This window comes from Mustela nivalis (genome assembly GCF_964662115.1).
Source record: "Mustela nivalis genome assembly, chromosome: 18".
Taxonomy (NCBI): Eukaryota; Metazoa; Chordata; class Mammalia; order Carnivora; family Mustelidae; genus Mustela; species Mustela nivalis.
The window spans coordinates 11,346,990-11,631,739 of record NC_139037.1 but is presented as its reverse complement, the minus strand read 5'-3'; the positions used below and the strand labels follow the sequence as shown (position 1 = coordinate 11,631,739).

The 284,750-nt window shown below is 48.3% G+C and overlaps 9 protein-coding genes and 2 long non-coding RNA genes across 27 annotated transcripts in view; 4 read left to right on the top strand and 7 right to left on the bottom strand.

The window, feature by feature from the left end:
- ZFP1 (ZFP1 zinc finger protein) overlaps positions 1-13,709 on the top strand; it is a 40,685-nt gene extending 26,976 nt beyond the window's left edge. For 2 of the 5 annotated variants that reach the window (XM_082712283.1, XM_082712282.1), the window contains 2 exons: positions 9,260-9,386; positions 10,793-13,709. In XM_082712283.1, the coding sequence (XP_082568409.1) occupies positions 9,260-9,386; positions 10,793-11,868 (1,203 nt within the window). In that variant the 3' untranslated portion in view covers positions 11,869-13,709. Of the gene's footprint in view, positions 1-7,136; positions 8,604-8,761; positions 9,387-10,792 lie in introns of those variants that run through there. The other 3 variants (XM_082712280.1, XM_082712281.1, XM_082712279.1) reach the window with 2 other exon arrangements.
- LOC309853806 lies at positions 3,306-59,721 on the bottom strand. Of its 6 annotated transcripts, none has more exons than XR_014305955.1 (7): positions 46,641-47,037; positions 31,897-32,047; positions 31,056-31,399; positions 15,079-15,342; positions 14,131-14,195; positions 9,378-9,595; positions 3,306-7,123 (listed from the first exon to the last, which is right to left on the bottom strand). It is a non-coding gene; the product is annotated as an uncharacterized lncRNA (long non-coding RNA). The 6 variants fall into 6 exon arrangements; XR_014305956.1 differs by having other exon boundaries at positions 3,981-7,123; positions 12,328-14,195; XR_014305954.1 differs by lacking the exons at positions 3,306-7,123; positions 9,378-9,595 and adding an exon at positions 33,920-34,214 and having other exon boundaries at positions 11,038-14,195; positions 46,641-47,039.
- Positions 37,004-40,677, bottom strand: LOC309853916 (chymotrypsinogen B-like). The gene is made up of 4 exons (XM_082712526.1): positions 40,156-40,677; positions 38,817-38,921; positions 37,991-38,148; positions 37,004-37,503 (listed from the first exon to the last, which is right to left on the bottom strand). Exons 1-4 carry the CDS (start codon positions 40,241-40,243, stop codon positions 37,342-37,344), a joined length of 513 nt encoding a protein of 170 aa, XP_082568652.1. The 5' UTR covers positions 40,244-40,677; the 3' UTR covers positions 37,004-37,341.
- Positions 48,733-51,951, top strand: LOC309853797 (chymotrypsinogen 2). Its single transcript, XM_082712298.1, has 7 exons — positions 48,733-48,848; positions 49,751-49,854; positions 49,972-50,051; positions 50,377-50,455; positions 50,770-50,950; positions 51,035-51,168; positions 51,721-51,951. Exons 1-7 carry the CDS (start codon positions 48,797-48,799, stop codon positions 51,880-51,882), a joined length of 792 nt encoding a protein of 263 aa, XP_082568424.1. The 5' UTR covers positions 48,733-48,796; the 3' UTR covers positions 51,883-51,951.
- Positions 59,722-61,639: 1,918 nt separating the features above from the next.
- Positions 61,640-64,856, top strand: LOC309853793 (chymotrypsinogen 2-like). Its single transcript, XM_082712291.1, has 7 exons — positions 61,640-61,753; positions 62,665-62,768; positions 62,886-62,965; positions 63,283-63,361; positions 63,676-63,856; positions 63,941-64,074; positions 64,626-64,856. Exons 1-7 carry the CDS (start codon positions 61,702-61,704, stop codon positions 64,785-64,787), a joined length of 792 nt encoding a protein of 263 aa, XP_082568417.1. The 5' UTR covers positions 61,640-61,701; the 3' UTR covers positions 64,788-64,856.
- A 353-nt stretch (positions 64,857-65,209) lies between these two features.
- On the top strand, positions 65,210-69,067 carry LOC309853794 (chymotrypsinogen B-like). Its single transcript, XM_082712292.1, has 7 exons — positions 65,210-65,365; positions 66,146-66,249; positions 66,339-66,418; positions 66,820-66,898; positions 67,325-67,505; positions 68,240-68,373; positions 68,847-69,067. The coding sequence occupies exons 1-7, from the start codon at positions 65,227-65,229 to the stop codon at positions 69,006-69,008; spliced, it is 879 nt and encodes a 292-aa protein (XP_082568418.1). The 5' UTR covers positions 65,210-65,226; the 3' UTR covers positions 69,009-69,067.
- Positions 67,592-105,008, bottom strand: BCAR1 (BCAR1 scaffold protein, Cas family member). The gene is given in 8 exon segments (XM_082712213.1): positions 67,592-70,769; positions 73,947-74,036; positions 74,839-75,936; positions 76,689-76,805; positions 76,982-77,143; positions 82,823-83,434; positions 104,726-104,788; positions 104,790-105,008. Coding segments are annotated over 8 exon segments (2,859 nt in total). The 5' UTR covers positions 104,994-105,008; the 3' UTR covers positions 67,592-70,256.
- Positions 105,009-109,851: 4,843 nt separating this feature from the next.
- Positions 109,852-120,648, bottom strand: LOC309853808. The gene is made up of 3 exons (XR_014305960.1): positions 119,380-120,648; positions 118,943-119,180; positions 109,852-109,923 (listed from the first exon to the last, which is right to left on the bottom strand). It is a non-coding gene; the product is annotated as an uncharacterized lncRNA (long non-coding RNA).
- A 3,658-nt stretch (positions 120,649-124,306) lies between these two features.
- Positions 124,307-251,886, bottom strand: CFDP1 (craniofacial development protein 1). The gene is made up of 7 exons (XM_082712288.1): positions 251,654-251,886; positions 241,197-241,314; positions 239,491-239,710; positions 239,043-239,170; positions 227,563-227,682; positions 133,644-133,802; positions 124,307-124,616 (listed from the first exon to the last, which is right to left on the bottom strand). The coding sequence occupies exons 1-7, from the start codon at positions 251,715-251,717 to the stop codon at positions 124,526-124,528; spliced, it is 900 nt and encodes a 299-aa protein (XP_082568414.1). The 5' UTR covers positions 251,718-251,886; the 3' UTR covers positions 124,307-124,525.
- A 5,474-nt stretch (positions 251,887-257,360) lies between these two features.
- Positions 257,361-278,067, bottom strand: TMEM170A (transmembrane protein 170A). 4 transcript variants are annotated; one of them, XM_082712307.1, is made up of 3 exons: positions 277,764-278,067; positions 264,714-264,884; positions 257,361-261,194 (listed from the first exon to the last, which is right to left on the bottom strand). In XM_082712307.1, the coding sequence occupies exons 1-3, from the start codon at positions 277,894-277,896 to the stop codon at positions 261,064-261,066; spliced, it is 435 nt and encodes a 144-aa protein (XP_082568433.1). In that variant the 5' UTR covers positions 277,897-278,067; the 3' UTR covers positions 257,361-261,063. The 4 variants fall into 4 exon arrangements, with proteins under 4 accessions (XP_082568433.1, XP_082568434.1, XP_082568435.1 ...); XM_082712308.1 differs by having other exon boundaries at positions 264,783-264,884; positions 277,764-278,034; XM_082712309.1 differs by lacking the exon at positions 277,764-278,067 and adding an exon at positions 277,200-277,751.
- Positions 278,068-280,378: 2,311 nt separating this feature from the next.
- The window catches only part of CHST6 (carbohydrate sulfotransferase 6), a 15,153-nt gene continuing 10,781 nt past the window's right edge, over positions 280,379-284,750 (bottom strand). For 4 of the 5 annotated variants that reach the window (XM_082712286.1, XM_082712284.1, XM_082712285.1 and 1 more), the window contains one exon: positions 280,379-284,750. This exon is cut by the window's right edge and continues 1,593 nt beyond it. The gene's annotated coding sequence lies outside the window, so the exon portion shown is untranslated. The other variant, XR_014305937.1, reaches the window with a different exon arrangement.

The window sequence follows — 284,750 nt, the reverse complement described above, 5'->3', positions numbered from 1 at the left end:
AAAGTGGCTGCACCAGCTTGCATTCCTTTGAACAGTATAAGAGGGTTCCCCTTTCTCCACATCCTTTCCAACACTTGTTGTTTACTGTCTTGTTAATTTTGGCCATTCTAACTGGTGTAAGATGGTATCTCAATGTGGTTTTGATTTGAAACTTCCTGATGGCTAATAATGATGAACATTTTTTCATGTGTCTGTTAGCCATTTGTATGTCTTCTTTGGAGAAGTGTCTGTTCATGTCTTCTGCCTTTTTTTTTTTTTTTTAGGATTTTATTTATTTATTTGACAGAGATCACAAGTAGGTAAAGAGGCAGGCAGAGAGAGAGGACGAAGCAGTCAGTCTCCCTGCTAAGCAGAGAGCCCGATGTGGGGCTTGATCCCAGGACCTTGGGATCATGACCTGAGCCGAAGGCAGAGGCTTTAACCCACTGAGCCACCCAGGTGCACCTCTTCTGCCCATTTTTTGACTTGATTATCTGTTTTGTGTGTGTTGAGTTTGAAGAGTTCTTTATACATCTTGGATATCAGCTCTTTGTAGTGTCATTTACAAATCTCTTCTCCCATTCCACGGGTTGCCTCTTTGTTTTGTTGACTGTTTCCTTTGCTGTGCAGAAGTTTTTGATCTTGATGAGGTCCCAAAAGTTCCATTTTCGTTTTTGTTTCCTTTGCCTTTGGAGACCTATCTTGAAAGAAGTTGTTGTGGCCAGTGTCGAAGAGGTTACTGCCTATGTTCTTCTCTAGGATTTTGATAGATTCCTGCCTCACATTTAGGTCTTTTATCCATTTTGAGTTTATCTTTGTGTGTGGTGTAAGATAATGGTCGAGTTTCATTCTTCTACACATTGCTGTCTAGTTTTTCCAGTACCATTTATTGAAGAGGCTGTCTTTTTTCCACTGTATAATTTTTCCTGCTTTGTCGAAGATTATTTGATCATAGAGTTGCAGGTCCATATCTGGGCTCTACTCTGTTCCCCTGGTCTATGTGTCTGTTTTTGTGCCAGTGCCATGCTGTCTTGGTGATCACAGCTTTGTAGTAAAGCTTGAAATCAGGCAACGTGATGCCTCAGTTTTGTTTTTCTTTTTCAACATTTCCTTAGCAATTTGGTGTCTCTTCTGGTTCCATACAAATTTAGGATTGTTCCAGTTCTTTGAAAAATGCCGGTGGAATTTGGATCAGGATGGCACTGAAAGTATAGATTGCTTTAGGCAGTACAGACATTTTAACAATGTTTATTCTTCCGATCCATGTGCGTAGAATGGTCTTCCATCTTTTTGTGTCTTCTTCAATTTCTTTTTTTTTTTTAATAAACACAATATACTTATCAGTACTACTGTTTTTGTTTTTGTTTTTAAGATTTTATTTATTTGACAGAGAGAGATCACAAGTAGGCAGAGAGGCAGGCAGAGAGAGGGGGGAAACAGGCTTCCTGCTGAGCAGAGAGCCTGACACAGGGCTCAATCCCAGGACCCTGAGATCATGACCTGACCTGAAGGCAGAGGCTCAACTCACTAAGCCCCCAGGGACGCCCCATCTTCTTCAGTTTCTTTCATGAGTGTTCTGTAGTTCCTTGAGTACATCCTTTACCTCTTTGGTTGGGTTATTCCCAGGTATCTTATGGTTCTCAGTGCTGTAGTAAATGGAATCGATTCTCTAATTTCCCTTTCTATATTTTCATTGTTAGTGAATAAGAAAGTAACTGACTTCTGTACACTGATTTTGTATCCTGCCACATTACTGAATTGCTGTATGAGTTCTCGTAGTTTGGGGGTAGAGTCTTTTGGGTTTTCCCAAAAGATATATATAACACTTATATATGTTATATATATAACATTTATAACATGATATAAAGTATCATGTCATCTGTGAAGAGAGTCTGATTTCTTCATTGCCAATATGAATATCTTTTATTTCTCTTTGTTGTCTGATTGCTGTTGCTGGGACTTCTAGTACTATGTTGAACAAGGGTGGTGAGAGTGGGTATCCTTGTTGTGTTCCTGATCTCAAAGGGAAGGTTGTCAGCTTTTCCCCATTGAGGATGATATTCGCTGTGGGTTTTTCATAGATAGAATTTATGAAGTTGAGGAATGTTCCCTCTGTCCCTATACTTTGAATCATTTTAATCAGGAACGGATGCTGTGTCTTGTCAAATGCTTTTTCTGTATCAACTGAAAGTATCATGTGGTTCTTCTCTCTTACTGATTTGTTCCGTCACATTGATTGATTTGTGAATGTTGAACCACCCTTGCATCCCATGGATAAATCCCACCTGGCCATGGTGGATAATCTTTTTAATGCACTGTTGGATCCTATTAGCTAGGATCTTGTTGAGAGTCTTGGCATCCATATTCATCAGGAATATTGGTCTGAAATTCTCTCTTTTGGTGGGGTCTTTGCCTGGTTTAGGGATCAGGGTAATGCTGGCTTCATAGAAAAAGTCTGGAAGTTTTCCTTCCATTTCTATTTTTTGAAACAGCTTCAGGAAAATAGGTATTATTTCTTCTTTGAATGTTTAGGGAGAGATCATGACTAACACCAAGGAAATAGAAACAATCATTAGAAATTATCATCAACAATTATATGCCAATAAGTTAAGCAACCTAGATGAAATGGATGCATTCCTAGAAACCTATAAACTTCCAAAACTGAATCAGGGGGAAATTGACAACTTGAATAGACTATTATCTAGTAACGAGATTGAAGCAGTGATCAAAAGCCTCCCTAAAAACAAGAGCCCAGGACCTGATGGATTCCCTGGAACATTCTTTGAGTACTTTTTTTTTTGGACAGAGATCACAAGTAGGCAAAGAGGCAGGCAGAGAGAGAGGAAGGGAAGCAGGCTCCCTGCTGAGCAGAGAGCCTGATGCGGGGCTCTATCCCAGGACCCTGGGATCATGACCTGAGCCGAAGGCAGAGGCTTTAACCCACTGAGCCGCTCAGGTGCCCCTTGATGCTTATATTTAACAAAGTTTAAGAAGTTAGTTACAATTTATATTTTCTCCCCACACACAATACTTTCTGCTACAACTCCCAGATTGCTGGAATCCAAAAATTAGTTTCAGCTAATTACTTAAAACCTCCTTCCCACATCCTTTATACACTTATTTTAACAACATATTTTGCTCTCTTATTTGCTTCTTGATGCTTTTTGCATTCAACTGACTCTTAATAGTTTTCACTGTCCTCTTTATGGTTCATATCATTTTATAGTAGTAAAAATACCGAACATTTACCTGACATTTATTATTTAGGAGCCATCATTTTTTTTTTAGATATTTTTAAATTTATATATTTGACAGAGAGAGGGAACACAAGCAGGGGGAGTGGTCTCCCCACTAAGCAGGGAGCCTGACGTGGGGCTCAATCCCAAGACCCTGGGATCATGACCTGAGCTGAAGGCAGACGTTTAATGGCTGAGCCACCCAGGTGCCCCCAATAACCATCATTTTTTTTTTAAGATTTTATTTATTTATTTGACAGAGACATAGTGAGAGAGAGAACACAAGCAGAGGGAGTGAGAGAGGGAGTGGGAGTAGGCCTCCCACCAAGCAGGGAGCCCGATGCGGGGCTCGATCCCAGGACCCTGGGATCATGACCCGAGCCGAAGGCAGAGGCTTGATGACTAAGCCACCCAGGCGCCCAGTAACCATCATTTTAGATCAGGTTGTTAAAACTAATGCCATGAGCCAAATGCCCTTCAGCCTTCTTTTTGTATGACCCACAAGTAAAAGTGGTTTTACATTCCTTTAATGGCTAGGGAAAAAAACCAAAAGAATAGTATCTTATGGTATGAAAATTGTATGAAATTCCCATTTCCGTGTCCATAAATCAAGTTTTATTGGAACACAGCCATGCCCATTTGTTTACATACTTCCTGTGCCTGTTGTCGTGGTACAGTGGCAGACTTGATTGGTTATAGTTAAGACTACATGTGGCCTGCAAAATTGAAAACATTTACTATTTTCCTTTATAGAAAATTTGCCAACTCAATGTCTAGTATCTCCAGTACCTTGGTGATATTCTGTTTTCTGGCTTACATTGTTTCTGTTGAAAAGTCAGCTCTTGGTTTTATTGTGCCTTTGTAGACAGTACATCTTTTTTCTCTGGGATTGTTAGCAGTTTTATGATGTGAATAAATGTGATTTTCTTTTTATTTGTTCTTCTTGGGGTTAATGGTGTTCAGTGTTCTGATGTGTGAGCTGTTTTGGAAAAATCCAAGTAAGCCACTGTGTCTTCAAGTATTGTTTCTGTTGCGTTTTGCCTCTTATATGGGACTCCCAACTGCAAGTATATTAGGCCTTTTTAGTTTGTCCCATGGATCTTTTAGTCTTTTCGATAGGTTGCCCATCCTTTATTCTTCCTCCATTTTGGTCTAGATTCCTTACTGACCCATCCAATTTTCTCATCATTTTCTAGAAGTGTCTAACCTGCTGTTAAATCCAGTTACATACTTTTAAAGCATCTTTTCTAACACTCTTTTTTTTTCTTGTGCAATTTTACTCTGTGCTGTTCCTTTCTTTTGTGAGAGGTTACGTAGCCCATGACTTATGCCTGGGTGATAAGTCATATTGTATGTCTCTACTTACATTATGCTGAAAATGTGATGATTTCACTGACACTTACTCCATGAATGTAGTGATCATATCCTGGATGCCGAAAAGCTGACTAACCACTAGTAAAACTGATACCTAGATCAAATATACGGCCAAGTACAAATAAAGCCAGAATTGATCTAGGAATCATGTAGATTACAAACTGAATAAAACACTTTTAATGAAGAGACAAGCATACTGGAGCATGACATCTCAGGAAAATGAGCCAGATATTAGGGTTCCCCGTGTAGTACCAAAATCTTTACATAATCTGAGTATGAACAACTGAGATGCTCTGTTATTTTGGCTTGCTACTTAGGATGTTGCTGTAGGAATTATGTGGCATGTCTCCTTAGGAAGAAGAAGATAATGAAAACCAAAGTTGAATACTCTATTCAACTCAGCATTATTTTGTTTGTTTGTGCCTGACATATACTTATGTACTTTGTGCTAACAGGAATATAAAGATGAGCAAGGTACAATTTCTGGTCTAAAAAATTTTAGCATCTAGGAGGGATAATGGAAGGAATAAAACACATTTAACAAAAAGAAAGCAAGGTAAAATTGCCACAAGAGATAGAAACAAAATACCCAGGATTTAAAACCAATCAGGGACTCATAGTATGGAAGGATCACATCGAAGTGATGTAGGATGTGATCCTACCGGAAGGATCTTTGCATAGAGAGGAGAGCCATGGGAAAGAGGGATGGAACAAAAATTTGAATGATGTTGAATACTGAACTAGTCATTGTTTATTAGTTTTCAGTGGGTAAGGAATGATTGTGTCTACCCAAGGTAATCGTGTACTAGAACTATTCTTTAGGAAAATGATGTTAGCTGTAGAATGTGGGGTAGATGAGAATAAGGGGAGGCAGAAAATAAGAGGCTTTTGTAATAATTGGGGTGGCAGTGGAAACAGTAGGCAAAGAAAGAACTTGACGGGTTCTCTAGCTTGCCTATCCGGATGAAGACTGATCTTGTGTTTTGTGTCCCTAGTACTTAATTTAGTCCCTTGGAAATTTCCTAGTGATTCTGTTATGTGAACTGTAATTTCAGAAGTGATATGATAAAGGAATAAGTTTTTACTACTGAGAAAATGTTGGCACTATGATTGTTGACCCTCCACGGCCTTGATCTCAGGCACTGACCCACCGCCTGCATTCTCTGCTCCTGCCAAGTGGCTAAAGAATCATAGACGGTGTCATGAAATAATGCTGATGAGGCTACCTGCAAAGGTATGCAGCATAACTAAGTCATTTGTAGTACTCAGACCTTCATGTCGTTTTTTTCTTACAACTTTTCCCAAGGCTAGGAATTATCAATGAGAGACGGTGAGAAGTCAGTAGGGCAAGGCTTTTAAAGATGGGGACAAGTGTAATCTAGATTTTGGAGGTATGATCTAAGAGGGGCACTGACAGGAAGAATCACAGAGGCCGAAGGAATCAAAGGTCATAACTGAAGATGAAAGATTCAGAATAGAATGTGCATAGGTTAAAGAAGATTCTTGTACTCAAAAGTAAATTGGGAGGTGACAGTTTAGATGTACAGACAGTCCCCAGCATGAGATTGTTCATGATTTCTTTTACCTTACAATGTTGTGAAAGCAGTATGCATTCGGTAGAAACTGTACTTGGAATTTTGAACTTTTCTTGGCTTAAGGGTACATGGTAGCATATACTTGTGATGCTGGGCAGCGGCCGCAGACCACAGCTCCCTGTCAGCTACACAGTCAAGAAGGTAAACAACCAATATACTTAAAACCATTCTGCACCCCAAACAATCATTCTGTTTTATCATTTTCAGTACAGAATTCAGTAAATTACATGAAATATTCAATGCTTTATTATAAAATAGGCTTTGAATTAGATGATTTTGTGTACATGTCTGCTAACATCAGTGTTCTGATGTTTACAGTAGGCTAAGCTCCACTGTTCAGTGGGTTAGGTGGACTAGATGCATTTTCAGGTTACAGTGTTTTCACATTGTGGTGGGTTTATCAGGATGTAACCCCACATTGTAAGTCCAGGAAGATCTAACAGTTTGAAGAGTTGAAGAAGGGGTAGGAAAAAATGGTCGGCTCTGGATGTCAAGTATGCTCGGCGCACCTCTACTCATGGCCATCGGCTTTCTCCCCAGAACACCAGATTCATTCCAGATGGAAACTATACTGTCTTGGCAAGTCTTTGAAGTCAGTCATGTTTGATGTACCTTTTAATGCTGTGGTATCAGAATTGTGTTTTATCAACAGTTTTTTGAGTTGTTTATATACGTATGGAAAATGGCACTGAGAGAAAAAAGTATTTTCACATTGGATGTTGGAGTCATTTCTAAGTCATAGTTCCTTCGGGGCACCTGAGTGGCTCAGATGGTTAGGCATCTGCCCTTGGGTCATGATGCCCGGGTCCTGGGATTGAGTTCTGTATCAGGTTCCTTGCTCCGTGGGGGCTGCTGCTTCCTCTGCCTCTGCCTCTCTGCCTGCTTGTGCTCTTTTCATCTCGTGCCATGTATGCACTCTCTCGCGCTCTGAAATAAAATCTTGAAAAGAAAAAACCTTGTTTACAAAATAAATTCCTGTAACTTGAGTCAATGTAATGTGCCAGAGGCTTATCCCCCTTGCTGGTCTGGCGGCCATCCGAAAGTTATTGTACCGGTCACCTGGCCACGTGGATGTAGGTTAATAAAATCTCTATAGCCACCATTCAGGCCAAGAAATAGAAGTTACCCAGATTCTTGAAGCTCTTATGGAATCTTCCCTGTGTAGCTGGAATTAGTTCATTTTCGCTGCTTTATAGGACTCAGTTCTAATAGACACAGAAAATCAGTCTACTGTTGATGAACGTTTGTCTTTGGGCTCTTAATGTAAAATGGGACTGTGAACATTTTTTAAAAAATTTGTATTTGAGGTATAATGACATAGGACTGTTGCATGGGTACAGTGTAATGATTTGATACTGGCATATATTGCTAAATGATCACCTCAGTGAGTCTGGTAAACATCCATCACCAATACATGTTGTAATTACTTTCTTGTGACGAGAACTCAACAGTTTTCAAATACGCAGTATAGTATTGCTAACTCAAGTCACTGTGCTGCACATGCCATCCACACGTCTTGTCTAATAATTGGAAGTTTGTACCTTTTGACCCCTCACTTTGCCCAGTTCCCACCCTCCACTCTGGCAGCCAGTCTGTTCTCTGTATCAGTGAGCTTGGTTGTTTCGGGAGGTTTTAGATTCTACATACAGGTGAGGTGATACAGTATTTGTCTTTTTGTGACTTATTTTGCTTCACATGATATTCTCAGAATCCATCCATGTTGTCACAAGGGACCAGATTTTCTCTTATGTCTGAGTAATAATAGTTCATTGTATGTATGTGCCACATTTTCTTTTCCATTCGTCAAGCCTTGGACATGGAGGTTGTTTTTATATCTTGGCTGTTGTAAATAAGGTGGCAGTGAACGTGGGAGTGCATGTATCTTTTTTTTTCCTTTTCTCTTAAGATTTATTTTTGGGGGAGAGAGTACATGCACGAGTGGTGGGGGGCTGGGCAGAGGGAGACGCAGACTTCCTGCTGAGCAGGGGGCCCAGTGCTGGGCTCTGTCCTAGTCTCCTGAGATCATGGCATGAGCCAGAGGCAGACACCCAGGCGCCCTGCACGTAGCTTTTCAAGCGAGTGTTTTTGTTTTCTCTGGATAAACACTCACAGGTGGAAGTGCTGGATCAGGAGGTGGTTCTGCTTCTGGAGGCAGCTTCCCACTGGCTTTCTTAGTGGCCGCACCAGTTTGCATTACCACAAACAGTGCACTGGGATTCCCTTTTCTCCACATCCTCAAGGAGTTCTTTGTATATTGGGATATTAACCCCTTATCAGATGATTTGCAAGTATTTGATCCCATTTGTAGGTTATGCCTAACATTTTACTTTCTTTTTTTTTAAGATTTTATTTTATTTTATTTTTTAAAATTTTATTTATTTATTTGACAGACAGAGATCACAAGTAGGCAGAAAGGCAGGTAGAAAGGGAGAGAGGAGGAAGCAGGCTCTCCGCGGAGCGGACAGCCTGATGCGGGAGGACCCTGGGATCATGACCTGAGCCGAAGGCAGAGGCTTTAACCCACTGAGCCACCCAGGCGCCCCTGAGTGATCACAGACAGAGATCACAAGGAGGCAGAGAGGCAGGCTCCCTGCCAAGCAGAGAGCCCGATGCGGGGCTCGATCCCAGGACCCTGGGATCATGACCTGAGCCGAAGACAGAGGCTTTAACCCACTGAGCCACCCAGGCGCCCTAATTAATTCTTTAATACTGTCTGGTTTGATACCACAGAAGTACCTATATGAGCATCAACTCTGCTCTGCTCTAGTAACACTAAATACTGCATATTTACGCATTTATCTCCGTATACACATTTTCAGAGAACAGTGTTTTATTAATCTTAGATGCCTGTCAGATGTGATAGTGCTGGAGGTATAAGGGAATCTAAATAAATGCTCTATTATAAAATTTTTTTTTGGAAATATGACAAAACCGTGAAGATCTATAGTTGGTGTTCTACATACATTTTCATGGTGAATGACTGTTTTATAACAAGGTGAGAGTAAGTTTTCACATATCCTTTCTACATTACCAAATGTTGGTCATTTCAGAATGAATAGCAATATGCCATTTCAGGAATCTGTTTCATTCACGGATGTGACTGTGGACTTCACTCAGGAGGAATGGGAGCAGCTGGACCCCTCCCAGAGGATCCTGTACATGGATGTGATGCTGGAGAATTACAGCAACTTACTGTCAGTGGGTAAGGGCCTCTTTCTGGTGCAGTTCAGTGTCCATTACCAAAAACTCTTGAGTATCTGAATTTCTGAGTGGTTTTGGCCTTGGGCTCCAGTTGTTTAGCCATGAGAGAGCAGACTCTTAAGCTGTGCCTTCTTTATTTTGGAGATTTCTGAAGTCCGGGCTATGTTCCATTAGCAGTTATCTGATATCAAATCAGATGTGATTTTCAGGCTACAGGAAGAGAAGAATAGATAGCATATGAACAATTGCCAGTTCACAAATTTCTAAGGAAGATGGCAAAAGAGGGAAGGAGAATCAGAAGCCAGTGGAAGCAATATCCTAGGAATTATGAATGGGTTGAAATACTTTAAAACATTTTTTAAGAATCAGTTTTTCAGGTTCCCAAACCTTTAGAGATGGCCAAGACCAGATGACCTATATTTTTCAGATCTCAGAATCATACCTCCAACTACCAGTCTGTCCCTGCAAAACTTTTGCATTTTTCCCTCACTCTTGGCATTGGCCTAACCTGTCCTAAACCTTTGTGATTAGTATTCTCAGTTTGCCAGAATGGTGACTTTGATATTTTAGGTCTTGGAATTGGTATAATAAACGTAAGGAATTTAAAAAAAAAAATTTTTTTTAGCATAAGGGTGATATCTTTGTCCTAGACACAAATGGCAGCAGGATCACAAGAGTCAGGAATGATCACAAGAGTCAGGAATAATCAGGAACACACAGATGAAAATAAAGGTTATTTCAGGTGTAGGTCAAGGGAATAAATCTGATCCTTAAGATTTCTTTCAAATTAAAGCAGAGACAAGATGGGTTTAGAGAAGAAATTAAACATAGTAGGATAAAAATGATTGTCTCAAGGATATGGGACTCTTGGATAATTTTATTTCCTACAAAATAGGAGTTCTGGATCTTGTCATCCACTTGCAAAAGTAAAGAGATGTGAATCTTTGCAGCACTGTCCGCTCTGCAGACCTGCGAGAAGTGTTGGCTCTAGGAAGTTAAGTGGCAGAGATGAGCAGCCCACAATCATTCAGAGCCTAAGCGGAGCTAAACTCAGATCAGTTTGGCCTTTTTTCCTTAACATCTTCATCTGTGCTAACTGTTCGGTGTCCTTAAGGACAATTCTTGATCTCCTTTGTCCGCCCCCACCCCCCAGACTTGCCAGCCTTCCCACATCGTTTGTGCCCTAGTCGGTGCTCTTTGTTTTTTACTGTCAAGGCTACTTACATCCATTGCCAGTTTCTACTTTTTTTTTTTTTTTTTTTTTTGCCAAGGGCTTTTGTATTTCAAAGCTTAAGAACTAGGTAGAATTTGCATTGGAGATTCTAATACTGGAAGACTGGATCCCACACTCAAGAGGCAGCCTCACACTTCCGTTCTCTAACGTTGTCCTCACGTGCTCTTTCCTAGAGGTGTGGAAGGCCGACGACCAGATGGAGCGGGACCGCAGCGGCCCCGATGAGCAGGCGAGGCCGTTTATCATTTTTAAGAACCAAACCCCAATGGAGGAAAGAGGTAATCTCTTCGGAAAAACATTTAATCTGAGCACAGATTTTGTTTCTTTAAGGCAAGTACCCTATAAATACGACTTATATGAAAAAACTTTGAAAACCAATTCAGACTTAATTAATAATAATCGAAGCTACATAAGAAAGAGACCTGATGAGTGCAATGGATTTGGGAAAGCACTCCTCTGTCTGAAGCAAGAGAAAACCCATAATGGATTAGAGTACTCCGAATATAACAAAAGTGGAAAAGTCTTTAAAGAAGGCATTTTTAAACATCAGAAAATAAGAAATTTGGTACAACCTTTTATTTGTAATTACTGTGACAAGGCTTTCTCCTTTAAGTCACTCCTTATTAGTCACAAGAGAATACACACTGGAGAAAAACCTTATGAATGTAACGTATGTAAGAAAACCTTCTCCCATAAGGCAAACCTCATTAAACATCAAAGGATTCACACAGGGGAGAAACCCTTTGAATGTATTGAATGTGGAAAAGCCTTCACCCACCAGTCAAACCTCATCGTCCACCAGAGAGCACATATGGAGAAGAAGCCCTACGAATGCAGCGATTGTGGCAAGACATTTGCCCAGAAATTTGAACTTACTACACACCAGAGAATTCACACGGGAGAACGACCCTATGAGTGTAATGAATGTGCAAAAACCTTCTTCAAGAAATCCAACCTCATTATACATCAGAAAATTCACACCGGGGAGAAGCGCTATGAGTGCAGTGAGTGTGGGAAGTCCTTTATCCAGAACTCTCAACTCATCATCCACATGAGAACTCATACGGGGGAGAAACCCTATGAATGTACCGAATGTGGCAAAACCTTCAGCCAGAGGTCAACCCTTCGATTACATTTGCGGATCCATACAGGAGAGAAACCGTACGAGTGTTCGGAATGTGGGAAGGCCTTCAGCAGGAAATCCCGCCTCAGCGTCCATCAAAGAGTTCACCTGGCGGAAAAGGCCTGACACTGCGGCCCCCGGGCCCGTGGCAAGCCCTCCCACCACAGCCCTTCCCGCGCGGGAGAAACCGCACGAAGGTACTGAAGGAACATGGAAATTCACAGTGAGCTACGGTCCGGCACGTCGAAAAATGTGTAAAAACAGGGTCCCCTCCGTACAGTGTTACACCAGAAGTTAGCTGTGATGCCCAGCTAAAGAATATCTAGCAGCTTACAGCAAGTGTAAACAGACATGCTCACTTGTATTACAGTGAGTTTTGTTAAGTCTTGAATTACTCAAGAATGAAATATTCTGGGCAGCAGCGTAAAGGATCAGTACCTTAGGAATTTAGTGGTTATGTGTGATCCTATCTTGGGTCTACACCTGTAAATCTGACACAGTCACTGGGAGTTTGAGATTCTTGTCCTCTGACAGTAGGGGCACAAGTAAGATTTTCCATGCTAAACATCGTGTGTTTTTCAGTACCTTTCCAAGCCCGTACGCATTCCACGTGAAACAGGTGACCGTCTGTGGCGTATGGCCGCTGTTCTCTCCTCCTCGCTGCCCCAGAGCGTCGGTCTGCTATCCTTGTCCTGCTGCCTCTTCCATAAACCGAAGACAACGTTGAAGTTTTAACTTGCTTCTGGGGTTGCTGGAAAGCATTCTTCCCGTCAGTAGGTCAGTGAGCGACCATCAAGAGCGGATTGGGAGAGTGCAGGAGCTCGGCGGGCCGGCACCCCGTGCCCCAGCCCATGTGGCGCCATCGCTGGTGTGCAGCTGCCGTGCAGGTGTTTACTCCAGATGCATGTCGTTCAACGTCGTGTATAACCCAGAAACTACGTGTACTTTTCTTTGTGCATTTCCCTACTTCTCCTAATATTTTACAAATTGTCTTACAAAAAAGTAGGATGTGTATGTGGTTCGCAGATGTTACATTTTAGAGACTTAGAGAAAAAAATGTAAGAAACTGTCAGTAAGTGTCTTACTGCTTTTTAAAATGTCCATGTGCACAACACACTTTAGAAATGCATTCTTGCCACATTCTGTTTAAAGGAGGCATTTCTGCTCCCTGAGTTTCATGGTCACCTACCGAAAGTATCTCCCTTCGGAAGTTGAGTAGAAGTTAAGCCTTGCCTTTAAAGGTTCACAAACACCTTAGAAGTTAGACTTTTCGGTGATCTCTCCATATGTTTAACAATTAACCTAAAAAGCTTTTCGCATAATTCAGAGGCACACCATCTTAGTATTGATTTCAAATTCCCAAGTTTCTCTCCTGATCTGTCATAAATCACACACCAGATTTGTCACTGGCAACTATAACTGGCCTTGTGTCTTCCTTGTTCCTGAATGTCACTGATGTGTGCGAATCTGTAGGAGTGTGAGAGACTTTCTGAACAGATTTACCAGAACAGCTATAGTCCAGGAAATCTCTTGTCTTTCTAAATTGTCATCTCGTCTACTACCAACAAGGAAGCAGGGGAGAAGATTCATTTCATACGCCACTGCTAGAGATATGTCAAGTGTGACTCTTAACATTAAGAATACACCTACACTTCAGTCCCGGAGTCTCACTCCTGGGACTCTATCCCTAAGACAACAAAGTGCCAGTTCTTAAGATTATATGTTTATCAATGTATATTGTATTTTTTGATAAGGACAAAAAAAGGAAACAATGTGAGTGACCATCAGAAAGAGAATGATTGAATAAGCTGCAGTAAAAATGTACCATGGCTGGATGGTATCCATGGAAAAGAATGTGTAGAAGCAAATGCCTCCAGATCAGATGAAGAGAAGGGGGGGGGGAGAGGAAAAGGGGAGAGAGCATTTGTGTGTGTACACCACATTTTTAAAATAAAGATCTAAGTATATGTGTGTCTGTGTGTATTTGTATGATTTTATGATCCTGGATAATAAGTTCTAAATATCATGGAGTCTAGTGGAAAATGTTTCATGCATTCCTTGGTCCCTGAATTAACTCATTTATACTAAAACACCGTAACTCACTTGTAACACAGTTAAATCATTATTCATAATTAACATTAGTTAACACAACATGAGGCAGGTTCTCGTACTTTATAAACAGCTCTAGCTTTCATAGCTGTAGGGTATGCTTGAGCCTATGTTCACCATGATAACACATAATTTGACATTCATTGTTCACACAAGGAAATATTTAATACAAAAAAAAAAAAAAAACCGAAAAGGAAAAACCCATGAAAAATTTTCAGGGAAGCCAAGGTCATTATCACAAATCAGCAAGTTGCAAATGCTTTGAGAAAACATACCTACCTTTACAAATGCAAAGGTAACCGCTGGGGTGACTGTCCTCTCGTGGGCTCTTTGCTCCCAAGGTCCTAGAAATCCAGATTAGAGAAAAAAATTCCCTTGTAATCCTCAGAAATCAAAGTGGTTTTAGATGAAACTTCTCCTGAAACAGGTTCTTACAGCCTGGGCATAGAGCCGCATTTCAGTCTTGCAGGATGCTGGGGACAGTAGGCCAAGAGGCAGTGCACTTTGCACAGCAAAACCCAGCCCACAGGGGTCTCCAGATTCTGACCTCTGCCTATCTGACTCCCAACACCCATGCCCACTGCACTTGACCCCATTACCTGTCTTTATTCCATTTGATTTTTTTTTAAGTTTTTTTTGTTGTTGTTGTTTTGTTTTTTTAATTTGACAGCACAGCAGGGGGAGCAGCAAGCAGAGGGAAAGGGAGAAGCAGACTCACCAAGCAGGGAACCCAATGTGAGACTTGATCCCAGGGCCCTGGAATCATGACCTGAGCCAAAGGAAGACTCTTCTATTTCCACAGATAACCTTTTCATAACTAAAATGCTTAGATACTTACACTTCTCCCCATTGTTTAATGCTTTATAAATTTAAAGTTGGGGATCATGTTGCATAAAGCTGGCATGGATAAATTTGATTGGCATCTCTCTACTCTGAAGTCGAGGGATGGTGGGGGGTTGTAGGTCGGAGGAAACTGCAGGGTGAGAGGCTGAGGCACAGCTTGCAAAACCATGGCCATGTGAGATGCCGTGGGTCCTCAGGGTTGGGGCAGGTGACTTTGTGGAACGCAGCTAGAGGTTTCATTCCAGGCCCCCCCGCCCCCCACTCTGTCTTCGTTCTCTGTGGCTGCACGATGACACAGAGCCCCTCTCCCAACCAGTCAGCTGGTCTGGACGTCAGGAACCTGGGCCTCGTTTGGCTAGAATGTTTCTTGACTGAGATCCTTACCTGGATTGTCCCATCAAATCCAGCCGGCCTGAGGAGAATGGACTCTTGGCACCTGCTCTCCACTTCCCTCTTCCGCCTTGGCTAGGTCCGTACTCCGGGGATTCTGAAGGCAAAAACTCCCGCAGCTCATCCTGCCGAGCCCGTCAGGAGAACGGTCTGGGACCCTGCTCCGGTGCTCCAGATCTCAGCACAGCGCTGGTGACCTTCATCCTCCGTCTGACTCTTCTGTCCCGAGAGGCTGCTCTTCCAGCTCAGACGTACACGCTGGATTGTATGTGATAGGTTTGAATTAAGGACAATCTACCTTTCTCCGTTTTATAAGGACTGTCCGAATGTTAACCAAAATACAACCAACCGAAACACACCTCTCGGGGCTAGTGGGACTCGTGAAAGAATCCAGAGATGGGGACTGAGGACTTCAGTTACCGGAAAGGGAAGGGAGCATAACCCCCCGTGAGAAGCCCGGACCACAGGTGGGGACACTGACGGTGGACGCGGGGACATGCACTCCAAAAGACATTTTGAGCACCAACGAGGCAGCAGGCATCTGTGGCCCGCCAGGGACACAGTGGGAACAAGAGCCTGCTGGCCGAGCCGAGCTGCAGGAGGGTGGAGACACAGGTATGGGCTGGGCCTGCCCTGGTGAGAAAAACCAGAAGCCACAGGCAACCTCAAGTAAGGAAGAGCATCATCTGCTTTTTAAAGAGTGAGCTTGATCCTAACTGGGAGGGGCATTGGGGTAGGGGCCCAGAAACAGAAACCCGCCACTTAACAGGAAAACCCTAGGAGACGAAGTTCTGCCAGGTCATGGCCCCCTTCAATGGCTTTCAACAAAATTTCAAATAGCAACCAAATGCTTTCTCTATTACGGACTGGTGGCCATCAGTGAGAAGTCCTCTTACAAACTCAAGTTCACTTAAATTCTTGCCTTTCTTGCTGTGTCTCTGTCCAATAAATGAGTAAAATCTCAAAAAAAAAAAAAAAATCTAGGAAAGCAACACAAGCAGGGGGAGAGGGAGAGGGAGAGGCAGGCTTCCGGCGGAGCAGAGAGCCCAGTGCAGGCGATTCCAGGATCCCAGGACTCGGGTCATGACCCCAGCCAAAGGCAGATGCTCAAGGACTGAGCCACCCGGGGAACCGCCCCTGCCCAGATCTCTTCCTAATGTCTGCTGGTGTTTGAACCATTCCTCTTCCTCCAGCCCACCCAGACTCCTGAGAATTACCCGTTCTTACCTCAAAACCCCAGAATTCCACACCCCAAAAAACATTTAGAGTAACCGTCCAGGTGATCAGAGACAGGCCAGACCTGAGCGCTTCCTCCACCGGGTCGAGGCTGAACGTGGGACGGGGATTCTCGGAGGCTGGTGTCCGTGCAGGCGCGGAGCCGCTGCGGGGCGTGCGGGAGGGCAGTGCGGGAGGGCAGTGCGCCAAGTGCGGAGAGGCCAGGACTGCGCAGGGGCTGCCGCCTTTCAAAGTGACGTGGCAGAGACCAAGACGGGGAAGAACGCTTGTGCTGGGCAGTATGTGATTCAGGGTAGCAGGAGGCCTGTGGGACTGTGGCCTCATCACTTTGCTCGGGACAACAGACACCGCAATGTTGAAAAACAGCGCCAGACTCCGTTAGCGGCAAGTGTCGGGCTGCGGGTGGGGCGGGGACTGGCTCCGGCCCGAGGGCGGGAACAGGACGAAGGGCGGGCGTCTGGTCGTTGATGGAACAGGCCATCCAGAGGGTGGGTGGGTGACGGCAGGTGGACAAACATGACTGGATGGGTCAAGCTGCTGAGGATGCTTAACGGCCGCCTGTGACCTGAGGAGGTGAGACACTTCAGACGCCAACAACAAATACTAGCACCAGCGGCCGCCGGACAGCAGCAGCCGGGCTGGGAACTCGGCGCCGCTCGCCGGCCGTGCTCTGGGCAGCACGCTGCCGTTCGCTCTCTGCACGTTAGCTCACTGAAGAGTCACCTGCTCCCGCCCCCGTGTCATTCTGAGTCCCCGGGGCCCCACGGGATATCGTGGGTTCGTTCAGTCCCTGGTGGGATGTCACTTTAAAAAGGGACAAATATAGGGCGCCTGGGTGGCTCAGTGGGTTAAGCCCCTGCCTTCGGCTCAGGTCATGATCTCAGGGTCCTGGGATCGAGTCCCACATCGGGCTCTCTGCTCAGCAGGGAGCCTGCTTCTCCCTCTGCCTCTAGCCTGCCTCTCTGTCTGCCTGTGCTCGCTCTCTGTATCTCTCTCTCTCTAACAAATAAATAAAAATCTTAAAAAAAAAAAAAGTCTGGTCTTTAAAAAAAAGGGACAAATATAAATGTCCCCGATAAGGGAGCAGAAGGCTGAGGACAGGCCGAAGCAGACACCCCACAACCCCCACCTCCAGGGGACATCTGTGACATTCCTCAGGCACTCCTGGATGCCCTAAAGGAAAAACAAAACAAATAGTTAATCTATAGAGACTACAATCCCGCAAGACAGGAGTCTCAGTTTAACAAAAGCCTTAGCAATTAGGGTGCCTGGGTGGCTCAGTGGGCCTCTGCCTTGAGCTTGGGTCAAGATCCCAGGGTCCTGGGATTGAGCACTGCATCGGGCTCTCTGCTTAGCAGGGAGCCTGCTTCCTCCTCTCTCTGCCTGCCTCTCTGCCTACTTGTGATCTCTGTCAAATAAATAAATAAAATCTTAAAAAAAAAAAAAAGCTTTAACAATTTACAAGAACAAAGCATTTCTATCAATAACTGAGCTTCCAGAAGGAAATGTAAACACAATTAAATGTTCTCAGAACCTGCAGCCCACTGACAGCCACTCGAAGCGGGCGGAGTGTTGTGTTCCTCCAGGAAGCTCCTGTCTCACTGTTAATGCCTTACTGGAAGAAAAACCACCTTAACCTGACAATTGCAAGGCCTAGGGTATCCCAAGAGTCTTCTCTAACATACAAAAATCCTTTAGAAACCCTCCCTTTTCCTTACCTCCCCCCGACTCCCAAATACATCAGCCGCACCTCCCAAACCAGCTGCTCACAGAGAGGTTTCAAGAATTCCTTCTTGGCCTTCGGCTCCAGACCTCACCTACATTCCAAAACCCCATCAACCCGAAACGCACGCAACCAGCATTTCCTAAACACCCTGAGGGGTGCATCAGTCCCCTGGCAAAGGGAACTCTTCTGTGGAAGGTTCCTGGGTGTTGCCCAGTGCCTTGGCGAACCCACTGCCCCGCTTCCGGCATGAATGTGCCAGAAGTCCAGGGGCTGTAACCAGAGGCAGACCCCAATCCCAGGGGGTTCCTAGAAAGGGAACAGGCTGCCTTGGAAGAAGGTACACAGGAATATCACCCACACATTTTTCCTGCAACAACACAAGATGAGGGTAACAGGAGAAAATCACCAAGTAGAAACTGGGATCAGAAACTATCTTAACTGAAACTCAAACCTTTAAGATTTTATGCAGAAGGACAGAGAGAAGGCAACTGACGGGCTGTCCCAGGTTTGGGGACTGAATTCTGCATTATGACTCACGGCTGCTCTAACGCTTTTACCGGCCAGTGTCTCCAGAGACCCTACAATGCTGATATCCATAACCTGCTCAGAGATCCGTCCAGGCCACAGGCTTGCTTCCCCTGAGACGCCACAGACCCGGCGCCCCTCGGCTCTCGCCTGACTGGGGCAGAACCAAGTAATGTACCTCACAAGGCACCCCCGCTGCCAAAGGGAAAGCCAGCGGCGTTAGAGACCTGCGGTGATGGGGAAGGCGGGGAAGGGCAGGCAAAGGCCGCAGAGCCACCCACGCGTGCCAGGGCCCTGCCTCTCCTCGCTCGGACGCGTACTGCCGCGTGCTGTGCCCGCCCCTCGGTCCCCGCGATGACAGCTAAGGCTCACAGCGAATGGAAAACATGGACGAGCTGTGCAAAGGCAGCAGCCTTTGCTGCTCCATTGGTAGAAGGGCCCCACGCCGGGTCCCACTGCGTGTGTGGGAGAGGGGTTCCCCCACGCCCACAAGCGATTCTCGGACACCCACGGGGTGCCCTAAGACATAAGACTCAGCTCAGTTCTGACGCTACCCACTTAGAGATCACATCAGATTCCACAGGTTAAATGTCAGTCCTAAACTCCTTGTGCTTTTGGGTCCATGATCAAAGGAGCGAGACAGATACAGAGCAAAAGTCAAGCAAAGCTTTATTTCGCGCCAAGCATCGAGAATCAAACCAACCAGTGGGGCCGTCCCTTATGGAGAGAGCGACCCTCCCAAGCCTCACAGACTATCTTTTATAGAGCAAAGGCCACGTGGTTGAGCCTGGCCACACACGGGTGGCCAATGAGAGTGCAACACACAGGGAAAGCTGCGCAGTCATGCTCGGTCCCACACGGGCGGCCAACTGAACTACAATTCACCCCACAGTAGCTATTTGAACTGGCCTATCGCCTTGGTCAGAACTGGCGCCCAAAAGGCGGGGCCCCCACTCCTTGGTAGATAGGGAGACAGTATGCACGCTGCACTGACTGGAGCTCTCCACCTGGCCTGACTCGTCCTTGTACTCTGGGCTCTGTTTCCCCTACTTGCTTTTAAGTAAGTTCCCCTGGGGGCGGCAGGGTCAGTTTAAGTTTTACTGCATAACCAACAAAATCACTGTTTAACCAAGATGGAATTGCTCTGGCTAAATAGGCCCTTACAGTGCGTGTTTATGAAGGCTTCCTTACACGGCAGGACTGATCCAATCACTGACGGTCAGTGACTGAACTCAGTGTCCAGGTTCTCTCCTCTCCCTAAAGGACAAGGGGTGGGACTCAAAGTCCCAACCCTTTAGTCCCTGGGTTGGCTCCACTGGCAACCAGCCCCCCACCCCCCTTAGGAGAGTTCCAAAAGTCAGCTCATTAACGTAACAAAAGACATCTTTACCCCTCTTATCACTTAGGAAGTTCCAAGGATTTCAGTAGCTCTATGCCAGAAATGGGGACAAGAGCCAAATACACGTTTATCATAAATCACCACATCACAGCCCATCCCCTTCTCAGAGGTGGATCCCTTAGAGCAAAACAGTCTTAGAAGTCAGAAGTTACTGGCATCTTCCTAGCATCCCGTCCAGTCCTGGTAAGCTCCCGGGCCACGCCATCCTGTGACAGCATCTCGGCTGGCGAGGTCACTCACACCCGCAGGTTACCGTGCAGGGCCCTCGGCTTCCCAAAGCAGGAGTGGTCGCAAGGCTACACCACCCTTTCATGCCTCTGGGGTGGTCCGGAAAGAGACCTACGTCCTCTTGCTGGGAGCCTCTTTCAAGATGTGACTGTAGTATTTTATTTCCCTCGTCACATAACCCACGTATTCAATCCTCGGCCCACAGCTACTATTTTTTCCTTCTCTCCATTTATCTCCCATTTTTACCCCTTTGGAAGGGACATTCCGTACGGCCACTGGGCCAGCCTGAACTGCAAGCAGCTTCCGGACAGGGTACTATCCATTCACCTGGGCGCCCCCCGTCGTAAACCAAGCAGCGCTTTGTTGGTGAGAGGTGAGCCGTTCCTAGAGCCCGGTGCACGGGACACGCGGTTCTGATGGCTCCTTGCATGGCCCCAAAGGCTGTCCGAGAGAAAAAGAGGCTCCTGCTTGTGGATCCAGTGTGCTCCCGTATGATGTCCACGTTCTTACGGAATCTTCTGGGCCGAGTGTGATTCTCTGCCATCACCCAAGACATTAGGAGAATCTCACCTTTCACAGTTATTTTATGTCCTGGAAACCTCCCAATCAGTCCGCAGCAGCAGGCTAATAACTGTCGCTCTCTGGTATACCCCATCAGCAACATCCGCACCCGCTGGTCTGGTCCAAAAACCCCCGGTCACTGCGGGGAGGCTGTCCCAGAAAAGCACCTATGCGAGCGGTGTCTTTCCACAAAGACGACTTTATTCAATCCAAACGCAAGGTTAACACAACTGTCCAGCAGTTTCAGGATTCCCAACTCAACGACATTTCACACGCATTTAACTTGGCTCCCTTTGTGCCCCACAAGGCAAAGTCCAGAAACACAAACTCACAACACAAAGATACAACCAGGGTAAGAAGCTGGGACCAGCTGAGAGGAGGCCTCCGCGGGTCTGAACTTACTGCTTACTCTGCTCAACGCCGGGCAGCGAGGCTGCGTACAGGATCAGTCGGGCAGACATCTGGTGGCATCTTGCCTTCCTAACGTGGCCAGACGCAAAACGGTCACCGTGTGGAGAGTCTGACAGCTTGTTGCCGAAGTCCTTGCTTTCTAGCGGGGTGTGATCAGCCTTGGGCCCCTGCAGGTCTCCTGGGGCTAGTGATCGGCCTCTCAGTTCTTCCGGGTTCACACGGCCTCACGGACTATCAGTCCGTAGTCCTGCTGGTCCGTGCTGGCTTCGGGGAAACCTGGCCATGGCTCCAACGCCCTTTGCCCGCTTGACATGAGTGACTCCATCTTGCTCTCTACAGAGGCTCTCATGGGCTTTTGCTTTAAGCCCCCATCTGGAGTACAGGTGGCAGACACCTCCACATCCCCTGTGAGTGGGGATGACATGGTCCAAAGGCACCGGGAGGGCTTCGCCTTTTGTAGTTCAGACACGGCCTGCCTTCGCGCAGGTCCCCACTCAAACACAACCTTTTTGTGGGTTTATAGACGGGAGTGAGCAAATCCCCAGGGAGGGTGCATTCTCCAAAATCTGAATCAGCTAATCCAACACCAGCTTCTTGTTGGTCCCAGGCACGGGCAGTGGCACTGTTAGTTGCCGGCTTCATATCCCGAGTGGCTCCTGCCTGCGTTTTCCCTGAGAATTTCACAGCTTGAGAAGACCTTGGCCCCTTCCTGGATTTATGACCCAGGACGAGTGGGTCACGTGCACCATTGTCACATTCAAATGAGTCCCAGCCTGACCTGCGTTTTCCAGTCTTTCCCGTCATCGATGTAGCAGGTTAGTACACTGCACACCTGCATCAGTTCGCATCCCTGTGACCGCATCACTGAGCACCGGCGACATCACATAACCAGGGGCAGCTCAGTGAACATAAATCGAGATCCTTCCCACATGCAGGCAGACAGCAGTGGGCTCCTTTCCAAGAGCAAGAGAGGAAAGCTTTTGCAAGACCAGTCACCGAGGACTAGCCTCCTTTAGTCTGTTACGTTTTCTTTTGACCTTTCTTTTTTTGTTTGTTTTGTTTCAAGGTTTTAAGTCCTCTCTACAGCCAACGTGGGGCTTGAACTCCCAACCCTGAGATCAAGAGTCACCGGCTCCACTCCGTGGACTGAGCCAGCCAGGCGTGCCAAGCTTGTTGTGTCGACATCACATAACCAGGGGCAGCTCAGTGAACATAAATCGAGATCCTTCCCACATGCAGGCAGACAGCAGTGGGCTCCTTTCCAAGAGCAAGAGAGGAAAGCTTTTGCAAGACCAGTCACCGAGGACTAGCCTCCTTTAGCCTGTTACGTTTTCTTTTGACCTTTCTTTTTTTGTTTGTTTTGTTTCAAGGTTTTAAGTCCTCTCTACAGCCAACGTGGGGCTTGAACTCCCAACCCTGAGATCAAGAGTCACCGGCTCCACTCCGTGGACTGAGCCAGCCAGGCGTGCCAAGCTTGTTGTGTTCTCTGCATGGCCGGAGCCGCGGAGGCTGTGGGACTCTGGGTTCCATCCTCGGAGTCTTAACGTTGGTGGCCACGAGCCCTCACTGCTCCCACAAGGCACACGGGGCTACGGTGCAGAGAGCGTGTGGCCACAGGACTCCGGTTTCTAGCACATCATTACCCAGAGTCACCTCCTGTTCACCGAGGGTTCAATCAACTGCTTATGTGGGATGGGGCTGGCCTCCACAGCGCCCCGATCTAAGCTCGGCCCCTAGGAAGACTTCGCCTAGAGGTTTTGCCAGCACAGCGCATGGGCTCCTGCGTCAAGGAGTCCCCGAAAAGGCTCCTCTCCCTATCCACCCTGCCCCCGGCACATCTGAGAAGCTTCTAGAACTGCTCTTCAGTTTTCTAACAGTGAAGTTACACGAGTTAAAGGCGCCCGCTCCTCTCAGCTAGAATCTGGGTAATGGGCCCATTCAGTGGCTGAAGATCCCAGTTACCCCAGAGCAAATCCCACAGGGCTTGCCTACTTCATCCGGGGTGCCCCCCCGGTGTTTGTAAGGGGAGCGAGCGGCCCCCCTTCTCAGGACAGACACACCTCACAGGGCCTTTTGTCCAGGCCGCCCAGCCGGGTGTTCCCTCGGCTGTTCCCTCGTGTGTCGGGCCGGGGGCAGCCGTGTCCTTTCGGTCCACGTGGGACACCACCTCCCCAGGAGGGCCTCCGACCCCTGTTGGAGGAGATCGTCGAGAAGACAGGCCCACGGCTGAGCCACCAACTAGACCCAGTCTGCCAGAGGCTCCCGCCCCTCCCCCGACCTGGGAATGCGTGTTCCCCACTGTCCCTGTCCCAGGAGCCCCTGCGAGGATGAAGCCTTGCGAGATTAATGTGTTCAAGGCCACCTGGACGGTACACGTGACTGAACCCCACTGACGCCTCTCTGTGAACATGAGGTTCTGGACGGCGGGTGTGGAGAGCTGCTCCTGGGGCAGCGGCCCACGAGAGCCTTCATGGAAGCCCCTCCTCACGAAACCTGCGGGGGTCCACCTCTTCCTCCCCACACCCCCCGCCACGGAAGCTGGTTTCAGATCTCCCCCGGAGAGCTCCCGGGGTTGTAACCCACCCGTTCCGAAGTGACAGGGCTCAGCCCCACAGATGACACGGGTACCCCTCCCCCACTCCGGACACGGTCACCAGGTCGGGTTGCCCGCCACCGGGCCTCCGACGGACTCGCCATACACCGGAGCCCTCCCTTGTGCCCAGTTCATTCGCCGGAGCAGCTCAGAATTCAAGAAACCCGTTTCCTCACTAGGTTACTTTCTTACTGTAAAAAGATATAAGTCGGAACAGCCAGACGGAAGGCAGGGGGCAGGGTCGTGGCAGACGGGCCCCAGCATCCGTGCTCGCCGGGGGCCGCACGCTCCTGAATCTTCGCCTGTTCTCCAACCCCGAGACCCCCAACTTAGTTCTTCCGGGCTTCTGTGGAGACTCCATTACATGGGCACGACCGATTAAATCATCGCCCACCGGTGACTGAACCCCATCTCTAGCCCCTCTCCTGTCCCCAAGGGTCAGGGCGTGCGACTCAAAGCGCCAACCCTTTCATCCCATGATTGGCTCCACTGGAAACCTGCCGCCCCATCCTTAAAGAGCTTCCAAAAGTCCCCCGTTAACCTAACCAAAGACGCCTCTAGGGCTCTCACCACTTAGGACACGGCCCTGGTTGTAGGAGGTCTGCACAGCGACAGGGACAAAGACCAGGGATGTATTTATTATACGTCACAGTACCACAACTGGGTTTACCCTTCACGGGACCATAGTGACCCAGATGACCCCTTCTTCATTTCCAACCCTGAAGAGGCTCACTCACCTCGCCCAGAGTGGAGAGGAATTCTTCTGGCAAGGTCCTCCCCCTAATCACAGGGCACAGTTATTAAGTTGACTGGGATCGCTAAAACCAAGGCCCTGCAGGGCTCGGACGCGGTTCCTAGACACGGAGGAGAAGCCCCCCACCCCGGACACGCAGATCCTCCCGACCCACGTCCCTCTGCTCCTCCCACCCCGGAAGGGTCACCCCGCCAAAAATTTCCTTCAACAGAAAAGGCTGCCTGCTTCTCTCCAGTAAACCTGTGGTCCAATTTCGCCCACTAAGGTAAGCCGAACGGTAAACCTTTCTTGGGAGTCACGAAAACTCAAGGTTCCTGGCCACTTGCTCTGGACAGCCGCTCTCCGGACGCCAGGCCCTGAAACTGGCATGCCCCCAGCTCCAGCCCCTCTGCTGCCCACCGTCCTGCCACACACTGCCCCCGTGACCCCGAGCCCGTCCCGGCTCTGCCCCCTTCACTAACCTCCGGGATTGGCAGTCACCTAAGCACCTACCCTAAGACACGGGCAGCCCCCAGTGGGCCTGTCCCACTTCCCGGAGAGAATCGTTCCTATTCCACCCGGTGACCCACCGAGAAAATAAAAATACGCAGTCCGGGGGCGCCTGGGTGGCTCAGTGGGTTAAGCCTCTGCCTTCGGCTCAGATCATGATCTCAGGGTCCTGGGATTGAGCCCCGCATCAGACTCTCTGCTCAGCAGGGAGCCTGCTTCCTCCTCTCTTTCTGCCTGCCTCTCTGCCTACTTGTGATCTCTCTGTGTGTCAAATAAATAAAAATCTTAAAAAAAAAAATATGCAGGGGTGCCTGGGTGGCTCAGTGGGTTAAGCCGCTGCCTTCGGCTCAGGTCATGATCTCAGGGTTCTGGGATCGAGCCCCGCATCGGGCTCTCTGCTCAGCAGGGAGCCTGCTTCCCCGGCCCTTCTCTCTGCCTGCCTCTTTGTCTGCTTGTGATCTCTGTCTGTCTGTCAAATAAATAAATAACATCTTTAAAAAATATATATATATGCAGTCCGTTTGGGCTCAATGAGGCCCCAGCGTCCAAGTCAGTATCATCTGAGGAAATCCCTCTAAATTCTCTGAGGGGAACTCCTTGTACCCACAAGGCATCACCAGTGAAACTCACAGGTATACGGACCCCTGAGATGTAACCACTCAGACACGGACCTCAGGTTCCCCGGGGGTGGTCCTGGCTAGGTCTTCCCAGGCGTGGGCGCGTCCACACCACCCCCACGCAGGGAACAAGCCCAAGCTCTTGGCCTTGCTGGTGGGACTCGCCATGTGGAGGCCGGCGACTCTTCCTCGCCCGGTGAGGACAGAAAGCCCTGCGGAGTACGGAATTACACCGGCTGCGGTGACAGGAGCCCACCCTCTCCCGCTGAAATGGCCCCACGTGGCCAGCACACAAGCCGGTCACCAATGACGGCGCCTCACCCCGGACTGGGTTCCCCCGAGGCTCTGACGGCTGTTCTCAATGAACTGACTGAGCACACAGGGCAGACGCAAGGAGCGTCCCTTGCAGTCACTGACGTGGCGAGAATGTTCTACATGTTCTCCCACAGAGGAACTCCAGGCCCAATCTGGTTTCACTTTGGAAGGGCCCCCCCCTTTTTTAAGATTTATTTATTTATTTGGCAGACAGAGATCACAAGTAGGCGGAGAGGCAGGCGGCGGGGGGCGGGGGTGGGGGTGGGGGGACAGGCTCCCCGCTGAGCAGAGAGCCTGATGCAGGGCTCGATCCCAGGGCCCTGGGATCATGTCCTGAGCCGAAGGCAGAGGCTTTAATCCACTGAGCCACCCAGTTGCCCCGGAAGGGGCCGCTTTTAGGCAGTTCCTGAGGGGATGTGCTTTTTCATTTTTTAGACAGAGAGCAAGTGGGGGATGGAGAGAAGGAGGGAGAGAGACTCTTAAATAGGCTCCACACCTAGTGTGGAGTCCAACAAGGGGCTCGATCTCACGACCCTGAGGTCCTGCCCCGAGCTGAAATCAAGAGTCCGACGCCAGACTCCCTGAGCCACCCAGGCGCCCCCACGAGCCCTACAATGACACGTAACCTCCACCAGGATTCAAACACCTCACAGTAAAAAGTATTGCTTGGGGCACTCCAGGGGGGACTTCATGCCGAGGGGTCCCTCTGGGGAGGCGGTCCTGGCAGCATCGCACCCCCGCACAGGCCACCTACCCCACATGCGCTCCACGGCCCAGCCCATCTGTGCCGTCTCTGGGCATCACCTGATTCTCTAAGGACTGAGAAGCCCCCAAGCGTCACACAGGCCTCACTGGCCCTTAAACCACCCACTCAAACAGGCAGAACACCTGCTCGGCCTTCTCGCGCTCCAGAGGACACGCTCTCCAACCCTCCAGACGCAGCCACGCGCACATCCGCCCCTCACACTTGCAGGCCAGCACCCCTCACCGTTAGCCCCACACAAGTCCTCGGAGTCTGCAGCAAACACCCGTCTACCTGGCTTCCTACGGGGTTGATGCCTAAATGCCCTCCCCCAGCGCCAGCACAATCTATGGCCCTTGAGCACCAGGTTCTAGAATCCTACTGGGCTCTTTGAGAATCCAAGGCCCTACCCAGCCCCACCCACTCCGAACAAGTCCCCGCCCTGGCTGAGGTTAGAGACACGCGCCTGCAGAAGCTCGGCCCGGCTCGAATGCCTGAAGGGTGGAAGGGGGACTTCAGGAGGGGCTGACCCTGGCGTCAAAGGCCTTTCCCTTGCCTGAGAGCTGAGAAGTGAGAGTGACACCCCGCTTCCTCTTTCTCCTGCTGTTTCCTCAGGGCGCCCCTTGGGACCAACTGTCTGCCGTGGACGGGTGTCTTCTTCACTGACGGTGACAGCACCGTCACACGCAAGCAGCTGGCTGGGGACCACGGCGCTCCGGCCCAGCCAACAGGTAGAACCTGTAGCTGCTGGCCCTGCCCTTGAGGAGATGGCGAGACGGGCCTTCTGCGGTCCACACTCCACAGACCGACCTTGTGGTCCAGTCTGACCAAGAGCCAAGGGACGAGTCCTCACAGAGGACCAGCCCACCTGGGCCGCCCGCACAGGGAAGCAGTCAGCGCCGGCCCCAGTTCCCACCACCATTCGTCCCACACACTAACCGCTCCACTGAGGCCATTCGCAGCAAAACCTCGGACCCCTCCCTCCGGCCAGCGCCCACCCTTCCCAGTGCGCGCGAAGGGACCCACACAAGCTCAGGTCGCAAGGGGATTCGTGCCTGAACAGCCCTGGGCTCGGGACTCCCCACCCCTCCACTGCCGCAGCCAAGCTGGGGACAGACAAGTACGTTCTCTGCTCCCTGATCAGACCATGGACACTATCCTGCTGGGGACACGGTCCTGGGGAGACCTCCCCGCCCCCACCCGCCTGCCAACAGACCGCCCTCCCTGGCCCCTGCCGCCCTCTGCTGGGCCTTCCAGAGGGGCCAGCGATGCCCCTGATGCTTCCCCAGGGCTCCCCTCGGGGACACCCCCCACCCACAGCTCCTCCTCAAAGCAGGCCAGCTCCTTCCTTGTTAGCCCTGTCCCCTGGGACCACCTGACAGGACCGACTCTGACCAGGGTGCCCCCTCCAGCTCTCTGGAGACTCAGCATGGATGCTCTACCACAGTGCTCCCTGGGACTCACTACCGCCCCCAGGCGGCTAGCGTCTTCAAGACACCCTCCTGCTCCCTTCCTGCCCGCTGGGCCTTCACACCCCATGCACCCACACACCAAGTGTTACAGAACACCCCCCCCCAGTTCCACTTCGTGTCATTTCTGGCAGTCGTCACACCTGCACCTTCCAGGACACTGTCCTCATTACTTTGTCCTGATCCCACGCCTCACTTCTGTAGGATTTTCCCAGCAGCTCACCCTCCAGTTCACACTGGTGAGCTCAGCAAGGCACACAGCCCAGCGTGAGGCCCGCGTCCCTGAATCCCCGTGCCCAGGTCGGGAGCCCATCAGGTTAGTGGGAGAGGACTTCCCGGGGAGTCCTGGCCACAGTGGGGACGCTCCAAAAGCAGCCACATACCCACCAGTCGCTCTCCGCAAGGGCTGCCTCATGAAGCTAAAATCCCGGCTAGTTTTCAGGCAACAGAAACCCTCTCTGGGGACCCACCAGTGGGCTCAACAAACGAGGTTTTGGAGGTGGGGGTGCTTGACCTCGGGCTGCGCACAGCCTGGGGGTTAGGGTTACTGGTAGACCCAGGGCTTCAGCATCGCACAGACGCGATGCTGGAACACGACAGCTCCCACCTGCCACTGCACCACAGGATGGAAACACCAGGAACGCTGGAGAGCCCAGCTGGCGGGGCTCAGGCCAAGCACGCCACGCATCTGGGCAGCAAAGGGACTGAATCTCTTTTTAGGCGGTGTCCCCCTGCAAGCAATTCTAAAGGACACTCCCCCCCTCCCCACTTCTGCACACGTGGCTACAAGCTGATGCCATACGACTGTGTCAGAGGCCTTGTCGATGGCCCAAGATGTTAAGATATTCCACGACAGTGCCTCAGTCTCTGAAGGGATTGCCAGGGCCTCGGAGATCCCCAAGCCACTTTCACGGCTGAACTCGAAGTTTGGGGCCGGGCTACGCACTGGATTTCAGACGAGCGCCCGTGCAATTAGTGCAGGATCTGCTTCTATCATCTTCACTCGACGGTAATGAAGTAATGGTTGCTTAAACGTGCTCTACCTGACTTCTAAGCCAGCCTCTACCGGTGCTGCTAACACGGTCCGCGCCAGGAGCTCCCCGGGCATCACAGCAGGGGCTGATCTAGGGCTCGGTTGGAAGAAAGCATCTGACCAGAGCTGGTGATTCCCCAGGGCCTCCCTTCCAGAATCGCTGCCTCAAATAAACCCTACGCCAGCTGCTTGCCTCTGCACGGCCATACCCCTGCTTTCCTGTGTTTTGGAGATCTCACCCTTCGACTTCGTTTTTCCCTTCTTGGGCTTTCACTCCCGCGCGTGTCTGGTTGAAATTCACCTATAAAGGGAGTCCGGGAAATGCCGGGCGCGGGCATTCCTGAGTCTCCACGGGATGTGGCTGCGGCTGGGGTGAGCTCCCTGCTCTGCAGAGCCCCACGCACAGAGGAACGACCCCTGCCCCACAGAACCCACGATCCAGATGCAGGAGAGGCCGGCGCAGGACAGGGTCTCCAACAGCAGGGCAGCCCAGGTGCGCCGGAGGTGTGGGGTGGGGGAGCACGGAGCAGGGCGCGCGCCTGAGGCCGGTGAGGAGGCCGGCTGCAATCTCGGGCCCACAACGCCAGACTGGGAGGCAGCTCGGCCTGCGGGTCATCGCCCTTGATTTCTTTTGCCTGCACAGACTGAGCAGGGCCCCTGGTAGTGCTCCCTCTGTTGTGCTCTGGAGGACAGGGCCTCCACATCTGCGCAGGGCAGGGCCCCGGAGGCCCCTCATCAGGGGGAGTGAATCCACACGCCCGCTACCTCCGGGGTCCCAGCACAAGGTCACCGGCAGCTCTGGTCAGTAGCAGCGCCTCCCTCCACCTGCCCTGGCCAGTGGCCTGGCCCAGGAGCCCTGCTTTCGGCTCTCTCCCCGGCACATTCTCCCCAGCTCTGCCAGGTGGGCACGTCTCCTGAGCCTTCCCGTGGAATAGACAGCCCCTGGGCCTTCTGCCTGACGTGGTGCCTTCCCTCTGCAGCACCACCTCCTGCACCTTCTATCCCTCCACCCCACCCCGACCCCGCAGACCCACTTGGCATTTCTGCCTCATCGACTGTGGCCCAGGGCTGGTTTCGGTGCTCCTGGGAGCCATCTTGGCAGCCCAGGGGCACCATCCCCCGGGGGCCTGGCCAGGGGCCCAAAACCTGTACCCTAGAAGAGTGCTCCCGGATCAATAAAATCTCCCTCCTCCAGGGGGAAGTCCTGCCCCCTTGACCCTGAATACTTGTGGGCTGAGCCCTACCGCACCCTTGGGGAACAGCTTCCTTCAGCTCTTACCAGGCCTGGTACAGCCTCAGGGTGGGGGTGAGGGGTCGATGCCGGGGTGTCTGCTGGCCTGCAGGGCCCTGACCTAACGGCAGGCCTGTGCCGGCCTTGGTCAGCCTTGGAACCTGGCGACGCTGTGACTCAGTCCTGGACCCAGGCCTCAGCTTTCCTCACCAGGCAGACTCCAGAGGGGAGCGCCTCCTCCCGGGCTCTCAACAAGGCACACCGGCTTTCTCAGCGAGCTTTTAACTGCCCGAGAATCATTCTCAGCTTTTCCTTTTCTTTCCCCAAAACTTAACTGGGCTTAGCAACAGCCACACCATTTCACGGTCCTTGTATTTTCTCCCTCACTCAAGGTTTTTCAAACTTTTGACACACAGAAAGCCCTGGTGAGTTCTCTCTGGCCAAAATAGCACCCCAGGTCATCAGCGGTAAACATTTTAACAACTTCATGGTTACCTTGTTCCAGAGGCACAGAGGCCAGGAGTCTCCCTGCCAACCAGTGGCCCCTGGTCCAGCTCAGAACCCCACCCTGCAGCTGCTTTCTGGAGGCCACTCCTAGATGTAGCTCCCCATAAAGAAAGCTTATCAGAAGGCGCTCCCTACCTGGTTCAGGAGCCGCAGCTGCTGGGCAGAGGGAAAAGCTTCGAGAAGAGATGGGGCCTTTATAAACCCACAGCCAATCAGGGCTTTGGGCTGCCTGGAAAGGAGGCAGGGCCTGGCTCTCAATGATTCTCTTCAGCTGAGGAAATGCGCAGAGAGGACAGACAGCAGAGAGCTGCCTGGGGTGTCCACCATCCCTGTGTAAGCCGTCCCAGGATCCAGCAGGCTGTGGGTACCGATGCAGGCTGATACGTGGCCAGCAAGTAGTGTGACATTGTCCAGAGGTAGATGACGAACATTCTCGTCTGATCAATTCCAATGTTTCAGTTGGGTAGAAGCAAGTTCACCTGTGCCCGGACACAGAGAAGGTGGGGAGCAGGCATTGAGTCAAACACGCCTAACTCAGAACAAGAATGTGGGGCAGCAGATCCTGTCTTCCAGAGGCTCTGTCTGCAGACAGGCACAGACTCCTGGTTCAATTGTGCACAGTTTGATTAACTGTACTTAACTGATCGCAAAAATGTATACTTGGAATACGGATATGTAAACCAACATTTTCAACTGTAATTTTTATGAAACTTAAATGTGGATCAAGTATTCCTTTCGAGATCTGAGCATCTTGCTTGAAATGTGTTGTAAGTGCGATACACACTGGATTTCAAAGACCAAGTATGAGAAAAAGAATGTAAAATAAACTGTTAATTCTAAAACGTTGATTACATGTTGAAATAGTAGGTGCCTATACTGGGTTAAATAAAATATAGTAATAAAATTAAATCACCTATTTCTTTTTACTTTTTTTGGAAGGCTAGCGGGTAATGCAAAAATCACGGATTTGGCTTACCTTCGGGTTTGCACACACCTAGTTGGAAGGAAGTCAAGACGCAAGGCACTGCAATGTGGTTCTCGCACTGGCCACTAGGTGGCAACCTTAACCCAGGACTGCGATTTTCAGATTCCAGGAGGCAGCTTCAATGATCAATCTCGAGGGAAATCTAGAGGAAAATATGGAGACAGGGAGAAAAGTGGGAGAAAGACCCGGGAGAGGAGAGGACACTCCGAACTGCGGGTTGTGTGTGGCCATGACTGTGACCAACAGCAGGAGGCTGCAGGCTCAGCTCTGGGAGAATAAAATAGAAGTGCATTGTCTAGGGTGCACTGTCCGCAGGCAGGTGGCTCAGTTGGTTAAGCCTCTGCCTTTGGCTCAAGTCATGATCTCAGGGTCCTGGGATCGAGCCCCACATTGGGCTCTCTGCTCTGCAGGGAACCTGCTTTTCCCTATCTCTCTGCCTGCCTCTCTGCCTGCTTGTGATCTCTCTGTGTCCAATAAATAAGTAAAATCTTTAAAAAAAAAAAAAAAGTGCATTATCTACCTGCCCCAGGCCCGCCTATGCCGGCTAGTGCAGCTGTCCTTGGATAAATGGGTCATGCAGAAACTGTGCAGGTGAGGAGCCGAGGTGGTCAGAGAGACCACCTCCCTGCCCCCACCCATCCCTCCCAACTGCCTCTGGGTGCTGCTTTTCCTTGGAGACAGAGACAGAGCACGAGTGCAGCCCAGAGCAGTCTCCTGGTGGAAAAGGCAGTGATGAGCTGTGGCTGTGTACTTCTGGGTCCTGATCTCAAGGGACTGACACCCACCAGCAGCTTTGGCCTCTCTCCCTGTGTGTTGGGCGACCCAGTACTCCATGCCCCATATGCCAAAACAATGAGAATTCTGAGGACATCCGCTCATTCAAATGGGAAATTACAGATTCCACTGGAAACAGATATGAGGGGGGAAAAAACGGACCAAGACTTAAAATAGGCATAAACACCATACAAAATAAGATAAGATAATTTGCCAGCAATATCGAATTAGAACAAGAAACTAGGAGACACCTGGGTACCTCAGTCAGTTGGACATGACCTTCAGCTCAGGTCATGATTCCAGGGTCCTGGGATCGAGTCCCTCATCAGGCTCCTTGTTCAGTGAGGAGCCTGCTTTTCTTTCTTTTTTTTAATATTTTTATTTATTTATTTGATAGAGATTACAAGTAGGCAGAAGGGCAGGCAGAGAGAGAGGAGGAAGCAGGCTCCCTGCTGAGCAGAGAGCCCAATGTGGGGCTCCGATCCCAGGACCCTGAGACATGACCCTGAAGGCAGAGGCTTTAACCCACTGAGCCACCCAGACGCCCCTGGGAGCCTGCTTTTCAATGCTCCCCCTGCTCATGCTCTCTCTCTCTCTGCCAATTAGATGAATAAAATCTTTAAAAAAAATTTTTTTTAAAGAAAGTGTTAAAAAAGAAAAGAACAAGAAACTAGAAAAAGAGCCAAGTAGAAATGATAGACATGAAAACCACAGTGATTAAAGGAAAGAACATAATAGAATCAGTGGGTTAAAAAAAAAAAAAAAAAAAAAAGAACATAATAGAAGACTTAACAGTAGAAGTAAGACAGTTGAGAAACTGTGGGGTGCCTGGGTAGCTCAGTTGCTTACGCATCTGACTCTTGATTTTGGCTCAGGTCATGATCTCATAGTCGTGGGAGGATCTCGGCCTTGGGCTCCTGCTGGGCATGGAGCCTGCTCAAGATTCTCTCTCTCCCTCCACTCTCTGCCCCTCCCCATCTGCCCTTCCCCCTGCACACTTTAAATAAATAAAATCTTAATTAAAAAAAAAAAAAGAAATTGATGGGTTAGAAGGTGGGTTAAGAAACTCTCTTGGAAGAATCAAGAAATGAAAGGAATTAGGGAGGATTAAAAAGGGAAATGCCAGTGCCTAGAAAACAGGGGTGCGAGAAAACGAGATGAAGAAGAAAACAGAAACGGATACAACTCTCTGGGTGAAGGACCTGTAGATTCCTCTGATTGAAGGAAAGATGTAAAAAACCTTAGAATGGAAAACTCAAGGGTGCAACTGTATGATTCCATTTGTATGAAGTTCCAAAGGGGCAGAGCTAGGCCATGGCACTGAGGTCGGCAGAGTGGCTCTGCTGAGGCTACAGGAGCACCAAGATGGAAGGGGCGACCCGGTCTCAGGGCTATTCCCCGGTCAGTTTGCTGTGTGACTGTGATCTCATAACAATTCATCTAACTGGGGCACCCAGCTGGCTCAGTCGGAGGAGCGCATGACTCTTGATCTTGGGGTCGTGTGTTTGAGCCCCATGTGGAGGCGTAGATTGTACCTGAAATTTAAAAAAAAAAAAAAAAAAGTTCATCGAACTACCCACAGTTTGTGCTTTTTCTTGTATTATGTCATTCTTTGATAAAAAGGTCACTGGAGGGGTGCCTGGGTGGCTCAGTGGGTTAAAGCCTCTGCCTTCCACTCGGGTCATGATCCCAGGGTCCTGGGATCGAGCCCCGCATCGGGCTCTCTGCTCAGCAGGGAGCCTGCTTCCTCCTCTCTCTCTGCCTGCCTCTCTGCCTACTTGTGATCTCCCTCTGTCAAATAAATAAATAAAATATTAAAAAAAAAAGTCACTGGACCAGGAGAGAACACACTGCCATATAACTCCTAAGTTGAAGAAATTATAATGGAGAGAGAAAAACTTAGGACGACATAGATAAAAATTTATGGGCCGCAATGAAAGCAGTGATTTGAGGGAAATTTAAAGTCTGAAATATTTATATTAGGAAAGGGGAAAGGCAGAAAATGAATGAGCCACAGGGTCAAACTAAGAGGTTAGAAAATAACAAATAATAAACACAAAATAACTAGGAGACTAGTGTTACCCGATACCAAAGCCAGATGAAACGTTACAAAAAAAAGAAAATTGTAGACCAGCATGACTCGTGAGTATAGAAGCAAAAGTCCTCCATAAAGCATAAGCAAACCAAATCCACCGGGGTACTAAAAAGATTACCCACCGTGGCCAAATGGGATTTATCCCAAGCTCGCGAGGGTGATTGAACATAAGAAATGGACCAATGGAACACACTGTGTTAACAGAAAGAAGAAAAACCCAAATGATGATCTCAAATGACGCAGAAAAAAACCTTTGACCAAATTCAACAGGCTTTCACGATAAAAAGCACACAGACAACTAAAAAATACAGAAGAACCTGCTCGACGCTAAAGGGCATTTATGAAAAAGACACACAGGAAACGTTGCATCCAATGGTGAAGGACTGAAAGCTTTCCCGCTCAGATGGGAACAAAAACAAGGTGTCTTCTGCTCTCACCACTGCGAGCAAATACTGTATTGGAAATTATGGTCAGAACAAATTAGACAAGAGGGAAAAAAAATTAATAAAAGTCATTGAAATGGGAAAGGAAAAAGTACAGCTACCTCTATCTGTGCATGACATGATCCTACACACAGAAAAGCCCAAAGAATCGACAAGCGAGCGATTCAAGTTAATAACTTCAGGAAAGTGCCATGATGCAGGAGAAACACAAGAACATCAGTTGAGGTTCTGCACCCCCGTGCCTATAACAAACATTCTGAAAAGGAATTTAAGAAAGCTGCTCCGGGGGCACCTGAGTGGCTCAGTTGGTTAAAAAATCCAACTCTCGGTTTCGGCTTAAGTCATGACCTCAGGGTCGTGAGATGGAGCCCCGTGTGGGGCACCGCGCTCAGTGTGACGTCACCTTGAGTCTCTCCCTCCCCCTCTTTCTGTCCCTTCCCACGCTCTTTCTCTCTCTCGCAAATAAATGATTTTTAAACAGAAAGCTACCCATTAACCGTAGCATCGAGTTAATGAAATAGTACAGGGAGGTTTTAGACAAAAAGAGCTGACTCAAGCCGGGAGCATCTCGTCACCCCAGACCGCGAGGAACCCCTGAAACCCTGTTTCAGATGTCAGCGCGTCTCCGAGCCAAGGGGAGAAGCTCCCACCGGTCGAGGCAGCACGGTCTGAGCTTCAATAAGGACAATTACAACGGAGCGAAACCCTCGTGTACATTCAAATGTTTATTTATCTTTTTATTTTTTAGAGGGGCTGGGGAGGGGCCGAGGGCGAGGGAGGGAGAGAGAGAATCTTAAGCAGCTCCAGGTCAGCATGGAGCCCGACGCGGGGCTTGATCTCACGACCCTGGGATCATGATGTGAGCTGAAATCAAGAGTCGGACACTTAACTGCCTGAGCCCCCCAGGGGCCCCCACCATTGTATACCCTGAAATCTGCAGGAATGTCGTAATTCTAGAACACAAAAACATCATGGGCTGGGTCACTTTTGGAGGATGACTGAGGGCAAACATCCTGAAAATCAGTGAGAGAAAAGGCGTTTAAAAACTCTGTAAAGGAGGCACCCGGGTGTCTCAGTCTGTGGGGCAGCTGACTCTCGATTCCAGCTGAGGTTGTGACCTCAGCATCATGAGATAGAGCCCTACCTCGGGCTCTGCCCTCAGTGCAGAGTCTCCTTGAAGTCTCTCTCTCCTTCCCCCCTGCCCCTCCCCAGTGAGCACATGCTCTCTCTCTCTCAAATACATAAGTGTTACCCAAAAAACCTGGAAAGGAGAAGTTGGTAAACATTCCCCCCCACATGCTCGAGGAACAGCGCTGCTGGGCAACTGACTGATAGGTGGGGGCGTCCCTCTGGAACTATTCCAGACCACAGACGAGAAATTCATGTTAAAATGAAGCTGCCCCCATGGCACAAGCCCCAGATGAACCAGCGAACCCAGGCGGCGAGCATCGGAGCAGCTCACCTAACGAGAAGAGACGCAGCCAGTCCTGACTGCTCTGATGAAGGAAGCCGGCGCGCCCCCCCCCTCCAGCGGGGCCAACGGCATTGAACCGAAGTCTGACCCGGCCTCTAGATTTAACTGCTGAATCCCAGAAACAGAGGACAAGGAGGGAGCTGAAAGGAGAGCGGTGCCAAGCTCCGGTGCTGGACTGGAGATCTCCCCAGCGACGGAGGCTTAACGCGAGTCAAGCCTGTGCGGGCGCGGGATCCCAGGCAGGGAAGGGCCAAGGGCACTGGGTACGGTGGGAGCTAAAGGCAGGCGAAGGGGCCCGCCCGGAGCACGTGGTCGCAGGAGAAGGCTTCATGGGCCGGCGATCTCCGTCCCAGGGCCCACCTTTCAGGGCTGTGGATTGCATAGCCTAGCCAAGGACCACTGCCTTCCAGAAAGCTCTTTGGGTAAAGCTGGGTCCAACAGGTAGCAACTCAGTTGGAGCCCATGGAGTCCTGAGCAGGGAGGAGAATCAGAGCGTCCCTGAGAAGCCGGGAATGTGAACAGAAAAGGTGGTACGGCCACCTGGGCAGGTGACAGAGACTCAGCCCCACGCCTCCTAGACCGTACAGAGACACATATGAACTCGGTGCTTCCCTCGTATGCTTTTATGAGCTCATCATTGAATCACGGGCTCAGCTGGCAGCAAGTATTTCCTGAACCCAAGGGATGAGCTCGGTGACGCGGGCGTACACTGCAGGAACAGAGGTGGAACAGACGCTGCTGCTCCAGGACACGACGCCCACCAGGGTCCAGACTCCAGCCTTCTGGCAGACAAGGGGGACCCCAGAGTCGCCCTGCAGGAGGACAAAAACTAGTTTCCAAGCCCGAAGTGGGATGCCAAGGCCCCAGTGTGCCCTGACCTGCTCCAGCCCAGGTCCCGTGCAGAGAAATGACATGCCTGGGCACGATGACCAAGCAGGAGACCCTTCAATGTGGGCCCCACAGCAGCCTCGGCTCTGTTACCATCTCCCGGAGGGCCTGGGGCAGGTGGTCAACCCTCTGACCCGGCCAGTGCCTGTGCAACAGGCCACAAACATCCAGCTCCCAGGGGCTGGCGTGAGGGGGCCGTGGCCGCCGAGGCCCCCGGGAGCCCCGCGGCACGCCCAGGCCAGAGAGAGCCCTCGGGCAGAGGCCCCTGCTTCTGCGGGTCCGGGCTGGGGTCTGGGCAGCTGGCCGGAGCGAGGGGGCCAAGACACGCGCAGAGAGGACCTGCCCTCTGGGCTGAGCAGGGGTGGCATGAGGTCCGACGGGGAGCACCAGGGTGGCAGAGCCGGACCATACCGAGCAGGAGGACACGCCGCTGGCACCCGCGCAAACCATCACATTCGTGATCCTGCTGCCCCAGAACTTCATGCAGTCGGCGTTGGACAGGAGGGGCAGGGCCGCCTGCTGCAGCTTGTCGGGTGTCTTGTAGGCTGGAGGGACACAGCAGGCCCGGAGGGGTCAGGGCCTCTCCTTCCGCCCCGACCCCCTGGACAGGGCCACACACAGCCACTGGCCTCAAGTCAGGAGGGAAGTCGGGCCTGGAGGTGGGGCATGGCAGTGAGGGGGCCACGCTTGCCGGTGCTTCCGTGCTTCTCCGCAAGGTGGTCTTCCAGGACAGAGTGCTTAAGCTCATCTTTTTATTTTTAGGTATTTATTTATTTGACAGAGAAAGCAGAAGCAGGGGGAATGGCAGGCAGAGGGAGAGGAAGAAGCAGGCTTCCTGCTGAGCAGGGGGCCAGATTCAGGTCTCCATCCCAGGACCCTGGAATCATGACCTGAGCCGAAGGCAGACTCTTAATGGAATGAGCCAGGAATTATTCATGCATCAATTAATTATTATCATTAATTCTTAAAGAAAACAGGACTTCGGTTCTGCCCCATCGAAGGACACACGGGGAACACAGAAAACGTGGGGTTGAATTGTCCCAGGCGCTGAGAAAAGACAGGTGTCCTCCATACGTCCGTGAGGACCGGGGAATTCTCGGCACCTGTGCAAGCAACGTCGGGCTCCTGCAGCCCCGGAGGACAGGCAGCCCTCCCCCGGGTAACACAGGCCTGCGCCTGCCCTGTCGCCCCTCAGTCACTCAACACAGCAGATTCTTGCCAAAACACGTCAGCATACCAATCGCTTTCTCTGTAACAGCAAAGACGTTAGAACAAAATTGGGATGAATTTACACAGCTGACCACTTTACAGTGAATGGGTATCCGCACCAGTGGGGATAAATCTATAACATAACACAGGCAGGGAAAAGCACTTTGTCTTTTGTTTTTTGTTTGTTTATTTATTTATTTGACAGAGATCACAAGTAGGCAGAGAGGCAGGCAGAGAGAGAGAGAGAGAGAGGAGGAGGAGGAAGTAGGCTCCCTGCTGAGCAGGGAGCTAGATTCGGGGCTCGATCCCAGGACCCTGCGATCACGACCTCAGCTGAAGGCAGAGGCTTTAACCCACTGAGCCACCCAGGTGCCCCTGTCTTTTGTTTTTAAAGTACGCTCGCTCTCCGCGCAGCATGGGGCTTGAACTCTCCACCCTGAGATCTAGGGCGACATGCACCAAGCCGGGTGCCCCGGGCACGCTTTAAAATTGACGTAGTGGGCGCCTGGGTGGCTCAGTGGGTTAAGCTGCTGCCTTGGCTCAGGTCATGATCTCAGGGTCCTGGGATCGAGTCCCGCATCGGGCTCTCTGCTCAGCAGGGAGCCTGCTTCCTCCTCTTTCTCTCTGCCTGCCTCTCTGCCTACTTGTAATCTCTCTGTCAAATAAATAAAATCTTTTAAAAAAATAAAATAAAATAAAATTGATGTAGTGTGGGGCGCCTAGGTGGCTCAGGCTGCCTTCGGCTCAGGTCATGATCCCAGTATCCTGGGATTGAGCCCCACGTCGGGCTCCCTGCTCAGCGGGAAGCCTGTTTCTCCCTCTCCCACACTTCCTGCTGTATTCCTTCTCTCTGTTGCCCCTAATTCATGTTTTAAGAAGAAAGTAATACTTGCAAAACCCTGATAATAGATTTGTGGTTGTCATATTATTTCCTGTAATTTTTACCATTCCCTCTTCGTTTTTAGTGGAAAATAAAGGACTTCACATATGCCTGGCACAACAGATGAAAATCCGAGGAGAGGCACAGAGAGTCTCCTGTGACCGCACCCGGCTCTGCTCACAGCACCCCTGCCTGAGCCCTGCCTGGGGCTGTAGGACTCAGCAGAGGCCCAGACTGGGCTCTGGCACCCTCCTGGCTCAGAGAGCCGCAGAAGGACCCCGGTGTTCCCAGCAGCCTCTGGGGAGAGGCCCCCAGGTTCAGGGAAGGGGGCTCCAAACACCCTTGTGGCCAGGTCCTAGGGCTCGCCCTGGACAGGGCACTTCGAGCTCCTTCTGTGGCGCTGGCAGCAGAGCCACTGAGGGCTTGGGCCCTCCTCCTCAACCTGCTCCAGGGCTGGTAGGTCCACTCCTGGGGTCCCGACACTCACAACCAAAGGCAGCCCCCACGAGGGCAAAGCAGGAGAGAAGCCAGAGAAAGGCCATGTTGCCATCGTCAGAATCATACGGGACAACCATGCTGGGAGCCCTGCTTTTAAGTCCCCTGGGCAACCCCAAGCCCTGCCCAGCCAGAGGAGCCCAAGATCCATCCTCCCTGTTATCAAAGGACCTTGAGCGATAAGTGGGGTCAAGCCCCTGGCACAGCTGAGCTGGACTCAGCGTGGGATGTCCCAGCCGCTGGGAAAAGGGCTGCTGGTCTGATGCATTTTCACCCCTAAGACTGGGCAACACCTGGCATCCCGAAGACTGAGTGGGCGGTGCCGGCACCCCAGCCAGGAGCTCGGGTCCCACAGAGCCCAGCTCTGTGCAGCCTTTAGCCAGTGTCAGATGCGGGGACCAGCCATGGCCAGGGCAACGGGGAGCAACCCCAGCTCCTAACCATAGGCAATCCCACCACAGGGCTTGAAGAACCCTGGCTGTGGTCACCAGGAGGCCTCCAGTATACTGAACATAGACAGCAGGTGCTCAGCAAAGAGTATTTTCAGTGAAGGGCACCTGGGTGGCTCAGAGGTTAAGCCTCTGCCTTCAGCTCAGGTCATGATCCCAGGGTCCTGGGGTTGAGCCCCACATCAGGCTCTCTCCTCAGCGGGGAGCCTGCTTCCCCCTCTCTCTCTGCCTGCCTATCCGCCTACTCGTGATATCTGTCTGTCAAATAAATAAATAAAATAAAATCTTAGGGGGGGGAATAGTATTTTCAGGGCAATATTATCTAGAAGTGTTGTACAGGTGGTCCAGGTCATCGAGGGGGTCCCCTTCAAACCAGCCCAGCCAGGTAGCTCCTGAGCGTAGCTGAGGGGGTGGGGTGAGGACATTGCCTTCACGGAGGCCACAAGCAGGTTCTAGGTGAGCAAACACATTGACAGGCCATCGTGCCCCTACCCCAGGGCTCAACTCGGTCTCTTTCTTCGGTAACTCACAGCGTAAGGAACTAGTCACTGTAGACAGCTCCATGTCCCGTAAAATCGGGCACTGGTTCCACGCCATTAAATGATCCACAGGGAAACAACAGAAACGAAGTTGATGATCCCAGAACACTGAGAAAAGGAAGGGGCGGGTAATAGGATGGTGATACGCTTGCCACAAGTAGGGACCCGGTGACCTCTCGGCAGATCCTGTGTAGACGCTGGGCTGGGGGCTCCCGTGCACATAGCACATGGTGCCCCTGTCCTCATGAGGCCCGGAGCCTAGTGACAGAGTCACACACCGAAACGACAGAAATATGACGTGGTGACTCCCATTGTCCAGGGAGGGCAAGGAGAGCGCTGTGGTTCTGGAAGGTGGTCTGGGCTTCAGCCCTGAGCCGGTTTGTCAGGAAAGCTAGGGGTGGCCAGAGGGGTCTCCTCCCGAGGCTTCTGGGCACTGTGCTCCCCAGGCCTGCATCACCCCGGGAGAGGCCTGCCAGAGCGAGCGACACAGGTCACTGCTCCTGATCCAGCGGCCTGGAGGCTTTGTCTTGGTCTGTGCGTGCTTGGCATGGAGTTTGTTCCAAATGCTTTCCGAGGGGGAAGCAGGGGCTCTGACCTGTGGGGACAGTGGCCACGGGCGGGGCGGGCTTCCAGATGGACCCCGTCTCTAGGGCAGAGCCGAGGGAGCCACATTTGAGGAAGCAACATTTCCAGGAACATAGAGAGCCACCAGGCCTGAAGCTTTTCGACACCCCCCGCTGTGTGCCCCTCCCCCGCCCTGGGGGGTTCCCAGCCGAGTGTCCACCTTGGCTGGGAGGGTGAGGAGTCCAAAGTTAGGGTCCACGTCAGGGTCATTTACATTTGCTGCGGTTTTTTTCTTTTTTTCCTTCGCTCATTCCAAGCAGGTGGCCCAGCCAACTGTATTTTCCTTGCCTCAGGGACTTTTCCAGAGCAGAAAGAGCTGGAAGTCTCTGGCTCTTTGGGTCTGTTGCACAAGTAAACTCCTGGCCCAGTGGAGTGTAAGAGGAATCTTCTGGAAAGGCAGGGAAAGCTCCCCCAGTTGCAGAGGCGAGCGTAGGGGAGGCTCGGAGCCCCGAGGTCACGGCTACTCCCATCTGCTGCCATGTGTCCTACTTTGACAGTCAACAAGGCCAGGAGCTGAGCCCTCCCGGTGGCAGCAGCAGCAGCGAGGCCTCCTGGGTGCCTGCCTGAGCCCTTCCCCCTTCTCCTCCACACAGCGGGCTGCCACAGAGGGTCAGCTGGCCCCAGCTCTCAGCCGGGAGGGGAGGCTCTGACTAGTGTCCCTGGGTCCCGCTGCCCCGAGAGGGCTGTGGCGAAGCCAGCGCCACCCTGCTGCGCCCGGGGGGTCTCATGTGCGTGTGCCACTTGGCCCAGGGGCCGCCATCCTGAGACGCTGACTAGGGACTGCGACACCCCCTCCCCCAACCTCCCAGGGGAACCTACCCCCACAAGCTCTGTGAGAAGCTCCCGGGACTAGAGCCCTGGGCACCTCACCACCTTGTGTGTTTTTCCTAAACCCTGCCCACACCTTTGTAAAGTTCCCTTCATTTAAATTCAACTCGATACCCCAATGTTGAGAGGAACCTGGGTGGCGCAGTGGGTTAAAAGCCTCTGCCCTCGGTTATGCTCAGGTTATGATCCCAGGGTGCTGGGTGCCAATCCCAGCCCAATTCGGGCTCTCTGCTCAGCAAGGAGCCTGCTTCCCCCTCTCTCTCCGTCTGCCTCTCTGCCTACTTGTGATCCCTTATGTCAGATAAATAAATAAAATCTAAAAAATAACAAATTAAAAAATAACCCAATTTTGAGGGTGCCACCCGTTTTCCGGCAAGACCGTGACTGATGTAGTGCTTGTGTCTCCTGGCCCACTGAACATGGGGTTCTGGGAAGGCGTTGCTCACAGACTGGAGAAGTCCATGGGTAACCTCTTTGTCAGAGGAGACCCCGCTGGCCCACGGGGTGAGGCTGTGGCATCACCAATTAGCATCGGCAGAGGCCGAAGGGCAGGCGGAAACAGGCCCTCCGAGGCAGGTGGCTGTGGCACCGAGTCCCTCCAGGGTCAGCAGTGATCACAAACCCCGGGGAGTTGGACCAGCAGGACACAAGAAGCTGATGAAAACCACAAGTCATCAGGGAGATGTGCATCAAAACCACAGTGAGATACAGCTCATATCCATACAGGATGGCAAACAGTAGCCAAAAACAAACAAACAAAACAAGCAAACAAACAAACAAAAACCCAGGAAATAAGAATGAGAAAGGATGTGGAGAAATGGGATCCCTCGCACACTGTCGGTTCCTCAAAAAAGAACGGATTTACCCCATGATCTCGCAATTCCACCTTGGCACATGCACCCAGAAGAATTCAAAGCAGATATTTGTACACCCATGTTTGTACCAACATTTTCTATGGTATCTAAGACATGGGAGTAACACACGCCTAACCACAGATGAACACAAAACAGAGGGTGCTCTATGTATAGAAGGGAATATCATTCAGCCTTAAAAAGGAAGGAAATCCTAGGGCACCTGGGTGGCTCAGTGGGTTAAGCCTTTGCCTTCAGCTCAGGTCAAGGTCTCAGGGTCCGGGGATCAAGCCCTGCATTGGGCTCTCTGCTTAGCAGGGAACCTGCTTCCCCCTCTTGCTCTGCCTGCCTCTATGCCTACTGTGATCTCTCTCTCTGTGTCAAATAAATAAATAAAATCTTTAAAAAAGAAAAAAGGAAGGAAATCCCAACACAGGCTACAGCATGGACAAAACTGTAGGGTGTCAGGCTCAGTGAAAGAAGCTAGTCACGAAAAGGCAAACTCGGTATGATCCCATTTATAAGTCATCGGACAGAAAGCAGAATGATGGCTGCCTGGGGCTGGCAAGGGAAACAACAAAAGGTTAGAGTTTAACAGATGCAGAGCTCCACTGTAGCAAGATGAAGAGAGTTCTGGACGTGGTGGGGGGCGTACACCAGTGGGAAAGCACTTAATACCACTGATGAAGTTCAGACATAGTTCAGACCTCAAATTACCACAATTTGAAAATTAAGAAAAAACACAGAAAGTGAGATGCTGCATCACACCTACCATGATGGCGATGATTTTCTAGAAGGGAAAACAAGAGGTTTTGCCAAGGATGTGGAGAAACTGGAATCCACGTACACTGCTGGAGGGGATGGAAAAATCGGGTAGTCTCTGTGGAAAAAGGTATGATGGCTCCTCAAAGAGCTAAACATTGAATTATCATATGACCCAGCAATTTCCCTCCTAGGTATACATATTCCCTTCAAAAACGAGAACAGGGATTCAAACGGATACTTGTATGCCAATATGCACAACAGCCAAAAGCTGGAAACAACCCAAATGTCCATCAGGGGACAAATGGATAAATGAACTGGGCACAGCCACACAATGGAATATTACTCAGTCATGAAAAAGAGCAGAGTACAGCTATATCCTACAACACGGGTCAACCTTGAAAACATCACACTCAAAGACACAAGGCGGTCCCAGTGGCCCACGTACCTCACGATTCCAGTTCCGTGAGACATCCATAATGGACAAATCCATAGAGACGTACATTAAATTGAGGTTACCAGGGCTGGGGGAGAGGAAAATTGGCGTTTTTCCTTCAAGGGACGCACTTGAAGTGATGAGAACGTTTTGGGAACAGGGAGCATGGTTGTGCAAATTGGGAATGTAATTACTGCCACTGAATTGTACACTTAAAAAGGGTGAAAATGGATGGACATGGGGAGGGTATGTACTATGGCGAGTGCTGGGAATTGTGTAAGACGGATGAATCACAGACCTGTACCTCTGGGGCAAATAATACATTATAAGTTAATTAAAAAAAAATTTTTAAATGGTGAAAATGGGACATTTCATGTTATATATATTTTACCACAATTTTTAAAAACTGATGCAATAAACCCAAAACCATTGCTTCATCTGCTTGAAATGGATGAATTGTATGGCCCGTGATTTACACCATACCAACACGGACAAGCATGGAGCCTGACTTTGGGCTTGGAGGCTTACAGAGCCTGACAGACACTCAGCCCCAGGTAAGGAGCTGGTGGGAAAGGAGTGGGGTACTTTAGGCAGAGAGAGCAAGGCTGGAGAACTCTGAACCCCCAAATCTCCATGAAGCCCCCCATGCCAATACAGGTGCTCCCCGCCCCTGTCCGAGGGAGCCAGTCTCCATCTGTACGAATGCTCTGTGCCCACCTGGGGCGGCCGCCTTCTGAGAGAGCCAGTTCTCCGCAGAACCTACCCCACCCATCCGCATCCCTACCTGTGCCCATGGCACGAGTTGGTCCTTTCCATTTCCCTGTACCCACACCTTTCACCCTTCAACTTAAGTGGAAGGTGAGACACTGAAGATACAAACAGGTGAGAACCAGACCACAGAGAACAGAGCTCTGCCCCCTCCACGCCCCCAACCTTCCACCCCCCAAGTCTGCAGGAACCACCACACCCTTTCTCCAGGACAAAGCTTTCCCCTGCCCTTGCCTGCCTTGGAGTTTGTGCCTGAGGCCAGTGATGGGGACGGACCACCTCGCTAGCAAGACGCCCCCCTTCCCCTTGGGGCGGTCTTCACCATCTTTCAAAAAGGCCAAGCTCCCATGAGAGGCCTCCCCCAGGCCTCCCCAGCCCGCCCACCAACCCCGTGGGGTGCATTGGACGTCGCCTGCATTGCCAGCCAAGAACACAAGTGAATCACAAAACCATTTGGCTGAGTGAAAGAATCCACCTACAAAGACAACATATAGTCCCATTCCGTGTATATCAATTTCTAGAACAGGCAAAATCAATCTGCGGTGAAAGAAATCGAACGGTGGTTAATGGTTACGTCAGAGAAGGGATTGCTGGAAAGAGGCATGAGGGAACTTTCTGGTATGATGGCATTACCTTATATCCTGGTTGTGGTGTTTGTTACACTATGGGGTGTGTGTGTGTGGGTGTGTGTGCAGCTATTTGTCCCTCTGTTCACTTAAGACCTGTGCATCTCATCACATGTAAATTATACCTCAATATACGTTATTTTTAATACAAAGAAGAGTCTGGGATTTGACCTCCTGAGAGGCGGGGCTTCAGGAAGAGGGACCCCTTCACCTAAGGAAACTGACATCTGAGTTTCGGCCTGGAGCCATACCCCAGTCTCAGCCCTGTCAGCGGTGGAAGGACGCACTCCCTCGCGCCACGCGGCCCCTGGACACCCCCCACCAGAAGCCAGATTCTAGGAGGCGGCCCGGCAGGGACTGGCTCAGCGCCGGCTGTCCCCAGCAAAGCACAGGCGTCCCTGGAAAGAGCCTTCCCACGCTGTTTGTTCCCAGGGCGCACTCGGAGCGGGTCATGCTGAGCCACCCGCCCCCTTTTCCAGGAATTTCTTCAGCACCGCGCGCCAAACACACCAGCTGCTGCGCCCCTGCAGCGAGGTGACCCGCGCGGAGTCCAGCCTTTCCGAGATGGCACGCCACCCGCAACCAGGGCCATACCTTCTCCCTTGCGGTGTGCAGGAGTAGGACGGGTGCGCTCCAGGAGCCCAGGACGCAGGGTTCCAAACCGAGGGAGGGAAGTTAGAAATAGCGAAAAGTGAAAGCAGGGAAATACTCGATACTGTCAGCTTTGTTGGCAGAACAGCCGGGTCGGGACACCCGGAGGCTCACCTTAGGACCCTGACGCCTTCGCTGCCTGTCCCAGCCCTGAACGCGCGAGGGCGGAGGAGCCCCGCGTCGAAAAAGGAGGGGAACGGCGCGAGCCAAGGGGTCCTTCCTCAGGCTCCGGGGTCGCGACGCCGCTGGCCTGAGGGCCTCGGGCCCCGCCCCCCGCGGGAGTGCGTGCACGTGCGGCCCGCCCCAACCCCCCCCCCCCCCCCCGCCGCCGGCAGCTGCGCGCGTTCCCAGATCTCCGCCGCCCGCGCGCGAGGTGTGCTGGGTGGGCGGGGTCTCGGCGCTGCAAGGCCGCGGCCCCACCCCCATCCGCGGCGCCTCTCCCACCTAGGGTCCTGCAAGGCCTCCAACCCGGCCTCCTCCCTTTCCGATAGGTGGAATGACGCACCCAGCAGTAGCAGCATCGCAGTGAGCCGCTCCCAACTGCGTCTTCAATACAGCCCGACTCGGTCCCCCACCCCGCGCCCTGGGCCTCCTGCCTTGGCCTCCAGAGCGTGGCAAGTCGCTCTTGTCATTGCCTGGGCTTGCGCACAGTCCCCCAGGCGCACTCCACCTGCTCCTATAACTTACAGAATGTCCCATCTGGGTGAGGCCCAAGTATTATTAACCATGATAACTCCTTAGCTGGTAGGAATGTACATTTTACTTTTTTCCCCCTCTTTTCAGTAAATTTTCCCACTCCTTTCCCCATGCATGCTTCCTAAAAGCAGGAAAAATGTGTGTTTCTTTTCTTTTGTCCCAGCCCGCTCTGGGCCTGGTAAACCAGGCTGGAAAGGAGGAACGGGCTTGCATGGATAGCAGGGTCTCACAGAGGGGGCCACCCTCCGCCTCCTGCTTTGTGCCCGGCTTTCCTACCTGTTAGTGTGGCCACCCCTTGCTGTCATTAGACAGTCTTCTAGAATGCAGCAAGGGCACCGATCAGAATTCCAAGAAGGAGCACAGAGGACTAACCAACATGGACCGTGCGTTAGGCAGGGTCCTAGCGCGGTCCTTTCATAATGGGGACAAGCATCCCCATTTTACTACTTAGAAACAAAACCAGAGAGGTCACATAACCTGCCCAAGACTGCACAGCTGTTCTCTGCGGAGCAACCATCAGTGCGACGGAAATGAAAAGCAGCCATGAGTTATCATTTTCCTTGTGTTTTGCGGGACTCACGCTGTACCTCACGCTCGCACCCTCACCCTCAAATTTCTCCTTCCCTGGATTCTTAAGTGCTGAGCAAGGGCCCCACTGTTCACCGTGTCACCCAAACCAGAAGCAGTCCTCCTTGCCTGCCCGCCCCCACTCCATTTCCTCCTGCCTGACCCAGCCTCCACCAGGTCCCACTGAGAGCATAACCCCAGGAGGCGCCATGCTCCATCCCAGGGTCCCTGGCATCTGGGTGAAGAGACCCGGCCTGCTGTGAACAGGCAGTGGGTGGCCTGCCCCGCCGAGCCAGGCTGCACATAGCCCAAGTGACCACCGGAGACACTGAACAGACCCTCACAGAGCCTTCTTGACCATCCCCAAGGCCGAAGGAACATTCTCAGCCCTGGCCGGCTGCCCCTTGGTCCCCACTCCTCCTCCCTCCTTGACCACACTGCCCAGGGCTTTAGGAAAACGAACACACCAGCTCAGTTACTTGTCCAGGTTCTCCAGCCCATGAGAGAGTAGGCTGGGGCTCTAGCCCTGCCCACGCCTGGCTGCTGTCCCGACGTCCCTTCGTGGAAGAGGAAGCCCAAGTTCTCTGAGCTCTTTTCCGTGGCTACCTTGTTTGGAACCACCCTTGCTCTTGACCCAGACCCAAGCAGGACCATGGGCCACAGCTGCTGCCATCACACACCCCGATGCCAGCCCTGCTCTGGCACATCCTACCTCCGCGGGCACATGCCCAGGAAAGGGACTGGCACCTCAAGGTTTGCAGATAACAGCTTGGTGCACAGGGATATAACAGGGAGCTCCGCAGGCAGGCACCCTACAGCTCTCTGACCACAGCACCATGGCCTTCCTCTGGCTTCTCTCCTGCTGCGCCCTCCTGAGCACAGCCTTCGGTGAGTTCAAGGCCAGCAGAGGCCGGGAGGGAGGTCTCTGCTCCCCTACAACCCTGGGGCCAGATGGGGCAACAGGGACCCTGCTCCCTGTTCAGCTGGACGTGGTGCTAAGAGCGTGAGCACGTCTCTCTCCCCCTCTGGGCCTCACCAGCCCCATCGCCAAAAGGGGACCAGGAGGAAACCAGTCGAAACAGGATGGCCCCCAGGAGGATAGGGAGGCCAAGTCCAGAGGGAGTGAAAATTCTTCTGAACAGCTAGTGGCTCCCAGTCAGGCTCAGAGGCCGAGCTGGCGGGCAGGTGCGGCTTGGCCTCCACCAGCCCTTCGGGACCCTCGAAACAGCACTTTCAAGCTTGTGTTCGTGGAGCCCTTAATCTGTGCCAGGAACAGAGCAAGTTCCTGCTTTGCCTGCTGAGTCTTCTTGCAGCTTTCCTTCTTTATTTTTTAAGAATTTATTTATTTATTTGAGAGAGAATTTGAGTGAGTGGAGGGGCAGAAGGAGAGAGGGAGAGATTGAGGCAGACTACTCTGAGCATAGAGACGGACAGGGGGCCCGACCTCAGGACCCCGAGATCAAGACCTGAGCTGAAATCCAGAGTCGGATGTCCAACCCAGGCACCCCGTCTTCCTGCATCAGTCTCCCAGCTCTGTGAGGGTAGCAGCTATATGACCCCCTCTCTGCAGATGGAAAGATGCTCAGAACAGTAGGGCTAGGCAGTGGTGGGGCTGGGCCCACACCCCCAGACCCTGCCTCCAGCCCGTGCTTGGGCCCAGCCACCACCTTGCAGCCAACCTGCTGGGCTTGTCTGGGCTGAAGCACACGTCCGACTGAGCTGTCCCTGGGGGTTCCTGGGAGAGTGGGGAGCCCGGGCCCCCATCCCTTACCCCACGCTCCCACCCCCAGGCTGCGGGGTTCCTGCCATCCACCCCGTGCTGAGTGGCTTGTCCCGGATCGTCAATGGAGAGGACGCTGTCCCGGGCTCCTGGCCCTGGCAGGTGTCCCTGCAGGTAAGGGAGGAGTTCTACCCCTGAGTGGGGGACACGCTGGGGTATGGGCCCACCTGGGGTCAGCCCGGGGGGCTGCTGGTGTCCAGCCAACACACACTCCTCCCCGTCTTCCTCCAGGACAGCACTGGCTTCCACTTCTGCGGGGGCTCCCTCATCAGCGAGGACTGGGTGGTCACTGCCGCCCACTGCGGGGTCAGGTGAGGACCCAGGGTCCCCAGGAAACACCTTGGTCGGGGGGAGACTCTCTGGACCTTTAACTCCTTGGGCCTCGGTTTCCTTGTTTGGGAACATGTAGAAAACCCGACTCGTGCCGGTCTCCCAAGGGTCCCCGGGAAGGAAGCACCCAGTAGGCTGTAGGGGCAGGTGTTCCAGGGGCAGTTGCTAATATTTTGAGGTCTTATCTCTGGTCAACAACACAGAGCACATGCACACAGGTAGACACGCTAACACACGCAGCCTGCACCTGCTGTGTGCGCCCCCTGCCTCACAGCAGGACCCCCTTCTCTCTCGGGCCCTCTCCAGAACCTCCCACCTGGTCGTGGCTGGGGAGTTTGACCAGGGCTCTGATGCTGAGGACATCCAAGTGCTGAAGATTGCCAAGGTATGGTGGCCTGGAGTCCAGGTGTGACCCTGGGGGAGAGCAGGGGGCAGACCTGGGGAGTGTGGTGCCCAGGCTAATGCCTGAACACCCCCAGCTGCTCCCAACCTCCGCGGGATCCCGTTGTGACAGGGCAAAGCAGAAAGCAGGGTGTCCTGGGCCTGAGCCAGGCTCCTGGGGCCACAGGAGGGGTTGCCATATTGAAGACAGAAGCACGGGGGTGATGTGGGGTGGCCCAGCGCCCTGGTTCAGCCCTGTGCCACCCTCTTCCCGGACCCCAACCACCCAACCACAGCCCCCCGCCCCTGCCCCCGCAGGTCTTCAAGAACCCCAAGTTCAACATATTCACCATCAACAACGACATCACCCTGCTGAAGCTGGCCACGCCTGCCCGCTTCTCCCAGACCGTGTCCCCCGTGTGCCTGCCCAATGAGAACGACGACTTCCCTGCGGGGACCCTGTGCGCCACCACTGGCTGGGGCCTGACCAAACACACCAGTGAGCGCCCTCCAGCCGGGTGGGTGAGAGACGGGGGTTGGGGGGCCAGGGTGCGGTCACTGACCGCCACCCCTATCTTTCCAGATGCCAACACCCCTGACAGGCTTCAGCAGGCGACCCTGCCCCTCCTGTCCAACACCGAGTGCAAGAAGTTCTGGGGCAACAAGATCACCAACCTCATGGTCTGCGCCGGGGCCAGTGGCGTGTCCTCCTGCATGGTACGGTCTCTGGACTCTCCCCGGCCCCTTCCCTCCCAGTCCGGTGTGGGTTCCAGCAAAAGCCGAGGTCAGGGGCTTGGCCAGAGAGAGGAGGTAGAAGCCACACGCAGGCCTCTTTAGACGGCCCGACACTCTCTCCCTGGAATTCCTGCTTGAGCTGTTGTAAAAACGCAGTTCTCCTGGAAGAACGCCCCCGCCCCCGGGAGCAGTGCCGGGTACAGCCTGGGGAGTGGCCCATGGCGCCCAGAGGTCTCCAGACGGGGTTGGGCTCCATGGCCCGCCCTCACCACCCGTGCTTCCTCCCTGTCAACCAAACCACTTTATTAGGCATCTATCACAGGGTCCCAGGCGATGGCCCTGACGTTCAGGGGCACAAACCACGCAAGGAGCTGCTGTAGCTTCTTTCGTAATCGTTCATGATCCCTCCAGTAGGCATGTGCCATGTGTCCGCGGGCTGCCAGGCCCTCGTCAGGGCTCTGGGACAACGTCCAGGGTCCCCTTGGCCTGGCCGCCGGGGCTGCGGATCCAAGCCCTTCTTCTCTCTCCCTGTAGGGCGACTCTGGGGGTCCCCTGGTCTGCCAGAAGGATGGAGCCTGGACCCTGGTGGGCATCGTGTCCTGGGGCAGCGGCACCTGTTCCACCTCCAGTCCTGGCGTGTACGCCCGTGTCACCGAGCTCATGCCCTGGGTACGGCAGATTCTGGAAGCCAACTGAGTCTCTGGCCTCACCCTGCCATCCCTGCGGACCTGCTTCCACAAAGCCTCAATAAATCAATAAAAGACACATTGATGATGTGCTCTTCTGTAGTGGGGCCCCTGAGACCTCATTCTTTTTTTTTTTTTACATATTATTTTATTTTATTTTTTAAAGATTTTTATTTATTTATTTGACAGAGATCACAAGTAGGCAGAGAGGCAGGCACAGAGAGGAGGAAGCAGACTCTCTACGGAGCAGAGAGCCAGATGCGGGGCTCGATGCGAGGAACTTGCGCCAAAGGCAGAGGCTTTAACCCACTGAGCCACCCGGGCACCCCTGAGACCTCATTATGCTCATGAACTTGGGTCTTCACTGGGACGAATGGCAGGAGGTACCTGGAGGGCCTGCCTTTGGTCTTGATCCCAAGCCTGGCTCCACGCTTCCACCCCGGGAAGCAGCAGGGGCCTGGCCCTCCAAGCCACGCTCAGGGCACTCAGGGCCCCGCCCCGGGGAGTGGGCAGCTGCGGGATGGGCCAGCTGCCGGCTGCACACACCTGTGGTTTCAAGGACCCTTCCCAGGAGCAGCTGCCCAGGCCTGCCCAGGAACCAGGTGCTTCTCAGCCCAGGGCCTCCTGATAAGGAAGGGGATGGCGAGGCAGGCTGCGATTGGTGGGCCGGGGAATATAATGAGGGTCCTTCAGGCTGACCCTATTCAACCTCCTGAGTCACACTCCATGACCTTTCTCTGGGCTGCCATGGCTTTCTCCTCTTTGGCGCTCCAGTAAGAGCAAAGTTCGGGGGGCGAGGCAACCCCACACCAGGCCTCTCCCACCCCCAACACCCACACCCCCAGAAGCTGGGACCTGGAGGGCCAAGTCCTAGCACCTCTCCTCACCTGCCCCGCCTGACCCCCCGCCGGCCCCGCGGGCTCCCCTCTCAGCCTTGCTGGGTGCCTCTCCTGGGCTCCCCACTCCTGCTCTGCCTAGAGGTCCCTCGAGCCCCTCAGACTCCACGGGTCATGCTGGACCTGCCTCATCTTGGCCTCCTCCGTTGGCTCAGAAAGGGGGGGTCGTCCGGGCTCCCCCAGCATCCACATCCGTCCCCGAGCCACTGGCGTTGGGCCTCCGGAAGGTCTCCCACGCCGGTCCCTTTGCCCTGTCCCTTCCATCCTCCTGACTCTGGCAGCCTCCGGGGTTTGTGCTGTTCCGGTGGGAGTAACACTCCGCTGCTACCGCAGACTTGGGGGCCGCAGGAGCACCGGGACTCAAGCAGGATGTCCCAGCCCGGTTTGTAGCAGATGGAGGCCCTGACCCCTCCGAGCCTGCTGTGTCCCTCCAGCCTAGGGGTGCCTGGGTGGCTCACTCGGTTGGGCGACTACCTCTGGCTGGGGTCAGATGGAAACCAGTCTCCTCTGGGGCTCCCAGCTCAGCAGAGGGTCTGCTTGTCCCTCTCCCTCTGCCTGCTGCTCCCCTTGCTTTGCTCTCTCTCTCTCAAATAAATAAGATCTTAGAATGTTGGAGGAGGTGGACGTCTGGGTGGTTCATTCAGTTAGGAGTCTGCCTTTGGCTCAGGTCATGATCCCAGCGTCCTGGGATCGAGCCCCACATCGGGGTCTCTGCTAATTGCAGAGCCTGCTTCCCCCCCTAGCTCTACCTGCCTGTCTGCCTACTTGGGATATCTGTCTGTCAAATAAATAAATAAAATAAAATCTTGGGGAAAAAAAAGTATTTTCAGGTCAATATTATCTAGAAGTGTTGTACAGGTGGTCCAGGTCATCGAGGGGGTCCCCTTCAAACCAGCCCAGCCAGGAAGCTCCTGAGCGTAGCTGAGGGGGTGTGTGGGGTGAGGACATTGCCTTCACGGAGGCCACAAGCAGGTTCTAGGTGAGCAAACACATTGACAGGCCATCGTGCCCCTAGCCCAGGGCTCAACTCGGTCTCTTTCTTCGGTAACTCACAGCGTAAGGAACTAGTCACTGTAGACAGCTCCATGTCCCATAAAATCGGGCACTGGTTCCACGCCATTAAATGATCCACAGGGAAACAACAGAAACGATGTTGATGATCCCAGAACACTGAGAAAAGGAAGGGGCGGGTAATAAGATGGTGATACGCTTGCCACAAGTAGGGACCCGGTGACCTCTCGGCAGATCCTGTGTAGACGCTGGGCTGGGGGCTCCTGTGCACATAGCACATGGCGCCCCTGTCCTCATAAGCCCCGAAGCCTAGTGACAGAGTCACACACCAAAATGACAGAAATATGACGTGGTGACTCCCATTGTCCAGGGAGGGCAAGGAGAACGCTGTGGTTCTGGAAGGTGGTCTGGGCTTCAGCCCTGAGCCGGTTTGTCAGGAAAGCTAGGGGTGGCCAGAGGGGTCTCCTCCCGAGGCTTCTGGGCACTGTGCTCCCCAGGCCTCCATCACCCCGGGAGAGGCCTGCCAGAGCGAGCGACACAGGTCACTGCTCCTGATCCAGCGGCCTGGAGGCTTTGTCTTGGTCTGTGCGTGCTGGGCATGGAGTTTGTTCCAAACGCTTCCTGGGGCAGAAGCAGGGGCTCTGACCTGTGGGGACAGTGGCCACGGGCGGGGCGGGCTTCCAGAGGGACCCCGTCTCTAGGGCAGAGCCAAGGGAGCCACATTTAAGGGAGCCACATTTCCAGGAACATAGAGAGCCACCAGGCCTGAAGCTTTTCGACACCCCCCGCTGTGTGCCCCTCCCCCGCCCTGGTGGGGGGGGTTCCCAGCCGAGTGTCCACCTTGGCTGGGAGGGTGAGGAGTCCAAAGTTAGGGTCCACGTCAGGGTCATTTACATTTGCTGCGGTTTTTTTCTTTTTTTCCTTCGCTCATTCCAAGCAGGTGGCCCAGCCAACTGTATTTTCCTTGCCTCAGGGACTTTTCCAGAGCAGAAAGAGCTGGAAGTCTCTGGCTCTTTGGGTCTGTTGCACAAGTAAACTCCTGGCCCAGTGGAGTGTAAGAGGAATCTTCTAGAAAGGCAGGACAGCTCCCCCAGTTGCAGAGGCGAGCGTAGGGGAGGCTCGGAGCCCCGAGGTCACGGCTACTCCCATATGCTGCCATGTGTCCTACTTTGACAGTCAACCACGCCGTGAGCTGAGCCCTCCCGGTGGCAGCAGCAGCAGCAAGGCCTCCTGGGTGCCTGCCTGAGCCCTTCCCCCTTCTCCTCCACACAGCGGGCTGCCACAGAGGGTCAGCTGGCCCCAGCTCTCAGCTGGGAGGGGAGGCTCTGACTAGTGTCCCTGGGTCCCGCTGCCCCCGAGAGGGCTGTGGCAAAGCCAGCGCCACCTTGCTGCGCCCGGGCCACTCGAGTGCATGTGCCACTTGGCCCGCGGGCTGCCATCCTGAGATCCTGACTAGGGACTGCGACACCCCCTCCCCCAATCTCCCAGGGGAACCTACCCCCCCAAGCTCCATGATAAGCTCCCTGACTAGAGCCCTGGGCACCTCATCAGCCTTGTGTGTTTTTCCTAAACGCTGCCCACACCTTTGTAAAGTTCCCTTCATTTAAATTCAACTCAATACCCCAATGTTTAGGGGCACCTGGGTGGCTCAGTGGGTTAAAAGCCTCTGCCCTCGGCTCAGGATATAATCCCAGGGTCCGGGGATCGAGCACCAAGTAGGGCTCTCTGTTCAGCAAGGAGCATGCTTCCCCCTCTCTCTCCGTCTGCCTCTCTGCCTACTTGTGATCTCTGTCAGATAAATAAATAAAATCTAAAAAATAACAAAAAATAACCCAATTTTGAGGGTGCCACCTCTTTTCCGGCAAAACCGTGACTGATGTAGTGCTTGTGTCCCCTGGCCCACTGAACATGGGGTTTTGGGAAGGTGCTGCTCACAGACTGGAGAAGTCCATGGGTAACCTCTTTGTCAGAGAAGAGGAGACCCCGCTGGCCCACGGGGTAAGGCTGTGGCATCGCCAATTAGCATCGGCAGAGGCCGAAGGGCAGGCGGAAACAGGCCCTCCGAGGCAGGTGGCTGTGGCACCGAGTCCCTCCAGGGTCAGCAGTGATCACAAACCCCGGGGAGTTGGACCAATGGTGCAGGAGGACACAAGAAGCAGATGAAAACCACAAGTCATCAGGGAGATGTGCATCAAAACCACAGTGAGATACAGCTCATATCCATACAGTATGGCAAAGAGAAGCCCAAACCAAACAAACAAAACAAGCAAACAAACAAACAAAAACCCAGGAAATAAGAATGAGAAAGGATGTGGAGAAATGGGATCCGTCGCACACTGTCGGTTCCTCAAAAAAGTACCGATTTACCCCATGATCTCGCAATTCCACCTTGGCGCATACACCCAGAAGAATTCAAAGCAGATATTTGTACACCCATGTTTGTACCAACATTATCTATGGTATCTAAGACATGGGAGTAACACACGCCTAACCACAGATGAACACAGAAACAGAAGGTGCTCTATGTATAGAAGAGAATATCATTCGGCCTTAAAAAGGAAGGAAATCCTAGGGCACCTGGGTGGCTCAGTGGGTTAAGCCTTTGCCTTCAGCTCAGGTCAAGGTCTCAGGGTCCTGGGATCAAGCCCTGCATCGGGCTCTCTGCTCAGCGGGGAACCTGCTTCCCCCTCTCGCTCTGCCTGCCTCTATGCCTACTGTGATCTCTCTCTCTGTGTCAAATAAATAAATAAAATCTTTAAAAAAGAAAAAAGGAAGGAAATCCCAACACAGGCTACAGCATGGACAAAACTGTAGGGTGTCAGGCTCAGTGAAAGAAGCTAGTCACGAAAAGGCAAACTCGGTATGATCCCATTTATATAAGTCATTGGACAGAAAGCAGCGGCTGCCTGGGGCTGGTGGAGGAGACAATGGAAGGTTAGAGTTTAACAGATGCAGAGCTCCACTGTAGCAAGATGAAGAGAGTTCTGGACGTGGTGGGGGGCGTACACCAGTGGGAAAGCACTTAATACCACTAATGGAGTTCAGACATAGTTCAGACCTCAAATTACCACAATTTGAAAATTAAGAAAAAACACAGAAAGTGAGATGCTGCATCACACCTACCACAATGGCGATGATTTTTTAGAAGGGAAAACAAGAGGTTTTGCCAAGGATGTGGAGAAACTGGAATCCATGCACACTGCTGGAGGGGATGGAAAAATCGGGTAGTCTCTGTGGAAAACGGTATGATGGCTCCTCAAAGAGCTAAACATAGAATTATCATATGACCCAGCAATTTCCCTCCTAGGTATACATATTCCCTTCAAAAGCGAGAACAGGGATTCAAACAGATACTTGTATGCCAATATTCACAACAGCCAAAAGCTGGAAACAACCCAAATGCCCATCAGGGGACAAATGGATAAATGAACTGGGCACAGCCACACAATGGAATATTACTCAGTCATGAAAAAGAACAGAGTACAGCTATATCCTACAACACGGGTCAACCTTGAAAACATCACACTCAAAGACAGAACCCGGTCCCAGTGGCCCACGTACTTCACGTTTCCAGTTCCGTGAGACATCCAAAATGGACAAATCCATAGAGACGTACATTAAATTGAGGTTACCAGGGCTGGGGGAGAGGAAAATTGGTGTTATCCTGCAGGGGACACACTTGAAGTGATGAGAATGTTTTGGGAATAGGGAGCATGGTTGTGCAAATTGGGAATGTAATTACTGCCACTGAATTGTACACTTAAAAAGGGTGAAAATGGATGGACATGGGGAGGGTATGTACTATGGCGAGTGCTGGGAATTGTGTAAGACGGATGAATCACAGACCTGTACCTCTGGGGCAAATAATACATTATAAGTTAATTTAAAAAAATTTTTTAATGGTGAAAATGGGACATTTCATGTTATATATATTTTACCACAATTTTTAAAAACTGATGCAATAAACCCAAAATCATTGCTTCATCTGCTTGAAATGGGTGAATTGTATGGCCCGTGATTTACACAATACCAACATGGACAAGCATGGAGCCTGACTTTGGGCTTGGAGGCTTACAGAGCCTGACAGTCACTCAGCCCCACCAGGTAAGGAGCTGGTGGGAAAGGAGTGGGGTACTTTAGGCAGACAGAGCAAGGCTGGAGAACTCTGAACCCCCAAATCTCCATGAAGCCCCCCATGCCAATACAGGTGCTCCCCGCCCCTGTCCGAGGGAGCCAGCCTCCATCTGCACGAATGCTCTATGCCCACCTGGGGCGGCTGCCTTCTGAGAGAGCCAGTTCTCTGCAGAACCTACTCCACCCATGCGCATCCCTACCCCTGCCCATGGCACTAGTTGGTCCTTTCCATTTCCCTGTACCCACACCTTTCATCCTTCAACTTAAGTGGAAGGTGAAACACTGAAGATGCAAACAGATGAGAACCAGACCACAGAAAACAGAGCTCTGCTTCCTCCACGCCCCCAACCTTCCACCCCCCAAGTCTGCAGGAACCACCACACCCTTTTTCCAGGACAAAGCTTTCCCCTGCCCTTACCTGCCTTGGAGTTTGTGCCTGAGGCCAGTGATGGGGACGGACCACCTCGCTAGCAAGACGCCCCCCTTCCCCTTGGGGCGGTCTTCACCATCTTTCAAAAAGGCCAAGCTCCCATGAGAGGCCTCCCCCAGGCCTCCCCACCCCCCCACCAACCCCGTGGGGTGCATTGGATGTCGCCCGCATTTCCAGCCAAGAACACAAGTGAATCACAAAACCATTTGGCTGAGTGAAAGAATCCACATACAAAGACAACATATAGTCCCATTCCGTGTATATCAATTTCTAGAACAGGCAAAAGTAACCTGCGGTGAAAGAATTCGAAAAGTGGTTAATGGTTACCTCAGAGAAGGGATTGCTGGAAAGAGGCAGAAGGGAACTTTCTGGTATGATGACATTATCTTATATCCTGGTTGTGGTGTTTGTTACACTATGGGGGGGGGGGTGTGGGTGTGTGTGCATCTGTTTGTCCCTCTGTTCATTTAAGACCTGTGCATCTCATCACATGTAAATTATACCTCAATATACGTTATTGTTATTTATTTATTTATTTAAGATTTTGTTTATTTATTTGACAGAGAGAAATCACAAGTAGACGGAGAGGCAGGCAGAGAGAGAGAGAGAGGGAAGCAGGCTCCCTGCTGAGCAGAGAGCCCGATGCGGGACTCGATCCCAAGACCCTGAGATCATGACCTGAGCCGAAGGCAGCGGCTTAACGCACTGAGCCACCCAGGCGCCCTATACGTTATTTTTAATACAAAGAAGAGTCTGGGATTTGACCTCCTGAGAGGCAGGGCTTCAGGAAGAGGGACCCCTTCACCTAAGGAAACTGACATTTGAGTTTGGGCCTCGAGCCATACCCCAGTCACAGCCCTGTCAGCGGTGGAAGGACGCACTCCCTCGCGCCACGCGGCCCCTGGACACCCCCCACCAGAAGCCAGATTCTAGGAGGCGGCCCGGCAGGGATTGGCTCAGCGCCGGCTGTCCCCAGCAAAGCACAGGCGTCCCTGGAAAGAGCCTTCCCACGCTGATTGTTCCCAGGGCGCACTCGGAGCGGGTCATGCTGGGCCACCCGCCCCCTTTTCCAGGAATTTCTTCAGCACCGCCCGCCCAACACACCAGCTGCTGCGCCCCTGCAGCGAGGTGACCCGCGCGGAGTCCAGCCTTTCCGAGATGGCACGCCACCCGCAACCAGGGCCATACCTTCTCCCTTGCGGTGTGCAGGAGTAGGACGGGTGCGCTCCAGGAGCCCAGGACGCAGGGTTCCAAACCGAGGGAGGGAAGTTAGAAATAGCGAAAAGTGAAAGCAGGGAAATACTCGATACTGTCAGCTTTGTTGGCAGAACAGCCGGGTCGGGACACCCGCAGGCTCACCTTGGGACCCTGACGACTTGGCTGCTTGTCCCAGCCCTAAACGCGCGAGGGCGGAGGAGCCCCGCGTCGAAAAAGGAGGGGAACGGCGCGAGCCAAGGGATCCTTCCTTGGGCTCCGGGGTCGCGACGCCGCGGGCCTGAGGGCCTCGGGCCCCGCCCCCCGCGGGAGTGCGTGCACGTGCGCCCCCCCCCCCCGCCGCCGCCGCCGGCAGCTGCGCGCGTTCCCAGATCTCCGCCGCCCGCGCGCGAGGTGCGCGGGGTGGGCGGGGTCTCGGCGCTCCAAGGCCGCGGCCACACCCCCATCCGCTGCGCCTCTCGCACCTAGGGTCCTGCAAGGCCTCCGCCCCCCGCCTCCTTGCTTTCTGACAGGTGGAACCACGCACCCGGCGGCTGCAGCATCGCGGTCAGCCGCTCCCGACTGAGTCTTTAATATGGCCCGACTGGGTCCTGCACCCCGCGCCCCCCCGGGCCTCCTGCCTTCCAGACTCATGAGGGCCCTACGCCTCCAGAGCGTGGCAAGTCGCTCTTGTCCTTGCCTGGGCTTGCGCACAGTCCCCGAGGCGCACTCCACCTGCTCCTATAACTTACAGAATGTCCCCTCTGGGTGAGGCCCTCCTGCCTTGGTATTAACCATGATAACTCCTCAGCTGTAGGAATGTACATTTTACTTTCTTCCCCCTCTTTTCAGTAAATTCTCTCTCTTTTCCCCATGCATGCTTCCTAAAAGCAGGAAAAATCTGTGTTTCTTTTCTTTTGTCCCAGCCCGCTCTGGGCCTGGTAAACCAGGCTGGAAAGGAGCAACGGGCTTGCATGGATAGCAGGGTCTCACAGAGGGGGCCACCCTCCACCCCCTGCTTTGTACCCGGCTTTCCCACCTGTTAGTGTGGCCACCCCTCGCTGTCATTAGACAGTCTTCTAGAATGCAGCAAGGGCACCGATCAGAATTCCAAGGAGCACAGAGGACCAACCAACATGGACCATGCGTTAGGCCGGGTCCTAGCGCGGTCCTTTCATAATGCGGACAAGCATCCCCATTTTACTACTTAGAAAGAAAACCAGAGAGGTCACATAACCTGCCCAAGACTGCACAGCTGTTCTGTGCGGAGCCACCATCGTTGCGACAGAAATGAATAACAGCCATGAGTTATCATTTTCCTTGTGTGTTTTGCGGGATTCAGGCTGTACCTCACACTCGCACCCTCACCCTCAAATTTCTCCTTCCCTGGATTCTTAAGTGCTGAGCAAGGGCCCCACTGTCCACCGTGTCACCCGAACCAGAAGCAGTCCTCCTTGCCTGCCTGCCCCACTCCATTTCCTCCTGCCTGACCCAGCCTCCACCAGCTATCACTGAGAGCATAACCCCAGGAGGCGCCATGCTCGATCCCAGGGTCCCTGGCATCTGGGTGAAGAGACCCGGCTTGCTGTGAACAGGCAGTGGGTGGCCTGCCCCGCCGAGCCACGCTGCACATAGCCCAAGTGACCACCGCAGACACTGAACAGACCCTCACAGAGCCTTCTTGACCATCCCCAAGGCCGAAGGAACATTCTCAGCCCTGGCCGGCTGCCCCTTGGTCCCCACTCCTCCTCCCTCCTTGACCACACTGCCCAGGGCTTTAGGAAAATGAACACACCAGCTCAGTTACTTGTCCAAGGTTTTCCAGCCCATGAGAGAGTAGGCTGGGGCTCCAGCCCTGCCCAGGCCTGGCTGCTGTCCCGACGTCCCTTCCTGGAAGAGGAAGCCCAAGTTCTCTGAGCTCTTCTCCGTGGCTACCTTGTTTGGAACCACCATTGCCCTTGACCCAGACCCAAGCAGGACCATGGGCCACAGCTGCTGCCATCACACACCCTGATGCCAGACCTGCTCTGGCACATTCTACCTCCGTGGGCACATGCCCAGGAAATTGACTGCCACCTCAAGGTTTGCAGATAACAGCTTGGTGCACAGGGATATAACGGGAGCTCCGCAGGCAGGCACCCTACAGCTCTCTGACCACAGCACCATGGCCTTCCTCTGGCTTCTCTCCTGCTGCGCCCTCCTGAGCACAGCCTTCGGTGAGTTCGAGGCCAGCAGAGGCCGGGAGGGAGGTCTCTGCTCCCCTACAACCCTGGGGCCAGATGGGGCAACAGGGACCCTGCTCCCTGTTCAGCTGGACGCGGTGCTGTGAGCGTGAGCACGTCTCTCTCCCCCTCTGGGCCTCACCAGCCCCATCGCCACAAGGGGACCAGGAGGGGACCAGTTGGCCTGGATGGCCAGGATGGCCCCCAGGAGGATAGGGAGGCCAAGTCCAGAGGGAGTGAAAATTCTTCTGAACAGCTAGTGGCTCCCAGCCAGGCTCAGAGGCCGAGCTGGCGGGCAGGTGCGGCTTGGCCTCCACCAGCCCTTCGGGACCCTCGAACCCAGCACTTTCAAGCTTGTGTTCGTGGAGCCCTTAATCTGTGCCAGGAACAGAGCAAGTTCCTGCTTTGCCTGCTGAGTCTTCTTGCAGCTTTCTTTCTTTATTTTTTAAGAATTTATTTATTTATTTGAGAAAGAATTTGAGTGAGTGGAGGGGCAGAAGGAGAGAGAGAGAGATCGAGACAGACTACTCTGAGCATAGAGCCAGACAGGGGGCCCGACCTCAGGACCCCGAGATCAAGACCTGAGCTGAAATCCAGAGTCGAATGTCCAACCCAGGCACCCCGTCTTCCTGCATCCGTCTCCCAGCTCTGTGAGGGTAGCAGCTATATGACCCCCTCTCTGCAGATGGAAAGATGCTCAGAACAGTAGGGCTAGGCAGTGGTGGGGCTGGGCCCACACCCCCAGACCCTGCCTCCAGCCCGTGCTTGGGCCCAGCCACCACCTTGCAGCCAACCTGCTGGGCTTGTCTGGGCTGAAGCACACGTCCGACTGAGCTGTCCCTGGGGGTTCCTGGGAGAGTGGGGAGCCCGGGCCCCCATCCCTTACTCCACGCTCCCACCCCCAGGCTGCGGGGTTCCTGCCATCCACCCCGTGCTGAGTGGCTTGTCCCGGATCGTCAATGGAGAGGACGCTGTCCCGGGCTCCTGGCCCTGGCAGGTGTCCCTGCAGGTAAGGGAGGAGTTCTACCCCTGAGTGGGGGACACGCTGGGGTATGGGCCCACCTGGGGTCAGCCTGGGGGGCTGCTGGTGTCCAGCCAACACACACTCCTCCCCGTCTTCCTCCAGGACAGCACTGGCTTCCACTTCTGCGGGGGCTCCCTCATCAGCGAGGACTGGGTGGTCACTGCCGCCCACTGCGGGGTCAGGTGAGGACCCAGGGTCCCCAGGAAACCCCTTGGTCTGGGGGAGACTCTCTGGACCCTTAACTCCTTGGGCCTCGGTTTCCTTGTTTGGGAACATGTAGAAAACCCGACTCGTGCCAAGGGTCCCCGGGAAGGAAACACCCAGCGGGCTGTAGGGGCAGGTATTCCAGGGGCAGTTGCTAATATTTTGAGGTCCTGTCTCTGGTCAACAACTCAGAGCACATGCACACAGGTACACACGCTAACACACGCAGCCTGCACCTGCTGTGTGCGCCCCCTGCCTCACAGCAGGACCCCCTTCTCTCTCGGGCCCTCTCCAGAACCTCCCACCTGGTCGTGGCTGGGGAGTTTGACCAGGGCTCTGATGCTGAGGACATCCAAGTGCTGAAGATTGCCAAGGTATGGTGGCCTGGAGTCCAGGTGTGACCCTTGGGTAGAGCAGGGGGCAGACCTGGCGAGTGTGGTGCCCAGGCTAATGCCTGAACACCCCCAGCTGTTCCCAACCTCCGCGGGATCCCGTTGTGACAGGGCAAAGCAGAAAGCAGGGTGTCCTGGGCCTGAGCCAGGCTCCTGGGGCCGCAGGAGGGGTTGCCATATTGAAGACAGAAGCACGGGGGTGATGTGGGGTGGCCCAGCGCCCTGGTTCAGCCCTGTGCCAGCCTCTTCCCGGACCCCAACCACCCAACCACAGCCCCCCGCCCCTGCCCCCGCAGGTCTTCAAGAACCCCAAGTTCAACATATTCACCGTCAACAATGACATCACCCTGCTGAAGCTGGCCACGCCTGCCCGCTTCTCCCAGACCGTGTCCCCCGTGTGCCTGCCCAATGAGAACGACGACTTCCCTGCGGGGACCCTGTGCGCCACCACTGGCTGGGGCCTGACCAAACACACCAGTGAGCGCCCTCCAGCCGGGTGGGTGAGAGACGGGGGTTGGGGGGCCAGGGTGCGGTCACTGACCGCCACCCCTATCTTTCCAGATGCCAACACCCCTGACAGGCTTCAGCAGGCGACCCTGCCCCTCCTGTCCAACACCGAGTGCAAGAAGTTCTGGGGCAACAAGATCACCAACCTCATGGTCTGCGCCGGGGCCAGTGGCGTGTCCTCCTGCATGGTACGGTCTCTGGACTCTCTCCGCACCCCTTCCCTCCCAGCCCGGCGTGGGTTCCAGCAAAAGCCCAGGTCAGGGGCTTGGCCAGAGAGAGGAGGTAGAAGCCACACGCAGGCCTCTTTAGACGGCCCGAACCCTCTCCCTGGAATTCCTGCTTGAGCTGTTGTAAAAACGCAGTTCTCCTGGAAGAACGCCCCCGCCCCCGGGAGCAGTGCCGGGTACAGCCTGGGGAGTGGCCCATGGCGCCCAGAGGTCTCCAGACGGGGTTGGGCTCCATGGCCCGCCCTCACCACCCGTGCTTCCTCCCTGTCAACCAAACCACTTTATTAGGCGTCTATCACAGGGTCCCAGGCGATGGCCCAGACGTTCAGGGGCACAAACCACGCAAGGAGCTGCTATAGCTTCTTTGTAATCGTTCATAATCCCTCCAGTAGGCATGTGCCATGTGTCCGCGGGCTGCCAGGCCCTCGTCAGGGCTCTGGAACAACATCCAGGGTCCCCTTGGCCTGGCCGCCGGGGCTGCGGATCCAAGCCCTTCTTCTCTCTCCCTGCAGGGCGACTCTGGGGGTCCCCTGGTCTGCCAGAAGGATGGAGCCTGGACCCTGGTGGGCATCGTGTCCTGGGGCAGCGGCACCTGTTCCACCTCCAGTCCTGCCGTGTACGCCCGCGTTACCGAGCTCATGCCCTGGGTACGGCAGATTCTGGAAGCCAACTGAGTCTCCGGCCTCACCCTGCCATCCCTGCCGACCTGCTCCCATGAAGCTTCAATAAATCAATAAAAGACACATTGATGATGTGCTCTTCTGTGGTGGGGCCCCTGAGACCTCATTCTGCTCGTGAACATGCGTCTTCACTGGGACGAATGGCGGGAGGTACCTGGAGGGCCTGCCTTTGGTCTTGTTCTCAAGAGATGACACGGGACCACGGCCCCCATGCCTGGCTCCATGCTTCCACCCCGGGAAGCAGCAGGGGCCTGGCCCTCCAAGCCAGGCTCAGGGTGCTCAGGGCCCCGCCCCGGGGAGTGGGCAGCTGCGGGATGGGCCAGCTGCCGGCTGCACACACCTGTGGTTCCAAGGACCCTTCCCAGGAGCAGCTGCCCAGGCCTGCCCAGGAACCAGGTGCTTCTCAGCCCAGGGCCTCCTGATAAGGAAGGGGATGGCGCGGCAGGCTGCGATTGGTGAGCCGGGGAATATATTGAGGGTCCTTCAGGCTGACCCTATTCAACCTCCTGAGTCACACACCATGACCTTTCTCTGGGCTGTCCTTGGCTTTCTCCTCTTTGGCGGCAGCTCCGGTAAGCGCAAAGTTCGGGGGGGAGGCAGCCCCACACCAGGCCTCTCCCACCCCCAACACCCACACCCCCAGAAGCTGGGACCTGGAGAGCCAAGTCCTAGCACCTCTCCTCACCTGCCCCGCCTGACCCCCCCGCCGGCCCCGCGGGCTCCCCTCTCAGCCTTGCTGGGTGCCTCTCCTGGGCTCCCCACTCCTGCTCTGCCTAGAGGTCCCTCGAGCCCCTCAGACTCCATGGGTCATGCTGGACCTGCCTCATCTTGGCCTCCTCCGTTGGCTCAGAAAGGGGGGGTCGTCCGGACTCCCCCAGCATCCACATCCGTCCCCGAGCCACTGGCGTTGGACCTCCGGAAGGTCTCCCACGCCGGTCCCTTTGGCCCTGCTCCTTCCGTCCTCCTGACTCTGGCAGCCTCCGGGGTTTGTGCTGTTCCGGTGGGAGTAACACTCCGCTGCTACCGCAGACTTGAGGGCAGTGACAGCACCGGGACTCAAGCAGGCTGTCTCAGCCCTACAACCCAGGACCCTGGGTTTGAAGGATGGAGGCTCCTCTTGGGGCACACAGTGGGTTGGGGAGCTGGCTATGTAGGCGTCTCCAGATCCAGGCTTCTAGCTCTGGTCCCTAACTCTGGATGTCCCCAGCCTCCAGGACCCTCCACAAGGGCCCCAGGGCAGCCGCCGGCCAGGTCAGGATGGGCTGGGTGCTGGGTGGCTACAGAGGCTGGAAGTCTAGTTCTCCCTCCTCGGCCCCCATCCATTGACCAGCTACCCTGGCCCTCGCCCCCAGGCTGCGGGGTCCCTGCCATCCACCCTGAGCTGAGTGGCCTGTCCCGGATTGTCAATGGGGAAGATGCTGTGCCCAGCTCCTGGCCCTGGCAGGTGTCCCTGCAGGTGAGGGGGAAGCTGAGGAGGGGGCGGGATGGACTGGGCATGGTCAGGCAGGAGCAGCGAGGCTGACTGTCCGGCTCTCCTCTCCCCAGACCAACTCGGGCTTACACTTCTGCGGGGGCTCGCTTATCAGCCAGGACTGGGTGCTCACCGCTGCCCACTGCAGAGTCAGGTGAGGCCAGGGCTCGGGCAGCAGAGGCCCCCTGGGTGTCAGGGAACAGCCCTCACTCCCTCCCCAGGCCCCATCCCAGGCACCGTGCTGAAGGGTCTGAGGCCAAGGGCAGGTGGGGAAGACGCTGTTCCTACCTCCTAGCCACAGGCAGAGCCATCACCTGCAGGAGAAAATCCCGACCCTTGTGCCCCCTGCCACCCTGGACCCCCACTTCATCCAGGAGAGCCACTCTAGTCCAGGGCCTTCAGTGCACAGCTGGGGAGCCAGGCCCCCATGTCCTCGTGGGAAGGAGAGGTTCAGCCGGGGCTTCCTGCAATTGGCAAAAGGCACACCGTGTCCCCCGTGTGCCTGCCCGGCGCCCGGGCACCCCGAGACCCCTCTGCCACCTCCTCTCCCCCCAGGAAGAGCCACCGTGTGGTGGCTGGCGTGTCTGATCACGGCTCTGATGGCGAGGCTGTCCAGGTGTTGAGGATCGCAAAGGTACCTCGAGGGCGGGTGGCCGAGGAGGCCGCCCCTGGGGGCCTGGGATGAGGGAGGGGCAAGGTGGGCAGGGTGTGCGGGAACACATGACCTTGGCCGACCCATCGGGCCTCACCCTTGCACTTCTCAGTCCAGAGCCTTCTTTCCCAAGGAGAAAGCTCCTTTACAAATACAGAATGCTGCTTCTGATGGGAAGATGAAATTTTGCTCATTGTAGAAAAGCACAAAAATACAAAAACTAAATATCACCGATGTGTCAAATGCCAGTTTCCAGAGATTTTGCCTGTGCAGCTCCATCTGTGCTCCTTTCTCAACGACTGCCCGCCTGGCACGGAGCCCTCTGCGTCTCGAGACCTCCGTCCCTACCTCCCCACGTCAACCCCCAAGTCCTCTGAGCTCTGCCCAGCCCCCACCATGTCTCCCCAGGTTTTTGAACACCCACTGTGGGACAGGATTATGGACACCAACGACATCGCCCTGCTGAAGCTGGCCACGCCTGCCCTGCTCTCCAGCACTGTGTCCCCTGTGTGCCTGCCCAGCGCCAATGCCAGCTCCCCCCCGGGCTCCGTCTGCGCCACCACGGGCTGGGGCAAGACCCAGTACAACTGTGAGTGGCCTTGCAGGGCCTTTTCGGAAGGGAGGGAGCCTCATTCTGATTTTGGTCTAAATTCCACGCATGTAAATCGCAAACCATAAATCTTTCTTTCCTTTATTTAAAACCCTCATAATGAAAAATCTACCAAACATGATTAGAGATGACCTTAGGGGTGCCTGGGTGGCTCAGTCGGTTGGGTGACTGCCTCTGGCTGCGGTCAGATGGAAACCAGTCTCCTGTGGGGCTCCCTGCTCAGCAGAGGGTCTGCTTGTCCCTCTCCCTCTGCCTGCTGCTCCCCCTGCTTCGCTCTCTCTCTCTCAAATAAACAGATGAAATCTTAAAAAGTTGGAGGGGGCGGACACCTGGGTGGCTCATTCCATTAAGAGTCTGCCTTCGGCTCAGGTCATGATTCCAGAGTCCTGGGATGGAGACCTGAATCTGGCCCCCTGCTCAGCAGGAAGCCTGCTTCTTCCTCTCCCTCTGCCTGCCATTCCCCCTGCTTCTGCTTTCTCTGTCAAATAAATAAATACCTAAAAATAAAAAGATGAGCTTAAGCACTCTGTCCTGGAAGACCACCTTGCGGAGAAGCACGGAAGCACCGGCAAGCGTGGCCCCTCACTGCCATGCCCCACCTCCACGCCCGACTTCCCTCCTGACTTGAGGCCAGTGGCTGTGTGTGGCACTGTCCAGGGGGTCGGGGCGGAAGGAGAGGCCCTGACCCCTCCGGGCCTGCTGTGTCCCTCCAGCCTACAAGACCCCCGACAAGCTGCAGCAGGCGGCCCTGCCCCTCCTGTCCAACGCCGACTGCATGAAGTTCTGGGGCAGCAGGATCACGAATGTGATGGTTTGCGCGGGTGCCAGCGGCGTGTCCTCCTGCTCGGTATGGCCCGGCTCTGCCACCCTGGTGCTCCCCGTCGGACCTCATGCCACCCCTGCTCAGCCCAGAGGGCAGGTCCTCTCTGCGCGTGTCTTGGCTCCTTTGCTCAGGCCAGCTGCCCAGACCCCAGCCCAGACCTGGACCTGCAGAAACAGGGGCCTCTGCCCAAGGGCTCTCTCTGGCCTGGGCGTGCTGCAGGCCTTAGCCCCCTCACGCCAGCCCCCGGGAGCCGGGAGTTTGTAGCCCATTGCACAGGCACTGGCCGGGTCAGAGGGTTGTCCACCTGCCCCAGGCCCTCTGGAGTTGGTGACGGAGCTGGGGCTGCCATGGGACCCACATTGAAGGGTCTCCTGCTCAGTCACTGTGCCCAGGCGTGTCATTTTTCTGCACTGAACCTGGGCTGGGGCAGATCAGGGCACACTGGGGCCTTGGCACCCCACTTCGGGCTTGGAAACCAGTCCTTTATCCTCCTGCAGGGCGACTCTGGGGGCCCCCTGGTCTGCCAGAACGACGGAGTTTGGACCCTGGTGGGCGTCGTGTCCTGGGGCAGTAGCTGGTGCAACCCATTCTCACCAGGGGTGTACACCCGCGTCACCAAGTTCATTCCCTGGGTTCGTGAGGTTCTGCAGGCCAACTGAACCCCTGCCTCACCCCCCAACTCCTGCAAAACCCAAATAAAACCCTGAGAGCAACCACATGCCTTTTGCCGTCTGTGTCCTCGCCAGGGTGCTGAGGGGCGGGAGGATGGCGGCCTTCACTGGGGTCCCCGCTGGGGAGGGTTGACAGATCCTGCCCTTCTTCTTAGGGGTAGGAGACCAGGGCCCAAGGTGACGGGCAGAACAGTCAGGGTAGGAGCAGCAGTTCCTGAAACCCAGGGCAAGGGCCCTGTGGATCCCCAAGTCCCAACGTAGAGGCCAAGTCTATGCGTAATTCAAGGAAGACGCTCCGGAGTAAGTCCCTGGGTGAAATTATGAGCTTCTAAGAGCAAAGCTCTGGGTGAGGTCTGTGAAAACAAGTTTCTGTGGTGTCCTCCACGGGTTCTCTGCCTTGGAGCGTAGGCCCCAGTGGAGCCCAGTGTGCTCCGGGAGCTGCTTCAGTCCGTGCTGGCTTCCCGCCGACCTGGCCACGGGCGCACCCCTCCTCGGCCATCGCGCCCTGCTGTTTGAGGATGACTCAGCTTCTCTCCAGCAGCCTTGGCTCTCAAGGTCTCGGGGTCATGGCAGACCTACCCCCACCTTGGAGGAGATCCCTGGCCTCATGTCCTTAGCCTGGCTCCTGAAGGGACCCACTTGGTCTTCACCCTCCCAAGAAGCTTCCCACAACTTCACCCCAAATCCCCTCCGTCTGTGGCTCCTACCCTGTGGCATCCGAGAGCAAGGACACCCCTGCTTGCATCCATGAGGCCTGTTGGCTCTCACACCTCACACCAGAGGCTTCCCATTTTTAAAATTTTATTTAAATGTAGACTATTAGTCAAATGACTGGAAAATCAATAATGAAAAATAGTGTTTTAGAGTTTTTCTCCTGGTACAGTGGCGCTTGTGGTGTGGGGGAGCGAGGGACAGGGCCCCCAGCGGGGCTAGGATCAGCTCAAGGGGTCCTCTGAGGCCATGGGGATCGAGGGGTCTTTGGGCCCCGGCGCCGTGTATGCAGGAAGACCCCAGCCTACTCCTCAGCCTTGTCTCCCGGGGGCCCAGCTCTGCTTGGGCTCTGCTGAGGAAATGCTGTCCCATATCCTGCCCCGTCATAAATATGTACAAATCCCTGGACAGTCTGGGGCACCAGGCCTGGGCAGAGCTGGGGTGCCTGTCCCCACGCCTACAGCACGGCAACTCTCTCGGGGCAGGTGTCCTCCTCCCGACCCCCATCCCTCCAGTCACCGGCTCTCAGGCTGCTGCCAGCTGGCCCAGGACTCGGCGGAACTGCTGGGTGCTGTGGCCCAACTCCTTGACCCTGTCCACCATGTCCTGGGCGGCGGCGGGGGATGGGTACTGCAGGGCAGCGGCCTTGGTCGTGGCCACGATGCCACGCAGAAGGTCACACAGTAGGTTGCTGTAGTGGGTCACCTGGCTGCGCACGTCGGCCGCCTTGGCCTGCCGCGACAGCGTGTCCCCGATGAACACCAGCTTGTGGGCGCTGAGGATGACAAACTTGCTGTGTGCCACGAAGATCTTGGGGGGCTGGTTGGTGGCCACGGCAGTGAAGAAGGCGTCCACCGCATTGGTGAGGGTGGTCAGGTTGGCCTCGCACTGCTCCAGGTAGAAGAGCAGCAGCTGCCGGTCCGAGGACCCCAGGCTGCCTGTCCGCCCTGGAGCCAGTGGCTGCGCTGGGGTCCAGTTGGCCAGGTCGTGCTCGATGGGCCGGGACACCTCCTGCTCCAGCCGCTCGAACTGCTTCAGCTGCAGCAGAGGGAGAGCAGAGTGAGACCGCGGCTGCACCACGCCGAGAAAGAGAATGGGACGGCTCCCAGCGGGAGCGGGGACAGGCGCGGTCTCTAGGCCACAGGCAAAGCATGCGTCCGCAGCGGCCTCCCGACACTCGCCAGTAACTTCTGCTAATCTCAAAAGGTAGGATTCCATTGATGTAACATTTTGGAAACCATGAAATGATCGACACAGAACAAATGAGCAGCTGCCGTGGTTGGGGACGTCAGTCTCTGCTTACGTAATCGGGAAGCAATCACTGCGGGAAAGTGCGTGAGGGGGACACGGACCTGCTTTATATATACTCTCTGCAGCTTCCTAGGAACCTATCCATACTTCACAATGAATTTTAAAAGCCCCACATTTTGTCTTTAACATATACGTTGTAAAAAGATTCAAATCAGGACACCTGGGTGGCTTAGTCAGTTAAACATCTGACTCTTGATTTGGGCTCAGGTCATGATCTTGGGGTCACGGGATCGAGCCCTGTGTAGAATGTGCTCAGCAGGGAGTCTGCCTGATTCTCTCCCTCTACCCCTGCCCCCAATCACGCTTTAAATAAATTAATCAATTCTTAAAAAAGAAAAACTTCAAATACACCAACAAGCAGAAAACAAGACAGCTGTCCGCTGGTATCTCGGGTCCCCGGAAGTCACCCCTGGTAGAATACAATCCAGGTCTGTTATCTTTTAGAACCAAACACAAGTATTTGCAGACGAAAGGCTGTAACGTCTCCAACATGGTTTGCGGGGTAAGGCTGCCAGATACCCAGCTTAGCAGCCGTCCCGAGAGGGGCTGGGAGTGGGTGAACGCACCCAGGGGACTGCCTTCTTCAGTTTTATAAGGGAATTCAATTTCCCATTATAAAAACTTTAAACAGAAGAGATGTAGCGGGGTGTGCCTGGCTGGCTTAGCTAGGAGAGCGTGCAACTCTCGATTGCAGAGTTGGGAGTCTGAGTCCCACAGTAGCGATTACTTAAAATAAAATCTTAAAAAAAAGAAAAAAGAAAGGTCATGGTATTTGTAAAACTTGTTACTTGTACCAAATGCTGTTTTCTTACAATACATAATTTTTTGAGTATTTCTAGGCTACATGGTCCATCTGCATGTTTTTTCAGACTGTCTTAGTCTCTAAAATCCTTCTCCGATGTACTTATTAAAACAAAAATCCAGCCCCAAGTGGATCCATGCAGTTCACACCCACGGAGTTTGAGGGCCGACTGTTTTACGGCCGCCCTTCCAGCCCGAGCCAGAGGGCAGGGGCCCGCCGTCAGCTGGCCTGTGTCAGCGCAGGGGGAGAGCGGCTCTCCACGACGGCAGCCCCCGCCATGCAAGCTGCCCGTGTGGACTGAGCTGACTGACCGGGGGCCTGCGGGGCTGTGATCAGCTGTGCACAGGCTCAGGCACAGATAAGTTCGGTTTCATCCAAGATTTCAAGCCTTCATTTAATTAGCAAAACCAGCATGGACTTGCCCCTTCCTCATCCCTGAAACAATCGGCGGCAACCTGGGGAGACTCACCATTTGGCCCCCTCAGCCAGGGAGAGGATGCACACTCACTTTCAGTTCGAACTCTTTTCCATTCTTTGACAATTCTTTTTTTAAGATTTTATTCATTTATTTGACAAAGAGAGAGAGAGATCACAAGTAGGCACAAAGGCAGGCAGAGAGAGGAGGAAGCAGGCTCCCTGCTGAGCAGAGAGCCCGATGCGGGACTCGATCTCAGGACCCTGAGATCATGACCTAAGCTGAAGGCAGAGGCTTTAACCCACTGAGCCACCCAGGCGCCCTACGTGTCTACAATTGATGAGCCTGTACCGTAGTGGTGCTTTAGGTCCCTGGCCGAAGGGCACTCGACCTTTCTAGAGCTTTTCATGTATATTCCTATCTCTTCTTCCAGCTTTTAGTAATTTACCTTTGGGATCAAGCAGGTCGGTGAAGTGCTGTTCATGAAAGCAATTCTGGGAATACCCGAAATGTCCCACCAACAGGGGACCAGATAAATAAATGCTGGCACAGTCCAGAGAAGTCACAGAGTTTGATAAAGCGCATGTCCATTTCTTAAACTAGTGGAGATTCCATACATCAGACAGATGATGGATGGACGGATGGATGGATGGATGGAGATACCTCTAATTATGAACTTTTATCCCTTTACAGAGTATGTTCCATGGGCCAGGCTTCTGCTCTTCCCTCCCTTAATTCTCACAATGACCCTGAGATGGACCCACTATGGTCTGTACCTTATAGCTGGGCCAATGGTGGCTCTGCAGGGGCCAGGGTGGAGCTGGGAAGCTCTCCTGGCTCTGCCATCCTCCCCATGCCCGGGGCGGGGGTGGGGTGCGGGGTGCCGAAAACCTGATAGGTGATTTTTCTGTGTTACATCATGCTCGTCTGTATTTTTTTTTCCATCTTCATAATCAGAATAAAGGTACCTTATTTATTAATTTATTTTTATAATCCCTTTCCTACCCTTAGGAAATGATCTGAAGTATGAAGAAATTCTATATCTGCACACAAGTACAGCAGTACCATTATAATCAGGGAAACTGGGTATGATGTAAGCATTTAATACTCAGACATGTCCCATGACCTTTAAAAACAACTGAGGAAGAATGTTTAATGCCATGGGACAATTTTGAAATAAAAGCAGATGTTCTGGGGCGCCTGGGTCGCTCAGTGGGTTAAAGCCTCTGCCTTTGCCTCAGGTTGTCATCCCGGGGTCCTGGGATCGAGCCCCACCTAGGGCTCTCTGCTCAGCAGGGAGCCTGCTTCACCCCCCCACTCTCTGCCTGCCTCTCTGCCTACTTGTGATGTCTGTCAAATAAATAAATAAAATCTTAAAAAAAAAAACAAAAAAAAAACAGATGTTCCTGCTCACAAACTCAAGAACATGAAAACATAGAGGCTACTCTGGACGCAGGAGCAGAGCTACAAACGAGCCCCAGGGTACCCCCACTGCTTCAGGGGCCTTGTTTCCTGCCTTTTTACACTTTTCTCTGTGTTCCCATGTCTACCACGATCACTCTGATAGTAACACACAGAAATCCAACAGATGCACGGAGACAGTCCTGTGGCAGGGAGGGCGGTGGGAGGCTCGGCTCCAGAGGGGCTGCTGGGCTCCCCCGCCCCAGCCCAGAGAAGGCATGCTTACCTGCTGCAGCTCCAGCTGGCCCTTCCCCTGCCGCATGATGTTGCCCTTTTCCAGCAGCTCTTTCTGGGTTTTCTCAAACTCTTCCTTCCCCTGGAGGCAAGGCACAAGGACTGGACTGAGTCAGGAGCCCCATGGGCCTGGGGGAGCGCAAGGCCCTGTCGGCAGCCACCAGGTGGCACTGCATGCCAGACCCAGGCTCGCAGCAGGAACAGCCTCCCAGGAGGGTGCGCTCCAGGCCCCTTCCACCAACTGCGGGCCCCCCCAGGTGGCCAGGCCATCCTCCCTGCCCCGGCTCCCATACCAGGAATCACATTCAAACCCTTCCCCTTGGCATACAGGGCCTGTTCATCCATTCCTGACCACTGGGCCTTGGCACCTGCTGACTCAACCTGAAATGCTCCCTACTGGGGTACTCGGCTGGCATCCGGGTCTCTGTGCTCAGAGGCCCACCTTCCCATCTCCTGGTTTTCTTTCTTTCCCAATGCCTGTAACAATCTTTGTTTTTGTTTATACTTCAAAATCCCTCTCCCCACACACAAGAGAGCTGCTTCTGTCCTGCTCACTGGAGCAGCTCAGCCCCTGCCAGTGCTCAAGGGTCGTTCTTGGCTGGCACTGCAGGGCCTCTGATGACATGGCCACGTCAGCCCAAAGGCCTGAGGCGGGTAGAGGACTGGGTCTGGGCGGGGGTTGCACCTGGCCTGGAAGGTCAGAGAGTGGGCACAGGGGCTCACTGAGGCCTACTGGGGCCCAAATTCTTCTTTTGGCCACAGGAAGACTCCGTGTGGAGGGGATCAAGGTGCCCAGGACAGGGTTAGAAAACTTAGAGACCTGAGGAGGCCAGCAGGCTTCCCCAGGAGGCTCCCCTGGGAGCCGGCACAGGGCTGGCACTTACCTGCAGGTGGACGTAGTCGTAATCCTCCATCCAGCCCCCCTCACTGTTCTCATACTGCCCATCCGGGGAGTCCTGCGAGGTGAACTTAGGGGGTGAGGGCAGGGGCCGGGACTGGATGCTGCTGGCCTTGTCGATGGGGTTGGGGTGCAGGGGGCTGCCCCCCTCTGGCCCCCCAACGGGGGCCTTGGTCCGTCTGAAGAGCAGTGAGGCATTGCCGTGCAAGAAAGAGGCCAGCTGCTTGGCATCCTCGGGCACAGCCCGCGAGCAGGCCACCAGGCGGTCCACATCTTCCGGAGTGGTCCCCGCGCCTCCACGGCCCCCCTCGAGAGCCTGCCCGTGGGCCACCAGCGTCTGGTACACGTCCTCCATCTTCTGCAGCTGCCGGCTAAGCTTAGCGTGCAGCGTGCGGTCCGACGTGTGCGCGGCATTGCCTATGGCGCCGCGGGCGAACTCCAGCAGCTCGTGGACGGCGCCCTGCACGGCGGCCACGGCGGCCCGCAGGTCCTGCCCCGTCAGCTCCTGGGGCTCGGGGGCGCAGCGCCAGCCCCCGCCGGTGCCTGCGCTGCCCGCCAGGTCCAGCAGCTGGGCGACGGTGGTGCTCACGGCCTGCTGCAGTCGCGCCAGGGCCTCCACCGCCACCTCCAGTTCCAGCGGCTCACGGCCCGGCCCAGCAGCCTCCAGGGAGGAGGCTGACTGGCTGCTGCGTGTGCTGCCGGTGCTGGAGGCTGACAGCCGCTTGGCCTCGCTCGGGGGCTCTCGCTCTGCGGGCGGCGGCACCGCATACACACTGTCGTCGGCCACGCTGCCGTCGGCCGCCTCGGCGGGGAGGAGCCGTTCACGGGGCACGTCGTAGAGGGGGCCGGGGCCGGGCCGCCGCAAGCCGGGGGGCACGTCGTAGAGGTCAGGAGCGGGCGGGGGCACATCGTACACGTCCTCGGCTGCCAGCGAGTCCGGGGGCGGCGCGGCCAGGACCAGAGGGTGGCGGGTCGGGTCGAAGGGCTTGGCCTTGGCAAAAGCGGGGGGCACGTCGTAGGTCTCCTCACGGAGCAGCGGGCCATCGGGCACGTCCTTGCTCACGGATGGAGGGACATCGTACACCTGGTGGGCAGAGGATCGGTCAAGACTGCCTATCCACCTGCCCAGATGGAGCCCCCGGGGCAGGACTGGGCCACTCATACAGATGCAGCACCCGGTGTCCTGGTTCCTACCTACACAGGTTAAGGTTAAGAACCCAACTCTGGAGCCAGCCCTGAGCTCAGAATCCCAGCTCCACCGCTTACTGGCTGTGTGACTTAAGGCAGGCGACTCAACCTCTCTGTGCCTGTCTGCTGAGCTGTTAGAGGGGAGAACCCACTTACAGGTTTGTGACCAGGATTACAGGTGTTTGTTCACTGTGCAGCTACAAACACGTGCTGAGAGGGCAGCTGTGACACCACCTCGCCCCCATCACCCCCGTGTGGTCTCTGCTGTGCACCAGGAACCTGGCTGATCTGTGTGTTGTATTTACGGTGACAACACCCTGCTTCACCCAGGACAGTGACGGTTTGTTCCTGATACTCCCTCATAATTCCTGGTCCCCGCTCACTCTCAGAAGGGTCCTGCTTTGAAGAATGAACTCTGTGGTCTCCTTGCTAATATCCTGTGTGATCCCCTCAAGAACCCATGAAAGGCCCATGAGGGGGGTCTTTGTAGAGATGAGGAAGTGGAGGCTGGAGCGCTCAGTCTGCACTTCTGTCACAGACTGAGGGGCAGAGCCGGGGCCTGCAGACGTGGGTCCCCACCCCCGGCCCACACTCTGTCACACCCAGCCCTGTATACACACCAGGCCCAGCTCCCCCCCGACTGCTTACTGCGTGGTGGGTGGACAGCGGCAGGCCTTTCTCCACACTGGGGGGCACATCGTATACATCCAGTGATGGGTCCCGGCCATTAGGACCCTTGACAGCCATGGGTGGTGTGTCGTAGACCTGAGGCAGAAAAGATGTGGTGACACAGGTGCCACTGCCAGGGCCACCGGAGGGTACAGGAAGAGCAGAACCACCACAGCACCAACCCTAGGACAACCCTGGCCGGGACAGGGGTAGCCCAGCTCCCTAAGCTGGGCTGGGCCAAGGTGCCCCCAACTCCTAGACCCAGTACCTACCTCTTGGCCATACTGGCTGGGCAGCAGCCCCCGAGCAGGGGGCACGTCGTAGATGTCCTGGGGCCCTGGGGCCAGCAGGTGGCGGGGGATGTCGTACTCGTCCTGCTCTGGCTGGGAGGCCTCAAACACATAGCCCTGGCCCACACGGGTGGGCACCACCACCTGTGGGCAAGAGCCATCTGTCACCAACCTGTCACCACCAGCCTAGAAACCATCTTCCAGGACCCACCGTCAGGTCCCCAGAGAGAGTCTACGCAACAGGGGCGGTCTCCGAGGGTGGCCTTGGAGGCCAGTGAGAGACAAGGGCGTTCTCATCCTCTGTGTTCTTTACCCTTTCCTCGATGTGATACAGCATCTGGAGAGCACACGAACCCCCAGGGTTTGTCCAGAGTCGTCTGGTTCTAGCCAGGAAATGACAGTAGTCTACAGCTGGATGACCTGGGAAGTCCCAGAGGAGGGTCTGCCCTGGACTGAGATGGCCCTGCCTGATGTCACCTCCTAGCTGCCCCTTCCCAACTTGGGGGGACAAACAGAGACGATGGTGCCAGGCTGTGCCAGCTAGAGGTAGCCTGCAGGAGGTCCCAATGGCTGGGGCGTGGTGCCTCCAGAAGCTGGTGCCCCTGCCCTCAGCCACTGAGCACATCCTGGGAAGACTCCTGAAGGGAGGCCCACCAAGGACTCCCACTCAGGGCCGTTCTTGGGCCCTGCTGGAAAGCTGGGCGTGGGCGTGAGGGAGGGGTCAAGACTAGAGCCAAGAACCCTGCACTCCCCAGCATACCACACCCAGAGGGCCACCCAGACCATCTCTAACCCAACAAGGGTAAGACCTAAGTCAGGGGACGCTGGCTCTGAGAAGGGGCCGACACATTCCCCTCTCTGGTGCCCTTCCCTGGCCTGGCATCCAAGACAGCAAGCTGCCGGAAGTGACCCACGACAGTCTCTTCTTTCCAGGCACGCATCCTGGCCCTGCAGGGGCCGGGCCGAAGTGGGGTCTGGGAGCCACCGCCCAGTGGGAGGGGCTGGCAGGATCTAACCCAGCGCAGGGCAGGGCACGCCTCCCCCACAAGGCTCCCTGCCCAAGCGCTCTGGGACAGAAAGGCCTTTTGTTCCCTAGTCAAAGGGGATGTCTGGAACAGAGTTGACTCAGGACCTCCCCACACATCCCTGGGGGCAGCAGGGCTGGCCCTCGGGCTCGGTGCTCCCACAACCCGGCATCCCGGGCCTGCAGCGGGCCCCACGGCACTGACAGCGGGCCCCGCACACCCGTGTCCTGTGGATCTGCAGGCACTGGTTACTCCGAGAGCAGCAGAGCACCCCAGGCCTGGGGTATGGGCACTTTTCTGCACAGCCCCGGGCTTGGCACGGCCTCCGCTGATGAGGCCTGTGCCCTCCTCTCAGGCAGCCCGGCAGACAGTCAGCTGCTGGGGGGAGTGCCGGGGGGGGGGCATTCCCCGCCCACCACACCCCACCCCCAGCGTGTCTGGGAGTGGAGCTGGCGGCCCTCCCCAGACTCATCTCCCTCCTGGAGCCCCAGACTGGAGTCTCCTCCAGAGCTATTTTTAGCCACTAGAACCTGCCAACAACAGGACAGGCGGGGCAGGCGGGGGCTAGTGGGACGTGGCCGGTTGGCAGAGCTTTGGGGTGAGACCTGAGGCGTCTCCAGGCCCCGCAGACAGCAGATGCCCCACGAAGAGCCCCCACAGTGCGTCTCGAAGACAGAGCCAGTGGGGAGCACCGGCGGAGGGGCTCTGGGGCCGGACCCTGGGCCTGGGCCGTCGGCAGCCTGCCATCCACTGCTGCGCCGAGCCGTGACAGGAAGCAGCTGGATGGGCCAGCAAGTGCTCTCCATCAGAAGGAAGCGGGAAGGCAGCCCCCGGTGAGGAAAAGCTTGTCAGAGAAACCTACTCTCCGGAGAGCTGCTGAGCCCGCTAATCACAGGCTGCCCCACTCTGCACCTGAGGCCCCATGAGCAGGCCCCCGAGATCCCCGGGGGCTGGGTGACACAGCCAGAGCCTGGGAGGACACACAGAACTCCTGACCGAAGGCCCTCAAGCTCCCACACAGACACATCTCAACAGAGAGAGAACACACACACACACGAGACCCAAGCTGGGCTGGCTGTATGCAGAGAGCAGGGGTGAGCCCAGAGACCCCACTGGGAAAGGCCACACACTCTGCCACCTTCTACCTGGGCCGGCCGGCCCCCTCCAGGCTGCTCAGCTACTGGTCTCCCCCTTTCTGCAGAGTGGACGTGACCCCATGTGACCCAGAATGGCTCCGGCTCTGGCCCACTCCCCTCTAGAAGCCTCGGCATGTTCCTCTGGAGCACTGCTGGAGTGCTATGGGACCGAGTAGGTGACAATCTAACCTCTCACCCAGACTGAGGGACGTGCTGGACACGGGTCGCTTCCAAGCTCCTGGACTCCCAGGAGGTACAGGACTGAGCTCAGCTGTGTCTGTCCAGGCGCCTGACCCAGCACCACAGCTGTCCCCTCGGCACAGCTGCGGCCCCTAACCCAGAGGCACTCCCCCACAAGCGACCTCACAAAACACGTCCCTCTCTGGGGGCCCCATCTGCTTCTGCCGTCAGCGTCCCTCTGGCTACGCCCCAGCCTGGAAGGTGCTAATGCAGTGGTGTGGGGGTGCCCTCTCCCCAGCCACACATGCCACTGGGCCCCAGGCTCCTGGCATCTGACCCTTCCCCTCCTGGCCAGCAGCATCACTCGCCCCGGGCTTCCTGGGGGGCAGGACCTCCCACCCCACCCACTGTCCTGGCAGGGTCCCTCCTCACCCAACCTCACCTCTACCCCCCGAACTAAGAGCCTGTGTTTCCCAGACTTCTGAGGAGCAGCACAAGGTTTACGAACGCACAACCCGGAAATGTGGACGAAGAGGCCTGTACCGAGACACTTACTGCCTCGCTGTAATCCAGACCCGTGCGATCAGAAACCTCCTGGAGCTGGCCCTAAGGGGAGGGGCAACACAACAAATCTGAGGTGCCCATTACAATCACCTTAAGGACCCAAGAAAATGCTTCTGCCACCTGTGGGACTTACAGTCTCAAAAATGCAAAAGTCTGCATACAAATCTGTTTAAGACATAAAAAATATGCAAAGATAAAATGTGCCCAAATTTCCACTGATCACCTCTTGACTGGGCAATCTCCTCTCCAGGCTTTTTCTTTTCTTTATAAGACTTAATTTACTGATTTGAGAGAGCTAGAAACAGAGTACGAGCAGGACGCAAGGGGAGAGGGAGAAGCAGACTCTGCACTGAGCAGGGAGCCCAACACAGGGCTCGATCCCAGGACCCTGGGATCAGGACCTGAGCCAAGGGCAGACACTTAATCAACTGAGCTACCAGGTGCCCGTCTCCAGACTTTTTCTAGAGTATATGTTTTCTAAGACAAATGAGCACTGCTTTCATGATCAGAACATAAAAGCAGAAGCTCTCAAGGCTGCCTAGACCAGGAAAAACAAGGCTTCGCAGGGGAGGACAACCCGCCAGGCCAGGGCCCTCAGGACACAGTCCCGAGCAGCACCACCGCTGGGCCCAGCCAGCTGAGCCCAGATGTCACCTGAGAGCCAGAGCCTCACCTGGGAGGGTCACAGAACCCACAGCCAAATTGTGGGCTCAGGTCCACAGCCCAGCACATGCTCCCACTGCTGTTTCCTGGCCCACGGGCTTCCAGTGCTTGGAAGGACTAGGGCGCCAGGACCAGCCTGTCGGTTTAGGGAGGAAAGTGGGAAAGGGATAGGGCATGCCCCCCGGGGTGTGAGTGAAGCGTGGAGTGTGTGTGTGTGTGACTGAGTGTGAGTGTGCAGGGGATGGACTCTGGCCTGTCCTGAGGCTCTCCAGCTGGGCACTGCTCTCTGGGTCTCCCCATGGGGTAGGTGTTTCCCAGGCAGGGCTCTGCTTCTCTCCCTAAAGCCACCTTGGGAATGGCCTATCTGGGCTCTTCCAGTCCAGCGTGGGGTGCTTCTGCCACTGGCCAGGCTCTTGCCAGGCAGCTGAAGGAGCAAGCAGGGCAGGAGGTGTGAGCTAGTGACCCTGGTGACCAGGGTCCAGGCGCCTCCTCTTAGCCAGTCAGCCTGATCCCTGGCCGAGTCTCCCGGTCGCCATGCTGTGCCCCAAGGGCAGGCGCCCCCATTAGCCCTGGACACACCCTGAGAATAGAGGCTCAGGGCCATGGGGGGAGCAACCACTCAGCCACTGTCTCTTTGGGCATGGTGGCTCGAGAGGAGACATGGCACAAACACGAGGCCCGGTCTGGGTGGCAGGGAGTGGATGCTCCGAGTTCAGCAGCTTCTCCCACGGGCCAGCTACTGCCCCAGAACCTGGCCTCTCCCGCCAGGGCTTCTGGGGCATGCTGGCTGCTGGGGTCTCCCCTCTGCAGAGGGCTGAGCTGGGCAGCGGGGCTGGGCGGGCTGAGGGCCCTCCCTGCTGGCACAGGCTGGGTTTCTCAAGGTCCTCCTGGCTGAGCTGGAATGAAGAACAGCCATGGAGGGGACAGGGAGAGCGGGTGTGGCAACCCGGTCCTCCAAAGTATATGGGACGCCTCCTCTGCTTCTGGGCTCCCAGAAATTCCACTCCCCAAATCTTCAAGGGACGTGGGCACGGAAAGACACAGGCCAAAGGCAAAAAGAGGCTGCTCCTGTCTTGGCCGAGAGTGGGCTAGGGGCTCCCTCTTCGGTCAGTCTCTTTCTCACACGCGGATGGACTTGGGGGTACAATGCACAGGCAGGCCGGTGTGGAGCCAAGGGTGCTGCCCCCAGGGCCCTGTCCCCCGGCCCAGCATCCCCTGGCAACAGCCCACACGGTGTCCTCTGAGAGGCCCTCCTCCGGCAATCCCACCGGCAGTGTCCTCCCCACGGCCTGGGCGCCTGTGGAGCCAGGAACGGCCGGAAGATGCGTTCCACGCCCACCCAAGGAGCGGACACGCACACCCAGAGGACTCACGGGAGCCCCTGGGCACAAGGCGGCCGGCCTCTCCGCTCCGTGTGCCTCCCTCCCCTGCTGGCTGGGACGCCGACACGCTGGCTGGAGCTCACGAGGCAGCCATCCGGGCCCGGGAGATGCAAGCCCCGGGCCGAGGACGGCGGCGTTAACAAGACGGACTGGGGTGGGGGGTGCCGAGACCCGTGGAGGTGCTTCCTCAGCCAAATGGTGACACGTGAGAAAGCTAAGTCTCTGACTCCATCTACTCCTAGGGATTTTCGGCCGTGCCTGCCCAACCGCCACACTGAGCTCCTTCCTTCCAGTGCTGCCCCCAGGGACCCCTTGCTCTCCTGGTGCCCCCCACCCCACTGGGCCCTGCACCCTGCCCTCTGTGAGCCGAATAACATCACTAGAACATGGAGTAGGCAACCGCCCGCCGTCAGGCAGGGGTCTGGTTGTTCTGGAGCATCAAGCCCCCCGCTGGGCTGGCCGACGCGCACGTACACACACACACACGTACACACACACACACACACACACACACACACACCCACCCACACACCCACCGCTGCTTAGGGTTCATGTGCCCAGTCCTGCCGGCCCACCCCTTCCGGACTTCCAGGCCTTTGACAGACACTGCATCTTTTGCTGGGGACACCCTCCCACTGGGGTCTGTCTGCTGAAGGTCACCTCACAGTCCAAGGCCAGCTGGGATCTCTTCTCTGGGAGCTGCCTGTCCATCTTCAGTAGCCAGATAACACAGTCCCCAAACACTCACCTCCTGTCCCCGCCCAGACCAAACATGCAGCTGTTGCTGGAGCCCTCGAGACCCCAAGGGTCTGGCCTGGGCCCAGAAACCAAAGCCTGGGGGTGGACTGCCCGCTCAGGCCAATACAGCCTTACCTTTGCTGGTGGCTTCGACCCCTCCCAGTTGCGCGTGTCCATGGATGGGGGAACCTGGTAGATGTCATGCCCTATCCCAGCAGCAGGTGGCACCTGGTAAATGTCCTGGGCGGGGCTGCCAGGCCCTGGGGGCACCTGGTAAAGGTCGGGGGCTGGGCTGGGAAAAGGGTGATGGGGCATTTGCTTTGAGAACGTCGATGTCTGCTTCGCTGGGGGGGACTGGAACTGTGGGCTGGGCCCAGGCGCTTGGTAGAGGCCTTGCTGAGTCTTGCTGGGGGTGGGCACCAGGTAGACGCTATCGGGCTGGGGCTGGTATGCGGCAGGAAGCATGGGCGTGTACTGGGCAGCCGGGGTGTGGAGGCCAGGCTGGGGGTGGGCCGCAGGGGCAGGTGGGCCAGGTCCGGGTCCCGCCGGCTTCTTGTCATGCATGCCCACCAGGATCTTCAGGCGGTTTCCAGGCACAATGCCTTGGCGCCCATGCAGTGAGCAGAGCCACCAGCCATCCAGGCCCTGTGTGTCCCGCTCCAGCACGGTCATGATGTCGCCCTTGCGGAAGGAGAGCTCATCTGGGGACTCGGCCACGTTGTCATAGAGGGCTTTGGCCAGCACGTTCTGGGGAGAGAGGACACAGGGGTGCATGAGGATGGATGCCAGGGGCTCGGCGGACCGCCCAGCTGCCACCCGAGGCAGCTCATCTTGGCACTGAGAAAGGATGGTCTGAGGAGATTCTGGGGCCTCTGCCCCTCCTGCTTCCAGCAGAGACGCCCAGCTGATCCCAGCGTCTCTCAAATAAGCCTGGACACTACCTCAGACTCCTCCAGAATGCAGCTGCGTTCTACACTCCAGGGATGGCACTCCACACACTCCTGGAAACCACTCCAAAGTGGTTTAGCGGCGCTACAACCTGCACCAACGCTGAGGAGGACAGCGAGAGTGAGAACGCTGACCAGCAGGTGCTGGGAAGAAAACAGGACGCACACCCTCCCTGCTCCAACCCCCGGGGCCTGCGGGCCCGCCAGCCAAGAGGAAAACACTGGAGTGTGGGGAGGGGACCTGCCAGGACAAAGTCGTCATCATCTGCAGACCACATGACCAGCTCCGTAATAATGCCAACAAACCAGGACCAGCAACTGATGAGAGAGAAATACAGAAAAGCCTGCACCACCACCACCACCAGCTACTCGTTACTTAGGAATTAATCAAGCAAAGACAGCAGGAGACCTCAGGGCAAAAAGTGTGGACGTTCTGCCAAGAGGCTCAAGGAAAAACCTGAATAAAAGAGAAAACACACCAAGTTCACGGTGGGATGACTAAGCACTATGAAAGGCCAATTTGCCTCAGCTTACTTAATAAGTTACAATTGTAACAAAAATGTCAGTTTTCTTTTCTTTTCTTTTTTTTTTTAAAGGAATTTAACCAAAGAAAAAGAATCCTTCTAGAATTAACGGAGAAAGAGAGGTCCTTGAATAAGCAGGTCAGTTCTGAAAATGAAATGCAACGGAGCACACTCTTTTTGGAGTATGAGGACGTGCCAGGACTTTGGTTCAGCGAGCTCGCTGGGGACCAGTGCCCCAGGACAGGGCTGGCTGACAGCCCGGCGGCAGAAGCCCCGCATGCAACCCTTCATGGCAGCACCCCAGGGCAGAGGGCAGGCCAGGGCTGTTTCACAGGTGGTATTAGGAAACTCATTCATCGGAGGAAGAAAAATCAATTCGCACACTCGCCTCAAGTTATAAACAAAGAACAATTCAAGACCCACGAGTCAAAGACACAACTCTAACAAAAAAAAAAACTGCAGAGAATATCTTTATGACCTTGACGTGGGAAAAAATTATGACATACAACTCTAAAAACAAAGACCGCAAAAGCACAAAACATAAGGTTAACAATGAGGTCAAACAGATCCAACCTCACCAAAGCGGAATGGTTTCCACCAGGGGGAGGCGGGTAACCCAAAGCTGATGGGGTAACAGGTCACCAAACGATGAGAGAGGGATGAATCTAGAATCTGCAGCATTCTACATATCAGCATCTACATATCAGCAAGGCAAAGACAAGAGAGGCACCAATGGAAAACCAACAAGGTACAAACAGCGCGTTGTCTGGAGGGAAACGGCTGGCTAAGAGCACCACGGAGGCTGCGCAGGGTCCCAGCCGGCATGTGAGGACACATCTGCCACTCTGCTCTGGGCTCCAGCAGGTGTCCAGGTATCCGGGGAGGGAGGCCAGCCACACCCCCCTGAGTTAGAGTAGCAAGCCCACAACCCTTTATGTAAACATTATAAACGTCCATGAAACACTCTACGTATTTTGCAGGGCTGCAGACACATGACACCGGCATGTATGCTTCTGGAAAAGGGACAGGCAACAGGAATCAATGAGGAAGATACGGCAAAACAAGAAAGGGGTCTCATACAGACAGCGGATGACCGAAGAAAAGCAGTACCCTCCCCTGGCCCTACTTTTTACCCTGTCATTCTCCTGCTAATTCTCCCAGCCACCCAAGAAGCAGGCGCTGCTGAGGGGCTCTCTTAGTCAGCAAACCCTCCTGGAGAGGGACAGGAGCTGCACATGGCCCGGGCACAGAGAGGTCGCATTGCTAAGCAGCCTGTGTGGGACCTGGGGAGGGCCTTGGGGGTGATGGGGTAGAGGCAGGAGGACCCCAGCACCTGCAGACACCAAGCTGGCAGGCCCAGAACCCCGCTGGCTCCTGTGTTCTCCGTCCTCAGTCTCTGCCCTGCCGCTCCCCTCCGGCAGGTGCCAGGATCAGGGTGGACCCAGAGATTTCAGAAGGTCCCAGAAGGGGGTAGGAATGAAGGGGGCACCTGGCTGACAGGAGGCCAAGGGCTGCTTGGGCCTCCCAGGGAGGGGACAAATCGGGATCAGCTGGGAATCCATTTCTCCAGAGCCACTCAGAGTCTCCAGACCCAGAAAGAGCCAGATGCTGGGGGCCAGGCTGGGGGTAGAAGTCAGCCCAGGTGGGCAGATCACAGAGAGCACAGAAGCGGGTTCACTCCGGCACCGTGGCTAGCACCGGGGCAAAGGTGCTCGAAACTGCTGGGTGTTGCAACACTGCCCACATCACGATTGTGATGGTCACAGACGCACGGAAGCATTAACTACACGGTCACAAAATGTCACCTGAACTTAAAAAAAATGGAGAAAGGGTAAGAATAACAGTGTGAATGTTTGGGACAATGGGGGATGCTTTCTCTTCCTGTTTTTCAGAATTTCTCAGTTTGTATTTAATGAGCATTTCTTGGCTTGGGCTTTGAAAAAACACACATCCTGAGAAAGAACAGCGGACTACCTCCCCGGCTCCAAGGCAGGATGGGACAGAGGCGGCCGAAGCGGGTCCAGAGGCCACAGCCCCAGGAGGAGCAGGCAGGGGCAAGGGCCATCCTGCAGCACTTGGGGCCCATGGGCCCCATCCCCAGGCTGCCTGCAAGAAAAGCAAGTTTCCCAAATATGGTCTGCAGCCTGCCTTGGGGAATCACATCCCGTCAGGGGGCGGGACACCGGGCCCACCCTCCTCCCCCTGTGACCCCAGAAAACAGAGCCACCCCACTGGGTCCCCCCCAGCCCCTGCCCTGGTGACCACAGGAAGTGCCAGCAGAGTGAGTCACAGGAAAATTCCCCTCTAGCCCAGTCAGAGGGGGCGGGGTGCAGACGGAAGGGACTGCCCCTCAGAGGCCCCTCACCTCTCAGGAGGGCAGCTCAGGGAAGGCTGGCAGCGGGGTCTCGGCCAGACCCCCCCAGGCAGTGCCGGCTGCTCAGGAAAGCTGGGAGGCTCTGCCGAGGGCAAGGTCTGGTGGGGAAGAGGGAAGAGGGGGAGGGTCTGCCCAGGCCCAGGAGAGCTACTGGGGCCTCCTGCACCCAGGGTGGCCAGCCCCCACCCCCTTGGCGTGAGCTCACTGAGCAGTCAAGGCCAACAACGACTGCAACTGTATAGTCTGGGGCGGCTGGAGCCAGGCCGGGAAGCACCTCCAGGGCTGGGCACGTGGCACAGAGTGCCTGGCACCAGGGGCGCCTCCGTCTGCATCAGCGGGGGCCCCCACCAGGAGCCCCAGAGGCAGTCTCTCTGCAGCCCCCTTGCTCCAGCTGGCCGAGCACCCCAGCTTTGGGCCTCTAAGCCTCCCCAGCTGTTCCAAGACGTGTTCCTCCTTGCTCCTCCTTCCTTCGGAGTCGCTCAGCAGCGGCGCAAACCAGTCCTGGGTCTGGCCTTCCCTCCGCTGCTGGGTGACTCTGAGCAAGTCCGTGAGCCTCTGCGAATACCCAGATCCCCGTGCTAAAAGGACAGTCCTGGTTTCATAGGATTGTTCCTTTGTTCCACAAAAAATCTGACCGGCTCCTGCTTTCTGCCCGGTGCTGGGCCAGACTCCGCAAGACAGTGCAGGCCTAGCTTACGCAGGCCCCTGTCTGCATGGGGCTTACATTTCAGTGAAGCAAAGAGCAAATGATTTATTAGGGTGTGTGTGTGGGGGAACTGGGGCACCTAAAATGATGTGGGAGACAGGGCCACTGGACATAGGGCAGTCAGAGAGGACCTCCCCAAGGTGACATTTCAGAAGACTCATGAAGAATGAAAACCAGGCCCCGGGACACCAGCTAGGGAAGAGTGCACAGGCAGAGGATGGACAAGAGCCAAGCCCCCTCCCCCAAGTTAAAAAAATTTAAAAAGCAAAATAAAGAAAGAAAGAGCCAAGGCCCTGAGGGAGGAAGAGGTTGGAGGGAGACAGGGTTGTGGCCCTGGAGTGGCAGGTAGGCCGGTACTGGTAAAGACTCTGGGACAGTGCCTGAGAGCTCAGGAAATGTCATCAAACGGTGGCCGCCCACGGCAGGTAAGGCCAGCCAGGGCAAAGCCTTCAGACAGCACCTGAGCATCTCTACTCCGGACACACCCCCCAGGACCCAGCATGCAAGAAGGGCCAGCCCCCCAGAGGCTGGGCCAATCAGGTGCTTCTCCCCACCTGTTAGGGGGCTCAGCCGTGACCTCTAGAGGTGCCATCACAGTCTGGGCGGACACCACCAGCCATCTGTGCACAGGGACCACCGAGAGCACTGCCTGACTCACCCCAAGGTTCTGGCCAACCTCATCCCTGCCTCAGGAAACCTTCCACAGTGCCCCACTCCTCCAGGGACGTTACCAGGCCTCTTCTTGGGCACTCACCCCCAACTCCAAGTGATGACCAGAACTCTTGTTACTGCCTACATCTTGCCTCTGACCCCGGTGCCCAGGATGGGGGGTGGGGCTGTGTCCTTCAGCACGGACCCCGCAGGCACACGAGCATGGGGCCTGGTCCTCAATGGGCAGGCTTAGCCAGATGTACCGCTTGCAGAAGCTCGAATCCTAGCCTCTCTGGGAGCCGCCAGGAGGACCCTCTGGGGCTCACTCACCCCAGAAGGACGGGGAGGTGATGCCAGCCTGATGCCAACACTCCCCAGGCAGAGGCCGCCAGGCCTGCTCAGAACAACACCCTGGTTGTTGCACACGGGAGCCCACAGGGCCGCCCCACAGACCCTGCCTGGCTCTTAGAATAGCGCGCATTGTGTCCTTGGGGCCTGTGGGCACCAGACCCACCGGGTGGGGCAGGCTCTCAGACAAGGCGTCACTGGGCTTCAGCCGCAGGTGGGCGCATGTCTGGCGGACTGCAGCAGCCATCCACCGGCTTTGTGGCACTCTTCCTTGGCTTCGCCAGCTGCCTTGGGGAGCGCTGGATGCGTTCTCGGTATCCCCCCAAACCCTGACTCCAGGTGTGACCTGGTGGTTGGGACTGGCGAGAAGAAACATGACCGAGAGGTTCACAACAGTAACGGTAACGACGAGCTGTCGGGGTAAGCTCTTCGCGTACTCGAATCATCCCTTTTAGCCTCATGGGACATTGAAACTTCCACCTTACAGACAGGGAAACCGAGCAGAACTGTGACCTGACTTGCTAGGGACACAGGCAGATCTGTGCCCTGTGAGAAAGCAGAGCTAGATGGCTCCCGCAGTGACGCTTAGCTTCCTAGAAGCCAGGAGGGAGATCTGACAGGACCCTTTCTTTCCCCTGGCCCTCAGTCCCAATGCAACACACACACACACACACCTCTCCCAGTCCCAAGCACAGAGCTTCCCACACAGTAGTCACTCGGAAAACACTAGTTTCCTTCATACCCAGAACCATCTCACACTCAGGCCAAGATTATTTCTGGGGTATTCTGTTTGCTTGTCCCAAGGAGCCCCCATGGCTAATGGATACAGGCCCAATGCCCGTGTGTCTGAATGGCAGTCCGCATCCACAACCCCTGCTCACTGGTGCCCTTGGAATCCCCCTGGAAAGACAGGAGCCCGGGGCCCACTCGCCAGGGTCCTGACCATCCCTCCTACTCTGGGGACAGTCTCCTCCCTTCCCAGAGGTCCTTGGTGAAACTCCGTCCCAGCCAGCCTGACCATCACTCCTCTAATACACCCAGGAACAACTGATTAGCCTGAGTCTGGGCTCAAGTCCTCAGTGTTGACTACCAAGGAGCAAAACCATGGGCACCTCTATTCCAGAGCCGTCCCAAGGGGAGCGCAGCTCCTGCCCTACCCACCTCAGGACAAGGCTGGGAACCGTATGTGGGTCCTCGGCCCTCTGTCTGGTGCTCAGCACCTAGAGGGCAGCTCTGCTGAAGGAAGGACTAAGAGCCGTCATGTGCTGGCCACCGCCAGCGGCTCCCTTCCGCAAACACGAGCTCTGGCTGCAGCAGCTGCTGGACATGCTTCCCTGTCCCCGGCCGGCTCAGCACTGGAGACAGCACTGGAGACAGCACCCACCCCTGCCAGGGCATCCCAGACACTGTCCCCGGGAGGCTGGCAGAGAAGGAAAAGTGGCATGGGCAGGGCCCTCCTGCCAGGGCACAGAGCACCTGCAGCGGTCACACACCGCAGATGGTGACCGCAAGCAAACCGGAGAAAGGGCACCCAGAGGGTGGGAGGCAAAGTCCTGGAGCCTGCAGCCCACTCCCACTGCCAGCAGCTTGGGAAGGGTCCCCGACCCCTCTAGAATCCTCCCCACTGCCACCCAACCCAGGCAAGTGACCCAGGCTGGCAGAACCCTGACCTCCACACTTGACTACCCATTCATTACTCTCCTTCTCTGTTTCTGGAACCTTGCTGGAAGGACTCGGATTCTGGAACAGCCGGTTCACTACTACTGACATTTGGTCTCTCAGAGAGACCGGCATGAGGCAGACCTTCACTTCAGGGACAACACCAGACTCAGATATGCCATCATGGAGGGGCAGAGGCAGAAGGAACAGCCCCAGCAGGGACAGGAGGGACCTCACTCCTTCTAAGACCCCAGTTTCTCTACCTCGACATCTAAAGCCCCCTGCAGCTCTGCCACGCTCCAGTCCTGAGTGGTAACTTTCAGCAACCCTTCAAGCAGCACCAACCAACTCAGCAGGAATGGAGGGGGACACAACGGTACAAAAGTGGGGTTCTCACTCAAATTAAAGTATCAAATCCCTGATTTCTAGGATGCACAGTAGAGATGAGGGTCTGATATGGGGCCCTGTCACCCCCCTGCCCCAGGCTCGAACCTCACTCCTCACTTACAAGTGGAAGAAATCAGGGCAGCAAGACAGGAGAGCCAAGGCCTCTCTCCAGTGCCAGAAGGCCCAGCCCTATCCCCCTCCTTGAAGGGTAACCACCCTTTAGCCCCTTATTTGGGGGCCCTGAGGGCCCAGAGAAAGAGAAGCTTGCCCAGTGTCTTTGCCGGAGAATGATCCCTATCACCCCAGCCCTACACCTTGCTCTCCAAGTGTCCCTCACCCCTCTGGGAAGCCTCCTGGGGAGCACACCTGGCCTCTGCTTCTGGCCGCCCCAACTGGTTGTGAGCTCCTGGGAGCTGGAGGAGGGAGTTTTCCAGGCCCATGAGAAAAAGGTGATGGGAACTCCCAGAACAATGGATGCCAGGAGGGGACCACAAAAGCACAGTCCTGGACCCCACCAAGTTGGCAGCCAGCAGAGCATGGCAGCACCCCAGGGCCCAGAGCACTCCCAATCCAGGGGTGGGGGCGGGAGAGCACACATGAGGCCGGGCGTGGGGCTGTACTGGAAGACTAAGCTCTGAATCCAAGCCCATGAGAACAAGTACCTCTCCCTCTCTGTGCCTCAGTCTCCCCATGTGGATGACAACAGAGAGAGTAGCTGTCTCGGGGCCCTTCCCACTCAGGAGGCCCTAGTGCTGCTGCCCTTACTTCTCGCCCCTGTCCAGGCCCAAGGAGATGGTCCTGGCAGCCCACAGCCCTCACACCCTGGTTCAGTACAAACTGTAACGGCCAGAGGCTCCAGCTCTCCTCCTGGAACCAAGGCTGACTGTCCCGGCAGAACCTGGCCCTGCCCTGTCTCCACCCAGTTCCCACGGGGGCTCCTTTGTGGCCCCGGGCAAGCGGGTAGTGGGTGCTGCTGCCAGGAGGGCATATCAGCAGCTCCTCCCAGCACCCAGCACACACCTGCTTTTCTAGGCCCTGCCACCCTGGGACCCCACATCATCAGCTCTTGAGCTAGGAAAGGAAATGGGACACAGGAGGATGTGTCTCCCCGCCCCAAGGATGAGAAACATGTCCCAGCCTGGCTGAAATCTGGAGTCATGCAAACGGGGAGAGTGCCTCCCAGCCTAGACCTTCGGGGCAGGGTAGAGAAAAAGAAGCCCCATGTCCCCAAGATTGACAAGTGAGCCACTACCCCCACCCAGTCTGGGACCCAAGACCCCAAGATCTCCCCCAGGCAATAACCCGCCCAGGGACCCCAAGCACCCCAGCCCTCAGCAAGTCTTAGCTTCTCCAACTCCTTCAACAGTGCTCTGAGCTGCGCCTCCAACAGCAGTGAGGGGCTGGGCACTCTGGGGGGACCCCGAGTGCGGCCCTGCTCCTCCCCCAGCTCCACACTCTGAGACCTCGAACGCTGGGACCAGGGTCACAGTGTGGCCCTGGATGCCGCCGCCAGGAGGCTTCTACCTCAGTATTTGCAACCAGGGTAGGTAAAGGCGGAAAAGCGCCTACCCCCAGGCCGGGGATCCAAGCGCACACAGGCCGGGGGGTGAATCATTAACAGACCCAGGATTCGCTCTCCCGCAGCACCAACATCTCGGTCACCGCGCACTTGTTCGCTCGATCCCTAGCCTGGGGGCGGGGAGGGGGAGCTCCCCACGCCAAAACACACAGATGGACCAAGGAGGGACTACCAAACCCCCGCGTCCTGGAAATCCACGCCTCCTGGAAGTTCATGGTCCAGGGAATCTCTGACTTGTCCCTGTTGCTGAGGAAACTGAGGCTCGGAGACGGGTCTCGCAGGCCCAAGGTCACCCAGCAGGCGGCGGCCGGCAGGGGGAGAGCGGGACTCCGGCCAACAACTTTCCCGGATCCAGGAACTTTCCTGCCGGCCAGCGGCCCGAGTCCCGCCCTTCCAACCGCCCCGTGAGCACGCAGGCTCTGGGATCCTCCGCAGTCGTCGCCTCCGCGCGCTCCTGCCACGGCGGAAGATGGGCTCCAGGACCTCGGACCCCTGCCCGGTCGCGGCCCTGCGGAGACTCCAGCGGCCAGCGGTTCCCAGGACCCGCAGGTCCGGCAGGAAATGCCACTCATTTAACTCTCACTAGGGACCGCCCCGCGCGCGGGCTGGGCGGCCGCCTGGAAGCCGGTACGCGGACGCCGGCCGGCGCCCGCAGGAGCCCGGCCCCGGCCCCGCGCTCCCGGACCCCGGCCGCGGCCGCCGCACTCACCAGGTAGTTCATCGTGTCCGGCCGAACTGGGGCCCCGCCTCCCCGCAGGGGCGCACACCAAGCTGCCCGTGCCGCGCTCTCTCTGGGCCCCGAGAAGGCCGCAGCCGCCCGGGTCCCGGCCTGGGTCCGACCGCTTCAGCCACCACGCTGGCTGCCGCCACCACCGCCCAGAGAAGGTCCCAGCTCGCTCCGCCCGCCGCCGCCGCCGCCGCCGCCGCCGCCGCCGCCGCCGCGGCCCGACCGGCCCAGCCCGGCTCCCAGCATGCCCGGCCGCGCGCGCCCATTGGCCGCTCCCCATGCAAATGAGCCGCCGGCCGGCCCTGGGGGCGCGAGCGCGCGCGGCCCAGTGGGACCGCCCCAACCCCCCTCACCGGGCACCGGGCTCCAGGCGCCCGCCTGCTACCAGCTTTCGAGGCTGGCACGGGGGATGTCACCTTTTCTCCAAATGCACGTCCCCCGCCCTCCATCAAGGGCGAGAACGCGTCCTTCCTCACGGGCTAAGCAAACGCATCCTCTTCTGGGAAGACCGCTGGGATTACTCCCCCCACCCCCAACATGCGCCCCTGCAGCCCCCATGCAGCCCTCAAGATGCTGGCCTCAAGTCGACTTCTGCCTTCACCTCCCACCAAACCGTGGGCATTACGCACGTGTCCATAGGACCGACCGATCAGATATGAATCTATTAACGAGAAGGGGCATACCGCAGCTGGCAGAAAACGAATAATGACCCCCCTCACCAACTCTGGTCAGGCCCACCGTGAAAGCCCTAGGAAATGAAGACTCAAGGCAGGGAGGCTGGGAACTCCAACAGGTCCCATAATGAGGCACAGAGCCACAGTTCCACCAGACATGCCTGAGGGTCCGGGTCTACCCAGGGTTGAGGAGCTCACCACCTCCCCCCTTCTCCAGTGAAACGAACCAAGTGACCCTGAATTGTCCCCCATAGTCTCAGTTCTGCCCTAGGAGTTCTGCTCCCACCCCAATCCCTCAGTCCGTGCTGTCCAGGCCTAACGGCATGCCCAACAACATGGGGGTGGGAGGCAGCCAGGAATGAGAGGGAAGGAAGAGGCACCCCAGGGAAACTGAGAGGAGAGCACCTTGGTTTTAGCACCTAGGCTGCAGAATAGTGACCGTCACCCCACACAACACAATCAGGGTATGCCAGAGTCTCTGAGCACCTCCAGGGTTGCACAATGGCCTGCAGCAAGGTCTAGGGTAGAACCAGTGCAGTGCCTTATCTCCAGGATCCTCAGCTGTCCCCCTAGACCATTGGCTGAGCTTACAGACACCATTAGGCAGCTCACAATGCCAGAGAAGCAGGGGGTCAAACCTGGCTTTGCCCTGCTGGGAACCCTCTGGCATGGCCTAGAAAATACATGCAAGCCCAAGATGGACCCACAGCTGCCCCTACACCTGAAGCACCTATCTGACACCCAGGGCTCAACTGACCCAGCCCCTGGCCAGGTGTGCCGCCTCAGCCCTCTCCCATCTGTAAAAGGAAGGCATTGGGCTAAAGGCCCCTGGACAGCTTGTTCAAAATCACATTCCTTAGGGCACCTGGCTGGCTCAGTTGGTAGAGAGCATGTAACTTTTTTTTTTTTTTTAAGATTTTATTTATTTATTTGACAGAGATCACAAGTAGGTGGAGAGGCAGGCAGAGAGAGAGGGGGAAGCAGGCTCCCTGCTGAGCAGAAAGCCCGATGTGGGGCTTGAGGTTCTCCTGGGTCTCCCCTCTTGTGGACAGAGGAGGTGAGACCAGTCCTCATGGCCTGGCAGAGAACCCAGCCTGCAGGGCTCCAGGCGGGTCTCTGCAGGAGTGGGCGGGGACACAAAGGGCCTGGCCCTCAGCGGGCTGGCCCTACTCCATCCTAGCTGGCCTTGGGAGAGAGAGGAGATGGCAGGCTGGGACCAAGGGAACTGGAGACCCTCCCGACTCTGGCTCTGGATTAAAGCAGCGCTGGAGGCGGGGTCGCTGGTGTGGGCCGGCAGGCGGGGGAGGGGAACCCTGCTCAGGCAGAGGCATTTCAAAAATTTGCTCCTTTTCCACTTAAACTCCCTCCCACTCCCCAAGCCTGTGCCTCCCAGAATGGCATTTCCGCTTTGTAATCAAGGCCCTGGAATCTGTGCCCCACTGTGATGGAAGGGAGGTAACTGGAAGGGGAGAGGGATGCCCACTCCCAGGTCTGCAGGTAGATGGGAGGGGGAGGGGCATCAACTGAGCAGACTCTGGTTGGGGTGTTTGGGGAACCCTCAGTGCCAAGAAGCTCTGACAGGGATTACAACCCTCAGGACAGCCTCCATGCTGGCTCCAGACAAGGGCTCAATGACCATGTGCTCATTTCATGCCCACAGCAATTCTGCAAAACAGGCTTCATGATTAGCCCCATTTCCCTGATGAAGAGGTTGAGACCAAGTTTACCGCCTCTAGCCTCATACTATCGGCTCCCAGCCACAAAGGGATCAGAGCTGGTGACCAGAGAAGGGATGATGAGGCTGCTAGACAGGTGGAGCTCTGGGACAGGGCAGGAAGGGAACGAAAGAGGCACTAGGGCTCAGAAAGCCAAAGAAGCTGTCACACTAAGAGACCCCAAAGGACAAGCAGCACTCCCCCAAACATGGCTGAGTTCACAACCGGAGCCCCGTGCCCTCACTCCGACACGAAGGGCAGGGCACTGTGGGGGCGATGAGGTGGGGAAGGGACTGCTGGCTGGAGGCAGCCCGGCATCTCCTGCCTGCTGGCGGACTCCCAGCCCACAGGCTGGAGGGCCGATGTCACCAACCCCTCCCCCGGGGGCCCAGAGCAGTGGGAAACATAGTGGGACCAGCACATGGGGGCAATGGCTCCCATGTGTCCATTAAAGTGCCCACAGGGGTGGGCGCTGCTGATGATCCCAGACCCTAAATGGAGAGGAGAGCTTGGAACCCTGCTCCCGCTCTCTGGGCTTTTGGGGTCCTCTTCTTTGGTCAGACCCGCCGCACGAAGAACTCTTCTTGCTTTAGGGCCAACAATGTCTGCTGCAATGTTCGTAAGCGCAAACAAAAGGGGGGGGGGGCTAACCTAAAGGTCCAACTGCTGGGGACTGCTTAGACGACCACCGCCTCTCCATGGAATACCGTGCGGCTAAGACGGTGGCCACATTCAAAGACCGAAATCACGCGAGAAGATGCCCGTGACGATGGGAAGTGGAAAGAGCAGGCTGAGATGGCTTGCGCCGTGTGACTGCAAGCGGCCCCTTTCCCAGCAGCGCACAGGGTGGCTGGACGCGTCAGCTGATGGCCAGCTCCGGGAGCGGCAGCAGGAAAGGATTTCCTGAGGCCGGAGGTGAGTCCTGCCAGCCCTGGGGACAGGAAGAAATGATGTATCTGGAGGCCACAGGGCGCTGACGCCGTCCCCCTGCGCTGGGCGCTCGCACCGGCAAGCTCACAACCAGCCTGTGCGCGGAAGCCAGCTGCCCTCGGCCCCGGAAAGCCGCGCGTCCAGCTGCGTCCAGAACCCCTGCTGCACACAGGCTGGACCCCCGCACATGGGCCGGCGGAACTGCCACTCCCCAGAGCCCCAGACAGGGGACGTGCTGGGCCCAGGTCCCAGCACCAGAACTGAGCTATGACTACAGCCCGCCCACCCAGCGACTCAGGTGTGTCCCCGTGGAAAAGCACCCCAGGGGACCCCAAACAGGGCAGAGCACGTACTCCTAGGGTGAGGTGGCAGATGTCTGACATGAAAAGCTTTCCCATTCTCCTGTTCTCTGAGGACAGAGTGACCAGTGGCCAGTGGGGCAGTTCATTCGTGGTGATGAGTGGGACTGGGGGAAGGTGGGCGGGGACACCAGCCTGGAGCCGAATGGCAGCCTGCCATCCTCTTCCACGTCCCTGCAGGCTAACACCCGGACACCTGGGTTCCAGGGTGAGGGCAGGGTGCCACTGCCAGGTGCAGGGACACAGCCAGTGTGAGCCGGGGGCTGACTAGCCTCCCAGCTCGGAGCTCCAGGCCTGGCTCCCAGCCATTGCAATGCCCCCGCTTCTCACAGCTGCCTCCCCTCCTGCTCTGGCTCCTTCAAGGAGGGAACTCGAAGGAACGCAATACTCCTCTAATTCTTTTACCAATGCTTTTCTAATTTGAAAATTAAAGAGCAGCAGAGGCACCTGCAGGGCGGTACCTGCTTGGGAGAGGGGCTCTGTTCACAGCAGGCCCCAGGCTGGAGCTGCTGAAAGTGGCTGGGCCCCGGAGCACTTCCCAGAGGCTTCCTGCCACACCCAGGGCACGGACTCCCTAAGTCCCCTTTCTCCTCTGCACCCCTTCTCTCTCATCTTCCTCTGAGACCACCTCTCCCGACGGGATCCCCCTGGGTGCAGGCAAGCAGGTGGAGGCTTGGACCAAGAACCAGGCCCCCCAGGTGAGTAAGGAGATTAGGGCCTGGGTGCACCTGCCCTCTCTGCTGGGGCCAGAACACTACTCCCTGCACCCGCACTGCCCCCCCACAAACACTACCTGGGAGAGGAATGCGGAAGAGTCTGCAGGAGAAATGGGGGCAGCGGAGAGAGGAGCAAGGTCCTGGCTGGAAGTGGGGGACGAAGACAAGTCCCTGTCCCCAGCGAAAAAGCCTAGCTGCTGGTGGCTGCCCAGGCTTGGCTGACAGCCTGAGCCCGCGGGGACAAGGGTGCGGTCAAGAAGCCACCCCAGCTAGCCATCTGCTCTCGCCTCTCCCCATAGCAACCAGCTCCAGCACATCAGGGCAGTTGGAGGGGGATGACTTCTAATGCCATCTGCCAACCCCCCCAGGCCTACTTCCGCAGGAACACAGGTGCCCACACCCACAGGGACCCAGGAGGGGCAGAACAATGTGGCCCAGCCACTTGGCTGGTGGGCAGGGGAAGGCGCGAGGGGGCAGTGGAGTGACAGAAGGGGACTCTGGGGGCAGCTCCGGCAGGCAGGCACCGGGAAGGTGCTGCTGCTGCTCCCTCCCTGGACAGTACTGTTGGGGCATTCCCACCCACCCTGCTCCACTCCAGTCCACAGAGAAAGGCTCCATGGACCCCAGGACATGCACCCACAAGGGCAGGGGCCAAGACTGTAAATGGCTCCAGCTGGCGTGGGATTCGCAGCCATCCCTGCACCTTTCCGAGCTTTGGCTGGTGCCTGTGTTCAGAGTAACGACACCAGCCCATCACCAGGCTATGAGACTGCTGTGGATCAAGGCACCCTGGTGTCAGCAGCCCAGACAGGCACCTGCCCGTCACACAGCAGCCCCTCTGTGGCTGGCACAGGGCGGTGGGCGGGGGCTCCCTGGGCCACTCCGCTAAGCCCTCCCAACTCTCCCAGCCTCCGCTCAGGTGCCCTGAGCTTCCCTAAGTCCCTGAACCACAAGTGGAATAAAATTTCCTAGGACACCCTTGGACAAAACCTTCCTGTGATGCCCCACTGCCCCCACCTGGACCAGCCAAGGCTGGGGGCATTGGCCGTCTGGGGAGGGGCCGGTTACGGGGTCTCTCACTGCCCACATGAGAGTGTGCCGGGGATGCCTTCAGCACCCGTCACTATCAGCATAGAGCTGCAGTGAAATCGGGTCCCTGGCCTGGGGGAGGCAGGGGTCGGGGGAGACACACACACACACACACACACACACACACACACACACACGGGAATGCCTATGGGGACAGAGCCCTGGAGGGGACTGCAGCGGACCCCAGGGGCTAGGTTATACAAGGTGCTGGGGAAGGGTCCTCTTGGAGAAGGTGGCATTTAACAGATGTGCGAATCTTCTACCAGGCTCATTATGCAGAAAAAATAACAGTAAAGATTAGTAAAAATAGCACAGGCTCATCAACGCCCTCTGTGTGAAGTGCTCTGGACGCAGGGAGCAGTTCTCAAGCAGCCCCTCCCCCATTCCTTGAGTAGGGGGGTGTCCGCCACCCTGGGGCTCCCCAGAGTTGAAGCAGAGCAGCCCTGAGTGTCTGCCCAGTGCGGTGTCTCGGAACGAAGAGCAGCGAGCCCAGGAATCTGTCTGGACCTGAGAGGGTGGAGGGACAGGGGCAGCTCAGGTAAGGCTCCATCCTTCCCCCTCCTGCTCTCCTAGAGGCGTCTCCCGGCCCGGACCACGGGAATGGACTGGATGAACACAGGGGGCTCCAAAACCTAAGACACTTCACCTCCGGGACAACCTAGGAAAAGGGAACACAAACCCCAGATACCTGGACAGGGCTGAACAGAAAGGTGTGGGGTCACACCACTTCCTGAACCAGATGGAACTTTGGGGGAGCCAGGATCTGGAAGTGCAGACAACTCTCTAGGCACACGTGCTTGGATATCCGGTTTTATAAAATACTGAAATGGAGTATTACGCCAACGGCCATGCCAGTGTCCCAGTACCTAAAAATACCCAGCATACAAAAACCAGAGGCAGATATCCATCAGCAAGAGGAGGGCTAAGTACATAATTTCATATTCATAAATGGAACACTACTCAACACAGCAGAGAGGAAAGAGCTCCCGGTACACACTGCACGGATCAAAACAAGCAGACCTCAAAGAGCACATCGCTATATGCTTCAGCTTACAGAAAATTCGAGAACAGGGGTGCCTGGGTGGCTCCACTGGTAGAGCGTCTGACTCTAGGTTTCCAGCTCAGGTCATGATTTCAGGCTCTGTGTTCAGCAGAGGGTCTGCTTGGGATTCTCTACCATGCATGTGCTAGTATGTTCTAAGATAAATAAATAAATCTTAAAAAAAAAAAAAAAGAAAGAAAAAAGAAAGCTCAAGAACAAGCTAAACTAAGCCACAGTATACAAAATCAGAACACAGGTCACCTTACAGAGGGCTGGGGACAAGTGACTATAAAAGGGACACTTTCAAACTTTCTGAGATGATGGAGATGTTCATTACCCTGATTTGACTGACGGTTACATGGGATCTGCATTAGTCAAAACTCATCTAACATCTGTCCATTTCAATAAACATAAAATATTCTTTAATAAAAAGAGTCTCACGGGTAACAATTAAACAAAACACAGAGGAAAAAATACATGGAATCAGGAATACCAAAAATAGGTATTGCAATTCTAAACCCACCGTGTTACCCTTTTTGCCCTGTTAGGGAACTTAAAGTTATGTATGTCTATCTTCCCCATACATTACATAGTTCTGGATCTTTTGACCATCCCAGACTATTTGTGTCTTTCACTATAATCTACTTCAAATCCTTCTTGGAACTTGGGGAGTTTTAAATAATAAATTTAGATTACTGAAAAGCCCCTTCAGGCTCTAATCTCCTTTAGAGAAGGGATTAATTTTAGAGCTGCAACTTGTGACCATCTATCCGACCAGAGCAGGCATCCAACACCACCTCTACCACAGTCCCCAACCTGTCTCAGCCATTTTTCTTTCTCTTGAAGGGGCGGAGAAAATGGCCCAGCAAATAGTGACGGAGAGTAAACCAAAGAAAACAATGGGGTTGGACCAGGATGCAATCAGAGCAGGCAGCTGTGACAAAGCCCGAGTCAAAGGCTGGGGAGGTGACAGTGACCCAGTGGTGAAGGTGACACAGTGGCATGCTGGGGGGTGGGGGGAGGGGCAGGAGCCCAGGCACCCCTGATCAGGGAGCACAGCCTCATGCCTCAATGTGGGAAGTGGGGGCTCGGTGAGTGTTGCTCTTATGGCCCACTTGGCTCACTCCCAGGCTTAAGCCCCCTGAATGTGCCTCCTTCCTGAGCAAGTCCCTTCCTGAGCAGGCGGCCCCAGATCACACCTGAGGACAGACTGCAGAGCCCCAAGCTTCTACTGCCTGCTGGTCTGTACCCACTCCTGGTGGCATCCAGCACAGGGCGTGCCCACCTGGCCTGGGGCCTGGTGGGCCAGCTGGTGGCCGTAACAGGGGTCACTGTGTGTCAGTGGGATGAGGACAAGAGGCAGGGGTCCTGTAGGTAAGGGAAGCAGGTGAGGGTCTAGGGTCACCCCATGCCAAGGCCTTGGCAGGAAACACACCAAGCAGCCAGCAGTGCAGAACAAAGATCATAACCTCAACCAAAGGAATTGCTATGACTTATTAGCCTCTTACTAAAAGCTTTCTGCAACCCTTGCCAAGTTCTCACCAAACTCCATGAGTTAGTGTGGTTAAGCTCCCCATAATACAGACATGGAGACAGGCTCAGAGGGCTTCAGTAAGAGCTCAAGGTGTAGACAAGCCAGCACGATTCATTCTGGAGCCCTTGCCCTCCACCCACCCTAAGTACCCCCCGTCCTGAAGCAGCTTCTCTGGGAACCCTCATTCGGTCCCCAGCCAGGCCTCCAGGACAGCAGCAGAGGCGCCCGGCTCTCTGTACAGGGCCGGGCTGAATGCCCGCGGGGCTCCCCGTACCCCACTGCCTGCTCTGCAGGTAGTCAGGGCCCGCTAGGGCAACGGGGCAGACATAGGCGAGCCAAGCAGGCTCGAGTCCGACCTTGAGGAAGCCTGCAGCCTGGGGAGGGAGCCTGACAGCAACCAGATAACTCCAACAATAAACACGAAATCACAGGTGTGAGTCCCAGAGGGCTTTGCAGAATGGTGCCCTCTGCCTGAGCACTTCAGGGTGAGCAGGAGAGCAGGAGTGACCTGGTGAGCAAGGCAGTGGCCGGAGATCACTTCCTACAGAGGGAGGGCCAGGCAGAACCATGACCAGGTAGGAGGAGGGGCAAGCCAGGTGCTTTGGAGACTGACCAGAGGACTTTGGTCTAAGACCTGGCCTCCTCCTCTGTCCTCTTCTAAGCCCCGTCCATCAGGCCTCAGCTGTCCACAGCCTGGAGCCGTGAACCCAGCGCAGAGCCTCCCAGCTTCCTGGCCAGCTCTCCCATCACGGCGCCGGCAGGCATGGAACCAGCGACCCCTAGTTCCTGGGATCGATGGTGGATCAACCAGGTGCCACACCTGGTCCATTGATCTCCACCAACTGCAGCAGGGACCTCACGGGGCTGATCCACCCTGCCACAGAACTCGCACTGCTTGGGGCCAGCTGCCTGGCCTCTCCGAGTCTCAGCTGCCTTATCTCCCCAGGGTACCGAAGGGGTTACACAAACTCATACTTGAAAAGCCACAAGCAGAGGGTCAGGCTCTTAGCAGTCTTGGCCTCTGCGGACAGCTCACCAGGCCGCAGCCCCCACAATTAGAGAGGCCATGCAGGGCGATGCTCACTTTCCGACTCTGCGTCCTGGCAGACCCGGCTCCCACCCCGACGTCGTCTCTCAGTGGCCACAAAACCCTGGCGAGACACAGGTCCTCCTTGACCCTGTGAGGCCTAGAGCCCAGCTCCTGGCACGCACATCAACGCCTTCACTCCTTGAAAGGACCCGTTGGCAACCAGTAAAGGAGCAGAAGGAAAGATAGTATTAATTTTAAAAAAAGAAAATAAAAAGTAATAAGATTAAGTTAAATGAATAAATAAAATATAAAGGAGCAGAGAGGTTAGCATGGTCGTGTCCATTTCACAGACAGGAAAGGAGCAGCAGGAACAGACATCAGGGGACTTATCCACAAGCTGGAAGCTGGGCTCTTGCCTCACAGTGCCAGGGCAGGCAGCACCTTGTCGCTCCTACACATAAATCATGCCAATGCCCACCAGGGTTCTCGGAGGGTGGCACAGCGGTTTGCCTTTCAAATGCTTCCTGCCTGATCAGAGGGAAGAGACAGGCCTGGGGTGCCAGATGGCCAAGCCCAAGAAGAAGGCCAATGTCAGGGAGCAGCGAGGAAGTAAGTCTCCAGGTGCTATGTGGGCACTTCCCTCAGCTCAGGGAAGAGGAAGGAGCAACTGAGCAGGGATGCAGGGTGCCCCCATGTGCCCTCCCACCTCTGGGCTCCAGAACCCATGTGGGTCAAATATCAGAGTGAGACCAGCTAATCCCTGCCCAAGTCCCTGCTCTAAGAGGAAGTCACTCCTGTCTCAACCTGGCCCATCCCAACCTTTTCTCTCCCTGCCACCACCTCCCATTCCATTCTGAAGCATCTCATAATTTATATGGGCCAAAGTGCCTACGTCAGCCCCATCCAGGAAAAGACTGCCCAAATGAATGGGTGTGCTTAAAACCCAAACACATCCGTGAGGACCACACGGGCAGTCACCATTCTGGCTTAAGGAGGCGGCTTCGCCTGGAAGCCTCCAAGGGGCCGCACCACTCACAAGCACATGAAAGCAATTTTCAGAACATTTCACGGCAGGTCCAAAAATGAATCTCTCCTCCCGCCCCACCAGCTTATACCCTGCCCAAGGTCCCAGGAGAGGGCCAGGGTACTCTGACAGCCCAGCCACTAGGGGCAGATGGTGAGACCCCCATCCACCCCCTGCAGAACCACCAGGGGCTGCGGCACTAGGCGGGAATGAGCCGAGTGACTTGGAGCTGCCAGTGGTGGGGATGGACTGGGCAGACCACGGCTTCAGGTCTATACAGCAGGCGTCCACAGCAGAGGGCCTAAGTCAGACCCCACCCCCTGCCACACCTCTCCCTCTACAGAGAGGGCCACTGAGGTACAGAGCCCAGGACGGCTGCCCAGAGTCCTGTAAAGCAAGGGGTCTGGCTGCCATCCTGGACTCTGCGTCCAGATTATGACTGTGGACGCAGACCTCCCAAATGAGACCATTCCAGCTTGGGATGTGGCCTGAGTCACATCCCCTGTTCACTATTGCCCTAGAGCCCCAGGCCCTCAAGCAGGCTCACATGGTCCAGTTCCCCTCCAGCCAGTGCCCACATGGTCACAGCCGGGCCAGAAAAGATCCAGAGCTTTGCAGGACAGCGGAGCAGGAAGGAAAGGGGCCTGACAGGCATTTTCTGTCTTCTTTCTTTCTTTTTAAAGATGAGGCAGTTATACTCTGAACCAGAGCAGGTGTTGGGGGATTCGGGGGCGGGGCAGGGGGTGGCGTTCACCTCAGCACAGTCTGGGAGACTTACTTTTTTCATCTGTAACTCTGCATTAGCGCTCTGGGGGCGGCAGGAGCTGGGGGTCTCTGGTTCCATAATACCAGTGCTTTCCACTTACACAGCTCCTCCGCTCTCTACGTCCTGCAGGATGGTTGGCTAAGAGGCCACTACCCTGCCAGGAAGCCGCTCCTGTCTGCCTCACTCTAAAAGTGGGGTCCAGAGTGAGGAGCAGTCTCAAAAAGGAGGTCAGGTGGGCAGGCGCAACGGACCACTGCGCCTTCCTGTCAGAGGGAAGAGACCTGAAGTCAGCAGAAACAATGGCTGAAAGCCACCGCTCTCCAGCCTGCAGGTGGCGCCCCTTCCGGGGAGGATCCAGGACTTGGGCCCCTACCTCAGTCTGTCCATCTGTAAAGCGGGCGGGGGTCTGCACCTGAGGCCTGCTGACTGGGGGTGGCCACGACCACTTGACACCCTCAAGAGGCGGCACCAAAGCCTCCAGATGCAGGCCTATGCCCGGAGCCATGATGGCCTGGGAACTGGCCAAGCCCGCCTGGCTGGGCCAGAAAGAGGGGGTGACAGGCGAGAGGAGAAGCCCCCTGGGCTAGGAGGAAGATCTGGTCCCAGCACCCAGAGAAAAATTTCTTGGGAAAGTGAGTGCATCAGCCTTTCTGGGGGCAGGCACAGATCCGCACTCCGACCACAGTCCTGGGGGGCGGGCTGTCCCGGGAAAGAGAAAGAGCCGGCCCCAGGCCTGACCATCTCGGGGAACGTCCCTGGAGCACACCGGGGCAGCTATCCCGGGTGGTTTCCTGTGGGCAGCAGACCTCCCCCCTTCACCCGACCCAGTCGTCCTGGAGGGGAGTTCCCGGCGAGAGACACAGACCTCTCCCCACTAGGCCTGGTCATCCTGGTGGGGGAAGGGGTTCTGCGGGACAGCACGAACTCCGGCCTGGCCCAGCCGTCCCAGCGGTTTCACGGGGCCAACAAAAGACCCCGCGAAGCCGGCCGTCCTGGGGGGCTCCCGGAGGGAACAGCACGGAGCCCAGACGGAGCCGGCTCCTGGGAGATGGAAAGAAAGGCAGAGGCAGAGAGACCGGCTTGGGGGAGACGCCCCCACGCTAACTCCCATGCCCCGCCCGGGAAGGCCCCAGGTGGGGTGACCCCCGCCCTAATGCCCGGAGCCCCCGCGGCATTAGGCCTGCAGCGGGCGGCGCGAGATCTCAGGCCAGGCCGGGAGCAGCAGACCCGGGGTCCCGGCCGGCGGTCGGTACTCACCGGCACGGACATCTTGGCCGCCGCTCCCGGGGCCCGGGCCGGCAGCGGCGCCGGCAGGCTGGGGGCTCCGGTCCGCCGCGCCGCTCAGAGCCCCCCGCGCGGGGTCCCGCTGCTCTCGGGGTTCCCCGCGGGCTCCTGCGCGCTCCCGGCGGCCGGACTGTCCGGCGGCTTCGGCCCGCCCCGCGCATGCGCCGCCTCGCACCGCCCCTCCCCCTCCCGTCTCCTCCCCAGGGGCCGCGTTAAAGGCGAGGACCCCGGACCGCGGCATTTTTCTGTCGGCCCAACGCGGCGAGGAGGCTCGGTCTCCGCCCCTCACCCAACCTTCAAGGGCCACCTCGAGTCGCGCCGTCTCCTGCTCTCCCACCCGGTTCTGGAGACCAGAGCCCCCACCCCCCACGTTGGCCAACCCAGGATGCTGGGCGCCTGCCCTGCGGTCTGGCGGGGCTCCCAGTCCCTGTGCCTGAAGGCGATTGCAGGTCAGCCTCGCAGGGCTCCTAGAAACCGTCCCCGCTGCTCCCGCTGAAAGCCCAGAGACCCGGGCACCCCCACGCCGCGCTGCCCAGACCTCCTCCGCCCGCTGTGTCCTCCCCCTCTGCCCCTCCCTCGGTGGTGGGGAGCTCCTGACTGCCTGGGAACAGCCTAGCGCATTGTCGGGTCATCTGACAAATAGAGCTGACGGATAGAGCTGGACTGGCTTTTAGGGAGGATCCTGCCTCCCCATAACCCCCACTCAAGGGCCACCCACCGTCAGGCCACCCAGGGCCAAGGGCTAGCCCTCAGACGCTGGAAGACGGGCCTTAGCGGCCCCAGCCTTTCCTCTCCAAGGTTAAGCATCCCCAATTTCTTCAGCTGTTCCACATCTGCCATGGTGTGCACTGATAGTGGCCGTACCTGTGCGCCCTGATTTCCCACGCCCTGCCAGGTGGGCCTTGCTGTTCTCATGTTACATCTAATAAAGGGAGGCTCTGAAATCCCTCAGCTACCAGAAGGCAGAACCAGGAGTCTGACCACTTGGGTCCACTACTTAAGGTATACAGCCCATCCCTGTTCCCTGGTGACCCTTCCTGGGCAAAGCTGCACCCAGAGAAAGAGCTGTTACCGCCCAGAAAGGATGAGTGAGCGTGTACACCAAGGAGGAAAGGTAGAGCGGGCTCCATGAGGCGGGCTGGCCACAGATGTACTTCATGGTAGGACCTGGGGGACAGTGCTCAAGCTCTCAAAGAGGTCTGTGGGAGCAAGTGCCCAGGGCTACAGGCTCTTCTGTCCACCAGGTGTGCAGTGCCAAGAGTCATTGAACAGAGGGACAAAGTCCGGGGGAGAAGAGCTTCCTCAGATCGGGCCCCAGGTCCCCAGGCCTCAAAACCCCCCAATGGCAGATCATCTGTTGGGGTTTAGGAGGCTTTCCAGCCTTCTTCCCCCAAGAGGTGGGGCTGCCTTCATCTTTCTCTAGGATGCTCCTAGGAAAGTCCTAACAGCAGGCCCCAGCAATGAGAGGGGTACTAGATGTGCAAGAACGGAGGGAAATCGAAGCCTGCTATGAAGCCCAAGTCCTGATTCTAGGACTAATGAGCTGGGGTCCCTTCCTGCTCCACCTAAGCAGGGTTGTCCGCCCCTTGAAGCAGGCGTTGTCAAGTATGTGCCTCAGTTTCCCCAGCCCTGGTACTTGGTAAGACATTGCTGGAGGGAGCAGGCAGGGCCACTGCAAACAGAGGGGATTCTGGGCCGACAGCTGCCACCTCCTCAAAGGGCGCTCTGTGTGTGTGTCTGGCAGGCAGCCCTGCCCGTGCCCACCCGACCGCATCCAGCTGGCACTGGGGCTCCTGAGCTGGGAGCAGCAGCTCAGCCTGGCGCCTGGGCTCCCAGCCACATGCGCCCGCTGTCTCAGAGGCCCCCACTGCCACCCTGGCCCCTCCCTCCCTGAGCCCAGGCTGCTCCTTCCTTCTCTCCAGCTTTGGCTGGCTTCTTTTCACCCACTGTTTCTGTGTTCTTTCCCATCAGCCCCTTCTCTAGGAGCCCAGGCCAGAACGGGGCACACAGTGGGGAAAGACCCTCTCCACACCCCTGAGTATAGGGAAATGGAAATCCGGGGGAGGGGTGGAGCAGGGGTCATGACCTCCAAACTGTCTAGCCCCTGCCTCAATCTGGTCCCCGCCAATGGCTTACAGCTGCTTGTTCGGGGACGGTGTCACTAACTCATCCCTTAGCACGGGAAGAGGGATCTCTGGCCAGAGCCGCACTTATTCCAAGGCAGGGATCCAGCACTCTGGGAAGGGGGTTGACCCCTCCCACCCCGACTGCATTCGCCCATTCCCCAGCAGGCAAATGATCCCAGCATGACTCAGTCCCACGGAAGGCAGGCTCTGGAGGCCTCACAACTAGCAATTCACATCAGAAGGAACAGCTGGAGTGCCTGACCAGTTGCCAGCACCCCAAGAGGATCCTTGAGGGCCAACCAGGGCCCCAGGGAGACAACGGTTACTGTTGTTCCTGGCGCTGGGAGGGAAGGGAATTTGGACCCGGCCACAGAGTAAATCTGGACAGCGGAAAGCTTCATACTCAGGTGACTGGACACCAAGGCCCCGCGGGACACCAAGGCCCCGCGTCTAGAAGGCCGAGGCCTGGGAGGTGGCTCCTTCTCCCCACCCCCACGCAGGTAACCAGGGACTTCTCTAACAGAGGGACTCCAGGCCCAGGAGAGCACAGTGAGCCTTTTGGGGCACTTGTGGTCCCCCTGTGATAGTCCTACATTAGCACTGTGCTTTTTGTCACCATTTATGAACTGACATCAATACACCCTCATTAGCTAATATTTAATGTAATAGTTTACACTCTGTTCAGACTGCCTTAGTTCCCTCCACCCCGTCCTTGTCCTTTTCCTGTTCCCAGATCCCATCAAGAATCCCACATTACATTCAGCTGTCATGTCGCCTTAGGCTCCAATGGGCTGTGGCCATTTCTCAGACTTTCCTTGCTTTGGATGACCCTGCCAGTCTTGATGAGTACTGGTCAGGGATTTTGTGGAATGTCCCTCGACTAGGATTTTCCTGGTGTTTTTCTTATGGTTAGACTGGGGTTACGGATTTTTGGGAAGACCTCTGAAGTAAAAAATCATTCTCGCCACGTCATATCAAGGATGGATACTGTCAACGGGACAACTTCCTATAGTTAGTCGGCCTTGATCATGCGGCTGACACAACATCTGTCCGGTTTTCTAGTCTGTTCTCTTTGGAAGGAATGAGGATTTATGCTCCATCTCCTGAGCACAGAGTATCTACATAAAAACGTTGGGAAGTCTTCCGTGGGAAATGTCTCTTTTCTTCTTCTTCTTTTTTTAAGATTTTATTTATTTATTTGACAGACGGAGACCACAAGTAGGCAGAGAGGCAGGCAGAGAGAGAGGAGGAAGCAGGCTTCCCACCGAGCAGAGAGCCAGATGCGGGGCTTGATTCCAGAACCCTGGGATCATGACCTGAGCTAAAGGCAGAGGCTTTAACCCACTGAGCCACCCAGGCGCCCCAGAAATGTCTCTCTTCTTCATTTATTTATTTGCTTATATCAGTATGAACTCATGGATATTCATTTTATACCTTGGGTTATAATCCAATACTACCTTATTTTCTTTGCATGTATTGATCTTGCTTGGGCAATATGGAGTTCTTTCAGTTGGTGCATCAGATTTTCTCAGGAGAATCTAGAAACCCATTTTGTTTTTTTAAAATCGTTGGATTTTGAAACGTTGACTGAGTGAGCCAAACAGAATGCTTTCATAGGCCAACCCCAGGCAGCTGGTGGCTCTGTTAGAGTACCTGCCTGGTTTGAGTCCGGCTCTCCTGCTTGCTCCTGAATCATTTTGGGCAGGTGCATGAGTTCATCTGTCTGGGGCTCTGTTTTCCTCATCTGTGAAATGGGAGGATGATACTTCCTGGGTGGTTGAGAGGATTCAGTTGAATGACTCAGGGAAAGTTTGGGGCTCTGGAGCTGGCACAGAGCCCTTGCTTTATAAACGGCAGGGACCATCATTGCCACATGCACGAGCCAGGCAGCTTCCTATGGAGAGCAAGATCTGGGCTTGTTTGAAGAAGACCTAGAAGAAGCCTTTAGGGTTGGGGGTGGCCAAGGGGACCCCGTGAGCTCTGGAGTGGATGAGAACAGGGACTACCACCCAAGCCTGGTTTTCAACTTAAAAGTTGATTTCTACTACTCTGTATTAACACCACATTGATTGGGGGGGGTGTACCCAGACTAGATGTCCTTACTTACTCTAGAGTGTGAATGATTACCTCTCCCAGGGATGGCAAGTCAGCCTGGCACAGAAAGTGATGCTCAGCTTAGTGAAGTGTGTGGAGAGCCCACCGGTCCACCAGGTGAGACCTTGGCGGTCTGTCTTGTCATCACTTCAGATTTATCCTGTGACCTTAAACAAGTCCAGTTTCCAGTATCCTTGAGGGTAATTCCACAGTCTCCTAGAGGGTGGGCCCTAGGGGCTAGGGAAGGGCACTCCCTTGTGTCTCCCCCATCATAGAACCTTCGGTATGCTCTGCCTGAGAAGCTTCTAGTTAGGAGAGGGCATTAATGTTTAGGTCACCAGATGGCTGCGTACACAGGGAGACCATTGTGCCCCTGACAAGCTGTCTTTAGGACCTGATGGCAGGAGGGAGATAGACGTATTAGTTTCTTATCGACGCTGTAACAAGTTCCTACACACTCAGTGGCTTAACAGTATGAACTTAGTATCCTATAGTTCTGGAGGTTGAAAGTCCAAAATGGGCTGGCGGGGCTACCTTTCTTCTAGAGGCTCTAGGAGAGGACAGCTTCTCTTGACTTTTTCAGCTTCTAGAGACTGCCTGCATCCCTTGGCTTGGGGCGCCTCATCACTCCAACCTCTGCATCTCTCCTCCCACCTTCTCGGCCTTTGGCCCTCCTGACTTCTTCTTATAAGAACCTTGTGACTTCTGTGGGGCCCATTCAAGTAATCCAGGACAACCTCTCCATCTCCAGATCCTTAATTGAATCAGAGCTCCAAAGCACCCTTTGCCTTGTAATGTAACCTAACATAGTCTCCAGGGTTTCAGATGTGTACGGGAGGACCCCTGACCCCCCAAAATGCTCCCCATCTGAGCCCCATAGCTTGAATCCTGGTGATGGCTGAGTGTGGCCAGAGCAGGAACCTTCTTATTCAGCTCAAGTGGCATCTCTTGCTGGAGGTAGGAAAAGCGATAAATGACCTATGACTTCCGCATACCATCTGGCAAGACAAGGCAAAGAAGCCCAACAGGCAGGGACCCTTTGACCCTGAAATTCCAGAAATTTATCTTTAAAAATGCACTCATGAGTAGCCAAAGATATACATGACAAGGCTGTCACTGGCAGCTCTCCTTATTAGCAGGAAAACATGGGAACAACTTACATAGTCAATACTGGGCTCTACTTAAATAACTTGTGTAATATTTACATGATAGAATTCCATCCTGGCCATCACCACCAATGACAGAGAGTGACATGGAAATATGTTTACTATAGATTCTTAAGTGAAGAAAAATAGAATTCCAAATAAGTTTGGTCAGATCCTATTTTCATAAAAATTCACATATTAATATTTATGTCATATATTTGCATTGGGGAAAATGGTGGAAGGATAGATAACATAGTTATCAGCCGTGGTTATCTTGGGGTAGGGTCAGATTTTGGTCACTATGTGTAATATTTAGAGAGGGCCTATTGGGAGCTCAGACTATGCTGGTTAATAAGTAGGGTTTTGTCTGTCTTCGTGGATTAGAATTTCACAGGAGACTGTTTTCAGAGAAGGGAATGGCGTTTTGTTGTAACTAAAATTATTTTCTCTGTTTTCCAATTTTTTTTTAAGATTTTATTTATTTATTTGACAGACGGATATCACAAGTAGGCAGAGAAGCAGGCAGAGAGAGAGGAGGAAGCAGGCTCCCTGCTGAGCAGAGAGTCCAATGAGGGGCTGGATCCCAGGACCCTGGGATCATGACCCGAGCCGAAGGCAGAGGCTTTAACCCACTGAGCCACCCAGGCGCCCCATGTTTTTCAATGTTTTTCAAATGAACATCATAACTTGTGTGTGTTTTTTTAATAGTATATACTTTTTAAAATCATGGTAAAACACACATAACGTGAAACTTAACATTTCAGCTGTTTTTTGTTGTTGTTTTGTTTTGCTTTTAGATTTTATTTATTTGACAGACAGAGATCACAAGTAGGCAGAGAGGCAGGCAGAGAGGGAGAATGAAGGAGGCTCCCCGCTGAGCAGAGAGCCCAACGTGGGGCTCGATCCCACGACCACGGGATCATGACCTGAGCCAAAGGCAGAGGCTTTAACCCATTGAGCCACCAGGCACCCCTCAGCTGTTTTTTTTTTTTTTTTAAGTTTATTTATTTAAGTAAACTCTACAACCAACGTCATGCTCGAACTCATGGCCCTGAGATCAAGAGTCACACGCTCTTCTCACTGAGCCAGCTGGGTGCGCCCCATTTTAACTATTTTTAAGTGTACGATTCATGTCTAGAACTTTCTCATCATCCCACACAGAAAATGTCTCATCAAACCAAAACTCCCCTTCTCCCCCTTCCCAGCCCATGGCAGCCACCATTCCACCTTCTGTCTCTAAGAAATTGCCTGTTCTTGGGTGATTTTTTTATTTTTAAAGACATGTTTGTGAGGGGGAAACGCAACTGCCAAGTCCTAGGAAAGGCAAGCCACCGTGGACGGGTTCCCATAGACACTTTGGGGCCTGACACCCAGGAGATCCAAGCGAACAGCCAACAGAGCGGAGGTCCTGCGGTCAGTCCCCTGTGGATCGCACTGCCCAATCGCTTCCCCCTCCCCAGCCCCCAGCAGGCAGGAGGCCAAGGGAAAGGGACTGGCCAGGGCTCCGAGAACCAGACAGCTGAGCTGGGTGGAACCACAGGCTCCCACCTCGGCTAGCTCCGAGGGCCCTGGCCGTTGGCCTCCTGGTTTTCTAGGATGTTTGTAAACACCAGAGACCAGAGCCCCTTCCAGGAACAGGCCTGCGTTCTCAGTGACTGTGACAAGTGGAATTTCACTGTCCGCTGGAAACAATCCCCAGGGCATTGTGTTTCTGAATCCAGGGATGAAGCCACCCGCCTGAATAGAATGCATTCTCTAAATCAGTAAGGAGCCCCGAAGAGCTGTCGCCACATTGAGGTCACGAGCGTGAGTCCCCAGAGCAGCCGTTCGGTTCTCAGAGAGGCAGCCATGCCGGCCCTCACACCCCCATCAGCTGTTCTGCTGCCTGGAGACCAAGGGTCTGCCACAGGGGTTGCTGGGAAAGTCTCCCTGCGCCCTGGGACTGAGACGGACCCTTGTGGAAACAGGACGGAACTCACGGTAGGGAGTGAGATCTGCACTTTGGCAAGAAGCTGGCCTCCCTGTCACCTTTGGCCTCTGGGGGCAGGACAGGACCCGGGTTCTGGCCCTGCCTTATGAACTTCAGCATGGTACTTACGCTCTAAGCATGTTTTCATCCCCTCTGTCCAATGGGGCTTAATAAAGCAGCAAAGCGGCCCCCAGCTCCAGGGAGCCCCCTCCCTATTTCATTCTATGTGAAAACTCCCCCCCCCACCCCGCCGCCAAGAACTGCACAGTTCGTGGCCCTGGCTCACACGTCCTGGAAGGACTGGGTCTACGGCAGACAAGGGCTGCAGTGGTACCCAATGGGGAGATACCCATTAGCTGCTGCGTGGGATTTGGAATCAGTGACTTGCCTCTCCACCCACCAGCTGGCCTTTCCTGGCCAGGAGCTTTCTACTTCTGCTCCCCCGAGGCGGGAGGGGCCCCGCCGATCCTGATGGGGCTAAAAGGGGAGGCTAATAAAGTGGTGGAGGCTGGCCCAAGTCCTGGCCTCGAGGGTAACCTCTGGCAAGTTCTTTGCACAAGGCCTTGGGCTCAGTGTATGATGGGAACAATGTCTGGTGGAATGTTCTAGAAAGAAAAGGCTGCATATCACTAGGATGACAGACCTTCCCAGTGGAACGGAGTGATGCTTACTGCAGGGCATCCCAACAATGCCAGGCTAAGACCTGGAGACCCAGATAGAGGAGTGGAATTGGGCTCTGCCCTCCTGGCCTGCCAGAGATGGTAGGGGCTTCCTGGAGGAGGCAGCCCTCAAACAGGACCATGAAGGATGAGCAAGAGTTCGGGGGGCCTGTGTGGACAGCAAAACCGGTGTGGAGAGGGGCTCCCCTCCAGGGTCCAAAAGCCCGAGACCCACCTGTTCCTGGGGAGAGACAACCAAGGTTTCCAAAAGCAGACCCTTAGTGGGGAGGCCTGCATTCAAAGCACCACGGAGCTAGGTCCTAACCCAGATTTACTAAGAAAGCCCATGTAAGGAGGACCAGAGTCTTCCTTTCATCAGGGTAAGAGAGGGAAAACCTCCCTTGGTGAGCCCAGGCAGGATCCCCTCTTACTCTCTGGCCTCTGGGCACATGGATTTATGCTGCTGAATAACCCAGGCCGCAGGGAGACGAGGGAACAAGAGCACAGCAACCCCTGGGCCAGCCGGCAGCCGGAGGGCACCTCATGGCCATGACTCAGCTTGGAGAGAAGCCAGGGCAGCTGCCCGAGAGCTCTGTGCGTTGTGGGGTATTGTTTTTGCTGCCAGCATCTCAGGCTCTTGAAAAGGATCTGCCTTTGGGTTGATTTAATTTAACTTAATAAATATATTTTAGAGACAGCGAGAGAGAGTGGGGGGGGGTGGGGGCAGAGAGAGAGAGGGAGAGAGAGAATCTCAAGAAGATTCCCCGTGGCGCAGGGAGCCTGACGTGGGGCTCGATCCTGTGACCCTGAGATCACGATCTGAACCAAAACCGAGAGCCAGATGTCCAATTGAATGAGACATCCAGGTGCTTCGTGGGTTGGTTTTAAATGGTTTCCTTCCAGATAATCCATGTAGCCAATCTCCAAGGAAGGAGCCTTCAGCAGCCCTGAGGCCCGGGGGTAGCCTAAGCCCAGCTCCTCCCAGGGAGCCTGGAGCCTTGCCGTAGTTGACAATGAACCAGTTTGCCATCAGCATGCACAGAAGCCCAGGCGTGCTCTGGGTATCCTGCTGCCCCAGCCTCGCGGGCTGCCTCTTGTCCCACTGAGTGGGACAACTGCCATAGCCCCAGTCTGTACTGCTTTATACTTGCCAGGAAGCACCCCCATCTCACAGAGCAAAAGTGAGGCTGCACGAGGCAGCCAAAGCTAAATAAGAAACAATGGTGCCAGGACTGATGGCTGGGGTGTGGTCCCAACTCAAGGTCAACGTCAAGGTGGTAGACCTGGAGAGCACAATAAAGAGGCTGAGATGAGAAAGGGGCCTGGCAAGCCATTGGAAGGAGGGGGAGGGCCACCTGGCTGGTTCCATCAGTAGAGCGCCAGACTCTCGATCTCAGGTTTGTGGGTTCGAGCCCCACATTGGGTATGGACATTACTTAAAAATAAAATCTTAAAAAATCAAAGAGGAGAAGGCTTAGTTTGGGAAGATAAAGACAGAGAGGGATTGAGAATGGAGATTGAGCAGTTGGGAATAATACTTTAAGGCAAATTCAGACTTGCTCACTAGACCTCAGAACCACCGGGCAAGTGTGAAAGAAGGGTAGTGAAGCCCCCCTCTTTTTTTTTTTTTTTTTTAAAGCAAGGTCTACACCCAACATAGGGCTTGAACTCATGACCCTGAGATCAAGAGGCACACATTCTATGGACTGCACCAGCCAGGCACCCCTTGAAGGCCTATCTCTTAACTGCATAAAACTCATCTGCTCCGGAGCACCTGGGTGGCTCAGTCATTTAAGCCTCTGCCTTCAGCTCAGGTCATGATCTCAGGATCCTGGGATCGAGCCCAGGTCAGGTTCCCTGCTCAGTGCGGAGTCTGCTTTTCCCTCTTCCTACTTGTGTTCTCTCTCTCATGTTCTAATATGTAAAATTAAAGAAAAAAAAAAAAACTCATCTGCCCTGAGAGGTAAAGCTAACTGGATTCAAAAAACGTTGAGAGCAACTCACAACGCACCACAAAACTAGGTTTGTGATGAATCAGGTCCTGGGGCATATTCCTGCTGCATTTGTCGGGTTCTTCAGAGAAGCAGAAGCAACAGGAGACAGGGAGGCTGCCAAGTCCCATGGCTGGCCATTCGTGGGCTAGAGACCCCAGGGAGCCAGCGTTGGGGGAGCTGATGGTTTATGTCCAGTCCACGCTGGAGGCTCCTGGAACCAGGAGCACTGGTGGATGGGAGAAGGATGTCTGAGCTCAGGGAGAGAGCAAATTTGCCTTTCTCCACCTTTTGTTCTATCCAGACCCTCAATGGATTTGATGATGTCCACCCACACTGGTGACAAGGGTCTTTACTCAGTCTACCTATTCAAATGCTAATCTCCTTACAGACATGTTCTACCACTTATCTTGGCATCCCTTAGCCCAGTCAAGTTGGTACATAAAATTAACCATCATGCCTGCCTTGTTCAAGTGCCCCTTCCAGAGATGGGGTTGGTACAAAAGAACATTGGGCACTTAGGCGTGATCTAGTTCAGTCTCCTCCATGGACGGCCATTCTCCTCCTAGTTCTGGCCACATCTTACCCAGAGCACTGAGCTCCATGCTCAGAGACAGGCAAACAGAACTACTTGGCTGAATCTTGTCTTCTCAGTTGGCTGAGCGTCGGAATCTCGAGTTTGGCTCAGGTCATGATCTGGGGGTCCTGAGATCGAGCCCCTTACTGGGCCCCATGCTTAGTGCATAGTCTGCTTGTTCCTCTCCCTCTGCTCCTCCCCCAACTCGCACTGTCTCTCTCTCTCCCAAATAAATAAATAAAATCTTAAAAAAAAAAAAAAAGGTTTGACTCAATGGGGAAATGCTCATGGCATTTACTATAGGGTACACAACGGCGCCAGTGCAGTCCAATATAGTTTTATGATGATGGAAGCATTGGGTGCCCGCACTATCAATTGTAGCCACTAGTCACATGATTGATTACTGAGCACTTGACATCTTTGGTCTGTGTGAGAAACTGAATTTTGAGTTCTTTTCTTTTTCCTTTTGGATTTTGAAGGCTAATGAATTTAAAATTTAAATTAAGGGGCACCTGGCTGGCTCAGTCGGTAGACCATGTGACTCCTGATCTCGGGGTTGTGAGTTCAAGCCCTACTTTGGGCATGGAGTCTACTAAAAAATAATTTTTTTTTTTTTCTGAAATATGCACACGTGGTCAGTAGCTTCTGTGTTGAGCTGCCTGGGGATGAGTACAATTCCAACTGCCTTAAGAAAAGTTCTGTAAAAATATGGGGAAAAGCCTGAAAGTATCCCGAAACGTAGCAGTTTTCTTTGTTGATAAGATGATGAGAGATTTTAAATCCTGTTTGATTTTTCTGCTTCCAAATTTTCCAACAGTGAGTGGTTTCTTTCTGTGATCAGAGGAAGGGAGAAGAGGGAGAGAAGCCTGGAGCAGGCCAAGCTCACGCTGGCAGGAAGGCTGCAGTGCGGGCTGGGCTGGCGGGAGCCGGCCCATCCGCCTCGCACGGGGCTTGTTTTGACAGGAGTGTTGTGCCTCCGGTGGCTTGGGGCTTCTCCAAGCTGCAGGTCAACCTAGCTGACACACTGTAAAGCCCGTTTAGCGGGTGTGAGCACGTGTGTGTGTATGTGTATGGGGGCCCCCAATCTGTTGCCAGCTTGCAGCGCGGTGTTCCCTCTTCAGCTGTTTGCTGGGATTTGGGTGGATTTTGTCGTCTGATTTGCTTGCTTGCTTTCCCTGGAGCCTTCCTTCAGCTGCTTTTCCCAGTGACTGCTAACTTTAAGGGGCTTCCTGCTAAGCTCTGTATGGGGGCCTCCGAAGACTCCTCGAAGTCGGAGAAAGTTCCTGCGGGTGCCGGGCGTACTCATTACGGTTTGCTGATGCATCAGGAATTTAGGAGGCTGAATTATTTGAAGTGGAAGACTAAAGGAAGATGGAATTTTCCTAAACACATAGCTGGAGGCTTTTTTATTTTTAATAAGCAGGGAGGCGATGCACAGGGGTTCTCCAACTTGAGCGGGTCAGCGTCACCCAGCTGTCTGTGGGAGATGAGATTCCTAGTGTTTGCTGCCCATTCTTGGATTGTTTAATCCTTCCCCTTTGCTTTACAGATACAGAAATGTGAGGAAGGGGAGGCAAGAGGCCAAGCCATGTGCGGAAGCAGGTCACTCCGCGATGAGGGTGTCTCCCTAGACCGCGCCTGGGGTAGATGACTGGGAACGGGTAGAATCCCCTCCGGGTCTCAGGACTCCAACCTCAAATTCAAAGGTCCCATAATGGAGCTCAACAGCAGAGCGTAACGGAATCGTGGGGTCTGGCTTGAGACAGCAGTAAAGACAGGGCAATCTTGATGAGGCAACTGAGACCCAGAGGGTCGCCCCTGCCCCAGATGGCCGTTCTCTGGGCCCCAGAGCTTGCAGACTTAAAATGTCTTCTGACTGTCAGTCCTGGGGCCTCCAACACAGATGGGCTTGGGTTATACTGCGAAGATGTTGAGTGGGAGAGGGAGGGCTGACGAGAGCAGAGCAGCTGGGCAGCGACCCTCCACACTCTGAAGACTGGCCACCGCTCCCTCTGAGGGGGGGCACCTACTGCAGCCCCATGTCACAGCTGTGGCCCAAAGGCTGGGAACAGCTCAGAACACTGGGCCAAATTTGAAGACAGGCAGCTCCATAACTTCTACTAGAAAACCCACATACTGTGATTCATTTTGGTGCCTTCAAATTTGAAGCTCGTTTCTCTGCGTCAGGGACCGTTTATCTGCATCTAACATGTCGAGGCTCGCCGCATCTTTCCAACATATGGCCTGTGTGTGTCCTGTCTCTCCGCGTCTGTCAAGGCCATGTGGGCAAGGGGAAGGCTGACTCGGCAGTGCTGGAACCATGGGCTATGCTGGGAGGGGGCACTTGGCCTCGCATGGGCTCATCAGCTTCCCAGCCTCCCATCCTGGTTTTCAGAGAAAGAGAAGTTGGGGGGCACCTGGTAGTTTACCTGAGGGAGTCCCTCATCTCCTAGGGAAACGTTCCAGGGGCCGTTTGGAAGATCATTCTGGAATGCCTGCTAGCCCAGGATGGGACACAGTGAAAACCCCCTGACACCTAGCAAGCTCATCGCCACGGCAACCCCGCATCCCTGTGCTGCCCACCCCTCGGACACCTCTCTGTGGGATGGATAGGGGAAGTCTAAACGGGAGGTTGTCTTTCTTTTTTAAAAAATTATCTTGAAATACTTCAGAAAATAAAGGCATAATGAATAACGTAAGAAAAAATCCATGTCCTCACCTCCCAATTTAAGATATAAAACCACATCTGTTAACAAAGCTCCTTTACTTTCTCTGATCATAGAACCTTCCCTATCCCGTGAGAGGTAACGGCTATACTGAGTTTAGTGTCGATCACCCATTCATTATATATAATTACACTTATATACATGTTATATATATGTAATTATATACACTTCTTATATTCTGAACCAAGGTATATTATCTTTTGCAAGTTAAAACATTTTTTTTTTTGAGGTGGGAGTCACGTAACATAAAATCAACCATCTCAAAGTGTAAAATTCAGTGGTATTTAGTGCACTGGCAGTGTGGGGCAACCATCACCTCCATGTTCGTGTTTTTGAACTTGAATAACGGGCATCACGTTAGGACTGATGCCGCCGGCTTTTCGCCGCGGTGCTGCTTCCGAGGCTCATCTGTGCTGACGTGCGGCCCTCCTCACTCGACCCACCGCTGTCCTGTGTCGCCGCGCCGTGTGACTGCTTCCCGACCGATCCCTTCTCCTGATGGCTACTGGGTAGACTCCAGGTTGTAATGATCACCACGGGGCCTGCCTCCTTGTGCTGCTTCTCCAGGATGTCAACCCAGGAGTAAAGCGGCGCTGTCAGGGGCTGACAGCAGTCCCAGATTAGACATCGCCGAAGTGCTCCTCAAAGTGCTAATTTATGTTCACAGAAGCCTGGCTGTCTTGGGGAGCTGGGGGCCGGGTGCACAATGTAATTAGAGTAACCTAACACTTGGAGAGTGTGCTGCGTTTAATAAGACGCCGTGAGGGAGGCTCTCAGCAGCCTCCTGAACAAGGTGTCTGAGACTCAGAGGGACTCGGCCCCAGATCCCAGCACAGGGTTAGGACTGAAGGTCAGAGGCAGGACAACCTGGGACGGTGCTGTCTCCCCCCCGCCCCCTTGTACCTTACTTCAGCATGGGTCACAGTGGACCCCGTCAGCTTTCTGAGGTGACAACACAACGAACGCCGGCTGGCAGTCCATGGAGAGGAGACCCTCAAAGGATCTCGGTAGTGTGGGCCATTCCAGGCTGCAGGGAAGCAGGCCAGACTCTCCTGGACTCGCACATTCCATTTTCCTTGTGGTGGTCGACGTGCTTGTGCCCGAAGGTCGCAGCTGATAGTATTTTGGGATCTAAGTTGCCCTAGGAGGGCACAAAAAAAAAGACAAGACTTTACAGAGAAGTCGGGGGGAGGAAGCGTGAGCACACCCAGGGAAGGAGGTACAGTGGGAGAGGCAGTTAGGATTCCTGGACCGTCCAAGGAACTGTCAACTGGGCACGGGCCCGTCCTGCCCGCACCCCCTGAAACCAGGCGGCCTCCCAGGAGGGCAACCCTGTGTACCTCGCTTAGCACAGAAACCTGGTTCTGGAGCAGAGCTTAAGCCTGAAGTGACACTTGAGCAGAGGCCTGTCTGGACAAGGCCTCGGGGTGTCTCCGTTGCAGAGAGTGGCTGGGCCGCTGCCCCAGGGCGGGGGCAGAGTTGGAAGCTGAAGGGGTATGCCCACACCTCTGGGGTCCTTCTGCCACGAACTTTCGGCACTGGGAGCGCCAGCGGCCACTCCCCCAGTGCAAGCACCTCCCCGTCTTTGGTTCTTCCGGCCCCTGCACTCAGGTCTGTGGGTCTGGAGCCAGAAGGCGGTGAAAGACAGTTTCGCTTGGCCTGCCCGGCCCCCATCTGACCCTCCAGTCACGAGATGTAGGTGTGATCACCGGTGGTTTCGCAGTCTGACCTCAGGCAAGTTTCCTCTTGTGAAAAATGAGGAGGATCTGACAGATGGCCTGCACGGAAGCAGCTGGTGGTGGGACCTCTCTACCACTTGTCCGCCAGGGCTCCCAGCCCAGGTCCCCCGCATCCGCTCCCACGGCGCTCAGCTCACGCACGATTCAGCTCGCCACGCCGTCTCTTCTTCCCTAGAGACCTTAGGGCGCACTCCTAATTGGAGCACCATGTTTCTTAGGAAATAGGTGAGCAGAAAAGCATAAGGAAGCTTATTCTTTGACCTTATGCTGTTCTGGGGCAGTTTTTTCACCATTGGGAAGGCATCAGATGCCCTAGAAATGTGACACACCCATCTGGGGCAAGGAGAAGACAAAGACTGAAGGCAGAGCAGGGCCAGGAAACAACCTTCAGGGATTCTCCACAGGCCACGGCACAGCCAGGAGGTGTCCTTGGGCCGTCCCCCTGCCGTTCACACCAGGCCATGGTCCCAAGGCCCACGGTGCCCTGCCCAACTGCCTCTTAGCACTGACTCGGTCTTTCCACTTCCCTACCCCAGGGCAAAGGGAAATTGTTTCCTTCGGAGTAAGGCAGAAGACTTTTCACTAAATATGGATGTGAAGAGCTAGATACAACATTAGCCACTTGTTCTTAAAAGCTGTGGGCTAGGTAGTGCCTGGGTGGCTCGGTCGTTAAGCATCTGCCTTTGGCTCAGGTCATATCCCAGGGTGCTGGGATCGAGCCCCCTGTCGGGCTCCCTGCTCAGCCGGCAGGCTGCTTCTCCCTCTCCTTCTGCCTAGCCCCACCCCCACCCCGTCCCCTGCTCGTGCTCTCTCTCAAGTAAATAAATAAAATCTTTTAAAAATTAAAAAAAAAACCCAACAACAAAAAATAAAAAATACTGTGGGCTAGATGATGTTTGCCACGGTTCAATCAGGACAGATGGAAAAGAGGATTCTGGATTGAACATGGTTAACTCCTCTGTCAGCCCCACTACCCCGCTGGTCTCAGGGGGCCCACCAGAAAAGGTCAGGCATTCACGGAGGCAGCTCTCAGGCCTTGGCTAGCAAGGTAGGTAGAGGCAGGGACAGGTAGCCACGCTGGCCATGAAGGCAGGTGCCACAAGGGCATGGACGGGGCTTAGGCAGGAGCAGAGCCGACGAAGAGGAAGGCCCAAGGGTGGTCACAGGAGACCTGAGGCCACTCCACTCTGCAGCCAGAGCGCCCGGCATGCTGTGCGAGGTCAGGCAGGACTGGGAAGACTCCCGTCTCCTGGGGGCTGGTTTCCACTTAGGAGAAACAGCCATTCATGCCCCCGCCCCAGCACCAGTCTCGCCGGCCGGGTTCTGTCGCTGGGGACTGAGCCCCAACAGCAAGCAAACATAGGGGGCAGAGGGGTCCAGGAGATGGGACAACATGTAATCTGTAAAGACCAGGCTCCGAGTTGTTAAAAGAAGCCCAGAATCTGGGCAGGCGGGGAGTGTTCCCGCCACTACATTCCTGGACACGGTCAGACCCGCAGGGTGGGAGCGGGGCTCTGGAAGGCCGCCCATCCTGCCCTGGAACAGCTGGGCACTTCTTAGTCCTTTCCTATACACAGCTCCGTTCTCTCTCTGGCACAATTGAAAAACAGAACCAAAAACAGTTCATTATTAAAAACTCAAATCCAAAGAGAAGTACAGAGAATAGTGTAGGACGGGCTGTCTTCCTCACTCAGATTCAACCACCACCAACACATGGCCCATCACTTCTCATCTCTGAGCCCACCCACTCCTTGGTGACAATTTTAAGGACTAAATGGAGAAATGCCTGTTGGTTTATTATGAAGAATTGAGTGTTCTGGGTACCACTGTTTGGCTGACTTATCACCGATCACCTAATTCCACCCCCATCTTCCACAACAGGCTCCAGCCTCTGCTCCTGCTGGGGGGGGGGCAGTCAGATGATCCAGCGTCGGCCGGTGAGACACACACCACAGCCGGCTTCGAAGCTGCTTTTAAAAGTCTCATTGCAGGCTGACACACGTGGGCACACACAGACACACCTGCGCCTGTATCAGCCACAGGAAGCGATTTCATCAATACGATGAACTTAGCTCAACACAAGTGACTTTTTTTTTTTTTAAAGATTTTATTTTTAAGCCATCTCTACACCCAGCCTGGGGCTCGAACTTAAAACCCCGAGATCAAGAGTCACACCCTCTACCAACTGAGCCACCCAGACGCCCCAATGCAGGTGGCTTTTCAGGAGACTCTATGGAGATGAAGAGAGAAGGAGCTTGAGTCAAGGCAAATGCAACTGTTTTAACTGTGAATGTCTGGGAACACGGAAGCAAGGTGCACAAAGCTCGCAGAAAGGGCATCTGTGACAAGAATGGGGTAAGAAAGGCGCCTGGGTGGCTCAGTGGGTTGAGCCTCTGCCTTAGGCTGAGGTCATGATCTCAAGGTCCTAGGATAGAGCTCTGCATCGGGCTCTCTGCTCGGCAAGGAGCCTGCTTCCCTCCACCCCCGCCTGCCTCTCCGTGTACTTGTGATCTCTCTCTCTCTCTCTCTCCATCAAATAAAAAAATAAATTCTTAAAAAAGAAAAAGAAGAATGGAGTAAATAGCTGCATATTCCTTGACAAGCGGCTGGATTCTGTCAAAAGGGGTGAGGCTGGAGGGGCTTTCTGCTTCACTGGCCACTTGGAGTTTATTTTCCACTTAGTGCAAGACACATGGTTCCAGGGTGTCAGGAAGGCCTGCATGTGGCTTTGGAGAGTAAAGAGTGGGCTTCTCTCAACTTGCTTACGGTGCTTGCTGTTTTGTTATACAAGAACCCCACTGCTTCTGCTTGCGGCAGCCTGCCCAGTCTACAGGGAGGGGTCAGTGGGGCCCTGATGAGCCCAGAGCCTCCCGCAGTCTGATGGCCGGTGGTGGCCACGCAGGACTGGGGAGCGGGGGGGCTTTCTAAAAGACGCGGATGTGTAAAAAGTCACCGAGCGGAGATTAGATGTGTGCAGCAAACCTGCTGGGAAAAGACCCACTAAGTCGAGCCGGCAGAAAGGAACAAACATTGTGCGGCTGTCAACTTCACCTAATGCAGGGCCCAGCAGGGACGCCTGTGTGAGGGCCGGCTCGCAAACAGAAACTGAGGAGCAAACACTTTACTGTGCTCCCTGACTCGTCCGCCTTCTCGCTCCGCACCTTGGAGCACAGCAAGAATAGCAAACCCTCCGCGCCAAGAACCCAGGGTGCTCTTGCAGCTGCTCTCCTCATCTCGGTGGCTTCAAAGGCGTGAAGATTTGCTAAGGAACTAAAACCCTAACTTGCGATGGGCTCAGCGCCGTTTATTTGTGGAGATTCCAGATCATTTCTCAACCCCGACAAGGCACGAGCTCTCGCACTGCTGCTGCGGCCTGGCAGCTGAGACGAAGAACTGCGGGAGGGAGCGCGGGCTGGAGGCCTCAGGACCGGAAGGTGAGGGGCAGTGAGCAGAGGACGATGCCTGGAGGAGGCCACGCGGCCAGACTGGCGTCTCGGTCTGGGCTGTGGCTTCTGCGGGTCTGGATGTCCCTGCCCTGACCAGAGTGCTGCCTTGTCTTCCCTTGCAGGACTTCCGTTACTCCTGTATCTGGCACAGGACTGTAACTGAGGCCTCACAGCCACCTGTTCTGATGCTGGCCTGAAGGGCTCTCTGGCCACTTCAAAAATCCTTCATTGGAGTGGATGTGAACTGACAATGTGTTCCACTGCAGCCAGTAAACTACCTTGCTGAATAGTAAGGTCCATGGCCCCCTAATTAAGTAGTGTTGAGGATGAGGGCTTGGTTGCCATGAGCTTCTGACCATGTATCCGAGGACTGGATGGTATCTCATTAGCTCATCTCAACCTTACTATGAGGTAGTGGTGTTCCTCGTACCATGTGCAGACTAAAAAACACAGGCTCAGAAAGCCCAGCTGGGTCAAGGTCACAAGGCTGGTACGTGTGCAGGCAGGGACTCGCTCCCAGTCTTCGGAACACTACCTTCCCCTAAACCTGTCCATGTTACTCAGGACACCCTGATAAACATACCCCAAAAGCAAACTGTGGGGGTTACTACTTTATTACTATTAAGTTTGGAATTTAAATTTTCCTAAGGAGTATACAAAAGTCTTCTGCAGTCTTCTTTGACAAAAGAATTATTGAGGTGGGGGCACATCTTAAACTGACTTGAAACTTTGGGAAGAGGAAACAAATGTCTCTAATTCAGCAATAATACATGCTTATTTTCAGCCTAACCTTACACTAGTAAATGGGAATCCCGTTCAGAGAGAGGAAGAGGGCAGAAGAGAAGCAGCCGCGGATCAAGAACAAACTGCCAGGGACTTGGTATTCCTCCCACCCTCGGGAGCCTCCCTCCCTTGGTCTCTGGGGCAAGGCTGACTCCAGAACAGGCCCCAGAAATCCACCTAGGGTGACCGGCTCTCCTCCTGGGGGCCAGAGCAGGCAGGCTGGGCCGTGTAGGCCTGGCTGGTGGCCTTCGCAGGAGAACGAAGGGAAGGCCGGTGCTGTCCTCATCTTCACCAGCCTATCGCAGGACCAAATTTATTTTTATTTTTTTCAAGGACAAACTTTTAAAAGTAAAATGGATGAAACCACGTGAGGTCAAGATACAAAGACAGAAATTCAACGTAGAAAAAAGACCTTGCTGGGAAACAGTTGGATGAGAAACACCGAAAACATTTCACAGACGCACCAGAAGCTCACATTGTAAACAGGATTAAGCTGCTATTGGTTTCCCGCATTAACATCAGGGTTTCATTTTGCTCAGCCGGAGATCTCGCTCGATTTCAAACTGCCTGTGGTCCACTCGGTCTAGAAAAGCCTTCCGTTCAATGTACCTAAAGAAAATATAAGAAGTTTGTGAGCAGACTTCTGTAGGAGAAAACCGTCTCCCCTTCACTGTCCGGCCCCCAGGTATCCCCTTGACCGGCGGGCTCCCCAAGTTAGAGCAAATGCAAACAGATGACCACAGCTGGTGCCCGGAGTGACCACCGACAACTCGCCCAGGAACATCCAAACCACTCGCATTTGGTCTAAACAACGATGCTTCTGGCTCCGAGGTCACTGCAAGTAAAATGGGAAAGAGAAAGCAACCACCTGTCTGGGGGTTCGGCGGCAGGAACACGCGGTGGTTTTGTAACAAGGTTTTAGGTACAGAAGAACTGTGTTAAGCGTGGACTCCGTGGGGGCCTCTGTTACCCATCAGCTGGGCCACGCTGGTCAAGGGCTCAACATCTCTCAGCCTCATTTTTCTCAAGAGCAGAAGAGCGAGGCTGTGTTTCTTGGTCCCGGTGGTGGGCTGAGATGGTCGGGGAGAGGAAAGTACACATCCTGCCTATCTACGGTAGGCAGGAGCCAAACCGAGAAACGGAGCATCTGACAATGGAAGAAACAGGGCTTTGTAGGAACGGCTTTCTGGGGCTGTCTTGACGCTCTGGTGGGCACATAAAGCGCTCACTTTAAAGGGATTCCACTGCCTTCAGTGCTCTCCTTCCTTCCCCAGCTCCTCTCCAGTGTCCTCTGCCCACTTGGGTCCAGAAGAGGCCGCCGCTAAGTTTCTCTAGGGGAATGAGAGCCAGAGCGGCCACCCAGAGTCCACCTACAGGGGCCCCTTAAAAGGCCTGTGCTCGGCATCCGGGGCCAGGTTCAGCAGACACGGCTTCCCCAGGTCCTCCCCGGCGGGATGGGAAGGAAGGAGGCGCAGGGCAGAAGCGGGCAGAGGAGCAGCGGCTGGCAGCTTAATGAGACACAGCTGCATTTTAATGTACCTTCTTGCCACAAAGTGGGCCGTGCTCTGCCCGGCGCGGGGGTTGGGGGGTCTCTTCTGCTAATTAATCTATTGAGAGAGCAAAACTGCCATTGAAAATAGCAGACATAATTGAATCTCTGCACTCATTTTTCTTTTGTTACACTGTGTAAAATGTGCATCTGTCATTACAAGGTCATTATGTTTACGGCGAGAATGTTAGCAGGCTCAGGAGCCTGTATTCCTTGGCTGGGTTCGGGGCCTGCTTGCCCTCCTGGGTTGCCCTGCGAGCTGTGGCCCATCCCCACAACTTCCCGCAGAGGAGGAGGTGGCTCTGAGTTCAAACCCTGACTGCCACTGGCCAGCTGTGGGACTCTGCAAAAACCACATAACTCTGCCAATTCTGTTTCCTAATCTGCCAAGAGAAGAAAAGAAAACGAATCACCATCCACACACCGGAGGGCTGCTGTGTGCACTGAATGACACTGTCCACTGTCGGGAGCAGATGCTCCAGAAAACGGCAGCTAATGCTGTCACTGTCGTATTGGGAAGCCAGCTTCTGCCAGGGTCCTGAGGACAACAGATCCCCGAGGGGAGCAGCCAGGTCTCTTGATGGGTATTATCAGCGAGCAGGTCAGGGATCAGGAATAAGCTGGTGTGTCCACACCGCCAATCAGAGGCCAGAATGGCTGGAAACAAACAGTAGGACCTGCTCCTGGCTTTGATGTAAGCCCTCAGATGTATGTCATTGATTTAGCCATCAGATTTAGCCACTGAAACACAGGACGCCTGGCTAAATGGAAATTTCAAGTTCCCTGGCAGACAGGAAAGCCACAGACACCATGGACCCCCTTTTGATAAAGAGAGAAGGCAAGGCGGGCTGCGGCGGGGAAGCAGACAGCTGACAACTCGCTTGCCTTCCACGCATCACCAAGGGGGCCGTGATTCTCCAGAGGGGGCTGTTAACCAAAATGGACCGAAGGGCTTGGCCACACTATAACCACCGTCCTCCCCCACCGTGGTTCCCCAGCCCTGGGTGAAGGTCGAGATGGGAATCAGTACTTTGATAGCCCTAACTGCCCCTTGAAGTTCAGCAGGAAAGAAAGGGGTGCACCCTGGCTAGAGAGGAATTTAGGACATGTTTTAAGAGAATCACTACCCAGCGCTATCTGTCAGAGTGCGTGGAGGGAAGAAAGAGGAAGTATGCGGCTTTGAGCATTTATGGTCCTTCTTCTTGATTGTCCTCGAAGGAGGAAGTGAGACTTCAATGAGGATCTCACCGAGCATGAATGACGGCCTGGCCGGTTCCTGGAGCGGTGCCAGGTCCAGCCGACTTGGAGATTCTCAAGACTGAAGCCAGGCTGGGGGCTACGCAAGCAGGTGCAGGCAGAGCTCAGGTTAAGGGGAGGATTCAGGCAGCCAGGAGGGGCACGTGTGCAGAACACAAGTGAATTCTCGAGGGCGACCCAGACAAAGGCCATCAAGGCGGGCCTGGCGACTTCATCTCCCCATTCAGAGCCATGTGCAGCTGCTAACAGCAATCGGCCAAGAGCTGCCCAGGAACCAAACTTCTATCGGACATGGACCACCCTCTTCCCTGTCTCCCCCTACCACCGGCCGAGACAGGAAAGGTGCTGAGGATGAGAGCGGCTCTGATATTTACTACTTGTTTGCATTGGGCAAAATACATAATTTCCGTGCCTTATTTTTCTTCTCTGTCAAACAGGAATAAAAATGATAGTACCCTGAGGACAGTGCAGTGAGCCTGTGGGAAGGGCTCTGTAAACAATAAAGAACAGCTGAGACTGAGGGTTCTCGCTTCCCATTTCTGACCTGACAGCATCACTACCAAGCCTCACACCGCGGGACAGCTGCAACAGGGGCCAGGAGACAAAGGGTTTGTGGGACAGGCCGCCTCCTCCAAGGTGGCCCAGGTAGATGGCCTACTTAAATCGTGCTTCAGGAGATTTTCAGGCACCCTAAGTGGGTTACAGCGCCAGAACACAAGCATCAGCTGATGAGAGCAGGGGTACCTTTCTGGCCTGGGCCTGGCACTCCTGGGGACCCAGCCTGATTGGGCCCAGTACACTGGGGAGCTGGGGGCTGTGGGTGGGGGACATCATCCCTTCCTGCCACTACTGCTCTATGTGGCCCATTTACGAGGAAGTGGCTCTTTACTTTCATTAATCAAACATGCTAATAGCACCAAAACCTAAGGGACTTTCTAACTTTTCCTTTCAGAACCAGGTTAGATACAACAGGTTCTGGCATCTTTTGATCTTCCGACCCAAATTACTTTTCTGATACCAACTGTTTGAGATCCAGGCCAACAAGGAGGGATAGTATGTGACCTGGAAACCTCTTGAGGCCCAAAGTAGAAGAATGGTGACTTTAACGAAGTTTCTCCCCTGCTTTCCTCCCATCTCACCAGACGCTGGTGCTGAGAGCATGACTCCTGGGGTCATGGAAGGAGACTGGAGAAAAAACGGTTTTCTCTGGGCTCTCCTTCATGCCTCTCCACATCACAAACACACCTGGTTTCCAAACATCTTGCTCCCTGACCTTCATCTGACCTTCCCTGACCTTCAATTTGCTTGCCAGTGGCAGCCAAGCCCAGGCCTGCATTCCGCTTAGGCACTGTGCCACGCAGGCCTGCTGGCCTCTGGCTCGGCTGGCCGTGCCCGCTGCGGGGAAGCTGTGTGGTCAGGGATGGGGCTGGAGGCAGCAAGTGCTAAACGCTGCTCCAGAAATGCTGGGCTGGCCGGAGGGGCTGGGGCTCAGGGCAAGAGCAGCGGCTCTTTGCTGGGTAGATGACTGACCGTCTTGGGTACCGGTATTTTAAACAACTCTCCTGCCTGGAAAGGATGTCTGGGCAGAGACACTCTGATGGAGCGATTGTACCCCCTTCTCTGGAGGGGCTGATTCTTATCTCACTGGGTTCCATAACAAAGTCATGACCGTCTGGGGGCCACTGAGTCAGCATCTAGACAGTGAGATGGCTCAGTACCTGCTCTGTGCGGGGTCCTCCTCTGGGTGCTGGTGGAGGCTCACTGCATACGAAATAGGAGATGACGACATACTCCAACACAGTGATATGACTGACGGCTCCTGCGGGGGGGTGGTATTCCAGAGAGTGGTAATCAAGTCAAACCCTGAGTGACAAGAGTGTGCCATCATGGAGAAGGAGCTGGAGGAGCCCTAGAGGGGCTGAGCCATCATAAGCAGGGCAGAACGGGGCATGAGGTGGGTGGGGAAAGCTCTGGAAGGGCCTAGGATGCTAGGGGAAGTAGCTGAACACTGACTGCTAGGGCTGCTGGGGGCCTCCAGCAGGGAACAGAGGAAAAGTAGTTTGCATTAAAAAAATCCTACTAGCTACTGTGGGGGAGCAGGGAGGGAAGGGGATGGACAGACAGAAAGAGGGAGCACGACAGATGTCTATGGCCTGTACTAGAGTCATGGCAGTGGGGCTGGTTGGAGAACATGGACTAAAGTATTTTACGATACAACTGTCTACTGGCTTTGCAGCATGTGAACTGAAAGAGGAAAGCAAGCATGACTCTTAGGTTTTTAACAGTTGGGGGATGGTAATGGTGTCATTTTCTGAGAAGTCTGAGGAAAGAGAGTTCATGGAAAGAAGGGCAAGTATTTGGTTTTGCAGGCTAAGTTTGCTGTGTGTCTCGGACATCGAATGGAGATGTCAACCCAACAGTTGGTATGGGAGTCTGGAGCTCAGTGGAACGACTGCGCAGGGCAGAGCTTTTCTGGGACTCATCAGCAGAATGCAGCACCTAAGCCACGGAACTAGTGAGCTCTGCAGGGCGGGGGTGGTCTGCAGGGAATGCAAGGACAGACGGCTGCCCAGAGCTCAGCCCTGGGACTTCCCAAGTTTAAAAGCCCAGGGAAGGAAGAGGGACTAGCCAGGGAGGCTGGAAGGACATGCCCCCAAGCCATATTTGTCACCTCTGTGGAAAGCATTCCTGAAGGGTTGACAGGAAGGCATCATGAGGGAATTTAAAGGAATAAGGCACCCAGCTTCCCATCTGCAGTGACGCCCCGACAGTGTGGTCAGGAACGGCAGATGGGAGAAAGAAGAGTGAGCAGAGGACTCCTGATATTTATACACACACCAGACAACTCCTGTTCTCATTTAATTCTCATCATAAACTTGAGAGGTGTAGCCTACTGAAGAGTTTCTGCTTTACAGACAAAGACATGGGCTACAGCACACGGCAGATTGGTAGCAGAGCCAGGATTTAAATTCAACTGCAGTTTTCTTTTTTTTAGATTAATCTGAGAGAGACAGAGAGAGAGATGGAGCACATGAGCGAGTTGGGGTGGGGAGGGGCAGAAGGAGAGAAAGTCTCTAGCAGACTCCCCACGGAGTGAAGAGCCCAATACAGGGCTTGATCTCACACCGAGATCGTGACCTGAGCTGAAATCAAGAGTCGGACACCTGACCAACTGCACCACCCAGGCGCCCCAGTGTCAATTCAGTTTTGCCATAAAATGTACCACACAGGGGCGCCTGGGTGGCTCAGTGGGTTAAGGCCTCTGCCTTCAGCCCAGGTCATGATCCCAGGGTCCTGGGATCGAGCCCCGCATCGGGCTCTCTGCTCAGTGCAGAGCCTGCTTCTCTCTCTCTCTCTGCCTGCCTCTCTGCCTACTTGTGTTCTCTGTCAAATAAATAAATAAAATCTTAAAAAAAAAAAAAGTAACACAGAGATTAAAGTGAATAAAATGGGGAAGGCAAACGCCCCGTCATAAAGCAAGTGCTCACGTGGCCATCGGCAGATGAAGAAACGGAATGCAGGAAGCCCGGAGGAGGCCCCTGCCTAGCTCTCCCGCCGATGCCAGCCCGGCCAGGTGTGAACTTGCTTGCATTTGAAGGCTCTGTGCTCTCAAAGTCATGGCCTAGCTGTGCCTGATTCTGAACTTGACATAAATAGACTTATACTGTGAATTCTTCTGTGACTTGCTTCTTTCACAAAGTGAGTCAACAGATGCACTACTTTTGCCTGTTTTAGACCTTTCTATAAATGAGATCATGCTGTGTGAACTCGGCGTTACCCTGTTATTGAAATTTATTTGTCGTTCCAATTGCTAAAGAGTATCCCCATCTATAAACTGTTAAAAACCTGAGGCCCAAAATGGTGTCACGTAGGTTAAAATCCCAAGTCAGTCGACCCAGACTTAATACCTAACTTCACTGCAATTTCAACCCTCCAGGAATGTAACCTTTCACCGGTCAGTCAGGAATTTTCTGGTCAGCACCGATAAGGTTATATGTCACATGGGCTTTCCTCCTCCAAAGAAAGGTGAGGTAATCTGCCTACTAAAACCCTTTTGTCCCCAGATGGAGGTGACCACACCTGAAATAATCTTTCTTTCTATTTATGACTTCCTTGTCCTGCCTTCAACAGCCTTTCCCTTTCTGCAGCCCTCTGGCACTCCCCTCTACCTGGTGGATGCTTGTGTGTATATTTCAAGATGGCAAAACTGCCTTTAAAATACCTGGACGATGATAACCCAACACTGACCAACACACTTCAAATTCTGTCCGGTCCTTACAAAGGGAAAGATGTGTTAGTACTGACTGAATTGGAGTTAGTACCAAAACATAAAAAGCATGATACAAGCTTTTACTCTCAATCCAAACTTATTTTACTCAGGACTTGTAACAGGAATATTTTTACCACCCTTTATGACTTGAATTCTTGTATAAGAGATCAATTTAATTTGGGTACTTGTGAAAAGGTCTTATAGACAGCAGAATTCAATCAACACTCATAGGGAGTTCTGCTGAGATGGTACCAAGTATGACTTCCCCACTACTTGGTTTCTTGGCTTCAGCAAAGAGGACTTTTACTCTAGGGGATGCCCTTGGGACTCTCTACATACTCTCTCAGAGTATCCCCTCTCCGGTAGTGCCTTTGCTGTGGCTGGCATCTGTGTAAGAGAATTCGGGGGCCTGACTTGCCTCTGCCCAGACAGACCTTACAGGTTTGGTTCTTGTCCTTCCTTTCCTTCAACACTGTGGCACTCACTGGGCACACTTCTCCGGAGAAATCTTCTTGCCTTCTTGACATTCCGGGTTTGGAACTTGGCTCTCTAGTTATGTATGTGTTGGAAAGGCTCAGCCGGCAGCTCTTGCTCTCATCGCTAGAATTTCGAAGCTACAGTCTAGTGATTCTCAGTCCTGGCTGTGCATCAGAAGCACCCGAGGAGTGAGTTAAAGATACAAGTCTCTGTGACTCTCAATTCAGCAGCTCTAGGTAGGAGTGGCCTTGTCATCCCAACTCTGAAATCAGACCCCCAGGACGGTTCTCCTGCTAAGCCGAGGTAAGAGCCCGAGCTACACCCTGTTCCCTGGAGGGTTGGGCCCCTTTAATCTTCTTGCAAAAGCCAGGAAAGGCAAGTGAGTGGAGGTGTGGGGGCGGGCACTAGAGGGAAGGTGAAAAGAGCCCAAGGCAGAGCAAAGAAGTCATCAGATCTACACTGGAAAAACACAATCAGATGGGTCGAATCGTCTGGTGCAGGTAAGAATCTCAGAAAAGGTGGGGAAAGCAGGGCACTTAAAAGCTGTTAGTAGTTCCTGAACCCAGTTACGTGATTTTCCATTGCCTGAAAAGTCCTCATCATTGGGCAGATGTCCTTTTAATCTTGTTTTCTCTTCCAGTCTACATATTAATAGCTCTGCTTATCTTCAACAGCACCACTCCCTACTTTTATAAGACCTCTATCAACCTGAGCAGAAAGAACATTGTCCGACCCATATAATCAATACTCAGAGGACCAATAAAGCGTCATACACACTAAGGTCCCTGCTGCCTAAGATCATCGGGCAAACGTGAAGAGGAACGAGCTGTGAGCAACCAGAGCAGAGTCAAAGATAAAGAGGTCTGGGGTAGACCTCAGAGCCCTTCTCTAGTAACAGCAGCTCCTGTCTGTGTTTTGTCCTAGGCCTTCGTCAGAGGACTCTGGCACTTCTGCCTCTGCCCTGTGGCATTCCATCTTTGACACACTGATTCAGAAGTCTGATGGTGAACCAAGTCCATAAAGTCATTTAACAGAAAAAATTTTTAAACATACTGATCAGCTTCTAAGTTCATTTAAATAACCTCGAAGCCAAAGTTAGAAACATGAGCCAGAAAATAAACCCTCACCTGTCTGCATTATAACTTAGCTGACATAGAACCAAATGACTACCACTTAATGTAGGCAAAGCATGTTATGTGCTCCATGTGCATTACAAGTATGCGTCATACACGTGCTACACACGTTATCAGGAGAGCCTCACACTCACCCCCAGTGCAGTATCATTACCCCAATTCGCAGGCAAAGGAGCTGAGCTTCAGAAATGCTCTGTGTGCTGCAGGGAGAGCCCGTCCCGGCGAGGGGCTGGGGCAGGGAGGACCCAGACTGACAGCCACATGACACTTTCCACTGTTAGCAGAAGGGAGTGATGACCTCGAGCCACAGACCCTGTTCTGCAGTAACTTTGCTTCTTAGCTCCTCCTGAGGTTCCTAAGTGCTCACTAAACACTGCCTCTCTCGATATTCTGGACTACAGAGAGTATCGACAGCCTTTTCGTATTCCGAAGTGAAGAGGAGGGGTGCAAGCGACAGCCAGGGGCCGTGGGAGGGCTGGCAGGTCATGCAGGTTGGAGCCCCAGCCTGGGCCACAATGACACGGACAGGAACAACCTGCAGTAAGACGACAACATCCAGGCACTCTGTTGGCTCTGCTCTGGAAGCCCGGGGCCGGTCTGGCTTCTCAGAAGACCGAATCACTCTGATCAGGCCAAGGCTGATACGGCGAGCCAGATGTGAACATGTGACAAACGAGGTGACTGACAGTGCATGGGAGCTGCCCATCATTCGGCAAGCTCGGCTCGGCAAATATGATTGGCCCGAGAGCGAGGCTGTTCCCATACCGCAGCCGCAGGGCTCTTTCCTCACCCAGAGCACGGCCCCACGTTAAAACAGAGCTTTGCCGACAAACTGACAAAATTCGCTTCGTCACGAGGAGTGCATGCTTATTTAAACTGGGTGGTCTGTCTACAATCGACTACTTCAGATTTTTTGAGTGTTTAGAGCAGTAGAATCTACTAGTTCTTACCCCTCCTTCCCTCGATTGTGGATGGCTAGCTCCTCGCCAATGCCCTCTTCCTCCTTGAAGCTCTCCCAGTCCAGTTTGGACTTCTCTAGGGTGCTCATCTTCTGCTTCTTGGCTCCGATTTTCCCCAAAAGGCTGCTCATGCCACTTGATCTTTTTAACCTGGAGAAAGTGAAGAAAATGAAATGCGTACCACGTTAGAACTATCAAACTCTTAATTCACGTCTTTTACTGGTTGGCACGGGGTCCCCTAGATTCGGGCTATTTATCTTAATGGAAACCATTTCTGTATGTAGGGCACTTCCTGTCTGCTGTGGAGAACACTCTAGGTAGACCGGAATTCGGATGCACTTTTCCCGGCCACCAACTCTGACCGCTCCAAGGACCCAGGGAAAGGAAACCCTGCAGCCCTCTGTATGCTCTGCAGGACAGGCCTGTGCTCGCAGGCAGGGAGAAGCACAGCATGAGTCAGACACGACTGTGGAATCACATGCCTACGTTCATATTCCAGCTCTAACTGTGTGACTTCAGGCTACTGAACCGCATCTGCTCTGGCTTCCTATCACCTACCAAGTGAACAGTGACTCAGAGGGCTGCAGTGTATTTTCTTTCTTATTTTTAAGATTTTATTTATTTATTTGACAGAGATCACAAGCAGGCAGAGAGGCAGGCAGAGAGAGAGAGGGGGAAGCAGGCTCTCCGCTGAGCAGAGAGCCCGATGTGGGGTTCAATCCCAGGACCCTGAGATCACGACCTGAGCCGAAGGCAGAAGCTTAACCCACTGAGCCACCCAGGCGCGCCTGCAGTGTATTTTCTATGTCAAGTGCTTTACGACAGCACCTGGCACGGAGTAAAGGTGTAATAAATGCCAGCCACCCTGAGTCAGTCATCATCCGTGCCCTCAAACCCCAGGGAATGCTTGTAAGAGAAAGAGAAACAGATCCCAACACTGATGGGCAAAAAGTCACAGTATCTCAAAAGGACTGTTAAGGTCAGTTTCCTTTCCACTCCTGTGAGTCAGAACCCTGGGTTTTCCCAGGAGGTGGAGAACATTCCTCACCCTGAAACGAGGGAATATACAGCCTGTTTTCCCCTTGTTAGTGACACGATCATTGACTATGGGAGAAACTCCACATGCCCAAGTTCAAATCTTGGCAGGTCACATGTTTCCAGTCATTGTTAAATGCAGGAAGAAAATAAGGAAAACAGAATGTACCTAGTTAGTAAGAAGGTGGTATTAGGGGAAAGAACTATGGAAGGGACATGGTCCTTGGTTTCTTTAGGAAACTAAAATTTGTCGTATGCCACTATGCAGGAAAGTTTGGAAGTGACTTCCTGTTTTCCTGGGAAGTAAGAGAATCAAACATGTACAACTGTGAGCTAGCATCACAAGGCCTTCTGATAACATCAATAGTAATACATTTCACTAGCCTACGATGCTAATTCTCCAGGTGCTTTATTCACGATTTTCTCATCGTCCTCTCACAGTGGCCTATGAAGGAGGACCGCTGAGCTCTGGACAGCGGGAAGAGCCTTTGAGGGGATCTAGTGTCCCACTACCCCTTCTGGACCCCACCTCCCGGCAGCACAGGGCCAGTGAAGGACGCCCCGTTCCTGCCCCTGAGTGAGCCAACAGGCCAGTGTCCACACTGAACACACGACTCTCCGGACTGAACCATGACCCTCCACACCCTCGTCCTAATCATGCTGGTCAGGAGGATGTCTGCTCCTGTTGTGGGCATTTCCCACCACACGTTGACAGCTTCACGCCGACTCAGAACAGGCTGGGCGGGCATCATCATTCTCATTTTGAGCTGGACAAATAAACAGAGTTCGGAGAGGTTAAGTGACACAACAAAGGTCAAGCCAATAGAAAACGCGGAACCAGGACAAAGCAAGGTCTTTCTGACTCCCAGCCCGGTGCCCTGTGCCGTCTCACGACGAAGCTAGAACTCCTCGGAGATATTTGCTCACAGCTATTTTACCTTCCGGTTTGCTTAACAATCTTCCACACGGCTCTCTATGAGCTTTCAGTTCACATCTTCTAAAAATTCGTTTCTAGATAACTCACTCCCCACACCAATCTCTTATCTAAGCATGCGCGCACACGCACACACGTACATGCACACGCACATGCACACAGGCTGTATTTACCAGGAGCAGAGCACGAGAGCTGACAGAGAAACTCATGATGTGTCCCCTGCTCTCCCTGCTACAGCCTCTCGCCCGGAGAACTGCAGTCTCCCCACTGGTCTTCCTGACTTCTCTTCTGTCCCACACTCACTCACCTGCTCACCCTCACATCCCTTCCACATACTGTCATTAGGGTGATTTTTCTAGAACAGAAACCTTATCATGTCTTTCTGCTTCAACGTGTCTTCCCTGACTCCTTATTTGCTCTTACAATGAAGACTACTCCCCTTCCCTTGTGAAGTTCTTCCTGATCTTCCCTCGCCACATCTACTCTCGCCATCTAAGCGTCAACCGTACAGTCCTGAACCTACAGTTCATCTCCCATTCATCTCGTCTTATCTCAGCCTAGAGGCCACGTCCTCCAGGAAGCCTCCTGGGACCCTGCCCCAATCTCTGGATGAGATGCCCCGCGGTGGTGTTGCTAGTGCACTCAGTCCTTCTCCCATTATGGCACCAATCCCTCCCTTAGCAGAAGCTCAAGGACTCAGATTCCAGCTGCCGCCATACTGGCCAATTCTGTGCAAGTTCAGAGTCAGTGCCAACAAGATGCACCAAAAGCACACACCTTGAGGCTTTCCTCTGCTGCCTTCAGGGACTCCTCTGACCCTGCCTAAAGTCAGAAGCACTGCCTGGGCAGGTGATGGGAATTCATGGCACTGGAGGACCCTCATGGAGAACAGGGGCTGTGGCTACAGAGCCCAGCCTCCTGTCCTCACTCAGGCAATTCTAAGGGGACCTCTGAATGCTTCTCAGAAGTTCTGGTTGCAAGGAACCCTTGCAGTCCTGGAAACACACTCTCATATTGGCTTTCCCTCCTTCCCAAACTCACTCCCTCTACACCTCCTCATGCCTACTTCCCAAGGACAGTTCCCAGTGAAAGACCTACACTAACAGGCTTACCTAAGATTCTGCTCTGAAGGGAATCGAACAAGATGCTTTAGGAGCAACACTGTTTTCCTGTGCGTGCCCTCTCTCTCTGAGGGCACATAAGCTCTGGGTCCCCAAATCTCTCTACAGCACATGGACTGAGTTGCACAACAGCAGGAACTCAATAATGTCACTCAGATCACGTAAACAAGCAGAGGCAGAGAATCAGATTTCTGTAGTTTAAATGAAAGGTGTTCAGAACACTTTTAAATTGGGGGATCCTAAGGGGTATAACTTCTATTTCCATTCATTCACCAATCAGCTCATAACAATCTAGAATTTCTGCTTTTACCTGGGCAAGCCTTAGGCTCTGTACACCATTGCCGACTCTCAGCCTATAGCTCTGATGGTATTCTCAAATTTCACCACCTTTCTGACAAAGCACTTCAAGAAGCCTAAGAAAATGATCTTTTGCTGCAAAGCAGTGAAGACAGCTCCAGAAAAGTAAAAAGCCATACACCCCCATGACCTTGTTCACCGCTAAACATCAGCAAATTGTCACCAGTGCTCAGACGCTTTAAGGGAAAGCTTCCAGGTCTGCCTTCACTGGCTCATGAACGTGGTTTGTGATTTCCTAATCTGACAGTCTCAAAAGCAAAATTACCTGTCTTGTTTGTATTTGAGGCTAAATCAAAGTGAATGACACATTCACAGCAGTAGCCAAAACATGTACAGGCTCATCATGACTGAGAGCCCATTTTTCCTGGAACCTGGCACGTGGGGTCCCTGCAGGCTTTCACTCAGCACCCCCTTCACATGGGGCTCCCATGGCACAATCCTGGCATCACTCCATCACAGCTTTCTGGACAGCACATTTACCATGACCTTGGCCCTATCTCTGCCGTGAAGGTTCATCTATCGGGCATACAGGAAAGCTGGGGCAGGCAAGAAAGCCTCAGCTTCTGGGCAAGGGCTGCCGGCTCTCTTGGCTGGGAAACAGCACGGGCGAGAGCACTGCAGCGCTGCCCAGAGCTGCCAGAGAGGAGGGAGGCCATCAGCACCAGCCTCCCCCAGGCCTCTGGCAGCTGTGGAGACAGGGAGGTCAGAATTCCAGGGGAGACCGTTCTGCAGTCAGCAGGAACTGGTGCATTTTGAGGCACCACCACAGCAGAAGCCCAGTTTTCTCTATTTTCTGGATCCTAAGCTACGAGGGCAAAGTACGACCGGAGTGTAGGCTTTGATAGACCATTCCCAGCCCCCAGTCAAGGATTTTCTGGTCTTGGGTCTAAAGTGTGGTGTGCTGTGCCACAGAAGCTCACAGTATCTCATTCAGGAGACTCTTCATCCACCTGTTACAAGGCAAAGTACAAAGAAACGTACCATCCACTTGCCCACTGGCAGATTCCATCCATAATGTTATACTCAGACATGGCCAGCACTTTGCTGCCTAGTTTCCAATGTAATAGTGACATTTCAACCACCTCTTCCTGAAGGTCACAGTCCTCTACTGACCCAAGACTATGCCTGTCCAAGCGGCATGGGCTCTGCCCGCCTCTGCTCTAAGCAGCAGGCTTTCATGCCACAAGAGCATGGCTGAGGGCAGTCGGCACGCTGGTGAAAAGAGGCTCCTACTAACACTTCTTCTTCTTCTTCTTTTTTAAGATTTATTTATTTGAAAGAGAGAGAGAGAAGGAGCAGGTGGAAGGACAGAAGGTGAAGCAGGCTCTCTGCTGAACAAGGAGCCTGATGCGGGACTGGATCCCAGGATCATGGCCTGAGCCTGGGATCATGGCCTGAGCCGAAGGCAGACACTTAACCGACTGAGCTACCCGGGCGCGCCAAGCCCTTCTTTCTAATGCATTGTGTCTAGTCATCCCTTAATAAGCAATTATCTTCAGTTCCCTTTCCACAGCACCCAGCCCAACGTTCTATGCTGACGCTAGACATGAATGAAGACCTCACACATGAAGATTCAGGACTCGAAAAAGTAAAGGGACAGAAAAAGGCAAAATAAAGTCATCTTTTTCCTTTCTGAATTCAAAGTTTACGGTGATAGTTTGCTAAAACTTCTCCTACTCCTCTTTAGCACCAGAAATGTAAGTTTAACAAAACTCACTGCAACCAAGTGATAAACTCTATCCTGTGGAGTCTGCCAGAAAGATATTATAGTAACTTGTCTTTGTTCCAGCCCCATAAGCGTGGACTTAGATTCACTCAACCGATTTGTTGTGTAGCCACCATCAAGACGCTCTGGACCCTGCTGTTCATTTACAAGAGGGGCTGGGGGCACCTGGGTGGCTCAGTCCTTGATCGTCTGCCTTAAGCTCAGGTCATGATCCTGGGATCAAGCCCCGCATTGGGCTCCCTGCTCAGTGGGAAGCCTGCTTCTCCCTCTCCCATTCCCCCTGTTTGTGTTCCCTCTCTCACTGTGTCTCTCTCTGTCAAATAAATAATAAAAATAAAATCTTAAAAAAAAAAAAAAAAAAGGTGCTGGAAAGGAGCCGGGAAAAGTACGTAAGTGGAAAAAGAGGAGGATGACAGGACACTGCAATTGTCTACCAAGGAAAAGGGGCGCATCTTTCCCCAAGGTCTTTAAAAAATTGGCCTCAGGCACCGAGCCGGCCACAGAACAGAATTTTAGGTTTAAGAGTGAATTTAGAGTCTGTCATTCATTGTACTCCTCCAACAGATTACTGAGAAATGACTGTATCCCAGACATTGTGCTTGGAACTGGGGACACACACATATATAAGGCATGATCTCCGGCTTGGAGGCGACGATGTAGTAGAGGAGACTGTCATATGGACAAATTATAACCGCAGACTGTGAGGGCACAAAAGAGGGACCACCTGAGAGGCTGTTTAATTCAACCTGCATATATCAGAGATGAGTCAACTAAGATCCAAGAAGGTTAAGAAACCTGCCCGAGTTCCCACGGGGAGATGTGGGACTAGTACTCCGTGCTTTTGACCTCCAGCCTGTCCTTTCCACTTGGCTGATGCTGGAGCTGGGGACAACCAGCCTCTGGGGGCCGTTCCGCACTAGAACGTCTATGATTGCTAATTTGGCGGGGGCGGCATTCTCACTTCCCGTTGTCCTGCTCCCTGTACACAGCGCCCGTGTCTTACTCATTGCCGCCTGACTCACAGTGTGGCACGAAGCCTTGCTATACTACATGTTCAGTGAACTGAATCGCTGTGATTTGACAATGGGCTTATCCAAATGAGTTTGGGTTTTTTTTTTCGTAACAAAGAGTCAATGCTGCACTTAAACAGACAAGCCAGAAAAGGTAGTGCAGAAGTGGACCAGCAAGGATAGGGTCAACACACGTACAAGGAAGCGCTACTGACCTTTACTCAGAACTTCAGCACACAGAGCCTGGCTCCACTATGCCTTCCGTCTCGTAACTTGCATAACCACTAAAATGCAAATTATTTGGAACAAAGATTCTTTGGCACAGATACTCAGTTTCCTAGTATTTGTCATCTGTTTACAAGGCAGGAGTGGATTTTTTTGGTAACTCACACATGGACTATTTTCCAGAGCTGTATAATGGGTCTGGAACTGGCATGCTACTCCCTGAGAAACGGGAAGAAAGTTTGCATTGATGATTCTTCGGTCGAGTGGTCTGCTTGGAACCACTGTTCTCTCTTAGACCTTCTTTGGACTTAGCTGAAATTGGTGGAATGAAAAGCAAAGCCCGATTCCCTGGGCCAGTTTCATGCCTCACCTGTGCAAATCTCTAAGCAGTCGCCCCAAAGCCCAAGACCAGAGCACTCAGGGAAACGGCCTGGAAGCCAGCAGTACAACAGCGAGAACGTTTAAAGTTGTGTTCACTTCCCAATACTGTGCTGGCAGTATTCTATGGGACACTGAGCTCAGGAAAGTAGAAAATACTAACTTGGACAAGAAGTTACAAAAGAGGGACGCCTGGGTGGCTCAGTGGGTTAAGCCGCTGCCTTCGGCTCAGGTCATGATCTCAGGGTCCTGGGATCGAGTCCCGTATCGGGCTCTCTGCTCAGCAGGGAGCCTGCTTCCCTCTTTCTCTCTCCTGCTTCCCTCTCTCTCTCTCTCCTGCCTCTCCATCTACTTGTGATTTCTCTCTGTCAAATAAATAAATAAAATCTTTAAAAAAAAAAAAAAGAAGTTACAAAAGATTTTAAACATTTTGTGGCTAGAAAATTGTCAGTACTCTTGAATCTATTATTAACGTTGATACAGTGCCAGCCCTTCCTTCCCCACCGAAGTGGCATCTCTCAGCAAAAGGGGACATAAAGGCCAGCAAATGGTAGCAGCTTCAGTGTTTACACAAATAGCAAGGATCTGCCACTCAATTCTATTGCTCTTAACACCAGTCCAAGAATGAAGTATATTTAAGTCTGTCTGATTTTTTTTTTCTTAATTTTACTTATTTGTCAGAGAGAGCGAGAGATATAAGCAGGCAGAGCAGCAGAGGGAGAGGGAGAAGCAGGGTCCCCATTCAGCAGGGAGCCTGATGTGGGGCTCGATCCCAGAGCCCTGGGATCATGACCTGAGCCAAAGGCAGTTGCCTAACCAACTGAGCCACCCAGGTGCCCCAAGTCTGTCTGATTTGATTTCAGCTGTGCCACATCTTTAAAACAGGTCTCTGAAACAAACCCGGTTATTTTGGTGGCAAAGTCCTGGATTTTCATCTCTTCTGAAACAATGTATTATAGAAAGTGCTTTCCAGCTCCTGTTTCCTTGTCTGTGGAGCACAGAGGCGGCTTGTGCCCTGCTCTGGCCTCTCAGCTAATGCTGGAAGGCCAATCACTCCAGCTGACGTGGTTCTCCTGACATGGACAGCTCTTCCTGGAGAGGACGCACCATCCCTTCAGTCAGCCATGAAGTGTTCTCCTCTACCTGCACCGTCTCCTGCTCGCTCTTGTAATCAAGGCCATTCACCTTGAGACAAGTAACTGGGGTTAGGGGCTCTGTAGTGACAATGAAAAGGACTTTTTTTCTGGGGCAAGCTTTTTTCTTCCTGGGATCTGCTGGGCACTGTTTATTAGTATCACACGCCAAGAGAAAGTTAATGTCCCTTTTCTCTGTGAAGAACAGTCCTCTACTGGTCTATTGTGCCACCGAAACCAGCCAGCTCGGTGAGCTTGGGACTCTTGCCACGAAGGGCTATTTTTTTTTTTAATTGTTGTTTGTTTTTATTAATCTGCCTAGTGCAGACCTTTCAAAGAAGGTCAAGGTTAGACGACTGTTCAGGAGGAACAGGTCCTTCCCTCCCGGCCACCCTTCCTTGATGCCCAGTTCCTTGGAGAACTGCAGTGCTCAGTTCACAGGTAAGACGCAGAGAGAAACCTATTGGGAAACCCACAAGGTCTTGTACTGCAGCTGGGTGACGGGAGCTTGAGTGTGAGCTTGAACGTGAGCGACCATCCCACCATGGCTTCTGAGGGGTGGGCGATGGCAGCTCTCAGCACAACTCTGGTGTGGTCTGGCGGAAACTCCCAACTTTCCAGTCTGAAAAATGTCACGCTGACAGAAAACTTGAAAGCAGAGAACAACTATTATCTGAATGCCCTTTGCTTAGATTCGCTCATTATCAACATTTTGTCACATTTGCTTTCTCTCTCCCCCTCCCCTGCTTTCTCTATTTAAATGTTCTTTTTTGGAGGTGTGAGACCACTTTTAAGTTGCAGACATCATGCCACTTCAACACGACACCTCACACTGCATGCAAGGCTGTGACACCGATACAAAGGTGCCGTCCAAAGTCCCTGCTCACATTCCCCTCACTGCCTCTCCAGATGGCCTTGACAGTCATCCCGTGCCTCCTTCCAGGCACTACATCTGATGTCTCCTTAGCCCCCTTTACATTTTAATCTAGCACAGTCTCCTGCCTTGTCTTCTGTTTGATTTCTGGTCTTTGATGCCATTGCCAGTTTCTGGAGTCCAAGTTGGCAGTCTTTTTTTTTTTTTAAGATTTTATTTATTTGACAGACGGAGATCACAAGTAGGCAGAGAGGCAGTCAGAGAGAGAGAGGAAGGGAAGCAGGTGCCCCGCTGAGCAGAGAGACCCATGTGGGGCTCGATCCCAGGACCCTGGGATCATGACCTGAGCCGAAGACAGAGGCTTTAACCCACTGAGCCACCCAGGCACCCCCAGGTTGGCAGTCTTATGGAATATTGCTCTGTTAGGGTTTGTCTGTTTCTTATGCCAAGTAGGCAGGAAGGGGAGGCTGGGGACTGCTTACTGCACCACCACCCAGTGATGGGTGCAGTGGGTCCACCCTGGAATCTGATGTTCCCTGTGGTCCACTGGGACAGGTGGGGACTGCCGGAGCCCTCACTTGTAAAGTATTCTCTCCCTTCTGCAACAAATCTGTAATTAACGTGTAACACACAGGATAGTATTCTCAGGATGTTCAGGAAGTTCTGACTGCTACTTAATTCTGGTACCTCACTCTATAAACGCCCTGGCAATGTCTCAGGACAGACTGAGGTGGAAAAAGTGAAGGATCCTATCTGAAGGAGAAATATTTGGGAAATCTCAAAGGGATCGGGAAAGTCTCTGAAAAGTGGAAGAGCAGTAGCTAGAGAAAGGCCAAGGGTTACAGGATCGTCAGCAGAGTCCTAAACTGGACAGGCCAATGGTGAGTACAGAGATCTCTGGCCAATATGGAGGCATTCACTTAGGTACCCGGATACTCTTCGTAAGGGTCTGGGGACCTGCTATGCCTAAGGGTTAAGTGGCAGAGTCAGTGGCAAACAACAACAACAAAAAAACCCAATACCTTCTGGCTGGCCCACCAGACCTCTAGGAAACGATACTCCTGAATTTCCTTTCTCCTTTGTTCCACCCACTGTGGTCTCATCTCACTCCCCATGGAGGAGATAACGCCACACCCCTTCCTGCCTCTGCTCCGGCAACTTCCTTCCTTGCACTATTCCCGTGGTGGGGGTCACGGCAGAGCCAGGAAGGGCCTCCATCATTTTTAGCAGCTGGGGAGTGAAGAAGGCCTGCCTTTCCAAGGTGGAAACCTTTAGTTTAATGGGAATGGGGACGATGCCGGGGAGGGGGATGTTCTCCCCTGAGGTGCAAACTGCTGTTGCTTTCATTTGTATGATTGGGCACAGCTGGGAAGAATAATTTATTGACCAACACAAATAGACCAGTTACAGTTCTGAGGCAGGATTTTAAAGGAATTATTAAATACAGCTTCTAAGGGAGCCCATAGTGACATTTTTCTTTAGGCAGTTGAGCCTGGGAGCTCAAGTGAGGAGGGCACAGGTGTTTTCCAGATCCTGGCTCTACACGGGCTCCCAGCCAAAAGCAGCCAGAGGCAAATAAAAGAAGCAGAAGCAGGACCTGGCTGCTAGCAGTCAATGCCCTCTCCGAAGGACAGCCTTGGTGGCTTTCTCTTGTGACAGTGCTAAGCCACCACCTGCCTGGTCTGAGGGCAGGAGCCACACTCAGCCGGATCGCTCCCATCAGGAAACATAGTTGAGGAAACGCCACATCTCTCAAACCAGCCACCGTGAGAAGCAAAGCACAGGGCATCGAAGATAAATGTTGCCTCAATTATGGCTTGTTTGGCTAATTGCTGATTAGGGACTTGGCATGCTTTCCCAAACCGCAGCATTCTGCCGCTGCTTTGACTTTCAGCTTTTTTTCCCTCCCCGGCAGGTCTCTATCTCCTCAGGAAAATGGCAGAATGTCAACATAAAAGAAATGTTAAATTCCTGGGCACCTCCCAGATGGAGATCAGGTTAAAGACTCAGGATGTGGGGGTGTCCTCAGAGCAGAAATATTCCTTTTGTTTTACATCACGGGGACTTCATGGAATATGAGTCACGCCTGCGCTCCTCTCACAGACATGGCTAGGCACACGACCACATGGCTTTCAATGAAACTCGGTACGCGCTGGCTACCATTACCATTCGTCTTGCGAAATGACTCCCCCTCCATTCCAAACTTCCCACGGCTCCTGAAGAAGTCTGCTACATTCCAAATGCGAAGATATGGAAGTTGGACACAGCTGGGATTCCTGACACCTCAAAGTTCTGTCTGGAGGGGAGTACGCTTTATGGTCCTTTCACTTGCTGAGGCTGAAGTGATAAGAAAGGTCATTTCTCAGCGTTTGCACTCCTGCTTGGGGCCCTGACTCCAGATTTCTCTCACAGTGGTGTCTGCAACATTCCTGGCTCACTCTGTAGCCAGGGTACCTTCTGGAGCCTCCCAGAAGCTGCAATCCTGTGAACCTCAATGGGCAACTCCAAGAGGCTTAGACTCCAACCTCCCCACCTCCCCGGGGCTGCTCCCACCAGTCCTCAAAAAGCATCAGCAACCAGCATCAGCAGCTTCCCTGTCACGGCACGCTCTCAGTCCAGCGTTTAGGAGTCCTTGGGAAGCAATTACCTGCACACGGCGATCAAAAGAATGGGGCTGTTTCAGCCCGAGCCCAGGATGTCACTTTGCTAAGGCAGAGCAGCGGATTTCAACAAAGAGAAACGTCTGTTCCCACGGAGTTTGGTAGAGAAAGCAGAAAACTTTCTTTATACTGTACGCAGGAAATGGTTTTCATAGAAGCTAACCACAGCTGGGCAATCTGTACAACCACAACATAGTTTCTCTTTAATAAATGGAAGATTTTATCCATTGCATCACTAACCACCAAAAAGAATTCCCACCCTCCATCTCTCAGGCAAGAGAAAGCCTAAGTCATCTCTCTTTCCTTTATCTGCCAGCCAAGGGTTGCTAGAGCAGCTTTTTCATTCAGAAATGAGGCTTGTTCTACAAGGTTCTGTGACCCAACCCTACTGATGAGTGATACATGAACCCTGAACAAATTCAGTTTCGTGTTCTGGGGTCCCCTCACAGCATGTGCCAAATGACCATGATCCACCATGGGTCAATGGCCAAAAGGTCTGAAAAAGGCGATTTAGCAACTGCTGGCTGAGAGATGAGGGTCTGCTAAAACAGGGCTGGCCAACCTGCATTAAGAGATTTCTGAGGAAATCAGAACAAGACTACAGCTCTGACCTATAGCTCCTTGCCCCCAAGTCAGTAGAGCAGTCTGTGAGAGTCTGCACCCCTCTCCTGGGATGACGGGTGGAGGGGTGTGAGGATGGACAGGGGCTTCATGATGCCCTTCCTGTCCCTGTGGGGCTCGGCTGCTCGTTCAGCAGATTGCGTGCGTTCTCACGGCCCAGATGAAGAAAGGAGGCTTGGCCCTAGGAAACACGGACACTCTCATCTGAAGGCTACAGCTCAAACAAAAACAAGCAAGGACACCAAAACGGAACCCCAAAACTACCCAGCCATACTGGGGAAGAGGTCTCCTTGAAGAGTGAAGATAATGGAGCCAATAAGCCAAATACAGAAGCTACTAAATTTACTAGGATTTTCAGAGTGCTGGAAAATCTGATGACCAATCATTTCTCATTCTCAGCTAATACTTTTAAAAACCACTTTACTGAGATATAATTCACGTACTAAAGAATTTACCCGTTTAAGTAAGCAAGTTGGTGGGCCTTAGTATATTCAGTTATGCAGCCATTACCACAGCCTAATTTTAGAACATTCTGTCATGCCCTTAAAAAAAACCCTCATACCCATCAGGAGTCATCCCCATGTCCCCAGGCTTAGGCAACCACGAATCTACTTTCTCTATCGATTTCCCTATTCTTTCAACTAATACTCTTTAAAACAAGATTTATTTATTTATTCGAGGGTGGGGAGGGGTGGGGGGAGAGGAAGAGAGAGAATCTCAAGCAGGCCCTGAGCTGAGTACACAGCCTGATGTAGGACTCTATCTCGCGACCCTGAGATCATGACCTGAGCCGAAACCAGGAGTCAGACGCTCAACTGATGGCACCATCCAGGCGCCCCTCCTCAACTCTTACTTCTAAATTCTAGGTTTAAGACTATCTTAAAGCATTCAGGAGCAACATGTTTCTCAGTCTGTACTTACTACATCTTCCTACAGGAAATGCACTGAAACTCCCAATCCGTCCCTTATGTTGACGGTCACACAGAAATTCTATGGCAGCGGGGGGGGGGGGTGGGCAGGAAAATCAGAAATCTAGACTTGAGATGAGAACACCGGCGTATCTGAGCACTGCCTGGATGGCCAAGTCCCACACATCACCAGCGCCAGTCTGGATCTGTTTATAAAATGGTGGGGCATGTTGGCTTGGCACTTGGTGCAGAAACCTGCCTTTACCACTTAATTTTTGTTGTTTTTAAATCCCAGACGAGTTAATTTCTCTGAGCCGTAACTAACCAATTAGTAAAATGAGGATAATAATAACTGCCTTGATGCATGACGATTACATGAGATCGTCATCAAGTCACCCCTTGTTCACTGGGCGCCTTGCGTGTGCCAGACTGCTGGCCGCTGGAGAGAGAGACATAGGCTTCTTGGGTTTATTTGATTCTCTCACGCAAGACAGATATATAAGCAGCTAATTACATTAGGAGAAAACTGCTGCTTAGTGCACTAGGAGCGTGAAGGCTGTGGAGGGGAGGTGGGGGTGTCTGAAGGACGAGATGGAATCTGCCAGGGGGACAAGCTGGGACAGAGAAATCCAGGAGATTTAAAGAACGCCTGCAGTGCACGTGAAAGCGCTTAGCACAGCACCTGGCACAGAGCAGATAATCAGGATTTCCTGTTGTCCCCACTCTTAACTCTCGTAAGTCCTGGAAAAGATGCTCTAACATCCAGAAAGAAATTATAATCTTGCTGCTGCTAGAGAAAAATCAGTGGGTCTGGTGCTTGAGTTGCTTGCTCTTTTTCTGAGGCTAATTCATCTGCGGCAGCAAGGAGATTTCAAATTTTGGTTTCTTCCCCCACCCCCAAACTTTTCATCTTGAAAAATCTCAAACCAAAGAAAAGCTGATCTTCTTAATCTAGAGCTGTCCCCCGGCCTGTAGAACAGTCTCCAGTTTGGACCTGCCTGGTTGGTAACCTCCGCTTCTTCGAAGGCACCTGGGAGTTCTCGGGCACTGATGCCCGGACGGCTCTTCTCCGTCTACACCCACTTCCTTAGCGACCTCATCCAGGCCCAAGGCTTACATACCGGTTCTAGGCCTCTACCCGTGGTGTCTTTCTTACCCTCGGCCCAGCCCTCTGTCCCGAACTCCCGCCTGCTACACCCTCCCGCGCAGGGGACCTCGCCTGCAGCAGCCTGTCACATCCTGGTGGCCGTGCTTACCTGTCAGCCCTCCTCCTCTCCTGGGACTACCCCCATCATCCCACCTCAGGCACGGGCCACCGTGTAAGGCCTTCGAACCCCGCCGCCTCCAGCGGCCCTCAATACCCCCTTCCCAGACAGTGTCTTGGTTACTTCCTCACCGCTGTCCAGTCTCGGCTCACCCGACTGTCCTAGCCCACTCTTCAGCCTCACCCCACACTCCCGGATCCTCTCCCTGCCTCAGATTTCCCTTCCCGCCCTAACACTTAGCATTTTCTGACACAGCGTGTCGTTTGTTGTCATGTGTACTGTCTAGCTCCGTGCTGGAACGGAGTCTCCACAAAGCTGGAACCAACGTGTGTTTTGTTCACTGAGAGAACCTGAGCACCCGGCACAGCGCCAACGCACACGGCAGACACCTGATATTTGTTAAAAGAACGTATGAATATTAAGAAAACATAGCAACTTCACACATTACAAATAGTTTCCAATAATGATACCTACTACAGTAACAGTTCTCTGTGCTGGCTAACCTCAGAGCTGCTGCCCGCCCTTGGCTAGGTTTTCTATGGAACCTAGGACTTCAGAGGCAGCCCAGGAAAGGCATTTGTTCACTGCGACAGATGGCAGACCCTGAATGGCTGTCAGGAGCTTGGAATTTGTCCTAGGCTGGCCTCAGCACCACCCAAGAGCCTGTAGAATGTTCGATGATCTCGTCATCAACTGCAATCTGGGCTACCGGGGCTGAGATGCCTCTTTTTTTTTTTTTTTTTTTAAGATTTTACTAATTTATCTGGTAGAGAGACAGAGAGGGAGATTGAGCAGGGGGAGGGGCAGAGAGAGAAGCAGGCTCCCCCGCTGAGCAAAGAGTCCGACTAGGGTCTTGATCCCAGAATCCCAGGATCATGAACTGAGCTTAACTAACTGAGCCACTAGGGTGACCCTAGGATACCTTAACTGAAACACAAATAGGGGCAGAATTAAGGGAAATGCTGACGAATCTTTTGCCTCCCCCTTTTTTGATCTCCATGATAACAGAATTTACAAAGAAAACAAAAGAACACAAAAGTGGTATTTGGGGGCGCCTGGGTGGCACAGTGGGTTAAGCCTCTGCCTTCAGCTCAGGTCATGATCTCAGGGGCTTGGGATTGAGCGGCGCATCTGGGGGGGGGGTGTCTCTGCTCAGCGGGGAGCCTGCTTCCCCCCCTCTCTGCCTACTTGCGATCTCTCTCTCTCTCTGTCAAATAAATAAGTAAAATGTAAAAAAGTGGTATTTCGATTTATTTTCTATGAAAATGCAGTTCTGGAACAATGAGGTCAGGAGACCTGATCTGTTGTGTGTGGCAAATGAGTTTTTCTCTTTGCCATTGGCTACCTTGAACAGGGGGCTTTTGTTTGGTTGGTTTTAGAGGACTAGTTTTAAAGTCATTCACAGAACTATGTTATGAGCCAGAAGCAATGTCTGAGTCCAGCTTTGAAGCTAAAACCAACTCTGAATAGAATTGCAGCAATAAGCTAACTCAATACTCAGCCAACTGAACTTCTTGTCAGAATCTGCCAGAAAGAATTAGCCAGGTGTACAGAGTTGCTACGGGAAGCAAACTGAGTTGCAGAAAAGATGAGCACTCCCTCCAGCTGTCACACCAACCATGTCAAGGTAAGAGAATTACGCAGATACTAATTTTCTCTCTTGCTCAGTGAGAATCTGAGCTGGTAGACAGAATGTAAGAGGTAAGACTGTGACAAGAAGCTAGAAAATGATGCAAAAAGGAATTGGTTCTTCTCACTGCTGGGGGTCTTGGTACTTGGCCAGAATCCCAGGGACAAAAAGATTTCTAAAAACTTCCAAAGGGACCAGGGTGGTGGGGGTGGGGGTGGGAGTGGCAGGGGGCAGGAAATTAGGTCATAGACAAATATTCAAGAAGCCCAAATGGCTTCAGACTTCTAGAAGCCTAGCAGAGCACTGTCTTCACAATTTTATTTATTTATTTATCTATTTATTTTTAGAGATTTTATTTATTTATTTGACAGAGAGAAAGGGAACACAAGCTAAGGGGAGTGGGAGACGGAGAAGCAGGCTTCCCGCTTAGCAGGGAGCCTGATGCAGTGGGGCTTGATCCCAGGACCCTGGGATCCTGACCTGAGCCAAAGATAGACGCTTAATGACAGAGCCACCCAGGCACCATATCCTCACAATTTTAAAGACAAATGATTTTCCACCTGCAACATTATACCTAGGAAAACCAGTAATAAAATGTGAAGTTAGCACAAAGTCATTTTCAGAAATGCAAAGTCTCAAAAATATATCCCCCATAAACCAATTCCTCAGGATGTTACTGGACGATGAGCTCTATCAAAATGGGAGAATAAACGTAGAAAGGACAAGGGATCTGAGAAACAGAGCAGCTATGCAAAGAGGGAAAAAACAGCTGGACAGAAAGCCAAGAGAACAAAGAGCCCTGACTTGAGAGAAGGGTGGAAGGATCCAGAAGGGATGGGGGGGTGCGGAAATGCCAAATTTTCTGACATAGTCAAAAACAGTACTGAGAGGGATTTTACAGCCCCTTTGAAAGAGTTTGAAAAAAAACTGTGACAGGGACATAGAAAGCCAAGCAACAAATATATATATATATATGAAGGGAAATATAACGTTAGTCCACATCCAGCTCAGCAGTTAACAACACTACAGTGACAACAGTGTCGTTCACCTGGGAGAGCGGAAGGAGGACTTGTGTTAAGGGGCAGAGTGGTACAAAAGGTTATTCCTCTTCTTCCCAAAAAGGGGCTGCTGCTTCTTAAAAACCAGTTAATAAATAATGTCTAAAATTGATATACCAAGAAATAATAGTGCACTAAACACATTAGTTTAAAATATGAGCCAAAAAACAGCAGAACTAGCTGTAGGAGTTTAAAGCAGTTGCCTCTGGAAAGCAGGACCCAGGACTGTCAGGAGACTGAACAGTGTATCTGACTTTGCAAACTGTGCACCTGTATGACCTTGACTGGATACCTTATCTGGGTTAATACATCTTCGTGTTCCTTGGGCAGAAGAGGAGAGAGAGGGATTTTTCTGTGCAGCCATCAGTCTGGCAGGATTAGGCTCGCAGCCCTCCTGATTGGCAATGTGTCCTCTCTGACCTCCGCTGCTTTTGTCATTTAACACGTTGCTTACTGTTTATCCTTAATAAAGATTTTCTACATGTACAATCCTTCCCATAACACTGAAGTACCTGAATTGAGCTGTATTTGACAGTGTTCTCTGCATGGGTCACTTGTTCCTTTAATTAATGTATTTACTCATTCAAAATGTCTTAACACTCCTGCCATATGCTAGAAGACATAGTGATGGCAGCCACACAAAGACAAGGACAGCCTCATTAGGGTTCTGATGGAGCTACAGCCCCTGAGGACACCTGACACTTTTCAGGGACAAAATCCTCTCCCTATTCCTCCCTGAAACACGGTGTAACAGTATAACATTTTTCAGTGTTTCTCAGTACCGTCTGAGAATCCCCTGTGGGTATTTTAAAAACACAAACTCCAGGGTCCACCCTCCTGAATCACCACCTCTAGGGACAGGGCCCTGGAAGCTGTATTATACACGGAGCATACGATGATTTGAGAGCCATTATTTTAGAGAAAGTTCCTGATGCCTCCCACTGAAGCCCATTACCATTTAAGTAATTATCCAAACATTATAGTTTGAAGAGAAACTGAATGGGCTGTCTAAAAATTTGGGTAAGGGGCGCCTGGGTGGCTCAGTGGGTTAAGCCGCTGCCTTCGGCTCGGGTCATGATCTCAGGGTCCTGGGATCGAGTCCCGCATGGGGCTCTCTGCTCACCAGGGAGCCTGCCTCTCTCTCTCTCTCTCTCTCTCTCTCTCTCTCTCTGCCTGCCTCTCTGTCTACTTGTGATCTCTCTGTCAAATAAATAAATAAATAAATGTTTAAAAAAAAAAAAATAAAAAAAATAAAAATTTGGGTAAGGCTGTGTACTCAATTTGGGTCAGCCAGACCATGTCACTGAGCAGTCACAAGGCTAGTTTTCCAAAATAATGATAGATATGTAGATTGAGGATTTTTTAAAATCTTTTTTTTTTTTTTTAAAGATTTTATTTATTTATCTGACAGACAGAGATCACAAGTAGGCAGAAAGGCAGGCAGAGAGAGAGAAAGGAAAGCAAGCTCCCTGCTGAGCAGAGAGCCCGATGTGGGGCTCCATCCCAGGACTCTGGGATCATGACCTGAGCTGAAGGCAGAGGCTTTAACCCACTGAGCCACCCAGGCGCCTAAGGACTTTTTTTTTTTTTTTTTAAGATTTTATTTGCCAGAGAGAGAGAGAGAGAGAGAGAACACACAAGCAGGCAGAGAGGCAGGCAGAGGCAGCGAGAGAAGCAGTCTCCCTGACGAGCAAAAAGCCCGATGCGGGACTCGATCCCAGGACCCTTGGGATCATGACCTGAGCCAAAGGCAGCGGCTCAACCAATTGAGCCACCCAGGCATCCCAGGATTTTTTTTTTTTAAAGAAAAGATTTTTATTAATTTGAAAGAGTGCACACAAGCTGGGGGAGGAGCAGAGGGAGAGGAAAGGCAGAGAATCCCAAGCATACTCTGCACTCAGCTCGATACAGGGCTCAATCCCATGACCCTAAGATCATGACCTGAACCGAAACCAAGAGCTGGACACTTGACCGACTGAGCCACCCAGGTGCCCCTAGATTTAGGATTAAGGTGAGGCCAGGAAGAGGGTCTTTCTGTCTTCTACATCTGGTTCTGAACTCACTGGGCAGAATCAGACCACTGAAACGACCTGTTGTCCAAGGAGTTCCCTGCTGAAATGATGAAAGAGATGAAAGTTAGAACATTCTTCCAACACTTAACAGAAAAGGTTTTCTAGAATCACATTTATTTCTCAGTAGATTCTGTATACTGTTAACTAGAACATGAAGAAAATAAAACTGTTTATAGCTCTCATAAGATGAGAATACTCCCCATTTTATTAACAGTCAAGCGTCACTGTCCATCCCCAAGTACACGGAGTCCGAGTAGTACAATTTTGCTATTATTCTGAAGACTGTTTCTCAGGCAGACAAGCCAGCCCTTATGATGACAAAATGAAGCACATTCCAGTTATTGAAAGCTGGAAAAAAACACACAAAGTGGCCTTATTCACCAGGGCTACTTCAAGGGGGCAATGGCACTCATTCCACAGCTACTGGGGATGGGCTCCTCTGCCGTCAGGCACTGCCCCACCTGCTATGTGGGCAATCGGACACGGAGGGCCACAGACTTAGAAGAAGAAAATCAAACTCCACAGTGCCTCAAACTTGCCCCCCGACACCACAAAGGTGACCAAATGCAGTCAGTGCCTCCACCTGCCCCCACCCTGTGCTCAAGCATTCCTGCACTGACCGCAAGGGAGAAGGAAGAGAGGCCCCTCTGGCTGTCACTTCAGTCTTTCCCAGCAGCACTCACCTGCCCCATTTCTTGGCACTGAAATTTACTACAGTGAAATGCACAGATTAAGAGTACATTTTGTCCTCCAGTTTAGTAAATGTATACCTCTGCATAACTCATGCCCCTAGTCAAAATACAGAATATTTCTATCATCCCAGAAAGCTCCTTCTCAGTCAATTCCCATCCCCCATTTTGACTTCTATCTTCATAGATCAGTTTTGCCTTGTTTTGACCTTATTCTTTATTTTTTTGCATCTGGCACTTCCACAGAGCACGTTTCTGAGGTGCAGCCACGCCGTGGGTATCAGTCCTCTCTGTCGGTGCCAGTGGTTCCTTGGTTTGCCGGCACTTGGTTTAGCCATTCCCCTGTCAAGAGGCACCAGTTTCCAGTTTTGTGCTACCATGAATAAAACATTCTTGTACAGGATTTTTTGTAGACATGACGTTTTAATTTTTGGATGAAAACCTCAAAGTAGAACGGTGTGTCACAGAGTAGGTATATGTTAAACTTAACGAACCTCTAACTACATGGCCAAAATGATTAACCCCAAGGTTTAGGTTCCCACTGGCAACGCGTCAACACTTCCGGGTGCTCCATATCCTCACCAGCACACACTGATCTCGGTCCTTTTCATTTTAGCCATTTCAGGGGGTCTGAGCGGAGCTCTACTATGGTCTGAATTTGCAGTCGCCTGATCCTGATGACTAATGCTGACGAACATTTTTTTTCATGTTCTTATATCTGTAATCTTTTATGAAATGTCTGTTAATTTTTTCCCATTAAAAAACTGGTCTTTTTTATTGTCATAGTTATTTTAAGTATATGTATATCAGATCTATAATTTGCAAATATTTTCTTTCATTCTGCAACTTGCCAGTCCACTTAATGGTATCTCTAGATGATCAGGGGGTGGGCGGAGCGCTATTGGGTCAACATAAAAGGGGAAAAAGCGGTGATGTCCCAGATTTAAAGAAACAAGGTGATCAGCATTTCTTCTTTAGCAAATGCAAACTCATATTCATCCCTTGGTCTAAGATCAAGCTAAGTTTCAGAAGAGACAATCTCTGACGGCCGCCTTTCAGAAAGATGCTGGGGCTACGGAGCCAAGGTAAATTACAGGAAATGGCTAAGAGGGAACGTGCCTCTATCAAATGAGAATCAGAGAGGGAAGTCCTGAAATGCCACCAAGACAGTCATCAAACCAGAAAGTTTTTGTTTTTGTTTTAAATATGGGGAGGGAAGTGAAAAAAGCAAGGCGAGGAAGTCTTGAAAGCCTTCATACCACATTCTGGTTATAATACGGCCCATTCCTTTTTTTTGCTCTCTCCACAAGCTGATTAAAAAATAAGGAAGGAAGTTGTGGTGGTGGGAGCAAGGCTGTACAACCGCGGAGCTTCTGGACTGCACTCAAATTCATCTGCCGTGTGGGCCACCCCCACCCTGGAGCAGTCACTCCTTCACATTTTCTACTTCAGTGACCGAGACACAGAGAGACCAATTTAACCGTGAGAAGCCGTGAGCATTATTAATCATTAATGCTCTGCACGAGCCTCCAGGGCACAGAGGTGTTCCAGTATTAGTTACTCCTGATCATCCGGAAAGACCAGCAATCATCACCACCCCGCCCCACGGCCTCCCACTGATCCCCGACTTGCTGCCTCCTTACAGCACCTGACCTACTTGCAGCTGCTGCAAACTTTGCTTTCCCCCCCCTCCTGTAATTAATCAATCCAAACAAAACTCTTTGAAACAAATGAAACAGGTGAAAAGGAACAGGAAAGAGGATAATAATAAGGATAAATTGCTGTAGCAATCCCATCTGTCTAGACCATTCTGCCAGCCTGGAAAGCTCTGGAGAACACCGCACTTCTCCTGAGAACACCGCACTTCTCCTGAGAACACGGCTGCCGCGCGGCAGCCGGGTCCGGTGCTGCAGAAGCCTAGAGCGGGAGGCGGTGCAGGGGGTGGCGGAGGTTCCCATCAGAAGGGGGGAAAGGGTGGGATCTTTTGGACTCTGCCTGGGAGATAATCAAAACAAGGCTACAAAAAAAAAAAAAAATGAAAGGTGGGACACTCCCCGCACAGTGTAAATCTTACCAAACTGAAAGAAGTCTGGAGATCAAGAAAAAAGCCTCTTCACCAAGTCGATTGATGGGCTAACATACATACATACACTGAGAAATGGCTCAGGTGCCCCTAAAATTAGTCTCCTAGTGGGGACAGATCATGGATTCGACTAATTCAGTGATCCTTCTGAAGCCAGCCATCTATTGTGTTGGCCTTGCCATCTTATAAATGCTGTAATCTTCCCTCTGGTCAGGTTTCAAAGACCCCGGATCTCTTGATTCACAATGAAATGTTTGCACTACTAGAACATGAAGTTCCTATTTACCAGAAGTCTTGATAGGGACTCTTTGCCACTGGTGGGGGAGGTGGGTAGACTTAGCCCTTTGCTTGGATCATGCAGGTGGTCAAAATCCAAAATGATCAAAAAGGGACCCAGTGAATAAAACATCTTATCAGTCCCCCCTAGCCATCAATTCTTTTTTCTGAGGCAACCATGGTTACTGGTTTCTTGTGTCCTTCCAGAGCTGTCCTCTGCATATGCGAACACAGACAATTCACAGACGACTCCTCAGTAGTAGCTGTAGTAGTAGCTGCTTTTGTAGCTTTGTAGGTAGAACTTAACTTCCTACCTGATCTTTTGTGGCAAATCTCCATATATTTAGTTTCTGGCTCTGGAAATAAAGCTCTGCAAATTAGATTTTAAAAATCCTGTTTCCTCCTTCCAGAGCCATTTCATGCATTTCCAAACCACACAGGTAGTTGTATGTATTCTCTCTCCCTTCTTAATACAATGCCTGTATGCTCCCTACACTATTCCACTCCTTGCTTTTTTCACTTACTTATATATTTCAGAGATTATGACCTTTAAGTACATAAAGCACATCCTCATTCCTTTGTTCTACTGTCTGGAAGTACCGTAACTCACCTGGCAGTCACTCCTAACAGATAGTCAATGACTATCTTTTGCCACTACAAACACAGAGAGCCACATGTCTTAGTTAAAACAGACTTCCCCATTAAGGTGGGTGATATGCGTTTTTTTTTTTTTTTTAAGATTTATTTATTTAGAGAGAGAGCAATGGTCACCAGGTTTTCCTGCTCCTTGTCCCTCCTTACCATTAACGCCTACTAACCTGGCCAGCCACTTCCCTGCAACTGCTTGCTTACACGCACGCGTCCTCCCTCTCTGTCAGGTAACTTTAATAACCACAGATGATCCAAACCTGGCCTCTCAATTTTTAACTTTCTCAGAGACAAGTAACTTTCTTCTTCTTCTTCTTCTTCTTTAAATATTGATTTATTTGGGGCACCTGGGTGACTCAGTCATTTAGCGTCTGCCTTTGGCTCGGGTTCAGATCCCAGGGTCCTGGGATTGAGCCCCACATCAGGCTCCCTGCTAGACGGGAAGCCTGCTTCTCCCTCTCCCACTCCCCCTGCTTGTGTTCCCTCTCTCACTGTGTCTCTTTCTGTCAAATAAATAAATAAAATCTCAAAGAAAATTATTTGGTGGGGAGGGGCAGAGGGAGAAACAGAATCCCAAGCAGAGGCTCCGCTGTGCTAGGCTAGGAGTCAGACATGGGGCTCAATCCCACAACCCTTAGACCACGGCCTGAGCCAAAACCAAGAAGAGTCAGATGCTCAACCAAGTGAGCCACTCAGACACCCACCACCCCCAAGTAACTTTTTCCTTAGCTCAACTCAGCCACCTATCTCCACGGACATTCTCTGGTACCAATAAACTCCCCAGAAACTTATTTCAAAGGTTCTACTCTCTGATTATTTCCTCTTAACGTTTGTAGTTTGAATACATTTGTACTTCCACTAACCTCAATGGCAAATCCAGGAAGGAAGAGGAAAGGGAATTTGGAAGCAGTGACAGGGTGTAGGGAAGACATGAATTTCACCTTCAGGTCTTGGGGAATGTGAAGTGCAGGAGAAAAAAAACAGCTTCTGCCTGGAGACAAAAACAGCCTTCTGTAGAGGCTGCTCTACAGGACCACTGGGCCCAGTTTCCCATGAAGGCAGAAGATCAGGGAATCATTCATCTAAGAAATTTGAAACTACAGGGGTTTGGAGTGTGTAACCCCAAGACACGCCACTCTGGCATTGATTATTTTGAATTAAGGGTACTTGAGAAACAGCCAATGCAAGAAGGACACTCTGACCCTTCTCCACCCTCCTAAAAGCAGAAGATAAATTTCCCACGTGAAAGGGACCTTCACTGTGTCAGAAGGGTAGAGGGCATCCTTATCACCAGAGATGGGAGAATTCAGGGCTAAGAAGATCATAAATATAAACCTTTACTTTACCAGCTTACTACCCCCAGCCCAAACTCTTTGTCTTGTCAATGCTTTACAAATTTGTTTCTTTGTTTAAAGAGTATAAAAGCTTCCTGCTTTGGTCACTTTGTTGAGTCTCATATTTTTATGGGGTTCCCAAACATACAAACTAAAAATTTTCTCCTGTTAATCTGCTTTGTGTCACTTTAATTATTTGTTCTGCTGGAAAAAATTTTCCACTCCTATAAAACTAAAGAGACATCACTCAATCCTAAAGTGCACAGGGGTATCAGAAGACAGGGAGGGGAGGCATGGGGACCGGTACCTCCAGATTGTGTGTAATCTGGAGGGCTGGACTTCTGGTGACAACCACAAAGGATGTCAAAGCACTCGACAGTAGGGGACCTCTGGTGTCTGCTTTTGTCTCTCTATAGATACCACTACCATCAAGGGCATGGAGCTGCTCGAGTTCTAGGTTATTCTAGATGACTGTCTTAACGTGTTCTCTGGGGTTTCCTCCCCCTCCACATCAATGCTTCTTCGGTTTCCCTTTTTCATTTTTCTGGATAGTATCTCTCTTGCAATTCTATAAAACAGGCATCATAAGTGGGACACTTACTGGGGCGCCTGGTGGCTCAGTCAGTTAAGCATCTGGCTTCAGCTCAGGTCATGATCCTGGGGTCCTGGGATTGAGCCTCATGTCCGGCTCCCTGCTCTATGGGGAGTTTGCTTTCCCACTCCCTCTGCGGCTACCCCCCCACTTGTGCTCTTTGTCAAATAAATAAAATCTTTAAAAAAATAAAAGAAAAGAAATTCACGTTCTGTATACCTGAAAAAGCTCATTTGCCTGTAATTCCCAAGGGATAGCTTTCCTGGGTATGGACTCTTGGGCTCTACATTATTTTCTCAGAACCATGAATACATTTTTTTTTAAGAAAAAAAATTTTTTTTTTTAAATATTTTATTTGTTTATTTGACAGCTAGAGAGAGAGAGCACAAGTAAGAAGAGTGGCAGGGAGAGGGGCAGAGAGAGAAGCAGGCTCTCTGCTGAGAGCCTGACGCGGGGCTCGATCCCAGGATCCCAGAATCATGACCCGAGCCGAAGGCAGCCTCTTAACCAACTGAGCCACCCGGGCGCCCCAAGAAAAAAAATTTTTTAAAGATTGATTTATTTATTTTAGAGACAGCACAAAAGTGGGGAGAGGAGCAAAGGAAGCGAGGGAGAGAAAAGCAAAGGTTCTCTGCCAAGCTCAATCCCAATACCCTGAGATAATGACTGGAGCCAAAGCCAAGAGCCAAGCGCTTCATGGACTGAGTGAGCCACCCAGGCACCCCAGAACCATGACTATGTTTGTTGGGTCATCATTTTCTTGCACCAAATGTTGCCAATAAGACACTGATGCCAACTTGATTCTTGCTTCTTTTTAGGCTCGGCTGTTTGCTCTCTCTCTGGGATTTTTCCTTATCTTTCCTGTTCTGAGACATCTGTTACATGTGTTTTTAAAAAACAAAACTCAACAGATTAAATTTTAAAGATCTAATCTGCCTTATTAATCAATTCATGAATTAGCATCCATTCTAGCAAGGGGAGGGGAGCTCCCAGAAGTTGCACAAAATGGGCGCTATTTATAAGGAAGCGGGGCAGCAACTGACTGGCAAAATAAAAGGACTGAGGTCTTACGAGATCAGCTTACCTTCCTTTGAGGGATGGAGAGGGAGAACATGCAGACTACTTCGCAGGTGCCGACCAGAAAATTCCAGATTAATTGTAGTAAAATTCCACTCCAAGTGAGGCTGAGTCTGCACTTCAGTCTGCAGGGGACTTACCTTGAGCCTGGAGTTTTGTTTTAAGATTTTATTTATTTATGTGACAGAGATCACAAGTAGGCAGAGAGAGAGGAAGGGAAGCAGGCTCCCCAGTGATCAGGGAGCCCCATGCGGGCTCGATCCCAGGACCCTGAGATCATGACCTGAGCCAAAGGCAGAGGCTTTAACCCACTGAGCCTGCCAGGCACCCCTGGAGCTCCTTTTTTAACAGTGTAAAATGTGAGTCTTCTCACACTGATAAATTCACAGCGGGCACTCTGGTGAACCCTTCCATTCTAAGGATTCTTGCTTTTCTTCTGTTTGGGAAAATTTTTTTTTCATTATTTCTTTGCTTGTGTTCCCCTCCATTTTCTCTTCTCTCAGAACTCTCTGGATAAATCCTGGAACCTCTGAAAGGATCCATTATTGTACTTGCTATTCTTGTCACTCTCTTTTTGTTATTTTGTATTCTAGGAGAATTCTTTGGCTCCTTCCTCTTGTTCTCGAATTTCCTTTAGTTGTATACCCATTCTACTATGCAGCCCCTTTAAGAAGGTTCTAGCCAAACAACATTTTATTTCCAAGATCAAGGAAATAAACTTCATTCTCTCCCATAAGAGCTTGTTCTTATTTCACGAATGCAATATTCTCTTTTTATCCTCTTCAGGGTATAAACACACTATCCTGAAAGTCTCCTTCTTTATATGGTGTCTAGTTGGCTCAGTCAGTTAAGCATCTGACTCTTGGTTTCAGCTCAGGTCATGATCTCAGGTGGTGAGAATGAACCCTGAGGCAGGCTCTGTGCTTAGTGTGGAGTCGGCTTGGGATTCCCTGTCTCTCTCTCTCTCTAGCTGCCCTTCCCTTGCTCTCTCTCAAATAAATAAATATTTTAAAAAGTCTCCTTAATGTTCTATTTACTTGGACCCTCCCCTGTTAGCTTCTCAATTCCTTGAACTTGGAGCTTCTCTTTTATGACTGATGTTGGTTTTCCTCTGATGTTGGGTGACTCTGAGCTATGCACTTGCTCTGATGTCTCAGATCCCCAGTAGGTAAACCTATTCACCACGGCCCATATCCGGTAATCACAGGGAGGGATGGGACACACAGTGCTTTTAGACTCGGATTTCTAGGGGCGCCTGGGTGGCTCAGTCATTTAAGCATCTGCCTTCAGCCCAGGTCATGATCCCAGGGTCCTGGGATGGAGTTCCACATCAGGCTCCTTGCTCAGTGGGGAGCCTGCTTCTCCCTGTCTCTGCCACTGCTCCCCTTACTTATGCCCTCTCTGTCTCAGTCAAACAAGTAAATAAAATATTTTTTTTTTTGATTTTATTTATTTATTTACTTGACAGAGATCACAAGTAGCAGAGAGCAGGCAGAGAGAGAGAGAGAGAGAGAGAGTGGGAAACAGGCTCCCTGCTGAGCGGAGAGCCAGATGCGGGGCTCGATCCCAGGACCCTGAGATCATGACCTGAGCCAAAGGCAGAGGCTTAACCCAATGAGTCACCCAGGTGTCCCTAAGTAAATAAAATCTTTAAAAAAAAAAAAAAAAGATTGATTTCTACTTTACTATGACTCCATCTGCCTTCTATCTTTCAGGAGTTCCTCAAACTTCTAGACTACTCAGGACATTCTTTTTTCCAGCACCGTCAAAGACTATCTTTCTGATATATTTAGGGATTTGGGGTACATGTATGGTGGCATGTATTCAGTTTATCATCTTGAGACATTTTAGCAGTGGCCATATAATACTCACCTGTTCTAAATACGAGCCACTAATACTAGGTACAGGTCTTATAGCAGAATACTATAAGATTACTATAATACTATAAGATTCTACTAGTCTCAAAATGGGCATATGTCTGAGGTGTCTTTAAGATAACGGACCCCCCCTTTTTTTTCAGTGTCCACCAAACAAAGCCTCTTGTTACTTTTTATGATTTTCCAGCTACTGGTTTTGAGATGCCTCAACAGACAAACTCTTCTGGTTAATGAAATAGGAATTAGAAGTTAATAAACATTTTTTTTTCTCCTTCTATTTTTTAAATAAACATTTTCTAAACCCAATGTAACATCAGCTTTAGGAGCAGGGCTGGCATGAATCATTTCCCCTGTATCTAATCAACTGATAAAATCACATTTCTAGAATTGCAAAGCTGAGAAATGACCCTGGGACAGAGATATCCACAACAACCCTGGGGCCCCCTGGGGCTCCCTCTGAATCATGGAACATTACCAACAACCAATCACTAAAAGAAAAAACAATTTGGGAGAAGAAGTAATTTCTAGGACTTGTCCAAGATAACCCCGATTTAAAGGAGACTGTTCTTTCTCTAGTAAACCGAAGAGAGGATATGCCTCCCGAAATAAATGCCAGGTTAGTCATGTTTGCTTAGAGAAGTTAAAATTTCTCTTTCCTACACTGAAATAGTCACATAAAACTCAAATACCTATCTCGCTCAATTCAAAGCTGTTTCTCATCAGAGTAACGCGTGGGGAAATTCTTCAATAAAATGTCATTGCCTTGGGGGTAAAAAGCAACATAACAGATAGAAGATTTTTTTTTTAAGGTTCTGCAAAAAAAGAAAATATTTTTAAAATGAGATTCCTGCCTGCAAGTGAAGTTAATGATGAAATATAGAAACGAAGCAACAGAAGCCATTGGTAGGCTCCCAGCTTCTCTACCACCGGGGTTCTCTAATCCCCAACTGCTCCTCATTTGCTAAATAAGAAAGAGTTAACTCATAAATTAGAGGAATGTTGTTTCAGCTCCACAGAAAGCTTTTAAGAACAGGGTCAATGCAAGGACTAGATTCTTCATTAACTCATTAACAAGACAGGTCACCCGGCCTCAGGGTTCATTTATCAGCAGGAAGACCTCAGCTGGTAATGGCTAGTTGTTTCCTGCACATCTCAAAATTCAGAATGGAGAAGCAGACTCCATTGTGAGTCCGCTTCCTGACTTGGAAGGAAGGAAAATATTTTCATGAGGACTATTCTTTTCTCAGGCTGGTGTTACACTTGACCAAAGGCCCAATGGGCAATCGTGGGGCTTCTACTCCTGGGGCCGTTCTAATGCTTTCTGTTCCTAGTTAATTATGGTCTAATGATATAATGTGTAACCTCAATGGGTTTTACTGACAAGGCACTACTTTTTAAATGAATTTTTAATGTAAATGGTAATAGCTGTAAATGAGGCAGGTTTCAGCAGTGACTGCCCTTCTGCCTGTACCACATACTAGCAGCTTCCATTCAACTTGATGGCCACTGTTCTTGACTGTGACCTACTGTTCAGAGTCCAGAATGGATTCAAAGCTATCAACAACCCTATGGTTTTTTTTTTTTTTTTTAAGAGGGGACTTTTTTTTTTTTTTTAAGATTTTATTTATTTATTTGACAGACAGAGATCACAAGTAGGCAGAGAGAAAGGCAGAGAGAGGAGGAAGCAGGATCCCCACTGAGCAGAGAGCCCAATGCAGGGCTCGATCCCAGACCCTGAGATCATGACCTGAGCCGAAGGCAGAGGCTTAACCCACTGAGCCACCCAGGTGCCCCAACCCTATGGTTTTGCTATAATATTCAGAAAGGCTTTGTTTTGGGGCACCTGGGTGGCTCAGTGGGTTAAATCCTCTCCCTTCAGCTCGGGTCATGATCCCGGATCGAGCCCACATCAGGCTCTCTGCTCAGTGGGGCGCCTGCTTCTTCCTCTCTCTCTGCCTGCCTCTCCGCCTACTTGTGATCTCTGTCTGTCAAATAAATAAATAAAATCTTAAAAAAAAAAAAAAAAGAAAGGCTTTGTTTTGTACTGCTGAGCCTGGCATCTACCTTGAGGAGGAAAACCCATGAAAGATCATGCAATCGTCACACAGGCAAAAGACTGGCAATTTCTTTTCAAAATAAGCAACTGGCTGGATTAGCAGAGAGCTTAAAGCAAAACTCCAAAGTAAAACCTCTCAGTGGGGGAATTATAAATTGCACTCCTATGTATTTGACACCACTCCAGCTGTTAAGCCCTGGGAAGGCTTCTGGCCTTACTGCTAACAGCAGGTTTCAGCACGGTAAGAGGAAAAAAGACCTGATGTCCCCCCTTCACAGCCCTGAACCAGCGATGCTGACACAGCTTCCATCGCGCCAAGAAAAGGAAAGGCAGCCACAGCATTTCTGAGGAGGTAGAGAGTCTGTGTTTTCTTGCCACTTCTCACTTTTGCAACCATTTCTAAGACTCCCTTTCTGTGCTCAATTTAGGCAGTGTGCTGTCAGTGGAGCGAGCGGGCTGCGAGATGGAGAGGCCTGGCTTTGGACTCTGCTCTGGTCCTCAGCCTCTCCGTGCTCCTTGCCCGTGCTCTCTTTCACTTCTAAAACTCTAGTGGCACTTTCTTAATTCCCCATACAGGTATAGAGCATGTTTTCCAAGCTAAACACTTCTAATCTGCACCTCCGGTGCCTGAATGTCACAGGGAAACACCAAGGATGTTTCCAAATGCTCTCAAGCAAGGGGCTTGAGATGATGATGATACCATAGTTTACTTTTTACTGTAAGATGGAGAGACCAGTGCTACTTTTCTAATTATTTCATTGGGGAAAATGTCCGATTTATTGCTTAGAACAACTGCTACTCACATGCTGGCACTTCTATTTTCACTGGTCCCCCAGCTCCAGGAAGAACAAGTCAGCAGGACAACAAGCACGTACGAGCACAAAATCTGCTGTCTCCACTTCACAGCAGCTTTGGCGAAAGAAGAGTGTTTTCTTTACCAGCTGACTCATTAACAGAAATATCATAAAAATGTGTTTAATTAGAATAAGAGGGGCAGGTAGTAAGGCCACACTGTTGACTCATCACTTCCCATCCTCAGTGGACTCCAGAGTCCAACCCAGGGACAGTTCAGACCGACTCATACAGCAGCAAACCTGCTGGCTAGCTGCACACAAGAGCAGTATAAGAATCCTTTCTCTAGGCTCTTACTTGGGAGAGAAAAAAAAGAAAACACTTTGAGGTTAGTGGCTGGGTTAGGAGTCAGGAATCCTTACCCTGCGTTTGCGAGAACTCTTAGCTCAATAATTCTCAATTTTAGGCAATTTTGTCTCCAGGAACATTTGGCAACAACCGGAGGCATTTTTGGTTGTCCCAACTTGGAGAAGAAAGAGGTATGATGGGCAGCATCCCCAGGTTTGTCCACTGGGTGCCCATCATACCTCTTTCTTCTCCAAGGTGGGACAACCAAAAATGCCTCCGGTTGTTGCCAAATGTTCCTGGGGACAAAATCGCCCAAGACTGAGAATTACTGAGCTCCTCACAAGAAGGCAGGATCCGGGCCAAAAATCCAGGTGCAGTCCTTGCGGAGCCCCGCCCTTGGTGAACCGGCACCCTGCGTCCAATGGCGGCGACCCTGCAGAGCGGCTACAATGAGCATAGCAGCCTACTCCACTTAGCACTCTGAGCTCCTTGGAAGAAAAGCAGATTTAAGGTCAGATTCAAGAGTGAACAGGCTCCCTGAGCACCAACTTCTGGTTGCTCTTGGGTAAGACGGAGACGAGCCTGTTTCTTGGGAAAATGGAAAAAAAAAAAAAAAAAAATCTCTGGGCTAAATGTAAAGATTTTATTGCACGACACTAAGCATTTCTAAATAGCATCAGCAAAAACCCTTCCACATTTCAGCTGGTTAGAGAACAAAATGCTGGGGGCACGCGACACCCGGGTTCTTGGCACACGCACGGTCTTCCCTCTGGCCTCATGGCAGCTCCTTGGTTGAGGAATCCGCCTGTGAGCAGCCCTCCAGAGGCCCGGGAAGAGCCTGGCTAGGACTCCCTCACATTAACGTGCTGACTCCATTTTTCTCCAGCAAAAAGGGTGCGGGTCCATACCATGGCGATGAGAAACAATCACTAATGGAACCCGTTCCAAGATGGAAAGGAATTTGAGAGAAAATATACGTCTATGACAAAACAGTTGGGAATTCCCACAGTCCTAAGGGGAGCATGAGGCCCCAGAGCACGAGACGGAAGCCTGGGAGGGATTTCATGACCTTATCACTAACCCAACTATTTTAAGAGCTTCTAAATAGAAACCAAGCACAGGATGCCTGGGTGGCTCATTCAGTTAAGCATCAGCCTTTGGCTCAGGTCGTGACCCCAGGGTCCTGGGATCCAGTTCCGCATCAGGCTCCCTGCTCAGTGGGGAGCCTGCTTCCCCCTTTGCCTGCCGCCTTCCCTGCTTGTGCTCCCTCTCTCTCTCACTGTGACAAATAAATAAAATCTTAAAAACACAAAACAAAACAAAAACAAGCACTAAGCTTTGGAATTACCTTCGTTAGTAAACTAAGTAGAAAGAACCCTCAAAGGTGGCCTGATGAGCTAAAAATGATCAATCTCTTAATACTGACGAACCCTACTCCTTCCTGTCATACCACTGTACATCAGTCAATGCAAGATTAGCTCCTGCAAGGCTGATCTCCTAAGGAGTCAAAGGAAAGGGAATAATTCAGCAGATGACTGGATAGCTGAGTGGACTGTGTAATGAGCATGCGATTTTTATGCAGAATTTTAAAAAGGCATTTGTTTAATTACGAGAACATTTTAAGAAGCCCTAGTAAGAAGCAGTTTCTCCCTTATCTCCAAATTAAAGCAGCATGGGTGATTTTAGAGCTCTTATTGGGTGCAATTATGGTAAGACAATGGGCTTTAATAAGCAACAGTTACTTAAAACCCAATGGATCAATTGCTTGGCTGCTGGAAGCAACTAACCAACCTCTAGAAGCCACACGCAAACTCTGAACCCAATGGGAAGCTTGCCCTGTCAGCACACACGAAGCTCTAGGGGCCCATACATACTTCTTTCATCGCTACATACAAACGTAAGAAGGAATCGGGGTAATAACTGCACAACAGTATGAATGTACTAAATATCACTGAACGTATGCTGTAAATTAATTTTATGTTTTGTGAATTGCACCTCAGTAAGAAAACAAAGGAATCAGGAGTTGAATCAGCTTAAGTGCTTCAGAAAACAAAGTCACCAGGGCACCTGGGCAGCTCAGTCAGTTAACATCTGCCTTTGGTTCAGTCTGCCTTCAGCTCAGGTCATGATCTCAGGGTTCTAGGACTGAGCACCCCATGAAGCTCCCTGCTCAGCAGGCAGTCTGCTTCTCCCTCTTCTTCTGTCTCCTTCCCCCTGCTCATACTCCTGCTTTCTCTCTCTCTCTCTCAAATAAATAAATAAATATAATTTTTTTAAAAGCCTTGCTTTAAAAAAAAAAAAAAAAGAAAACAAAATCATGAGAAGTAGGCCCATTCAACAAGAACCTATAAAATAATGGTAAAATTCATGACCAAACAATTCTATTATAAAAGCTCATGTTTAGATGTTCTATAGAAGTGTATTCACAGGGCCTCTAGGTGGCTCAGTCCATTAAGCGTCTCTCTTTGGCTGAGGTCATGATCCCAGGGTCCTAGGAGCCCTGCTCAGTGGAGTCTGCATCTCCCTCTGCCTCCTCCCCGCACTGCTCATGCTCTTTCTCTCAAATAAACAAAATTAAAAGAAAAAGAAGGCGTATTCATGTAAGAAAAGAAAAAAAAATGGAAAGCTGAATGAAAGACTACTAAAAAAATTTTTTTTAGAATGAGAATAATAATCTTTAAGAACAACACAGAAGTGATACCTTTTAGGAAAAATTTCCCCAGAACATGTGCGAGAATGTGGTTAAAAGGAGTTTAAGATCATTTGTTTTCCTGTCATGACTGGTTTGAGGTATGCAATGTGGAAGTTGGAATATAAGGAATGTAACTGAGTAAACCTTAATATCTTGAGAAATGTTGATTCTTCTTCTTTTTTTTTTTTTAAGATTTTATTTATTTATTTGACAGAGAGAGATCACAAGTAGGCAGAGAGGCAGGCAGAGAGAGAGGAGGAAGCAGGCTCCCCAGGGAGCAGAGAGCCCAATGTGGGGCTCGATCCCAGGACCCTGGGATCATGACCTGAGCCGAAAGCAGAGGCTTTAACCCACTGAGCCACCCAGGCGCCCCTGATTATTCTTCTTTAAAGATTTTAAAAATTAATTAATTAGCAGAAAGCCACACAAACAGGGAGAGGGGCAGAGGGAGAAGGAGAAAGATAATCTCAAGCAGACTTTGCGCTAAGGGCAGAGCCTAACGTGGAGCTCAATCTAACGACTGAGATTATGACCTGAAATCAAGAGTTGGATGCTTAACCAACTGAGCTACTCCCGAGTGCCCCAAGAAATGCTGATCTTTCTAAGACCTGTGTTAATTTGGTCCTAAGTTAGTCCCAGCTGCCACAAAGCCGCCCTGGTCTTGGGGTAGTATCTGTATTTTCAGGCTGCACTAGGGAATAATCAAGGTCTTCTTTAGATGAGATCTGGAAGCTTCCAGAGTTCTAATGAAGGAGAAATCTGCATGTTCATTAAGAGAAAAATAAAAGAGGGACACCCAAGTAGCTCAGTCAGTTGAGTCTGCCTTTGGCTTGGGTCATTATCCCAGGGTTCTGGGATAGAGTTCTGCCTCCTGCTCCTAACTCAGCAGGGAGCCTGTGTCTATCTCGCCTGGCTCCCCTGTCCCTGTTCTCTCTCTTCCTGTGTCAAATGAATAAATACAATCTTAAAACAAAACAAAACACATAAAAGAGAAAATGAAAGAACTCGATGGTAGTGTGAACAGCATGAAGTGAAGGTTCAAATGTAAACATATAGTGTCCAACTACACTGCCCATGAGGACGCTCCTTGCTTACACTCTGCGGGGCACAGAGCATGCTTACTCGTCTAATGTGAACAGAAAGGAGGTGAGACTATGTCCTAGATTCCCACATAAAAGCTCCTGGTGAAATGGAAATGAAATAGCCCAAGGGCCAGGAATGTTAATTTGCCGAAGTTCTTTGGGAGGAATTGCTCCACTGCACATAGTACCAGAGGGACAGATAGAGTGAAAGAAGCAAGAATAAACTACTAAGTTTCTAGATATTCTACACCAAGCATACTCGGATTTTCCAAAATAGCTCTAAAAACTTTTACTCAGAAAACAAAGCAAAACAAAACTCAACACCTCCTGCAAAAAAGATTAGTATGCTGTCCAAACTCTGGAAATAACCGTGCTCCATTTCTCTCCTCTGAGGTAGTATTTAGCTGCCTAATAAAGATTTGGAAATCCAGTCAGTCATCAGGACTTCCCTGCCCCACCCCCAAAAGTGATTTTGCTTCCTTGGGAAAGGCAGATGTTCTCATCTACCCTCCCCCCAGAACAGCAAGAGGGCCAGTAGTTGATGCCACAACACACTCTAGGAGCCTACGTTCAGGAACTACAGTGTTCCTTTTTTAAAAGACTTTATTTTTTTATTTGACAGAGAGAGAGCATGAGCAGGGGGAGTGGCAGGCAGAGGTAGAGGAAGAAGCAGGCCCCCACTGAGCAGAGAGTCCGATGTCTGACGCGGAGCTCCATCCCTGCACCCTGAGATCATGACCCAAGCCAAATGCAGACGCTTAACTGACTGAGCCACTCAGGCACCCAGTGCTACTTTATTAATATCAAGAAAACACTGACCTAAAGTACCCCCCAAAACTGAAAAACAGAGCAATAAAATTTTCAATTTAATGGGAAAAATAGTAACTTTATGGTGGAAAAACCTGGCAGACTCTACCTTAAACAAATGATCAAAGTTAACATCACCACTAATAACGTCAGTATCGCGTGCGAAGTGAGGAACACGCCACCTCTCTGGCAGTCCTCATAAACACCCAAGACCGGTCCTACCATGAGCTACCGCAGGGCTAACTCAAACGGAGGGACATATATAAAACACCTAACCAGTACTCATCAAAACTGTCCAAGTCATGAAAAAATCAAGACTGAGAAACTGTCAGATTCGAGGGGACTACGGAGAACTGACAACTAACTGCAAGGTAGAACCTGAGCGAGGCATCTGGATGGCTCAGTGGGTGAAGTCTCTGCCTTCGGCTCAGGTCATGATCTCAGGGTCCTGGGATTGAGCCCCGCATGGGGCTCTCTGCTTAGCAGGGAGCCTGTTTCCCCCCCTCTCTCTGCCTGCTTCTCTGCCTACTTGTGATGTCTCTCTCAAATAAACGTATAAATAATCTTTAAAAAAAAAAAAAGGTGGAATCTGAGCTTGGATCTTGAACACAGAAAGGACATTAGTAAGGAAACTGGTGAAATTTTAAATATCAAGTCTACATTTTAGTGAATAGTGCTGTAGCAATGTTTATTTCTTCGTTTTGATAAAAGTACCAGGGTTACGAAGATGTTTTAACACCAGAGAAAGTTGAATGAAGGGCTCATGCAACTCTTTGTACTATCTTTACAACTCTTCAGTAAATTCAAAATTATTTCAAAATAAATTAAAAAATAATAACAAAAATAAATGAATTTAAGTCCAAAGTCTAAAATTTCTTGGCGTCTGCATTGACAGTCATTGTCTTGTCTTGAATGGGAAAGAAATGCTGATTTAGCATGAAAAACTGGAAAACCCCAGTAAACTGTGTTTCTTTTTGGTTTACCTTAAACCAAACTAAGAGGTAGTAATTTATTACAAGCTCTTTTTTTGATGGAGACCTGTTTGCGCATCATAAAATGCACTCCATTTTAAGGTGCACACCTCAGTGGTTATTAGTATAGGAACAAACTTGTATAACCATCACTAGAACATTTCCATCCGGCTTCCTCTTGCCAACCCCTCCCCCAATAACTATCAGGAGCCAGCTGCTCTATTCCTTACCTTCTCAGCCCCCGACAACTATTAATCTACTTTCTCTGTATGGATTTGCTTACTCTGGATACTCCACGTAAATGGAATCAAAATATGTGGCCTTCTGGCTTCTTTCACTGAGAGTAAGGTTTCCGAGGTTAACCTATGGTGTAGCATGAAATCAGTACCTCATTTTTTGTGGCCAAATGACATTCCATCATATGAATTTTATACCACATTTTATTTTTCCATTCACCAGCTGACAGACATCTGGATTGCTTCTACCCTTGGGCTATTGCAAATAATGCTACTATGCTACTAACGTACATTGTGTGGACAAGAGATATCCACTTGTCCCAGTACTGTCTGTTGAAAAGATGACACCACACCAACTCCATTTAATCGTCTTGGCATCATGGTCAAAAGTTAACTGACCAGGGCATGTGGCTGGCTTAGCTGGCTAAGTGTCTGCCTTCAGTTGGGATCAAGCTCCACGTCAGGCTCTCTACTCAGCGGGGGAGCCTACTTTTCCCGCTGCCTGCCGCTCCCTCTGCTTGTGCTCTTTCTGGAAAATAAATAAAACCTTAAAAAAAAAAATTAACTGACCACAGGGGTGCTTGGGTGGCTCAGTGGGTTGAGCATCAGATTCTTGGTTTTGGCTCAGGTTAGAATCTCAGGGTTGTGAGATCAAGCCCTGCATCAGGCTCCATACTCAGCAGGGAGTCTGCTTTGATTCTCTCTCCTTCTCCCTTTGTTCCACGTTCCACTCACAGTCCCCCAATCAAATAAATCACCTTAAAAAAATTTTCAGAAAAAATTAACTGACCATAAATGTGAGGGTGTGTATGTATAGTAGCCCCCCTTATCTGTGGAGGGTGCCTGAAAGCAAAGATAGTCTAGAACCCTATATATATTATAGTAACTAATAACAGTCATAGGAGTGTGGTGTCTCTCTCTCTCAAAATACCTTATTGTACTGTATTTCTTTACTCTTCTCGTGATGACGTAGATGACAAAACACCTACATGATGGGAAGAAGTGAGGTGAATGATAGAAGCATCGTGACAACACTAGACTACTACTGACCTTCTGACCGCACATCAGAAAGATCATCTACTTCTTGACCACGACTGACCACAGGAAATCAAAACCCTGGAAAGTGAAACTCATGAATAAGAAGGCACTACCATATTTCTGAACTCTCAATTCAACTCCACTGCTCTGTGTTTTCTTATGCTGTACCACACTGTCCTCATTGTAGCTTTGCAGTAAGTTCTGAAATCTGAAAATGTGAATCCTCCAACTTTGCTCTTCTTTTTCAAAACTGTTTTGGCTATTCTGAGTCCCTTAAGTTTCCATACGATTTAAAAAAAAAAAATTTTTTTTTATTTATTTTTCAGAAAGAGAGAGAGACAGAGAGAGCACACAAGCAGAAGGACTGGCAGGCAAAAGGAAAAGCAGGCTCCCCACTGAGCAAGGAGCCGGATGTGGGACCCAATCGCAAGACCCTGGGACCATGGCCTCAGCCAAAGGCAGAAACTTAAATGACTGAGCCACCCATGTGTCCTTGATTTTATTTTTTAAAGAACATACATATAGGGGCGCCTGGGTGGTTCAGTGGGTTAAAGCCTCTGCCTTTGGCTCAGATCATGATCCCAGGGTCCTGGGATTGAGTCCCGCATTGGGCTCTCTGCTCAGCGGGGAGCCTGTATCCCCCCCCCCCCCCCACCGCCTGCCTCTCTGCCTACTTGTGATCTCTGTCAAATAAATAGATGAAATCTTTAAAAAAAAAAAAAAAAAGTATGTATATAATCTCTATACCCAACATGGGGCTCAAACTCACAACCCAGAGATCAACAGTCATGTTTCCAACTGCACCAGGCAGGTGCCCCTCCGTATGATTTTAGAATCAGCTTATCAATTTCTACAAAGAAACCAGCTGGGATTCTGATAGGAACTGCACTGAATCTGTACATCAATTTTGGGAGTAATGCCGTTTACCACATTAAGTCTTCCAACCCATGAACATGGATGCCTTTCCATTTATTTCCATTTCTTTCTTTTTTCTTTTTTAAAGATTTTATTTATTTATTTGACAGACAGAGATCACAAGTAGGCAGAGAGGCAGACAGAGAGGAGGAAGCAGGCTCCACGCTGAGCAGAGAGCCCGATGCAGGGCTCGATCCCAGGACCCTTGGATCATGACCTGAGCCGAAGGCAGAGGCTTTAACCCACTGAGCCACCCAGGCACCCCCATTTATTTACATTTCTAATATCTTTTGCAGTACATTAGAGATTTCAATGTACAAGTCTTAAAGATCTTCTATTGAATTTATTCCCAAGTATATTATTCTTAATGCTTTTAGAGTAGAATTATCTTAATTTCATCTTTGGATTGTTCATTACTACTTTATAAAAACACAACTGATTTTTGTATAATCAATGAGGAGAACAAAAGCGAAAGAAATGTAGAAAAAAATTCAGGCTCTTTACAACTTCCAGCCCACTGACAGGCTCTTGAGACAGGCAGGGTGACCTTCCTCTACAAGCTTAACTGCCTCAATGTTAATACTTTGCTGGAGGTGAAGGCAACCTTAGCTTGACATTAGCCTAACCTCCAGGATGCTCTAAGTCTTCTTTAACATCTAAAAATCCCTTTGGAAACTTCCTTTATCTCCCTCCCCCACCTCAAGATATATGTTAGCAATCATCCTTCAAACATATGGCCTGGTGATATCCATCTGAAAGGTCTCATGAATCAATCCTAACAGCAGCTAGCTCCTCCTCAAGGTCCTGAAAGCCTTGCTTCCAAATTCCTTAGAGACACATGCTCTCCCTAACTCCCTTGCAACTTAAAAGTATATGATCAGTCACTCCTCAAAATCCCAGCTCTTTCTGCTTAATAAAACCACTTTTTGTACTGAAAACATCTCAAGAATCCTTTCTTGATAGTTTGCTGCCGGACCCCAACATTCCCCATCATAACAATCTTGTATCCTGCCTTGCTGAACTTATCAATTCTCAGTTGGTTTTTTTTTTTTTTTTCTCGGAGGATTACTTAGACATTTCTATATGTAAGAGCAGGTCATCTGTGAACATAGTTTAACTTCTCCCTTTCCAATTTTGGTGACTGTTATTTCGTTTTCTTATGTAATTGCTATGACTAAAACCTCTAGCACAATGCTGAATAGGAAGGTGTGAGGGGACGTCCTTGCCTTGTTCCTATCTTGGGAAAGCATTCAGTGTTTCATGATTAAGTAAGATGCTAGCTGTGAGTTGTTTTTTCAAAAACTGACCTTTATCAGTCTGAGGAAGTTCTCTTCTATTCCCAGCATGCTGAGTGTACTTCATTCTTTTTTTTTTTTTTTTTTTAACAACTGTATAATATTCGACTTCCAGTGTATGGATGTGGTATAATGAGAAATAAATTTGGTCTTTGTCCTCAGTTCCTGGCCAGAGCTCTTAAAAACCTCAGAATTTCCTGCTCATAGGAGTGTCTTTTGTTCTTCATACTAAAAGCCTCTTTTGATCACACAGGGAGTTTAATGCTAATGAAGTGACTTAAGGTGGAGCCCCTAGACAGAGCCCTCAGGATGGAGCTGGGCACCAGAAAGACCAAATGACTAGAGTGTTGAAACTTTTAGTCCAACCACTGGCCTTAGGAAAGGGGAATGAAGCTGAGATTAGGCTCCATAAAAACCCAAAAGTGCGATGTGATGTGATGCACTTCTAGGTTAGTAAACACATCCAGGTGCTGGGAGGGTGGGGTCTGTGGAGACAGCCTGAAAGCTCTGTATGCACACTCCCTAACACCTACGCATATCTTTCATCTGGCTGTTCTGGACTTGTATCCTTTATGATAAACTGATAGTGAAGTGCCTTCCTGAGTTCTGTGAGCCATTCTAGTTGATGATAAAATCTTAGGAGGGGATTGTGATTGTTAATTTACAGATAACTGGTCAAAAGTAGGGATGGCCCAGGACTTGTGACTGGTGTCTCAAGTGGGGAGTAAGTAGTCTTGCGGGGCTAAGCTCTTGTAGACTTAGTGGGTAGATGCCATCTCCAAGTAGTATCAGAATTGAATGGTTGAACCTGCAGTTGATGTCTGGAGAATAAGAGAAATGGCTATTCGTATTGGAAAACCCTCCAGAAAGAAATGGACATTTTGTTTATCCATTCTTCAGTGGACAGACATTGGGCTGTTTCTAGTTTTTGACTACTGTGAATAATGTTGTTATGAACATTTGTGTAAAAGTTTTTGTGTGGACATATGTTTTCATTTTTCTTAGATATGTACCTAGGAGTAGTTTTTGGATCATATGGAAAACCCATGTTTAACTATTTGAGGAATGGCCAAATTTTTTCTAAAGCAGTTACACTATTTTACACCCTACCAGCAATTTTTCTATACCCTCATCAACACTTGCTATTTCCATTTTTTTCTTATTTTTTAATTTTTTTAAGTAGGCTCCATGCCTAGAATGGAGCCCAGTGCAGTGCCCTGAACCATGACACTGAGATCAAAACCTGAGCTGAGATCAAGAGTAAGGGGCTTAATCAAGTGAGCTACCCAGGTGTCCCACCATCTTCTTGATTATAACCATCCTAGTGGGTGTAAAGTGGTACCTCACTGTGGTTTGATTTGCATTTCCCTAATGAATAATTATTTATTGCAATCTCCTTTTAATTACATATTATTTAAAATTATTGCAGACATTTAATTGGATACAATCTAAGTAAGGATAGCTTTAAATCACATTGAAATTCTAGCCAGAAACCACAAAAACACATCAGCATAAGATTATTCATTTCAGGACTCTTTATAATAGCCAAAGATTAGAAACAACCCACATGTTTACCAAAGAAAGCTAACTGAATCAACTCTGGTACATTTATACAATGAAATAGTTTGCATGTTAAAAGAAATGAATGCAAAAACTCCAAGTATTACTATCAAGTGATCTGTAGAATATATTACTAAGTAGAAAAAAGCAAGGCAAAGAAAACTATATATAGTATACCATTGTTAATCTAAGAGGGGGATAAATGTAACTTTTTTTAAAAGGTTAAAACCATGAAGAAAAGGTTACATATGGTCTAGAGAATAGGTAGAGGGAACACAGAAGCTAAACTAATTTGAAAATGTGTTTATAAACTTTGCATAAGTACAAAATAAAATTTACGTAGAAACAAAAGCAATCCCTAAAAATAAAAAATAAAAGAAATGAGGGTGCCTAAGTGGCTCAGTCGGTTAAGCGTCCGACTCTTGTTTTGGCTGAGCTCATGATACCAGCGTTGTGAGATTGAGTCCCACATGGGCTCCGAGCTCAGTGTGGAGTCGGCTTGGGATTCTCTCTCCCTCTGCACCTCCCCACTTAAAAAAAGAAAACAAAGCAAATGAACCTAATATGCATCTAGTTGGTGGCATTACTGTAAAAAGAAAAAGCATTCCAAGAGAGCTTAGAATTTGACTCTGCATTTCTAGTGACATATACCCTGAGGACAAGAGGAACTGCAAAAACAGAACAACTCAACTCAATCCATTTGTACCAAGCATGCTCTGTGATGGTAGTGTTGGTAAAGTCGTTCTGAGACTTTCACTGCCTATTGAAATAAAGCAAATAGTATTTATGTGATATCCTATCATCCCTCTTGTTTGATCTCAGTTTAAGAAGGTAGAAGTTTGGGACGCCTGGGTGGCTCAGTTGGTTAAGCAGCTGCCTTCCGCTCAGGTCATGATCCCAGCGTCCTGGGATCGAGTCCCACATCGGGCTCCTTGCTCCGCAGGGAGCCTGCTCTCCTCCCTCTAACTCTGCCTTCCACTCTGTCTGCCTGTTGTGCTCGATCTCGCTCGCTTTCTCTCTGACAAATAAATAAATAAAATCTTTAAAAAAAAAAAAAAAAAAAAAAAAGAAGGTAGAAGTTTTAGATGTTAAGGTAACTCAGGAGTCCTAAATTTGAGGAACCAACATACTGTTTTCCAGAATTGCTGAATCACTATACTGTACATCTGAAACTAACATAATATTATACATTATACCAGAATAAAAAGAAAAAGACCTAAATTTGACTTGGAAGTAGTAGCATTGTTAGTGTAGGGAAATCAAAATAAAATTCTTTGCTTTGTGTATTGAAAAGTCCTTTTGTCAATGACCTCCTTCCTCAGCAGCAAACAGCAACCCCTTATCCCTAGTGTGTTGAAATAATGTTTCACACTAAAAGGCACCAGGACTCCTATGCTAGTAGCAGACACCAGGTCTTGGGCAGGACATGTACAAAATGGGCCTGGGATATTCTGACACACCAGATAACATGGAAGCGAGGGTCACTATCAACAGGACTTATGAACTTACTTGAAGATGTACTTACTGACCAAATGAAATGACCTGAGGATCAGTAATAAGGACTGCAGTGGACTGAACCAGCATCAAATGTTTAACTTTCTGAGTTCAAAATAAGAAACACTACTTGGCTACTACTGAAGTGTGTGAGTGAACCAACTCATTTCGAAAACAGGTAAATAAAAACAAAGAATCAAGCATTTATCCTGTCTTTCCTACATGAATTGGGAACCAAATAGAGGTTTATACTTATGGAATTATTACAGCTAATAATCGAAGAAGAAATGACAGAATTAGACTGTCCCTGACACAGACTGAATGTTTGTGTCTCCCCAAAATTCACACCCAAATCTAATCACAGTGTGATGATGGTATCCGGAAGTGGGGCCTTTGGGTGGTGTATAGGATATGAGGGTTGAAGCTTCATAAACAGAATTACTATGCTGAAAAAAGAAATCCTAGCAAACTGCCTAGCTCCGTCTGCCATGTAAGGACAGTGAAAGGCCAAGGACCAGGAAGCAGGCTCTCACCAGACATCCATCTTCATCCTGAGCTTTCTAGCCCCCAGAACTGTGTGAAATAAATCTCTGTTATTTATAAACCACCCAGTCTCTAGTAATCTATTACTTCAGCTTGAAGAGACTAAGATAGTCACCATTTTGTACCACAGATGGACCAAGGATCAATAGCTACGAACATCACAAAAAGAGAAAAATAGGAATTATGTTTCCTATATAGCACTTGGATACAGTTTTGAAAATAAAAATTATATATATAATTGGAGCTTAATCAAATCTTTAGATATACATATCAACTTATAGGAAACAGACCAAAGGAACATGGTAAACTCTATTATGGGGATGTAACCAGCAAAATCCAGGATGTAGGAAACTCTACAGGACAAACAACCTAGTTTCTTCATCAAATACATTTCAAGGGGCGCCTGGGTGGCTCAGTGGGTTAAGCCTCTGCCTTTGGCTCAGGTCATGATCTCAGGGTCCTGGGATCAAGCTCCGCATGGGGCTCTCTGCTCAGCAGGGAGCCTGCTTCCCCGCTCTCTCTCTGCCTGCCTCTCTGCCTACTTGTGATCTCTCTCTCTCTCTCTCTCTGTCAAATAAATAAATAAATAAATAAATTTCAAATAAAAATAAAGGAGATGGAACGGAAATTTTAAGATTAAAAGGAACCAATAAGATATGCCAACCAACTGGGGTACCTGGGTGGCTCAGTGGGTTAAGCCTCTGCTTTTGGCTCAGGTCATGATCTCAGGGTCCTGGGATCGAGCCCCAAGCTGGGCTCTCTGCTCACTGGGGAGCCTGCTTCCCCCTCTCTCTCTGCCTGCCTCTCTGCCTACTTGTGATTTCTCTCATCAAATAAATAAATAAAATCTTAAAAAAAAAAAATATACCAACCAACTGCCAAGCCTGGGCCTTACTGAATCCTGATTTAAAGGAACTAGAGAAAAATCACCAAATCCAAGACAAATCAGACAATTAAACAATGACTGGATATTTGACAATATCAAAAAACCATGCTTTTTCAAGCGTGATATGGTAACTGTGGTTATGTTTATAAAGAAGAAATATACACTAAAGTATTTATAGGTAAATATTTTTCTTTTAGAGATAAGTATTAAAATATTTATAAGTAAAATTATACCCTGGGATTTGGTTCAAAATAATATGGTGGGGTTAGGTAGAAGTATAGATGAAATAAGACTGGGCACTAATGCTTAATTACTGGTGGGAAAAAAAAGAAAAAAATAAGTAGGTCATGGTACTAGAGAAATAACAGTAATAAAAGAATCCTTATCAAAGTTTTTAAACCACTTTTTTTCTATTTTAAAGCTTTTAATCATTTTACTGAATCATAATTCTATGCCTCTCTCTGGGAACAGAAGAGACTATTAGTAATTGAAGTAGAATGCTTATACTCTCTGCTGTAATTACTTTTTGTGTTTAAAAGAAGAATTTCCACAGAAACTAACATAAAATCCATTCTAAGAACCTTAAGTATACAATCATGTCTCCAATGAAATAGTTGTTTATGTGATACCAATATTATAAAAGATTTTTTAAAAAGATTTTATTTGACAGAGATCATAGGCAGAGAGGCAGGCAGGGAAGGGGTGGGGACACAGACTCCCCGCAGAGCAGAGAGCCCAAAATGGGGCTTGATCCCAGGACCCCGAGACCATGACCTGAGCCAAAGGCAGAGGCCTTAACCCACTGAGCCACCCACGCACCCCATAAAAGATTTTTTTTTTAAAGATTTATTTATTTATTTATTTGACAGAGAGATCACAAGTAGGCAGAGAGAGAGAGAGAGAGAGAGAGAGAGAGAGAAGCAGGCTCCCTGCTGAGCAGAGAGCCCGATGCGGGACTCAATCCCAGGACCCTGAGATCATGACCTGAGCCGGGCAGCGGCTCAACCCACTGAGCCACCCAGGCACCCAAGATTTTTTTTACTGTAAGATAAAGCAAAGGTTAACAGAAAAATAAGCTTGCTTGCTTTAATGAGCTAAGTGGTTTTCACTGGGAGTATACTTAAGTACAAGAAAAGTTAAATGTGAATCACAACCTTCATGTAATTCCTGTTTCTCAAGGAATATTTAAAGTCCAGACAGCATGAAAGCCATTCATTTAGAAAACTGATGGGGTAAATATCCAAAGGGAAAATTATCACTTACAGCAGGGATGACAAATATCTAGCAACCATGTCTTTGCTTCCTGGCTTCCCTTTCCTTTGGAATAGCATCATAAGGGGTATCTGGGTGGCTCAGCTGGTTAAACATCCAACTCTTGATTCTGGCTCAGGTCATGATCTCAGGATCCTGAAATTGAGTCCTGAGTCAGGCTCTGTGCTGGTTGTGGAGCTGGCTTAGGATTATCTCTCTCTCTCTGGTCCCTACCCCAGCTCTTTCTCTCAAAAGAATTAAATTAAATTAAATTAAAAAAATTGTTTTAAATGAAGAAGGAAAGAAAGAAAGATAAAGCATCATAAGACAGTGGAAGGATTTTGAGCTTTGTAGTCAGACAAACCTGGGTGTGAGTCTGGATTCTGTCTCTTACTACTTTGAGAAAATGAACAAATATATCTAAAACTGTTATCTATAAAATTTAGTAACTATTACCATCATTCTCTCCTGAGACTGGCTGAAGAACAGAGGGCCAAGCCATTACTGCCACCACTACCTGAAGGGTAGGAGAATATCCAGCAGGGCTGGGGGAAAGAAGATACCGGCCCACAAAGAAATATTGGACTACCTGCCTTCAGGATCCACGCCTATGTGGGAAGTCTTATGTGAAAGCCCGCAGTGTCTGTGAGGAAGGAGCATACAGGGATGTGCACGAGCCAAGTGATTATTCTTTTTTTTAAAATGAGCTTTCTATTTTATTTTTATTATTATTTAAGTTAGCTTTACACCCAGTGTGGGGCTTGAACTCACAACCCTGCAATAAAGTCACATGCCCTACTGACTGAGCCAGCCAGGCACCTCTAGTCAAAAAATTCTTTTTTTCATTTATTTATTTATTTGAGAGACAGAAAGCACAAGCAAGCGAGACAAGGGGAGGGGCAGAGGAAGAGGGAGAAGCAGACGCCCTGCTGAGCAGGAAGCCCGATGCAGTGCGATGTGGAGTTTGATCGCAGGACGCTGGGATCATGACCTGAGCCGAAATCAAGAGTTGGACGCCTAACCAACTGAGCCACCCAATGTCCCCAAGTGATTCTTTATGTGGGCCAGGGATGACTGTTTCACATCAACAATTAAGAATGATTTGTGTTAGCTGTAGAGATATTTCCCTTTCCACTAGAATTTGAGTCCTTTTGAGGACAGAGACTTTTTTCTTTCTTCTCTGTATCCCTACTAGCACAACACTTTGCCAAAAGTACTCTTTACTGCCAGGCAAAGGAAGAAGGAAGAGAAGAAGGGAGGAAGGGAGGAAGACAATTTTTACTTAAGAACGAAGCAGTGGGGCACCTGGGTGGCTCACTTGATTAAGCATCTGCCTTCAGCTCAGGTCATGATCTCAATGTCCTGGGATCCAGCCCCACATGGGGCTCTCTGCTCAGCCGGGAGCTTCTCCCTCTGCCCATCCCCCTGCTTTCTCTGTCAAATAAATAAATAAAATCTTAAAAAGAAAGGAAGAAGCAACAGTTTGCTGGAAGCTTGCCACCAGCACTGCATTTGCCCACCTGGGAGGAGGAAGCAGAGGTTCAGGGAGGTCACACAGGAGGACATGGCCAGGTGATGCAAAACCCTGGTCTGCCTAGCTGTAAGCCTCACAGATGCGAAGATGCTGAAAAATCTATGACACATCTCCAGGGGAGGTGTCCTCAAGAGGATAAAAAATCATGGTGGGGGGCGCCTGGGTGGCTCAGTGGGTTAAGCCGCTGCCTTTGGCTCAGGTCATGATCTCAGGGTCCTGGGATTGAGTCCCGCATCAGGCTCTCTGCTCAGCAGGGAGCCTGCTTCCTCCTCTCTCTCTCTGCCTGCCTCTCTGCCGACTTGTGATCTCTCTGTGTCAAATAAATAAATAAAATCTTAAAAAAAAAAAATCATGGTGGCCTCGGAGGTTTATTAGTTCGGAAAAATGCACTGTGGTTAGGCAAGACATTCACATCTAGGGAAAATGGGTGAAGGGTATACGGCACACTGTTTTATCTTTGCAACTCTTTTATAAATCTAAAATTATTTATGTTCTTAAATATGGTAGGGCAAAGGCAGAAAGAGCAGTTTAAAAATTAGCTGCCTGGGATGCCTGGATGGCTCAGTCATTAAGTGTCTGCCTTCAGCTCAGGTCAGGATTCCAGGGTCCTGGGACTGAACCCCACATCTGGCTTCCTGCTCAGCAGGGAGCCTTTTTCTCCTTCTCCCCCTGCTTGTGCTATCTCTCTCTGTCAAGTAAATAAATAAATAAATAAAATCTTAAAAAATAAGTAAATACAAATTTGCTACCTAAATGCAAGGGCGTATTCTGGATTGGATCTTGGAACAGCAAAAGGTCACTCGGGGAAAAACTGGAATAAAGTCTAGAGTTTGGTTAATAGTTCTGTCTCACTGTCAATCTCTTAATTTTAGCAAATGTTCCTGGTCATGTAAGATGTTAACTTTAGGAGAAGCTGGGTGAAAAGTATATGGGAACTCCAATCATTTTAACAACTTTTCTGAAATAACATTCTATTCAGATTATTCAATAAAAAATAATTCTAGGGGCGCCTGGGTTAAGCCTCTGCCTTCAGCTCAGGTCATGATCCCAGGGTCCTGGGATCAAGCCCCACATCGTAGCATCGTCAGGCTCTCTGCTCAGCAGGGAGCCTGCTTCCCTTCCTCTCTCTCTGCCTGCCTCTCTGTCTACTTGTGATACCTGTCTGTCAAATAAACAAAAAAAAATCGTTAAAAAAAAATTCTAAAATAATTTTTTTTTTTTTTAAAGATTTTATTTATTAATTTGACAGAGAGAAATCACAAGTAGACGGAGAGGTAGCCAGAGAGAGAGAGAGAGGGAAGCAGGCTCCCTGCCGAGCAGAGAGCCCGATGCGGGACTCGATCCCAGGACCCTGAGATCATGACCCGAGCTGAAGGCAGAGGCTTAACCCACTGAGCCACCCAGGCGCCCCCTAAAATAATTTTTTCTTCAAAGTAAGCTCCAAGTCCAATGTGGGGCTTGAACTCATGTCCCTGAGATCAAGAGTCTCATGTTCTACCAAATCAGCCAGCCTAGGTACTCCTAAAAAAACTTTATTTTTATAAAAAAGAACAAAGAGTAAAAATTAAGTAAAATAAATATTTTGTATACCATATTTAAAATACAATTACATTTGTAATTAAATAAATATAATTTTATTTTAAAATGAGGTTAATTTATTAACCCTTAATTCTTAAATAGGTGTCTAATACTGTTTTACAAAATGGGAAGTAAGCCACCCCTCTGCTCAGTGTGATGATCTCTAGGAAAAGCATCTGTGCAACTGAGTTGCAAGCTAAATAACCTGCTTTTCCCAGATAAACTACGGTTATTGATACTTGGGTATTTGGGAGACATTTCCTCATTTCTGAAAAATGAACAAAGTCTGTCACTTCAAGGAGAAGAACGACTGTAGCCAATGATAAATTCTGAGCTTTTAAATTTTGGAAACCTTCAATCTACCACTGTGAGCTGGACAGCTCCCCAGTCCTTAAAGACTTTCTGATGAGATTGGCAGTATATTAACAAATGTGGCTTATTAATGAAATTAGCCAATATTAGATCTATATAACCCAGTAAGCTAGCATTTTCCAAATGACTAATGCATGGTGTTATAAATCATGTATACTGATACAAAAAAATTCATTCAAAGTACAATTGCTAAAGACTTTGATGTAATAATTCAAAAACTTTATGATGTGGTCCCAGATCCTGTTTTGCACCAAACTTTAAGAAACTATCAGCATTAGGGACACCTGGGTGACATAGTTGGTTAGGAGTCTGACTCTTGGTTTCGGCTCAGGTTGTGATCTCAGGGTCATGAGATCGAGCCCTACACTGAGCTCCGCACTCAGTGTGGGGTAGGCTTGAGAGTCTCTCTCCCTCTGCCTCTCCCCCTGCACATGCTCTCTCAAGCAAATAAATCAATCTTTAAAAAGAAAGAAAGAAAGAAAACAAAAGAAAAGAAAGAAACTACTACCATTCATATTTTGGTGTAGTATCACAGAGTGATGTCCAAAATTATATAAACAACTACTAGGATACTCCTTCCTCTCCAACTCCATAAATGTGTGAGGCTAGATTTTTTTCATATAATTCAATCAAAATAATGTATCAAAATAGACTGAACAAAGAAGCCGACCTGAGATCCAGCTATCTTAAGCTTGACACTACAAAGATAAAATCACAATATGGCAGCCCCTCTTAACTAGTTTTGCTTCCCATGGTTTCAGTTACCCGCAGCCAATCACAGTCCAGCAGCAGATTACCCTCCTCCTGCCCCACAGCGAGGCCAACAGCAGTCTGACACCACATCACAACGCCTACATCATTCCACTCACTTCCTCTCATCACATAGGCATTTTATCATCTCACATCATCACAGGAAGAAGGGAGGAACAGTACAATAAAATATTCTGGGAAAGAAACCACATTCACATAACTTTCACTACAGTGTATTGTAGTAATTGTTCTATTACTAGTTATTGTTGTTAATCTCTTACTGGGCCTAATTAATAAACTAAACTTCACCACAGGGATGTATGTATAGGACAAAACACAGTATGTAGAAGGTTTGGTACTATTATCTGGGGCTTCAGGTATCACTGGCTGTCTTGGAATGTAACCTCCACAGATAAATGGGATTACTGTACTACTCTCCTCACTAATTTTTTCTGGGAGGAAAATACAGTTATTTACATTATATTAACATGTAATAGGCTTATTATTATTATTTCAAAGTGAATTAATAAATATTTTAAACTGCTCTGTTTTAGATCCCACATCATCTGTTTTGACTCTTATTGCAGGTAAGTGAAAGATTCTGTTTAATTTCTAGATTCTATCTTGCAATAATTATATCTTTGTTATCCAAAAAAAAAGTTCTCAGTTTTAATTTCTTACACTATAACCAACAGTTATGACCCACTCAATAATTGAACAGGGTTGCAAAGAGGTCCTGGTAACAAAATGTTTAAGGATAGTTGATGTAGGGTCATGTGCACACAAGCTTCATTTCTGCAACAGGGGAAAAAAAAGGTCAGATTCTTACTAACAGTGGCCCCAAAATAGCAAAGCTCTGCAGAGTCTGATATGCAGTGAAGTGGATTAAGTTCTGACTTTGGTTAGTTTGTACCCTGATTTTTTTACTCTTAGAGAGAGAGAAAAAAAAAAGATGAAACCACAAAATCACTGAAACCTTACGCCCTGGGTTTGGCAAACCATTAAGCCAGCCCTCCGAGACTCCTGCCTCTGTGGCCTATAGGCAGCTTCCCAGACTATCGCCACCTCCACCCAGTGCTAATGTTGGCTCACTTTCTATCTGATTTTCCCATTTCCTTCTCCAGGGATAAGAGCCCAAAACAAAAATGGAGACACAGGACCATGAAAAATAACTGGTTTTGGGGGGCACCTGGCTGGCTCATGTGACACTTAATCTCGGGTCCCGAGTTCAAGCCCCACATTGGGCATGGAGCCTACTTAAACACAAAAACAAAACACCTGGTTTGAATTCAGAACAACTAACCACCTCTGGCCCCAAATGGATGTGCTTTGCTGTCGACTGGACCAAAATCAGTTTCTCTGAGTGCTAGTGTTTCTTTCATAAGTACCATCTAAAGTTTTCCATGTTTTGTTTACTGTACTAGCAAACCAACATCACATACGCATTGCTAATGGCTACTCTCCAAAGAAAACTGAAAACAATCTCCTGAGAGACAACTAGTTTCTACTTGGCTAAATCTTGTATACTTTCTACCTTTTCAAACGTTCATCTCCCAACACAGCTTGGAATACCTGTTTTGTGACTTACCTACACATGCCTTCTCATCACATCAGATGAAGGATGGCTTCTGGAAGGATGTCGTTTCAGAAACTAAACACACAGGTCCCTATACCACAATACAGCTTTATTTCATAGACTTGGGGACTGTGGGGTGTAAGGCAGGGAAGAGCCAGAGGCGTCTCTGAAGAGAATAATGCATGTTATCAGTCTCAACCTCTGACTGTGTGTTAAGTCAGACAAGCTGGGTGGTGAATAAAGTTCCTTGGAGCCAGAGTGGTGGGATATTCTAAATCCTGGCATTAGATGAATAAGAGAAGCCCGAGGGAAAACAGAACTAAAAAACTTTCTATGGTACTGGCAGATAAAGTAGAAATCATTTTTCTTTTAAGATCAATTTACTCATTTAGAATTATATCCACCTACTAATTCTACCAGAAATGTGAGCAAATTAGGTTGTGTGTAAGTGGGGCCCATGTAATTCTTATCAGTTACCATGGTGTCACCAAGGCCTCAAGGCTACTGGATTATCCTGTCTATTAAGGTTTAAATTGGTTTGATCTGTCATCTTGTATCTAGGGAAAACATGCATCCTCCCACTCTCTTCTAGATATTTTTAGGATCTTTCATTTATTAGTTGCTTCTCTCTTCCATTCTTTTGGTTGTGTGGATTTCATAACCTGCACTGTCACTCATCTTTAGCACACACTGTCCATAAACATGGCATTCTATCTGCTGGGGCCCCATGATGGATACCAACTCAGATTCTGCCACCGATGCAAAGGTGCAGGCCATTTCAAACCTTTACAGAAGGTTTCGGGATGGGGAGGTACCAGGAGAGTTTGGGTGTGAAGGAAGGGTGTGAAATCTCAACACAGCACAGTAAATGACTTCTGTAATAGATAATCAGCCATCTTTCTTTTCTGGAGTCTGTGGGAACTTCATCAGCTATCTGTTCCCCTGAAGGTCCTGAATGGTTAAGAACTCTCTGAAGTTTTATGTCGAATTTATGTATGTGCATATATGTAATTTCTCTAGGAGGCAGGTCCATAATTTTTATCTGATTTTCAAAGGCCTCGGAGAAGCAAGAAAGGTTAAGACCTACTTTATATTTAGATGAACACCAAAGCACACTCTAATAACAAGATGAAATCACTGTCTCTCTACCAGATAATCTAATCAGTAATAGGGAAGAGGGATATGCAAATTAAAATTATAAGACATATCATTTCACACCTCTGAGACTGGCAACACTGAGTCTGCCAAGGACTAGAGAAACAGAACTCTCACTTGCTGCTAGACTGAGTAACCATGTTGAAAAACAAATCGCAGGGATGCCTGGGTAGCTCAGTCAGTTAAGCTTCTGCCATTGCTCAGGTTGTGTTCTACGGTCCTAGGATCAAGTCCTGTATCAGCTCCTTGCTCAGTGGGAAGCTGCCTGTTGCTCCCATTGCTTGTACTCGCTCTCTCTTTCTCTGACAAATAAATAAATAATATCTTTAGAAAAGGAAAACAAATTTCCCTAATCTTTTTTTAAGTAGATTTTATTTTTAAGTAATCTATCCACCCACTGTGAGCCTCAAACCTACAACTCAGAGATCAAAAGTCGCTTGCTCTACCAACTGAGCCAGCCAGGCACCCCTAAATCACCATAATCTTCCTCGGTTAACATTTAAATATATTCTATCCTTAGCAAATTCATTCTTAGAGAAATTTTTCAAACTGATTTTTGTATTCCAATGGACCCCTAGTCAATTTAGTGGGTCACAAAACCAGTATTTTATTTTAATGAAAGAGAAGAGAATAGAATGTTATATTTTTACCTCACTACAATCAAGTATTGCATTTTACCTTATTATACATTAATAAAATTTTTTCTCTAAATAGCATGTGCATGTGCACTGGGGTCATAATGAAAATGATTTCTTAATATGGGCTCACTTTCCAGAACAGTGACCTGGGCAAGCTTTTATGTAGGTACAGGAGGAAACATGTATGGGAATGTTCACAAAAATATTTTTCCAAAAGCAAAAAACTGGAAACAATGTAAAAAAAAAAAAAAAAAAAGTAAGACTGTGGCATACTCATACAATGGAACATAATAAAGCAGCAAATATGAATGAACCAATGCTAATGTGTCAACACCAATCTCAAAATAATGTTGAATGAAAAAAGTGAGGGAAAAATATATACATAAGACAGCATTTATTTCAAGTTTAAAGACAAGGAAAACTAAATAATGATTGTCTAGGGGTACTCATACAAGTGATAAAAATTATAAGTAAGAGAATAACAAAAACATAAATTAAGATGGTGGTTACTCACCTCTCTAGGATGGAAAGGGGATGCAATACAGGAGGGTTCACAGGGAACTTTCTGGTTGAGTAATGGACTCTTTTTAAGCTGGGAGGAAGTGTGAGGGTGTGTGTTCTGTGTGTATCTCTTATATGCACATTACACATATTTTTTTTTTTGTAAGTAGAAGTATCTTGTAATGAACAGGAAAACAAAGTTGTCACTAAAATCAGTTTAATGACAACAGCTTTCAAGCACTTTTGCTGATCACCAACACTCATGAGCTCCCTTGAGTCCAGATTTGACCTCTAATATTACTCCCCACTAAAAGGAATAAGGACTCCTAGACTTGGAGGTGACACCAAGGCTTGGGGCAAGAAAACAATTAAGACTGTTCTGGCACCTTCTAGCACTGCCAGAAAGCAAGAATACCTAAGTCAGTCTGACTTGGACAAAGGGAAAGGACAGAACAAAGTGGTCAGCTTAAAGACAAAGCCATTAGACTACGACAACTACAGCATAAAAAAATAAAAAAAAAAAAAAAACCCAAAACAACAACAACAAAAAACCCATGGCTAAGTAAAACAAACTAACTTTGTAAAAATAATTTAGCATCACAAATGGGATGTCCGGAGGTTCTAAAATGGGTTTTTGATTATGACAAGAAAATAGCAGCTCTCTTTTCCTCCAACTCAGTGATGCCAAAAGGGAGCACAAGATAAAGACAAAAACAGCAGATACAGTAACAACTTTTCTCTAGCAGATTAAAATCCCCTCCCTCCTACTTTTCTATTAGCTGCAAAAAAATCAAGATGATTGGAAATTAGCATCAGTTTACCCCCAAGCCAGAGCGTAATAAGTTGTATATTTTATCTGTTAAGTGTTTATCTTGTTTAGTGTTTAGAAGAACAAGCCACATTAAATTTTAATTAATGTTTAATATTTAAACATTAATTTTCAGTAAACAAATTAAATATTAAACCACAGAAATGATATAGGCAAAATGTTTAAAAGTTGGATATAAGGGGCGCCTGGGTGGCGCAGTTAGTTAGGCATCCGACACGTGGTTTCAGCTCACGTCACGATTGCAGGGTCGTGAGATCGAGCCCCTTGTTGGGCTCTGCATTGAGTGGGGAGTCTGCTTGGGATTGTCTCTCTCCCTCTGCCTCTCCCCACTCATGTGCGATCTCTCTCTCAAATAAATAAACCTTTAAAAAAAGTTGTATATAAAACTTTTTAAAAAGCAATAATAAACAGCAGTTCATTGTCTACATGGTCTCTAGTCTCTAGTATTAATTCAATTTCTTGAACGTTAAGAGAAATTTCTGACTAACTTTCAAACACACCCCCCATTCCCCAATTGTCTTCCTATAATCAACCATTTGTTAATTCAACAACTATTTATTGAGTGCCTATTTTTTAACATACACTGTTCTAAGTGCTGCTGCTACAGAGGTAAGTAAACAAAGACTGGCTTCCACGGCCTTGGGGCTTATGAGCTCATCATATAAATATGGCCCTGTATACATTAACATTACCCAACCACAGCAGTGAAATTCTGGGTTTCAGTCACAGATTCAAGTCCCCATAAATGCCTCCTAGAATGATAATGGCTGTCAGTGTTATACAGGTTGCTGCTTTGGGACGAGAGGTATAGCAGGAACTATAATTCTCATTTCAAAACACAATCTTAGGTCTGATATTACAAAAAACTTAGATGGGCGCCTGGGTGGCTCAGTGGGTTAAGCCGCTGCCTTCGGCTCAGGTCATGATCTCAGAGTCCTGGGATCGAGTCCCGCATCGGGCTCTCTGCTCAGCAGAGAGCCTGCTTCCCTCTCTCTCTCTCTGCCTGCCTCTCCATCTACTTGTGATTTCTCTCTGTCAAATAAATAAATAAAATCTTAAAAAAAAAAAAAACTTAGAAAAAGAATAATGATATGAAAAGCTCAAAGAATGAAAATAACATTTACAATATACAACAGAACTGCCAAGGCACCTGTACCCTCCATAAATACGCTGCAGAAAATAACTGAACACACGGCCACATTCTCTACTTGTCTGGTTTCTTTCTGAATTTCTCATGTTTGTTCCTTTTTGGTTCCCTTGGTTTCCTTGTATTTGTTTTCAGAACTTTTGTTATTTCTTTGCTCTCTTCCTTCTCCTATTCTGCAGCGTGTAGCTTACAGCAGAGGCTGGAAGTGTGGCCTAAGAAAAACAAGTCAAAGAGCCTGTCTTGACCAAAAATTCCCATACTTTCAGGAAGTTATTTGTGTAAGATGAAGAAAACTCAGAAAAAACCAAAGTATTCAATGAAGTTCTTCTTTCCCAGAGGGCTTTTCCTAGCATCGGACACTCGCATGTTCCTACAGTGCCTGACCTCTATAGATTAGGGGTTGACAGGCACACAGGACAGTCCTGGTCACTACTGGCTTGTCCTGTTCCCACTTGTCTGCCCTGCAGGCTTCAAGGCGTAAGTAGCCTTTGTGCCAGAAGCCACATCTACCCGCAGACCGAGGGCTGGGCCTGCAGTCCAAGGTGGAGCGGCTGGGCCAGGGTGCAGCCCCGGCAGTGCTGATGTCAACACGGTGTGTTGAAAGACCAGCAAAGGAGAACTTAAAATACAGCACACCGCTCTTTTAAAGACTCAAACTCCTGTCTTGCTTCCAGACAAGGCAATCCTATTGGCTGGATTCTCCGGGACAGTCCCAACTTGTTAACTTTATACTCTTTAAGTATTAACTTATTTAATATTAACATTTATTAACATTCAACTTATTTCTTATACCACTGTAATACCCACCTGGTATATAAAGCTGCAAATAAAAAAATCAGGTGGCACCATAATGGAGCTCATCTCCATCTACAGCACACGCTGGGAGCTGCAGTACCTTCCACAAGAGCCCTCTGGGCTCTTCACAGCTACGCTTACAAGCAAACATATAGTTCAGTTTACAAGAAGGGAAAGAAGTACTTCACTGTAAGACTATAGTTCACCGTGGGCCCCACTAACGGCTGTAAACCTTCTACTCTGTGGGATGTTTTAAAGAGAGAAGACACTAACTCTTTTTTTTTAAACCATGGTGTTACATGGCACCAGAGGCAAGGGCAGGGGCAGATCTTGTGGCAATGGAGGGTCTTGGAACCATACAAGCAAACGGGCTGGCTCCACGATCCGGCTGTTTGCCTCTAATGACCTCTTGGTGAATGAGCGGAAAAACCTGAACGCACAAACCACCACAATGAAACTGATGAAACATCTGGCCAGCTTCATCCAGACCCAAAATGTTGTTGTTGCTGTTCTTTAAGTAGACTCCCATCCAGCAAAGAGCCCAATGTGGGGACTGAACTCACGACCCCAAGGGTAAGACCTGCGCTGAGATCAAGAGCTGGACCTTTAACCAAGTGAGACACCTGGGCATCCCAGGCACAAAATGTTTTGTCTAATGCTCTTTACCCTGACACTAGAGTCAGGTTTGGTACAAATCCAAATGGGTTATTTTTTAAAATTTATTTGACAGACAGAGATCACAAGTAGGCAGAGAGTCTGATACGGGGCTCAATCCCAGGACCCTGGGATCACGACCTGAGCTGAAGACAGAGGCCACCCAGGTGCCCTGGTTTTTTTTTTTTTTTTTTTTTTTTTTTTCAAGTTTATTTAGAGAACAGTATAACAAAAGGATGAGAAGGAAATCTTTAAAACAGCGAGATGACTTCATGTACAAAAGTCTGAACACAAATGAACCATTTTGTGGCTCCCTCTTCTGACACATGTCCTGCCTTATAACCTGCTTATTAATACTTATTGTTCATCTCGCACAACTGAGAAACTGGAAAATGCAGGAAGCTTTTCACCCATGCAAAGCTGGTGTTTGGGCAGGATATCTTCTTCTGGCAACTGCCCAGAACTGCTCAGCACTGACACATGGGGAACTCATGTGAGCTCCCCAAAGATCCCCACTCATGCATTTAATAACTATGCCCAGACGAACTATATGAGCCAAGTGCAAGACTGAGAATGGTATGCCAATTCAGGGAGCTCACGGTCTAGCAGGGGAGAACAGAGGTGAAAAAATAAAGTTGACCTGAGTGCCACAGAAGACTCTGAGAGAGGACGACAGGTGGAGCCAAGGAGACTGGAGAGGTCATCTCCTGAGGCTCTTTCGTATATGTTTTAAGTTTACCATAACAAAAATATTTTAAAAAAAAAAAAGGACTCTGAGATGGGGCGTCTGGGTGGCTCAGTGGGGTTAAGCCTTTGCCTTCGGCTCAGGTCATGGTCTCAGGGTCCTGGGATCGAGCCCCACATCAGGCTCCCTGCTTGGAGCCTGCTTCTCCCTCTCTCTCTCTCTGTCTGCCTCTCTACCTACTTGTGATCTCTCTCTGTCAAATAAATAAAATTTAAAAAATAAATAAATAAAAAAGGACTCTGAGATCTCGATGTTTCACTGGCATCAGCACTTTCATTTTTCAATAATTTAAACAAAGTAAGAGTTAAATGTAACAAAATATCCCAGTACTTCCACTATCCTGTCTTGCTTTATGAAGACCAAGACACTTATGTGGCCAATGAGCTAATGTATCACATTTAAGGTTTGGATAAAAATAGGTAGATCAGAAACAGAAGTTTTATCTTTTATATATATATAATGTAATGCAAATAAATATGTGTTGCTCAAAAGTCAAAAGTAAATATAGTTCTCCTTTACAGTTTTTAAAGTAAAATGAGACTGATTTCATTAGACACAGAGAACTTTTTTTTAATTGGAATAATAATAACAATAATAAAAGAAGCTTAAGGCACATACGGCTATTACAGGCTTGGGCGGAGGTGGGCTTGTGTTTTATACATTTAGACTCACAGCTTTGCAGTGAGTAGCCTACTTTTCTGCGATAATCCAAACACATACTATTGCTAGAGACATATGACCCCATGCTTGTTTCCCCTAATGAAACTGGTAAAGCAATGACTGCAAACTGTCCATCAGACACAAAGGGGATTAGGAGGGGGAAATAGAACCAGTCTGTTCTCTAGGCAAAGGCAATCTATTCTCTATTATTCAGTCTCAAGAACTGGTTAAGGAGCCAGATCAGAATTTCAAAACTGGCCTGCTTTTGTTTGACCCCCACAATGTTTTTTTAAAAACAGGGGAAAAAATTCACACACAAACTCACATAAAATCCAGATCCCCAACATCTCTCGAGAAACGGTAAGATCTGGTAACATTTCATGAGGCAACAACTGATTGGTAGATATTGGGAGTTTGAGACTTCTGTCCTAGACTGATAAAAAGACAGACACATTGTTCTTGTGTCAATCAGGCAGAATTAATGCAACGGTAATGAAGGTGGTGATGGTGGGATTGTGTGTGTGTGTGGGGGGGTGTTCCTCTTAAAATTTTATTATTATTTTTTTTAATTTTAAGTACAATCTACTCCCTAATGTGGGCTCAAAGTCATGACCCCAAGTTCAAGAGTCACTTGCTTTACTGACTGAGCCAGCCAGGTGTCCCCCCTTACAATTTTTAAAACTCTCTTTTTAATGCTATATATTCTGGCACTCAGACATGGCCATCATATATTTTGGGAGGCTTCATATATCATATATATCTTTAATATAAGGGTTATAGCCAACACTTCCTTAGGAGTCTTTAATTGGCATTAGACTCAAAAGAAACAGTCCATAAATCTTACTAGACAACATTAAAGATCAGTCTGCAGAAATCAACTCATTTGCAAAAGGACCTGCCCACAACAGAATTCAAGACAGGACCTGCCTTAGTTTATTTGTTTGTTCATTTATTAAGTATGTCCTATATATGAGCAAATACTGTGGCAAGTATAGAAAAAGGCACATTTTAGGACGGTAAAAACAAAGAGCTAAATATTCACATGGGCTTCACTGTAGTGCTACACAAGGTTTTCAACCTGGGAACTGTCATTTCAAACTGGACAATTCTTTCTGGGGCAGGGGGCTCTGTCCTGTTTAATACCGCAGGAAGTTTAGCAGCATCTCTGGCTTCTAGTCCCTGGATGCCAGTACTGGCCTTGCTTTTCCTGCACCCAGTCCTGCTTATGATATCTGCAGACACTGCCAATGTTCCCTGGGACATGCTACAAATTCAAACATTTTAAATAGTGTCACCAGAAACACATACAACTTCATAATTAGTGACATCTTTCACTGTATATATACAGTGAAATATACATATATAAACATATATATGTAAAATGATCAAATATTAGCTAATTAATGATCTAAGTAAATGAAAATGAGGACCTAAAAAAGTAGTGATACCAAAGCAAACTAAGAAACTTAAAGATTTCTGAAACTCAAATGAATTTTCTAAAGGTTAACATCTTCCTAAATCCTATGGTTAAGCTTCCTCTATAGCTGAGAAGTTCTTATTCTGCTAACTCGGGCTCTTTTCTGGATACACGTTTATATATTCCAATACATTTAAACATTAATATGGCCTAACATTCACGGGAAGAACCAGTTTCTGAGTCTCCCCACTCAGAAGTTTCTTTATACATTAGGATAAGCAGAGGAAAGCACAGTCAGTGAAGTTCCAGCCGGAGAGCATTCTCCTCTAATTCAAAGATTTCACTAGAGCATTCTCTTCCAATTCAAAGAGTTCACTGGAAGGAAAAGGTTGTAAATACAGGTTAGAACTAAACAGGTTTTTCATCAGTTTTAAGTTTCACCTCTTTGTTAACTCTGCCTCCTATTTTTCCCGATCATTTTATAATGTCCTTGTCCAAATATTCACTAGTAAATGAAGATCAACCTTTTTATTTAAGAAAGGGTCAAAGGGACCAAAAACTAATTTTTATTGAGTCCTTCCGTGCCAGCGACTGTATCTCATTTCATCTCAAAACAGCTCTATGAGGTAGGAATTATGATCCCTATTTTACAGCTTAAAGAACTATGTAAAGCTAGGGTCTGAACCAGGCAGGACTGTCCAAGTCAAAAGCACATATAATTATACTCTACCTACTTCCAAAGAAGGAGCCAAGAGTAACATTAGTGAGAGCATTCTCTTCCCTTTACTATAAAATACCAGAGGCTCAAAATAATGGTTATAATAAGAAGGGTCTTAATCCAAGGAGTCTAATGAAGAGCCAAGAATCTCTATAGAAATACAAATAATGTGCAAGATTTCCATATCTGTTCACAAGTAACAATACCAGGCAAAAGGAACACACCCACGATTTCAAGACTCCAGCTGGAAGTGCTGAGTCAATAAAATTTCAGCTTCTGTCGAAGGGTCCAGATCAGTGGGACTTTCCAGTTCTCTAGGAAGCAATATATAGTCGTCTGCAAAAATGGTTCCAAATCCCAATCAGGACTACAGAGTGTTTAAAAACTCAAGACCAGGCACAGAGTACCAGTATCTTCCTCATGAAAGAATCAACACAAAACCCAAGAGAGGCTAAGGTATGCCTTAACCCAAGGGTTTCATGTCTAGAAGTCAGTCTACTTTTTCAATTTCTCGCAAAGTTCATTCAACTTTTTCTTCCAGGTTTTGTTTCATGAAAAAAGTTAAAGCCACCACTTTAATTTTTTTAAAGAGTTTTTATTTATTTATTTGACAGAGAGAGAGAGAGAGAGAGCAAGCAAGAGAGGGAATACAAGCAGGGGGAGTGGCAGAGGAAGAAGCAGGCTTCCCACTGAGCAGGGAGCCCAATGTGGGGCTTGATCCCAGGACCCTGGGACCACGACCTGAGCCGAAGCCAGACACTTAACTACTGAGCCACCCAGGTGCCCCAAGCCACCACTTTTTTTTTTTTTTTTTTTTTTTAACAAGAGAGTGTTAACTTTTCCTTCTGGCCCCCCTGTCTCCCACATATTTAAAAGCGCGCGCGCACACACACGTGTGCATACATACACTCACATACACACTTCCAATGCCTGGATGAATCCTAAATAAACCAGAACACATTCGTCAGGGAGAGGAAAATAAAAGCCTCACCAAGAAAACATTTTAGGTCCAAAATTCTAAAGGCAAACTGTTAACTAATTGTAAAGGGGAATTCATTTTATCAACTGTAACATAAAGAAAAAAGTTCATGACCTCATTGTTTTAAAGGAATTCCCAGGCATGGAATCAGATCACAGGCTGAATTTCCAGTTTAGGAACTGAAACAGCTCTAGTCTGGGGATAAAACAGGGATGATGCACTGCACACAGTTCTGCTGGAGCAGCTGCTTCCATCTGTCCACTTTCCTCCCTTCCTCTCAAAACTACTTCAAGGTCTGGATTTATCAGCTCCATGTGCTAACTGAAAAGAAGGCATATTTCCCAGGCCATCTAATTTATGGAAATTAGATGATGACCCATTTCAGCACTCACAAACAGATGTTAAATTGGCCAAAGTACATTTAAATAATCTCATCCCATTCATTCCTGCTAATGCTCACAGATTTTTCTTTTTTGGATCTTTCTTCCCACAAAATGACTGGCCATACATTGTTTTATAAATATTAGGAAGGTTGCTTTACTCTGAAAAAAAAAAAAGAAAGAAAGAAAGAAAGAAAGAAAAGAATTGGAAAAGAAGAAAGCTTTCCGAAAGAATTTCCATATGGCAGGCATTAAAAACTCCCCTAGGTGGGGCACCGTGATGGCTCAGTCTGTTGAATGTCTAAGTCTTGGTCTTGGCTTGGGTCATGGTCTTATGGGTCACAGGACTAAGCTCAGAGTTGGACTCCACACTCAGTGGGGAGTCTGCCCAAGATCCTCTTCCTCTGCCACTCCCCCCCACTTCTTCTTGTGCTCCCTCTCTCTCTCTCTCAAATAAATAATCTCAAAAATGAAATAAAACAAACAAACAGAAACAAACAGAAAAAAACCCACACTCCCCTAAGCTGTTGGCTGAGCTTCCACTCTTGGTGGAAGCTCAGGTCATGATCTCAGGGTCAGGAGATCGAGCCCTACACTGGGCTCCAATCTTGGCATGGAGTCTGCATGGGATTCTCTCTCTCTCTCTCCCTCTTGCCCCTCTCACTTGTGCTCTCTCTCTAAAATAAATAAATAAATATTTAAAACAACAACAACAACACACACACACACACACACACACACACACACAAACAACAACAACCCAAAAAATTCCCCTAAGCTGGGAACGCTGGGTTCTTTTCCTTTGTGACCCTCTAAACTCACAGAACAAGAGAGGCACAGTCTGAACTCCAGCAGGAGAAATATACTATATTGTATTTTTCCCCTTAAGATTGTTCAAAACAGAGAGAGAGATTCTTTAGAGAGAACAATCTTTAGCTACGAAGTTATTCTGTCCTTTACAAGGGAAGCCCTGACCTCCCCTCTATAATTCACCCACTCTAGCAGGAACCACCATTTCTATTTAGGAAGAAAATTCTATTAAGTTTTATCACCTTTCTAAATACGAAGCTGTCTCTACAAACATATTTTTATCAGAGAGCAAAAAGGTAAATAATCTAAATGTCTTTATAGGGAACTGGCTCTATAAGATATAGAATATTCAAAACAGAACACTATGCAGCCATTAACGAGAGTATCAGATAAATCTACACGCACTAACATGAAATGGTGTAGTGTATGCATGCATTTTATATTTTTAAGCAGAAATGACAAATTTCAGGAAAATAGGCTTAGAGGATACTATTTATGTAAATAAAAACAATTTCATATGTGGGAGAAAATATCCCATACACAGATACCTATACACAGATACTAAATACTCAGGGAAAGGTCTAGAACAGAGCTGTCCAACCGAAATATAATGAGAACCACAAATGGGAGTCACATATAGAATTTAAAACTAGAAAAAGCACATTAAAGATTGTAAGGTAAAATGAATTTTAATCATCGATTCTATTTAACCAACATGATACCACCTTACTAGAGTAAACAGACATAAAAACTACTGAGCTAGTCTGCTTATGATTTTCTTACTAAGTCTTTAAAACTTAGTGTATTTTACACTCAGAAGGCATGGGAACCTGGACCCCCCACATCTCAGGTGCTCAGCAGCTACACGTGGCTGTGGATACTGTACTGGACAAAGAAGCCCAAGAGAGAGAAATGTCGCACTATTAACGTCCATTTCATCTTCTTCATCTTTTAGCATTATTTGATTTTCTTAAATAGCCAGGTATTACACCTTCATGACACTTTTTTTTAAAAAAGACTTTATTTATTTATTTGACAGAGAGAGAGAGATCACAAGCAGGCAGAACAACAGGCAGAGAGAGAAAGGGGGAAGCAGGCTCCCTGCTGAGCAGAGAGCCTGATGTGGGGCTCGATCCCAGGGCCCTGAGATCATGACCTGAGCCAAAGGCAGATGCTTACCCCACTGAGCCACCCAGGCAACCCCCTTCATGACACTTCTAAAAAAACCCTGAAGTGTCCATATATAAAAATTAATCCAACATAGCACAAATCTAAACTTCAGCCATGAACCATAAGGTTTTTTTTTTAAAAAAAAAAAGAAAGTTTCTCAGCCTTAAGATAGGCAGATTTCTTATGACACAAAAAGCACAAACCATAAAAGGAAAAAACATAAACTGAACTTCACCAAAATTTTAAATTTCTGCTCATCAAAACACACCAGAAAAAGGTGAACAGGCAAGACAAAGACTGGGAAAAATACTCATAACATTTATATCTGACAATGTACCTATATCTAGAATATATAAAGAAATTCTACAAATCAACAACAGAATGATGACCAACCCAATACAAAGTGAGCCTGGAAGAGACACTTCACAGAAGAAGAGAGAAAAATGGTCTATCAGCACACAAAAGGATGTCATCAGCGTTAGTCTTCAGAACAATGCAATTTAAAACCACAAGAGATAGCATTTCACATCCACTAAAATAACAACACCAAATGTGGGCAAGGAAATGGACCAAGTGGAATCCTCATACACTGGCTGCAGGGACATAAAATCGTACAATCATCCAGGAGAACTGTCTGGCAGTTTGTTATAATATTAAAAACACATTTGGGGCGCCTGGGTGGCTTAGCTGGTTGAGAGATTATCTTCAGCTCAGGTCATGATCCTAGAGTCCTAGGATTGAGTCCCGCATCAGGCTCCCTGCTCAGCAGGGATTCTGCTTCTCCAGCTGATCTCTCTCTCTCTCTCATTCTCTCTCTCTCTCAAATGAATAAATAAAACCTTAAAAAAATATTAGAAACACATATACCCTGTGCTGTAGAAATCCCATTCCTAGTATCTACTTACCCAAGAGAAATAAAAACATATTAAAAGACCCGGAAACAGGGGCGCCTGGGTGGCTCAGTGGGTTAAGCCGCTGCCTTCGGCTCAGGTCATGATCTCAGGGTCCTGGGATCGAGTCCCACATCGGGCTCTCTGCTCAGCAGGGAGCCTGCTTCCTCCTCTCTCTCTGCCTGCCTCTCTGCCTACTTGTGATCTCTGTCTGTCAAATAAATAAATAAAATCTTTAAAAAAAAAAAAAAAAAAAAAAAGACCCGGAAACAACCCAAACGTCCATCACTAGGATGGATGGATAAACTGGTATATGATATTCTCATACTATGGAAATAAAAATGAATGAACTACTGATAGACACAACAACACAGATGAGTCCCAGAATCACTATGCTGAGTGCAAGAAGATAGGCACAAAAGAGTTATACAACAGATGATTTGATTTATATGAAGTTCTGGTACAAGCAAACCTAATCCATCATAATAAAAATGAGCGGCTGCCTGAGGCCGAGGGTATTGAGGGGGTGGGGAAAAAGAACCAACTGGAAGGCACATGATGGAACTTTCTGGGGTTATGGACTCACACTAGGTCTTATTTGGGTAGTGGCTACATGGATGTATACAACTGTCAGAATTCACTGACCTGAACATTGAAGGCCGCTGTGAAAACTAAGCTATCTCCTGCCACGAGGGTCACGTGCTACCAGGAACACAAAGGGACTACCTAATGGACACTATTTGAGACATCTTTTGAATAGATGAAGACAGAAAATAATGAAGCAGGGAATATGGAGAACTACCACTCCATCATTTTTTCCACTATACTGATGTGAGTCATCACAAATCTCTTCAACGTACTTTCCTATAGTTTTGTAATTTATAAATGAGTTGAAGGAATACTAATTGCAACTAAAATGAACTTTATCTTTCTGAAATTTTGCTTTATTTATATCTCACCCCTTCTTGAATATTTTTAGTGAATGTCCATTTAACAAGGCATCTAGCTGAAATTACAGCAACAACAAAGAAAGGGGGGGTTTGGGAGGAGAGGAAGGAAGGAAGGGGGGGAGGGAAGAAAGAAAGAAGGAAAGAGTGGCAGAGAAGATAAGAAATGAAGTATGAGAGAAGATCTAGAAGGGACTTCCCATGTTCAAGTGCAACCTAGTCAATTTAGTTTCAAAGGAGGAAAAACATGAAGCCACTAACTATGTTCATAAAGGAAAGTCAGGGAAGTCACTTAAAAAATCCAACAGTTTATTTCTCCGCTGCCCCTCCCCACAGGTTCACTCAGTTCTATTTTTTTTTTAACAGTAAAAGCCGTAAGAAAATCCCCCAAAGCAACAAAGAGACAGTCACCCCAAATTGCCTTAGCAATAGGAAAACATGCCAAGTAGCAGAATATTTAGCTCACATCCCCGCCACATCTCCTACATCTATCGCATCTACTCCACACAGGAAAATTTTACTAGTAGTCACCGGTCACAGCTTGAACACTTTGATAACAGGACACCTTCTAGTTCAGAATCCCTCAGACACATTTTAACCTGGTACCTATGCTAAATGGGAGAAAACAACTGAAAAGGTTATCCGTAAGGAAACCCAAAGTTAAGTGCAGGAAAGGCTGAGGGAATGCCATGTGCTTCCTGACTGGGAAACAAGGCTTCCAGGCACACATCAAAGCTTTTGCTCACTCTGACAGGAATGTGCACTGCGAAATGCACTGCTGTAACAACAGTTCTACCAAAGGACAAGTCAACCTGAAATAAAGGAAATAGTAGGAGTTGCAAAATAAGTCTTCTGGAATGAGTAAGGAACTTCCCACATGTCTGTGCTTGAACTACAGTATGATTAAGCTGAAATAAAATGTCATTCCAATCATAAAATAGAGATTACAGTCTGTTTCCGAGGTCAATTACTTGCCGAACAGCTGCGGAACCAAAAGCACTCCCCTTTTAAGATGAAGACTGGTAGAACAGATATAACCAAAAAGGTAAGAATGAACTCTCCATAGATCAAAAGTCTACCCAAGGCTTTTAAAAACTGGTGATCATTAATAAAAGCTATTCATTTATTCATTCGACAAATGCCTATTAATTATTTACCATGTATCAGATTGGACATACAAAAGAAAAGATACAAGGTCTATGCCCTCAAGTTCTCAGCTCAGTGGTAGAGACTAATATGTAAACTGAATGAGTACAGTAACTGCTAAAATAAAGACTTTTTTTTTTTTTAAAGATTTTATTTTATTCATTTGACAGAGAGAGATCACAAGTAGGCAGAGAGGCAGAGAGAGAGAGGAGGAAGCAGGCTCCCCGCTGAGCAGAGAGCCCGAAGCGGGACTCGATCCCAGGACCCTGAGATCATGACCTGAGCCGAAGGCAGCGGCTTAACCCACTGAGCCACCCAGGCGCCCTAAAATAAAGACTTTTAACAAATGCAGCTCGAGAGGGGTACTGAGATTTTTAGATGAAGACACAGAAACTGACTCTCACTAACTTAGACAGAAAAGGAGTTTATTTAAAAGACACTGAGGGGGGCGCCTAGGTGGCATAGTCAGTTGAGCATCTGACTCTTGGTTTCAGCTCAGGTCATGATCTCAGGGTCATGAGATCAAGGCCCACGCTGGGGTCTGTGCTTTGTACTTAATCTGCTTGGGTTTCTCTCTCCTTCTCCCTTTGGCCTCTCCCCTCCTCTTTCTCTCTTCCCCTTCACCCTAAATAATAAAAGCTTTATTTATTTATTTTAGATTTTGTTTATTTATTTGATGGAGAAAGATCGCAAGTAGGCAGAGAGGCAGGCAGAGAGAAAGGAGGAAGCAGACTCCCAACTTGAGCAGAGGGCCCAATGTGGGACTCAATTCCAGGACCCCGAGATCATGACCTGAGCTGAAGGCAGAGGCCCAACCCACTGAGCCAGCCAGGTGCCCATAATAAAAGCTTTTAAAAAAGATATTGATGGGCAGCTCAGTGGGTTAAGCCACTGCCTTCAGCTCAGGTCATGATCTCAGGGTCATGGGATCGAGCCCCGCATTGGGCTCTTTGCTTAGAGAGGGGCCTGCTTCTCTCTCTCTGCTTGCCTCTCTACATACCTGTGATCTCTCTCTGTCAATAAAATAAGTAAAATATTTTAAAAAAAAGATATTGAGAGGAAAAGAAGGAATATTGGGCCTTACAGGTGTCCTCAGAATATATACCAAGACAGATCATAAAACTAATGTCAACAAATTTAAAAGTTTGAAATCATGAAGAGTATGCTCTCCAACAAATGCAAATATATGCAAATGCAATACATAAAGCAAGCAGAAGGAAATAATAATGAGCAGAAGTCAATGAAATCAGAGAAAAGCCAATATATACAAAAACTAACTCAAAATGAAACTGAGCTAGTTCTTTAAAAAGCAGTAAAACTGAAAATTTTCTAGCAAGACTGACACAAAAAGAGAAGACACAAATTACTGATATCAGGAATGAAATGAGTCATCACTACAAACCTTACAGACATCAAAAGGATCATAAGAGAATGCTATAGAATCTTACTCACATAAACAATACAGATAAAACGGGCCAATTCCTCAAAAACACAAACTACCATAACACATCCATTCTGAAATAGATGATCTGATGAGCCCTGTAACTATTAAGGAAAGAGAATTTATAATTAAAAAAACTATCAAAAAGGAAATATCCAGGTGGTTTCCAGATGGTTTCATTGGAGAATCTATTAATTTATACAATCTATTCCAGAAAACTGAAGAGAAGGGATACCAAAATGATACAAAGATAGTACAGAAACAAAACAAAGGAAGAAAGAAAACTAATACCAACATCTCTCATAAAAAAATATACACTTGGGACGCCTCGGTGGCTCAATTGGTTGAGCAGCTGCCTTCAGCTCAGGTCATGATCCCAGTGTCCTGGGATCGAGTCCCACATCGGGCTCCTTGCTGAGCAGGGAGCCTGCTTCTCCCTCTGCCTCTGCCTGCCATTCTGTCTGCCTGTGCTCGCTCTCTCCCCCCTCTCTCTCTCTGATAAATAAATAAAATCTTAAAAAATATATATATACACTTAAAATATTCACAAACAGAACTCAACAATAATAAAAAGAATTACACAACATGACCAAGTGGGTTTTACTCCAGGGATAAAAGGTTAGTTCACTATTTGAAAATTAATCAATGTTTACTGGTTTGAGGATAGACATAGAGATCAAAGGATAGAGCTGAGAGTCAAAAAATAAACCTAATTAAAATCAAATGATTTTTAACAAAGTTATCAAACTCAATGGGGGAAATAATATATTCTTTATCAAATATGGCACTGGGACAACTGGATATCCACATGCAAAGAAGGAAGGTAAACCTTCTATATCACACTATATACAAAAATTAACTCAAAATGATCAAAGACCTAAATGTAAGCACTTAAAATAAAAAATTCTTGAAACAAAACATAAAGGTTAAATGGATCATAGGTTAGACAATAATTTCTTAGATATGCCACCAAAATCACAAGTGACCAAAAAAAAAAGATCCACTAGATTTCATCAAAATAAAAAATGTGTCCTGCAAAGGACATGATCAAGTCAAAAGATAACCCACATAAGAATATTTACAAATCATCTATGTGATAAGAATCTGTATTTAGAATATACAAAGAACTCTTATGACTCAGTAATAAAAAGACAAATAACCCAATTAAAAATGGGGAAAGGATGTGAAAATAGATACTTCTCCAAAGATGATATACAAAAGGCTAATAAGCACACAAAAAGATCATCAACATCATAAGCCACCAGGGGTATGCAAATCAAAACCATAGTGAGATAGCACTTCATACCTCCTAAAATGGCTATGATCAAAAAGAGGGATAATGACAAATGTTGATGAGAATGTGGAGAAACTAGAACCCTAATACACTGCTTGTAGGACTGTAACAGTACAGCCACTGTCTGTCACTTCCTCAGTTGAAAAGTTACCATATGATCGAGCAATCCTACTTCTACCCATCCAAAAGAAATGAAAAAGGTTTCACAGTAAAACTTATATAGAAATGTTCACAGCAGAACAGCCAAAAAGTGGAAACAACTTGAATCCCCATCAACTGCAAAATGGATATCCATAGAATGGACAATTATTTGACAATAAAAAGAAATCAAGTACAGAGGCACTTGGGTGCTACAGTAGGTTAAGCATCTGACTCCTGGTCTCCCTTCAGGACATGATCTCAGGGTCTTGAGATTGAGCCCAGCATCAGGCTATGCTTAGTGCGGAGTCCATTTGAGATTCTCTCTCTCTCTGCCCCTCCCCTCTATATGCATGCTCTCTCTTTCTCTAAAATAAATAAATTAAAAAAATAAAAAAGAAAAAATAGTGAAATATACTACGACATGGATGAACCTCGTAAATATTATGTTAACTGAAAGAAGAGACACACAAAGCCACACACTGTATAGTCCATTTACATGAAATATCCAGAGAGAAAGACTAGAAGTTGCCTAGGCTGGGAGTGGGAGGAGTGGAAAGAAATGAAAGCGAAACACCTAAATGGGAGAGTGATAGCTAACAGGTGCAGTATTTCTTTTTAGGGTGATGAAAATGAAATTAACTATGGTAATGTTTGCCAAACTCTGTGAATATATAAAAACCAATGAATTGTACATTTTAAATGGGTGAATTGTAGAATCATTTCAACCAAGCTTATAAAAAAGATTGTAACAGGAGCTCCAGTAGCGCAATCGGTTAGCGTGCGGTACTTATTAAAAAGATCATTAAAAAGTTATAAAAAATAAATCAATGTAATTCATCATATTAATAGGCTAAAGGGAAAAAAAATCACATGACTATCAATCTACACAGAAAAAGCACTTAACAAAATTTAATACCTATTCACAATAAAAACTCTTGAAATTAAGAACAGAGGAGAATTTACTCAACTTGATTAAAAAGCACCTACAAAAAACCTGAAGCTGATCAAGAGACTGAATGCTTCTCCCTAAGTTGGGAACAGGACAACGATGTCCACTCTCACTGTTTTTATTCACAACGGTGAGAGAAGTGTGGCCAAAGTAAAAAGCAATAATGATTACCTATGTAGAAAATCCCTAAGAATGTATTAAAAGCTCTTAGTAAAAATATGTAAGTTCAGCAAGGATGCAAGATAAAAATCAATTATATTTCTATATACTAGCAGTGAACCAGCAGCCACTGAAATTTTACAGTACTACTTATAATCACTGAAAAGAAAAATAGTACATAGATGTCTAACAAAACATGTACAGGACTTGTAGGCTGAAAACTACAAAATGCTGATAAATGAAAGAAAATATAAATGAATGGAAGGATACGGACATACCATGTTTATGGGCTGGAAGACTCAACATAGCAGAGATATCATTTCCCCTCTGATTGATACATAGGTCTGTATTAGTCGGCTTGGGCTGTCATGACACAGTACCATACCCTAGGTAGCTTAAACAACAGAAATTTATTTTCTCACAACTCTGAAAGCTAGAAGTCCAAGATCCAGGTGTCTGCTGAGACCTCTCTTTCTGGCTTACAGATAGCTGTATTCTTGCTTTGTTTTCACATAGCCTCTTCTCTACGCTCACTTATGAGAGATCTCTGATGTCTCTTTCTTTTCTTTTCTTTTAAAGATTTATTTATTTATTTATTTGACAGAGGGAGATCACAAGTAGGCAGAGAGGCAGGCAGAGAGAGAAGGGGAAGCAGGCTCCCAGATGAGCAGAGAGCCCAATGCGGGACTCGATCCCAAGACCCTGGGATCATGACCTGAGCCAAAGGCAGGGGCTTAACCCACTGAGCCACCCAGGCGCCCATCTTTTTTTTTTTTTTTTAAAGATTTTATTATTTATTTGAGAGAGAGAGAGAGAGAAAGCGTGCGCGCACATGAGCAGGAAGGGCAGAGAGAAAGGGAGAATCTCAAGCAGACTCCACACCAAGCACAGAGCATGACGCGGGGCTTGATCTCATGACCCTGAGGATCACAACCTGAGATGAAACTAAGAGTCAGACACTTCACCAACTGTGCCACCCAGGTGCCCCTCTTCCTCTTTTCATTCAGACACCAGTCCTAATAAATTAAGACCTTACCCTTACAACCTCATTTAATGCTAAGTACCTCCTTAAGGTCCTATCTCAAAATATACTCACATTTGGAGATTAAAGCTTCAACCCATGAATCTGGGAAAGGACAGGCATTTCACACTTGATCTCAGCCAAAAGGCCGAGAAGCATGGGACAGGCAATTCAGTCCATGACAAAGCTTAACTCAATTCCTACCAAATTCGCAGGATTTCTTTTTTTTTTTTTAAAGATTTTATTTATTTATTTATTTGATAGAGAGAGATCACAAGTAGGCAGAAAGGCAGGCAGAGAGGAAGAGAGGAGGAAGCAGGCTCGCCGCTGAGCAGAAAGCCTGATGCAGGGCTCAATCCCAGGACCCTGAGATCATGACCAGAGCTGAAGGCAGAGGCTTTAACCCACTGACCCACCCAGGCGCCCCAAATTCGCAGGATTTCTGAAGATAGAGACAAAATTATTCTAAAATATATATATATATGAAAAGGCAGGGGTGCCCAGGTGGCTCAGTCGGTTGAGTGTGCAACTCTTGGTTTCAGCTCAGGTCATGGTCTCAGGGTCGTGAGATCAGGCCCCATGACAGGCTCTGCGCTCAAGGCGGGGTCTACTTGACCCTCTCCCTTCCTCTCTCCACCTCCCCTAACTTTCATGCCGTATGTGTGCTCTCTCAAATAAAATCTGAAAAAAAATTAAAATATATATGGAAAGGCAAAGGAAATAGAATATTAACTTTGAAAAGAATAAAGTGGGAGGAATCAGTCCACCAGATTTTAAGACTTATTATATAGGTTAGTAATCATGGCTGTGTCGTACTGGCAGAAGGATAAATACATGTAAAGAACAGAGTACAGAAATGAGCCACATAAATATGCCAAACGTTTTTTTTATAAAAGTGCAAAAGCAATTCAATGACAAAGGTGCAAAAACAATTCAAAGATGGTCTTTTCAACAAATGGTGCTGGAAAATGGACAGACAGCATAGGCAAAAAAAAAAGATTGATCTTGACCTAAACATCCTAACTTATATAAAAATTAACCCCAAAACACATCATGGGTTTAAATGTTAAACATAAAATTATAAAATTTTACAATTTATAAAAATATTTACATTATATATATGTATATATACACATTTATATAATTTGTAAAATTATCTATATATTATTTATAAAATAATATGTACAATTATTATAAATATAATTTGTAAAATTATTAAAAAATTTTATGCTTTTACAAAAAAGCAAAGGAGAAAATCTGGGATCTAGGACTAGGGAAAGAATTCTTAGACTTGACACCAAAAGTGCAATTCATAAGTGGAAAAAATGAAAAACTGGACTTCATCAAAATTAAAAATATTTGCTCTGTAAAGAAGACAAGCTGCACACTGGACAAAAGTATTTGCAAACAACATATCTAATAAAGGACTAATATCTAGAATACATAGAGAACTCTTAAAATTCAAGAGTAAAGGGGCGCCTGGGTGGCTCAGTAGGTTAAAGCCTTTGTCTTCTGCTCAGGTCATGATCCCAGGGTCCTGGGAACGAGCCCCGCATTGGGCTCTCTGCTCAGCAGAGAGCCCCTTCCCGGCCCTCTCTCTCTGCTTGTGATCTCTCTCTGTCAAATAAATAAATAAAATGTAAAAAAAAAAATTCAAAAATATAAACCTAAATAATACAATTAGGAAGTGGGCAAAAGACATGAATCAACATTTCACCAAAGATCCATAGGTGGCAAAAGAATACTTGAAAGGATCTTTAAGACCATTAGCCATTAGGTCAATGTAAATTAAAATCATAATGAAACATCAGTATATACCTATCAGAATGGCTAAAATGACAAATTGGTGACAACACTACATGTTGATGAGTATATGGAGAAACTGGATCTCTTACACACTGCTGGTGGAAATGTAAAATGGTACAGCCTTTCTGCAAAGGTTTGGCAGTTTCTTACAAAAACTAAACATGAGGGTGCCTAGCTGGCTCAGTTGGCAGAGTATGCAACTCTTGATCCTGGGGTCTGAGTTTGAGCCCACATGTGGTGTGGAGTTTACTTAAAATTAAAAATTAAAAACAAAAAGCAAAAAAACTAAACATGCAACCACCATATGACCCAGCAACTGCACCCCTCTCCAAGCATTTATCTCTGAGAAATGACATTTAAAAAGGGCTACCAGAAATATCCACACCCTTTCCGCCCCCCCGCCACCAAAATCTGTGAATTAGTTACCATATACAGCAAAAGGGATGTGATTAAGAGAACAGACCTTGGGATGGGGGAGATTTATCCTAGGTTATCTGTGTCAGCCCAACCTAATCATAGGAATCCTTAAAAGCAGAGGACCTTTCCCAGCTGGGTCAGAGAGATGAGATGAATGGAAGGAGGAGTCAAGATCATAGCTTGAGAGGGAAATCAACCAAGTTGTTGGTGGCTTTGAAAACAGAAGAAAGGGGGCATGAACCAAGAATGGGAATGGTCTCTAGAAGGTGGGAAGGGTCCACAGCTGACAAGATCCCAAGAAAATGAGAATCTAAGTCCTATATTCACAAGAAACACAAACCTGCTTTGATTTTCTTTCTTTTTTTTTTTTTTAAGATTTATTTATTTATTTGACAGGCAGAGATCACAAGTAGGCAGAGAGGCAGACAGAGAGAGAGGAGGAAGCAGGCTCTCTGCTCAGCAGATGCGGGGCTCGATCCCAAGACCCTGAGACCATGACCTGAGCTGAAGGCAGAGGCTTAACCCACTGAGCCACCCAGGCGCCCCCTGCTTTGATTTTCTTACAGTGAGACCCATCTTGAACTTCTGTCTACAAAATTAAAAAAGAGAACAAGTTTCTGCTGTGTAAGCAGTTAAATTTGTGATAATTTGTCATAGTAGCAATAGAAAATTTATGTTAACAAAAAAAACCTGTGCATGAATATTTACAGCACTTCATCTGTAATAGCCCTAAAACTGGAAACCCAGATGTCCTTCATTGGAAGAACATGAAACAATCATTCACAGCACAGAATCCTCGTCAACAATAAAAATAAATGAACTACTGATATACACACAACCTGGATGAATCTGCAGAGGGAAAAAGACCAATTTCAAAAGGTTTTATACTGTATGTTTTCATTCTTAAAATGACAAAATTACAGAAATGAAGAACAAATTACCAGTTACCAGAGGGGCAGCAGGAAAAATAGATGTGGTTATCAAAGCAACATGAAGGATCTTAGTGGACTGGAAATCTTTTAAAGATTTTTTTATTTCAGAGAAATAAAGAGCTTGCACATGCATGTGTGCAAGTTGGGGGGAAGGGCAGACAGAATCTTTAAGCAGACTCCCTGCTGAGTGCAAAGCCCCACATGGGGGCTACACCTCAGGACCCATGAGATCATCAGCTGAGAGCTGGATCCTTAACCAAGTGAGCCTCCCACACACCCCACCCGGAAATGTTTTCTATCTTGACTGTATTGATGTCATTATTCTGGTTGTGATATTATAAGATGTTACCATAAGGGGAAACTGGGTCAAGTGTTCAAGAAATCTCCCTGTATTATTTTAACAACTGTATATAAATCTACAATCTCTCAAAATAAATGCCTTAATAACAATAATTAAAAGCTATTGGATCAGGCACCCGGGTGGCTCAGTGGGTTAAGTGTCTGCCTTTGGCTCACGAGTCCTGTGGCAGGATCCCTGCTCCACAGGGAGTCTGCTTCTCCCTCCGCCCCTCCTCCCAGTCATTATCTCAATCTCTCTCCCTCTCTCTCAAATAATAAATAAATAAGATTAAAAAAAAAAAGTATTGGGTTACTCACAAAATCTGGGAGGACTCAAAAAGCACATTCAGAGGCCAGAAACAAGGGCTCCCAATCACACCACAGACTACACTGGCGAAGACACAGCCATCAGGGTTGCTATGCATATGCTGCAGCTGGTACCCCCAAGAGGGGTACACCCAAGAGGGCCCGAGATTTGCAGTGTTCCTTGCCTCTGCCTCACCAGCCCTGGATTCACACCTTGGGCAGATGTCTGATTCATGAAGCCCAAGTTCCTAACTAAAAGAAGCAAAGGAGGGTGGGAAATCAAGGGGTTTTAATAGCTTCTTGCCTCCCACAAAGAGTGGCATATACAAGTTCGAGGGGGTCAGAAACTAGACAGACAAAAAGGTCCACAATAATGAAGGATACTGATTTTCAAAATGGTAAGATGGGGCTGAAAGGGGAGTTACAAATAAATTGATACAGATATAAGAGAATTTCACACAAGAAAATTCATGGATGCTTTAGAGATGATATCAGAAAGTTATTTCCAGATACTTCATTTCAAAATAAAGAATAAGGAAACCCAACAAATAGAATAATTCAAATAGCTCAAAAGAAAAAAAGAGCCTTGAACAATTAAGAGATGCAGCATTTTAATGACGAAAATTAGCAGGTCTTGGGTAGGAGAAGCAACAGCTTCTCTGACAGCTTCTCTTTCTAATATGAAATACTAGGTATCAGAAATATGAGATGTATTTTTTTTAAAAGATTTTATTTATATATTTATTTATTTGACAGAGAGAAATCACAAGTAGATGGAGAGGCAGACAGAGAGAGACAGAGGGAAGCAGGCTCCCCGCTGAGCAGAGAGCCCGATGCGGGACTCGATCCCAGCACCCTGAGATCATGACCTGAGCCAAAGGCAGCGGCTTAAAGCCTCTCAGCCAAAGGCAGAGGCTCAGTGAACCCACTGAGCCACCCAGGCGCCCCTATGAGATGTATTTTTAAAGGTAGTGGCTATTTCCTCTTAAGCTCAGAGTCATCAACATGTTTCCTTTAAGTCATTTCAAAATCATCAAATGGAATGGACAGGTTTGTGCTAGTGGCAGGGAAACGTGGAAACAATCAATGTAGGGTATTCGCCCTTAAAGAGCTCACAACGAACTTCTTAGTTCACACAAAATGGATGTTTAATATAACCCAAACGTTTTCCAGATAAAGACCTAGAAATGCCAGATAAAATATACCCCAAATTATTTCAGATGCAAAAATATACCCCAAATTATTTCAGATGCAAAAATATACCCCAAATTATTTCAGATGCATAGCTAAACTGACAAGAGAGAAAGGGAAACCCCAAGAGCCAGGATCAGAGAAGGAAGTGCAAACCCCAGCACAAACACATGAGCAGACACAGTGACTATAGGGCTGCACATGGGGAGGGGGAGAAGTTTCAATAACTTCCACCGGGATTTTGTTATACCCACATAACAGGACTGGTCTTGGGCTCACAGAAGGTGGAGAATTAGAACTAAAACCCTAGGGATGCCTCGGTGGCTCAGTTGGTTAGCCGGCTGCCTTCGGCTCTGGTCATGATCCCAGGGTCCCGGGACGGAGTCTCGCATCGGGCTCCCTACTCGGCCAGGAGCCTGCTTCTCTGTCTCCCTCTGCCTATGCTCCTCCTGCTTGTGCGTGCCCGCTCTCTCTCTCTCTCTCTGTCAAATAAATAAATAAATAAATAAAATCTTAAAAAAAGAACTAAAACCCTAAATAAAGTGGAACTCTATGCATGCTCAGGGAAAGGACAGATCAGGAAAAATTCACCTAACAGCCTGGGGAGCAAACAAGAAAGCCTCTCAGCCTGGGCTGTAGGGAGAGGGGAAAAACTATCTCCTGAGAACTGAAACCCTGAGTCTGGAGTAACACAGATTTGAGGGTCACAATTCTAATTTCAATTGTAATATGTGAGTGTTCCAGGAGCTCCAAAGCAAAAAATTAACAATAAAAATTAGCCCAAGCCAGGGTGTCTCGAAGATACAACTTCCCCCCTACTTTTGAGAAATACAACTCATCCCAGGCCATAGGATATCACCTCATAGACAAAACATTGCTAAAGATGAATAAAAAATACTAAATACAAAAGAAAATAATCCACGGGAAAAAGGCCAACATAAAATAAAGTTAACTTTAGAACCCCAAGAACTTCTCATAAAAGATCTATCAGGGGCGCCTGGGTGGCTCAGTGGGTTCACTGAGACTCTGCCTTCGGCTCAGGGCATGATCCCAGGGTCCTGGGATGGAGCCCCGAGTCGGACTCTCTGCTCAGCGGGGAGCCTGCTTCCCTTCCTCTCTCTCTGCCTGCCTCTCTGCTTACTTGTGATCTCTGTCTGTCAAATAAATAAATAAAATTAATAAAAAAAAAAAGAAAGACCTATCAGACAGGAACTATAAGTAAGTATACAAATAAAATGATTACAAATATAAAAGAAAGCCTCAAAATCAAGATCCTATGGAAAAAGAACAAGCAGAATTGAAAACAAACCAAACAGGGGTGTCTGGGTGACTCAGTTGGTTGGGCATCTGCCTTTGGCTCAGGTCATGATCCCAGAGTTTTGGGACAGAGCCCCATGTCAGCTCCCTGCTTGGCGGGGAGTGGGGAGTCTCCTTCTCCCTCTGCCCCTCACTCTACCTGTGCTCTCTCAAATAAATAAAATTTAAAAATTTTTTTTTCAAAAAAATCCCCAGAATTAAAAAAAAAAATCAAGTGCTCAGCCACTGAATTAAACCCAATGGACAGATTAAAAGAGATCAGACACAGCTGAAGAAAAAGCAAAGCCCTGGAAAACAGAAGTAACTGAAGGCCACTCAGACAAATAATGAGATTAGAAATACCAAAGAGGGGACGCCTGGGTGGCTCAGTTGGTAAAGCAGCTGCCTTCGGCTCAGGTCATGATCCCAGCGTCCTGGGATCGAGTCCCACATCGGGCTCCTTGCTCCGCGGGGAGCCTGCTTCTCCCTCTCACTCTGCCTTCCACTCTGTCTGCCTGTGCTCGCTCTCGCTCGCTCTCTCTCTGACAAATAAATAAATAAAATCTTAAAAAAAAAAAAAAAAAGAAAGAAATACCAAAGAAAAGTGGAATAACATGGAAGACAGACTGCGAAGATCTGACATACACCTAACAGGAGTTGTAGAAGACTGGCAGAATGCCAAAGAGGCAATATTCAAAAGACAAAGCTTGAGAATTTTTCGGAACTTTCAAAAGCCATGAAACTATACTGTATTAAAACTGCAGAAATCCAAAGTCAAGAGAAGAGCTTAAAAGAGCCTCTACTCTTCGTAGGGCACAAATAAGAAGGAATAAAATAACTATACCTCATGGTCAAACATTTAAGGGACTGTTAGTGGAAAAGAACTACAACGAGGGTATGTTATCAGGGAAGAGTGTATGAGGGCAGAGATGGGGCTTGAAAAACAAGCAGGATTCCAACCGATGGGGAGAGATGAGGGCATGTAAGGGAGAGAAGAGAAGAGCTGAATAAAGCTGAGGGAGGAGAAGATGGGTAAAGGGAAGGACTCCTCTCTGGTTGTCAAAGTAATTCAGAACAAGGTATGGTTGGCCACAGCTACAGTACAGTGTTCACTAACATCAGGCTACTAAAGAACGTGAACGTAACTGTACATGGGTATCAAACTTTTGAGCAAGTGTCATAATCTAAACTGAATCTCTGCCAAATTATCCCACCAGTGGCATGCAGGGTGGAAGCAGGAAGAGGGACTGCAGCCTTTAAGTAAACTTAGGAAATGATTACAATAGTCCAAACCTTGAGAAAATATTCAAACCACACAGAGACAGATGCTTAAGATCCAGAAAAAAGGTAAATGGGAATGAGATGAAATACAGAGAGAAAGAGGAGAGACAAGGGAGCAAAAAGAATAGAAATGAGTATTTGCGGGGCGCCTGGGTGGCTCAGTGGGTTAAGCTGCTGCCTTCGGCTCAGGTCAGGATCTCAGGGTCCTGGGATTGAGTCCCACATCCGGCACTCTGCTCAGCAGGGAGCCTGCTTCCTCCTTTCTCTCTCTGCCTGCCTCTCTGCCTACCTGTGATCTCTCTCTGTCAAATAAATAAATAAAATCTTTAAAAAAAAAGAGAGAGAAAAGAAATGAGCACTTGCGGACATTGTGAATGTAGAATTAAAAGCTCTGAATGCATTGGGCAGTTGGGGAGGCAAGGAAAAGAAAGGGAAATAACCAAACACGCCCTGAGTGACTGGGGGAACGATGGGGCACATTTTTTCCTCCAGAGACAGGCAGGCAGTTTGGCCCAGCAGATGACCACGCTGGACTGGAAAGAAGCCTTTAATTCTAGTCCACGCCCTCTCCCTTGGACAAGCTACTTAACTTCACAGGCTCCATTTGTTCAGCTCTGTAAAATGGGAGGACTCAGAGAAAATGAGTCAAATGTTGGACCAGTGTACATGTGTCAAGGAAATCCAAAATAAATTTCTAGTAAGCAATAAGAAATACGGGTCTGGAGCTCAGGAGAAAGGCAGTACTGGAAGGGCAGAGCACAGAATCGCCAACATCAAAGAGGCAGGTAAAGCTTTAAAGTAGAGGAACAGTATTATTAAACAAAGAGAAGACGTCTGTGAACCTTGAGAAAACCTTAAACAAATACGGTAAAGGTGGCAGCAGAAAGCTCAGAGGCGTACCAGTCTTATCAGAAAGGAGTGGCCGGAGACAGTGTATCATAGGGAGAAAAGACTTGTGTTTCATTTTCCATTGCCAACCAATTTCGTCAGCAACTGATAAAATAGAAGGAAAATAAACGTCTTTATCACAGACCCTCCCTACCATGGCTAAGAAACATCAATCTTTGCTTTCATTATGGTGTTAACCAAACTCCTACCTCAAAGGGGTTTAAAAAAAAAAAAAAAAACTCCAATTTCATAAAGACAGATACTTTAAAATCTAGCCCTTCATGTAGCTGGAATTCTTCCTGACTGGTTCTTACACAATACTGTCAAACACACAGCTGACCGAAGTTATAGACCAATGGGAAAGCTGGCTTTACCACATCAAGACTGAGAAATTGAGGTTCAGACTGGTCCAACCAAAGCTAAATCGGAATGACTTTCTGAAATGGCATAAAAAACTCGGAATTGCTTCAACCACAGCACAACACAGAAACATGGCTGGAAAGCAGACATGATGCTTGTGGTTAAAGTTCTAAACGGAATTTCTCAAATCCTTTTTTAAAGCTCGCAGCCAGTAGACAAGAGACCAAGATCAATAGTGTTTTGCACATGGTTATCCTTGGATCTGATTCTCATTTCTGGTCCAAACAAGTCATGCTCCATCTGACTGGAGAGAAAACTCTCCTCCTTTGGTTTCTCCCTCCTACAGCTCACCATCTATCTCACAAGCAATTGGGCTAAAAGATCCCAGTTTAAAGCAGAAGCCAAGGCGACACATGGATTTTTCCCATTCATTCTCAAATTAGCAACGACTGAAATTGTTGTACCACATTTCAAATTCAAGAAGTGGCTAATAATCAAAAGCCTGTGACTTTTTTTACGATCTTATACATCCAGAATTATTAGATCTAAAGATTAATGCTTGTTCAGAATCTTCCATTTTCTCAATGACACAGAAATATTAGCCTCGTTTAGAAGTTTTAAGTGAGTTCAGTTTAAATTTATCATCGGTTCCCTCGGGTAGCCGTTCTGGCAAGGATCCAGGGCTAAGCAAATGAATACAGGAAGTGCTGGACTTAAGATCGGACTCATATTCAACCCCTGACCAAAATAATTAGAACACATCTGCCTGGCCTCTCCCATAAGAAAAATTCCCTGATCCAAATTAAAATATTTACCTAATATGAATCTTTCTGTGTGATCACAACCTTCCATGAAATGGCAGCAAGATGCCTATATGAAAACCTGATCAGAAAACATGAATCACTGACTGCTATGCTTAGGATAAGTAACATTCTTCACTGACTTTAAATAAAACATTTGGGAATACTAACTTCAAACATTAAGGACTTAAGAAAGCAAGAGCACAGAGCACTTTAATAGACCAGTAATACTTAGGTCCTAAATTGGCTCACAATTTCTCTCAGTGTTTATAAAACTCAGATTTTTATAACTGAACTCTCAGATGACTGAGAATTGGCTAACTGTGAAGACTGGATATAGTACGGAGACTACCTATGGGTAATACTCAAATCTTAACTGACATTTGGCCAATATACAGAAATACAGCATTAGGCTGTCTTGAAAGAAATGAAACCAGGAGGCTATGAAAAATCCAGTTAATGTCTCAACTATGGTGAAAGCCCTGACAGATGGGAGTCATGGTGTGGGGAAAGGGCCCTCTCACCTAATACCAGAGCCACTTCATTCAGATGGGTATTGCCTATTTGGCAAGCATCTGGTAGGATTTAAGGTGCATCTACCTGATGACCCAGCAACCATGTTGTTTAAAAGTCAACTGTGTCAGCCTCTGGGGTTGGGAAAAAAGAACAGGCAGGTGGCAAGGAAATTTCATTGCTCTTTTATGAAAAAATTTAAGTGGTGGAACTCTGGGTCATTTTTACTTTCTTATTTGTAATAAAAAAGCAAACAACACACCAGTCAGAATGGCTAAAATCAACAAGTCAGGAAATGACAGATGCTGGCGAGGATGCGGAGAAAGGGGAACCCTCCTACACTGTTGGTGGGAATGCAAGCTGGTGCAGCCACTCTGGAAAACAGCATGGAGGTTCCTCAAAATGTTGAAAATAGAACTGCCCTATGACCCAGCAATTGCACTATTGGGTATTTACCCTAAAGATACAAATGTAGTGATCCAAAGGGGCACATGCACCCGAATGTTTATAGCAGCAATGTCCACAATAGCCAAACTATGGAAAGAACCTAGATGTCCATCAACAGATGAATGGATCAAGAAGATGTGGTATATATACACAATGGAATACTATGCAGCCATCAAAAGAAATGAAATCTTGCCATTTGCGACAACATCGATGGAACTAGAGCGTATCATGCTCAGCGAAATAAGTCAAGCAGAGAAAGACAACTATCATATGATCTCCCTGATATGAGGAAGTGGTGGTGCAACATGGAGGCTTAAGTGGGTAGGAGAAGAATAAATGAAACAAGATGGGATTGGGAGGGAGACAAACCATAAGTGACTCTTAATCTCACAAAACAAACTGAGGGTTGCTGGAGGGAGGGGGTTTGGGAGAAGGGGGTGGGATTATGGACATTGGGGAGGGTATGTGCTTTGGTGAGTGCTGTGAAGTGTGTAAACCTGGTGATTCACAGACCTGTACCCCTGGGGATAAAAATATATGTTTATAAAAAATAAAAAATTAAAAAAAAAAAAAAAAGCAAACAATGATTAAAAACTTTTGCAAGGGAGCCTGGGTGGCTCAGCTGGTTGAGTGACTGCCTTCAGCTCAGGTCATGATCCGGGAGTCCCAGGACTGAGTCCTGGGATCCAGTCCTATGTCAGGCTCCCAGCTCCACGGGGAGCCTGCTTCTGCCGCTGACCTTCTCTTCTCTCATGCTGTCTCAGTCTCTCTCTCTCAAATAAAAAAAAAAAAAAAAAAAAAAAAAGCTTTTGCCTTTCCAAGAAAAAATGAGGGAAGAAAAACCATCTTTCATTTTCTAAGCACAATGGTAGAGTTGAAAACAAAACAAATTTTAATTTAGGAAAAATGTAGAAAACAGTGCAGCATACAGAAATCTCATGCCAAAAGACTTATCTAATTAGGCAAAGAAAACTGTTTAGCACTCATATATCAAATCTCCAAGCTTCTTGTACCCAGCCAAAGAAGTATCTTTTCTGGGGGGGTTCTGCCCTCTAGTGTACACTGAAAGAATGCACATGAAACAACAAACTCAAGGAATCAGCATTTTTATTAGGTAACCAAAATAGTTCCCCTTCATTCCTAGAGCATCACAATTCTCTCCTTAAAGAAAGGTTTCCACAACTTTGTTTCCAAGTCAATTTCCAATTACCACGCTAAGCTCTGTGAACACCAAAACTCCAGCCATTCTTCCTATTCTTCCCACACTCCCAGCAAAGCACCCCATGTACTTTCCTGACTTGAATTTCACACCAAGAGAAAACTGGTATAACCAAGGGTACCGTATTGTAGCAAAACAAAAATTTTTTGAAAGGTTTTATTCATTTATTTGAGGAGAGAGACACAGCGAGAGAGGAAACACAAGCAGGGGGAGTGAGAGAGGGAGAAGCAGGCTTCCCGCAGAGCAGGAAGCCAGATGTGGGGCTCGATCCCAGGACCCTGGGATCATGACCTGAGCCGAAGGCAAAGACTTAACCACTGAGCCACCTAGGCGCCCCTATAGCAAAACGAAGTTTTAGAAGTTTGTAACACATATAGCCACCCCGTTCTTAAAACTCAGATTTTTGAAACTTGCAACTATAACTCAATGATAAGAGCAAAAGGAAGAAAGCTGCTCTGTGTAATAAGGTACAAATCCTCTAAGGATTTTCTAAAAACACTAGACTCTGTCCCACTGTGGGCAACCTTGAAAACCACTAGGGACACTTCCTACGTTCACAGTATTTGCTGTAGGTACTCAATCCAAACCGAGAGAGGTTACCCCAATCCTGGTGACCACAAATGAAAAATTTTCTTGCCTTGAAAGCTTTTCTATGTTTGAGATCTCATTTAGATGCTCACATTGGCTGGCATTTCACCAATTGACCCAACTGGTCAAATCTTCTACCACCCTCCCCAAACCAAAAAAAAAAAAAAAGGAAAGAAAAAAAAAGTATTATTAATCTCTCCATTTGTAATTATTCTCGTTGCTAGCTTAGCCTGGAACAGTATCTTCAAATCAAGAATGTGAATGAGATAACCTTTAATAAACTCAAAATATTCCAACTATTCATGGGGAAATCTTTAGGGAATTAATTTAATTTCAACTTCAAACTCATTTACTCTGTACCTGCAAAACCTACAAAGGTATATGTAAAAAGCAAGTTAAGAATAAGTTAAAACTGGGGTACCCGGGTGGCTCAGTGGGTTGAGTGTCTGCCTTCGAATCAGGTCATGATCCCAGGGTCCTGGGATGGAACCACATGGGTCTCCTTGCTCAGCCGGCAGCCTGCTTCTCCCTCTCCCACTCCCCTGCTTGTGTTCTCTCGCGCTGTCAAATAAATAAATGAAGTCTTTAAAAAAAAAAAAGGATGCGCTAAAACTGAATGACGCTAAATAATTAGCATCCACTTAAGAACATAAAGGTGAAAGTCCAGTGCATGTTTTCTTGCCCCATTACAAAACACATGACACTGGAGTGCCAAGTAAAATAAAAGCAAGACCACCAACACTGTCAGAATCAATCATTTCAACGGTCATAGCAGGTCCTTAAAAAATCATCTTGGGGCACCTGGGTGGCACAGCTGGTTAAGCATCAGACTCTTGGTTTTGGCTGAGGTCATGATCTCAGGGTTGTGAGGTTGAGTCCCGCAGGGGACTCTGCATTCAGAGGGGAGTCTGCTTGAGATTCTCTCTCTCTCTCCCCCTCTGTCCCTCTCATTCATGCTTGCTCGCTCTCTCTCAATAAATAAATCTTAAAGAAAAAAAAGAAAGTAGTATCTTCTCAAAAGCTATTCTGCTACCCTAGAACAAATGACCACTGGAAGAAATGCACTGAGCCCAACTGGGCAAGGATTATCTCCCAACCTGGCTCTCCTGGCAACACCCTCATATAAGCTGCATACAGTGTAGGACTCAGACCTCAGCAGAAGCCAATTACCACCCAGAAGCTACAATAACCATTACTGCTCTTACCCCCGGCTGACTGATCACATCTTGTCCACAGCTTCACTGTTGCTTGCTGACAGATTATCAATGTACAAACATACCTGCAACACATTTTTTTAAATGTGCTACACCTTCAATTTCATGAGAGAGTTATGGGACTGAAATCCAATACAGGAGACCTGAATTAGCTGTGGTTATTAATGGGGGGAAAGCCTACAAAGGAAAAGGGAGGAAACATTCATCTCATTTCCATAAAAAAAAACCAAAAAATTCAAAATAGCTTTCAAAGAGCCCCTCATCAGTTATAAAGCTGAAGAGATACTTCTTACCTAAAAAGACCAATTAGGTGGGAAATAAAAACGGTTGTATGACACAGTGGCTGAGAGCTCAGCCTTTGTCTCAAATGGATGTGGACTGGAATCCTGCCTCCACCATCAACTAGAGAAACTCTACAAGTCAATGGTGCCTCCCTAAGCCTCTGTGTCTGGTCTGTGAAATGGGTACCAAGTTAGCACTTACCTCTTAAAAGTATTTATGTAGATACAATAAAATAATACATATGAAACACAGCACTGTGCCTTAAATTTGGAAATCCGTCAATAGGAGCTATTTATCCTTTTGAGGAAAGGTAAAAAACACTTAACATACAGTGTCAGAAGATAGTATGTCTAATATTTAATCTAAAGGACAAACTGGTGCCAAAATGAAACTGATCTGGTCATTGAAGGGAAACATGTCAACCCAGTGTTGAAAACACCGGACTACAGCAGGAACCCAGCAGGTAACAGGAAGAAAGCAGCAGCTGAATCTGAGCCAGGAAAGGGCAAACCCCACACACTCTGCTCCAGCTCACTGTGCTGTAAGGGAAGACGGAGGGCATGGCACAACTTCTCGTTTCTAAAGAAAAGCCAGTAATCCAGATTTTTATGTGAGCTTCCTGGTTTTTAAATACCAGCCAAATAAAAACATCCAAGGATAGGCTCGGTCCATGGATTGCCAGTTTGTGAATGCCTGCCCTGGAGTGGAGTCTCAAACCAGAAACTGAAGAAAAGCCCAGTGGTTATATAGCTGAGGGACTCCAGCTCCCGAAAACAGTGTCTCTCTAAGGGGATTTTGGAAAAGAAAATTCGTCCCCGTACAAACTGTCCTGAGCAAATGCAGAGATTTAGTATTCCTGAACTCCACCCACTAAGTACCAGTGTGGCCTCCTCAAGTCTTGTGACAACCAAAATATCTCACCACACATTTCTGAACACCTCCTACTGACAGCACCACAACCACTAAGAATAACAAAGTTAAATCCAAAAGTTAGTGGTAAGGTCAAGAACATCTATTTACAAACAGCAATAAAATAAGAACAGGGCCGGCCCTGAGTCAACCAAACTAAAATCCCAAATTATCATCCAACAACTAAGTAGAAAGCTTAAACCTTGTTGTGGGAGCAAATCAAAAGGCCTAAATCACTCTTCCTACTTCTAGAATTAATTAAGAAGGAAGGAAACTGCCTTACCTTTTTTCTAGCCATTGCTTTAATAATGTTACTGAACATCACAGTTTTCCATCCATCTTTTTTCCTACAGCTGGAGCTTACATACAGAACTGTACATGCTTCAGAGAAATCACAGTGGAAGAAATCTAGGCAACCCAAGGCACCAACCCTTCATACCATTCCTGGATTTTTCTCTTATGCCTCATTCTCCTACTCAAGAGCATGTCCAAGTATGACCGAGCAATTCCACACCCAGGTACATACCCAAGTGAAATAAAAACACACGTCCACATGAAAACCTGCACATGAACGTTCAGAGACACATTATTTTTAATAGCAAGGAAGTGGAAACAATTCTGTGTCTATCAATGAATGAATAGGTAAACAAAATGTGGCATAGTCATACGATGGAGTACTACTTGGCCATAAAAAGGTATGCAGTTCAGAAACATGAATAAATCTTGAAAACATTATGCATGCTAAATCAAAGAAGCCAGACAGAAAAGGGAAAATATTGTATGACCCCAATTCCAATTATAAAATGTCCAAACAGGCAAACTTAGACACGAAGTTTGGTGGCTGCCTGAGCACATAGGAGATAGGTAGGGATGGAGAGAGACTGCATTTCTTTTTTGGGGTGATGGAAATTATTGTGGTTGCATAGCTTTACAAACACAAAACTATGCAAATATGCTAAAAACCAATGAACTGTGCATTTTAAATTGGTGAATAAATAAAAATAGCTTAATAAAGCTGTTCCTAAAAAGAAAAAAAAGCACAACCAATTTTATTTTATTTTATTTTTTTTTAAGATTTTATTTATTTATTTGACAGAGAGAAATCACAAGTAGATGGGAGAGGCAGGCAGAGAGAGAGAGAGGGAAGCAGGCTCCCTGCTGAGCAGAGAGCCCGATGTGGGACTCGATCCCAGGACCCTGAGATCATGACCTGAGCCGAAGGCAGCGGCCCAACCCACTGAGCCACCCAGGCGCCCCAAGCACAACCAATTTTAAATCATTAAATTGACTAATACCATTTGTTCTCTTAAAGACTACATAATATCACAGGTCACCTGCTGAAATACCCACTTTCTTCCAATCATCTTAGTTATTATAATAATTACCAATATGGGGGCTCCTGGGGCTCAGTGGGTTAAGCTTGTGCCTTCGGCTCAGGTCATGATCCCAAGGTCCTGGGATCGAGCCCCGCATCGGACTCTCTGCTCAGCAGGGAGCCTGCTTTCTCTCTCTCTCTCTCCTGCCTCTCTGCCTACTTGTGAACTCTGTCTGTCAAATAAAATCTTCTAAAAAAAAAATTAGAAATGCTTCCTCCTAATATTGTGGCTATGCCTAATTCCTGCTACTTTAAGTGACATGCACGATGCTCTCAATCAGAAGACTGCATGTTGAAAAATGCAAAATCTTAAAAGCTAGTAAGGTCTTATTAACTCCTGTCCAAGGAGGCTGGGAGGGACGAGGTACCTGCTCAGGCAGGAAGAATGCTGCACTGATGAAAGGCTCCTGGGTGCCAACTGATCAAACACACTGAGCACAGACAAGACACAGAAACAGGCAGGGGCTACTGTCTTCACAGGTCTCTAGTCTGGGTCTTCTACCTTCAGCAGGACACTGTGCAGAATTCTGAATTTTCTTTTCTTTTCTTTTTTTTTTTTTTTAAAGATTTTATTTATTTATTTGACAGGCAGAGATTACAAGTAGGCTGAGAGGCAGGCAGAGAGAGAAGGAGGAAGCAGGCTCCCTGCTGAGAAGAAAGCCCGATGTGGGGCTCGATCCCAGGACCCTGGGATCATGACCTGAGCTGAAGGCAGAGGCTTAACCCACTGAGCTACCCAGCACCCCAGAATTCTGAATTTTCTATATGGGAGGAAAACGTTGCTAACCTGACACCACACACGATGTTGTGTGGAGACTCAACGATAAGGTCTTTGTTTTTTTTCTCTGTTTTCTGTCAAAAGACCGAGACGATAAGAAAAAAACCACATGGAAAAATGATGTTTTTCATTCTTCAATGTTTTGCTGCTTCAGGTCATTCCCAATCTATAAGGTGGCAACTAAACAGTAAGCCCTTAGTGTAACAAGTCGATGCCTTTGGCTAGGATTATCAACTTTAACAAGTCTAAGAGCAGCCTCCTGCTGGAATAGGTGAGTAATGTGGGGTGAAGGCTGATTTAGCCGAATGCCCGCGAAAGCTGGGTTCCAACGGCCATCAGTGCTGGAGTGAGGACTGCGGCAGGGGGCTGCCAGGGCTGCGGGACGGGTGGAGGGCAAGAAATGGATCCCGTGGATGAATGGGTTAGAGCCACGGAACTGCAGGAATACAGACTCACCAAGCTGAGTATACTGTGCTTTCTACAGCCAAATGTGGAGCACGCTTCTTATCATCTGTGATTCCTGCCTCTAATTAAAACTGGTTGTTTGGTTTACTTCATTCCCAAAGCATAAACCTTGGCTTTTTATAGCCCAAGCAGTGTGCTATTTTAAACATGTAGAGGAAATGCATTTTCAGTTACAAACATTTGCTCCTGTGAATCTGTTCTTATTTGCTAGCAAAGAATGTGGGACAGGATGTTTTACCCTCCTGCTCTGGTCTTCCTGTATTGCTTACATCTGTTTAGAGAGAAGAAAAATAAACAAATAAAGTGTTTCTGCTGGACAATTTCTATAAACTGAAGCAACTTCAAAAATGAAAATGAAAAACATCTGTGGGAAAGTATTATAATAATTTTATTTTAATAAATTGGATTATTTCTATAGATTTTTCCCTGAAAAGACCTCCCACACCAGGCATGTGCAGGCTGCAGCATATACTACTATCTGCACTGATAAATGTGCCCACTTGGACACCCCAGACCAGATGCATTCCTCTTGACCCTGTTTTCTTCCACACACAACTACAACTTGGAGAAACTTTCTGAGATGCATTTCAGAAAAATGATCATGCCAACTTTAAAGGTCACCTTCTGGATTTATCCAGAAATTTTCATGTACAACTCTGAGCACTTTTTTTACTCAGTTAGACATATGCTTGTACTCTGTTACATTTCACTACTGCACCTTTGAAGAAACAGGGGTACCTGGGGGGCTCAGCTGGTTAGGTGCCCAACTCTTGGTTTGAGCTCATTCAGATCATGACCTGAGGGTCATGAGATAGAGTTCCATGTTGGGCTCCACGCGAGGCTACAGCCTGCCTAAGAGTCTCTCTTTCTCTCTCCCTTCACACCCCCCACCCCTGCACTCAAATAAATAAATAAATAAAATCTTTAGAAGAAATTGATCTCAATCAAGAAAGTGACTTAGTGAAATTTCACTTGACCCTTTTATAAGGGAGTTAGCAGTCCACTCATCTACTGAAAGGTATTTTACCGGTTGGTGCCTCTAAATTCCATCTGTCCTTCTGCTCCCCGTCCCAGATGGGGTCCGGTATGAAGAGTTGGAGAAAGACACTCTTCATCAAACTTTGGTCAGGCTCCTTTGAGCCCTCTTCTCAACTAGGCCTCAATCTTGGCCTCCATCCTTGCTGGGTGTGCATTTTAACAATTTAGCCCAATTTTAGCAAGAATCCTGCTAGCTCAGTTTTGAGAGAATGCTCCACTCTTCATATCTGATCAGCCCGGATATCTGATTAAGTTCCTCATTCCCCACCCTCAATGTGTAAGTACATACTCAGCCTGCCTTCGGTGAGGATCCCGTTAAGTCTGTTTAGCAAAAATCTCCCTACCCCTGGGGTCTCTCAGTAACGTTCCATCCTCAGACACCTTCCTACTGCCCTCATTCTGCTCCCTGGCCATAAACCCCCAGCTGTCTTTGCTGTACAGAGAGCTGAGCCCCATCCCTCTCCCTTATTGTGACAGTCCTGCCACCTACTGCAATAATCCCAATGATGTCCTCCTTACCATTTTAATAAGCGTCAGAATGGAGTGTCCTGGCAAGAGATGGAAGAGGAGGAGGAATAGGAGATCTGGGTAGTAATGCCCCTGGCTTCCCCCTGCAGAGTCCATTGCTCAAGTGAGGGGCTCAGATCCTGTCAGGAGGCCCTCCCTGTCTTCAGTGCCAAAACTGTCCCCCTCTTGCCCCTTCAGGTCTAGGGAAAGTAATGCAGCCCCATCTTACTGGTCCCAAGTACACCACACTATCCTATCTCTGGTTTTTCATCACTTTGTGAGTTATTACATTCTCTTCAAAGTATCCCAATTTGAGGATGCCATCTGTTTCCTGCTGGGTCTCCCTAATACAGATATCATCTCAGCAATTTATCCTTCAGAATTACTGGCTCTTTCTAAGAAAGGAAGGCACGGATCCAGAAAACAGTGAGGCTTCGCCGTGTGACTTAGTGACTGAGGCAAGCTGACCTTGTTAAGCTACCACTTCTCCCTCCTCTACTTATCATCATCATTATAGCAACAGAATGTTTTCTGAAACACACATGGTTTCCAAGCAGAATCTCTAAGCATCAAAAGGGGATTATCTAAAAAATATCCAAGGAGGCTAAAAGTAAAAACTGTGCTAGCTGAAATGAACTATGCTTGAACCCTAAGGTACAAGCAACTTTGCCTTTATTTCTATGTGATACTTAATCCAGAGTTAGCTTTTACAGTAAAACTTTTAATAAATGTCAGAGACCCTGTTTAATAATACCACATATATGTTTAATAATACCACATATAATACCACCAAGTAAAAAACTTGGGTTAAGTTTTTTCAAAAGATTGATCTGTCAAATTCAGACTGTAGTAGATTATGAAATCAGTTCAGTGGCCCATGACATTTTTTTAAAAAAATCATACATAGTCCACACTATTATGTAAATCAAAATTATGAAAATCAGAATTCATCATGTGTAGCAAAGGTAAATATTTTACCAGGTTTTCTTTCACTTTTTTACATCTATTGTTATGAGCGTACTAGGGCATCCTATAAAATGCACTCCTTACTGTGAGTCGATCAAGTCTGAAAGCTACTGGTCTGAAGAGAATCCCTTTCAAACAATTTTAACAATTACAAGGCAAAAAACAGGCTGCTTCAGCCTACAGCCTCACATTTTTTTATCTCAACCCTCACTAAAGATAGTTTGTCACTCAGTATAAAAACTTTATGAAATAATACTTACAAAATAGTATAGTATGCTATTTTTTTAAGAGATTTTATTTATTTATTTGACATAGAGAGAGAGGGCGTGCACAGGCAGGCAGAGCAGTAGACAGAGGCAGAGGGAGAAGCAGGGTCCCCGTGGAGCAAGAAGCCTGATGCAGGGCTGGATCCCAGGACCTTGGAACCATGACTTGAGCTGAAGGCAGACGCTTAACCAATGGAGCCATCCAGACACAACCCCCACCTCCATTTTATTTCTTTTAAATGATGGTTGTAAACCACAGCCTGAAAACTGCTGGCCTAGAATCTGAGGAGGGCCAGTGTGAAGAGCCCTGTTCACTTCACTCCATTCCTCCCATGGCTGCTCTCTTTGGTGTTTACATCATTTCCACCATGGAAGCAAGCTCTCAAATCTCTTTCTTTCTTACGTTTCTATGTAACCACTACATGCTTCTTGCTTCTGCCACCTACTCGCTCCAGTGAGAGCGAAAGCCTTGGGGTAAGGAGCAATGAAGAGCATATGGGAGGTGTGGACAGGGCCTGGTCATGGACTTGCATTCACCATCACGGCACACGCTGAGCCGCATCTTACCACAAGCAACTGCCGCCCACAGCCTGAGGACTGAGGGCATGTGGATGTAGTCCTGAGCCAGTGACAGATGGGAGCTGCAGAACTACCCCAGCATCCTTGCCCTTGCCGTGTTCTTCACCACCTCTGCGAGATACTAGAAGAAGGAGGGAGCACCAGCCGCTACTGGCAGTAACCTGCCAGAATCCACATCCTACCCAGGCTTCCCTCCTAGCCTGTCCACCTCCCTGCTGGGGCTTCCTGAAGGCGGCTCCCACACAAATGACCTGTACCCAAACCTGTCTCAGGGTCTGCTCTGGGTAAACACAACCTAGATGAGCACACAAGCTTACACAGCACTGTGTGGAGCCAGTGTTACAAAGATGAGAAAGGCCTGTGCTAGGAAAGCTCATAACCTGATAGAAAAACCTATTATTTTTTTTTTAGTAAAAAAAAAAAAAAAACAACAACAACAAACCCAAGATTTTACTGTTCGTGGCAATGAGATAAATACATATGTTCAGGGAGGGAAGGAAGAAGTGACAAGCTATGTGACTGAGGGCCAGAGAAGCGCCTGGAGGTGACATATTCCTCCCCAAACCCTCAAGAAGACAGCCCTCCCCACAGGAGTCAGCGGCTGGCGGGTGCCGCCAATGGGCCACAGTCCTCGGTCACGTCCCTGCAGGCTCGTGCCCTGGCTGATCGTATTTACTGTGATGCTTTACATCTTACGTACAGGTTATAAAGAAAGGAATTTTTATTTTCCCCAATGGAAAAAAATTCTAGTCTTCAGCTAAAAATAACTCAAGTAATATTGAAAATACGAAGAAAAAAAAAACTATTACATTCCCAGCAGTGTGTCAATAGAATTACTTGCAAATCAGCTCTGACCTTCCAATGTTCCTTTGAGGTCCTTGGGGGATGGGACTGAGGGCTCAACCCCAATCTCCACTCGAAGTTCTAATAAACCGGTGACATTTTCATTCAAAAATTATTTTTAAATGTAAATCTCCTACACATTCGGCTCTGTGGTCAATGCTGTAAATCAGCACTTTCTTCAGGCTGGAATCAAACGAGAAACCTAAGGCTCATTTTTCATTGCACCTTCCATTTTGGCAAACATTCCAGCAAAGGCAAACGAAAGCACATCCTGCCAGCTACAGCCCCAGCAGGCGCTTGTACCAAGAACGGCTTCTGCTGCACGCCAGGCAGCCCCGAGCCCGAGACCAGAACGCTCACCCAGACCCGGCAGGGAGTGACGGCAGCGCTGCAGCGACAGGAGCCGGTGGCTTCTCCTTCTCGTTTTGCTTGAAGAAAGATTTGGCTTCTTTAGATGTAGCATCCACTTCCTTAGTCACCCTGTGCCAAGGAGGGAAACGTCAAGTTTTTAAGAAGAGTAAGATGAGAAACAAACTCTAAGGAAAGGGGTAAGTAACAACAAGGAAAACACCCAGTGGGCCTCCAGTGAGTTCTGGCTGCTGAGGTTTCTGATTCAAGTCCACTACCACAGTGCTAAATAAAGGCATCTTCCCTCACTGAAGAACAACAACGTATGTACTTAATCTCCCTCAAATTGTCTCCGTTTCTTCTGTCAGCTTGCCACACACACACCAGTGGTCACTGCTGAATCACGGCTCCTGTGGGCTGCGGATGGCAAGGCTGAGAAGGTTCTCCCACTGCCCCTCACATGTGGATTAGGACTCACAGTTAAAGGACTGGGGAGCAATGGGGAGGTGGAATCTCTGGGAGGAAAACACTAGCATTATTTTGAGAAGAAGAGTAACAATATAAACAACTGGAAATATTCTGCAGAATGCTCCTGTTTCACAGCTAAAATAACCCAAAGATGGAAGAAAATGCCTTCGAGCTGGCTAACCAACACTCATGTGGGAGTGGAAAAAAATACAGGATGGAGAATCCTGTCCAAGTTCAAATCTGGAAAAATGGTCTTCAGTAAAACTGAGTCCTGGGGCACCTGGGTGGCTCAGATGATTAAGTGTCTGCCTTCCGCTCAGGTCATGATCCCAGGTCGTGGGATCAAGTCCTGCATCAGGCTCCCTGATTGGTGGAGAGTTTGCTTCTCCCTTTCCCTCTGCTTCTCTCCCTACCTGATCTGTCAAATAAATAAATAAAATCTTTAAAAAAAAAAAAAAAGGTTAAAAAAAAAACCCAACAACAAAACTGAGTCCTAAAGGTTCAGACAATGCCTGAGATTTCAACTAAAGAGAGAACAAGTGTTTAATGCCTGCTTAGTCTTGCCAAGTCAACAAAAACATCTGAAGAATTTTGTTTAAGTTCCAGTCTATCTGCAGGAGGGTCCAAGATTAAGGTCACTGTACTGTGAGCGGTCAGCCAAGGTCCTCCAGAATAAACTGGCCAAGAACAACTGCAGGTGAATCGGATAAACTCCATCTCCGCAGGATGTAAGTCTCTGTCTCTTCTCTCCTTCCAACCGGGCTTCTGGGGAGCAGAAGCAATTTTTCTTCACACCTACACTATGTCACCTATCAAGTGGCACAGAATAAGAGTCTGAGAGTTCTGTATTGAGAACCTTCACTAGGAAACACTGGCAAGTTTATCTTGAGCGATGACTTAAAACACCACCACCTTTTGTTACTCCCATATCCATGGTCTTACAATGGTCAGTATTATTCAGAGGATCAAATGGAAATTGCTGAACCTCTAAAATCTGGTCTCACTCTTTCCCGGGCTTAATTTGTGTGTCTCTCTACTCTCCCCAATGACCCTCTCAGTAATGAGAGCCAAGAGTAAAAAATAAGAGGGAGAATATACACCACAGATTAGACCATCACTCCGCAAATACATACTCCTTCCCTTGAACCACAAAGAAACTTGTCTAACTTACTGATGTTGAGCTTAGGTACATGTTTCAATGGTCAATGAGATGGGAGCTGATCTGACAGGAAAAGCAGCTTTAATGCTGGCGCTGTTTCACCTACCCCTTCAGTTCCTACCCTTTGCCTCTTAAGAATACGCCTCAAATACCAGCAGGTCCAAGACGGCCGAAGGACACACACTGAAGATCTGAATCCAGCAAGCAGCCTGGAGCAAAACGCAGACTGGCTGAACCCCAGACACCCGGAAACACACGGACAGCAAACAAATGCTTACTGCTGTATCCCAGAGGTTTGGAATGGCTTGTCACATAGCATTTCTGTAGCAATGGCAGACACATTTACCTTCCATGAACAAAAAATCAGAAATCTAAGGGGCTAAGTTACTAAGATCAGTAGGAATGGCACTGCATAACTTCGGAGACCCGCTGATAAAAAGTGACACAGCTCTCACCACCTGCTCCCTCCAGAGTGCAACTCTGACACACGAAGCCTGGCTACTCCGGATCCACCATGCTACACAGAACACCTGGGAAGGCCACAGAGAAAAGAGATGCCCGAGGAGCCTGTTCCAGTCCAGGCCCGAGAGGTGGGAGCAAGAAAGCCTTCAAGGTGGCTCCACACCCAGCCACTAACTCCAGCTGCATTAAGAGACCCCAAGCAAGAGCTGCTGGAGCCCAGCTACCCTCCACAACTATGGAAAATGACAAGAACACAATTGTTTAAAGCCACTACATTCTGGAGCAATTCCCTTCACCGATATACAGATGACCAGAATAAATCCACATCCAAACATAAAGCTTAAGGCAGAGTCCTAGTCTACTGGACTAGAAATAGGTACTTTAAATCTCCTCGCCCTAGGTGGAGTCTGGGGCAGACCTGAGATGGCTCATGAAAAACAAGTGGACGCCTGCACTTAGAAATGACAGTTTGAACACAGACTTTATTCTCTACTCCTTACTAAAACCCTACAAAATAGTGGTAAATAAATTTACAAAGGCAAAACCACATAAGGATATGGAGAAGAGATATAACAGAGAAACTATGCCAATCGAGTTCTCTGAAGGTAGAAAGTAAACAGACAAGTAGAAATTGGCTTTGGTTTTTGTTTTCTCTAATCTAAGTCTGTAGCCATATGGAATGGCCAATAACAAGCCAATCTATACCACAGTATTCTACAAAGGCTCAGTAAATTGACATACCAGGAACCTTTGAAGGGAGAGGAAATGAGCAAGGCTAAAAATCAGTTGAAAGTTAATCTCGGGAGCAACTAAGTCCAGATCACCTTTTCCAACCTCATACCATAGGCTACTGTCTCCCACCCAAACCAGCAAACCCATTACTCCTTGGAGAAAATAAAAACCACGGAAATTCGAAACTCACGGGGCAGGGCTGAAGTCTCATTCTGAAAACAAGGTAATTAAATGAAAATCTATTTATTCACTCTTTCTTTTTGCACAACAACCTCAAAAGCTATGTGTTCCAGATGGCTGACTTAGTTACAAGATGGAGTGCTACCCAACCTGTGTAGGACTTTGCATCAGTAAGAAATAAATAGGCAGAGCTGACCCTCGAACAATGTGGGGTTTAGGGGCACCAACTCCCCGCACAGTTGAAAATCTGCGTTTAAGTTTAGACTTCCCCAAAACTTAACTACTAGTAGCCTACTGCTGACAGAAAACCTTACTGGTAACATAAACAAATGATTTAACACATATTTTGCATATGTATTTTACACTGTATTCTTACAATAAAGGTAAAGAAAAAATACTGAGAAAATCATAGAAGAGAAAATGGATTTACAGTACAGCAAAAAAATCCATATACAAGTGGACCCATGCAGTTCAAACCCATGTTGTTCAAGGGTCAACAGTATTGTGTTATGCTACTGAGTTTCTGGGTTTGTTGCCACAGCGTGGCCTAGCATAACTTTACTATTGTATCTATTTATTAGGAATTTCAGAAGAAGAGAAAATACAGAAGAGGTTGTCAACAAAAAAGAAAATTTCCTAGAAGGATAACTTCTCACAAAAAGAGCCACAGAATACATGACGTGGCAAGTTTTAAGATTCATTGTAGTATCACTGTAAAATGTTAGACTATTCCTGATAAGAGAAGATAAAGATAAAGTGGGTCAAGGTATAAGGAAAGTAAAAGAAGCCTTTATGCATCTTCTGTTTGGTTTATCTATTTTACCGCAGGACTGACAACGCTCCTGCAGCAGCCAAGCAGAGCAATTCGGTGAACATTTTCTAAAAAACACCTGAGAGGGCGCCTGGGTGGCTCAGTGGGCTAAGCTGCGGCTCAGGTCATGATCCCAGGGTCCTGGGATCGAGCCCCGCATCCGGTTCTCTGCTCAGCAGGGAGCCTGCTTCCTCCTCTCTCTCTCTCTCTCTCTCTCTGTCTGCCTCTCTGCCTACTTGTGATCTCTGTCAAATAAATAAATGAAATCTTAAAAAAAAAAAAAAAAAAAGCACCCGAGATCTAGGCATTGCATTGTGTGTCGATTTTAGAAATAAAAATATATGCACAGTCTCTGCCCTTCAGGGTCTTGGGGCCCATGAGGACAGCAAACCATGAAATGAGTTATGACAACACAATATATAGTAATTACCACAAAGAAGGCATGAAATGAGTACAGCCTATGGGAGTATCCCTGTTAACTTCTCAATGCCAAAGTCCTATCCACAGTCACAAAGAAATGACATCTATAAACTGCTGTTTCTCTCAGGGACCTTGGGAATCAATATAAAGTAACACAAGCAGACTTTTAGTCTTCATTAATATATGACTGGAAGAATTCCATTTTGAACAAACAATAAGAAGAGATTCAGCTCTCAAAATATCTTCAAGGAGGAGAACAGTTCAGTAACAGACCACTTCTAATAGATAAGAGGGAACCCTGATAGGAAAGACCCACTATTAGCAATAGTTAGTTCAAGTGTTATCAGCAGAAATGTCATTTTAACTTCATTTCACTTACTTAGAACTTCCTGAAAACTCTTTATTTAGGCAGAAACTTTCCATGACTGGCCTCTTCCGAAAGGCGATTCACTCAGGAAAGTCTGAGCCAACTGGCTCAGCTGGTTATCAGAAGGGTAAAAAATACTATTTTTCCTCATTCCCAAAGGTTAACAAGCTACACGTTTTTCAGAAGGAAAAAAAAATAAAACCAAAAAGATAAAAATTCAAAGCTTAACAATTAAAACATAATTAGAAAAAACTAAAAGACTAATTTTGTGCCAACACTACCTTATGCTTGTACTTACAAATTCAGATGGGGATTACAAGAGTAGGCTTATGAAAACATGTGTTGGTGCGCCTGGGTGGCTCAGTGGGTTAAGCCTCGGCCTTTGGCTCAGGTCATGATCTCAGGGTCCTGGGATCAAGCCCTCCTCCATCAGGCTCTCTGCTCAGCAGGGAGCCTGCTTCCCCCCCTCTCTCTGCCTACTTGTGGTCTCTCTCTATCAAATAGATAAATAAATCTTTTAAAAAAAGAAAAAAGAAAAATCCTGCCAGCATGCCAATTAACAGGGTTTTATTTTCTTTTTATTTATTTATTTCTTTTTTTTTTTTTAAAGATTTTTATTTATTTAATTGAGAGAGAGAGAGAGAGATCACAAGTAGGCAGAGAGGCAGACAGAGAGAGAGGGGGAAGAAGGCTCTCTGCTGAGCAAGACAGCCTGATGTGGGGCTCGATCCCAGGACCCCAGGATCATGACCTGAGCCGAAGGCAGAGACTTAACCCACTGATCCACCCAGGCGCCCCTACAGGGTTTTATTTTCTTTAGGAGGAAGAATTTATAGAGAACATTTGTTTATTGTGTTATTTATCTCAATAATGTATGTTTTCTAAAGTAATAAGCTCGTATTTCTTTTGAATATAAAATATATATATATGTGAGAATGTGTATATTTGTAGGGGGAAAAAGGTGCTTCCCTGAGCGTAGTTCTTTGGTTGCTTTTTTTTTATAGACATGGTGCTGCCCAATTCTGACAAACGACAGAAATAGCAGGCTCCCAAACACCCATCCAGTACTTGAAATTACCATCCACTTGTTTTATAAAATGAAATGTGAAATTTGTGCCATTAATATAAATATTAATACAGCCACAAAATTTATTTATCAGGAAATTTAATGATTTCTTCTAACAGATATTCACTAGCTTTTCTCACTCTCTCTGTTGGGCTGATGGTAAAATTGTAATAAATCTTTCTTGGGTATCCTATATGACATATGGGAAGTAATACAAGCCAAGAAAGATTTCTAAAAACGTTAAATATGTATTTCTAATGGCATATCACACACTTCCTGCATTATTTTGTAGGATTTCCAAACTATTAAAGGCTTCCTGTCAGTGTTCTGCTACCCCCTACTGGACAACTAAATAGTTTCAGTGTGATTTCTGGCAGCAAAATAACATTACTAATTCACATCACCAGGAATTACCTAATGGATCCCCAAAATGATTGATTATCAGAGAAATGGTGTCTTTGCGATGGAGAATTCTGAAAGGTATTGCCTAAGTGGTCTAACTTATCACCACCAATTCTGAGTGTTACTGATGTCATGTACTGGGGAAGACCAAACATCAACAACGTATTTGTCTAGGTGACTAATCTTAAGTTAGTCATGTGGAAACTACGCAAAATTCTGAACTGAGGACCATCCTACAAAACAAATGGGCTCCTAAAAACATACAGCTAACCCCTGAAAAAGCAGCAGTTAGGGGCACTGCCATCTGTCCACCCCACAATTGAAAATCTATGTGTAACTTTAACTCTCCCAAAACTTAACTAGTAATAGCCTACTGTTACCGATAACATAAACTGTCAAATAACACATTTTGTTTATGTACTACAAGCTATACTCTTATAATACAGTAAGCTATATGAAAGAAAATGTGATTAAGAATATTGTAAGAAAAATACATTTATGGTACTGCATTGTATCGAAAAAATATCTACATTTAAGTGCACTTGTGCAGTTCAAACCGGTGTTGTTCAAGGGTTAACTGTGTATGTCAGTGTCATGAAATACTTAAAATGAAAGGCTTTAGAAAGGAACTTAACAAGAAAAGACTAAAAAGACTAAATGCGAGAGTGTAATTTTACACTGGATGTTGGACTGAACAAGTAAAACAAGTTATATAAAGAATAGTACTGAAATAACTGTTAAAAAATTTGAATAGAATCACAACTAGAACTACTTAAAATATGCTACAAAACTAGTTGTTACTGGTCCAAAACAAGATGGGTACAGAAAATTTAAGTTAGTATTTACAAATTTGTTTAGCAATTTGACAATGTCACGACAGTCAAGACATGAAGGTGGACTCACTGTGTTAACCAGAACATAGACCAATTCGGGTACTGTCAAACTGGCCAGCTGGTCACATGTGACATAGCGTATTAGTCATGTGCAGTGAGACATAATGCATATGATAGTTTAGGGTTATTTTATCAAAACCCAAAAATGTGATAAAATGCAATGATTTTTTTTAAATGTAACCATTATTTTTATAGATTATTTTTACAATCACTTTAGTTGTTAACCAAGTGTGACTTTTAAAATTCATATTAACCGTTAACCAAGTATGACTTTTTAACTTTACAGTTTAAACTAAGTTAAAGAAAGTAAAATTGGTATTATTTTCTTATTCCTAATGTACTGATAGCAAAAAGAGCCTCACTGTATATTTCTATAAAGAAAACACATCTTCTGAATGCAACAGCAGTGGCAAACCATGTGATGATACTGAGAAGTAATTCCAAAGAAACAAAGGCCAACTGAACTCAAACTGCTTTTACTTCATGAGCCCTCACAGAGTTTGCTTGTTGACCATTCAGTGCTAAAATCATAGTGAGTCAGTGAGTTCTTTGCAAATATTTTTGCTAATAGAGCAACGAATTCATCAAAACTTCAGTGGCATTTACATACAAAACACAAAGAAATTCTAAATCAAAAGACTTCTTTGAAGGAAGGAGTACTGATCTAAAAAGCCAACAGAAAGAGATGTATGATTCCAAAAATTAATGTTAGTGTATTGTAGTCTTCTGAGAAAGAAGCATTTTTGGTTGCTAACTAAAAAGAATAAGCCACTGCCAAGATATTAGTAAAAGACTCTATCAATGATGTCTGCTTGGAAAGCTTGGTGAATATGTAACAAAGAAGGTGATTCAAGTGCAGTATTCCAGGGATGCCCCAGCTTGAAGTCCTCAGAATCTGGCTTATGACAGTAAGAACAATAATCAGATTAGCAGAATGTTTTCTCAATGTGATTAAAGAATGCCAGGTTATTATTAACATAAAAATTAACATATGTGTGATTTAAACATGACAGTGATATGAAGGATTCTTTTATTGATTTCTGGCTGACAGACATAATTGACACCGATCTCTAAAACAAAACTAGAATTACATTGTCAACAAATGTAATCTGAAGTTTAAGTGTATGCAAGAGTATGTTCTAACAGCACAGGCGCAAGACAGAAAAACAGATTAGATTAAGGAGCCAGCGCTAGAACATAGAATTAAGACACTGCTTACCGAGGAAAAATCTTGCTGCCAAAACAAACAACCCCACTGTTCCTAGTACAGTAATAAAAACTGTAAATTATGTAAGACTAATGCATTACATTTTTCAATGACTGTCTCTATTGTGTGACAAGCTGAAAGCTGATCATAAACGTACACACGTTACTTTGCATGCTGAGGTACCACAGTTATATAAGGGGAAAATGCTAAGAATGATGAGCTTTCAAATAAACTTAGTGTCTTTATTTTTTTTACTTTTTTTTTTTTTTAAGATTTTATTTATTTATTTGCCAGAGAGAGAAATCACAAGCAGGCGGGGCGGGGGGGGGGTGAGCAGACTCCCCCCTGAGCAGAGAGCCCGATGCGGGACTCCAACCCAGGACCCTGAGATCACGACCTGAGCCGAAGGCAGAGGCTTAACCCACTGAGCCATCCAGGCACCCCAACTTAGTGTCTTTAAAAAAAAAAAAAAAACCAGTTGGGTTTCCAATTTTAAAGGTCTTAATTAAACAGTAAAACTTGGTTTATTTGTCTGATCTTGGTATTTTTAATAATGAGTACTTTCATGCAATAAAATATTTCAACATGTTCTTCAGTAGTAAATAAATTACCAGGGTAAAAATGAAAGCTAGAAGGCTGGAGAAACAGAGCTTCTACAGATAAACATGTTTCACTGAGAGGCACCTAGGTGGCTCAGTGGGTTAAGCCTCTGCCTTTGGCTCAGGTCATGATCAGGGTCCTGGGATGGAACCCTGCATCCGGCTATCTGCTTAGCAGGGAGCCTGCTCCACCCTCTCTCTCTCTGCCTGCCTCTCTGCCTACTTGTGATCTCTCTATCTCTCTGTCAAATAAATAAATAAAATCTTAAAAAAAAAATGTTTCAGTGAATGTTTTGAATTCCATTTCCTATCACAAGACTATCTACACACAGGGGAATGCTTGCATACAGAATTCCTTATTTCCACTGAACTCTAACTTAATTATAACTTGACAGAATAAACTGATGAAACTGGCTACTGATGAAGTATTGAAGATGAACTTTGAAAATACAGTATCACTGACTTCATTTTATATAAAAGTAAAAATAAAAATCCTGAACTTACTGAAACAGCTTAAAAATCTTTATTTCCGTCTTCATGAAAATATCTCTGTGAGATGGGTTTATGACAAATGTTATTTTAAAAAAAGAAAAGAAAAGAAAAGAAAACCAACACAGAAATAATTTCCATGTACAGTACCCTCCAGTAGTACTGTCATGTACCCAACTAGAAGCAGTAAATTAACAAGAAAGAAAGGAGTTATTTCGTCACATTAAAAACCAAATACAGGGGCACCTGGGTGGCTCAGTGGGTTAAAGCCTCTGCCTTCGGCTCAGGTCATGGTCCCAGGGTCCTGGGATAGAGCCCCAAGTGGGGCTCTCTGCTCTGCAGGCAGCCTGCTTCCTCCCCTCTCTCTCTGCCTGCCTCTCTGCCTACTTGTGATATCTCTCTCTCTCTCTCTCTGTCAAATGAATAAAATCTTAAAAAAAAAAAAACATAAAAAACAAACAAAAACTAAATATACACAGCATTTATTCAAAGTGTGCATTTAGATGTTAAGTATTGAGAATTGATTTTTTTTTTTAAAGATTTCATTTATTTATCTGACAGAGAGACAGAGATCACAAGTAGGCAAAGAGGCAGGCAGAGAGAGAGGAGAAGGCAGGCTCCCTGTCAAGCAGAGAGCCCGATGGGGGGCTCGACCCCAGGACCCTGAGATCATGACCGGAGCTGAAGGTAGTGGCCTAACCCACTGAGCCACCCAGGCGCCTGGAGAATTGATATTTTACTCTTAGTCTGTTTCAATTATAGAACGTAAAGGTATAAATATAACAGTGATTTCCTATATTAATTATTTATACTCACGCTCTCGGTAAACAGCATGTGTAACTATACAAATCTTTTCCTATTCCTATTTGATGATCATTTTGACTGTTTTATTGAAATGTCAGTTAATGTCTATTGAATCTCATTGTTAAAAATCTGAGCTTGTATTTTCTACAACTTTTCAATTTAGTTTTCTAGCTATTCCTTTTTATTGTGTCTTACAAAAGTATTGGTCTGCAACAGGTTGAAATTTTAAAATCAGCCTCCTTCACCACAGATGTATAATGTACATCTGTGGTGATTACACATATAATCTACATTAATGTGAAATTTATACATATAATCTACATTAATGTGAAATTTACTAGATGTGACAGCTGCATTGTATCATAAAGGAGAATGCCCTTTGTTCTTAGGGAACTGCTAACATATTTAAGAGTGAAGTGTCATGATGTCTACAAGCAATTCTCAAATGGTTCAGGCAAGACAAAAAGAGAAATACAGACCTAGACGGAGAAAGAGGCAATCAGTAATGTGTATAATAAGTATATGGGTGATCATTATAAAACTAACTCTGGCAACATTTCTGGGTATATTTCAGAAGAAAAACTTGGGGAGAAAAAAATTAAAAAATAAAGTTTTGCTCCATAACCTTTATAAAACTAATAATGTCAAATTCTTTACACCAGCATTTGTATTAGATGAAATAACTGAATAGATACTATTTTTAAAATATAACTTTGGACGCAAATTCTATTTTCAGAGAGCATACAGGTCTACGCAATTACTGCCAAGGAAAATAAATGTGACCACCTATAAAATTACTGACTGGTACCTTAGCTGTTCTCATTTAGCTCTAAATTATAGATCTGCTGTTTTCAAGTAATAAAAGTTAAATAAACAGGGAAAAGGAAATTCTAGGTATGTGGCTCTCAGCTAGAAAAGCCAGGAGGTTATTAGGATTCTACCATTTTTTTAAAGTGGTAACAAACCTATAAATCAATTTAAAAAATAGTATCAAGATCAGGAAATAATACAGGAACTGAATTTCTCTCCTAGTATTTTCAATTTTTACCTGATTTCAGGTGCCTCAGTGGGGCTCAGACTTCACAGGTAAGAAAAGTAATAAAGGGAAAAATGACTCAGCCAAAGTCACAAATCATGACAACAAGAGGAACCGAACATTTAACATTTTCTTGTTTCTGTTCGGCTAAATACTTCATGATACCCACAAGTACACCACCATATGTGAAAGGACCTTTCCTCCCATGGTCCCTGATAACTCATGGAGCCACCGTTCTCCTGGAGTGAAAGAGAGAGCGCTTCCCAAATATTACGAGGATACGGTGCAATGAGGACAGATGTCCAACACCATTTAATACAATGTGGTTTTGTTTTTAATTTAAATTTTTTTTAATTTTGAAAAGAACTAGTTCTGAAGTTTGTGAAGGTAACCTTACCTGACTTCTTCACCAGCAAAATCAAACACCTTAGTGATTTTAACTTTTTCAGCTTCTTTCGGTTTCTCAAGCTCCTCGGCTCTGACCAACGATTTACTTGAACTTGTCTCTTCAGTATTCTCTCCTCTCTACAAAATAGGTAAGAAATGCAATCAGTTTCACATAAAGATGAAACGTAAGAGAACCTTTCCACCATTCTATTACGGCTATTCTTAAATGTTTCATCTCTAAATAGTTTAAGACCTATCAGAAATTTATTTGATTAAAAAGGCTTATTTTTTCTACAATAGGGAATGCTTTGCTTTTCACATGCAAGAGTTATTATCAAAACGGATCTGGTTTGATTTCTGCTGTAAGCACTGAATCTCATTTTGGAAATAAAAACGTCTATCTGGGGAACGTAGGGTACTTCTGGGGAAGCTTACATCTCATTCAGTTATCAACTTACCTTAACTTGTGTACTTGTGGGCCCTTTAGGTTTGGGTCCCACATCATTGAGGAAGCTGGCCCACAGCTCATCTTCCTTCTTCCTCCTTGCAGCCTCCGAGCCCAGGCCTTCTTCCTGCTCTGCAGCTGCATCTCCCTCCTCACTGCTACTTTCCTCCGACTCCTCATGGGCATCCTCCTCTTCTTCGTCTTCTAATGAGAGGCCACCTTGTTTTCTCTTCCTAATCACCAATGGTCACAAGAAAAAGGAGAGATAAGACAGATCAAGCAAAATGATTTCAGTTATCCCTTCCTCAATTCCAAACATGTAACACTGCAAACCTGAGAAAACTTTAAAATCCGGGGACTACTGATTAACACCCACCCTAGGGGGAAGCAAGGCGGGTAAGCTGAGATTCTGTGGAAGAAAACAAGAACTGAGCTCTCACAGTTAGCAATTTCCCCCAAACACTTAGAATCAAAATGCAGTGTTCTATTTCCAAGTTAGGATCAGCTATTTTCACCAAGAAAACACCCAAAAATCACCTCACTGAATCTGTCCAGAAAGTGTGTTCCAAGAATATATACCCCAATTGGAGAAGACTTCTAATAACGAAAGCCTTAAATTTATTTGCAGTTTCTTCCTAGAGTTCTCAGGGAAGAGGGGTGGGAAACCCATCTTTTTCTCCCATTTTCTGAAAATTTGACAGCTGGACTACAGAAAAACTCAAGGACAAAAGAACTGGGCCCAAGACCTAAAAGAGTAAATTGTTTCTTAGTCTATTTTGATTTCAAGTGAATCATCTAATACCTGAAATTCTTTTTTTTCCTTTTTTATAAACTATAACCTGTTTTTTGGCTTCAATGACCAGAAAGAAACACTAATCAAGGAGAGGTAACAGATTTCTACGGAAACTTTTCATATCTGAGCAAAATAACCTGTCAGAATTTTCATAATTGCGGAGGGGGGGGCTGTAATTCAGTACCAGGCCTGTGGAAGGTAATTTGCTAATCTTTATGAAAAATTTTTTTACTACAGATTAACTCCGGAAAATAATTCTACTTCTACAAATCTGATTTACAGATGTACTTGTACCTGTATACAAAGCCGTAACAAAGAATATTCACTGCAGTCTTGTTTGTGGTAGTAAAGACAGGTATAATCTCAATGGTCCTCAGTAAGGGAATACTTACAAACTGCAAGGTGGACCCATATAATGTAACATTATGCAGTCACTAGAAAGAGTAAGGTACAGCTAAATGTACTGGCACAGTACACATCTCCAAGATGCAAAACAACGAAAATGAGAAAATGAGAAACTGTAAATAGAGGATGCCACTCTTTGTTCTGGAGGGGTTTTTTGTTTGTTTTTTTAAGGAGTAGGAAATACATGCCTACCCACACACACAAGCTGTCTCTGACAACATAGTTCTTCTGAGGCAAAGAAAGCAACAAGGATACACCGAGGGTACCCATTTTTGCAGTAATTGAGTTTTTAATTTTTACCAAGTATACATGATACCTATTAATTTTTTTTTTAATTAAAACTCAAAAACTTTGAAAGCTTCCCCGAGACTGAGAATTTAATCCTAAGATGTCACCAAACGTTTCCCTTGAATAGACAAAGGTAAGAAGCCCCTGTAGGAAGAACTCATGAGACCAATCCCAGCCATCTGGATACTGTGACAGTAGCCCCTGACTTCTAAGGGCCTTGAGGGCAGAATCACCTGGCCGGAATGCTCTGGGCCTTTCTTTTTTTCCCTTTGGTTTTCTGTGTCTGCTCTTCACCATCCACTTCATCTTCCTTCACTAATTCATTTACATCATCTTCACTATACTCTCCACCTGCAATCACATAATAGAGTGGTCAGACATATGGGAATAAAGGTTTTCACATCAAGACAAAACATTTTCTTTCATTAAAAATCAAGTCTAGTACTTTCCTCTATTCTCTAAAATATCATTTTCTTAAGGAAGTCTTCCCATCCCTGAAGACTAGGCTAAGTTCCCCTGTTCTAGGCTTCCGTGACAGGCCAAATTATCCTTCATAAATGTACCCACTTATATTTAATGTTTGCAATTTCTGCTATGCTCTACATACCACGAGGACATGGATCTTGTTTAAGTATGTGCTGAATGAATGAATAGAAACTGCAACTGTACAACTAAACTATTCAAAGAAATTAACGTTCCCACTGTATCTTGGATATCTTTCAAAAGTAATCAAAAGAGACCTTGACATAAAAGAGGCCTAAAGACTTCCAGTTAGACACAGCAGAAAGAACAAACATGTCTAGTTCCCATCTTCAAACACTAACAGTCAGGGGTCCCCAAAAAGAGGGGGTCACCTGGACGACCAGGAAAAGCACACCCTGTGGACACCAGTCAATAAATCCCATCCACATGAAGATTCAACTGGATTTTTTTCTATTTTACTTCATGTAGCCTTTTATTTGAAGTATAACATCCACACTGAAGAACACACAAGTCTACTGTACTGCTCAATGAAATCACACAAAGTGAACACACTTGTATAACCAGGCCCAGCTCAAGAACCAGAACATGAACCAGCATCCCAGAAGGCCCCTCAGCATCCCTGGAATGCCCCATTCCAGGCATCAGCCACTCACCCATCCAAGAGCCATCCTAACTCCAAATACCAGAGATCAGCTTTGCCTCTCTTTGACCCTTAAACAAACAGAAGTCTACAAAATGCACACTCAAGTGTCTGGATTTTTTCACTCAACAATCTCTGTTGGTCACCCATACTGTTTGTTGTAGCTCTAGTTTATTCACTCCCATTCCGAAACAGTGTGTCATTGCGTGACACTGTGTGTTTATCCATTCTTCTGCTGATGAACAATAAGGCTGTTTCCAGTGTGGGGCTATTACAAATAGTACTGTTTTGAATATTCCTGTATATCCAATCAGCTTCTAAATATTTCACTCACAATCAATCAAGGGCCACCAAACACTTGAGGAAAGCCTCCAAAATGAAAGGCAAGACTGAAAACAAAAAAGGAATTCAGGAGAAACAGAACTTTAAAAAACCCAACAAAACCCTTTATAATTCTGGTACCTATGTGACTCAGTGGGCTAAGCTTCTGCCTTCAGCTCGGGTTATGATCTCGGGGTCCTAGGATTGAGCCCAGAGTCAGGCTCTCTGCTCGAGCAGGGACCCTGCTTCCCCCAACTCCTCTGCCTGCCTCTCTGCCTACTTGTGATCTCTCTCTCCCTGTCAAATAAATAAATAAATAAAAATCTTCTAAAAAACAAAAAACAAAAAACAAAAAACCTTTATAATTAATATCCTCAAAGCGGGTCCCTGGGTGGTCCAGTTGGTTAAGGGTCTGCCTTCAGCTCAGGTCAAGATCCCAGCATCCTGGGATCAAGTACAGCATTGAGCAACCTGCTCAGCGGGGAGCCTGCTTCTCCCTCTCCCTCTGCCTGCCGCTCTGCCTGCTTATGCACTCTCTCTCTCTGTCAAATAAATAAATTAAATCTTTAAAGAAAAATAATATCCTCAAAGAGATAAGAAAAAATATGGCATTCCTGAAATAGTGACAAACATTTTTCAAAAAACTTTAAATTTGGGGGCGCCTGGGTGGCTCAGTGGGTTAAAGCCTCTGCCTTCAGCTCAGTCATGATCCCAGGGTCCTGGGATCCAGCCCCGCATCGGGTTCTCTGCACAGCGGGGAGCCTGCTTCCTCCTCTCTCTCTGCCTGCCTCTCTGCCTACTTGAGATCTCCCTGTCTAATGAATAAATAAATTAAATTTTTAAAGAAAAACCTTAAATTTTAAAAAAATTTCTTGAAAAGTACAAATATGATGGCAGAGATTTTTAAAAAGAACAAAGCTGATAAGAAGGAGCCAGTCATGTGAAAATACTCAGAATACACATTCAAGGCTGAATACCACACACCAAGTGGTAAGTGAAAGTGTTTCCTGAACAAAGGACTGAGTTCCAGGCTAAGATGGCAGTCTGAAGACATAAATGTCATTCCACTTCCCCTGAAACCCCAGTAAAATCATTACAGCAAAAAGACTTAAAAAGCACAAACCTACAAGCTAAGTAGAAACGTAGCTGCATTGTACTAGTTTATATTTGCAAAAAGCAACACAGGAAGGATAAACAAAATACTAATGAAAATAGATACTTTATAAGGGTCAGGGTCAAACAAAGTGGGATAGTCAGGGGTAGAAGCAAGAATTCTCTGTGTTTATCTTTCCGAAGAATTTTGAAAAGCCCTTAAATTAAGAACAGTTTAAATAAACAAATACTTGAATAAATGTTTGAAGCAATAACAAAACTGACAAGGGAAGGTTTTATTCCAAAGACTTCAGAAACAGTATTTTGACTATACACCCTTAGCAAGACGCACTGTAATGACAAAACAAACAAACAAATAAAAAATCCTATTCTGTGTAGTAATATTGATTGTTTTTTCTTTTTAATTTTATTTACTCATTTGAAAGAGAGAAAGAGCATGGTGGGGGGCAGAGGGAAAGAGAAGCAGACTACTCCCCACTGAACAGGAAGCCCAATGATTAGGGCTCCATCCCAGGACCCTGAGATCATGACTTGAGGGGAAGGCAGATGCTTAACCGGCTGAGCCACCCAGGCACCGAATGTTGGTATTTTGAAACTATTTCCTTTATATAATAGGCTAAAGCAAGTAAGTATTATGTTTATGTCAGGGATCCAGATCTTCAAAGCAAGAGAAATAACCCACGATTATAAAAATCAAAGAAATCTGATGAATATTCAAATGTTAAAACTGAACTAAAATATCAATGTAAGAGGCGCCTGGCTGGCTCAGTAGGTGGAGCAGGCAACTCCTGACCTCAGGGTTGTAAATTCAAGAAACATGCTGCATGTAAAGATTACTTAAAATTCAAATCTTTAAGAAAAAAAAAGTATCAATATGAACTCTCTTTTTAAGATAAATATTTTCTAGTTCTGTTCACTGAAATGGCATAGAAACAATGTCACTTTGGTAGCAATGGGCATCTGTTCAGAGTCCAGATTATATACCTTGATATGATTCATGATGAAAAGGGCTCCCAGCTAATTTCAGGTCTGAGGGAAGGAAAGCATAAGGTGAAACTGGGACATTTTGCTCTGTCAGAAAGCAAGGAAGCTATTTAAGAATAAAGGGTCACATTAAAAGGATATAGATCCAGCCCGAAAGAACTCCTAGTGGCCAAAAGTGATGACTTGGGCATTAAAAGGAGTAACTGTTAGTAGACTAAAACACACTGAATCAATAAAATCTGTAAATCCTTTATGTTGTTCTTTAAAAAAGACAAAAAATACATTGTACAGGGGTGCCTGGATGGCTCAGTTTGTTAAGCATCTACCTTTTTCTCGGGTCATGATCCCAGGGGTTCTGGGATTGAGCCCCGTGTTTGGCTCCCTGCTCGGCAGAGTCTACTTCTCCCTTTCTCTCTGCCCATCCCACAGCTTGTACATGCGTGCGTGCTCTCTCTCAAATAAATAAGTAATTAAAAAAAACATTTTTATAAGGTTTTTTACTTATCTGACAGAGGGAGATCACAAGTAGGCAGAGAGGCAGGCAGAGAGAGAGAGGAGGAAGCAGGCTCCCTGCTGAGCAGAGAGCCCAATCCCAGGACACTGGGATCATGACTTGAGCGAGGGCAGAGGCTTTAATCCGCTAAGCCACCCAGGCGCCCCAATTTAAAAATCTTTAAAAAATAAGTTTATACTGGGGTGCCTGGGTGGCTCAGTGGGTTAAAGCCTCTGCCTTCGGCTCAGGTTATGATCCCAGAGTCCTGGGATGGAGCCCTGCATCAGCAGGGAGCCTGCTTCCCCCTTTCTGTCTCTGCCTGCCTCTCTGCTACTTGTGATCTGTCAAATAAATAAGTAAAATCTTTTTAAAAAAAATTTAAAAACTAGTTTATACTACTTAAAGCTACTATTAAAATTATTCCCTCGTTTGAAAGTTAATAATTAAAGAAGATGAATCAAATATTTATCCTGTCCCAACTGAAGAGAGAAAGCAATACTTTACAGAAGAATATCAACTAATAAATGTAGAAAAACCAAAGAATTAGAAAAATATCACTTTTCACACTGTAATGATAGTAATTTAGGCAAGAATTATTGAAATGGCCTCAAAAAATGAAGTTTTAACCATTAAGTATATTACAATACAAAATACTTCAGTTCCAAGGGAAGAAACAATTACACAATAGAGGGGTCAGGCTCTCATCCCCTGAATCCAGTGGTCATAACCATGGGAACCAACCTGGGATTGTATATCTTTCAATGTTAGACATTATGAAACACACAGTCATCTATAAGTTATTCTAGCCAAAAATATTTCATCTGAATCTACGAAGCATTTAGATCTAACTTCCAAAATTTTCAGAGCTTCAGAATTGCAGAAAATTCAAAGGACAAAGGAATAACCTAAAATACCCAGGAGGGAGCGGTAAGGCAAATCCGGAAGGTGAGACATTCTGCACCGGAAGGTGAGACATTCTGCAGGACATACTGCCTGATCTCTTAAGCAAATCAGAGTCATCACAGAGCATGCTAGATTAAAACACATTTAAAAGATGGGACAACTAGATGATATGGTAGCCCTGAATCTCACTGTGATTTGGATAAACAAGCTACAGTTTATTTTGGGTCAAGTGGGAAAATCTGAATAAAGTCTGTATACAGGATGAGTCCAAAGTTTACTGAAGTGAACAGGGAGAGACTGCTCACTGAAAAGAGCAGGTTATAAAGTAACATGAAAAAGTATGATTTCAAATTGGGGTTAAAATACAAATATCTATACCTGGGTGTAGAAAAGATCAGAGTTCACTACAGGATTCTCTAAAGGATTAATATTGATAATTCATTGGATTATCCGTGGGAATGCAATGATTCTGTTTTTTTATGCTTAACTGTCCGAATCTTCTCATTTTCTACAAAGGGGATTTCCACATTTCTACAAATGGGATTATCCGTGGGAATGCAATGATTCTGTTTTTTTATGCTTAACTGTCTGAATCTTCTCATTTTCTACAAAGCTCACACACTACATATAAGGTTATTTTTCCCCCAAAAAATGGGTAAATATTGCAAACAGTTCAGACAGGAGAAAAATATGGCTCTGATCTTACATATGTAAAAAATGCTTAAATCCACTGATAAGAGATAAGCAAATTTTAAATGATACGCATGCACAAAATGATCAAATTGCATGCAGTTACCATGACCAAAAAAAAAAAAAAAGAGAGAGAGAAAGAAGAAGAAGAACATCCCTGTAGATAAAAAAGGAACACAATGAACATATCTTGTCCAAAGACCCAGAGCTTCTTTTTTTTTTTTTTTTTTTTAAAGATTTTATTTATTTCTTTGACAGAGAGAAATCACAAGTAGATGGAGAGGCAGGCAGAGAGAGAGAGAGGGAAGCAGGCTCTCCGCTGAGCAGAGAGCCCGATGCGGGACTCGATCCCAGGACTCTGAGATCATGACCTGAGCCGAAGGCAGCGGCTTAACCCACTGAGCCACCCAGGCGCCCAAGACCCAGAGCTTCTAATCACCTTTTTAGTCCCCCATGGTTAAACATGAGCCAAACAACTACAAGTTACTAAAAATCTGAGAAAGTATCTAATAAAATCAAAATACACAGAGTGACTAAAAAATCACCATGGAGAAATAGTTCCTCATATTATGAGGCTAGTATTATCTGATACTAAACAAGACAAGGAAATTACAACTACAGATAAACATCCCTCAAAAACAGATACAAAAATTCTCAACAAATTACGAGCAAACAAAATTCAGCAATGTACAAAAAGACTGTATTTATTTATTTGGGGGGTAGTGCGGGCAAGCAGTAGTAGGAGCAGAGGGGGACGGAGGGGGAGCGAGAGGGGGAGAGAATCTCAAGCAGACTCCATGCTAACTGTGCAGCTCCATTCAGGGCTGGATCTCACAACCCTGAGATCATGACCTAAGCTGAAATCAAGAGTTGGACACTTAACCAACTAAGCCACCCAGGCACCCCACAATGTATAAAAAGAATAATACATCATGATCCAACAAGTTTTATCCCAAAACTAAAAGGCTGTTCAAAATTTAAAAATCAATTTTTAATTTTTTATCAAAATTTAAAAATCCCAAACACTGTAATTCACTATATTAACATGAAGAAAAATCACACATAATCCTACCAACAGATGGAAGAAAAGCATTTGACAAAATTAGCCTCTCAGCAAATCAGGAGTAGAGAGAACTTCTTTAACCTGATAAAATGCCTCCATGAGGAACAGTATACACACACTGCCAGGGTTCAAATCCCAGCTCAGCTACTCTGTAGCTGAATGATTTTGTGCCATTTGCTTAAATTCTCTGTGCCTCAATTTCTTTGTCTGCAAAACGGGAAGAAGAGCACATACTCAGTAGTGTTACGTGAGTGAGCTAGTAATGTGTTAGTCATTGTAATGGACTTAAAACATGCAGACACAAAAGGCATCTGTAACTCATAGTTAATATGGGTTTCACTAAATAGTGAAACACTGATAATCTCCTCTACAATTGGGAACAAGACAAGGATGTCTGCTCTCACCACATTCAACATCATACTGGAAGTCTTATCAAGATCAGTAAAGCAAACAAAAGAAACAAAAGGCATACCTATTGGAAAAGAAGAAATGAAACTGCTTTTTTTTTCCCCCCCAAGATTTTATTTATTTATTTGACAGACAGAGATCACAAGTAGGCGGGGGGAGGGGGCAGGCTCCCTGCTGAGCAGAGAGTCTGATGTGGGGCTCAATCCCAGGACCCTGGGATCATGACCTGAGCCAAAGGCAGAGGCTATAACCCACTGAGCCACCCAGGCGCCCCAAAACTGTTTCTATTCAGATATCATGGTCTATGTTTTATTTGGGGGGGGGGCCTTGCAACTGTTAATTTTGGTGATGGTCACTCAACTCTAGTATTTATCAAAACTGATAGAACAGTACACTGAAAAGAAGAAATTTTACTATACATAAGCTAAACATCAAAAAATTTAAATTAGTATCAGTACCCACAGAGCAATAAGATACTTCACTATGAAATGAGAACATGAGCTATAAAAAATGACTAGGGAAGAAAAAATTTATTCAAATTTAAAAATATGAAAGGAGGAAAAAATACAAGAGTTTAAGATAACTGAGAATTCTTCCACTGAGTGAAAAAAAAGTTAAGAGTTAGAAAAAAAGAGTTAGAAAATATGGGGCACCTGGGTGGGCTCAGTCATTAAGCATCTACCTTCAGCTCAGGTCATGATTCTAGGGTCCTGGGATTGAGGCCCGCCCGCATCTGGCGCTCTGCTCAGCAGGAACCCTGTTTCTCCCTCTCCTACTCCCCCTGCATGTGTTCCCTCTCTCTGTCTCTCTGTCAAATAAATAAACAAAATCTTAAAAAAAAAAAAAAAAAAGAGAGAGAGAGAGAGAGAAAATAGGAGATAAAATTAGAGGGCCAGTCCAGAAGATCTAAAATAAGAGTCAGTATCTGAATGTTTCCAGAAAAATAACAGAAAACGAAGAAAGGAAATTACCCCCCCCAAAAAAAATTCCAGAAGCCAAGAACTATGGATGAAAACTGACTCATACCACAGTACATCATTGTGAAATATCAGAAAAAAAGAGGAATAAAGAGAAGATTCTATCAACTTCCAAACACAAACAGGTCTTATATAAATGAACAGAAATCAGCAAAACAGACTTCTTAATTGAAACACTGGAAGCTAGCAAGTAATAAAACAACACCCTTAACATTCTGATGGAAAGCTATCATTACCATTACCATATCATTATAAAGCCTAGAATAATTATTACAAAACACAGAATTCTATAGCAGACAAAGTATCAGGTATGCCCTGGGGTCACATAATTACTTTTAGAAATACTATTTTGACACCTTGAATGTCTATTATACATCTTCTATCCTCAAGTACTTGATAATTTATTCTCATTTTGGTGGAACATACCAAGAAAAAAAAGATAACACAAGATCCAAGAAATGGAATCCAACAGAAAAGGGAGATAAATGAACACCCAGAGTGGTGATGGGGACAGAAGATCCTAGGTTTAAAAGCGATAAAACCGGGACGCCTGGGTGGCTCAGTTGGTTAAGCGGCTGCATTCGGTTCAGGTCTAGGTCCCAGCATCCTGGGATGGAGTCCCACATCTGCCTCCTTGTTCAGCAGGGAGCCTGCTTCTCTCACTGCCTCTGTCTCCCTGTGCTCACTCTCTCTCTGACAAATAAATAAAATCTTTAAAAAATAAATAAAATTTTAAAAAGTGATAAAACCAAGGCAAATCAGAGGTCAGAATGCAAAGGTGGACTTCAAGATGAAAGTAAATGATTCTTTAATCAATCTGATTGCCTTGGGAGACGATTTATAAAATTCTGAGAGTTTAGGGTCAAATTATCATTAAAGTCATGGACAACTATGCAACAGCAAAATGACAATTATTCATTCGACACAGTAGAGTAGGAAAAGCAATCAGAGTATACACCACATGGTTCAGACCTGAATGTGGTGTTCAGTTATTACAAAAAAGTAAACAGGGACTACTGGTCTCACCAAGATTGGGGCATAGGAACAATAGTAGGCTGGGGAGTTGGGGAGGGCCTGAAGGTGGAAGGGTGTGTGTGTTAGGAATGATCTGGATGACCTAGGAGGGTATTAAAATAAGACCTACCAAGCATGGGTTAAGTCAACACAAAACGAAAATAGATTAAAAAGTGGATAAAAAAAGTAGATAAAAAAGATTAAAAACTGGAAAGCAGCTTCTCCTCAGGAGGAATGAACAGAGATGCAGAGTGATGGGAACTGTTAGTTTTCAAATAAAGGCTTTTGAGCCTTCTTTAAAAAAAAAGATTAATTTATTTTAGAGATGGAAGGAGGGGCAGAATCTTAAGCAGGCTCCACCCCTACCAGGGAGCCCAACCTTGGCTCAATCTCACCACCCTGAGATCACCACCTGAGCCAAAATCAAGAGTCCCACCCTCAACAGACTAAGCCACCCAGGCGCCCCTGACTATGTTTAAGTATAGGTATGCACAACTTTGATTAAAGTGAAAACTAGTTTACAAGGCGCCTGGGTGGCTCAGTTGGTTAAGCGACTGCCTTCGGCTCGGGTCATGATCCTGGAGTCCCAGGATGGAGTCCCCCATCGGGCTCCCTGCTGGGCAGGGAGTCCGCTTCTCCCACTGACCTCTTTCCTCTCATGCTCTTTCATTCTCTCCCAAATAAATTAATAAAATCTTTAAAACAAACGAAAACTAGTTTTCAAATAACCACTTTGGCCATGACCGTAAGACCAATGCTGATGGACAGGAATGGAAACGTAATCGGGGAAACCAGTTGGGAAGCGAGGGCTAATCCTCTTGAAGAATAATGGCAGTTCAGGTAACAGTGAGATTGGCGAGGAAGCGGTCAGAAACCCATTTCCCACGTAGACACAAGAGAACTTACTGACTGCTTGAACCAGAAGACAGAAAGGAAGGATGAATGATGGGTTTGGGGGTTTGTTTCTCCCTGACCGACTGTGTCGATAGATACTTTAAATGACATGGAAGTGTGGGGAAGGCGTAGGTTTGAGTGACCAGATTTATTCTGGGCCCCTTTAGTTTCTGTCAGTTTATACCAAAGAGAGAGAGAGACCTGAAAAAAGAGAAACAGGTATATGTCGCAAAGAGACAAAATGCACCATCAGACGAACTTTCCAATAACCATGCGAGGGCAAAAAGTGGAGCGATCTTCGACGCGGTGCTAGCCAGCAAGTCCCTCGGGACGGACGGTCTGCCGATCACGCCCAACGCTCCCACCGCCTCGCAGCAGACGGGAGCGCCGTGCAGTCGGTCCGCGTACCGACCGACGCCGACTGCATCCCCAGCGGCGGGCCGCGTTCACGTGCGGGTTCCCGCGCGCCGAGAGGGGGCGGCGGCCCGAGGCAGGCCCCGGGCGGCCGCGGCGCGAGATTCCCCCGCGCACACGTCTCGGCCCGCGGCGACCGGGCGGACGGAGCAGGCGAGCGAGGAAACGGGGCTTGCGCGGCACGGTCGCTCGGGGCCACCGGGGCCACCGGGCCACGCGCGGCCGGCCAAGCGCGCCTCACGTGAAGCGCGGGGCGGAGCAAACCTCCTCTCGCCTCCGGCCGAATCGCTCACCCGACGGCACGTAGTCTTCGTCCTCCTCTGAGGTAGAGAAGTCTTCAGAGTCGAACTCCTCCATGTCGCTGCCGCGCGGGGCGGGCGGAGCCACAAGGACTTCAGCAGCTGTCCCGAACGGCAAAGCTCTAGGGAGAGACCCTAGAGCTTCAGCGGGGGCGGTGGCGGCGGGGGTGGGCTCCCCCCAATTCCGCAACGTGTGCGCATGCGCAGAAAGTGCTACGTAGTCCAAACGCGACATTTCCGGGGCCAATGCCTCGTGCTTGACGGTACTGTAGTGGTTGACACAGCACGGGCTCTGCGCTGCAGCGATGCATGCTGGAACTTGTAGTCTTGTAGTATTCAGCACCGTCCCGTCGCTCTGATTTAATAAATGCGCTTAAACAGGATTACGTGTCTTTGGGCACAGGTTGGTATTTTCGAATTCGCTTACTTGCTTAAACTTATGGTAACCCCCAAATCAATATTCGTCGTGCTCTCTGGGATTATTCGCGGACATGCGCAGACGATGAAGCTCTTGAGTCCACCGCCGCTGCGATGGACTAACTGAGGTTGCACCAAGCAGATACAAGGTGCTTTCTTGCTTCATCTCTCCTGCTGTAAATAATTGTCCTTTTCGCAGTCTATTTAGGGGCACATTTTGTGCTTTTGGGTGGTGATTTCGCTGTTTAAAATGACCCCCAAGCGTAGTGGTGAAGCCCTGCCTAGCGCTCCTAAGCCCAAGAAGGCTGTGATGTGCCTTATGGAGAAAATACGCGTGTTAGATAAGCTTCGTTCAGGCATGAGCTGTAGTGCTGTTGGCCGTAAGTTCAATGTTAATGAATCAACAATCCGCTACATCAAGAAAAAGGAAAAGGATATTCGCCGATCTGTGCCTGAGGCTGCCCCATAAAGTACTAAAATAACGTCTATAGTGCATGAGGAAGCAATGGAGAAGATGGAAAAGCGGCTAAGTTTATGGATTCATGAGGTGACAACTGATTTAAAAAAAAAAAAAAAAAAAAGGTGTGGTAGACAGCATTGTCGTGAGGCTGAAAGCCAAAGAAATTTATGGTCCTGTTACCCAGGGCCAGAAACATGTTAAACCTTCCTCTGCTAGCGCTGGCTGGCTTGCCCATTTCAAACGGCGGTATGGTGTGAACAATGGGAAACTTGCAGGGGAGGCAAGTTCTGCAGATGAGGAGGCTGCGGAAGAATTTAAGAAATACTTGGTGAGTGTTATACAAGAGAAAGGATATGTGGAAGAGCAGATTTTCAACGCTGATGAGACTGGCTTATTTTACAAGGACTTTGGCAAAAGAACCTATGTAACTCAAATGGCCTGCAAAGCCCCTGGCTTTAAACCATTCCAAGACTATGCAACCTTGCTGTTGTGCGCCAAGCCAAGGGCGACTTCAAGTGCAAACCCCTGATGGTATACAGAGCCCAGAACCCACCAGCACGGACAGGGAAAAGCGTGAACCATATGCTGGTCCACTGGAGGTGGAACAGAAAAGCATGGATGACATCCGATTGGTTCCACAACTGCTTCATACCGGAAGTTGAATGCTATCTCCAGGGCAGAAATCTTGCCTTCAAGGTTTTATTAATTTTGAATAATACCCCAATACATTGCTGTGAAGAACTAAAAAACGCCCACCTCAACATAGAAGTTCTTTTCATGCCCCCAAACACTACGTCTCTCATCCAACCCCTGGACCAGGGTATAATAAAAGCTTTCAAGGCACACTATACCAGGGAGCTTTATAGCAAGACCCTTAAGGCTCTCAAGTCCAACATGGAGACTACCATGTTGGACTATTGGAAGTCAGTCACTCTACACAACGTTATTGATTATGTTGGGACAGCCTGGGACAGCATCAAACAAGTTACTATCAATAGCTGTTGGAAAAATGTTTGGCCAGACTGTGCAAGATTTGGAAGGCTTCGAAGGTGTTACAGAAAATATAAAGGACAGTGTCAAAAACATAATGCATATCACATGGCAAATAAGTGGGGAGGGCTTTGATGACATGAAGGAGGAAGATATGGAGGAAATTCTGGCAGAGAAGGCAGTAGAACCCACCAATGAAGACCTGGACGAGTTGGCAAAACAAGGCATTGGAGTCAGCAATGATGAGGATGGCGATGAAAGCCAGACCCTCTTACAGTGACTAAAATATCAGAATAGAATTCTTCCTTGGGAAGAATTTTCAATGACATGGAAGAGTGTGACCCTATGCTTGATCACAGCCTCAAATTTAAGCACTTCACCTCCACGGCATTTGCCCCTTATGCCAAGATGCTTAAAGATCTGAGGCAAAAAGCAAAGCAGACAAGGCTGACCCAACTTTTCGAGCCGGTTTGCGGGGGAAAGTTGCCAACTCCAAGAAGTCATGAGAGACATATGCCTGATGTCGAACTGCCAAATGTGGACACGCTGCCCTCTTCCTCTTCCGCAGAATAAATTCCACCTACTTCTTCCTTGGTTTTCGCGGGGCAACCAAGGTTTAACCACACTGTGTGCTGCCACCATCACACATTCCGCTGTTCAGTCAACAGTAAGATTCTAGTTAACTTTTTCATGAAATGTCTGATTTTTTTTCAGGACTCTGTTTGCATTACTGTGCGGTATACGGTATGTGGTCACAGTTCTCTGTGTTTATGTGAATATTGTATGTCATACCATGTGTTTACTACATCACGGCATGTGTGCATATGACTGGGAAAAGAGTTAATATAGTCCCAGTATTGTGGAGGACATTCCACAGAAGTGCTGTAACTGAAATATTGTTTTATTATAAAAAACTATTGTAAGAAACATGTATTAAATTAAGGTGTCTTTGAACAGAAGCACACGTTAAGACAAGATTATGTATTGATGAGTTGACAGAAATGTGAGCAGAGACTTGCAGGAACCCAACCCTGTATTTCCCCCAGTAGTGGTGCAGTATGCGCTGAGTGTGCACGATGACTTTAGAGACATAACCACTATCATATATCATAATCACCATATCATATCAAACCATATAACCACCACATAACCACTATCAACAGGAATCGACTGCATTCTAGAATTCAGACATCATCCACACGAATCCTTCAAGTGAGTCCATATGGAGATACAGCCGCATACCAGAGTAAAAATTTTTAAGTTATATGTACGAGGGTTTCAGTTTCTGTGCATCTTGCCAATAATCTTGTCTCTTTGATTAAAGCCATCCTAGTGGGTGAGAAACAGCATTTCATGGGGTTTTTCGATTTGCACTTCCCTGTTCAATAATGATGTTAAGCATTTTTCACGTCTTTTTTGGCCATGGTTTATGCTCTTTGGAGAATGTCTATCTAGATCCTTCTCCCATTTTAAAATCATGTGGTCTTTTTATGGTTGAGTCGTAAGAGTTCTTTATGTATTCTGAGTACCCGTCTCAAAAACATAGGCCTTGAAAATACTTTCTCCTGTTGCGTGCCATAAAATCATGTTCTTTTTATGGTTGAGTCGTAAGAGTTATGTATTCTGAGTACCCGTCTCAAAAACATAGGCCTTGAAAATACTTTCTCCTGTTGTGTGCCATAAAATCATGTTGTCTTTTTATGGTTGAGTCGTAAGAGTTATGTATTCTGAGTACCCGTCTCAGACATAGGCCTTGAAAATACTTCCTCCTGTTGTGTGCCATCAGCCTCTTGATGGCATCCTTTGAAGTACAGAATGTTCTCATTTTGATGAAGTCCCATTTCTCCATTTTTCTCGTCCCTGGTGCTTTTGGGCTTCTAAGCCCTTGACTGACTCAAGATCACAAAATTCAACTCCCATTTTAAGTTTTATGGTTTTCATTTGTGATGTAGGTCTATGATCCATTTCAGATCTTCCTTATAGGAAGAGAATAGAAAAATAGATGTTAGATTAGGACCCAATATTTGGACGTTTAACATGCTCAGCCTTTTCCCTTGGACAGGGTAAGTGGAACCTGCAATGACAGACTGTGGTGTAGCCTTTTGCCCCATCACCGGGGTCCAAGTCTGGGAAAAACGATGCACTGAGGTTCTCTAGCCAACTCTCTCCTCCAGCATCATCTCATTTCTCCCAGTCTCTTTATAGCCCACTAGCATGCCATACATTTGTTCAAATTCACTAAGTTTCTAACCACTTGAAGGATAACCAGGGTAGGAGCTGTTTTCCATTGTCTCAAATAGTTTAATGAAGAGGCCAACTCCAGCTCAAAGATGTGGGTTGTTTGACACAAATAGCATTTTGTGGATTCAAATTAGTTGCAAGAGCTTAAAGATGTGTATTTCAAATAATCTATATTTCCAGGGGCACCTGAGTGGCTCAGTTGTTAAGTGTCTGCCTTCGGCTCAGGTCATGATCCCAGGATCCTGGGATCGAGCCCTGCATCAGGCTCCCTGCTCAGTGGGGAGCCTGCTTCTCCCTCTCTCTCTGCCTACCTCTCTGCCTACTTGGGATCTCTGTCAAGTAAATAAAATCTTGAAAAAAAAAATCTAGATTTCCAACTTCCCTTGAAAAACTGAAAATGTGGCTCAAAGTCCCACCAAGTAGAAATAGGCTGGAACTAAGCAGTGGTTGGCCCCTGCAGACAGGGCTCTCCAGTTGGCCAGAGTACAAATTCAATTCCCTAACTCCCTAGAAGATTCCAGGTTCATTATTATTGTTGTCTTAGCAACAGTTTATGGGGCCCACTCGACCATACTCAGCACTTTTAACCCCTCATCTTACACAGGGGTTATCACCTTTTGAAAATTGAAGATAAGTTCCTCTTGCCTTGGGTCCTGGATACACACACTCTTGGGGACTTCTGGCCCCACTCTGCATGTAGAGTTCTCCTGGAGTCCTTGAAATTGTTCTTTTCCTTGTTGTGAGTAGTATTCACATAAATGTATGAATATGTAAAGTCATCAAGCTATACATGTGTGCACTTTAATATATATTATACCTCAATAAAAAAATAATGAGAAAGAATGGATGGGCAGTGTCCTGCCAGACATTGTATGTCTGTCTACGACTCCTGGAACTGTATGGATCATGTGTTTTGTGCCCACGATGTCAGACACCCAAATTGGACAATTTGCTGAAAATGGCAGAGCAGAAAAAGACTTCTGTGATGTCAATGAGAGTGCTCAACCGACAGACATTGTAGCTGCTCTTCATGTGAACCTACTATTGAAATAATTTTTTTCATACACTTTATCAACTCTCAGCCATCCCAGTGTGGAATCAGACAGAAAGCTTCTTGATGGCAAGATACAGACCACAAAGTACAGTTAAGAGGACTCAAGTTCCGGGCACCTGGGTGGCTCAGTGGGTTAAGCCGCTGCCTTCGGCTCGGGTCATGATCTCGGGGTCCTGGGATCGAGTCCCGCATTGGGCTCTCTGCTCAGCAGGGAGCCTGCTTCCCTCTCTCTCTCTCTCTGCCTGCCTCTCTATCTGCTTGTGATTTCTCTCTGTCAAGTAAATAAATAAAATCTTTAAAAAAAAAAAAAAAAAGAGGACTCAAGTTCCCATGTGCATACAGTTTAATCACATCTTAGAACAAGAATTTTACTATAAATTACTAAGAAGTTGAATGTAAAAGAAATATAGGTAAACATATATTAAGTAGTAAATTATTTAAAAACCCAAAAATCAAAATAAATAAATAAATAAAACCCCAAAAATCTAAGTCAGACTTTATTGCAAAAGATTAAAAAGATTAAAAAAGAACAATTCCAGTTCACAGAATTGAAGTTCTTTATTGATAAACATTTATACTAGAATTAGAAATGTCAGTAGAAAAATAAAATTTAAATAATTTTCTGTTGTACAAAGATTTGATCATTTTGACTATAGCAGTTAGTGAAATAATCTAATACAAAATTTAAGCTGATGTTAGTCACAACCAGCCTAACAGAGTGCACAAAAAAGAAATGCACATACACAAAACTTACTGCGTGTGGCTAGCTAATGGTATGAGGGCTTCACATTCCAGGAAATGGTGTCTTAGGAAAGGTTGGTAAGCACTGCAGTTTAATTAAAGAGCTTAATTCAAACCAGAGCAGTCAGAAAGGACACATACAATTTAAAATTTCAAAAACATAGGAGTGGTTTAATCATTTGCATCAACGTTTTCTCACTAAACATTTCCTAAGAAGTAATGTTTTGCTGCAAAATTAAAAAATGAGTTAAGGGCACAAAGTGCGGCACCTGGGTGGCTGAGTAGTTAAGTGTTTGCCTTTGGCTCAGGTCACAATTCCAGGGTCCTGGGATTGAACCCCACATTGGGCTCCCTGCTAGGCGGGAAGCCTATTTTTCTCTCTCCCATTCCCCCTGCTTGTGTTCCCTCTCACTGTGTCTCTCTCTGTCAAATAAAGTCTTAAAAAAAAAAAAAGCACAAAGAGACATCCTTCTCTTGGAATGTTCATTATACATTTGTATATAGACTTGTCTTCATGAAATGCCTTCATCCCCAAACCCCCACATTAAAGAATGAAGCTTTTATGGTTGGGAGCTGCCTCCCCTCCATAAAAAAAAAACAGTGGGGGGGGGGGTGGACAGAAAAGTGAATGTCCAGCTAGGAAAGTATGGGTTGCATAGGCCCTAAGAAAGCCAGTTGTTGGCAAAAATTCTTAAAAACCATATATAGTAAAATAAAATGTTCAACACATATGCCAATATTTTTCCATCTGAGTGACTGCCCCCAAATAATTGTGTATTTGAAAAAATTTTAAAAAGCAAAAAAAAAAAAAAGAAAAAAACCAGTGGGAACTAAACATATTCTTTATCATTCAAATAATTTCCCCTTAAAAACATTTCAAGCTACAAAGCTCCATGTATACAAAGGTCTATATAAATTTATTCACAGGAGAATGTTCACATACTGGGATGGATGAAATATTCAATAATTTAAAGATATATTTTATATTTATAGTTTTTAAAAAGCATAGGTAATCAAAATATAGCAATGAAAACAAAAACACCTTTCAAAACGCATTAGAGGCACCTGGGTAGCTCAGTCGGTTAAGGGTCTGCCTTCCGCTCAGGTCATTATCCTGGGGTCCTGGGATCAAGCCCCACATCAGGCTCCCTGCTCAGGAGAGAGCCTGCTTTTCCCTCTCCCTGCCACTCTGTCTACTTATGCTATCTTCTGTCAAATAAATAAAAATATTTTTAAAAATGCAATAATTTCTGTGTCTTGGCTCTAATAACCAAATATTGAAATCATCGATCAATATGTTCAAAAATTAGTATTCAGGGGGAGGGGCCTAACAACCATTGGTCCATATGTTCCATTTGTAAAATTCTATCCAAAAGAATGTTTTAGATGTGAATCTTAATAAGAGGCATACTCCAAGGGAAATGATAAAAATGATTTTCTGTAACAAAGGATATAATGCCCTGAATTTCTTAAACAGAAGGGCTACTTTGCAAAATCACAGCTCCTTGAACTGAAAAATTTGGAGTCTCATTTAAAGAATCAGGGGCACCCGGCTGGCTTGGTCAGGGGAGCCTGCGACACCGCATCTTGGGGTTGTGAGTTTGAGCCCCACGTTGGGAACTGAGAGAACTTAAAATCTTGGGGCACTTGAATGGCTCAGTTGGTTAAGTGTCTGCCTTAGGCTCAGATTCTGATCTCAGGGTCCTTGGATAGAGTCCCATGTCGTCATTGGGCTCCCTGCTCAATAGGGAGTCTGCTTTTCCCACTGTCTCCCCCTGCTCGTGTTGTCTCTCTCTCACTCTCTCAAATAAATAAATAAATACAATCTTTAAAAAAAAAATCTTAAAAGACTTAACATTTGCTTGAAAGAAGGATTTCCACATTGGAGAAAAACTTGTTAGGGAATTGGTAAAAACATCTGCTGGCATTCCAAGTCTACTTTTAATTTTCTACCTAATCTGAGCATATGTCACTGTAATTTTGATCAGTGGTCTAACAGCCTCTTAGTTAAAAGAAAATGGCCAATTGATTTCTGTGATCTCTTTGTAATTCTTCCTCTTTGCTGGTCCCAGTAAGTTGGTCCCTCTGGCAATTTTTAATCAGAAGCCAGAGGGCATATTGCTTTAAATGGAATTGATATGTTTATGTGTACATAACCTCACGGGCAGTTAGCCTTACTGTCACAATGAAAATTTTCCTTTAAAAACGTCAGATTTATTGATCAGAAACTATTCTGAACACAGAGATCAGGGACTATATTCCATTCAACACAGTTGAAGTGGTAAGGATCAAGTGAGACACTTAAATTTTGCAATCCTTTCTCTTTTGAAGGTCACAGTTTTCAGGCCTTTTAATGAAAAAGAAAGTGAGGCAGTAGGAGAAAAATTAAGATAGCTAAAAATGGGTTTAAAAAACTCGATGTTTAATTCTCTAGAAAGATATATATTCTCTTGAAAGGAAACATAAAGTGGAAATTAAACTTTAGGCACTTTCTGGGAGTGACACCCAATACTGTTAAGAGTGGTGACCACACTAAGACTAAGAAATGAATAACCACCACCTCTAAGCTGCATTTCTACAATTTCAACCAAAGTCACCAAGAAAAACTTTAACAGAATGTTTAAAAAAATTTTTTGGTACCTCAATGTCCAGAGAGCATCCTAACCTATCTGGCTTAAAGTTTTGAACTCAAACTATTTAATAGGGTATGTTTCCAATTAAATTAAACAAAATCAACAGAATGAAAGTGATGGGAAAAGGGATACAGGAACTCTGGGGGGGAAATGTCTCAATTAGTTAGCTTATTTTGATAAAATGTACAAAACAACAAATGCACATCTCTTAAAATATTATTAAGTCACCAGAGGTCCAAGATAGTTATCCAGAAAATATCACATCATCTTCTTTTTCTTTCAGCAGTGGAACAGAAGCCACTACTTCTATTGCAGGATTTTTTTTTTTCCTGTTACATGTCAACAGATTTGTTCTCAAAGCTCTACTCAACCAAAACTTACTTGGCACTTATTGTCATGAAGATGCAGTAAAAGAAGAGTCTGCCAGGTTTTAATCAAGTTAGATTAGATAAGATTTTAGTATACTATGCTCAGAAAGAGAAACTAGTTTTCATAGTTTCTCTAACATAGGCGACACTGCATTTTCTCACAGAATATTGTACATTTCAGTGTGAAGGATCAGCCCAGAAGCACTGATGACCTAGGTGGGTAAAGGTGCACCTCTAAAACGGCTTCAATTAATTAAAAAAAAAACAAAGGCTCTAAGAAACTTAATTTGTTTTGGTTGAGAACAATAAGGAGTCCAGAAAGATCTTCAATTCCTGGAACTTCCAACTGAAGAAAGGGCTGAGATGTTTCATTTTTCACATACTTCTTAATCCAAGTTTCCCCCATTTGAAGAATTAAGAAAACACTACATTCCATAATGTATTCTTGCTGTGAGGAGGCTCTCAAACTTAGGTTTGGCATCATGGCCTAAGGATATATGCTACAGAGTAGCTAAAATCCGTAAGAAGGAGACCACCACTACACAAAACGTCTGCCCAGTGCCCAAGGTGAGGGCTTCAAATGGTATCATTTCCTTTCCTGCTGCTCGGTACACTCCAGCAATGGCAGCACCTGTTAAAAAAAAAAGTGTTTAAAAAAAAAAATTAAGGTTAATATCATCAGGAAAATGCAGCATTTAAAATCCTAATGTATGCAGAATGTTCTAGACTTTTTACATTAAAATTTAAATATTATAGAAATGTTCTGTTTTCCCTATACCTTTTTGCTGCCTACTCTAGGTTTTAAGTATTCCCCCATACAACTTACAAATCACTGGTTAGTGCTTTCAGATGTTGAAAAGTGTGTCCTTAAAACTGAGTCTCCTAGATTTACTGAATAAAATAATCTGGAAATCATAACCAAAATCATGAAGATACAGCAATTTCCACATGACCTAATTACACACTCAAAAACTTCTCTTATTTGCCATGCTTAGCATTTAACAGGTACCTAAAAAAATCTTGGCAATAAATGCCAACAAAACTTCTGTGTGATACTAAGCAAGAAATATTTCAGAAGCCACAGGGAGTGGGGACTCTACCTTCTACTGTACTCAGAGTACTCAGAGTACTGTACTAGAGGAGGGAGCAGAGGATGGGAAGAGGAGAGGAAGACTCTACGTTTAAGAACTGTTATTAATTTGAGGCGCCTGGGTGGCTCAGAAGGTTAAGCCTCTGCCTTCGGCTCAGGTCATGATCTCAGGGATCAAGTCCCGCATCGGGCTCTCTGCTCAGGGGGAACCTGCTTCCCCCTGACTCTCTGCCTCTCTGCCTACTTGTGATCTCTCTGCCTCTGTCAAATAAATAAATAAAATCTTAAAAAAAAAAAAAAAGAATTGTTATTAATTTTATTAGTCTCCACAACTTCCTAGAAACTGAGTAAACCAAACAAACACAAACACCTTAATCTCCCTAGAAACCCTCTTATAACTACAGGGACTCAGCATTACACCGAGAAAGCCAAGATTTCATTAGTTGAACAAGAAAAGAGCCAAAGTTCCCAGATGACCCTCCTCTTAAAAACTGTTCCAAAGAGAATCCTCTTTGGTCAGTGTGTTCATTCATGCAAACTAGTTGTTTACCTCTATGTCTAATAAGGTATGATCCCTGTTCTCATTAATGCTCAGAATCAAGCTGAGATACAGAAAGAAAGCATAAGCATGAAGCAGATTTTGAATAATGCAAGACAGTATACAACATCTTAATCAAATGTCTACACATTTTATACATGGGATATGAGAGCATATTAACATATTTTAAGAAGAAGAAAGAGGTGCGCCTAGGTAGCTCAGTGGGTTAAGCCTCTGCCTTTGGTTCGGGTTATGATCTCAGGGTCCTGGAATCCAGCCCCGCATCGGGCTCTCTGCTTAGCAGGGAGCCTGCTTTCCCTCTCTCTCTGCCTGTCTCTCTGCCTACTTGTGATTTCTCTCTCTGTAAATAAATAAATAAATAAAAAGAAGAGGAAAGAGCAAATGAACCATTTTCCATACTGGCTACCAGAAGTATCTGTGACTCTGAAAAGCCCATCTGCATGGGGTAGGCATACAGACTGTGTCACTAACATCTGTGAGGCATCTGTTACATTGGGCCGCTTCGTAATTCAGCTCCCAAAATGGTGCACTGGGTAGACAGAAGCATAAGAAAGTTGAAATGGGCCCTAAAGTCGGGTTTGGATGATGAGGTAGGGAAGCAGACCAGGCAGAGCGACAAAATGGGAAATAGCCTCTATTCACACTGGAGTCTTGAAAATCGAATGGACATACTCATTGCATAGTTCCCAAGTGTGAGGTATTATGTTAAGTTCTTCAATAAACATTTCATTTTATCATCACACAGCCTCTGAGGTGGGTGGCCTTATCCTTATTTTACTGAGGAGAAATCTGAGACAGGTCCTCGGAGCCAGGAATCCAATAAGGAAACTAGGGCAGAAGGTCTCTGAAGAGCAGCAGTAGGTGATACAGTTAAAAATACTACGTAAAGCCAGTTACAGAAACGTCTTAATGCAGATGGGGGAAAACTGGCCTCCTCCTATTGTTACCACAAATGTTTCATGACCTACAGAACACACAGAAATGAGGCCACTTTGTCCCCCCAAAAAACTCAAGTCAAAGAAAGAGGGACAGTTCTGTTTAGAGCTCAAGGCTTAAATTCACAGACGCATGCACCCACACACGTTACAAATTAGTAGGAATGTTACATTTCTAATTTTTATTTTTTAAACATTTTTTTTAAGATTTTATTTCTTTATTTATTTGACAGAGAGAGAGAGAGATCACAAGTAGGCAGAGAGGCAGGCAGAGAGAGAGGGGGAAAGCAGACTCCCTGCTGAGCAGAGAGCCCGATGCGGGGCTCGATCCCAGGACCCTGAGATCATGACCTGAGCCGAAGGCAGAGGCTTAACTCACTGAGCCACCCAGGCGCCCCACGTTTCTAATTTTTTTTTTTAAGATTTTATTTATTTATTTGACAGACAGAGATCACAAGTAGGCAGAGAGGCTGGCAGAGAGAGAAAGAAGCAGGCTCCCCATGGAGCAGAGAGCCCGATGCGGGGCTCAATCTCAGGACCCTAGGATCATGACCCGAGGTGAAGGCAGAGGCTTTAACCCACTGAGCCACCCAGGTGCCCCCTGACGTTTCTAATTTTTAAAAACATGTATTTATGTTGACCCATACACCTAGGAAAAGCCTGAAAGCACATACCAAATTGCAAATTGCGGTTTTTCACGTAGGGATGTGATAATGGAGTGTTTTTAGTTTTTGCTTTCTTGTAATTTTTAATTTATATAAAACAGAGATGATATTTATACTTAATCGTGTGCTTAAAAATGATTTAAACGTATTCTCATCTTTGTGACATGACCAAAAGCCAAAAAATGAAAAAAAAGTAAAAATAATTTATAATTCGTTATTCCAATTCTTATTCAGAAAGTTGTGAGAGGGGACTCCTGGGTGGTTCAGTCAGTTAAACGTCTGCCTTCCATTCAGGTCATGATCCCAGGACCCTGGGATCGAGTCCCGCATCGGGCTCCTGGCTCTGCGCGAAGCCTGCTTCTCCCTCTGCCTGCCGCTCCCCCTGCTTGTACTTTACTCTTTCTCACTCTGACAAATAAATAAAATCTTAAAAAAAAAAAAAATCTGAAAAGGGGAAAAAATAACCAGAAGACAAATCAGGTATTTCTCTAAACAAGAATTCTTGTCATCAGAATTAGCCTTCCATCCTTAAGGAAACCACCCCCGAGTGAGTAGCAGTAACTCATTAGCGTTGCTTGATGACGAGAAAGAAGCAGCTGCTTCTGAAGAGATAAACAGCTTCACTCAATGGCAACCTATCTCATAAAACCTCACCTGGCTTATCTGAAAGACAGGAGAAAACACAACATAGGAAGTCAAAGATGTTAGCCAAATAATGGGGGACGGGAGGAGGGAGGGTGTTAGAGGTCAGAAAAAAACAGTACACCAAAAAAGAGGCCCATGGTTAAAAGCCACTCTATTTTTCTCTTGAATTCACTCAGACATGTTTCCCAAGTGGGTCCTGAAATTAAGTGACTAGTCATATGAAACGTTTTGACTGGTATTTGAACGTCTAACATACTTGTCAAGATTCCAGCAGTAATTGGTCCCACGATGCCCATCAACAGGATGCTTACAGACATGAACCTACCATATTTGTGATGTCTGAGGGTGAAGAGGGCCAGTAATCCCGCAGGGACATGGAAGAAGAGAGAAGACACCAGTGCCCACAGGAACACACCATACCACATCTCTGCAGAGAAAAGCAGAGAGGTCACAAGTCATTTCCTCGTACATGGATTACCAGAGGCTACTCATTGTACCTGCTTATTTCATTTTCAAAGCCACCCAGCCACAGTGTAGGCTCATCAATCAAATATCCAAAGAGTGATGGTTCTAGAGGGATCAGCAAATTGCGGCCCACAGGCCGCCAGCAGTTTTGGGCATAAACTCTTCCTGGAAAATGGCCATGACATTCAGTTAGGTCTTGCCTTTGGCTGCTTTCAAGCGACAGGAGCAGAGCTAAAATGGCACATGGCCAGTAGAACCTGAGCTATTTACTGTGTGGCCGCCTCCAGAACAAGATGGTCAACCTCTAAAATGGCCAATCATGTTAATCTTCTCAAATGAAAAAGCGAAACAATTTTATTAGTTCAACAATGATTTTTCAAGACAACGCAGTATCAGGCCATCATCCTTAGAATAGCAAAGCTCTTTAAGAAATGAAATAGCTACCAGAAAATAGAAATGTCTAGCTTAGAGACAAATAGCACGTAAGTGAGGGGGCCGGATGGAGGAGCTGGTTCCTATGGAGAAAGTCGAGCTAACTTTTAAGATGACTGCAATTCAGGCAACATTAAAACATTTGATAACCAACTCTTGTCTAAAAACCTATGCATGAGTCCCCTTGGGAAAGAGACAAAAGGAGCAGATACCATTCTGCCGTCATGACTTTGTGATCTGATAAACAGCGGATGAAGCAATTTCCCCCACTGAGCCCTGGCAAGCCTTTAGAATCTCAAAATAGCCCTTTAGCTACCCACATGGATACAATGAAGGTGTCGCATCACATGAAATCTGTTGTACATCCTCGCACTAGGAGCAGGTAAGTAACAGGCAATTTCAGAGATCAGTCAGCAGCTTAAGGCAGTACTACTGACATGTGGACCATTAGCCCTTTGTCGTGGGGGACCGTCTGTGCAGTGTAGGACATGGAACAACAGCCCTGGCCTCTCGCCCTCTCCCGGTTGTGACAACCAAAAAATATTTCCAGACAGCCAAATGTCCTGGTGGGGGAAGGAGGTGGTCATCCTGATTGGAATGCCTGGGTGGCTCAGTGGGTTAAAGCCCCTGCCTTCAGCTCAGGTCATGATCCTGGGGTCTTGGTATCGAGCCCCACATCGGGCTCTCTGCTCCGCAGGGAGCCTGCTTCCTCCTCTCTCTCCCTGCGTACTTGTGATCTCTGTCAAATAAATAAATAAAATCTTAAAAAAAAAATCACCCTGATTAAAAACCACTGGTCTGGGGCACCTGGGTGGCTCAGTTGTTAAGCATCTGCTTTCGGCTCAGGTCATGATCCCAGGGTCCTGGGATCAAGTCCCGCATCGGGCTCTCTGCTCAGTGGGGAGTCTGCTTCTCCCTCTCTCACTCCCCCTGCTTGTGTTCCCTCTCTTGCTGTGTCTCTGTCAAATATATAAATCAAATTTTTAAAAAACCGGGTCTGACTGAAGCAGAAGGTCTATAAAACTAAAAGCAGTTAAAACAACAAAAATTAGGGGCGCCTGACTGGCTCAGTCGGTAGAGCCTGAGACTCTTGAGTTCAGAGTCATGAGTTCAAGCCCCACAATGGGATGGAGCCTACCTGGGCGGGGGGCGGCGGTGGTGGTGGTGGTGAGAAGCTACAAAGACAGATTTGGTCATGTTACAGTGGGTTTTGAAGGTCAGACAAAAGACTTCAATGTGAAAACCCTAGAAGCACCATTAAAGGTTCTAAGCAGTAAAAGCTGTCCCGCCATTATTTCACAGGTCCAACCTTACACTCCCAGGACGAATACAAACTAGAAAACCTTTCTGGAGGGTAATTTAGAAGCATGTATCCAAAACAGTCAAGTGTGCATTCGCTTGGCCACAGCGACCTCACTTCCAGGAATATTCCAGGAACACCACCTCCAGGAATATACATGCAGGCAGGGGTGGAGGTAGCAAGGTCCTGGCAGCGCTATCTGTAATGGCAAAGACCAGACGCCAGCTGCGTGCCTGTCAGTGCAGGGCTTGTCAAACAGATCTGGTGCACCCACATAACGTAACGTTGCACAATCACATAAAAACATAGGCTATGGGGCACGTGAGTGGCTCAGTGGGTTAAAACCTCTGTCTTCGGGAAAGGTCATGGTCCCAGGATCCTGGGATGGGGCCCGCATCGGGCTCTCTGCTCAGTGGGGAGCCTGCTTCCCTTCCTCTCTCTTTGCCTGCCTCTCTGTGATCTCAGTCTGTCAAATAAATAAATAAATAAGCTTAAAAAGAAAAAAACACGGGCTACATCTTTATATACCAAGGGGATTAAAATGCCCAACCCACCTTTGGAAGTAAAAAAAAAAAAAACCAATGTGCAGAAGAGTGTATGTGTTTTTGTTTTTGTTTTTTTTAAGAGATCGAGATGACGAGAAAGAGATCACAAGTAGGCAGAGAGGCAGGCAGAGATCACAAGTAGGCAGAGAGGCAGGCTGAGAGAGGAAGGGAAGCAGGTTCCCCGCTGAGCAGAGAGCCCAATTCGGGGCTCGATCCCAGGACCCTGGGATCATGACCTGAGCAGAAGGCAGAGGCTTTAACCCACTGAGCCACCCAGGCGCCCCAGAAGATCCTGTTTTTATAAAAACAAAAGAAACACCAACAAATCTATGTGTAAATAATTCTATGCCCTTGGAGAAAAGTCTGGACATAGGTGTATTTAATAAGTATTTATGACATGCACAGGCACTGTTCTAAGTGCTTTATAAATCTTAACCCATGCAATCCTCTAACACAACTCTATGAGGCACAGATCATGAATATCCCTGGCTCCTGGATGAGGAAACCAGAGGCAGAGGGAGGGAAGGAACTTACTGGAGTCCACAGTGCTGGTGAGTCCACCAGGTCAGCAGGAGGCAGAGCCCAGTTGGAGGCCTGTTGGAGCCTGACAGCCAAAGCCACGCCCTTTTCCTCTATGCCCCACAGCAAGTAACAGAAAGCAACAAAAAAGTGTTATTTCTGGGGGCGCCTGGGTGGCTCAGTCATTAAGTTTCTGCCTTTGGCACAGGTCATGATCCCGGGGTCCTGGGATGAAGCCCCACAGCAGGCTCCCTGCTCAGCTCCCCCTACCTGTGTTCCCTCTCTTGCTATCTCTCAAATAAATAAATAAAATCTTTAAAAAAAAAAGGGGGGGGGACCCCTGGGTGGCTCAGTGGGTTAAGCCTCTGCCTTCGGCTCAGGTCATGATCTCAGGGTCCTGGGATCGAGTCCCGCATCAGGCTCTCTGCTCAGTGGAGAGCCTGCTTCCTCCTCCTCTCTCTCTCTCTGCCTGCCTCTCTGCCTACTTGTGATCTCTCTGTGTCAGATAAATAAATAAAAATCTTTAAAAAAAAAAAGTGTTACTTCTGGGGAGTTGGATATGCTAGGGAAGGGCTGATGAGCATTCACTTTTTGATTTTTTTCCCCTCTCTTTTTAGGTAGGCTCCACGCCCAGGGGGTGGGGTGGGGGGGGCTTGAACTCACAACCTTGAGATCAAGACCTGAGCCAAGATCAAGAGTGGTAGACTTAACTGACTGAGCCACCCAGAAGCCCCTACTTTAATTTTTTTTTAACTTTGATTTTTTTTTTAAGATTTTCTAGTTGTTTACTGGTTTTACAAAACTATTATAAAAAGAAACTAGAAAAAGAAAAAAAAAGAGCCTTTGTTTCTAAAAGAGCAGTTCAGGGAGGCTGATCTGACTGGAATGAACAACTGCAGAAACAAATCAGCTTGGGGACAGTGGAGAGAGGGAAGGGGAGGACCAGGGGCTTTTCTCAAAGCTGTCTCTGAAGCTGTCCTTGAAGCCACTGTAAGAATTACTGCTGTGCATGTTTTCTTTCCAGATCAGTTTTGAATTGTTGGGGGTGGGAGATTAGGAGTGGAGGCCAAATCCCTCCACGCCACCCTTGGCAATGTCAATGATGACTGTTGTAATACAAAATCAGATGCTCACATCAAGTTTCAATTAATACCATATTCTATACCTAAATTAGGACACCTACCTCAAGCTTTGGATGATAGGCTCCAAATGAAAGTATCAGGCATGCCCCATCTAGGGCTCAAAGTTTATTAAAAATAACAAATGACCAGGGGCGCCTGGGCAGCTCAGCAGGTTAACCATCTGTCCCTTGGTTCAGCTCACGATCCCAGGGTCTGGAGGTCGAGCCCCTCGAGGGGCTCCCTGCTCAGCTCAGCTGGGAGCCTGCTTCTCCCTCTCCCGCTGCCCCAATCCACCACTCAAGCTCTCTCTCAAATTAATAAATAAAATCTTAAAAAAAAAAAAAAAAGACCGAGGCACTTTTGCTCTGGCGAAAAGCGATATATCAGACAGCTATAAAAAGTTTCAAATCATTCGTGAAACTTTTTTTCCCCCCTGCTGAACAGGATATATCCTCCGAATAATTTTTTTTTTTGACTGTTTAAACTGGTCGGTTTGATGGCGTTTGGCAAATTCTGCTAAACCAAGTTAGATCATGCAATACGGAACATGAAGTGTTTAGACAGTAAGATCCCAAGCTTAGAAATTAAATATGTATCATGTAAAAAATATGTGTAAAATATTTAAGTATATATACATGCACTAATTAACTACTGTCCCTCCTCAGCCAAAGCAAAAAAAGCCTCTCTCCAGTCAGAATACTGATTAGAAAAGCAGGCAGGGTTCGCAATCCCCGGGGTTTGAGCCCCGTTCTCTTTGGAAATAAGCCTGTCTGCTACCACAGCCTCCTTTCCAGCCTCGGGCCAGGAGCTCCTCTTGCTTCCACCACCTAGGACACTTGCCCTATTTTATGGGCAGCAGCTCTCACAGTCCCTACTGGAGAGCAGACAGTCCAGATACGGTCCCTCCAATCAATGTGCACCTGCCAGAGCTCTGGTGCCCACAAACCCCTCCTGCCTGGGCAGCCCCTGTTGCACCCTGGCTCAGGGAGAGCAGCCTGGTCTTCCCAGCCTAAGCCACCTCCCCAACACTGGCTGGACCCCAGGCCACAGCACGGCACCACGCTGTTCCCTTCCAAAACAGTAAGCCCTATCTTCAGTCCCACAGTGCTTACTAGCTACTCCCCAGGTCATGCGCAGACTCTGCCCTCCCTCCCGCCACCTAGTCCGCCAAACACTGAGGGCACCAGGAACACCACTGTCCTGGAGGGGTTGCGGGGGGGGGGGGGGCGAAAATGGGATGCAAACCTGCCTCTGAGAACTCTGAGCAGTGGCCATCCTGGCTGCTGGCTGCGACAACTGACCTGAGACCCCACCACCGACCTGGCACCATTCTCAGGTCTTGCAGGGGCCCCCCGAGTTTCAGAGGTGACCTGGGGAGCCAACTGGGAGGTGAGACACACCAACTTGGTAAGTTCCATGAAAGTGGGTCTGACAGGACTGAGGCCTTATTAAGAAGAGATCTCTCTCTCTCTCGCTCTCCCTGCCATGTGAGGACATAGCAAGAAGATGGCCCCAGAGTGCCCTCACGCCACGGCCATGCTGGCCCCTGGTCTTGGCCTCCCAGTCTCTGGGACTGTGAGAAACTAAGTCTCTGGGTTTTTTTTTTTTTTTTTTTTTTTAAGATTTTATTTATTTATTTGACAGAGATCAGAAGTAGGCAGACAGGCAGGCAGAGAGGAGGAAGCAGGCCCCCTGCTGAGCAGAGAGCCGAATGCGAGGCTTGATCCCAGAACCCCGAGATCATGACCTGAGCCAAAGGCAGAGGCTTTAACCCACTGAGCCACCCAGGCGCCCCTAAGTTTCTGTTTTTTTAACCACTCAACCTAGGGCATTCTGTTACAGCAGCCTAAGCAGACTAAGGCACCAACACTCACTGACTCCCAATTTCCCTGCAGCACAACTGCTGCCCCAGGAGGACTGCTGGGCCACCAACCTACTTCATTTTCCTGAAAGCTGAAAGGTCTATCAGTAAATAAGGGCTGGCCCAGCAGGTCAGCACTTCCTTGGGTTTCTGAGAAGGGGACACGCACCGCCCCCTCCTACAACCTTGAGCTGCCTCCATTAGCTACCTTAGTGCCTCCATATTTTATATAGCGACTCTTAAGAGTCACATTAAGTAGCAAAAGAAAGTCTTTATTATGTTAGATGAGTAGGACACTTTATAAAACACTTTTCAGTTGGATGAGATTATTGCAGCACTCTTATTAGCAAAGGCAAACCCCGATCAATAAAACACTTAGAAGAAAACTAAGTGATTTCCTTTTAACCTACTGCACCTTAATTTGCTATCTATTTAATAGCTATTTATTGATCATCGTATAGTACTTTTCATTTCTCTGGTTCAATATGCTGTCAGAGATCTATGTCTCAGGGCGCCTGGGTGGCTCAGTTGTTAAGGAGCTGCCTTTGGCTCAGGTCATGATCCCAAGGTCCTGGGATCCAGCCCCACATGGGGCTCCCTGCTCAGTGGGAAGCCAGTTTCTCCCTCTCCCACTCCCTCTGCTTGTGTTCCTTCTCTTGCTGTGTCTATATCAAATAAACAAATAAAATCTTTTCAAAAAAATCTGTCTCTACATCTCACAGCCTTTCTTTGTTCACTGTTTCAAATCAAGTGCGTTACCTTCAGCTTTCCTTACTCTGACGGCTAAAGTCCTATCACTTCCTACTGTTGAAGTATAAATCAGATAATTTATCTGTAACAAGAAAACTCTAAGGGGAAATGGGATTAAGCACTGGTGGGGGAATGGGCCCCGAAGATATCCTCGCACTCATCCCCAGAACCTGTGCATACGTAGCAGCAAAGGCATCTTGAGGGTGTGATCAGATTAGGGGTCCTGGGACAGGCGAGGGGGCTGGCTTCTCTAGGTGGGTCTGATATCATCACAAGGGTGCTCCCAGGAGGGAGGCAGGAGGGTCGGAGAGATCTGAAGATGCTACTGGGCTGGCTTTAGAGATGAGGGGAGGGGCGGTGAGCCACAGAATGCAGAGGCAACTTAGAGAAGCTAGAAAAGGGAAAGAAACCAATTCTTCCTTGAGCCTTCAAAAGCAAGGCAGCATTGCTGACTTATTTTAGATTTCTGACTTCCAGGACTCTAAGATGATAAATCTGTGCTCTTTGAAGCCACTATACCCTGCTAAGTTGTTACAGTGGCAAGGGCAGACGACTACCAGCACTGAGTTCATTCACTCAACAATCAAGTGTTTACTGAGCTCTTCGCCCAGGTCAGCGAATCAAGACGAAACAAGACAAGACCCAAGACGCTGCCCATAAGGAGCTTACTATCTTTAAGAATCTGTTTTTCAGACAGACACTTCAGTTAGAGAGCTAAGCCACAGAGAGTATAGAGTCCTCTAGGCGAGTTCTAACAAAAGGGGTTGGTAATGGCGGGCCCTCTAACTTCTGCAACTGAGTCATCCAATTTCCAAGCAAGGCCTCAACACCAACCTGGCCCCAGTTAGCAGGAGTGGAGGAAGCCTAAGCCAAAGGGGGCAGGTGAGGCTCAGCACTTAGCTATCCTTTTAGCTGGCCCCACTCTACCCTATGCTCCAGGTCAAACAACCATATGAACAATCAGCTCCTCTGAAGCTGGGGTTCTAAGTAGACCACATCAGTCCTCCTGGGAACTGGAGTCCTACCTGGCCCTGCAACTCAATGCTGACCTGCCTTGGTATTAACTGTTCATGAGCCTCCATCTCTCCCCAGTGCCCACTCTGAGGACCCCCCCCTTACCGAACCCCACCCACCAACCAGGAGGTAGGGTGGGTGGGGGGTCCATCTGTTTCCCTGGGAAATAGTAAAAAATATATATATTGGTTCCTGACACAGAGCTCCTAAAACCCTTAAAATGGTGGTTCTGGGGCGCACCTGGGGGGCTCTACCTGTTAAACATCAAGTGATGATCTCAGGGTTGGGGGATCGAGTCCCATGTCAGGCTCCATGCTCAGCAGGGAGGCCGCTCAAGATTCTCTCTCCTTCTGCCCTCTCCCCACTTGCATCTGTGATCTCTCTATCTAAAATAAATCTTCAGGGGCGCCTGGGTGGCTCAGTGGGTTAAGCCGCTGCCTTCGGCTCAGGTCATGATCTCAGAGTCCTGGGATCGAGCCCCGCATCGGGCTCTCTGCTCAGCAGGGAGCCTGCTTTCTCCTCTCTCTCTCTCTCTGCCTGCCTCTCTGCCTACTTGTGATCTGTCTGTCAAATAAATAAATAAAATCTTAAAAAAATAAAAAAAATAAAATAAATCTTCAGGAAAATCTTTGGTTCTAATATTTAGTCTTTGACCCAGGTTGCTGATATAGAACTAAACCCCTTGGAATTCCCAAGACTACTTTCATTCTTGTGAGGCAACTCTCGGTGGGCTCCAGGATGGAGGCTGGTCACCAGAGAGCCATGATTATAAGCATGGAAATTTCAGGCCCACCCCCCATTCTCTGGAGCAGGGAGAAGGGCTGGAAGTAGAGTTAATAATCAATCACGCGTACGTGATGAAGCCTCCATAAAACCCTGAATGCATGGCGTTCGGAGGCTTCTGGGTTTGGTGACTACACCTATGTGCTGGGAGGGTGGCACTCCCCCAACTCCACAGGGACAGAAGCTCCTTTGTTCAAAATCCCTTCTGAACTTCGCCCTACGTTATCTCTTTATCTGGTGCTCATTTGTAACCTTTAATTTCCTACGTAATAAACCAGCGATCTAGCAGGTAAACGGTTTTCCTGAGTTCCGTGAGGTGCTCTAAAAATGAACTTATCTGAGGAAGGGGGTCATAGCTATCACCAACTACGAGCCAGCTGGTCAGAAGCACACACGACAACCTGGACTTCTGACTGGCATCTCAAGTGGGGAAACTGATCCCTTAACCTGGGAGATCTGGTGCTAACTCCAGGGAGACAGTGTAGGAACTGAACTGAACTGCAGGGCACAGCACCCAAACGGTGTCACAGGATTGCTAGATGTAGAGAACCCATAAAACTGCTGTCAGAGTACCAAAAATGGGGGATCATGTAACAATGAAGGAAAGCAGGGAGTTAATTTCCTAGAGACCCTTCCACTCCACCCTAACAATGACAACCTGCCCACCGGAGTTACCCACTGTGGGCTGCCACCTCTCTCCTGACACGCCAGCCTGACTGCTTGCTCATCCCTGGCTTCTGTGTGTGCCTATCTGGCCTTTCTTCACACAGTGGTCTCTTGGTCCCCAGTCTAGCTAGACCTTCTCTGTCCTGATCTGCCCTTCTCCACAAAAGCTAAAGAGGATGAGGTTTCTTGCTGGTGATAAAATATTCTCAAGTTGCTTGTGGTGATGGCTGCAAACTCTGTGGAGGCTAAAAATCTTTGAATTGTACATTTAAAAGAAAAAGTTCATCAGCTCATCCCTCCTCTGATCAAAATCCTCCAACACAACCCTCTGGAATCTGACCTCACCTCCTCACCTGCACTGGCCCATCCTCCTTGCTGCCCTTCTGTCTGTCTCCTAAGCAAGCTCCCGTTCCAGGGCTCTGAACCTGCTGAGCCTTTGCCCAGAATGTCCTTCTCCCAATAGCTGTGTGTCTCATTCCTCCCGTACTTTAGATTTCAGCTTCGGTGGCATCATTGTTAAGAGCTTCCTTGTGATCTTAAGGAAAACAGCATTCCACTGGGAAGCCTAGGTGGCTCAGTCAGTTGAGCCTCTGCCTTTGGCTCAGGTCACAATAGCAGAGTCCTGGGACTCTGTCCTGAATCAGGTTCCTTGCTCAACAGGGAGCCTATTCCTTCTTCTGCCTGCCCCTCCCCCTGCTTCGGCAGGTGTGCACTCGTATTCTCTCTGACAAATAAATGAATTCTTTAAAAAACAAAAACACAGGCGTCTGGGTGGCAGTGTCTGCCTTCGGCTCAGGTCATGATCCCAGGGTCCTGAGATCAAGTCCCATTATCAGGCTCCCTGCTTGGTGGGAAGCCTGCTTCTCCCTCTTCCACTCCCCCTGCTTGTGTTCCCTCTCTTGCTGTATCTCTTTCTGTCAAATAAATAAATACATTACTTAAAAAACAAAAACAGAAATAAAACATCATTCCAACCCTGACACACAAGGGCCACTGCCTGCCCGCCGTACTGTCTTACACACCACCAGTTATTCCTTTCCATACTTTTAATTTTATTTTCTCTCTATCCCCATCAGAATGAAAGCTCCTTTATTTTGTTCCCTACCACATCCTTACTTGGTACCTAGAAAACAAAAGGCAGGCAACAGACATTGAGCAAATAGTTTTTGAGTGAATGAATAAGTAACTGCTCCAATTGTGACTCATTTCTTTAACTGCTGACCCATTCTTGACTCTAGCAATGGTGCAACCGAACATAAGTAGGTTTAATTATAATACACAAACTTTTAATTGATATTCATAAAATTCATACCTTCAGAGAGTTAATGTCATTCCTGATAAAAGGAAAGCTCTGCCTTTCTTGGCAATCAGATTTACCAAAAAAATGATGACAACAACAAAAGAAATCTGAACATCCTGGAATAAGGAGGGATAGTCAGAATCTAAATGGCTAAACTGCAAATGCAGAAAAATCAATTCTAAGCTTCCTGATAGTGACGAACCACAGGGTATTTTAAAGATTTTTTTTTTTTAATTGGAGAGAGAGAGAGGGAGCCTGCTTCTCCCTCTCCCTCTGCCTATAGCTCTCCCTGCCTCTGCTCTCTCTCTTCCTGTCAAATACATAAATAAAATCTTAAAAAAAAAAATAAAAGCAGTGTGTGATCCTTGATTAGATCTGGGGTTTTTTGTTAAAAAAAAAAAAGCCATAAAAGACATTATTCAGACAACTAGAAAATTCAAATAAGGCCTGTACATTAGACAATGTTATTCCTTTTTTTTTTTTTTTTTTTTAATTTTAAGTAGGCTCCATAACCAACACGGGGGTTGAACTCAAAACCCTGGACTGAGTCACATGCTCACCTACTGAGATAGTCAGGTGATGCCAGACACCATGATCCTATTGTTAAATTTCCTGGGTGTGATAAAGGTTTTTTGGCTATGACAGAAAGTGGACTCATTTTAAAAGATACATGCTGAAGTACTGGGCTGCAAGGTGCCATCACTTCGATAACTTCCTTTCAAATGGCTCTGCAGAAAGTAAAAATGTTATGTATAATATATATATATATATACACACACACACAATACACACAAAAATATGCATATATATGCACAACACATACATAGTACACACAAATATGCATATATATGCAGAGATTCAAAAGAATAAAAATACTAAAAATGAGTCTAAGTAAAGGATATATGCTCATTATACTAGCACTTCCATTTGTCAGTATGTTTGAAAAATTCAAAATAAAAAGTTGGGAGGAAAATAAGGAAGCAACAACAGACTAATCTGGTCCAGTAGTCTCTCCAGACTGCATGAACACTTCTATTTTTTTAAACAGTGTCTGCAGAATGCCATATATTTCTGTTGTCAATGTCAAATGTGATCTTAGTAGCTTTTGAAACAATGAGAGTTGCCAGATCATCATTTTAGGTATAGTTCTTTTTTTTTTTTTTTTAAGATTTTATTTATTTACTTATTTGACAGAGATCACAAGTAGGCTGAGAGGCAGGCAGGCAAAGGCTGGCGGGAAGCAGGCTCTTGGCTGAGCAGAGAGCCCGACATGGGTCTGCATCCCAGGACCCTGAGATCATGACCTGAGCCGAAGACAGAGGCTTAACCCACTGAGCCACCCAGGCGCCCCATTTTAGGTATAGCTCTAAACTAACATCTGCATCTGCACCAACACCGTTATTACCAGCTGTCCGGGGAAAATACTAGGCAGGTAAAATATACAGCAAGTCCCGGGTGTCCACTGAATGGCGCCTGGCAGTCGCTTGCCAGTGGATGAGAAATCACAGGTGCGTTGTTTATGACCCAAGTCAGTAATCCAATCGTCCCTCCTTTGCAGGTCTCAGGCCCAGGTCTCAGGCCCAGTTCTGGAATTGTTTACCAAGTCAAGGTACCAGTCAGCTCTGCTGGGCAGCCCAACCTCGCCCTTCAATCGCCACTATAGTGTCTTCTTGCCTTCAGGCAAGGTCCAACACAGAACTGTGCCCTCCCCTCAAAGCCTTTATCAGCTTCCCAAATAATTTGTCTTCCTCCCATTTTTCTGAGCATGCAGAGCTTTCTACCTTGTATTATAATTTTGAAAAACCCTTACACGAGACCCAGCAGAAGCTGCCGTGGACGTTAAGAAGAGTGATTAGGAATCTGTGTCAAAGAGCTCGAACGCATAAGTGGGGGAACTCGGCAACAGGTCTCGGAAAGTGATTCCTAGAAAGAGATGCTGGCGGAGTGGGCGCATTTGGACGCAGGTGCGAGCGAACCGCAGACAACCTGGGGGTGCCGGGGGCCGGGCGAGACCAGACCCCGTCGGGAGCCGCGGCGCTGCGTTCGGCCCCTCAGCCCGGCGGGGACGGTTCGGCGTCCGAGCTGCGAGAGCGCCGGAGAGCCGCGCTGCCGGGCGGACCGCAGGGGCCAGGCGCCTCGCGCCCCACACTAGGAGGGGCGACCGCTTCCGGGGCTCCTTCGAGTCCCAGTCCGACCCTGGGGCGTCGGGAAACTCCAAAAGCAAGAACAGTCCGAGTGGCCGTCGAGCTCCCTCCACTGACCAGTCCACTCCCGCCGCTCCCGCCGCTCTGGCCCCCAGCGCGGAGTCGCAGTGACTGGCTCCAGGGGCCGGCGAGGAAGCGACGGGGGAAGGGCCATATTCCCCAGCTCCCCGCCGAGAGAGCGGGAACCTCCTTCCAAGAGGGAAATAACCCCGGGAAGGTGGCACCGCCGGGCGCAGAGGCCACCCGCCCGCTCGCTCGCTCGCGGGTTGGGGAAGGGGCTCCCCCCTGCCGGGCGGCGACGCCAAGACGCACAGTGCGCAAGCGCGGCACGGGGCGGGGCCGGTACCTGGGAAGGAGCAGAGAGAAGTGGAGTTGGGGCACAGGGTCCCGTTGCCCACCCGTGGCACAAGCTTCAGGCTGAGGATCTGCTGTAGGAGCCCGGCCGACCCCCCGCTGCCGCCGCTCCCCTCGTGCTCCATCCCGCCGCCATTCACTGCAGAGAGACGGAGAGAGCGTCCAAACTGCCGCCGAGGGTCGCTCGCACTCACGGACCGAAGCGCTACCCAAGCTTCACCCTGGAATGGGGCCCTCTTCCTCCCACCCCAGCCGCGCGGCCAAGTGACGGCCCTTCCTCCAATCACAGGGCGCCCCAGATGGCAGGGGCGGGACGAGAGTTGTTCCCGCCCCCCGACGTTGCGCACGGCTCTCCGGTGGCACCCACGGGCTTACGCCCCCTACTGGACAAGTCTCTCCTGTCCAGGAGGGTGCGCTCTTCTCTGCCCTTCTCTGCAGCGCCACCTCCAAGAAAGTAGGGGAATTGCATACCCACCCAGACCTGACGTGCAGATTTAAAAGAGATCTGGAAGACAGTAGCAGTACCTTCAACTAACTGTTGGAGGGGCAGCGATTTTTTTGAAAACTTAAATACTTTAAATTAAACGTTCCGTGAAAAATTCATAGTATTTTATGTAATATTAAGCATAGCGTGGAAAATTCATAGTATTTTACGTAATATTAATTCAAGAACATTAGCAAATTATTAGAGTTCCCTCTTGAAGACTTTGTTGTTGTTTTCTTAAGATTTTATTTGACAGGGGAGCGCCTGGGTGGCTCAGTGGGTTAAGCCGCTGCCTTCGGCTCAGGTCATGATCTCAGGGTCCTGGGATCGAGTCCCGCATTGGGCTCTCTGCTCAGCAGGAAGCCTGCTTCCTCCTCTCTCTCTCTGCCTGCCTCTCTGCCTACTTGTGATCTCTCCCTGTCAAATAAATAAATAAAATCTTAAAAAAAAAAAAAAAGATTTTATTTGACAGACAGAGATCACAAGTAGGCAGAGAGGCAGGCATAGAGAGCCCGATGTGGGAATCCCAGAACCCTGAGCCAAAGGTAGAGGCTTAACCCACTGAGCCACCCTGGTGCCCCTGAAGACTTTGTTTTGAGAACTAATGTCCATGCCTCAACACTGCAACTGCAATTTTGCATCACCGAAGAAACCTATCTCAAATAGCAATAGTAAGCATAAAAAAGTCATGAAATATTTAATAATACTATCTTTTTGTACATTTCCCAGACCACCCGTATGTAAGAAGTAGAAGAAATCACTTAATTTAGGGTTATATGACAATCAATTGTGTGTCACATTAGGGAATATTATTTTGAATTTACGGTTCTATCCCCAGTCAAATTTCAAATTGAAAGGTTGAAAAAAAAGACATTTAGAGAGCTCAGGTGGCTCAGTGGGTTAAGCTGCTGCCCTTGGCTCAGGTCATGATCTCAGGGTCCTGGGATCGAGTCCCGCATCAGGCTCTCTGCTCAGCAGGGAGCCTGCTTCCCTCTCACTCTCTCTGCCTGCCTCTCTGCCTACTTGTGATCTCTCTCTGTCAAATAAATAAAATCTTAAAAAAAACAGCAAAAAGACAAGCCATAAACCGGGCAAAGATGTTTGCAATACATGTAACTGGCAAAGGAGTGGTATCCAGAATCTATGAAACACTCCTAAAACTCAATAAGAAAATGACAAAGAGGGGTGCCTGGGTGGCTCAGTGGGTTAAGGCCTCTGCCTTCGGCTCAGGTTATGATCCCAGGGTCCTGGGATCAAGCCTCACACTGGGCTCTCTGCTCAGCAGGGAGCCTGCTTCCTCCTCTCTCTCCACCTGCTTCTCTGCCTACTTGTGATCTCGGTCTGTCAAATAAATAAAATCTTTAAAAAAAAAAAAAAAGTAGGGACGCCTGGGTAGCTCAGTTGGTTGGACGACTGCCTTCGGCTCAGGTTATGATCCTGGAGTCCTGGGATCGAGTCCCGCATCGGACTCCCAGCTCCATGGGGAGTCTGCTTCTCTCTCTGACCTTCTCCTCATTCATGCTCTCTCTCACTGTCTCTCTCTCAAGTAAATAAATAAAATCTTTAAAAAAAAAAAGTAAATGACAAAGAGACAAAAGACCTGAATAGGTTACTTCATCAAAGAGAGAATATAAATTGCCAACAAAAATAAGAAAAGATCCTTAACCTCATTATTAATCAGTGAAACACAAAATGAAATCACAATGGGATAATTTATCAACCACCCAAAAACTAAAAATTTTAAAGTCTGAGAGTGTCAGTGTTTGGTGAGGATGTAGAGCAACTGGAACTGTGGAGGGCTAAAATGACAACAGCCATTCTGGAATAATGTTGGATGAAGATTCTCATGATCGAGCAAGTCACTCCAAGATGAATATCCTATAGCCTTTGTAGCAGGAGAGTCATACGAGATGGTTCCTAGTAGCATAGTAATAGCAAGCAAGTGAAAACAAGGCAGGTGTCCATCAAGACAAGAATGGGTAAACAAAAACTGTGATATAATTTTCAACAAAATACTGTTGAGTTGTAGAAATAAATGACTTAAACCTGCAAGCAACGTTAGGAGGCCCAGGAATATAAAGATGAGGAGAACATCTAAGTTGCAGAAGAAGGCCACAGTGTGATTAATTTTTTTAAGGTTTATTTTTTATGTAAGTAATCTCTACACCAGTGTGGGGCTCAAACTCACAACCCCAAGATCAAGAGTCACATGCTCTTTCAACTGAGCCAGTCAGGTGCCCCCCACAGTGTGATTAATTTAAATCCAGTTAAAAAACTTGAAAAACTGACAATACACTAATTCAGAATACTAACATAGGCATTGATATAATAATGAAATATTTAACTGGGTACTTCTATTATTTTTAAAATATCTGACATATTATACACATATATAATATTATATGCATATTTATTTGTTTGACAAAGGAGTGCCACAGAGCAACTGTGGTCTTGGACACCCTCTATCTCATTCAAAGTAAAAGCCCAAGTTCTCACCAAAGCCCACAAAGTCTTACATGATCTGACTCCCTCTCTCTTACCTTCTCACCTTCTAGCAATATCCCTTTGGCCCACCATGACAGACCCACCAGCCCCTTGCTGTTCTTCCAATATACCAAATGGGTTCCCTCCTTAACGATTTTTGTATTGTCTTTTTCCTCTTCTGGGACATTCTACCAGTAGTTATCCTTTAATTAACTGACTCACTTCCTTTAAGACTTTGCTCAAATGTCACTTTCTCAATAAGACCTACTCTGATCACCCCATTAAAAATTGCAATTCACACCCCTAAGTGAATACATTCCTAATCCCCATGATCATTCCCTGCTTGTGAACTGGTCAACACTCAATTCATAATTCATTTGTATTGAACAAATGAAAGGAGGTGCGGAGGACTGGGAGACTGAGATCACAACGGCACTAGAACTATAGGGCTAACCAGGTTCTCCAGTCATAACCCTAAGGAAGAGAACCCATGATGGGCTGAAGGACTTGCCGTTCCAAGAAAATTCAAAAGTTCAATCTGAGGTGATTGCTTCAGTCTCTGAGTGGTTGGCCAAACCCTCTCATTTGAGCAGACTCTCTCACCCTCCTGAGGCTACCAATGCTTTTACTGCAGTTTTGAAAAAAAGAATTAACTTCTTTAGAGGAGTTTTAGGTGTATAACAAAATAAAGAGGTACAGAGATGTCCCATACACCGCCCTCACACATTCATGGCCGCATTCATGGCTATTATCAGTATCACTCACCGGAGGGGTACATTTGTTACTCAGGATGAACCTACATGCACATATCATAATCACCTAAAGTCCCTAGTGTACCTTAGTGTTCGCTCTTGGTGTTGTACATTCTAGGATTGTGGACAGATTGTTAGTGACATATCCCCATCAGTATAGGAGAGTATTTTTTTTAAGATTTTTTTTTTTATTTGACAGAGATCACAAGTAGATGGAGAGACAGGCGGGGGGGGGGGAGCAGACTCCCTGCTGAGCAGAGAGCCCGATGTGGGGCTTGATCCCAGGACCCAAGATCATGACCTGAGCTGAAGGCAGAGGCTGTAACCCACTGAGCCCCCCAGGCGCCCCTCATGGAGAGTATTTTCATTGCCCCACAAACCCTCGTTCCATCTAGTCCTCCCTCCCCTCCTTGTACCCTGGCAACCACTCATCTTTTTACTGTCTCCATGGTTTTGCCTTTTCCAGAATGTCATATAGTTGGAATTGCACAGGATGTGACTTCTTCACATTGCTTTTTTTTTCCCCCTCACTTAGTAATAGGCGTTTCAGTTTCCTCCGCGTCTTTTCGTGGCTTGATAGCTCATATCTTTTTAGCACGGAATAATATTCTATCGGGCAGGTAAAAATGAAAGGACTGATTTACCCTGCACAGGTGGTGGGGGGGTGGTGAGTAGGAAAGGGATGGGAAGAGCATTCTTGACCCCATGCTGGATGGTATAAGTTGTTATTCCGCCTTTAGAGTCATTTGGCAGTTTCACCTTTAAAGACATGAAAGCTCTCTGATTGAGTGAGACACACAAACTTGACCACCTCTTGAGGGCTTCTCTCATCTCATGAGCCTAAATTTTAATTTTTTCAAGGAAACCGATTCCCAGGGGACCCATCCCTCACTCTTTCTCTGGCTCCTTTTCTTCCCCCTGTCAAGGAGTTTGATGAGCTCTTATCCATCCTTCATGTATTCAAATCAATGCTTCCTCTCCAAAGAGGCCCTCCTTACTCCCCATACTAAAGTAGGTCATCCTCTCCTCACTTCTATTGTTTCTTCTTAGAGCACAATTGACATCTACGTTTGCATGTTTATCTGTGGGACTATTTGTTCTGGGTCCCTACGTTTGCATGTTTATCTGTGGGACTATTTGTTCTGGGTCTGCACTCCCTGGGAGGACAAGGTTTGTGACGCCTCAGTCTCCCAGTATGTCCCCAGGGTCTGAACTGGCCTGACTCACTGAACCGCCTGTCCTTGTCCTGAAATTTGATCTGGGTTCACCCGGAGGCTTGCTTAGAACCAGATATGGCAGGGAACTCACCCAGAGGCTTACCCTGAGTTCACGAAACACAGAGAGTGAATTCTGGGAGCCAATCATCCCCTCTCTGGGGCTTTGGGTGTGCAGCCAGAATGGATAAATCACATAGCAAAGATCATTAATTGTTGCCATCAACACAGCCTGTAACCAGAGCAGAGGTAAATGAAAGTTGTATGATGCCATAATCAGGCTGGGTTTTGAGCTATCCCAAAAGCCTTCCTGGACCCCACAAGGGATCAGTGTCTTTCTGTTCTTGGCACCATGAACTTCTTGCTTATCCCTCTTCGCCTGAACATATTATATTGTCCAGGAACCTTCCTAGGCTGACTCCTCCAGTTGACATTACACTCCTTCCAAGCAGACTAGCAGGCTACTTTTATCCCCAGTGGCCAGCACAGGGAGGGACAGGAAGGGAAAAAGTGGCCAACAGCAGGAGCCCCAATGACCCAGGCCACTGCTTACCATACCCTTCAACATCCAGTCCTGGAGATGTGTGCAGCCATATACGAGCCAAATGCTGGGATGGCTCGCTCCCTCTTACTTAGAGACCCCGGTCATTACTGGGGGAAATGATCTGGCTTTCCAAGCTTCACTGAAACCCAGTTCAGTTAGAACTGTAAGCCCTGAAGTCAGAGATCTGAGTTTGAGGTGTATCTCTTATATGAAGCTATGTGGCCTGAGCCTTTCTAAGTTGCAGAGTCCCCATTGATAAATTCAGGGCTTTCTATTATTTATTTATTTATTTAGCGCTTATTTATTAGAGAGAGAGTTTGAGCAGGGCCGGGGGAGGGACAGAGGGAGAGGGAAAAGCAGACTCCCTACTGAGCGGGGAGTCCTGTGCCGGGCTCCATCCCAGGACTGTGGGATCATGACCTGAGCCAAAGTCAAGCACTTAACCGACTGAGCCATTCAGGTGCCCCCCCCATACATTCAGGGTTTTAAATATCCTCCCCATGTTAATATGTTAAATATCCTCCCCATGACTGAGGTTTTATGAGGCCTAAAGTTTTTATAGCTTGACAGATCCTTAATGGAGGTGTGCTGAAGCTTCAGCTTCAAGGTCAGTATCTCTCTGCTCCCTGCAAGAAAATAAGTGGAGAACACCAGATTCCCCATTGACCACCTACTCTGCAGCAAAAATAGGGGTCCACAATTGAGGTCCCACCAATCCAAGGCCCCACTCTTGGACTGAAAAAAAAAGAAGCTAGCAACCTGCAGAATATCCCTCCTGGCAATTGATGGCAACAGCCCACTCCTTTCCAGAGGTAACTGACACGTGCTAACAACGATCAGTCCCTGCACCAACTCCATGCCCTAAAGTTTACGCACACTCAGTTCTGCATCCCAGAGGTTCTGGAAGCTTCCCCCCAGCCCTTCTTCCTTTCTCCCTCACCTTTCCCCCTCACAGCCTCCCTCGGTGCTTATCCGGTAGCTTCTCTAAGGTTCTGCACTCTGGGCCCAGACATGTCATCACCCCCTATATCCTGCGGCTGTGCCCCCAGCCATGGCTGCTTGCTCTTCCATTACACAAACGGATAGAAAAATCTGACCCTCCTTCAGGATGGAGACAGGTCTCTACAAGCCTGACTGACTTTCTCCTTCTAAATGTAGCCTCAGAGCAAAACTCCCTCCTCCCCCTCATCATGTGACCTTGCACAAGGCTTTTCAGTTTTGCATTTTGTTTGTCAAGCTTTACATTCTGTGAAGTCTAGCATCACAAGCTTAATTATGATGTCTATTTCTGTGGGTAGGGCCATTACTGTCAGGACAAATCAAACCTTCACCCCAGGTTAACTGGAAGGCAATGGAGGCATGTAGGCTCCCAGGAGATGGGGCAGAGAGAGGCTACCGGGAGACCACGAGGTAAGAAGCATCTTGTCTGATTTCTTTCTGAAAGTACCAAGTGAATATAAACGCCAACAGCTCTGATTGAGTGTGGTGGTGGGACACGGGG

Coding starts and splice junctions, on each gene's coding strand:
- LOC309853916 (XM_082712526.1), bottom strand. CDS start 40,243: ATGGTTGTCCCGTATGATTCTGACGATGGCAACATGGCCTTTCTCTGG. Junction 38,922..40,155: donor CGTGGGGGCTGCCTTTGGTT/GTGAGTGTCGGG, acceptor GTTATGTTATAG/ATTTATCCCCACTGGTGCGG. Junction 38,149..38,816: donor TGTTACAGAGAAAGCGATTG/GTATGCTGACGT, acceptor GGCCCTGACCCC/TCCGGGCCTGCTGTGTCCCT.
- LOC309853797 (XM_082712298.1), top strand. CDS start 48,797: ATGGCCTTCCTCTGGCTTCTCTCCTGCTGCGCCCTCCTGAGCACAGCC. Junction 48,849..49,750: donor CCTCCTGAGCACAGCCTTCG/GTGAGTTCAAGG, acceptor TCCCACCCCCAG/GCTGCGGGGTTCCTGCCATC. Junction 49,855..49,971: donor CCTGGCAGGTGTCCCTGCAG/GTAAGGGAGGAG, acceptor GTCTTCCTCCAG/GACAGCACTGGCTTCCACTT.
- LOC309853793 (XM_082712291.1), top strand. CDS start 61,702: ATGGCCTTCCTCTGGCTTCTCTCCTGCTGCGCCCTCCTGAGCACAGCC. Junction 62,769..62,885: donor CCTGGCAGGTGTCCCTGCAG/GTAAGGGAGGAG, acceptor GTCTTCCTCCAG/GACAGCACTGGCTTCCACTT. Junction 62,966..63,282: donor GCCGCCCACTGCGGGGTCAG/GTGAGGACCCAG, acceptor GGCCCTCTCCAG/AACCTCCCACCTGGTCGTGG.
- LOC309853794 (XM_082712292.1), top strand. CDS start 65,227: ATGGCGCGGCAGGCTGCGATTGGTGAGCCGGGGAATATATTGAGGGTC. Junction 66,419..66,819: donor GCTGCCCACTGCAGAGTCAG/GTGAGGCCAGGG, acceptor CTCTCCCCCCAG/GAAGAGCCACCGTGTGGTGG. Junction 68,374..68,846: donor GCGGCGTGTCCTCCTGCTCG/GTATGGCCCGGC, acceptor ATCCTCCTGCAG/GGCGACTCTGGGGGCCCCCT.
- CFDP1 (XM_082712288.1), bottom strand. CDS start 251,717: ATGGAGGAGTTCGACTCTGAAGACTTCTCTACCTCAGAGGAGGACGAA. Junction 241,315..251,653: donor CGAAGACTACGTGCCGTCGG/GTGAGCGATTCG, acceptor ATGTGATTGCAG/GTGGAGAGTATAGTGAAGAT. Junction 124,617..133,643: donor CACAATCGAGGGAAGGAGGG/GTAAGAACTAGT, acceptor TATTTTCTTTAG/GTACATTGAACGGAAGGCTT.
- TMEM170A (XM_082712307.1), bottom strand. CDS start 277,896: ATGGAGCACGAGGGGAGCGGCGGCAGCGGGGGGTCGGCCGGGCTCCTA. Junction 264,885..277,763: donor TTCTCTCTGCTCCTTCCCAG/GTACCGGCCCCG, acceptor TTTTCTCTGCAG/AGATGTGGTATGGTGTGTTC. Junction 261,195..264,713: donor TACTGCTGGAATCTTGACAA/GTATGTTAGACG, acceptor TTTTTTTAACAG/GTGCTGCCATTGCTGGAGTG.